Source organism: Bos taurus, chromosome 8 (genome assembly GCF_002263795.3).
Source record: "Bos taurus isolate L1 Dominette 01449 registration number 42190680 breed Hereford chromosome 8, ARS-UCD2.0, whole genome shotgun sequence".
Taxonomy (NCBI): Eukaryota; Metazoa; Chordata; class Mammalia; order Artiodactyla; family Bovidae; genus Bos; species Bos taurus.
The window spans coordinates 55,514,805-55,767,664 of NC_037335.1; the positions used below are offsets into that span (position 1 = coordinate 55,514,805).

At 40.9% G+C, this 252,860-nt stretch overlaps 1 protein-coding gene across 14 annotated transcripts; it reads left to right on the forward strand.

Annotated features, from left to right (window-relative positions):
- Positions 1-61,493: 61,493 nt before the first annotated feature.
- TLE4 (TLE family member 4, transcriptional corepressor) lies at positions 61,494-216,359 on the forward strand. 14 transcript variants are annotated; one of them, XM_024995558.2, is made up of 20 exons: positions 61,494-62,398; positions 63,232-63,329; positions 64,412-64,475; positions 65,686-65,730; positions 100,996-101,058; positions 115,644-115,718; positions 141,623-141,824; positions 143,070-143,086; positions 195,683-195,802; positions 196,772-196,825; positions 197,319-197,471; positions 198,908-199,040; positions 199,412-199,605; positions 200,117-200,193; positions 208,242-208,491; positions 209,676-209,923; positions 211,271-211,418; positions 212,129-212,279; positions 212,632-212,708; positions 214,666-216,359. In XM_024995558.2, the coding sequence occupies exons 1-20, from the start codon at positions 62,354-62,356 to the stop codon at positions 214,771-214,773; spliced, it is 2,322 nt and encodes a 773-aa protein (XP_024851326.1). In that variant the 5' UTR covers positions 61,494-62,353; the 3' UTR covers positions 214,774-216,359.
- The last annotated feature ends 36,501 nt before the right edge of the window (positions 216,360-252,860 follow it).

Genomic DNA, 252,860 nt, shown 5'->3' on the forward strand with positions numbered 1-252,860 from the left:
CTCTCCTCTTTCACTTTCATCAAGAGGCTCTTTAGTTCTTCTTCACTTTCTGGCATAAGGGTGGTGTCATCTGCATATCTGAGGTTATTGATACCTCTCCCAGCAATCTTGATTCCAGCTAGTGCTTCATCCAGCCCAGAGTTTCTCATGATGTACTCTGCATATGAGTTAAATAAGCATGGTGACAATACACAGCCTTGACGTACTCCTTTTCCTATTTGGAACCAGTCTGTTGTTCCATGTCCAGTTCTAATTGTTGCTTCCTGACCTGCATACAGGTTTCTCAAGAGGCAACTCAGGTGGCCTGGTATTCCCATCTCCTTCAGAATTCTCCACAGTTTATTGTGATCCACACAGTCAAAGGCTTTGGCATAGTCAATAAAGCAGAAATAGATGTTTTTCTGGAACTCTCTTGCTTTTTTGAGATCCAGTGGATGTTGGCAATTTGATCTTGGTTCCTCTGCCTTTTCTAAAACCAGCTTGAACATCTGGAAGTTCACGGTTCACGTATTGCTGAAGCCTGGCTTGGAGAATTTTGAGCATTACTTTACTAGGGTGAGATGAGTTCAATTGTGCGTTAGTTTGAGCATTCTCTGGCATTGCCTTTCTTTGGGATTGGAATGAAAACTGACCTTTTCCAGTCCTTTTTCACTGCTGAGTTTTCCAAATTTGCTAACATATTGAGTGCAGCACTTTCACAGCATCATCTTTCAGGATTTGAAATAGCTCAACTGGAATTCTATCACCTCCACTAGCTTTGTTCATAGTGATGCTTCCTAAGGCCCACTTGACTTTGTATTCCAGGATGTCTGGCTCTAGGTGAGTGTGAGTGATCACACCATTGTGATTATCTGGGTTGTGAAGATCTTTTTTGTACAGTTCTTCTGTGTATTCTTGCCACCTCTTCTTAATATCTTCTGCTTCTGTTAGGTCCATACCATTTCTGTCTTTTATCGAGCCCATCTTTGCATGAAATGTTCCCTTCGTATCTCTAATTTTCTTGAAGAGATCTCTAGTCTTTCCCATTCTGTTGTTTTCCTCTATTTCTTTGCATCGATCGCTGAAGAAGGCTTTCTTACTTCATGTGATCTTAATAAACTATCTATATAAGACCTTTCTTTCTTCTTCCTTAAGGTTATCTTTGCTAATTTTGGCCATTGGCACTTCCGTATAAATTTTAGAATCAGGTTGTCAATTTTCACCAAAATGTTTATGAGATATTTTAGTTTTAGGGAGTTTCACATTTTAGTAATAATAAACCTTTTCTTTCTCAAGGGTAGTATGCCCCTTCATTTATTTAGATATTATAAATTTTGTCTGAGTGATCTTTTAAAATTATCTATGCAGAAATCTTGTACATCCTTTGTTAAATATATCCCTAAATATTGGTTTTTTATACTATTGTATATGTATCTTTTTCAATTTTAATATATAATAATTTATTGCTAATATATAGATATACAATAATTTCTTTTGATTGTTTTTAGATTTTACAGTTATACAGTCATGTCATCTGCAAATAAAATAATTTACTCCTCTCATTTCAGTCCTTCCACCTTCTATTTTTCTTGCTGACTAAGACCCCTAATAGAATTTTGAATAAAAGTGATGATAACTGATATCTTCATGCCTTTCCAAGCTGAGGGCTAAAACTTTCAGTAGTTCAACCTTGGGTTGATTATTTTTTGCATCTTTGTTGCATATTTTTGACAACTATTATCTGATTGGAGAAATTTATTCTGAATATACTGTGAGTTTTTATTATGAGTAAATATTGAACTTTATCAAATGATATTAATGCATCTATTGAGATAGTCTTATACTTTTTCCTCTTTATTCTAAAAGAGTAGTGAATTTCATTGATCGATTTTTCAAATGTTAAACCAAATTTTTATTACTGAAAAATTATAACTTGCTTTCTACTATTATTTTTATATATTTCTGGATTTAATTTGTAAACATTTTGTTTAGAATTTTTGCCTCTATATTAATAAGAAACATACACTGGCAAAATAGTATGTACTTCTTTTTTTGTGCTATACAGTAGGCCCTTGTATATCCATCGGTTATCCATTTTGAATATAGCAGTGAGTACATGACCTTCCCAAACTCTGTAACTATCCCTTCCCTCTGGTAACCATGAGTTCTTTTTCTAAGTCTGTGAGTCTTCTGTTTTGTAAGTAAGTTCATTTGTATCATTTCTTTTTAGATTCTACACATAAGGGATATCATTCTCCTTCTCTGTCTGTCTTACTTCACTCAGTATGATACTCCTTACGTCCATCCATGTTCCTGCAAATGACATTATTTCATCCTTTTTAATGTCTGAGTAATACTCCATTGTGTATATGTACCACATCTTCTTTGGGCTTCCCTGGTGGCTCAGATTGTAAAGAATCTGCCCATAATGCAGGAGACCTGGGTTCGATCCCTGGGTTGGGAAGATTCCCTGGAGGTGGGCATGGCAACCCATTCCAGTATTCTTGCCTGGAGAATCCCCATGGACAGAGAAGCCTGGCAGGGCTACAGTCCATGGGGTCGCAAAAAGTCGGACATGACTGAGCGACTAAGCACACACAGCACACACCACATCTTTATCTATTCTTCTGTCAATGGACATTTATTTTGCTTCCATGTCTTGGCTATTATAAACAGTGCTGCAGTGAACACTGGGGTGCACATATTCTTTTGGGTCATGTTTTCCTCCATATATATGCCCAAGAATGGGATTGCTGGGTCATATGGTAGCTCAAAATAGTACCTACTTCTGAATTAGCAGCATCACACGACTTCCTACCAATGTTTTGGTAAGCAGAATAATTCCTTTCAATTAGAAAACTGACATCAGGGCTATGTCTCATAAAATCAAAGGCTTAGATAAACATGAATGAATATAGCTGAGAGTTTGATGAGCTCCCTTGGGCTACGGATATGCATAATAGGATATGGAATGGAGGGAGGCACTGGCTCTCTACTTTGTGGCCATGTCTGTGAACCTGCAACTTTCTCTTGATGGGTGTAATAAATCCATGTAATGTTCTGCCTTTAAGATAAAGTCCAGACTCCTTAACCAAGAACCAAGGTCTGTGGGGCCCTGGGGTCTACATATCTCTCACCTCACATCTCACTCTTCTCCTTAGCTGTCCCCTGCAATCCTCTTGCAACCTAGGTGACTCATTGATATTGACTTCCTTGCAGTTCATTTAGTATGCCAGGTTTTCACTCATCTTGTTGACTGCAACTTGCTTCTCTCCTCATAGCAACTTCATTTTCTATTCACAATTCAGCTTACATTTCCTCTCTTGGTATGCCTTGTTATACAGAGCTATGACTGGGATTAGATACTTACCTGAGTTTTTGTCCTATAAACTTGAGCAGCACATAAGAGCCACTTTAGAAACATTGTTTATTTGACTATATGAATAAAAATATATGTACTACCATTATCTCAAATACTCAACATCTGATCACATGATCTCATGTCTCCTCATCATCTCAGTAAAAGAACTAAAGACCAAAATAAAAGTGCGAGAAAGAAAACTAACCACTAATTTATTCATTGCTTAAGTCAGCAAATAATTATTGAATACTGACTTTCTGCTAGGCACACGCTACACATGAGGGAGATAGCAGAAGACGAGAGAGGAAAATTTAAGAGGTGTATTCCCTTGTGAAGGAGACAACCAAGTCAACATAAAGAGGAGAAAAAAGAGGTAAATTTTTAAATTACTGTTGAAATCAACTCCATAAAAAAACAAAAACAAAAAGCTTACAAAACTCCAGAACTCTCAGTGGGGAATATTTAGCTCAGTGAGAATTGTCAGGGAAAGCCTCTTTCAGGTGGTGACAATGAAACTAGCTTTGGAAGAATTGAGAAACAAGTCAAGATTCTTACCCTAACACAGTTCTGAACCAGGATACTTAAACCAATCGTTATTCTATTCAAGTCTGTTTATCTCATCAGTTCTCAAAGTGTTATCCAGGGACCAATAGACTCCTTCCTTTCAGAGGAGCCAATGAAGTCAAAAATATAATACTAAAAGATCATGATTGTAAAGTTATCTTGCTCTTTCACTCACATTATGTCGTGATAGTGTGGAGATTTCCAAATGCTACATGACATGTGATGTCGCAATAGAGTAAATGAAGAAGCTATCTTTTAGTAAAACAGATATTAATAAGATTTGCAAAAAATGTATAACAATGCCATTTTGACACTGAATATTTTTATTTTAGCCAATATGAATGTGTTGATAAAATATGTGTTCTTTATATTATCCTATAATGAGTTTATTATTGCTATCTCATAATAGTTTAATAAATACTTTAAAAATTTGCCAATTTAATTTCTATTATGGTAAATATCAACCCACATAAAGTAGTTCTCAAACTAGTGTAAAGCGGTGCTGAGACCAAAACATTTGGGAACTACTGGTTTAGTTGGTAGAGTAAATGTCAGTTAAAAAAAAAAATACAATCAGTAGATGACATGAAGATACCTTAGATGACATATATGAAATGATTCCTTACAGCTCTCCAAATCTGAACACAAAACAACAGCATCTGCCTGGGAATGCAAGCATTCAAACATCTCCAGTGTTCCCTAAAAGTCCAATGTTTAGCAGGCTACAGACAAAAGACTCTGGATATTTGAGTGAATGTGGTCAGGGCTCCACAGGGAGGAGGATTCTCATCTAGTTATTTGGTGCCTTGTAAATCCAGCCTGAGCATTTTCTATTTTAATTGGGAAATGTTGTAGCCTCTTGCACAAGGGATAGGAAACCAGGCATTCTTAAGGGAAATAAAAATAGAACCAACTCCTCAGTTTAAATTTCTGGAGTCTTTTCCTTGAAATGTTGCCTACAAGTTTCTCCCAGCCAATTACTCTGCACCAGGACTGCTCAGTCAGTGTCCAAGATGATCAAGCCTGACTCCATGAAATAGGCAATCACTCCACGCCTCTGCCTGCTCCCTGGGCTTCATGGAACAGTCTCTTCATTGTGTTTGAGTCTGATTTTCACTTTCATTAGTGAATCTAACAGCCACGAAATAGCCAGCTATGAAACTGAGCTGTAAGATCAGTAATGGATGAAACGTTTCTTCAACATTCATTAAAAAATTTTTTTTTCAGTCTTCTGTCATTCCAAAGAAAGATTATCTATTTCTCTCTGTAAAAGTCATATTTACATTGTACCTGAAACCAAATGAGAAACAGTGAACAACAAAATAAAGTAGGCCACCAAAAAAAAAAAAAAGAAATAGCAATGTGTTTAATTGGCAGACTTGGGGAGAGGCTATTCTTATAGCCTTGTTTAACGTACTATACCCTAAGAAACGTATTTGCACCAGATCTGCAAGCAGAAATTATCATATTACTTTGAGAACCCTTCTGTGTGAATTTAACCTTTTGCTAGGTTCTGACTTTTCCTGTAGTAAATAATCCCATGCAGATTTATAAAAAGTAATACATACGAAAAGTGCTTTCTATTAAAAAGACATATACTCATATTTTGTATTATTATTGTAACTAAGGAAATCAAAATAAACTATGAAAGTAAGGCTATTGACAGTATTTCTAATACTTTCCATCCATACCTAAGTGAAGTTGCTCAGTCGTGTCCGACCCTCAGCAACCCCATGGCCTGCAGCCTTCCAGGCTCCTCCGTCCATGGGATTTTCCAGGCAAGAGTACTGGAGTGGGGTGCCATTGCCTTCTCTGATCTGTCCTGCTGTGGCTGCTGCTGCTGCTGCTGCTAAGTCACTTCAGTCGTGTCCGACTCTGTGCGACCCCAGAGACGGCAGCCCACCAGGCTCCCCCGTCCCTGGGATTTTCCAGGCAAGAACACTGGAGTGGGTTGCCATTTCCTTCTCTAATGCATGAAAGTGGAAAGTGAAAGTGAAGCCATTCAGTCATGTCCGACTAAAGGGTGCCTTATTGAATCCAGAGTCTACTTCTTCTTGACTAACAGAACATTGCTAGACTGAAACTTTGGAGTATAAATGCCATCAAGTAAGCAATTGTAATCAGGAACTCTCTTTGTTTAAAGGCTCTCTAAATCTTCCCTGGATACTAATTAATCTATTTCTGAAATATTATCTATTAGCAAAGTTCTACAATATGCATTCCCCTATGTACCTAAATACTAAAAAAAATAACAGTTTGTAGATGTTAAGACAGACAATGAACAAACTTTATCACTATGTAATTTATATATACTTTATATAAATTTAATTATATATTGTATATATATAATTATTACATTATAATCACTTGAATTCTATATTTATTATTTATATCAAGAGATATAGTTAAAATTGTAAACTATAAAAAGATAGTTTATAATTATTTATATAAATTTCTTTGAGTGCCTTGATATATTCTCCAGAGCTAGATTTTCTAATTCAGATAACCAATGGGTTTTCAGAATTTTAGGGGAAAAACATGAAAAGGCAGGCATTAGAATAACAAACTCAAAATAATTGTCATTGCTATTCTGAGGATTCAATTTATTTGAACAAATTTGACTAGTAAAAATAATATTCAATGAATATGAAGATGTGGGTTCCTCATTGTGTTTCCCTGAAATAGATTGTTAATAATAGTTTAGAAGACATAAAAACACTCCAAGATGAAACTACATCAAGTGAAATCACTCTGTTTTTAAAGACTATGAACAGTTGAATACAAATCTATCAACAGAATTTTGTAAAATTTGTCAAAACTGGTACAGATGGTAGGTATGCAGATAGATAGATACATAGATAGATAGATACAGCAAACTTCACCTATCAGTTAAGTTTGCTCAGTCATGTCCGACTCTTTGCAACCCCATGGACTGCAGCATGCCAGACTTTCTTGTCCATCACCAACTCCTGGAGCTTACTCAAACTCATGTCCATTGAGTCAGTGAAGTCATCCAACCATCTCATCCTCTCTCATCCCCTTCTCTTCCCACCTTCAATCTTTCCCAGCATCAAGGTCTTTTCTAGTGAGTCAGTTCTTCATATCTGGTGGCCAACATATTGGAGTTTCAGCTTCAGCATCAGTCCTTCCAATGAATATTCAGGACTGATTTCCTTTAGGATAGACTGACTGCATCTACTTACAGTCCAAAGGACTCTCAAGAGTCTTCTCCAACACCACACTTCAAAACCATCAATTCTAAAGCACTCAGCTTTCTTTATAGTCCAACTCTCACATCCATACATGACTACTGGAAAAACCATAGCTTTAACTAGAATGGACCTTTGCAGGCAAGGTAACGTCTCTGCTTTTTAATATGCTGTCTCTGTTGGTCATAGTTTTTCTTCCAAGGAGCAAGCGTCTTTTAATTTCATGGCTGCAATCACCATCTGTAGTGACTTCGGAGCCCAAAAAAATAGTCTCCCACTGTTTCCATTGTTTCCCCACCTATTTGCCATGCAGTGATTGAACAGGATGTCATGATCGTAGTTTTCCAAATGATGAGTTTTAAGCCAAATTTTTCACTCTCCTCTTTCACTTTCATCAAGAGACTCTTTAGTTCTTCACTTTCTGCCATAAGGGTGGTGTCATCTGCATATCTGAGGTGATTTATATTTCTCCTGGCAGTCTTGATTCCAGCTTGTGCTTCTTCCAGACCAGCATTTCACATGATTCACTCTGCATATGTTAAATAAGCAGGGTGACAATATGCAGCCTTGATGTACTCCTTTCCTGATTTAGAACCAGTCTGTTGTTCCAAGAAATGCAAAAAGGCAAAATGGTTGTCTGAGGAAGCCTTACAAATAGCTGAGAAAAGAACAGAAGTGAAAGGCAAAGGAGAAAAGGAAAGACATACTCATTTGAATGAAGAGTTCCAGAGAATAGCAAGGAGAGATAAGAAAGCCTTCCTCAGTGATCAATGCAAAGAAATGGAGAAAAACAATAGAATGGGAAAGACTAGAGATCTCTTCAAGAAAATTAGAGATACCAAGAGAACACTTCATGCAAAGATGGGCTCAGTAAATGACAGAAATGGTAGGGACCTAACAGAAGCAGAAGATATTAAGAAGAGGTGACAAGAATGCATCGAACTACACCAAAAAGATCTTCATGACCCAGATAACCATGATGGTGTGATCACTCACCTAGAGCCAGACATTCTGGAATGTGAAGTCAAGTGGGCCTTAGAAAATATCACTACAAACAAAGCTAGTGGAGGTGATGGAATTCCAGTTGAGCTATTGATGATGCTGTGAAAGTGCTGCAGTCAATATGTCAGCAAATTTGGAAAACTCAGCAGTGGAAAAGGACTGGAAAAGGTCAGTTTTCATTCCAATCCCAAAGAAAGGCAATGCCAAAGAACGTTCAAACTACTGCACAATTGCACTCATCTCACACACTAGCAAAGTAATGCTCAAAATTCTCCACGCCAGGCTTCAACAGTACATGAACCATGAACTTCCAGATGTTCAAGCTGGATTTAGAAAAGGCAGAGGAGCCAGAGATCAAATTGCCAGCATCTGTTGGATTGAAAAAGCAAGAGAGTTCCAGCAAAAAATCTACTTCTGCTTTATTGACTATGCCAAAGCCTTTGACTGTGTGGATCACAACAAACTGGAAAATTCTGAAAGAGATGGGATACCAAACCACCTGACCTGCCTCCTGAGAAATCTGTATGCAGGTCAGGAAGCAACAGTTAGAACTGGACTTGGAACAACAGCTTCCCCTATAGTGAACCGAAAACCATTTTACAGTAGAAAGCTATATACATAAAAGAGATGATTGAATTTATGAAATCACCATTTGTCAGCTATTATAGAAATAATTGATTCAGGCAAGAGTCATCAAAAATACCAATACAGGCAGGTCAATGTTTGATTATAAACAGTATATTTACATAGTTTTAAATGTTTTTCCACAAATTGCTCAGTTACTCATCAATTAACAGGAACAAAACACATAATAACTAAATTTACAATGAATAAACCTGGAAAACATCATCTAAAGTAAGTTATAAAAGTTAATGGCACCAAGAATATGGATATCTTGTACCTTCAGAAATGATGCTCAGAGAAGAACATACTTTACTTCTATAATACTTCTGTCAAAAATGCACCAGAAAACATTGGATAAATCATAACTGTGGGACATTATACAAGATAATTGGTTTTTACTCTTCCAACGTATCAAGGTCAACAAAGACTAGGCAAGACTCACAAATTGTTCCAGATTGAGGAAGAACTAAGAAATATGAAAACTAAATGCAATGTGTGGCCTCGGATTAGATCTTATACTTTGTAAAGGAGATTAGTAGGACAATTGGCAAAATTTGAATAGATCTGGCTTCCCTGGTGGCTCAGATGGTAAAAAGTCCACCTGCAATCCAGAACAGAAGGCAATGGCAACCCACTCCAGTACTCTTGCCTGGGAAACCCCATGGACGGAGATGCCCAGTAGGCTACAGTCCAAGGGGTCATGAAGAGTCAGACATGACTGAGCGACGTCACTTTCACTTTTCACTTTCATGCATTGGAGAAGGAAAGAGCAACCTACTCCAGTATTCTTACCTGGAGAATTCCAGGGACAGAGGAGCCTGGTGGGCTGCCGTCTAGGGGTTGCACAGAGTCGGACACGACTGACGCGACTTAGCAGCAGCAGCAATCCAGGAGACCTGGTTTGATCCCTAGCTCGGGAAGATCCCCTGTAGAAGGGAATGGCACTCCAGTATTCTTACTGGAAAATCCCATGAAGAAAGGAGCCTGGCAGGCTACAGTCCACAGTGTTGCAAAGAGTCAGACACAACCAAATGACTAACATGTAATATATAGATTGCTTAATAATATTTTTATCAGTGTAAATTCCTCAAATTTAAAGATTTGACTATGATTATGTGGGAGAGTGTTTTAGGAAATATATATTGAAATCTTAAAGGGCAATAGGGTATCACGTCTGAAACTTTACCTTAAAAGGCTCAGAAAAATATAATATGCACACCCTCTTCGTGCATGTGTTGTGTGTATGTACGAGAGTGAGAGTGGTAAAATAAATGTACTAAACTGTCAATATTTGTGAACCTGATTGAAGGATACACCAGAGATTTTTGTACTGTTTTTGCACCTTTTCTGTAAGTTTAATATTATTTCAAAATGAAAAGTTAAGGTAAAAACTCAATTCTTCCCCACCTTTTAATAAAATGACATGAAATCATGCTTTTATGATCATAAGCACACACAAATAGAAGAAGATATGGTCCAGAGATTCTAGAAAAATGATTCAGGATAGTATTAAACTATCAAAACATAACAAGGAAAAAAGTCTATTTCACCCAGTTCTGTCTCTCAGGAGATGGATATCAAAATTTGGGTTCCAAATTTATATCCACTTTTCTCAATTCAGTTTATTGATTTCTAGTCTCTCAAAGATTCATTTTGGCAAATTGTATCCCTTTCTAGTATTTCTCAGTGAGGCCACCTACCAAGTAGCCTTCTACAGTTTTATAAATGTCCTCTACATGACCACATATCATTTTCCTCTTCTGTAGAAAAATAGAGAGATTTCTAAATTCTTAGACAATTTCTAAACAATGCCTAGTACTTTAATTTGAGGTATTGTGCCTAAAAATGATTTCTTTTCTCCCCTAGATTTTGGAGTTAAAGTAGAGAAACTTCAATGTTATGCAGAAAAGATATTGAGTAGATACTGAATATCTACACCCTCTGTTTCTTTACAAGATAGTAATGCAATGCAGCCAATATCATGTTTTCTCTCTGATTTTCTCTTATTCTAGATATTGAGTTTCATTATTAAAGTTCCTCTAGGTATGATGTTTTTAAGGGAATCTTGGTAAATCTTAAGTCTGTTGGTGTTTTAAACTACAGCAAGCAGTATTTTCTCTGTGCTACTTTCTACTAAATTTCAAAATTCCTAATCAATTAAATCAGAAATAGTGTTTTAGGAAGTTAAAACCATCTCACTCACTCAAGAGAAAGTACATAGTGTTTTTGCTGTGTTGGGAAGATAAATTCATTGAGTATTGGTATAAATCTGTTGTTACAGAGGTCCCAGTTAGATTCAAGTTGATGATGATAATGCTGGTGATAGTGAGGGTGTTGATGTTGATGAAAGAGGAAGGAGGAGAAGGAAGATAAAATAATGATGCTAAATACTACAAGTGCTAACATTTGAGAACTTACTTAGGCCCTCCTTTGAATGTATTACATGCCCTTGACATATTTGGTCTTCAAAATAATCCTATGAAGTAAGTATTATCATTATGCCCACCTTACAAGTGAATAAACAGGTAAGTTGCCAGAGGTCACAGAACCTAAAATGTGCAGCCAGATTGCAAATCAGGTCAGTAGGTCTCTTTCACCTTGACATGCTGAATTAGGAGTTCTTGCCTCCCCTATCAACACTCAGCTGCTAGATTTCCTGACTTTTCATAGAACCCAGGAGTTGAATGGTAAGAATTTTAAGCCTATCCACTGTTGTAGTTCAGATATATGTAGATAGGTCTGACACACTTCTGAGGAAAGGGGACTATGGAAGCAAGATTGTAGGATGTGTGTGTGTATGTGTATCTGTGTGTGTCTGTGTTTGTGTCTGTGTGTGTAAGAGACAGAGAGACAGAGGGAGGTTGAGATTCATAGATGAGGGCAAACTCAGTAACTGCTTAAAGGGAAAAGCAGCAGTGCTTCTACATATAAGGACACTGTCCTGGAATCCACCCTAACGTAAGAGGAAAACGCCTCTGCCTTGGGAAGATGAAAACTAAATTGCAAAAGTGAAAGAAGAAAGAAATTTAAGTGAAATTTCAAGCAGTTCTGCTGGGTGGTCCTCTCCCATGACCATTGCAACAGAAGAGGGGGACACGAGAGGGGACAGGCACTTGTCCCTGTGGGGGGACATGGAGAGAGGACAGAAGGTAGAGCAGTGAACCCAATTGTATTTGAGGTAGAGGATGGGTCAGCACCACTGTCTAGGTAGCATAAGATAACAGCAGCAGCCAGGTGGCATCGGAGCAGCCCAGCACTCAGCCACCAAGTGAGGCAGGCTGAGCAAAACCACATGAAAAACAGATGAGGAGCAGGTGTGTTGCCTGGCACTTTTCACATGAGGAAACCTTTCTTGGAGCCTGAACAGATGCCCAAGAAAGCAGAAGGCCTGAGTTCCTCTCTTTAAGCGGCAGAAATCTTGAGTTCTCAGCCTTGGGAGTAAACTCTTTAAAATGACTCATTCTCAGACGCACAGCTCTTGGCACCCGAGGACATTTGAGTTAGCACTAACATTAAGCAGACTATTTTATTAGATTGCTTCCTATTATTTAGTTCTTAAGATCCCTGCTTCTACTTCATAATTTTCTGTTATAAAGATGAGCCAAGAACAAACAGGCAGGCAAATTATGAGCCTGTGCATTTTCCTGACAAACCAGCCAACCATCTAAATGTAACTGATGATTTGCTATCTTTCATGTTTTTTTCCCAACTATAGGTAAAAATTTGTTTAGACATTTAAATAGATCTGGACCACTACCATGACTTCATTCTTTCACGCATTCAGCAAACATTTGTTGAGTGCTTACTCTATGTCAAGTAGCTGAAACACACTGTGAACAAAGTTTGTGGTGTGGGAAGAGAGATCATTAACTCAGTGCATAATTAATAAGTTAATTATTAGGGATGTTAGAAGGCACAATTGCTATGGAGAATAGAAAAAGTAGAGCAGAGTAAAAGAATCAGGAACCATAGGCAAGGGGAGATTGCAGTACTAAATAGTATGAATAGTTTTAATTTTTATTAATGGGACGCCTTCCCTCGTGGCTCAGATGGTAAAGAATCCTTCCACAATGCGGAAGAACGGGGTTTGATCCTTGGGTTGCGAAGATCCCCTGGAGAAGGGAATGGCTACCTACTCCAGTTTTCTTGACTGGAGAATTCCATGGACAGAGGAGCTTCATGGGCTACAATCCATCAGGTCGTAAAGAGTTGGACACAACTGAGTGATTAATGCTCACTTTTTCACTTAGTAATGGGAACGAGTTAGAATTGTTTAATCTGACTCACTCCCAGCCTGTCTCCAAATGTGCTGCCAACAACCCATTGTAAAGTTGTCCAGATGGGAATTTCCAGTTGGGATAATTTAGCTGGAATCATTTAACTTATTCAGTGTAATCATTTAACTTTGTATATTATGATAAAATTGATGATATGTTATAGAATTGCATAGTTCTAGAAATTAAACAGTTTAATTAGAAAACTGTTGACTGCTCTTCTCACAGGTAGGAAAAACAAATTCTGAGAGTCTGAGTGATTTGCCCCAAACCATTCAGTCATTAAATGGCATAAAAAGAAATACATCCTCATCAAAAAAAGTCTTTTTTGTAGACACAATGTTCAAATTTTCTATAATAAGATTACCCTTCTATTTCCTGTTTAATTTTGATTCCTCATTCCCACACCATCTCCGATTCACCCCATTTCTCCCAGCCTTGGCCCTTAGTTAAGTAGAGGTGGTGGCGGAGGGGTGTGTGTGTGTGCGTGGGTATGTGTGCATGTGTATTCTTTAGGTGTTTCTATACATAAGTACTGGAAAGTATGAATACATTATTCAATCCCTTTTAAACACAAAAGCAACATATGCACATCATTCTGTACTTTCATTTACTTAGTGGTCATTCTAAAAGAGATCCCTTAGGTATTCCCCTAACTTCTCCTGTTCCTGTCTTGCAGTGAAGGACATAGTGCTAGCAGTGATATTTTCTTGGCAGAGATTGAGACTATGGAAGAGTTCTTTAATCACAGTTTCAGTTAGAAAGGCTGAAGTTTGAGTCCAGATAACAGAAACCTGACTCACAGAGACTCGAACAAACAGGCATTTTATTTTTCTCTTATAACAAGAACTCCCGAGGCAGGTGGTTGCTGGCATCTAGTCAATAGCTCGAAAACGAATCAGGGACCTGGATCTTGTTTTTTCATGCTACCACACCTGAAAAATAGCATTTATCCTCTGGCTGTTGCTTTGCAATTGTAAAAGGCTATTGCACCTTTGGGCATTATCTACATTCTCTCAAGCAGCTTTCAGGAAGGAAACTCTCTCTGCCAGGCCTCCCATTATACCCTAGAACTGATTGGCTATATCTGAGTCATGTGCCCACTTCTAGACCAATCACAAGCCAAGAGTAATAATGTCACCTTGGCCCATATAAACCCATCAACCCTAGTTGCTGATGGTGGGATCCTAACCGCCCAGAGATCCAGGGTGTTTTTTGTTTTGTTTTGTTTTACCTCTTCCTGAACAAAGTGCTTCCCAGGTGGCACAGTGGTAAAGAATCCACTTGCCAGTGCAGGAGATGCAAAAGACATGAGTTTTATCCCTAGATTTGGAAGATTCTCTGGAAGAGGAAATGGCAACCCACTCCAGTGTTCTTGTCTGGGAAATCCTATGTCCAGAGGACCCTGGAGGGCTACAGTCCACAGGGTTGCAAAAAGTCAGACACAACTAAGCATGCATATGTGAACAAAGCAGGGTTCTTTTAGCAAAAAATAAGAGGGATCAAGAATGATTATTAGGTGGACAATAGCCAATATCTAATCTCTAGTAGTCACTGCTTATATATTTTAGATCTTAAGAAGTGTGAAGTTTCTATTAGCTGCTGCTGTTGCAGCTGCTAAGTCGCTTCGGTCGTGTCTGATTGTGCGACTCCATAGACGGCAGCCCACCAGGCTCCCCCGTCCCTGGGATTCTCTAGGCAAGAACACTGGAGTGGGTTGCCATTTCCTCCTCCAATGCATGAAAGTGAAAAGTGAAAGTGAAGTCGCTCAGTTTGTTAGCTATTGAAGGTCTATTACATCTTCTCACAACCCACTCATTGTTTCATTAGGTGTCCTTGCTTTAATATATTCTTTCAAGAACATAGATTTAAAAAAATTAGAAGTAAAATTGTATGAGAACAAGAAAATGAAAACAAATGGGGGGAATTTAATTTCTTTTACTGTCTGTGATGAGGAAAGGAAAACAGGACTTCTGTACCTGGCTAGATTCAGAGTATGTCAGAATAAAAATCCATGCTCTATTAAGGCTATCCCAAACTACACAATAAATATAGATTAAATAAATATATACATATCCTAGCTCTGTCCTTAATATGTACTAATTGCAAAGGGAAAATGATTAACTTTATAGTAGAGAAATCTGACAGACATCACTGTAATCAAGAGACCAAATTTAACACCATTAATAATGAGATCAGTTGAAACCCCATGTCACCTGAAAGGATGCAATGAGCAGAATAACTTGCCAAATATGTATCAGTTCAGTTCAGTCGCTCAGTCACGTTCGACTCTTTGCGACCCCATGAACCGCAGCACGCCAGGCCTCCCTGTCCATCACCAACTCCTGGAGTTCACTCAAACTCACGTCCATCGAGTCAGTGATATCATCTAGCCATCTCATCCTCTATAGTCCCCTTCTCCTCCTGCCCCCAATCCCTCCCAACATCAGAGTCTTTTCCAATGAGTCAACTCTTCGCATGAGGTGGCCAAAGTACTGGAGTTTCAGCTTTAGCATCATTCCTTCCAAAGAAATCCCAGGGCTGATCTCCTTCAGAATGGACTGGTTGGATCTCCTTGCAGTCCAAGGGACTCTCAAGAGTCTTCTCCAACATCACAGTTCAAAAATATCAATTCTTCCGCGCTCAGCTTTCTTCACAGTCCAACTCTCACATCCATACATGACCACTGGAAAAACCATAGCCTTGACTAGATGGACCTTTGTTGGCAAAGTAATGTCTCTGCTTTTGAATATGCTATCTAGGTTGGTCATAACTTTCCTTCCAAGGAGTAAGCGTCTTTTAATTTCATGGCTGCAGTCACCATCTGCAGTGATTTTGGAGCCCCCAAAAATAAAGTCTGACACTGTTTCCACTGTTTCCCCATCTATTTCCCATTAAATGATGGGACCAGATGCCATGATCTTCGTTTTCTGAATGTTGAGCTTTAAGCCAACATTTTCACTCTCCTCTTTCACTTTCATCAAGAGGCTTTTTAGTTCCTCTTCACTTTCTGCCATCAGGGTGGTGTCATCTGCATATCTGAGGTTATCGATATTTCTCCCGGCAATCTTGATTCCAGCTTGTGCTTCTTCCAGCCCAGCGTTTCTCTTGATGTACTCTGCATAACCTATATCTAATCATGAGGAAATAGCTGACAAGCCCAAATAAGAGATATTCTACACATTGACTGGCTTGCAACTATCAAAAATATCAAGGTCGTGAAAGTTAAGGATAGACAAAGAGGAACTGTTACAGAGTGAGCAGAGACTAAAACTCAGTGACAGCTAAATGCAATGTGTGATTCTGGACTGGACCCTTTTACTGTATAGAACTTTATTAATATAATTAACAAAACTGGAAAGGAGGCTGGGGAGTAGGTGGCTGGAACAAACTGATGCCAATTTCCTGACTTTGATGTTTGATTAATGGTATAGCAAGAGAGTGCTCTTTTGTGGGGGGAGGAGGAGGAAATATACAGTAAAAGTAATTAAAAGTGATGGAACATTATGTCTGCAACTTATTCTTGAAAAGTTTGGAAAGAACAAGGTTTTCATATCATCTTTGCAGGTGTTCTGCAAGTTTGAGATGGTTTCAAAATAAAAGCACTCCTCTTTTGTTTTCACTTAATGATATATAGAGATGCCAGTTGTTTATAATGACTGCATAGTATTACATTATAGGGTTTCCCAGGTGGTTCGAATTCTAAAGAATCCACCTGCCAGTGCAGGAGCCACAGGATATGCTTGTTCAACCTGTGGGTCAGGAAGATCCCTTGGGGGAAGAAATGGCAAGCCACCCTAGTATTCTTGCTGGGATAATCCCACGGACAGAGGAGCTTTCTGGGCTACAGTCCATGGGGTCACAGAGAGTTGTATATGACTGAAGCAACTAAGCATACACACACACACACACACACAGTATTCTATTACAGGGACATGACTAGTTTTCTAAAGGCAGACATTTAAGTTGCTTCAATCTGAGGCTATTACATCCTATGCTGCAATGAGTATTTCTGTATCAATACTGTTTTGCTTTGCACGTGTGCCACTTTATAAAATAAATATCTAGAAGTAGCAATTAACTTATTTTAAATGGAAGCCATGTTATAAGATATATATAGTTGTTTTTGTTTAGTTCCTAAGTCATGTCTGACTCTTCTGCAACCCCAAGGACTATGGCTTGCCAGGCTCCTCTGTCCAAGGGATTTCCCAGGGAAGAATACTGAAGTGGGTTGCCACTTCCTTATCCAGGGGATCTTCTGAATCTAGGGATTGAACTCTGTTTCCTGCATTGGCAGGCAGATTCTTTACCACTGTCTGAGCCACCAAGGTAGCCCCAATATATGTAGTGAAGTGAAAGTCACTCAGTCGTGTCTGACTCTTTGCGACCCCATGGACTATACAGTCCATGGAATTCTCCAGTTAAGAATACTAGAGTGGGTAGCCATTCACTTCTCCAGGGGATCCTCCCAGCCAGAGATTGAACCCAGGTCTCCCGCATTGCAGGCGGATTCTTTACCACCTGAGCCAGCAGGGAAGCCCAATATACATAGTGCACAACGCAAAATGATGAAGTAGTAGCTAAATGTATTTTTAGGCTGGTTGATTTGGTTTAATAATACTTTCATTTACTGCTTCAACAAATATTTTTTGGTTCACTGCTGTAGAGTAAGTTCTGTATCAATTCTAGAAACAACCCAAATCTTTTGCCTTGCAAAGGCATGAAAGTTCGAGAGATCTAGCAGGACAAATTTCATTAATTTAAAAAAGTTTCCAATTTAAGATGTATCTTTATGTTGATAATTTTTAAGTGGAGGAAAAAAAGAATTAATAATCTTTTTTGCCCTTGAGGTATATAGCAAAGTTTTGCCAATGTAGAAAGGAAACCTTTTAAAAAATTTAGAGACTTAACTAAAATTACTTATCAGCCATCATTTTACTATTAATATCATATTCATTAATATTGACATTGTTAAGTCATTTCAAATAAGTCCAGTTAGACATTTGACACACTTATTTCTCTGTTTTTTTCCTACACTTTAAGGTTACACTGTGCTTCCTTAGATGTAAGTTTTGTCAACCCACTCCTAAAAGATTGAGAACAAGAGCCCAGCTCTTCAAGAACAAAATATTATTTTCAAGGTTGTTTTTTCCACATCTTTTCAGAAAAGAATTCAGAAGTAAATACATTCATAAAAATGTTTCAAACATAAGTGGAGGCCACTAAAGACACCACTCTAGGAAATTGACACTCACAGAGCTGACAAATTGAATAAATGGCCTTTTATGGATATTGATACCAGCTGTGCAGACAGAGGAGGCCCTCTGTCAAGAATTTATCAAGGAGATCCACAAAATAAATAGTTGTGCAAATCTCAGATTACTCTTAGCCAGCATGGTTAAGGAACAAATAATAACAAACAATTAAGCTTCCAATAACAAGGAAATAATTCTCTTAAGGTCAAAACAGTAATTCCTCTAAATTGAGGACCTCAGTGAAAAGGTTTTGAGTTGGATCCAGAGTTGTACTCCAAATTTGAAGTCAAGCTCTGATTTTTAAAAGACAGTCAAAGCCCTGGTTGCGGAAGAATGTAGCAGTTAGGAGCATGGCATTGGCTTGGAAAGGTATCTATTTACAATTTTATAGTGTGAACATCCCATGGGTCAATGACATATCTTCTAGGAGTTTTAGTTTCTTCAGCTATTTAAGGGAGAAAATAACACGGCTCCTCTGTCCAAGGAATTCTCCAGGCAAGAACATTGGAATGGGTTGCCATTCCCTCCTCCAGGGCATCTTCCCGACCTGTATTACAGGCACATTCTTTACCGGCTGAGCAGCCAGGGAAGCCCATTACTAAGACCCAAACAAAAACAACCTAATGTATCTAGTCTTAAATTTGCATATGGATGTGCAGCTTGATTTTTGTTGGACATTGAGCAAGTCATTAAAGAACTGCCCTGAGCCCACTTTTCCAGCTTTACCTATCTCCACACTTCCCCTAGTAACTTAAACTTCAGAAATGATCCCCATTAGTTCATGTTGTAGTTTCCTGCGCTGTCTCACATCTGTTCCTCTTCTATGTACTTCATGATCAGCTAAGGGTGATATTCTCCAGGAAGTGCTGTCTGGCCACTGGCTTTTCCAGCTGGCCAAGTTCAGCATGTGCCTGTGTGTGTTGTAAGCTGGCTTGTGTTTGGTTTATTTAAAGTCTATGTTTTTTCCCCTTCACCTTCTCCTTTTCCTCCACATCCATCCTGAAACCTTATGCAGGACAGAGGGAGCTCCCAGCTGTTTTCTTTTCATCAGTGTCCCAATTAGGGGTGAGGAGAAGTGAGGGGGGGTTAGGGAGAGGTGGGGTATACAGAAAGAGAGAGATGCATGAGGGTGAAGAGGCCCTTTGGGGTCAGACTGTGAACTGCCTTACATATCTTGCCAAATCTTGCCTTGCCAAATCTTAAGGGCAAAATCTTATGGCTCCTACAAAGGTTTTAGTAGAACAGTGGTAAGGATCTGATATTTTATTTAGGAAGATGGCCCAGTGCAGTGAAGAGGGTAGATTGGAGAGACGGGAGGATGTCACAAGTGCAGATTGGACCCTGAGAACAAATTCTTGCTGCAAGAATTCTTCCTTGTCCTCTTCTTCAGGTTTGACAGGAGTTGGTTGGATAGTGTTTGGGCACAGGGCAGTGGCCTGTGTCAGGAGCCCTGGAGACTTCTAGAGCATCAGGGGGTGGGTGTCAGGATCGTGAGGCATGAGTCAGACTCAGCAGAGCAGCCTCTCCCCAAGCACCCCTCTCAGTCCTCTTTTCCTTTTAACAGATAAGGTGCAGGTAACACATAAATTCTAATGAAAAAATAGAGTTGGAGAAACAAGGAAAGACAACAGATAAAGAACAAACATGCTTTTAAAGCTAGTTACCACTTTGCACATGGACTCCGTGTAAATAGGGACTTCTGTCTCAGTGGTTCTCAATTTTTAGTTGTGCCATAATCACCTGAAGGACTCATTACACCGAAGAATCCATAGGTCAGATTCTGAAGGTCTAGGGTGGGGCTAGTAATTTATAACAGTGGCTCAGATGGTAAAGAATCCACCTGCAATGCAGGAGACCTGGGTTTGATCTCTGGGTTGGGAAGATCCCCTAGAGGAGGGCATGGCGACCCACTCCTGGACAAGTCTTCCTCCAGGACAGAGAAGCCTGGAGGGCTACCATCCACCGGGTCGCAAAGAGTCAGACATGACTGAGTGACTAAGCACACAGTAATTTACAAGTCTAACGAGATCTTATTTGAGGCCGGTCTGAGAGCCACACTTTGAGAACCTCTGTTCTGTTTTACTCTTTTTGATCCCCTCCATTACCTGCATTGTTTGAACAGGAGAAGAAATAGTTATTGGAAGACTAAATAACCTATCCCCTGCCCTAGGTAATAAGTAGAAAACAAAACTTTGGAGCTAGGTTGTGTTTGGCTGAAAAGCCCACATTTCTTTCCCCCTTAAGTTCCCCTTTCCTCCACAGCCATCGTAAGACCTTATGCAGGACAGAGGGAGCTCCCAGCTATGTTCTTTCCATTGATGTCCCATTTGCCCACAGCTATTAGGAAAGAAAGAAAACTATTCCTTCTTTCTGTGTTTTGTACAATGCATATGTTCCTTCCTTGTAATTATAAAGAAGGCTCATTACCCTGAAATATTTTTTCTGCATTATATTTTTTTTCCTGAATGGGGAGGTGGTAAGCACCAACAATAAATTTTGCCCCAAACAGGAGTTGATAACCCTCCTGAATTTCCAAAATTATCTCTTCAGTATAGTTCTCTTTTAAAATGGAAGTATAGTTGATTTATAATATTGCATTCGTCTCGGGTGTACAGAAAAGTGATTCAATTATATATCTCAGTGTAGTTCTTATTGATATAGTTTAATATTCCTTGAATCTAGCTAGAATTTTTGTCTCTGTGTTTTGTAATAAATCATCAAAATTTAATTTCATAAATCTAAATTTTAAAAACCTAATGTATTCTTCCTCTTCCCCTCACTGTCTTCTTTTCTTTTCCCTCTTTCTTCCTTTCATTTCTCCCTTTTCATGCCTCCCCCCTCCTCTCTCTCTCTTTTTTTTTTTCATTAGGTAGGGCTGAGTAAGGCAGAGAGAGTGGGGGAGAGAGTAATTCAGCTTGGGATGTTAAAACTCCAGTGAAGTGAGGAAGGTTCCACACTGGGTCCTGATGGGTGGCCCTGTATGTGAGGTTGCCAAATTTAGCAAATAAAAAAAAAGGAAGTCTAGTTAAACTTAAATTTCAATCAATGAATTATTAATATTTTTAATGTAAGCTTGTTTGCCACAATATTTGGAACACACACTAAAAAAAATTGATCATTTACCTGAAATTTGGATTTAACTAGATGCCCTTTATTTTATCTGCCAAGCCTACCAGTGTGAGATGTCAGAACCCAAATGTCAGGGATGAGAAGGGCATGAACATGGGGGAAGGGCCAGTAGGGAAAACAGCTTAGAGCAGAGTGTCAGACAGGTGAGTTGACAAGGATGCTCCTAAAATAGAAGGAAGATGACCCAAGAGATTGCTTATAAAGATTGATGCTTACTGTGAATGATGTTGTAGATGGGAGCTACAAATTTGAAAAGGAGAAAACTAGACTGAGTCCTATATTGTAGGATTGGTATTGGAGATGCAAGTGTGAATTCATGGTTGAGCATTTGAAAATGTCACATCTATTGGCTTTATATGCGTAGAATGTCACTGGAACACGCACACAAGAGTGCGGCAGTATTTACCCTAGGGAGTAGACGTGAGTGGCTGGGGCAATAGATGGAAAGCTACTTTTCCTTATATTTCCTATGCTACTTTTTAAATTTTATGCCATGTGCTCATATTACCTGCACTGGACAGTATTTTTAAACTATTTAAACATTTAAAAATAAAATTGGATCTATTTCAAATCTGAATATTAGAGGTGACCAAGATCTTAGAGGTTTGTCTAGCCAAATTCATGAATTTAAGATGGTATAAACGCTGGGCTGGAACAAGCACAAGCGGGAATCAAGACTTCCAGGAGAAATATCAGTAACCTCAGATATGCAGATGACACCACCCTTATGGCAGAAAGTGAAGAGGAATTAAAAAGCCTCTTGATGAAAGTGAAAGTGGAGAGTGAAAAAGTTGGCTTAAAGCTCAACATTCAGAAAACGAAGATATGGCATCCGGTCCCATCACTTCATGGGAAATAGATGGGGAAACAGTGTCAGACTTTATTTTGGGGGGCTCCAAAATCACTGCAGATGGTGACTGCAGCCATGAAATTAAAAGACACTTACTCCTTGGAAGGAAAGTTATGACCAACCTAGATAGCACATTAAAAAGCAGAGACATTAGTTTGCCAACAAAGGTCCATCTAGTCAAGGCTATGGTTTTTCCAGTAGTCATGTATGGATGTGAGAGTTGTACTGTGAAGAAAGCTGAGTGCCAAAGAATTGATGCTTGTGAACTGTGGTGTTGAAGAAGGCTCATGAGAGTCCCTTGGACTGCAAGGAGATCCAACCAGTCCATTCTAAAGGAGATCAGTCCTGGATGTTCATTGGAAGGACTGATGCTGAGGCTGAAACTCCAGTACTTTGGCCACCTCATGTGAAGAGTTGACTCATTGGGAAAGACTCTGATGCTTGGAGGGATTGGGGGCAGGAGGAGAAGGGGACGACAGAGGATGAGATAGCTGGATGGCATCACCGACTCGATGGACATGAGTTTGGGTAAACTCCGGGAGTTGGTGATGGACAGGGAGGCCTGGCGTGCTGCGATTCATGGGGTTGCAAAGAGTCAAATACGACTGAGTGACTGAAGTTAAGATAGCATAACTGAAGACAAAAACAATTAAGTGACCTATACATTTTTTTTCATATTCTTTCCCAATATCTCATGATATTGAATATATTTCCTTGTACTTTACAGTAGGATCTTGTTGCTTACCCATTCTGTATATAATATTTGCATCTGTTGGCAACCACAAATCTGTTCTCTATGTCTGTGAATCTGTTTGTTTTTCATAGATAATTTCTTGTCATATTTTAGATTCTACATATAAGTGATATCATATGGTACTTGTCTTTCTCTGTCTGACTTACTTCACTCAGCTTGATAATCTCTGTATGTATCCAAGCTGCTGTAAATGGCATTATTTCATTCTTTTTATAGCTGAGTAGTATTCCATCATATATATGTACCACATCTTTATCTATTCTTCCATCGATGGACATTTAGATCGTTTCCTTGTCTTGGCTATTGTAAATAGTATTGTTAAGAACATAGGGGTGTACTTATCTTTTTAAATTATAGTTTTGTCTGGATATATGCCAAGGAGTGGGATGGCTGGATCATACAGCAACTCTATTTTTAGTTTTTTGAGGAACATCCATACTATTTTCATAGTGGCTGTACCAACTTACAGCCATCAACAGTGTAGGAGGGTTCCCTTTTCTCCATACCCTCTTCAGCATTTGTTATTTGTAGATATTTTAATGATGGCCATTCTGACCAGTATGAGGTGGTACCTCATTGTACAAACTGCAAACTCTTCATTTGTTATGACTTTATTAGCTTTAATATCAAATCCAGGAACTCTTTATGTTCCATGAAGAAATTTTTAAAGTGCTATAGCTAATGGAAAGACGGCAACCACTGTGATGTGCATGCTGTTTCAGACATGTTAAAAACATGAAAAAATATACATCTTACAATTAATGTAATATGATAGAATTTACCAAAAGGAAAAGAACATGATATAAAAGGTCGTCCAATGGTAACTGAGAAATAAATGGGCATAAGTAAAGAAAATCAAGCTGACATTTAAAAACCTTACAAGAATGGGAGGGTGGGGAAACATGAAGATATAATGGGAAGTAAATACCTCAGTCTTTGTACAATTTGGATCAAGAAAGCATAGACAGTTTGTACACACTTGGAAGTAAACAAAAAATAAAATAGAATTGGAGTACTTCCAAGGAAGACATGCACTGGTGTCAAATAATTTGGCCAGGAACTGAAACCCACTCACTGTTTTATAATGACATGTTAATGGGAGGTGGCAGATGTGCAATTCTGCGTTGGACACAAAGAAATAGGCAACACTGGGGACCACCCAGGCAGGGTGAGGGTAGAGACCCCCTCTGGGTCAGCACAGGGGTGAAGTTAAAGAAGCAACAAAGAAGAGGATTTTATGAGGTCTGTAAATAGGTTAATCTAGGCATGAATGCCCTAGAGAACTGTAGGCCTGTCTACTTCTTCCATTGACCCTGGTGAGACACAGAAATTGAAAAACAACGTGGTTATGTATTCAGGTAACCTTCCCCATACCATCAACTAATCAGCACCATGTAACCAAAGTTGAATTCCGAAAGGAGGGAACCGTGTTTCCAGAGGGATGCAGAGGCTTTCCCTAGTGTCCCAGTCTGGGATGAGAGGGGTCCAAGCAGTCTGTGGATCAGATCCCCAGGAGAATGAGGTTGGAGAGTAGGGTGGTGAGAGGGAGTAAACACTTCATTGAGATGTTGAGAGAATTAAATGAATGACATCACCATATCTGGCATGTGGTAAGTGTTCAATGAATATTATCTATTGTTAATTTTTTTAAAAAGCTTTGTCAACCATAAAATGCTATACAAATACTTATATTGTATAGTCTGTTTTAAACATCATCAGGATTAGATTCTAATTCCTGACACTCACAATCTAGACCTCTTTGCAGCATGCCACATTATGCTTATTTCATGCACTATTACTTTAAATTGAACCCTTTTTCAATAAACTGCATTATATACACTTGTTCATAAACAATAGTTTTGTGCATGGTGTGCTGTGTATCTTTCAGATATTTCCATAATACATATGCACAATGTAATATAAGAACATAGATTTTTCTTTCAAAGAGCAAGACTTAACAGTTTCTCCTGAATTTTATTCTCTCATTTGACTACATTATAGTTCTGATGTTCAATTTGTACTGAGTACATTATGGACTTCTCTAGGGAACAAAAAGAAATTTTTTAAGTAAACATAAAACGCTCTGATAAGTCAAAACATGTGAATGAGATTTCTGTTAAAAAATATTCCACTCAGTTTTGAGACTTGAAATAGACCTCTGTCTTTAGCATAATAAAAACCATCCACCCAAATGCAACAAAAAATTATAACTTATTTGTTATAGAAATAATGCATAAGCTTATTCTAAAAGGTTAGTTCCTATATAAATACAAAGGGAGTCTTGCTATAAACTATTTGTGATGAAACTTAAAACACTGTAAATTTTGTGTAGTCTGCTTTAAGCTGAAAATAAGAAGTGAAAAATTTTTAAATCCATACATGAAGACTTGCATCATAAATGAACCATAGTGTCTCTCATGCTGAAGACTCAACTGTATTCTAAATATCACAGAATATCACCTCCATATTAGGTCTATGAAAATATGACCTTGCCTGGCCCACTCACAGCTGCATTCCCAGTAACTAGAGTAGTGTCTGTCATTATAGGGCTCAATAAATATTTCTTAAATGAATAAATGAATGAACAATTCACATACACACTCAGTGATTTAAGAAATACCAATCATCAGGAGATTGGGATTAGCAGATGTAAAGTGTTATATATAGGATGGGTAAACAACAAGATCCTTCTGTATAATACAGGAAACTATATTCAGTATCCTCTGATGAACTATAATGGAAAAGAATATGAAAAAGAGTATAAATGTATAACTGAGTCACTTTGCTATACAGCAGAAATTAACATAACATTGTAAATCAATTATATCCCTCAATAAAATTATATATATATATACATATATCCTGATTACTGATTATCAAAATACCAAATATAAAAAACAGATCACTAGGGAATGATAATTTAATATACAAAAAAGTCCCATGAGCCTACAAGTTTGGCACAGGTCAAAGTGCAGCAGTGGCACAGAGGTCTGGAAATGTCAACTCAGCCAACTAACCAACTATGTTTAGGAAGTCACACAGCCTAAGCCATTTACCTTCTCTGATTTCAGTTTCTTCACCCCTAAACTGAAGGGTGGATGGACTAAAAATATGGTTCTGAAGACTCTTCCAATTCTAAAATTCTATGATGCTGTAAAGTATAAAAGACCCATCTCTAAAGTATTTATGAGTAGGTTTACTAATTTTTTCCTTGAGATGAAAACAGAGAAACTTGTAGCTAAATCACTATCAAAACTGGCAATGTGGTAGAGACTTCTGGGTGTCCTCCAAACCTCTTCTCCCATTCCGGGGCACAAAGTGTGACTTCCTTTCCCATTCTCCTTCTGCAGTGTAGTGTGGCCATGTGCCCAAGTGCCCACATCTGAGGGACAGAATAGTAAGAAGTGGTGTGCACCACTTTGACTCATGGCTCAGAAAACCATCCTCATATGCTCTTCCACACCCTTCCCCTTCCTGATGTCTGGAATCGTGACACCCATTCCTCCCACTGTGCCTCAGAAGCATGTGTAAAGAGTCACCATCAGTCTGATTTCTGAATAACTCTGTGGAGTAGAATACCTACTCACTTTCATACCCTGAAATGTTGGGAGAAAATTCTCCATGGGCCTTTCATGTTTCTCCATGTCCTGTGAGCAGAAGCATTGGCCACTGTTTTTTCAGGCTATCTTTTCAAAGATGTAAAGATAGTGAACAGCCTCAGAAGATGGAGATAGTGTCCCCCACAGAAGCAAAGCACAGGTTGCTTTATTGTCCAGTGTAGTTAATATAATATCTCCCTCTGGGGCAAAAAGTATCTTTGCTTGCAACTCACTATGAAAGATGCATGCTCCCTAAGCTGAAGGATTCTTTCCTTAACTCAGACCCACCCTGTGTGCAGTGTTCACGTGGGACACTTCACATTGCCCTGTGGGACTTGGAGAACACGGGAAAATGACACAAACATGAAGCTCATTCTGCTTTCTGTGGCATGAGTAATCAGGTCATTTGTCTCTGACCTGGACATTTTGTGTCTTCTGCCAGCTTCCAGAAATCTGTGGTAGGCTAACTCGTGAGCTTGTGAATAGAGTAGGATCTCAGACTTTCACAGTTTTTGATACTTACCACCTTAGGAAAAAACCTGACCTCTATGTGAGCAAGCCATTACATTTTGGGTCTGTTTATTTTTTTAGTCTTAACTAATACAGCAGCAGTCACTTTCCTACTGAAAAATCAATAAGAAATTAGAGTAAATTCCCAGGTGCCGCGAGTGATAAAGAACCTGCCTGCCAATGCAGGTAGACATAAGAGACGTGGGTTCTATCCCTGGGTTGAGAATATACCCTGGAGAAGGGCACAACAAACCATTCCAGTATTCTTGCCTGGAGAATCCCATGGACAAAGGAGCCTGGTGGGCTACAGTCCATAGGGTTGCAAAGAGTCTGACACAACTGAAGTGACTTAACATGCACCTTGTTTTACTCAAATAAGATGATGAAAATAAACTATATGAGTCTGTTAGGTGAGGAATTTAACTAGGTAAATATTTTCAAAACATATTCAAGTGGACACTAGTCCTATCAGATAACTTGTTGAAAATAATGCACTGTATCCAAATACGTTTGCAATACACTCACAGTTTGTAATACACTCCAGCTAGCGCTAGAGCATCAAGCAGCTGAGAAGAGATACCCCATATCCAAGGTCAGGAGTGGCGGCTGCACTTCACTGCACCGCCGTGTGGAGATACTCCACGTCCAAGGTCAGAGAAACCCCAATAAGACGGTAGGCGCTGGAGCAGCTGTGAGGAGACACCCCATGTCCAAGGGCAAAGGAGAAGCCCCAGCGAGATGGTAGGAGGGGCGAATTCGCATTTAGAATCAAACCCCATTCCTGCCAGAGGCACTCAGAGGGCTCAGTCAAACCTTGTGAGCACCAGGACCCAGGGACTCCACAGAGACTGAGACAGAACTGTGTTTGAGCATCTCCTGTGGAGGTACGGCTCAGCGGTTGTCTGCCACAGGGACAGAGGCTCTGGGTGCAGCAGACTTCAGTATGGCATAAGCCCTCTTGGAGGAGGTCACCATTAACCCCACCATAGAGCTGCCAGAACTTACACGGGACTGGGAAATCGACTCAGGAAATAGACTCTCGGAGGGCACAACAGAACCTTGTGCACCAGGACCCAGAAGAAAGGAGCAGTGATCCCACGGGGGACTGCCCCCAGACTTGCCTGTGGATGTCCAGGAGTCTCGGGGGCGGAGGCATGGGTTGGTGGGGGTCTGCTGCAGGGTTGGGGGCACAGAGTGTAGCAGTACATGCAAGGGATCTTTTGAGGGAGGTCAACATTGTCTTCATTACTTCCACCATAGTTTAGGTAAGGTGAAGTCGCTTAGTCATGTCCAACTCTTTGCGACCCCACGGACTGTAGCCTACCAGGCTCTTCCATCCATGAGATTTTCCAGACAAGAGTACTGGAGTGGGTTTGCCATTTCCTTCTCCAGAGGATCTTCCCGACCCAGGGATTGAACCCAGGTCTCCTGCATTGTAGGCAGAGGCTTTACTGCCTGAGCCACCAGGGAAGTCTTAGTTTGGGCCACCAAACTAAGGGCCACCATAGTTTGGACCCAGGTAAATAGCAGGGAGGGAACATAGCTGCACCCATCAACAGAAAATTGGATTAATGATTTACTGAGCATGGCCCCCCCCCAATGAGAACAAGACCCAGTTTCTACCTGAATCAGTCTCTTCCACTAGGAAGCTTCCATAAGCCTCTTATCATTCTCCATCAGAGGGCAGAGACTGAAAATCACAATCACAGAAAACTAACCAATCTAATCACATGGACCACAGCCTTGTCTAACTCAGTGAAACTATAAGCCATGCCATGTAGGGCCACCCAAGACAGATGGGTCATGGTGGAGAGTTCTGACAATTTGTGATCTACTGGGGAAGGGAATGGAAAGCCATTTCAGTATTCTTGCCTTGAGAATCCCATGAACACTATGAAAAGGCAAAAAGATAGGACACTGAAAGATGAACTCCTCAGGTCGGTAGGTGCCCAGTATGCTACTGGAGATCAGTGGAGAAATAACTCCAGAAAGAATAAAGAGACGGAGCCAAAGCAAAAACAACACCCAGTGGTGGATGTGGTGATGGAAGCAAGGTCTGATGCTGTAAAGAGCAATATTGCATAGGAACCTGGAATGTTAGGTCCATGAATCAAGGCAAATTGGAAGTGGTCAAACAGGACATGGCAAGAGTGAACATCGACATTTTAGGAATCAGCGAAGTAAAATGGACTGGAATGGGTGAATTTAACTCAGATGACCATTATATCTACTACTGTGAACAAGAATCCCTTAGAAGAAATGGAGGAGCCATCATAGTCAACAAAAGAGTCCGAAATGCAGTACTTGGATGCAATCTCAAAAATGACAGAATGATCTCTGTTTGTTTCCAGGCAAACCATCCAATATCATGGTAATCCAAGTCTATGCCCCGAACAGTAATGCTGAAGAAGCGGAAGTTGAACAGTTCTATGAAGACCTACAAGACCTTCTAGAACTAACACCCAAAAAAGATGTCCTTTTCCTTATAGGGGACTGGAATGCAAAAGTAGGAAGTCAAGAAACACCTGGGGTAACAGGCAAATTTGGACTTGGAATACGGAATGAAGCAGGACAAAGTCTAATAGAGTTTTGCCAAGAGAACACACTGGTCATAGCAAACATCCTCTTCCAACAACACAAGAGAAGACTCTACACATGGACATCACCAGATGGTCAATATTGAAATCAGGTTAATTATATTCTTTGAAGCCAAAGATGGAGAAGCTCTATACAGTCAGCAAAAACAAGACCAGGAACTGACTGTGGCTCAGATCATGAACTCATTATTGCCAAATTCAGACTTAAACTGAAGAAAGTAGGGAAAACCACTAGACCATTCAGGTATGACATAAATCAAATCCTTAACAATTATATAGCAGAAGTGAGAAATAGATTTAAGGGACTAGATCTGATAGGCAGAGTGCCTGATGAACTATGGATGGAGGTTCATGACATCGTACAGGAGACAGGGATCAAGACCATCCCCAAGAAAAAGAAATGCAAAAAATCAAAATGGCTGTCTGGGGAGGCCTTACAAATAGCTGTGAAAAGAAGAGAAGCAAAAAGCAAAGGAGAAAAGGAAAGATATAAGCATCTGAATGTAGAGTTCCAAAGAATAGCAAGGAGAGATAAGAAAGCCTTCCTCAGTGATCAGTGCAAAGAAATAGAGGAAAACAATAGAATGGGAAAGACTAGAGATCTCTTCAAGAAAACTAGAGATACAATGGGAACATTTCATGCAAAGATGGGCTCGATAAAGGACAGAAATGGTATGGACCTAACAGAAGCAGAAGATATTAAGAAGAGGTGGCAAGAATACACAGAAGAACTGTACAAAAAAGATCTCCACAACCCAAATAATCACAATTGTGTAATCACTCACCTAGAACCAGACATCCTGGAATGTGAAGTCAAGTGGGCCTTATGAAGCATCACTACAAACAAAGCTAGTGTAGGTGATGGAATTCCAGTTGAGCTATTTCAAATCCTAAATTATGATGCTGTGAAAATGCTGCACTCAATATGTCAGCAAATTTGGAAACCTCAGCAGTGGCCACAGGACTGGAAAAGGTCAGTTTTCTTTGCAATCCCAAAGAAAGTCAGTGCCAAAGAATGCTCACACTACCGCACAATTGCACTCATCTCAGTCACTAGCAAAATAATGCTCAAAATTCTCCAAGCCAGGCATCAGCAATACGTGAACCATGAACTTCCAGATGTTCAAGCTGGTTTTAGAAAAGGCAGAGGAACCAGAGATCAAATTGCAAACATCCGCTGGATCATCAAAAAAGCAAGAGACTTTCAGAAAAACATATATTTCTGCTTTATTGACTATGCCAAAGCCATTGATTGTGTGGATTGGATCACAATAAACTGTGGAAAATTCTGAAACAGATTGGAATACCATACCACCTGACTTGCCTCTTGAGAAATCTGTATGTAGGTCAGGAAGCAACAGTTAGAACTGGACATGGAACAACAGACTGGTTCCAAATAGGAAAAAGAGTCCATCAAGGCTGTATATTGTCACCCTGCTTATTTAACTTATATGCAGAGTACATCATGAGAAACACTGGGCTGGAGTAAGGACAAGCTGGAATCAAGATTGCTGGGAGAAATATTAATAACCTCAGATATGCAGAGGACACCATCCTTATGACAGAAAATTAAGAAATAAAGAGCCTCTTGATGAAAGTGAAAGAGGAGAGTGAAAAAGTTGGCTTAAAACTCAACATTCAGAAAACTAAAATCATGGCATCCGGTCCCATCACTTCATGGCAAATAGATGGGGAAACAGTGGAAACAGTGGCTGACTTTATTTTTTGGAGCTCCAAAATCATTGCAGATGGTGATTGCAGCCATGAAATTAAAAGACAATTACTCCTTGGAAGAAAAGTTACGACCAACATAAACAGCATATTCAAAAGCAGAGACATTACTTTGCCAACAAAGGTCTGTCTAGTCAAAGCTATGGTTTTTCCAGTAGTCATGTATGGATGTGAGTGTTGGTCTATAAAGAAAGCTGAGCGCCGAAGAACTGATGCTTTTGAACTGTGTTGTTGGAGAAGCCTCTTGAGAGTCCCTTGGACTGCAAGGAGCTCCAACCAGTCCATCCTAAATGAAATCAGTCCTGAATATCCATTGGAAGGACTGATGCTAAAGCTGAAACTCCAATACTTTGGCCACCTGATGCAGAGTTGACTAATTTGAAAAGACCCTGAAGCTGGGAAAGATTGAAGGAGGAGGAGAAGGGGACAACAGAGGATGAGATGGTTGGATGGCATCACCAACTCAGTGGACATGAATTTGAGTAAACTCTGGCAGTTGATGATGGACATGGAGGCCTGGTGTCCTGCAGTCCACGGGGTAGCAAAGAGTTGGACACAATTGAGCAACTGAACTCAACACAGTTTAAATTTTTTCCCCATCCCTCCCTGGAGAATCACAATGCCTATAAGTTTATTAAAGACTCCGAGAAATCCTGTAGTAAAGAAAATTATTTGCATTATTTAACCAGCAATATTTCCTACATTTTTTTCAGCATAACTTCTATTGACATTCTAGGAGATGAGTGTTCCATGGAATACACGGGGGGAATGCAGGGCTAGATCATTTCTAAAATCCTTTTGCACATCTGTGATTTAAATGTCTGAAAATAAGTAAGAAACACATTTTTTCTTGTATTAGACAAATGTGAAGTACAATCAGTGCTTCTTAAACTCTAATATATCCCAGGGAATCTTGTTAAAATGCAGATTCTGATTCAGAAGATCTGTGTAGGGCCTGATATTCTGGATTTCTATTGCTCAGATGATCTCAGTGTCACTGGTCCACAAACCATTCTTTGAGTAGCAAGGAACTAGCAATACAAAATAATAGTCATACTCATGATGATTAAGGTATTAGCAAATTGGCAGATAAGGCAATGTTACTGCAAATTTTTACTATATATTTAAAGTAAATGGCCCACACTTGTGGACAATATTAGACAAACTAGGGTTGCTTACATAATTTCTCAAAATTACCTGATGAATTTAGGGACATGTTTACTTAATAGAACAGTGTGTCAGTGTGGGGCTCTGCATCATTGTATAGCTTATTTCCAATATAGAAGTTTGAACACAGGCTCAGGCTCTTCAATAAAGACGCTAACAGTTTGTGATTCAATCCAGGAGGAGGAATTAATTCGGCCAGATTTTAATCTATATACTCTGGATTAAAGATGACAAAAATTTTTTTCCCAGAAAAATTTCTTTCTTTGTTTTGTTTTCTCCTAGCTCAGATTTGAATGTTGTTGACCTATGTTTCAAGAATCACTTTTCCCACTCTGCTCTAACAGTTCGAAAGCAGATTTTTTAAAAACAAAATATAAAGGCAAGGCATGTGAGATCAGGTGGAAAGGTTATAAGGAGATGCGCTTATAGGAGCAAAAAAAACTTAAACCATCAGTGAAGTTACTTCCAACAACAAAAACGAGAGAAAGTTTGACATGTGCTAATTAAGGAATTTGATATGTGTGAATTTGTTTCCAATTATGAGATCTGAGTCCAATAATGAATTCTTTGAACCTGTTTCCAAAGTAACATATTTGGTCCTGTAATAAAATTTCATCCCAGTGTCTAAGTAAAAATAATTTGCCACCTTCATGATAGTGAGAGGGAAAATGTCAAAGAAGTTACACTTAATGCTTTCAATGGAAAAAGTAATTTAAAAATTTTTTAAATGATAAGAATCTATGTAAAATGCATGATATTACATGAAATAAGAATAAAAGAAAGTGCATTGGTCCTATGAGTAGACAATAAGAAAATGAAAGCAGTTTAGTGTATGGGGTGATTAAAGCTTGAGTGAATTTTTCTTTCTCTTAATACTGGATTTTCACTATTGATAGACATTATGTTATTTCAAATGGGCTTCCCTGGTGATCAGAGAGTAAAGAATTTATCTGCAAGGCAGGAGACCAAAGTTTGATCCCTGGATCAGGAAGATTCCCTGAAGTAGTAAATTACAACCCACTCCAGTATTCTTGCCTGGAGAATTCCATGGACAGAGGAGCCCGGCAGGCCATAGTCCATGGAGGGCACAAAGAGTCAGACAGGACTGAGGGACTAACACTTCCACTTTTTTTCACTTGTTAAGACAGCTCTTGCTGATAGATCTGTAGAAACAGTACCAGTTATGTTAATGGAACTTGGAAAAACACTGTATTTGTTTTGTTAATTTTTTTAACAGTCAATGGGAGAAATATTGAACTTTCTGTCAAGGTACTGTGTAAGACTAAACTATACATAAGGAATAGATAAGAAACAGCAGGAAATGGATGGCTCATCTAAAGTGAACCTCTGGGTTTACTTTACAAAGGTTCTTGTTTACAAAGGTGCAGTTGGTCAGGGCTTGGGGGAAGCAGCAGGGTTTAAGGCAGTTCCTTGGGTTGGGGTTTAGCAGACAGGGAACTACTGTCAGCATTGGGCTTGTCTCTAGGCCCCTGTGGGTGGCTGAATGGAAAGGACCACTGAAGGAAGGAGGCGGGTTAAGCGCAATCCTGATTCTGGCAAGGGGAGCGGGGGCGGGGGACCAAAGAATAGATGACCTAACATTCTGTTCCTCCTGCCCTCTCATGTGCTCGTGCGGCCTAATCGTAGATCCCAACCAAAACCAAAAGACAAGGGAGCTGGTTGGTGTGGGTCAGCTTCCTGGGCCCAGAGTAAGAAGGGTAGATTGTGGACCTGGAGGGATAAGTGAAAGAGAAGTAGAACAAAGTGCTATAAAGCAGGGCAGGAATGGGGTCTGTTCATTTACACATGTGTTCACATGAGGGCTCATGCTAAGTGCTTCAGGCTAATGCTTATGAAGAAAAACATGGCTAAAGGCATTTCTGAAAACCTGGAGCATTGCATAAGCATGTTTATTTCTCCTTATGTGCCAGAGTGCCCATGCTGTGTTTGCTTGGCTGAAATAAAATGTTCTAAGACATCCTGCACTCTCCTTTGCATTAATAGCAAGAGCTAATGGATGTTAAAATAAGAAGGCTCTCACTCTGACCTTTGCTTAAAAATCACTCCTGATCACACCCTTAAAGCAGATTGGTGGTGGTTTAGTCACTAAGTCATGTCCAACTCTTGCGACCCCATGGACTGCAGCCTGCCAGACTTCTGTCCATAGGATTCTCCAGGCAAGAATACTGGAGTGGGTTGCCATTTCCTTCTCCAGGGGATCTTCCCAACCCAGGAATTGAACCTAGGTCTCCTGCGTTGCAGGCAAATTCTTTACCGACTGAGCTATGAGGGAAGCTATAGCAGATTATATATGTTTATATATATGTATAAACATGAAAATGAATAAATCACTTTTCTTCTCTCAGGAGACTCTCCTGACTTCAAAATTAGTGCTCCCCTCAAAAAGATACTTAAAAAACATTTTTTTGCTAGAAGTATAAATTAATGATAATGGTGATGATGATGATAGCTATCCCTTATTGAATGTTGACTATGTGTCAAACTACCTACAGGTTAATTATTATTATTGTCTCTATTTTAGCATCATATGGATGAAGAATTGAGGCTAAAGGAAGTTCCTTAACTTTTGTAAGTCACATGACCAGAAATAAATGACTAGCGTTATGGGGGCCATCAGACTACAGAGCCCAAGAATTTGTATTTATTTATTTTGGGTCTTAGTTGCAGCACGCAGGATCTTCAATCTTCATTGCAGCATGCAGTATCTTTAGTTTCGGCATGTAAACTCTTAGTTGCGGCATGTGGGATCTAGTTTCCTGACTAGGGGTTGAATCTGGGGCCCCAGCATTGGGAACACAGAATCTTAGCCACTGGGCCACTAGGGAAATCCTCAGAACCCAAGATTCTAAACACTCTATTGCTTCTTTCTCTGAAAATAGTGCATTATACACTTTTTTTTTAATATTGAAAAAGATGACTAATGTTCTTTAAAACTTTTGCTTGAAAGCTAATCACATAAAATGCAAAAGAAAAGACATCAGAGGCAGGGTGAACCCAGGTGAAGAGTCAGCCAAGGAAGAAGGTTCTAAATTGATCTTTGTCTACTTGCAATCCCCTGCCATTCACGGATGTTCTCTGTTCTGCACCATTCCATCTAAATTGGAATATTTGTCCTCCCCTTTCCTACAATGATTACTCTGAACACTGGTAGCTAAGTTTGATAATTCCACTGAATCTATATTAAAGTCCTGAAAGGTGCTAATAGAATGGTTTTGCTGTAGGCCTTAAACTTATTCCATGTCAGCTTTGTTCAATGAAATTCTGAGAAATGTGATAGAATTGTGTAATGTGCATATGGCCACATTGCATCTGTCAGTGTAAACCAGCTTTACTAACATGTTAAGCTGCTTTTATAAAACATACTGATCCACCAAACCAAATACGGAGAGCCAAGCATTATCCATGTTATTGCATAGACTTCAGTGCTCCAAATATTACAATATTATAAAGATATAAATAATAATTCTCACTCTACTTTGGAATATCCAGGATAAATAGACAATTATACATTATTGAGCCTGGATACTTCTCCAACTCCGGATGACTTGGCCAGTTTCTGTATCAGATGATAGCCCAGAAGAAGATATAAAAATGGAACCCCCTCAGTAAGCCAATTTAATGACTTGCTAACAACTTTGACAAAAAGGTTAACGATGAAATTAAAATATTTATGTAAAATGACATATTGAGGTTAACAGTGGAATTCAATTATCCATGCTATCCATTAGCATGGAAGGCTGAGATGTTGCTGTAAATTTCCTGAAGCTTTGACTGCCCCATAGCTTAAGCCATATTTAGCAGAAGAGATGAGAAAGAATTCACTGGCTCCAAACTGATCAGATTTGCCTTGTGGCTGTGTGCCAGCCTGTGCTAGTGCAGATGTGTGAATTGTAGGCTGCTGAAGACAATTCTGTTATATTCCTTGTTATTGCCACAGGCTAGAGGAGGCTTTATCTGGGCCAGATCTGCATTTCTGAAACAGCTTCATGTAGTGGTGATGTGTGTAGTAAAGTTTTTGCCACACTGGTATCTGCTCTCTTTTCCCCCAGGTTTCCTTTGGGAAGCCACTCCATGTCTAATCTCAGATCATGTGGTTTGAGATGGATCACATGACCCACATTTCGACTACCAAAGCCATGAATTTCCTTAGTTGTGTTGATTCATTCAGAGGTGGACTCATATACTGGGCCTGCTCTAACATCAAAATTCCATCCCTCTTGGGCACATTGATTGGCTTAAAGATATGAGCATAAACCCATGTTAATCCAAACATGGTTAATTTAGAGTCTTGCAAATGTACACCCCTCAAAAAGTCTTTTCTGCCAGAATGACTAGCACTAGCAGTGGTATAATCTTACAGTTATGGGGCACCTGTATGGAGTTTAAGAATGAAGCCCATGAACGTAATGCAGAAAAACTGGAGAGTCTAATACCCAATAATGTTGTTTGAGCCCCTGGATCACAATAGGCCTGAAGAAATGAGTATTGCACTTTCAGTGATATTAGTTAATTTATCCTTCTTTTTGAGATTGAATTGAGGTTTCTGTCACATGCAACAAGAGAGTTCTAAATAATATACCTCCTAACTATATTTAGTCTCATCTTCTAGCTCTTCTAGAAAAATCCTATTACTTGATCTAGCACTCCCTTGTTAAAGAACATTTAATAATGTCTCTTCAGAGCTTAGTCCGACAGGCATGATCCAGTCTAGGTCTTGCCTTGGCTGGCTCAGGCATGTGGCTTAGCAGCATGAGGCCAGTTTGGAGGAAGAACAAATAGGACTCAATGCAAGTGATCAGGGGACCATAGCCTGCTTGGGAGAGGAGAGTTGTGGCGTCTGGGAACAGTGCCCTGTGGTCATTTCTAAAATCAGGAGTGAAATAAATATGGACAATGGAGACATGAAACAAATATTTCAGAGAAGCAATTCTGGGAAATCTCAGTCACCAAAAGGAGCCATGGCAGTTCCAGAGCTCGGTGAGCTTCCCTTGGTCCACTGGTCCTGCCTGGCTGACCAGCGCTCACTTTGGACAGCAACCACGCTAAGCATCACTTGACTCACCTGGCAGGAGAACACAGGCCACGACCACGTGCTCTCACCCTGTTGATAGTCACTCAAGAAGTCAGATGGTTCAGACTCTGCTCTACAAGCCCTTTAGTGGCTTCTGCTAGAAGAAGCAGAGGCCGGAAAAAAAGGTAGCTGCCAACAGGTGCAGCAGGCCTTCCAGCCCCGGGGTGGAGTTGTATGCCTTGGCTAAGAAAACAAGCCAGACCTGGGCTGAAGTCCCAGATCCACCAGGAGCTAGTAGTACAGTCTTAAACAAGTGTTTAAATTGTCTGTGCTTCAGCCTTCTCATCCACAAAATAGTTCTTCCCTCAGAAGTTAATTGTGAAGATTCGTTGAGAAAAATATATAAAATGCCTCACACAATAATGCTCTAAATCCTATCTCTCATTACACCCCTACACTGCAGAGAAGCTGGTGCTCTCTGTTTTTCCACATTCCATTTTTTTCCCCTTATGTTTCCCTCCTGAAATTCTACCCTTCCATTAAAATTTAATTCAAAAGCCATCACTTTCATGAAGGCTTCCTTCCAACTAAATGGAATCTTTCCTTTGGCTCTTGCTTTTCTGTAAGAGATAGAAACTTCCTTCATATAGGGCAGTTCTTAATCCTGGCTGCATATTAGAACCACTTGTAAATCTATTAAAAAATATTGATGCCTGGGCCCCTATCCCAGAAATTCTGATTTAGTTGGTCTGAGGTGAGGCTCAAGCATCAATATATTTAAAAAGCTCCCTAGGTGATTCTAATGTGCAGTCAAGATTCAGAACTGATGGTTGAATGAGTATGTTCTTAAATAATGTTTGTCAATGAATCAAGCTAAGATATTAATGGCTTAAAGTTTTAATAGACTAAACTTTAAAAACTTGCATTTTTTATTAAAAGCAATGCAATACTAAGTCTGAAGAATACAAAGGTAAATAATACATGTTTTAGTGTTTAACTTAAAGGAAGGAATCATAATTTCACTAAGGGGGTACATAAGAGCTGCGAGCATAGAATATGGTATATGAGTAGTAGCCTAGAAATATATCTAAAGTATTTTTGGAGCATGAAGCAGGGAAACCCCCTAATTTAAAAGTAGCAGAAAAAGAGGAGTAAAAGAAGCCTAAGTGTGTAGGTGACATTGGGCTGAATGTTGAAACATGAAAACAGGTTTGCAAAGTCAGGGGTGGAAAGGCTTTCCAGGCCATATAAGGAGGTGTCAAAAACCATGGCTCATTCCGATTCATACACCTCCTAAACCAAAAATTGAATTGCTAGTAGAGAAAATGGCAACTCTCTGCCTAGTTCTTAGTTGTGAGAGGATGAGAGGATATTTTGGGGCCAGAGGTCTATGTCTCAAATTACTCCTGTAGCAGACCACCTCAGTTGCAATGGACCAGCTCCAACTTTAGTTATTTTTTCCAAAAACAGAGAATGTTTGCCTTTCAAAACAAACTCATAGGAAGGATGAGTGTGACATGGTTCTGGAATAACTGTACCAGGAACTGGGGTTCCCTAAACTCTATCGTCTTTCTTTCCTCTTGCTTCTCTCTGAATGTCAGTTTCATAGTTGCAGGCTTGCTTTGTCTATGCTGCCATGGCTGATGTCAACTCCTGGATTCACAAGTTCCTAGCTCTCACACCTATAAAAGCATTTTGAGTAACCTTAATTAGGTCCTGTCCTTTGTCTAGTTGTGGACAGGGAGGTTAACCTCTGATTAACCTAGCTGGGTCAGGTGCTTGTCTCTGTCTGATCACTATGGCCCAGGAAGCAGAATCAATAGGAAGATGTCAGTTCAGTTCAGTTCAGTCACTCAGTCGTGTCCAACTCTTTGCAACCCCATGGACTGCAGCACTCTAGGCCTCTCTGTCCTTCACCAACTCCAGGAGTTTACTCAAACTCATGTCCATTGAGTCAGTGATGCCATCCAACCATCTCATCCTCTGTCATCCCCTTCTCCTCCCGCCTTTTATCTTTCCCAGCATCAGGGTCTTTTCCAATGAGTCAGTTCTCCACATCAGGTGGCCAAAGTTTGGGAGTTTCAGCTTCAGCATCAGTCCTTCCAATGGATATTCAGGACTGATTTCCTTTAGGATGGACTGGTTGGATCTCCTTGCAGTCCAAGGGACTCTCAAGAGTCTTCTCCAACACCACAGTTCAAAAGCATCTGTTCTTCAGCACTCAGAAGGAAATGGCAACCCACTCCAGTGTTCTTGCCTGGAGAATCCCAGGGATGGGGGAGCCTGGTGGGCTGCTGTCTGTGAGGTCGCACAGAGTCGGACACAACTGAAGTGACTTAGCAGCAGCAGTGGTTAAAATAAACATTTCTTAGAGGACGGGGTGAGTGTTGCTTGTAAAAGAACAGAAGAGTATGGGCACATCTTAGAGATAAATCTCTACCACTATCCATCTCTTGGTCAACCAGCTCTCTCATATACCATCTTCCTATGTAAATAATTCCCCCACAGCCTCTGTAGATGACTGGCTGCAAAATAACTCTAAATCCCCTCTTTGCCCTCTACCCATGCCTTTTGCAACTATTTCCATTAACAGGTAGAGTCTATTTCCCCATCCTTTGAGTCCAGGCTGGCCTGTGACTTACTAAAGCCAATTGAACATGATAGAAGGGACAGTGGGCTAGTTCTGAGCCTAGGCGCGAGAAAGCCCCTGTGTACTTCTGCTCTTCTATTAGATCTCTGCCACCAACATTAGTATGAACCCAGGCTAGTCTGATGGAGGATGAAAGAGCCTGGAGGCACAGCCAGATCATTCTAGGTGAGGCCATTTTACCTGGCAAGCCCCCTACAATCCCACCAGCTGAGGGTGGGACTCATGAGTAAGCTCAGACAATGTCAGTCAAACTCAGCCAAGACTGAAGAGATGCCCAAGCAACCCGCAAACTCAGGAGCTAAATAAATGGTTATTGTCTTAAGCCACTGGATTTTGTGGTTGTGTGTTAATAGAATTTTTGTGGAAATAGATAACCAATATCACCACCAGTTTAATTTAATAATCCCACATGTAAACATAGATGGTATTCAGCTCACCTTGAAGCAAGTAGCTGAATGTCTAGTATCACAGAGTGATGTTTGTTCTTGTCTGTTCACTGTAGATGTGACTTTTAAGATATTAATGTGTAGTGGTATCAGAAAATTAGGAGAATGACAATCAAAACTTACCACTTAGAAATGGGAGATGGAGAAGCCACATATAGAGGCAAATGTTAACCCTAGCACTGGAGAAGGCAATGGCACCCCACTCCAGTACTTTTGCCTGGAAAATCCCATGGACGGAGGAGCCTGCTGGGCTGCAGTCCATGGGATCGCTAAGAATTGGACACAACTGAGTGACTTCACTGTCACTTTTCACTTTTGTGCATTGGAGAAGGAAATGGCAACCCACTCCAGTGTTCTTGCCTGGAGAATCCCAGGGATGGGGGAGCCTGGTGGGCTGCCGTCTATGGGGTCGCACAGAGTCGGACATGACTGAAGCAACTTAGCAGCAGCAGCAGCACTGAGTCTTCCTGTTGATCTTTGTCCAGGAATGCTCGATTTCCTTTCAAAGTGGCCCTCAGGGATTCTACACATGTGGCCTTGGGAGAAGAGTGATTCCAGTATCGCCCCCCCCCAACCCCACCTACCGCCACATCAGGGATAATAAGATAAATGATGACTTTAGTAGGTCTCATTGGCATCTATGTATTGAATCATTTCCCTGGCAGTATATTGAGTTCTTTAATTGGCCAATCTGGTGGCTCTGGTTCTGCCAGCTGGGAGATTTTCCTCTTCCATTTCCATCAGCAGCAACCATGAGAGAAAGGAGACAGGCTTCGGGAAGTTTGAACACCTCAACCATCCAGCTCACCTACAATGGGTGTAGATCTAAAGGTCTAAGGATTTCCTCAGGGTTTAAACTCCTGTATTCAGATTTGAGATTTCTCTGGCAACATCATAACTTCTTAGGTGCCAGAAATGTGGTCCAGAAAACAGAACATCACTTTCACTTTTTTATCCAAGCCTCTGTCTAGGCCTTAGTTTAAGGAATTAGATCTCTGACTCTGTCTTGTGCTCGGAAGGATAGATGGAGAAGGGAGGCAAAACTAATCTCTCTTCTAACCCCGGCTAATGCTTGGGAGGAGCCTGGGACATCAGACTTCCTAATTCCCCTGGCATTTTGCCAGTATGTCACTTTAGCTTGGGCTGAGAAATAGATTTTTGCAATTTACCAGTGCCTGGATATCAGCCCTTCAGCCATATAGGACCACTAGAGAAGGACAGAAAAGAATTGGTTTAACAAAGCCATTTCTCTCTCCTGCTGGTCAGCTTTCAACAGAGGCCAAGCACATCTTTCTCTTGCAGCCCCATACTGAGTACCCAAGAGGCAGTCCCCACACTCTACCATCATGACATTTTCTATAACATCTTCCGAAACTTCAGTCTTGATGGAGATGGTATTTGAATTCCAAGAGACTGAAGCTACAGTTTAACCCATAGCTTCAGATCTGCTTAACAAGCCAGGATTTAGGTCACATTCTTGAAGATTTTTCAGAGGAAGAAGGGTGCTTTTCCTAGAACTTCCAACATTCTGGGCAAACAAAAGAAATCCTTGACTACCAAAACTCCATACTGAACATTGCTCCTCTAGGATTGCCCACGAGGATCGATTGGTAGGACTGCTTTCAGTGCTGCATCCAGAAGGATTCTGAGGAACAAATGCCATGATTAATTAGTTATGTCTGGGAAAGTCAAGAAATAGGCAAGTAACAGGACATATGTCATGTTTCGCTCTTCTTGTTTTACATCAATTAAGTGTAAGATCAGGTCAGCTATGTGGCTTTGTCTTTATGGGATAAGAATTTAAAAGTTTGATAAGCCTTTGAGATAAAATTTGAGAAGAGGCTCATATGAAAAAACCTTCACTTCCAGGTAGAATACCTTCACTTTTTGGAAAACTAGTTCATTTGCATATATAAATCAACACTGTCTACAGAAGATTATATTTGCACTCCAGATATGCTAATGCCATCCCCAGTTGAAACTGTCACATACTTAAAGGTTACATATTTCTTTCTTTTTAAATAAAAACTCAGATAATCACTGAACACCTCATGTTCTATTAAAATAATTTCATCTCTTTGAGGCTCAGATAAAACACCTGTTCTGCATGCATCTCAGTATTGTGATGATCAGATGTACTTTGAATACTTTAAAATACTGTATGAAAGTTATTTTTACTGTTTTCTACCTTGAAAATTGTGATACTCTCTGTAAATTATTTTCACCATCATGAACTTAAAAATTTTGGCTACCTAGCTTTGGCACTTCCTTCTAGACTGTTTCAATTTTCTTTTGGAGTAGCCCTCATATGCTGTGAAGATAGCCTTGGCAGGAGGGTGATTCTTGTTCTCTCCATCCACACAAAACTGGACAAGAGTGGAGACACCACTCATTCCTGAGACTGTCAACATGGAGGCAGATGAGGACGTTCAGCAGAATCTGGTGCTTACTTCTGAGATACTGGCTCTAGAATGTGGGTGGAAGTCAGCAGCAGCAGTAGATGCGGTCCAGCCTTCAGGGAGGCTGTGATGGAGGCCATGGCCTCATTCTGAGTTGACCGTTCTTGGGAGTAACAGTGGCTGTGGTTCCTGATGCCCAGCCTGCCTCCTTGTCTTCTGTCCATTTTCCAAGTCACATTTCCCACTCTCCCATTAAACTCTCAATATCTAATAGCTTCTATGACTCCCTGTCCTCTTTTATTTTACATTTTCATGTATGTATTGCAGTCATTTCTACTGCAAAAAGGAGCCAAGGGCGATGCAGTGCCTGAGAGGAGCAATAAATGTGGACCTCAAACACAGGTCAGTGTCTCGTTTATTGAGCTTGAAAGGTAGCAGGTGCTCAATAAATATGTGTTAAATAAGTGAAAGTATGGGATACAACTGGAGAAGGCAATGGCACCCCACTCCAGTACTCTTGCCTGGAAAATGCCATGGATGGAGGAGACTGCCTGGTAGGCTGCAGTCCATCGGCTCGCTGAGGATCAGACACGACTGAGTGACTTCACTTTCACTTTTCACTTTCATGCACTGGAGAAGGACATGGCAACCCACTCCAGTGTTCTTGCCTGGAGAATCCCAGGGACGGGGGAGCCTGGTGGGCTGCTGTCTATGGGGTCACACAGAGTCTGACACGATGGAAGCGACTTAGCAGCAGCAGCAGAAGTATGGGGTACAACGACCTCTGACTTCTATACTCTAATCAGCCAAGTGCTGATCCCAGTGCAGCTCCAGACAATGTGTCTGAGATCAAGCTGGGGACAGCCAAGCTGGCTGCATCTGTCCTCTTTGATGAGGGAGGGAAATCTTTCCCACAAACCATCCTCCTGGCATCTCCTGCTTCCACTTCTTTCAGCACCCCCAGCTTCCAGGGTAGGTGGAAAGTCATGTATCCCCCCTAGGGCTGGGTCCTGTGTTGTCACAAACAGATATGGGGTTTTGTCAGTAAGGAAGACATGAGTGACTAGATATTGGGTAAGCAACAAATGATGTCTTCCAGGAAAAAAAAAATCTAACACAAATGAGATAATAATCCTGGTCCTCTGAGAGCTAGAAACCATGCAAATCTGGACTAAGGAAACGGGAAACCTTCCTAACGAACATGATCCCTCGTCCCCATGGTCCAGGCCAAGCAAAATGTCCCTGCATAGGATGTGCTAAGTCTAAAGATGGGGCCCTACGTTCAGACACAGACATGTAAGCTCTGGCTGGGGAGGAGGACTTATTTCTTCAGAGGAACCAGAATTACTATAGCTGACCAAGGTCTTCTAAGTCTCAAGGTTTCTACTTGTCAGCAGTGAAGACCCCGAACTGCTCGGCATCGAAGGCTCCAGTCTGTGGTGTGTTTTCCATGATGCAGCTCTTCTGGCCAAGTGGTCTTTGTGCTGCCAATAGTCCTGCCGAATCCTTTCTGATGGCCTTAAAGGGCTGTTGCAGATTCCTGTCCCTTCAGGATGGATGGTCCCAGGGGAACCCCACTAACCCAGCAATGACCCTTGCCACTCTGACCGCTCCCAGAGTTCCCTGCCTCTGACCGCAAGAACTAAACAGTCCCATACTATGCCCTGCAGAGGCCCCAGACACTGGGCCCAGGGAGCAGCTAATTGGTTTTTTACAAGCCTAAGATAATTCAGACATTTAAATATTGATGTTCATTTCTGGGCAGCTATAAACACAAAAAGGACGGGGGGAGAACATGCTTAACTGTTTCCTCTCATTCTGTCTCACTGTGATAACGGTTCTCAGTCAATAAGACCAGCTTTCTAACGAAGGGGACTTGTTTGCATCAAAAGAGATGTTCAGTGTGCTCCATCTCATGAAAGAACGGTCCATCACTTGGTGTCTACTCTGTCCTCCCATATATTGAGGTGGCAGGAGGGCTATAGGAATCCTGAGTCTGGGGCTGAAGGCAGAATAAAGCAGGTTATATTCCTCACTCAAGGAAGCATTTCCCAATAGGCAATGAGACTCAACCGAGGATGGGGTTATTAGACAGCAGATCAAGAGTAGGAGCCACTGTCTTCCTCTCTTTGCAGCACAGCTATAAGGAAGGACACAGGTGGGAGTTAAGATGCGAGGGGTAGATCACAGAGCTGACACATCCAGAAAGGAACCATAGTACCATTTCTATTTCTCCTCTCCGATTGTCTTTTTTCTCAGGCCCTCAAAACCACTTGCCCATATGTCCCTAGCATCTGCTCACCTTTTTTTCTTCTACTATTTTGCACTGTTTCTTGAAAGTTCCCCTCAACAAGCATAAAATAATTTATTCTGATGCTGAGATTTCTGTTTTCACATGTGTTTATTATATTAAAAGTTCATAACCCACCCATAGGATCTGCTTCTTTCTTGACCAGGATCAAGAAATACTAAGATGCAGAAACAGTGTTAATAATGACAACATCCTTTGGTTCAATGAAAGCACCATTAATATGACAATATAGGTCACAGAATCACAATTTGCCAATTTACGCATAATTGAAAGATGATCTCTCTCTCTCTCACAGACTTGTGTTAATGGCTACCTTATACTTGCTTCCCTGGTGGCTCCGTCAGTAAAGAATCCGCCTGCAATGCAGGAGACCCAGGCTCGATCCCAGGGTCAGGAAGATCCCCTGGAGAAGGAAATGGCTACCCACTTCAGTTTTCTTGTCTGGGAAATCTCACGGACAGAGGAGGCTGTTGGGCACCAGTCCGTGGGGTCCCAAGAGTCAGACACAACTTAACAACTAACCAACTGCCACATTATATTTTGTAAGGTTCTCATATAATCACTCTCTAAATTCTAGACTTCATCATTCTAAAGTTCTAGAGTCACGTATTCACTTACAGTACAAATCAGATGTTAATAGAAAGCACAGTTTCTTTCATTTTTCTATTAACTGATCCCTTTTATAAATGCTTAACTGGGTAGCAAGGGAAAAATAAAAAGCTCAATTTCTTTTAACAACCCGGAAGATTTCATCTTCTTGATTAATTTTTACACTTTTTCTACCTAAATGCTCTATTTTGGAAGAAATACACCATCTTTCAGATTCCTGGTTTCCTCTCCCTGTTTTCCCTGGTCCTTCAGCAGGTAGGACATGGGGAGCGGTGGGGCTCTGTGGCTTTGTGGTGGTTATAGGGTAACTGGGTCTTCAGGTCAGCAGAGTCTACCTTGGATCCTCATGAGGTTGGCTGTGGAGAAACTGGCCTGGGCTGCCCGGGAACCAAAGACTGCTGAGGGTTGGTGGCTCTCCTTTTGGGAGGTTCTACTGGGAGCTGATCTTGGAGCCCAGGGCCAGCATGACTGATGGTCAGCATTCTCCTCCATGTGAATCTGGAGCTAGTCACTTCCCTGGTGACTTAGCCCCGCATTGCCCTTGCTAATGCTGAGCTCCCCGTGGAAGCTGACTTGGGCATCTGCTCCGAAGTCCTCACTGCTGCCCCTACACAGCAGCCGCCTTCCTTCTAGAAACTTCCTGTCAGACTCTCCTGTAACTTTCCAGACTCCCCTTGGCTCTTCTGGGTCTCATTCATGCCATGGAGAAGCAGACAGCAGTTCAGGAGGTCCACCTTATGCCTCATTTGGGGGAATCTCTGAGTTTACTTGGCTATGGTTGCTCTTGGTTGCTGAGGGTGGGTGCAAGGTTCAAGCCTCACAGAGCCCCAGGTAGAAAGGAGAGCAGAATCCCCTCTCTTCACCTTTTCACTCAATTTAGCACATCTTATTGAATCAAAGATGCCATTGCTTTTAAGATCTACCACTGCTCTTTATGCTGCTTAAAAAAGAAAGTAAGTGTCTAGGAAGATCCATGTACACGTCCTGATGCATTCTGATTTCAGAGATGTGAAAACGTGAACACCTGTGTACATGAAATGAGTGGATAGTTTGTGTGTAACACGTGTTCCTGTCCAAAGAGCATTGCCTCCAAGAAGACGGAGGCATCTTCTAACCCCTACTAACCTTCCTCCCTCACCTCCTTTTCTCCACAGCCCCTCCACAGTGAGAGTCTGCTGCGGGCTTTTTGTTTCTTGTCACTGCATCTTTCTGTTACTCCAGGGCAGAAAGCTTCATCACCTAGGTTCCCCTTTCCATGGATGAAACTCATCTACTCAGTTCTGCCTAGCTCTCCATGAGACTAAAACAGTGAATTTGAAAAGTCTTCTGTTTTGACAAGGCTTGGCTCTCGAGACTACATTGACTTTTGACAAAAAAAAAAAAATCCTTTTTTATATCAGAAATGAAATATTAGATTTTTTCCCCTTTCTGAACCATTTCTATAGGAATCCTTAAACTTCTAGGAGGCATGCTTTTTGGATGCCTCTGGCAGAATGAGGAGGGGCTCAGTTTAAGAAAATGTGAACCAATCAAACAAAATCAAATGCATCAAACTATTATTAAAAAATTAACCTGTTTCATTTTTATCTCACCACAGGCTTAGCATGAGTCAACAGGCAAAACTGAATATGTAGTAAATTCTAGCAGAAAAACAAAGAATGAAGATATTTTACTTGTTCCCATAGCCCATTCTTGTGAATACTTCTGAAGGCAAAATTTGTATCATTGATTTTCTTGGCAATTTCCCATCAAAAAAACTAAATGAGATCTTCATTTTTCAAGGGACCCACTGTGGATGTTGACTTAGTAGTTGACCTCTTTGCCATTTCCAAATTGATGTCTCCCCCACCAAAAATAACCCCTGAGCCTGGCACATTTTGTATTTCTTCATGTAACAATCTTTGGATGAAGAGTGAATATTTGCTTCTTTTTGCTATTCTAGTATTAGTATTTCATAGACGGAAAAGAGGTTACACGTGAAAACTGTTAATATTATCTTGTATAAATGTGATATTTTTTTAGTGTTATTTCAGAGCAGGCCAAAAGAGAAATTCCAGGAGCAGGACCTGCCATAGTGTAGGGGTTTTGTGCTGCCTCTGAAGCTTTTTTTTCCTGGCTTTCTTTAAAAAGAAACTTTATTGAGATGGCTGGTGAGATAATAGGAGTGGTTTCTCTGGCCAGGTCTTAGCTGGCTATACAAGGAACAACTATCTCTAAGGGCCTTTCTCCTGGCTAGTTTGTCCCAAGACACTGCCAGAAGATCTAAATATAAACTTAAAGTAATTGTCAGGTCAAGAGCTGATAGTACTAGGAGAACACAAAAGAGGTCATAATATGATGGCATTTGCTTGTAAATAGGCAGCTAAAAGAAGTGAAAAACCACAGAATCACAGGGATGTTTTCCATCATAATTTTTGTGCACCAAAACCTCATTAATTATTTCTCTTTTTTTCAGTTACAGTGTTTTAATCACATGACTGTCATTTAAAACATGATTTTAAGGGAAACCATCATATTCCTTTAAATATGCATTTTGAAGTGTAATTTTTACCATATTTAGGGCAAATGTGTGTATGAGTGTAAGACACTAAATCTCCAGTAGCCTTGACTTTAATATGGAAGTCATCAAAAGTGAAAGCAAGTGAATGTTGCTGAAATGTACATTACAGAAGTTTGTTTTGGATAGTGACAGTGAGCTAAGCTATGATCAGTTTTGCAAACTGATCTTTCAGATCCAAAAATGAATGGAAGGTTTTAGTTAAAAGACATTTGCGTTGTATTGGAGGGATTACTGGAGATGGAACATTTTTTATAGTATTAACTGTTAATGACTTTTTCTAGCTGCAAGTATGAACCAGTATTTTCTCATCAGTTTTAAATTCTGCTTGAAATAACTCCGATGCCTTACTCTGAGTAGCATTTCCCACCAGAAGGTTAATAGGCTGCAACAAACAAAAAGGGCCAGTGAATCTGTTTGTTACAGTCTACTTACTAGAGCTGTGGCTACAATACTCCAGTGCTGAAGTCAGTGAAAAGGCATCATCCAAATACAATCCAAGGAAAATGCAAGCTGATACAGCACAAAGATGCTTTGTTTAAGAATGGCAGAAATTTCCAGCAACTATCTGTTAAAAAAAAAAAAAAAAAGCAGGATGGGAGGGAATGTAATCAAATAACAAAACAAACCCAAACTAAAAGAGAATCTTTATAAACCAGCACAAGGACACTTTGTTTTTAAGTGCACACAATGAATTTTAAAGATCTTTGTTCAGAAGGGAAATAAAGTATTATGAAGGACTGACACATTTGATGGATGGATGGTTTCTGAAAAACCACATTATCAATTACTTTTTCCTTGTTTGGCTCCAGTCCAGTAATTTTTATTTGAACAAGCCACATGCTAGCATGGTTTTGATTGCAGGAAGTGACTGGTTGTTGTTAAAGACTACTATTTCACTGATGAGCTTATCTGTTCCTCCCCCTCCCCGTTCTGATGGAACTCTGATATGAAAGGCACAGCTTCAGTTGTTATAAACAGAGTCAGGGATTGTTTGGCAGACCCACCCGTGTTTTGCTTTCAGCCTTCCGTGGTACTAACCGGACAATATATTCAGCAGTGCTTCAGAAAACAAACACTTGAATTTGGCTTATTTCTGTTTTTGACTTTGATATGAAAATCTGAATTTTTCTGACATTCAAAGCCCTTGTAAATCTAAGTTGTTAGCAGAAACAGCTCTGAAAAAAAATTTTTTTTTCATTAGACTTTTATCTCAAGTGAAACTTTCTGAGAAAAAAAGAATCTTTATGAAACAGTCAACCTAAAATGTGTCAAGGATCTTCTCAAACAAAGGGTGTCTTGTTCTTGCTTCACATATTTTTTATCTAATCAAAATAAGTACATTACAACATTGCTCATTGGTCTAAACATAAGAAACATAGCTAATTAAACTATACTATTATGTATTATCAATCTTGCTCTGTAATTAAAGAAAGATTTGGGAGTAGCCATCAGCAGGCAGGAAATTATCTATGAAATCAACTGTTGATACTCATGGGATGTGTGTGTGTGTGTGTGTGTGTGTATCCGCTATTCATGATAACTTCCTTTATGATTAGATTTTTTGCATGTTGCCATGCCTGAAACTTAAACTATTTCTAAATTCCCAGGATAGTATTTTGACAATAGGCTGTGGATAGTTGCTTGAGTATGGTTCCTAGTTCTATATTTTAAATGTGAATTTTAGTGACTACTTCCTCTAATGAGAATTAAAAAATAAAAGATAAAAAATGAAAAGATGGGCTTAGCGACTGGGTCATTTGATTAATCGGAACATGAAAATAATTTGAATGAATTAGGATTTAATCTTGTTCAGTGGAGGAAATATAAATTTAGCAACCATTTGCTGACTCACTGGTTCGTATCAAAATTCTCTTAAAGAAAAACCCCTAGCATAGCAAGATTTACAAAATGTATTATTAACCACAGCTTATTCCCTAAAAACAAAATATACTTTATATCAAAATGATGTATCTAAGTGTCATTCTTCTTTCTGACTTAGAAAAGGATTGTTTGAAAATGGCAAAAATAAAACAAGAAACTCTTCTACAGAAATAATCTTGGGTTTGCAATTTTTTTTAGAATGCAGATTTTTAGAAATAATTTATTTGCTTTTGGCTGTGCTGGGTCTTTGTTGCTGTGCAGACTTTTCTGTAGCTGGGCAAGCAGGGCCTACTCACTAGTTGTGGTGTGTAAACTTCTCATTGTGGTGGCTTCTCTTATGGAGCATAGGCTCTAGGTATACGGGCTTCTGAACTTGCAGCACGTGGGCTCAGTAATTGAGGCTCATGGGTTTTAGTTCCTCCATGGCATGTGGGCATGTGGGATCTTCTTGGACCAGGGACTGAGCCTGTGTTCCCAATATGGGAAGGCAGATTCCTATCAACTGTACTGCCAGGGAAATCCCCTGGGATGGACTATTACTCTGCAGTGAGCAGGTTGGGTGGATTTATGCAAGTTAGGGAACCTGTTCAATAGTCCATGGGCTCACCTTTAAGATGAAGATGAAATACAGGTAGATCATTTATATGACAATATCTGGCACACTTAGTAAATGTTAGCTACCACTGGGGTTGATTACATGTAACCTAACTGTGAAATAAATACAGGTCCTTCATAAGACGTAATTGAAGACCATGAGGTAAGGTTCATAATAGAAATTACAGGCTTTCCAGTTCCCTAGGTCTTGACAATCAAAACGTAAAAAACAATCACACATCCCTTTTATCACTATTTAAATTTCCAGTTGAATTGACTAGTTAGTACTTTATTTGGCAATTCCTTCTCCCAAAGGAATATTTCATGCAAAGATGGGCTCAATAAAGGACAGAAATAGTATGGACCTAACAGAAGCAGTAGATATTAAGAAGACGTGGCAAGATTACACAGAAGAACTGTACAAAAAACATCTTCATGACCCAGATAATCACAATGGTGTGATCACTCACCTAGAGCCAGACATCCTGGAATGTGAAGTCAAATGGGCCTTAGGAAGCATCACTACGAACAAAGCTAGTGTAGGTGATGGAATTCCAGTTGAGCTATTTCAAATCCTAAAAGATGATGCTGTGAAAGTGCTGCACTCAATATGCCAGCAAATTTGGAAAACTCAGCAGTGGCCACAGGACTGGAAAAGGTCACTTTTCATTCCAATCCCAAAGAAAGGCAATGCCAAAGAATGCTCAAACTACCGCACAATTGTACTCATCTCACACGCTAGAAAAGGAATGCTCAAAATTCTCCAAGCCAGGCTTCAGCAATACGTGAACCGTGAACTTCCAGATGTTCAAGCTCCTTTTAGAAAAGGCAGAGGAACCAGAGATCAAATTGCAAACATCTTCTGGGTCATTGAAAAAGCAAGAGAGTTCCAGACAAACATCTGCTTCTGCTTTATTGACTATGCCAAAGCCTTTGACTCTGTGGATCACAATAAACTGTGGAGAATTCTGAAGGAGATGGGAATACCAGCCCATCTGAACGGCCTCATGAGAAACCTGTATGCAGGTCAGGAAAGAGCAGTTAGAACTGGACACAGAACAACAGACTGGTTCCAGATAGGAAAAGGAGTATGTCAAGGCTATATATTGTCACCTTGCTTATTTAACTTATATGCAGAGTATGTCATGAGAAACTCTGGGCTGGAGAAAGCACAAGCTGGAATCAAGATTGCTGGGAGAAATATCAATAACCTCAGATATGCAGATGACACCACCCTTATGGCAGAACGTGAAGAAGAACTAAAGAGCCTTTTGATGAAAGTGAAAGAGGAAAGTGAAAAGATTGGCTTAATGCTCAACATTCAGAAATCTAAGATCATGGCATCCAGTCCCATGACTTCATGGCAAATAGATGGAGAAACATGGAAACAGTGGCAGACTTTATTTTGGGGGGCTCCAAAATCACTGAAGATGGTGACTGCAGCCATGAAATGAAAAAGACACTCCTTGGAAGAAAAGTTATGATAACCTAGACAGCATATTAAAAAGCAGAGACATTACTTTGTCAACAAAGGTCCATCTAGTCAAGGCTGTGGTTTTTCCAGTAGTCATGTATGGATGTGAGAGTTGGACTATAAAGAAAGCTGAGTGCCATAGAACTGATGCTTTTGAAGTATGGTGTTGGAGAAGACTCTTGAGAGTCCCTTGGATTGCAAGGAGATCAAACCAGTCTATCCTAAAGGAAATAATCCCTGAATATTCATTGGAATGACTGAAGCTGAAGCTGAAACTCCAGTACTTTGGCCACCTGATGTGAAGAGCTGACTCATTGGAAAAGACTCTGATGCTGGGAAAGATTGAAGGCAGGAGGAGAAGGGGATGACAGAGGATGAGATGGTTGGATGGCATCACCGACTCGATAGACATGAGTTTGAGTAAACTCTGGGAGTTGGTGAAGGACAGAGAGTCCTGGCGCGTTGCAGTCCATGGGTCGCAAAGAGTCAGACACGACTGAGCGACTGAACTGAACTGAAGGTATGACTTTGTATATATTTGTGGGTTTTTAAAATTAATTTATTTTTTATTGAAGGATAATTGCTCTACAGAATTTTGCTATTTTCTGTCAAACCTCAACATGAACCAGCCATGCTGCTGCTGCTGCTGCTAAGTCATTTCAGTCATGTCCGACTCTGTGCGACCCCAGAGACGGCAGCCCACCAGGCTCCCCCGTCCCTGGGATTCTCCAGGCAAGAACACTGGAGTGAGTTGCCATTTCCTTCTCCAATGCATGAAAGTGAAAAGTGAAAGTGAAGTCGCTCAGTCATGTCTGACTCCTAGTGACCCCATGGACTGCAGCCTACCAGGCTCCTCCATCCATGGGGTTTTCCAGGCAAGAGTACTGGAGTGGGTGCCATCACCTTCTCCAGAACCAGCCATAGGCACACATAAATTTTATATGTGTATTTTAATAATTATTAAACTTCTAGTTGTGTATGAAGTAGCTTTACAGATAATAAAAATTTAATTAAACTTAGTTTGATGCAACTTTGATTATAAATTTCCCTAAGAATTGCATAAATAATCCAAAAACGTATGTGACTAACATACTTCATTCAACAAAAAGTGAACTGTCAAAATGAAGTGTCAGATGTGGTTGTGTGAGACTGTTGTCAACACTCTGCTGTTGAACAGATAAAATATGTACAGTTAGGATATTTTTTCCCAGTGCAGTTTTTACTCGCCAGTGTAAAAACTTATTACACTTTATTTATTTTTTTTTGATCTTCGAGGAGATTTCTGAATCTGACTAATTTTTACAACATGATTCACATGTTTACTGTTTTTGGAGCAAGTTGTTAGTGAATACTGATTGCTGCATAGCAATCTAAATGTTATATAAATGTTTCTAAATACAACTTGCAATAAATATTTGACAATTCTTTATTTTCCATTTTCAATGTCTTATTAAAATATATATGACAATTACCATAATAATAAATCATTTCCTACATGATTAATTACACATCTTACAGTTTTTAAAGAATATGGAATCCTCCCAGGACTGAAAAACAAACTGTTTCCTTTCGAGAAAGCATAAGCACCAAATTCCTTAAGTGTGTAAAGAGAGACGGTTGTCTATGCTACTGTTTAAATCCTTGATGAACGTCATTCCTGGAAATTATAAGATTATTTTCAGCATGGCTTCCCTTTTAAAAGCCTTAATTTCTGCTGAAATTCTCTCTGGATAAATTATACAAAAATGCCTTGATTTGGATTATAAACTGAGAATGGAGAATGAGTGAACAAAAATTAGATTCAGAAATCAACCCTAAGCTACAAAAACACTGCACTCTAGTAACTGTGCTGGGAAAAGGTATGCCAATTATGCTCTTGTTAACTGTGCTGTGAAATGAGGGGAGACGAAGAAGTGTGGTTAGACTGATCAATGGATGGGTGGTGTCTATGACTGAGCCGTTCAGAGAGCAGCTCTAGTGGACTGGAAAGAAGTGGAATCTGAAAGCTCAGGTTGGATTCCCAACTTGCTTGTTTACTAGCTGTATAATCTTCAGGAGGCCATTGATTTTTCTGCACATCCGTTTCCTCATTTGTAAAATGGGATTTTAATACCCATCCATCCTATCTTCTTGCTCCCTTGCTAAGTCACTTCAGTCGTGTCCGACTCTGTGCGACCCCAGAGACGGCAGCCCACCAGGCTCCCCTGTCCCTGGGATTCTCCAGGCAAGAACACTGGAGTGGGTTGCCATTTCCTTCTCCAATGAATGAAAGTGAAAAGTGAAAAGTGAAAGTGAAGTCGCTCAGTTGCGTCCGACTCTTAGAGACCCCATGGACTGTAGCCTACCAGGCTCCTCCATCCATGGGATTTTCCAGGCAAGAGTGCTGGAGTGGGGTGCCATTGCCTTCTCCTCTTGCTCCCTTACATACTGCTAATACCAGAGGTAATAATATGTGGCAGTTGTAGGTAAACCCTCATGGCCCATACAGAGATAAGGTATCAAATGATCACTTATGGACCTATTTAATAAAAATCATACAAATCTTTTTTTTCATAGAGCCAAACAGCAAATTGGGGGTGTCTCTATGAATGAAAACTTCCCAGAATATCAGTCTTTTCTAAACATAGTAGTGCACTGGACCAGAGTTTACACTGTGGATGATGGTTCATTCACACTATTTTACATGGATTTCTATTAAAGGAAGTCATGTGATTTGCCAGAATTGTTCCAAGCTACATAATAGTTGAAGACACGTCCTGAATTGAATTATGACAGTGGGAGCCCACATAGACTCTTACGGTTTTGCTCACTTTATAAGACAACTGATCAATTTTCAACAAAGTGCACTGCTTCTACTTCTTCCAAACAACACTCATCCCAGATTGCTTTGGAAGAGGGAAAGAAAAGGTGATCAAGCTTGGCAGATGATCTTGAATGTAGACCTGTTCTATATGACCAATGCAAGTTCCAAATTATAAAACAAAACATTTTTCGAGCTGCAAATGTTTGCATTTAGCATGGAGGGATCATGCCTCCTTTATGGATGAGATACAATATGACTGAAATCAGAAAGGTTAAAAGAGTAGGCAGAGTTAACCAGATCAGGTTAATTGTGAATTTTCACAATTCCAGTGAAAATAATACTGGACTTTCAAGAATTATTTTCTCGAACAAAGCAGTATGGAATTGAGTTATACTTTCCTACCCCTACCCCATTCCCACGCTGCCCATTTTCAGAAAGTAAATGCACAGTTTTCCCCCTGTAATATCTACCTGCAGGCTGTTGTGATAGTTAGCACCGGTGGGAGCCAGTGTGAAGGCATGGCAAGAGCAGCTGAATGGGTGTGAACCCTGCTGTTGTGAAAAGTAAAAGGACCCGAGCTTAAGCACAGTTCCTCTCTCTTGAACTGTATTTCTCAAGCCTTCAGAGACTCTGAGGTGAGAGGCTGATGGGAGGAAGGGAGCCAGATTTGCTTCCTGTAGCCTTGGGAGTCCTTGGGTTCAGCTTTTGCCCAGTGGCAGCTGTAACACAGTCATCTACCTAATTCACCCTCCACTTTTATTTTAGCCAGAAAATATCTGCTGAGAAAGGAGTAAACCAAGCAGGTGGGGTGAGGTGCACTTAAATTGCATAAATTCAATATCCACTTGTGGAACTCAAGTTTTGTACAGATAAGAAATAAGGAGGTAGAAGACAGAAGTTGTGATCTCTGCTTCACTACTTGCAAGCTCTACAACTTTTAGCAAGTAACTTCTTCCTGAGCCTCAGTTGATTAATCTTTAAAGTGGGGATAATAATACCTTATTTGCTTAAAGGCAGAGGCTGAATGGAGCAGAAAAATCTCTTGAAGTTTTCCTCTAGACTCAAGTAAAGATAACATGAGTATTTCTCAAGTAAGAGGGTTGTTTTTAATAGTGTGTTTCTTAAATATGAATTGCTTTATCAGCTTGGAGTATAAAGAAACTCACTGCTCCTTCTAAATATTCGGACTACTAATTGTTCAGACTAGCTAGAAATTCAGGATCTCTCCAAACAGTCAGAACTATTGCTAACATAAGATATGGCTGTTAAAGACAGGATGCTACTCATCATTCCCACACACTTAGCCATTTATCCTGAAGCGCCCCGTTAGTACCAGGGTGAGTAAGGTGAAAGAAGCTTCCTATCGTCAACCAGGGGTTCTTTTGGGACGAGAAAGACCCATACTCTCTGCCTCTGGCACCTGGGTCATCTCCTCCAAGAAGCCTTCCATAACCTCCCATCTAAACGAGTTATACCACACCAGCCACACCTACCCCCACCCTGCTTTATTTCTCTGCATACCATTTACCTCCACTTTTACATTTTGCTGCTTGCTACTTGTTCAACTGTTTCTCTGACTCCCTTGATCAGGATGTAAGCCCCAACAGGGAAGAGATTTTGCTTATGCTGTTTATGTATCAGTCTGAGTCCAATTTAGAGGAAAAACATGTAGTAATTTGAACAAGGAAAGTTTAGGATAAAGAATTATTAACTATGACAGGAAGTGGGCGTAAAGTGGGATTGGTGAGTAAGAGGTAAAGAATATAAAAATAGCAGATATACAGAGCAGCCATTATCTCTAGGGCTGAAATAGATGACTCAAGAAACAGCTTCCCCAAGACCCACACATAATCTACAGCTGAAATCAAGACCTTGCTCAAGAGGGCACAGCTGGAGTGGGCGGACCCTGCTGGAAATCTTGCCTTTCTCCCAAAATCCAGAAACCCACATTCCAGACCTTACTGGAAACACATCCTCTGAGGTGGAGGGAAAGCTGTTTAGGAAGATGTCTCATCAGGGGCACTCAACTCCAGAACTACTTAAGGAGGATCGTGGAGGAAGCTGCTGGCTGCTCTGTGCTGATTGTCACCTGTGCTGTAGGAACCTGCTAGGCTTGCATACCAGAACCAGAAACATCACTTCCTATGTCTTTCCAGTGCCCTCTACTGTAAAAGCTTTGGTACCAGGGGCAAAAGAAACTATTTTAAGGGCCCAGATCCATATTCACAGAGCAGGCAAAGATGATGGATACATTTGGAGCTGAGAGCTGATAAATCAAAACTAGCCACAGTTACTGCTAAATTCCCTTATCCTGGCACATACTAGGTGTTCAATAAATATTTGATTGAGGAATAAATTATTTAGAGCATATAAGTGGAAACAATATGCTTGCTTTGCATATCACTTTAAGATTGAAAGCTCCTGGCTTAGCTTCTAAACTGAAAGCTGCTTCTGAGCCTCAACCCCATCCCCACTCCCCAACTGTGGAGTAGGGATAACACAAGCCCTCAAGTGATGTCACAGCTTGGCTAAACAGTTTGGGAGAACTGCAACGACAGAAGCACAGGCAGAGAGCAGAGGAGATACTCTTGTGTTGGGACCTAGGCTGGGCTATGGGTTGCTTCACGTGGCATCTTTCTGAGATATCCCTGTGAATTATGTAGATCTGCAACATGGTCAAAATGTGAAACATATCCAAGTGATGCATTTTAAAATTACACTCAATAAAAAATAAACATCCTTATTTCTCCAGCCAGTGTTTTGTTGACACAAACTGTCAAAAGAGATTAGGACAAAGGTCCCTAATACAAGTATTTGATACTTCCAAAACAGCATAGTTTCCCCTTTGTCCACTGACCCCTTCAGTGGCTTTTCAGGTTCTCTTATTAGGATTCTCATTCCCTTTCCTGAGACATAACTGCACAGAATTTCCATAAATATGGCCTAAATGATGCCAAATCTTTCTGTATTGACACAGCATGGCTTTTGGTCACTAATGCCATTAAAAAATATTTACTGACCACCAACTATATGTCAGACATCATTCTGGGCGTTTGGAGTGAGGCTGTGAACATAACCAGGCCTCTGTTCTCATGGAACTTGCTAAGATTCTGGCCAGAACTTCCTACAGAGGCACTATGGATAATTTAACAAACTATTGAAAAACTCCAGTGGGGTGGGAATAAATAGCCAGCCCCAGAATAATTGCTGTGGCTCAGATGGTAAAGTATCTGTCTATGATGCGGGAGACCCGGGTTCGATCCCTCAGCTGGGAAGATCCCTTGGAGAAGGAAATGGCAATCCACTCCAGTACTATTGCCTGGAAAATCCCATGGACAGAGGAGCCTGGTAGGCTACAGTCCATGGGGTCGCAAAGAGTCGGACACGACTGAGTGACTTCACGTTCACGTTTTTAGAAGATTCAGTGTCCTAGTGTAGAAACCGTATCACCCAAGTCTTTAAATTTTTGGTTCTTGTTTTGTTTTTCAGTCGCTAAGTACTGCCTGATTCTTTGCGACCCCATAGACTGCAGCACGCCAGGCTTCACTGTCCTTCACTATCTCTCAGAGTCTGCTCAAACTCATGTTCATTGAGTCGAAGATGCCATCCAACCGTCTCATCCTGTCACCCCTTTGCCTCCTGCCCTCAATCTTTCACAGCATTGGGGTCTTTTCCAGTCAGTTGGCTCTGCACATCAGGTGGCCAAAATATTGGAGCTTCAGCTTTAGCATGAGTCCTCCCAATGAATATTCAGTGTTGATTTCCTTTAGGATTGACTGGTTTGGTTCTTGGGAATGTTTTAAAATCGTGCAGTCCAATGGAAATATGTGAGCAACATAAAGAAGGAAATGGCAACCCATTCCAGTTCTTGCCTGGAGAATTCCATGGACAGAGGAGCCCAGCAGGCTAGTCTATGGGACCGCAAGAGTCGGACACAACTGAGAGACTAAGTACACACATATTGAGTTATTTCACTTTTTTTTCTTTTTTTGTGCTCAGTCTTCAAAGCTTCTTAAAGTGTAGATGCAGCACATCTCATTTTGGACTGGCCACATTTTAAGCACTCAAAAGCCACCTGTGTTTGGGTACAGGACAGAGGAAATTCAGAAAAGGCCCGTGGAATCCTCCACTCTCTTATTTTGGGAAGGGGGAAGATATTTGCTGAATTGAAACATTCTGTGAAGTCTAGTTGCAGGATTTTAGTAAAAACAAAAAATAGAGGAAGGTGAAGACCACCAAAAACTTCCTTAGAACCAGTCCTTTAAAGTACCCAGCGCAGAGAGAGGATCATAGAATGTGCTAGGTTGGACAGTAACTAGTACATTCGTTGGATTCGTCCACTGAATCAAGGGATATTATTAAGAAGAATTCTTCATGAATGCTGAGCCATCTCGGTCAATGTCTCAAGTTAGAGTAGGGAAAGGACACTCAAAAATACACATCCAAAACTCAGATCTTTTAAGTTAGCCACGCACACCCCGCCCCGCTTGATTTTATCTGAATTCCTCCCGCCCCTCTCAAAGTTGGAGGCTAGCTAGGAAAGATTGAAAGCCGCACAGCTTCCCCTTAACCCAGGGAGCTGCCCCTGGCTGGACGAGAACTAGTGGTGGAAAAGCTGCCGGTCCCTTATTGCCACAAAGTCCACTCATATTCCTTAGCCTCTATCATAGGGATGCCCTCCCCTCGAGGTTCCAACCCCCGGACACGCCCCCACCTTTCCAGCCCTGGTCCCCAACCGTGGCCGACCCGCCACCTCTCGCGTGGCTTCCTGCCCGTTTCAACCGCGACAAGCTCGACTTGCTCTTCCAAAAAACGGGAAAATGAGGGCAGTCTTCTTACTGCTGATCTGGGAGAGGGAGCATCTTGGGGCGTGAAGGTTCGTTTTCTTCCCTGTGGCGGGGACCAGCATCTAGATGACCTTATTTTTCCCGCTGACCAACTGATAGTCTGCGGAGTGCAGGTGGCTCTCTCGACAAAGTTTCTCCGGGAATCGGGCGACCCCTGCCCACCTCGGGCTTCCAGTCCCACCCCGAAACTCCACGCTGACGCCCCCGCGACCCTCAGTCTGAGCGTCCTGGGGAGCTTCTTTGCAGAATTGCTTGGGGAAGGTGGCCCCACTTTGGGGTTAAACGGCAATCACAGCCCGCTCGGGACTCGGAGGGCCACCCCTCCTCCCGCGTTCCCGCCCCCCGCCCGGGTCAGCGTCTTGCAGCTCAGTCTCAGGCTCTGAACAAGAACAGGAGCCTGAATCCGCGTTCACACGGAAAATTATGCCGGCTCCAGCGGTGCGTAAAATTGATGTGAACCGAACGAAGTGGGATCGGCGTGATCCTCCCTCTCTTGTCTCAACAGGGGTTTCGGAGCGTTACACAAGGCCGAGCTTGTCTCTTTAAGGAGACATTGGACCCTAATTAGTCCGCATTCCTGGCGCGGCCCGGAGCAAGGGGCCGTGGATGTTTGGGTTGGTGGGGGGAGGGAAGGAAGATGAGACTCGGAAGGAGATCTTCTGACTAACTTCCAGTCTTACCGCCCCCTGTACCCTCTTTATTTTGCCGCCACCACCGCCACCAACATCCAGTTCTGAAGATGCAGCCAGGGCAGCAGCAGCAGCCGCCACCGCTGCTCCGAGGCCCACGTTACTTTGATTGACAGCCGAACAAATGTTTCCCCGGTTCGAACGCTCGCGCTAAGGAACGTCAGCCAAGGCGAAGCTCCGCCTTAGGTGTGCCATCTCCGCCCCGCCTCCGCTCACCCCATTTCGTTGCATTCATTGGTCCGAGCCACGGACGACGCCCGGGCCCCACGTGGGTTCCAGCCCGGCCGGCTCCTCCCCTCTAGTTCGCCATTTGTCAGCAGTGAAATGATGGGCAGTAACACAGAACGGCGATTAATGTTCAGCCATCTCTGATTGGTTGTTGGAGACGCCTACCGCGCCGGGGGTGGGAGGGACGCTTGGAGAGCCCCCCAAAGTGGTCGCGTGGCCGGCCGGTGATTGTAGTCAATTTGGCTGAATCTTCAGCTACCGTCGCTAGAGGCGGACTACATCTCCCGGGATGCTCCGCGGTCCCTCCGAGGACGGTTGTGAATATGTATCAGAATGTTAATGATTAGCGGCTGCTAAATTTGGTCAAAGAAGTCACCTACACAGAGCGTGTTGTTAGAGCTGTTCTGAGCGGGTGTTTCAGCTGTTGGCTGCTTTCTTCCCCCTCTCACACACTTGTATATTATTTTGAGGTGCTGTTCGCAGAGTTTGAAAGGAGAGAGAATTAAAAAAAAAAAAGCCGCAAGCGTTTCACTCTTTTATTTTTATAATCCCCTTCAATTTGGGGTTAAAAAAAAGACAAGAAAACAGGAAGGAAGAAAAATAAGGAAATGAGATGTGGTAAAAGAAGCTAAAAGGTGCCTTTTAAAAGATCGTTGCTGTGAGGTGAAAAAAATCTCCAGAGAAACCAAAAGCACCGCCGAGACCTCTTCCGAACCAAAGGAGTTTGTGTTTGCTTTTAGGAAAGAAGAGAGAGATCATTCATTCGGAGGAATAACAACCAATTAAAAGACAAATAAAAAAAAGTTTGGAGTGGGACGCCGAGCGAGCCAGCGAGCGAACGGGCGGCGCTGCCGGCGGGCGCTGGGGCGCGGAGCTCGCACTTTCCCGTCTGGGGTGAGCGGCGCGGCCGCGGCACCGGGCTCGGCGGGCGCGCCTCAGCGGAGCGAACGTCGGAGCGTTGCCGCGGGAGACGCGCGCCGGACAATGCCCGCGGCGGGCCAGTGACGCCCGCGGGGAATGCGGAGCGGTTCGGCCGCCCGCAGCCAGGCGCCGCCGCCGCGCGTTCTTGCCGCCCGCGTCACGCGAGACCCAGCGGGGGCCAGGACCGTCCGGGCCGCCTCTCGGACCCGGCCGGCCGCCTCCGCCGCCGCTGCCTCCTCCTCGGGGCCATTAAAGCCAATGAGCCGCGCGCCTCTGCCCAGCGCAGCCAACTAAATCGGTTTGGATGATTCGCGACCTGAGCAAGATGTACCCGCAGACCAGACACCCGGTGAGTGCGGGCGGTGGGGGCGCGGGCTTGCCGGGCGCCGGGGGATTCCCCGCGTCGCCCCCTGCGCGCTGAGTTGTGTCTTTGGCCTGAGGGGCGTGGAGGGCGGCCCAAACCCCGCACGCAGCTCGAGAGTCGCCCTCCACCCCCCGCCTCTCTTCTCCCCGGGCGCGGGGGCACTTTCGGAGAGGGGTTGCGGAGAAGCAATTGAGTTGTAGCCATTTTCTTATTGTTGTCTTTGAAGCTCCTGGAAGCCGCGCGGAGCTGTTCGCCGTCCCCGCGCCGCGACTCCTGGAGGAGGGGTGGCGAGTGATGGAGGAGGCGCGACTCCGCGCCGGGGCGGGGAGGGCGCCCTCCGCGGCGGCGCGGCGTGTCCGGCGGCGGCTCGGGAGTGCGGGGCGCCGGCCCTTCGCGCCGCGGGCCCCGGGGATCAGCTAGCCCGCCGACGGACCGACGGGAGAGTGGCTGCCGCGTGCCCCCTTCCCCGACCTGACCGCGGCCCGACGCCATGGCGCGCGTCCCCCCGACGGGCCAGTTTCGATTCCGGGTGGGGAGGCTGTGGGCGCGGCGCGCCGGCCCCGGGGCCCCCGCCGTTGACGTGGGAAGGGAGCGGGGTCTCGAGCCCGCAGGCTCCCGGGCGGGCGTCAGAACGCGGGGGCCCGGGGCCAGCCTCGGCCCGGCTGTGCGGCCAGGGGAGGGGGCGGGAGGAGAGTTTTCCTCGTTCTTTGCCTGCGATGACACCCCCCACCCTCCCGCCAGTGCCGCGTGGTGTTTTCTCCATCTCTCTGCCTCGCTTCTGCTGTGGGCTAATTAAATATTTTATTGTTGTTCTTTAGGCACCGCATCAGCCTGCTCAACCCTTTAAATTTACAATTTCCGAGTCCTGTGATCGGATTAAGGAAGAGTTTCAGTTTTTACAGGCTCAGTACCACAGGTAAAGATATTGACTTTAGCTGATCCTTCTGTTTGCTTAGCTCTTGTCTTCCCTCAACATACACCGGCCCCCACCCCCCACCCCCCGTTTTGTTTTCCGCCACCACAAAGGTATTACCATGTTTCCTTGTGGGCAGAAAGGGCAAGTCAAGGCCTCTTTTTCTTAGGCAGGTGTAAAGAAATTAAGCGTTTCGTCCTTTTCCCGTAAATTAAAAAAAAAGGCCGAACAATCGAAACTGGGGACACTTGGAAAACGCTGAGGCCAAACTTTCAATATTGATTTATTGGGGCCAGGCGAATGGATGGTTGGGAACGTTCTGGGGCGTTTTGACTTTCTTGGTCCTATTATTCCGGGCTTGATTCCTTATTTCTTTCTGCCATTCCACTGAAACCGAGAGCTCAGAGCCTTAGGAAGTCGCCAAGGAGGCGATTTCATTACTTTTATGCTGAAAAAATGTTTTCGTCTGAAGAGACAATCATTAGATCTTAGAGTGCCTTTGAAATATTTTTCTTTCGCTGGATTTTTAATGGCTTGTACTGCTTATTTCATACATTACAGAACCAAAACAAGCCACTGAACCTGATCCACGCCTTGCCCCTGGGTGGTGGTATTCAACTTGTCTCTGTGTTTTGGAGGGAAAAAATAAGACATCATTCATAAGACATGCTTGATTCGTGTTTTCATTAATCTTTTCGTGGAACATTAAGGAAAAAACTCCCTTGTGACATTTTTAGGGGACTTACTATTGCTTGGAGATGTAGGCATTATTGATGTTTATTTCCTCGTTCATGTTGTGTTTAGTGAATTTAGTGAATATTCGTTTCTGAATGAGATTCTGGAGTTAATTGGCTAGAGGGTTTTTTTCTTAAGCAAAACCCCCCACATTTGATCCTTGTTGAAAGGACAAGCCGGGACTGGTTCCACTCACCCTTTTCTCTCCTGCCTGTTTTTCCGTAATGAGGGTGGTACTTAAGATAGTTGATACGGTGTTTTATAGGTGATGATTTAGAGGAGGGAATGTGTATTTGAAGGATGTAAGTCAAGATCTGGGTTGTACTTAGATTTCCTTATTTCTTGAACAGCCTGAAACTGGAATGTGAGAAACTCGCCAGTGAGAAGACAGAGATGCAGCGGCATTATGTGATGGTAAGAAAACTGTGTCGCAGATTCAGAGTACCTATTAGTTTGGGGTACCAAAAGCTAGAAATATGTTCAGATTGCTGGAGGCTGCAGGATTAGAGGATAGTCGCTGTGCCAGTGCAGTTGAAGTTGTGGGAATGCGACCATTAGCAACCTGTAATTCGAGGATGTTATAACTTGCCTCTGACAACCAGCTTTGATTTGAATTTTCAAAAAGTTTAGTTGCACAGGGTATAATTTTCTGTGCTTTGCTTTTACAGATTGAAAAAAAAACAAAAACCTCATTTACATTTCGTTGGGATTCATAGGCAAAATGTTTTTGTGTTAGTGGTTTTCTTTGTTGTTTTATTGCTCTTGCTTCAAACAGCTTTTAACCAGAGAATTTTTCAGTAAACTGTTAAAGTTTTAAATGTGTTTTATTTCTTTTAAACAATGGTGAATAAGAAAAGACACTAGACATCTTTTCAGATTTTTCTTCCCTGTTCTTCCTTTACATTGTATATTCCTAATGTATGTGTATTTGCGTGTTTTGTGTGTTTTCAGTTTCCATACTGTTGCACTGTGGATTGTTGTAGTCTCCTGTATAACCGATTCGTTCTCCCAGAATTTCTTTAATGCCAGTTATACTACATGTTTAAAACAATCAGATCAGCTTTTTCAGAAGTATTACCAAGTATATTTTTACTCTTGTTCATAAAGGCTCTAGAGTAACTCATTCATTTCCTATCAAGCCTTTTTCCTTTGTATGAATGTATGAACATGAGTAGTGTCCTTAAAATGAGAAACTCTGAAATAGCATCACCGTTTCAAATAGTTCATGTCAAAGCCTCAGCATTTGTATGAGGCGTGTTGTTTTTGTTATGAACTTGCCTGCTGTGCCTAGGAATTAGAGTCCATAGAGTACCACATTTTCATCAGACCTTTGTGAGTCATCCGCTTGTGATGTACAAAGATCCTTGGAGGTGTTAAGAATGCTATGTTTGAGCTTGATTTTCTTACTTTTGTGAGTTATTCTCTTAGATTCTGTGTCTTAAGGTGGCTTTTAGTTTATTAAGCTGAAGATACTCATAGAGTGTTCTTCCTGATGTACCATCATTGGAAGGATGGATATTTTGGTTTAGGTGAGGCTTTTATGTTTGCTTGGGGACATTTTGAACAAACTAGGAAGCTTGTTTGATGAAAGGCTCAAAATTAATTGCTTTTCCTTCTTTGACAGTATTATGAGATGTCCTATGGGTTGAATATAGAAATGCACAAGCAGGTAAGCTATTATTTCTTTATAAGTGTTTTAAATGACAGTAACTGTGCACTTTGGAAAGGAAGTTGTATGTTTTGCAGTTTGATTCTGCACGTTTTTGTGGCCACCTGTATTTTAAAAGTCCATGTACTGGAGAGAATGCTCTTTATTCAGGTGTGGTTCCTCATCTGTTTAGCATATTACCTTCATTTTAATCCTTTAACAATGTAATTTAAAGTGTTTGAATGCATATTAAACTTTGTACACTTTCCAAAGCAGGTGCTAAAATTTTAAAATGTTTTTCTTTTGAAAGAATTAATTTATTTTGAACACTGCAGACTTGCCTAATGAAAGCTTTTCTTGGAAAATATTAAAATGTAAAATTGTAAATTGTCTGGAGCTTTCCTTGGGTTGGTATGAAAGAATGGATAGAGGGTGAGCTGAGAGGATCAAAATGAAATCTGTGGCACTACAAAAGAAACTGATGTAAATTCCTTGTACTGGCCCCCAGAGGCAACTTAGTTGGTCTTACCAGGAACTGTAACTGTTCCTTCCAAAATTTGCACAGACTACATGAGCCTGATAGGAGGATGTAATAAGGTTCAACACTGGGTCTTGAAATCTAACAGTTCAGCCAAAAAAACAGAAAGAGGAAAGAAAAAAAATGATTAGTCCGAAAGTGTTGAGAGGTATGACTGAACCACACTTTTTTTGCAAGAGACTGAATAAAATGGCTTGGTTTAAGTTTCCTAGAAAGAAAAATAGCATATATGTATAAATACTGTTTGGCAATAATAATAATAAGAGACATTTGTTTTAAGTGATAAAGTGCTTCAGATCTGTCTCATCAGCCATTTGGGAATAGGTGTGTATGTGTTTACCTGCTGGAAAAAGATGAGGGAAAACTTAATGCTTTTCCTCTCTTATATTCATGGATTTCATTACCTTCTAAAGTTAAAAAATGTAAAATGATCACATACTGTTAAACTCTTCTATGTATGGATTCTTTTTTCAATATGGTTAATTACTACATACTCAAAACATACTCACATCTTTAAAAGATGACTGTTAGACAATAAAATTTGTCTAACAATTTGTCTAACAATTTGAAAACAAAGTTGGGGAAAAAAAAACGTCGTCACATTGGTTATTTCAGATACTTTTTTTTTAACTTCATGTGCTATTGGTTATGTCAGTATTAGCATTATAGTATAGTTTGTCTCATGTTAAAATTTTTTATTATTTTGGCATCCTTGCCATGTCTGTTCAGATAAGTCATGTAAATATCTCCTGCTTAAACAAAATCCATCAAACTTATGCTTGGGTTAGCTTGAAGCCCCTTAGCTCTACCTTACATAAATAATTCACATGAAAGATACTGTTTGTTAATTGTGCTCAATACATGATGTCACTTTAGATCTGGATCTTGTACATGTCCGTCCCCCACCTTGCCCCCCCTTTTTTTTTTTGGTCCTCATCCACCACCCAGTACTAATTACTGTCTTTTTAAAGACTGGACCAGGTGATTAATATCCTTTTATTTCTCCTCCTGTATCTTATTACCACTTAGTTTCCAGATCTCTTTATACTGTTTACAATTCTGAGAGGCACAGAGCTTGTATTTGGGTGTATGTATTTCTTTTAGGGGGCAGGAGGTGCTCTATAAGATCCCTTAATTTTACACATTTTATACTTCTGTAATTCTGTCATCTTCTTGTCCAGCTGGCCTCAAATGCCACCCATTTAAAACTGAGAATGGAGTACATTTTCCCTTTTTTTCTCTTGCTTTTAAATTCAATCATATCAAGAATCCTGAGGGCAGTTTATCACATTATGAAATACAGACAGCCCTGCAAACCACCTACTTATTATATTTTCTTTCTTTCCCCCCTTAAGCACAGAGGCATATCTGTCTTTATTTGTTTTCCTAGGCAGACAGCCTTGGTTCCTCTTGGCCTCTCTTCCAGATGCACTCACTGGATACCCTCGTAATGGAAAGCAGCAATAAGGCAGGGAAGTTGCCCTGCGGCATAATTGGGCCTAGTTCTCAAGATCGGGTTAGGCTTATTCACTTATTAGATTTGTGTCTCTGAAGGGTTCAAGAGTAGGAGTCCCTGGAGTCCTTGGAAGTACCCTAGTAATTGGTGGCCCTGATATTTGAAACCTTTGTGTGTTTTTTGGTTAATGCTCCTGTTCTTGCCTGCTGCCAGCCACAGAGTATTTATTTTTAGAGAAATTTTTCACTGGAACAGAAAATGATGTCTGTGATGGAGTCATGACTCTGTGACTTAGCAAATTGATAAAAGGATAAAAGCGCAGAGCAGTGACAGGCAGGGTGGGGGGTCCAGTATTTATGGTCCCTCCCCTTTCTGTATGATGTTCGACGTCAGTCACCCTGTGCTGATTCTGATAGAGGACTGTAAAGTGAAACCTATGGGGAATTTGTCATTCTGAAATGAAAGCTAATGTAATTAGTACCAATTAAAGTACATTTAGTAAATTGGATTTAATCTTAATTAAGCCTGCATAATGTTGCCAATTTTTAACAATTATGTTTGAGAACATAATTAATTTAAATTTTGGTAACTGAGTAAATAGCATTAGTCTGGTAGAATTAGTTGATTTTTTTTTGTTTTTAAAGGAGAACTCAGTGACATGACATGGAATTAGAGCATAAAATATGAATCTAATTTCTGGTAATCTTTAGTAGGATCAATAGAGCTGAAGTTGGGAGAAAACCCAAAAAAGTTAGCGTGGAGTGTTCTAGGCTGTAAAGTGAATTAATGTTATGCCACTGTCTTTAAGTTCTAGCATGAAAATGAAGATGATAAGTGGGACATGGTTGGAAATGGCACATGTTTTATTGTGATTTCTTCATAATGGGATTTTTAAGAATGAAAGAACATTGGCCTTCATTCCCTAAGGATTTCCCTCAGTTGGGTCTTTTTGTTTTTTGTTTTGAATGGGACAGGTACTGGCCAGTGGTTTAGTTGTTACTTTTTTTGTCCCCCCCCCACCCCCCATGCTGATTGTTCCTTATACATACAGAGTGGCTTCTAAATGGGTCAGTGACTGTGGGCAGAACGGGGTGGTGTGTTCAGTTGATAACATTGCTAAATGCTGCATGTTGCCATCCTTCACCTGTAATGCTGTGATTAAAGAAGAGGCCCTGATTTAATCTGACAGCAGGCAGTTACCACTTTAAAAAGTGAATATTGGATGTAGATTAGGAACAATGGATATGTAAATTCGACCTGTAGGAACTGTAAATGGAGATGAACATACTACATTTCGAGAACATCTATGATTTTCTCATAGTTAATAGTCTGCAACCTGCCAATCTACTTGCATTTAAAAAATTAGCTTAGTATTTGAATTTTAGAAATTGGAAAATATTAGAAGTCTGCAACACTTAGAACTTACATTCTAATGTACTGCATATGTATGTACATGTCTCTGTCTTTATATATGAACATATACATGTTTTGGAGAAGGAAATGGTGACTCACTCCAGTATTCTTGCGTGGAAAATTCCATGGACAGAGAAGCCTGGTGGCCTATGTCCATGAGGGTCACAGAGTCAGCCACAACTGAGCAACTGAGCACCCATACGTGTTTAGTTTGCACATATATGTGTATATATAGTTATTATTTTTTTCCAATCAGAGCAAGCAAACTCCTGTTTCACTATAAGCCATGTAAATTTTATTACAAGACTTGGGCACAACCATTTGAGTGCTGCTAAAATATTAATTGAATAGAAATGAAAGGGCCTTGCCAACTGATAGGATATCATAATCATAGCCTCTCTGGTCGATGGTAAATGATGATAAATGACATTAGGAACCTTTTAGCAAATTGTAATAACTACAAGGAGGGAAGCAGTATAGATTTGCATTATATCTGATACCCTCTAGTACCAAGTGGATTGCCAATACTGCTTGTTTAGCATTTTCTAAGGGCAATAGGATATTGATTTCTGACTTACAAGGAACAGCTCTATTTTCACCATTGAAAAGTATTGCAGGTTGTTAAGAAGAAATTGACTTGAAGAGGCCGACTGCTGCCCATCATGGAGCAAATAAAGCAAAACTGCCGAAGCATGGTGGAGCAGGGAGACGGGCCCTCAGCAATTTGTTGCTATTAATTTACCATGCTCGACAGCAAATCAATCGGCATCTACTTCATCTGCTGGAGAAAATGCTGTCCAGGGCAGATAAAAGGCTCGGCATGGTACAGAGAATAGACTGGATTGGCCAAAAGGAGGCTGCAGTTAATGTGTAAATAAGTGAAATCAAGGCCACAGTTGCAGAGGAAGCTGTTGTTAATTAGGTTGGTGCTTTTTCGTGAACTATTTTAGAAAGCACCCGAGGATTTGGAGAGTAAAAAGAGATTTATTGAGGTTGAAGTAATACACGACTGGCCTGGCATTCCAGCCTTGAGTGTACTTGATTCTAGGGCGCAGTAAATTTATCTGGGGACAGTGCTTGCAGTGGAAGCAAACACTTTGTTTAAAGTTCTGTTTAGACCAGGTTTCCCATAAGGAAACTTTATTTGTGAAGCTTTACTAATTACTTGTACTTGTCTTGTCTTAGACTGTATATGCTTGGATTGGAGGAGTAGATGCAGGAGTAGGTGTTTGAGCATGTGGGAAAAAATATGGCTGTTGTCTTCTTATGTAGTGACAGGTTTTCAGGAATGAATGTGATTGAACTCTTGTGTAATAATGAAAGGGAATTATCGAAGGTGGGATGTTTTAGCGCAAAGTAACTTAATAAACCAGTGAAAATTTTGCTGCCAGAACTTTCTTTTGCTGTATAAACCTTAGGAAATAATAATCTAGAGGGGCTAAACAGTGCCGGACACTGCCGGACCAGAAATTCTCAAAGAGAGATTACAAGTGAAATTTCAGTAATTGTGCGAAAAGCTCAAGATATAATTAGGAGAGCATGGAGGGGAGGGGACTTGTGTTTTTGTTTTTCATTAAAGGTTTAAAGCCATCTCTTCTATTTTATGATTACTTAATCCTTCAGTAGTATTCTATAATTAACATGAACTAAAGGGAAGTCATTGGTGATAATTTTTCCCCTGCCTCTCTGATTGGACATTTTGGGATGAGGGCTGCTGCTAAGTTGCTTCAGTCGTGTCCAACTCTGTGCGACCCCATAGACAGCAGCCCACCAGGCTCCTCCGTCCCCGGGATTCTCCAGGCAAGAACTCTGGAGTGGGTTGCCATGGGATGAGGGCTAGCTTCAGTTTTATTTTGTAAGTGTAGATATATGTAGATTTTAAGTAAATTTTTCCCCCAAATTTAGAGGATCTAGTATTTGGACAGTTGAAACCGAGTGTCAGTGCCTTGGGCAGGGCACAGGAGCTGTTATTTTACATGTCACTGGACCTTCAAGAGAAGGAGGTCTGGAGGAGGAAATTTAACCAGTCAAGGTATGTGCATAATTAGCATTTTCTGGATTGTGTGGATTTCCCCCTTTTCTCTTCTTGCATGTTGGGTTCTTAAGTTTCTTTCTGAGGTTTTATAGAATATCTGAAGATTTTTCACCTGAAGCAGTGATTGTTGAATGGAATTGGAATTTCCTTTCAGTAGACCTGAATGTTCATTACGTATCTGGCTTGTGCTTATAGCTGATCTGGGCACATGGCCAGAATTCTTTAATTCTCACAAAGATCCTAAGAAAGGGATTATGACCCATCAAGGAATGATTAAACAGAATCAGATCTGCACAAGGTGATACAGTTATTAGGTAGTGGATTCTGGATTTGAGATGAATTTACCTGGAAGGGTGTTTGTTGGGCGATGGGTCTGCCTTTGTTTGGAGATCAGGCCCCAGCACATTTCTGGAATGGAGAACTCCTGGAAGGCTGGGCTAGTCCTTGGGTTTGCCCTTGAGCCACTGCACTTTGGGCTTATACCAGACTCCTGGAGTGTGGGGGCATTCTCTGCATCTCTGCTTGGAGTCGGGGCCAGAGGCTTGGCCTGAGCTCTTTCTCCATCTAGACTGCTTTCAGTGGGTGAGAGGGCTAGGGTCGCTTTCGCCTGGAGTCTCCCACGCATGGGGGCGAAGAGAGCTGCTTATTTATCAAGATGAATTTGCTTCCTCCCTGGGTAACCTATTTCTCATTTGTTTACCAACTTGCTTTTCCATTTAACTTTTATCTTTTCCTTGTGGCCTCTAAAACTATGCCTGAAGACAACGGGCTGTTTGTTAATCACCATCTTGTGGGTTTTTGAAGGGGGAAGCTGGGAGGGGAAAATGTGATGTTTTGTGGCCTCTTTGTAGTTCAAAAAGAGGTTCTTAGATGCAGGAAATCGCTCACAACTCAAAATTTTAAATGAAGGCAAATGTTTTGCTTATACTGTTAAAAGACTTTCTTTGCAGCATTCAAATGAAGGGATATTTCCTTTCTCAATGTCCCTTAGTCCCTACTGGATAGTGCTTGTTTTTGTTGCATTTGTTTTATTTGCTGGACAAAATTCCTTGTATTCTAAATGATACTAGTTTGAGCCGGGTTGGATTAGTGGACTGAGGGATAAGATGCATCTTTTTAGGTGCTGTTCCAGCGTCAGTGAGGCCGGGATAGTGCAGGTGCTGGCCCTTGGTTCTTGCTTTCTTCATTTTGTCTTTCCTAGAATTGTTTTTTTTTTTTTTTTTAACTTTTTGTTTTGCACCATAGAGTAGGTAAAGGCAATTGTGAATTAAATGTTTCAAATATGTGGTTAGAAGCAATTTGTGTTTGTTTTTAGTGAGAATGTTTTTATTTGACTTGACTGGATAGACTGGTTTATGGCTTCAGGACAATAGTAATCACTTGATGGCTCCAGAGCCAGTGAAAGGGATGTGAAATTTAGATGTTTTCCCTTTTTCCCTCCCCACACCTCCTCTTAAAAACCTCTAGTACTTTAGCCGTGGTGGCAGATCCAGTGGTCTCGTGGCTCATTTACCATCAGTTCTGTGGGCTGGGCTGTTGGAGAGAAGTGGGAGGCAGCGCGTGTAGGTGCGAACGATGATGAATATTTACACTGATGATGACAGTTCGCGAGACTGAGGACTTGACTTGTTCAGAGTAAGTTCACTGAGAAGAGAGTTCATGACTGTTTACTCCTAAGAGGGAAGGGCCTGAGGAGTTTTAGTCAGAAGCAAAAATTAGAGTCATTTTGATGTGGCCTTAGTAACAGCTGTCAGTGGTGGTTGCTTTCTGTCTGTAAAGAGGGATTTGGCTGGCAATCATCAATGCAAATCTATATGCCCTCTCTGTTTTCACTGGACTTGACCTAGTGTTTATGCCAGGCTTTGACAGTTTCTCTACCACCGAGCCCAGCTTTCCTCAGAGTTGCTGTGTGTAACCGTACTCCATCCAGGGGGACAAAGGGAAGTGTGGGTTTTCTTAGCTGGATTGTCAAAAAAGCAAAAGAAAAACATTCCCAGATGCCGCTCAGGTCCTCTGCCATCTGGTGTGTGGGTCACTTTGTCATTTTTGAAGATTTTGCCCACAAATACTTCACAAGTTGTGTTGTGGAGGGAGCTTCTGTGATAGATGGAGAGAAATGCTGGCAGCCCTCCTGGGCTCCACCTACAACCTCTCCGGCCTGCTGTATCTCGGCCCCCATACTCACCCCGCAGCTTAGGCAGGAGAGGTGGAGCCAAGGAAGGTGGATATTGACTTTCTGATTTCCTAGCAAGCTTCACTTAATTGTTATTCTAATTGGGATTGTGTTTTTATTTTTGAAATACATATTCTGCTTCTGAAAGTCTGGGTTATTTTGGATAAAGAATCTGAAAATGCAAGGAAATATAACTGAAAGAAGAATAATTGTAGAAATTACGAGCACTAGTTCCCTGTAACACCTTTCTTTACAGAGAGCTTAAGGCGTTTTATATGTTCTCCTTAATCTTCCTGGTGTTCCTGTAAAGCAAGTAGCAAGCTTGGATCCCTGTATTTAGTTTTCAGTGGAGTCCCCGACAGTTTGCCAAGCAGTGTCATTCCACTGGCCTCCTTGAACAGATGACACCGGGGCTTAAGGGCTTAAGGGACTAGCCTGGTGTCACAGTACAGGAGGATCAGCACGCGGGCTGGTAGTCCAGGGTTCATGCGGGTCAGCGGGCGTCCAAGGTGCTGCTGGCCGAAAGGGAAACAGTAGGTTTCTTGACTTTCCTCTCAGGGCTCCCTGCACTGACCGCACTGTTCCCAAACACCAAACAGTGCACTTGTTTCTGGGGTGTTCTTGGCTGTATGCAGCATGAGAAGATGGGGATGCTCCTGGCCCTCCACAAAGTGTTAGAGTGTTGCCAGAGACCTGATCCCTGTGTGTGTGTGAGCACACACACAACCTCCCTCTCCTCTCTGCTGTTTCCAGAGTCCCGGCCCTGCCAAAATGGAGGCTTGGGATCGGAAGTTAAAATACGAAGCCTAGAGCTCCACTGTGAGCACAGCGCTTAGTGAAACTGCCTGTGTTCGCATTCCTTAAGTATACTGTGCAAACACTAGGTATAAACTTGTTTCTCGCCAGCCTCCTTGCTCCCACTTGAAATTAAGGCTCTGTGAGAACAGGGGTGTTGATGGCCTCTGCTATGTCCCTGGTGCTGAGAACTGTGCCTGCCACACAGTAGGTGTGCGTGAAATATTTGGTAAATGAGGGAGTCCCTGCATTCAGATCGAGGGGGCCAAGAATGTGTACGGTATTTTTAAGGGTGTATGGAGGTTGTAGGATAACAAACGTTGAGCTTCCAAGCCTAGTAAGGCCTGTGGTGCCTACAGACTAAATTTGTGGAAAAATGACAGGAAAGATGAAGTAAAAAGCACCTGAGTTTGGTTTGCTTTTTAGGAGCAAGTTAGGCTAGTTAAAGTAGAATACATGTATTTTAGCATGTGGGATTTGCCTTCTTAAAGATGGAAACATGAATCTTCCCTAACTGAATTTAAAATTCAGTTTGAACATCCCTCTCTCACTTGTCAGAGTGTATCTGAAGAATTCTTTTACTATTAATAGGTCTGTGTACTTGTGGTTTGAGTGAGTTTGGGGAGATATTGATCTTAGCCATAGTATGGTATGCTTTGCTAACTTCAAATCAGTAAAAATGCAAGCTTCTGCTTCTTTTCAGGGGACAAGGAAATGAAGATATCTTAGTTTTTTATTGGTGGAAAGGGTACCGTGTCATTGAAAGTATAAGAATCCTAATCATAACAATAAGTGATTTTAGAGAGCTTGTTTAGAGGTAATATTTTACTTATTCTCACAATAATCTTATGAGGTTACTGCTCTATATTATCATTGTTATTTCCATGTTGTTAAGGAGGAGGCTCAGGCGCATAGAAGTTAAATAACTTCTTGAAATCAGCCTACCAGTAAGACAGATCCTCGATTTGACTCAATTTCAGATCACTGGTGTGGTAGGTATTTCTGTCGAATCTCCAAACATTTCAGATGCTGTTTGGAATACTCTCCTATGTCCACCAAAGTACTTTCCTGAATCAGGGCTTTCAGATTCCAGTTCTGACCTTGCCAGTACCCAGCTGTGTGATGTTGCTGAGTACCTTAACTTCTCAGCACTTTGCTTTTCTTAGCTTCAAATAAGAGTGTAAGTAAACACTGAGATCTCTTAGTCCTTTTGTCTAAAATGACTCTTCTGGTTATTTTCTATGACCCAATGGACAGAAATGGAGACTTCTTTTCAGTCTCAGAAAGTCCCTTTTAACACCTATTTTCAGAGGTTTTTGTTTTTTTAAACTCCAAAATTAACCTATTGTATTTTATATTTTATAGGATACTTTCTCATTCATGATTTTATTTAGATTCCAATACTGTTGCTAAAGCATTTCCCCATCTTTTGGATGAATAAAATAAGACACCAGTTTTAAATGACAAACTCCCTCAGTTAATTCGCGGATGGTTCATAATTCACTGGCTCCCTGAAGGCCATCATTCATGCCAGAGTAATGTTGATGCACAACTAGAATAGTTATTGTAAAACATGTAATATTAATGTCATATGGTTTCTTGTGGTTTTTTTTTTTTTTTTTTTGGCCATGATACACATATTAATAGTTCCCTGACTGGGGATCAAACCTGGGCCCTGGCAGTGAAAGGCCAAGTCCTCACCGCTGGACCACTTGGGAATTCCCTAAAATTAAATATATTTTGTATGTATATAATTCTAGTGCTGCTTTAAAGTGATTTGTTTTTATACTTTTCTTTTGGCGTATATAGTGTTGGAAAAGCATTGGAAAATTTAATCATACAGCTTCTGAAATCATGTGAATTGAAATGTGGTCCAATAATTTTCTCCTAAAGTGCTAGAGGAGAATATGTAGTAGTTTATTACCTGTTGTGTAATTAGCTCTGGTGGCTCAGCAGTAAAGAATCCACCTGCCATTGCAGGAGATGTGCGTTTGATCCCTGGGTTGGGAAGATTCCCTGGAGAAGGAAATGGCAATTCATTCCAGTATTCTTCTCTGGGACATTCCATGGACAGAGGAGCCTGGCCAGCTACAAATCCTTGGGGTCACAAGAGTCAGACACAATTTAGTGACTAAACAACAACAGCAATTAGCTCCTGGGATTAGTTACGCTTCCAGAATCCAGTGTAGATGTCAGTTTCTTTAGCTAAGGTTTACCTTGATGATACTCAGGGTAAAGCAGGCCTGTAAACTGGCTTACAGTGAATTTGAGAGCTTAAGTCACTGGGCTTCTTGCATTGTCTTTTACTTAGAGTTAAGTTTGGACTTTTCAACTTGGCTTATAAGTTAACTGTAGGTAAAAAAAAAAAAAAAAAAGGGGGTGCGAGGGGGAAATGTATAATCTTGGCCTTTGGTGAATGAAGGACATAGTAGAGATCAGGTTCCATCACTAAGGTGTGCGCTCCAAAAGAGAAGGTGGTTTGTTCCTGCTGTGTCTGACACCTGAAAACAGTTTTTGGAACTTAATAGAGGAAAGGCTGAAACAATTGAAGGGATGGTTTAATTCTTCATTTGTACTGCATTTCCTATAGTGGAATGTCAACCACTAGTACATGAGCTTTATTTCTGAGCTCTTAGGCAGGACTCTGCCACAGGCCCTTGAGCTGGTGAGGAGAATTTTTTAAATTGAGGATTGGATTCATATGGTTTTAAAATGACCAGCGTTAGCAAAAGGTCTATTCATAATTTCATTGCTTGACATGTAGTGGCATGCTGTTCAGTTAAGGTTTTGAATCAATTCTATGTGTGATGAAAAATTTTTTTTAAGAATTTTTGTTTGAACAGTTTTAGGCTATTGTAGACAGAAAAAAAAAAACAGAAACCAAAAAAATCCTACTATTGCCAATATTTTATCACCTAGAACCATGTGCTTTGTTGCTAATTCCATAGGTATGGCCACATATTATGTGTCTTTCTCTAGGTTAAGAGAGTATCAGTGACTCTGTGTAGGTACAGATTGTCCGTATGTATTGTTGTTCCTTAGTTGCTGAGTCATGTCCGATTCTTTTGCAACCCCATGGACTATAGCCTGCCAGGCTCTGCTGTCTATGAGATTTCCCAGGCAAAAATACTGAAGTGGGTTGCCATTTCCTTTTCCAGGGGATCTTCCCGACCCAGGGATCCCAGGATCGAACCTGAGTCTCCTGCACTGGCAGGTGGATTCTTTACCAATGAGCCACCAGGGAAGTTTGTCTATATGTGTACCTTTGACAAATATTAATGATAATACCAGGTAACAGTTGAGCACCTACTGCAAACCAACAGGTGCGCTAGATGTTTCAGATGTATTGATTTAAGTGAAGTGAAAGTCACTCAGTTGTGTCTGACTCTTTGCGACCCCATGGACTGTACAGTCCATGGAATTCTCCAGGCCAGAATACTGGAGTGGGTACCCTTTCCCTTCTCCAGGGGATCGTCCCAACCCAGGGATTGAACCCAGGTCTCCTGCATTGCAGGTGGATTCTTTACCACCTGAGAGCCACAAGGGAAGCTCGTTGATTTGTTTAAATTATAACCCTTAATTAAGGAAGGGATCTGGTTGCCACCATTGTGTATGAGGAAAGTAAGGTAAAGAGAAGCTAAGAAATTTGCCCAGGACTTTACAGGGTATAAGATGCAAGAGTCAGCCCAGCCTCAGACCCCCCCTCCTAAAGGACTGTTTTTAATATGGTAAGTTTGTTTTGGTTTTGGCTTTTAAATGTATCTAGCTAGCCTGCAGTGTTCTGCACACAGTGAACTTAAAAGTGTTACAAATAATAGTGGGTCTACTTTGGGATATATATATTTGTATCAGAAAAAGCTTTTTGTGTTCCCAGATTAGCAAGTTCTTTGCCCCCTAATCCTTGTAGAGAAGTGGTGTGGAGGGGAGCAGTCTTCCCCTTAACTCAAGCGGCTTTTTCTGCCTCACTGCCCAACCCCTGCTCTGGCTCTGCTTCACTAACCATACAAGTGGATGGAACACTTCTTTTTTTTTAACCAAGTGGAAATAGCTTTGGTCTTCAGATTCAGTTTTTAATTTGCAAAACAATTCCTTTATTTGCTTCAGGACTTTATGCTATTGTAACAGTTGAGTGGAAACATGGGTTGAGGGTAGTTTTTCAGCCAGGGCTGCAGGGCCATGCACACTGCCGTGAATTGGTTAGTTATTCCAGGTTGGGGAAAAGTAGTATGCTTTTTTTGTGAAAATGTGCACTGGGTCACTGAACCGATGGTTCATCTTTATTGTAGATTGCACTGCTGGCTTATGGCCTGATGACCACAGGCCTATATTTTTGTGCTTCTGACCATGACATTTCTAAAACAGGCACAGTACCTTTTATAACCACGTGGGAATGTCCAGAGGACTGAAAAATTATTGAGTGCCTGCCTGGGATGAGAATTGGAATTGGGGGGGTCCTTGACTGGGTTTTAAAGTATCCACAGAGTCCTTGAACTTATATGCAAAACTGTGTGCCTTTTTCTGTGGGAGAAGAGTTCATAGCACTCACTGATCCAGGGAGGAAACCAGGACCCAAAAGGAGTTTGAAATTATTTCTCTAGAGCAGTGCTATCAAACAGAGCAGATCGTTTCTCCCAAGGACATTTGGCAGTATCTGTAGATACTTCTGGTTGTCAGAGCTTAGAGGTGCTACTAGCATCAAATGGGTAGAAGCCAAGAATCAGCTTTGTCTGACTTCTCTAGCTAATTGTATCATTATGAGAGAACCTGTCAAACCATACTTGTATTTTCAGGTGGTGTTCTCCCTTTCTTATGATGATAAGCAGAGTTGAGTTGGTGGTAATGGGTTCTTATTTCAAGTTCAGAATGAGAATGTTACATGGTTTTCTGTAATCATCATTTTCATTGGAAATTTCTTGTTTTAAGTGAGGCCAGTTTGTCTTGCTACCCATTGAGGGTCCCAGAATTAGTCACTTTTTAGTTCCTTTCTGTTGTTGTTCAGTCACTAAATTGTGTCCAACTCTTTGTGACCCCATGGACTGCAGCACATCAGGCTTCCCTGTCCTTCACTATCTCCCTGAGTTTGCTCAAACTCATGTCCATTGAATTGGTGATGCCATCCAACTATCTCATCCTCTGTTGCCCCCTTCTCCTCTTGCCCTCAATCTTTCCCAGCATCAGGGTCTTTTCAAATGAGTCAGCTCTTTGCATCAGGTGGCCAAAGTATTGGAGCTTCAGCATCCGTCCTGCCAGTGAATGTTCAGGGCTCATTTCCTTTAGGATTAATTGGTTTGATCTCCTTGCAGTCCAAGGGACTCTCAAGAGTCTTCTCCAACACCACAGTTCAAAAGCATCAATTCTTCGGCGCTCAGCTTTCTTTATAGTCCAACTCTCACATTCATACATGACTACTGGAAAAACCATAGCTTTGACTATATGGACTTTTGTCTACAAAGTGATGTCTCTGCTTTTTTTAATCCGTTGTCTAGCTTTTCTTCCAAGGAGAAAGTGTCTTTTAATTTTGTGGCTGCAGTCACCATCCGCATTGATTTTGGAGCCCAAGAAAGTGAAATCTGACACTGTTTGCACTTTTCCCCTGTCTGCCTGCCATGAGGTGATAGGACTGGATGCCATGATCTTCGTTTTTCGAATGTAGTTCCTTTTAGGTAACAGTTTTTTAAAAGTATTGTCTTTCGATAGCCTTCCTCTGTTCATGTTGAACAGTGTCTGTGTTTCAGCCATTTTCTGGAGATACCTGTTTGGTTATTACCAACATAGGATAGACTGGGCCACCTGAGAATTCAGTGTAACACCTTGGCTTGATCTACTCCAGCTGAGAAATTAGGGCAGCTTTTACTGTAAGATAGTCCTTCTGCTCTTTCCCTTAGCTTCTTGGTTAGATCAAAGTGTGTTGTACTTTGTCTAGTCCTGATTACATTGTGGTAAACAGAATGGAACCTGGAGTTTTCTAAGTAGCCTATGCATCTAGAATATGAGTTTATTATATCTTTAAATGTTTTGGCCACTGTTCATTGAACTTGTTTTATTTGGGTTTATTTTTTTCCCTTGCATATTCTGTTGTGCCTTGCTATGAATGTAGATGACTATTTTAAAGGCTTTTGATTTGGGGGAGAACATAGAACTGTTTGGAAGTATGGCTTTATTACTTCTAAGTATGTCTGTTTTGGTTAACCTCAAAAAATATTATAGTTCACCTAAAGTGGCCAATAAAAAACATAGTGGCAATTTCACAGCTACGTGCTTGAATGTTTTTTGGCCAAGTTGGGGAATCCAGAGTGCTTGTTTGGGCTTTTAAATTTTTTTTGTTTGGACATTTTAGTAGAGAAAGTGCGTCCTGCAAAATTCCAGAGTGTCCTTAAAATTTTTCCTGTATGTAGGTTCCAGGAGTGTGGAGATGACAGCTCTTCCTTGTAAGCCTTTAAAAAAAAAAAAAAACTTTTTTTTTTTGTTTTTTTTACATTTTTGAGGTTTCAGATTTAGGAGAACCTGGGTCAGACATAGTACATTTTTGCACAGAAGCCTTCTTAAATAGCAGCTCATTTACAAATGCTTGATATGGCTGACCCAGGAAGGAGACCCATGGTTAGGACCTACTTTAACCAGATCTAAACAGAGCTGATAGGATTGCCTTACTGTCTAAGCAAGAACTCATAGCATATTTGGCATCAGTTCAGGATGTATATAGAAAAAAAGTTTGGTGAGGTCTTTGTTGAATTTGTTCTGAGATGGTGTTCATGCCAACTTTCCAGATTTATAATTTCCAGTTTTTCTTTTTTAGTTTTACAGTTTTCTTTTTTACATTTGTCATTTTTGTTTGTTTGAAGCTCATACAAAGATTAATTTTCTGAATAGAAATTTTTAGCTTCTCAAACTGAAATATTTAGAACTAGACCTTACAAGGGCTTCCCTGATAGCACAGTTGGTAAAGAATCTGCCTGCAATGCAGGAGACCCCGGTTTGATTCCTGGGTCCAGAAGATCTGCTGGAGAAGGGATAGGCTACCCATTCCAATATTCTTGGGCTTCCCTGGTGGCTCAGCTGGTAAAGAATCCACCCGCAGTGCTGGAGACCTGGGTTCGATCCCTGGGTTGGGAAGATCCCCCGGAGAAGGGAAAGGCTACCCACTCCAGTATTCTGGCTTGGAGAATTCCATGGACTGTATAGTCCACAGGGTCGCAAAGAGTCAGACACAACTGAGTGACTTTCACTTCACTTCACTTCAGACCTTACGAAGCTTAAGAAGATTATAACCTAAAGACTTAAACCTGAAAAAAAAGAACTAAATTGTCGTGACATCGTTTATTCTTCCCTCAATGATAGAGTTTGATAGAGTTGCAGAGTTAAGTCAGTAGTGCTGGACACCCCCAAATGGAAGGCAGAGGTGATAGTGGCTTGTAACTGTTCATTCAACACATGCTAACTGGTCTCATACTTTGTGGAGCCCACTTTGAGGGTTAGGGAGATAGGGGAGGTTGAAAGCTTGCCTGCATGAGATTCTAATATTCTAATGGCATTTGTACCAGTGTGGACAGTACATGGCAGTGTGTGGTGGTGACACATTTGTGACATAGGCAGAAGAGGAGGAAGTCTTCCTGGCTTGGAAGTGATTAAGAATGCTGTTACAGAGGGTGTGGGGACGTTTTAGTGGGACCTCAGAGGAAGAGGTCTTTTGGGCAGGAAGAAGGGAAGGATTTCAAGTGGATTTCACTTTGGATTTCAAAGGAGGATTCCAAGTGGAAGGCACAGAGGCAGGAAAAGTGATGTCCATGTTCAAGTGGTGGCTACAACCATTCTCAGCCTGGTTGGTTGATACAGGAAATGGTTGAGGACGTGGGTCTGGGAAGCATTATAGAAAGTCTGAAGTGCTACTTCTATTACATGGGCTGTTGAAGGAAAGTGTAAGGAAGAACAGTAGGGCAGGGACCATGTCTGTTGGCTAATTTGCTTTATTCTCAGCAACTTGCATGGGGCCTGACAGGAAATGTTCAATAAATGTTGGTTGACATGATGTGAGTGGAGAGGGACATGAAGGAGAGAGGCTGGGCTGAAGACATGACATGTCCTGGAAAGGAGGACTCCAAGTGACCCTGAATGCAGAGTGTGGAAATGAGCACAGAAAGACCTGAGACATTGACCTCTGTGAACTCTCAGAATCAAGGTACCCTTAAGAGAAGAGACCTTGGAGGGGAAACTCGGTCTTGGTTATACCAGTGGACGAGGTGCCTAGGGAGAAGCACGGGATAGAAACAGAGGAGGAGGACAGGGAGTTTGTGGGTTCACTTCTGCCTCTGTATTAGCACCTTCCCTTCATCTCCTGCCAAAAACCTCAAGAGTTCGTTTTCAGCTACATTTGGGTTTGTGCCTTCATTCTGTACCCAGACCACAGTGGACTTTGCCAGGCAGCCCTTTGTGGGCTGTGGTTTTTGGAACTTATCATTTTAAGGAAGGTGTTAGACCTTTGTGTCAATGTATGAGAGAGAGTCTCTTCATCATTTTGCTTGATTACTGCCATTACCTTTATATAGATACAATAGTGGGAGTTTGCAAATTATCTGATTTTGGCTTTTATCCTTTTTAAGTTTGGTTTTTTTTTTTAACATTAAAAATAGGTACAGAATCCTTTAAATTATTCATCAGCTATGGAAACTCTTTGCTTCAGTCATTCTTTTCTTCTGTTGCTTTTACATTTTTTTATCATTCAGCCAACATCTATGGATAGGTCAGTGATTCTTTATCTTTTTTGTGTTGAGAAATTTTATGTAAACAGGCCAAGTCTCTGTAATTGCCTTGAGAAACGACTGTATTTCCAAAGAAATAATTATTCCATTGTTCATTACGTATGAGCTAAATGCCCAGATTACAATGAGTGCTTTAGTTGATGTGAATTACATGTGTGTGATTAATTTTCCTTTTTTCCTAATTTGAAGCGTATTCTGTATTTTAAAGCCTTCTCCCCCTTTTAGGACACTTGTCTTAAGCTGGTCTAGTTGAGTGAGAACAGCAGTGATAGTAAGGAAAGTTAAGTAAACATGAAATTAAAAGGCCATAGAGTACATTTTGGTAAACCAAAATATTGCTTGGTGGCATAAAGCCACAGATCCATTCCAAAAAAAAAAAAAAAAACATGCGGAAATGTGGTTTTGCTGTCTGTCATGCAGTCTGTTTCAACTGTCAGAAACATACGTTGCTTTATGGGGTATTTTTTTTTAAGTCTGACCGCAGCTTTTAATTTCCTTCACTCCACCCACACCTCTCACCACACCCCCATGTATCTAGTGCTAATTTATAGGCGTTTTAAATGTAATGACATAACCATCAACCTCAGCAAAAGTTTCTTGTCTTAGGTATGCCAAGTATCACTTCTGTACTTTTGGGAACTTTTGTCAGAACACAGCGATTGTCCTTGGTTTTGAACTTTTCTATCAGAGTTAAATTGGATCTTTAATAGGTGGTTTGGGGCTGCTTTTTTCTTTTTGGTTTTTGTTTTTGTTAAAAAAAATAATACAGAGATTTTAGAAAGAAAAAGAATCATTCATGGTCCTATCACTCTGACCTAGGCAATAAGCCTAAGACTCAGTATTCACTGTGTCTCCACTGATTGCACTGTGACTGACGGAGAATTATGTCCCCCCTACCACCCACCCCTGCTGTCGAAAAATACTAGACGAGGTTCAAGGGGTTATACATAAAATAAACATAAGCATGCTTTTATTTCATTTAAAAGTACAGAAGTATTGAAAAGCATATACCAAAATGAAACCTTCAGTTCAGTCGCTCAGTCATGTCTGACTCTTTGTGACCTCGTGGACTGCAGCACGCCAGGCCTCCCTGTCCATCACCAACTGCTGGAGCCTACTCAAATTCATGTCCATTGCATCAGTGATGCCATGCAACCATCTCATCCTCTGTCATCCCCTTCTCCTGCCTTCAATCTTTCCCAGCATCAGAGTCTTTTCTAATGAGTCAGTTCTTTACATCAGGTGGCCAGAGTATTGGAGTTTCAGCTTCAGTCCTTCCAGTGAATATTCAGGGCTTATTTCCTTTAGGATGGACTGGTTTGATCTCCTTGCAGTCCAAGGGATTCTCAAGAGTCTTCTCAGCATCACAGTTCAAAAGCATCAATTCTTCGGCGCTCAGCTTTCTTTATAGTCCAACTCTCACATCCATACATGACTACTAGAAAAACCATAGCTTTGATTAGATGGATCTTTGTTGGTAAAGTAACGTCTGTGCTTTTTAATATGCTGTATAGATTGGTCATAGCTTTTCTTCCAAGGAGCAAGCGTCTTTTAATTTCATGGCTACAGTCACCATCTGCAGTGATTTTGGAGCCCCCCCAAAATAAAGTCTGCCTCTGTTTCCACTGTTTCCCCATCTATTTCCCATGAAGTGATGGGACAGGATGCCATGATCTTCGTTTTCTGAATGTTGAGTTTTAAGCCAACTTTTTCACTCTCCTCTTTCACTTTCATCAAGAGGCTTTTTAGTGTACGTGCTGCACTCAATACGCCAGCAAAATTGGAAAACTCAGCAGTGGCCATAGGACTGGAAAAGGTCAGTTTTCATTCCAATCCCAAAGAGAGGCAATGCCAAACAATGTTCAAACTTCCGCACAATTGCACTCATCTCACACGCTAGCTAGCAAAGTAATGCTCAAAATTCCCCAAGCAGGCTTCAACAGTACATGAATGGTGAAATTCCAGTTGTTCAAGCTGGATTTAGAGAAGGCAGAGGAACCAGAGATCAAATTGCCACATCTGTTGGATCATTGAAAAAGCAAGAGACTTACAGAAAAACATCTATTTCTGCTTTATTGACTATGCCAAAGCCTTTGACTGTGTGGATCACAACAAACTGTGGAAAATTCTTAAGGAGATGGGAATACCAGACCACCTGACCTGTCTCCTGAGATGTCTGTATGCAGGTCAAAAGCAACAGTTAGAACTGGACATGTAACAATAGACTGGTTCCAAATTGGGAAAGGAGTACCTCAAGGCTGTAGATTGTTTATTTATTTAACTTGCTTATTTAACCTATATGCAAGAGTACATCATGCAAAATGCTGAGCCGGATGAAGCACAAGCTGGAATCAAGATTGCTGTGAGAAATATCAATAACCTCAGATATGCAGATAATTTCTTATGGTAGAAAGCGAAGAGAAATGAAACCTTAGATATTTAAAATTCGCTTGATTTATTGGTAACTGTGAGGTTTCTTTGACTTTTTTAAAAATGGGCAGCACAGTCCTAAAGATTTTTTTAGGATCTACTGTTAATTCAGCCAGTAACTTCCTGTGATCTTGACAAATCATCTAACTTTTCTGAGTCTCAGTTTCTCATCCATTTCCGTAAAACAAGGGAATAGGACTGGATCAGTATGTTTTATAAGGTACTGATTCTCAGGCTCCCTAACCTGCGACCTGGGCATCAGTATTTTTCTAAACGCTCCAGGGATGTTTCTGATTTGCGGCAGGTTTGAGAGCCAGTGAACTAGAGTGCTTCCACACTGTAATATGCCTACTAATCACTGGGGATCATGGTAAAATGAGATTGTTTCTGTGGGTCTAAAGTGGTGCCTTATATTCTCCTTTTCTAATGCTCCCGTGATGTACATTCTGTTGGTCCAACAACCACTTTTTGAGTGGCAAGGAACCAAAGCCTCCAGAATTTTTTTTCAAGTCTGTTAATTTTTATTTCCATGGTATAGTTTTGGTAGTGCTTGGGAGTCCATGTGCTGCTTGAATGAGAGTCTCCACTTAGGATGTCAAGATTGATAGGCAGTGTGGTGTCTCTGTGTAACTTCTCATTTAAGTTTAGACAAGCATCTCTGGAGCAGTTCAACAGATGGAAGCAATTTTAATGGTACATTGCTTAGGTAACCTGACTGAGCTTCAGCTGATGTCTGGGGTTGTTTCATGGCTACGGAGATGAGGGGCACTTTTCATCTCTCCCCTCTCTGCTCACTGAGACCCCACTCTGATGAGTACTTAATGCTTTCAAATTGTTTTCTTTCTTCTCATCCTTCAATGGCTGCCCTGCTCATATTGGTCTCTAGTTCCTGAGTGATATGTTCAGTGAATGGGCAACAAGAATCGTGAAATAGTATATTTTGTTGTAATTTAGTTTCACATGTTGGCATGTTCTTTGCAGAAAATGAAAATTAAAGCAAAACTCTTAATTTTGGAGTGTATTTTGTTGTGAAAGATGGGCAGGCATCCTTAAGCTGTGACATGTGCCATGCTCTCCTTTAACCCTGTCATTTAGAATTAAGAATTCAGTATATAATTGTGGTATTTTATTTTTGTTTGTTGTAGCACCGCAGCAGACTAGCAGGCAGCATGATCTCATGGGAAGACCCTGTGGCTAGGGTGTCTGCAGAACTGACTTCTAGGCTGTCACCCACCCTGAAGTAAATATAACTGTGGACACTTGTGTCTCTACACAACCAGGCAGGGCATCAGGGAATGCTCCTTATTGGAGCTGTGTTGGAGAATTTTGTGGCCATGAAGGGTTAGGTTGTCTATCACCTATTTTAAAGTCCTAGGCAATAAGAAGTTACAGTTTGCATTGTAGGAATGTTGATCTAGAGCTGTACTACTCGCTGTGGTCCATGGACTCGTGCAAGTCCTTCAACTATTTGCTGATGGTGGGCTTTAAAGAGCTTGCACATGTGTGCTTAATTGCTAAGTTGTGTCTGACTCTGTGAGACCCTATGTACTATAACCTGCCAGGTTCCTCTGTCTGTGGGATTTCTCAGGCAAGAATACTAGAGTGGGTTACCGTTTCCTCCTCTGGGGGATCTTCCTGACCTATGGATCGAACCCACATCTCCTGCATTGGCAGACAGATTCTTTACCACCGAGCCCCTGGGAAGCCCCAACCAGACTATAATCCGTGTACGCGCCATCGCCCCCCCACCCACCCCCCCGCCCCATCAGGAATATCTTTATTGTTGAAAAAACAAAACCGAGAAACAGCAACAACAAAAAACCCCCATCTAGCTGAAACGAGCCCGTTAGTTTCTTGCTGAGAGTAGCAGTTTGGGGACTGACTACTTTCAGTAGCAGTGCTTTGGAATATTAAATCAGAAGGTTTATCAGAGTTGTTTTATGAATTAGGAATAGATAAATTGAGGTTCATAAAATGAAGGAAAGTTTAACCCCCAGAATAAAGTAAATTTAAAAGCCACTTAGGTGAAAGGTAAGATCAAGTTCAACATGTGTAAAATATTAAGTTAAGGCATCTGACAGTCACAAGTAGGAAGCTGAGACACCCTGCAGCTTGTGTTTTGGTTAATGCAAAACTTGTTTAAATTCTTCTGAGTACTTCTGAATTCTTAAATTTAATGACTTGCTTTAGAAAGAAATTTTGTTTTTCATTTTCATCATCTTCCTAACACAATATATTTCTGTAAGGCTCAACTGTTGTCTGTAGTCTTAAATTGCAAGAAGCTTTGAAATTGAGCCTGACTTCCCCTCCATCTCTTCTCCTCTCCCCCAGCCTATTCTTTACTCTTTACTACAATATATAAAATTTACTGCATCCAGGGCAAGTATCTGTTTACCAAGAAAAGAGGAAGAGAGATCCTTTGCCAGTAGCAAAACATAAATACCGAGAATGTCTTTTCTGGGTCACAGTACAGGAAAGTGGAGAAACAGCAGATTTTCTGGGCCTGGGCCTTTGACCTCATTCCTCTTTGCCATCAATTGGAGGGACTGTCCTTTATTATTACTGTGCCTGGGAGTCTGTCCTCCCACCCCCTTCAAGATCTGGAGCCCTTCCCCCATGTAGTATAAATTAGTGAGTGATGTCTTCTTAATTGAGAGACAGGAAGAGCCCTAAGCTTCAATCGATACCTAACAATACAGCTACTCAATTTGTAGCACTATCTAATCTCAGTCTGTCTTAAAACAAATAGTAGTACATATCTTAAGGGATTATATTAATAAGTCTACTCATAAATACTTCTGCCAATGAGATGTGGGGCAGCAGCATTCTTCCCATTTCATGGTTGTAGAAACAGAGTCCCAGATCACTTAGGGTTTGCTTAAAGTCAGTGGTAATTAGAGTCTCCTTGAGATTTGGGGCTCCACAGTTTGTCATTCACAGTATCTGGTATGCTTTGCAGAATGTTCTGCCACTTGAGTCTGGATTCTTCCTGTACCTTTCCATAACTGTCCCCCCAGGTAAACCTTGAAATCAGCCTTGTGACTTCCCTATCTTAATGAATGGTGGCACCATATGCAGGCTTTGCACATTGAAATCATGGATTCCTTACTTCCTCCTATTGTCCAAATCTAGTGACGTCACAGCATGCTGCTGATTCTCCCTGTGTGGCCTGCCTCCTTTCCTTGCCCTCCCCATTATTCCTTGTCAGACCCTTGTTGTCATGCCAGGACAGCTATGCTAGCCTCGAAGCTCATCACCTTGTCTACAGCCTTGGCCTTCTCTGCTCCTTTATCTGGGCTTACAGGAGCTCTGGGTATACTTCTGTATCTATCTGTATTGTGTCATTCTTTAAGGGCCCTTCTCTACTCCATGCAGTCCAGCCAGTATTTCCAACATGGCTCTAGCCTCTTAAACTTTTACAACTTTTACCTAGATGATCTTGTCCATTCTCAGTAGGTGGACATTTTTTTCCCTACAGCCTGGATCTTTGCTCTGAGACCATTGCATGTAACCTAGTCCTCCTTTCCCTTGAATATGTCACAAGTACTTAGACTCAACATGTCCCCAGATGACATCCTCCCCCACAAGTCTGCTTGTGGTCCTGTGATCTTTATCTCAGGAAATGCCAGCACCATCCACCCCATTTCTCAAGCCAGAAACCCAGAGGCAGGTAATGATTGCCTTTCCCTTTCAGTAGCCACACCTTGTCAGTCCTGTGGTCTTTTGCTGTTCTCCCATACTCCCACATTTGTCTCCTTCTCGCCAGCTATCTGATCATGGTGCATGGATTAACCAGTTTACTCTTCTGTGGCTTTATCTGTAAAATGGGGGCGGGGGTCATCCTCTTAAAATTGTTCTCCACTGAAGTGAAATACCTGGCCGAGAGGAAGGCATCTGTGCTTGTTAGGATGCGGAGGATGATACTGATCATGATCATGAGTAGTCGTACCTTTACCACCATATTTAAGATGACTCACTGTGGGTAATCTGGTTGTCTCCTAACAGGTCTAACCGTTTTGGAGATAATCCCAGTACCTTGGGTTCTTCTGGACCTGCCTATTCGGCCTTATCTTGTTTTCCCCTTCCCTGTTTGTAGAATCAGGCTGATCCTTTAGTGGAATGTTCTTGACCCTTTCCCTGCCCTCTCTCCTTTGTCTAGCAGACTCACTTCAACTTTACTCAGGAAAATAGTATCTCCTGTGAAAGCATTTAAAAATACCCAGTGTTTTGTTTTTTCTTGTGTTTGTCTCATTTGTTAGATTATGGGCTTTATAAATCTTGACTTGTTCTTCTCCTCTTTTCTCAGAGGGTAACATAGTGCCTGGCAGTATTCAGACAAGTATTGAAAAACTAGGGAATTAATGTGGCTCACATGGTGTTGCTTTCTCCCCGGAAAGTCACTGTAATGACTTCAGCAGGAAGGAGTTTCTTCCACCCTTCCCCATATGTTGTTGGGCTTTTTGTGTACCTCCTAGGTACCACATGCTGTTACCGTGTTTATTTCCATTTAGTCTTCATCTGTACTAGTTTATAAAAATTTCAAGTGAAAGTGAAGTCGCTCAGTCATGTCTGACTTTTTGCGACCCCATGGACTGTAGCCTGCCAGGCTCCTTCCTCCGTCCATGGAATTTTCCAGGCAAGGATACTGGAGTGGATTACCATTTCCTTCTCCAGGGGATGTTCTCGACCCAAGGATTGAACCCAGGTCTCCCGCACTGCAGGTAGACTCTACCATCTGAGCCACCAGGGAAGCAAAAACTTCAGAAGGGTCCAGATCAGTTTGGCATTCACCTCTGATTCTGCTGTCACTCCCAGGTTGGAGTAGGAGTGAATGAAAGAGCCGGTGTCTGAAAATGCCTTGTTGAATTTCCTACGTTTGTGGTGCAGTGGGAATTCATATTGTTCCTATTCTGAAATTGTCTTTCATCCTCTATCTTTCCTCTTGTGGTATGTTTTGTGGTTATAAATCTCTCCTGTCCTTCCACAGCCACTCCAACACAATCAGTGACAAGAAGCAGGGTGGAGAGCAGAAATGCCCTGGAGTGTCTTGACCTCCTGTCTGGTATTTATCATAGCTGTCTTAGGAATCGTCCTTGATAGGTCCTTGCTGCCTCCCAAATAAAGTTCAAGCTCTTTAGTGTGGCATTCAAGACCTTCCACAGCCTGACCCCAGTGAACCCTTTCTGTCCTTATTTTCCACTCTGTTTTTTTATTGCATGCATCCCATGCTCCAGCTTAATGGTTTTCAATCCTGTCTGTGCATTAGAATCACCTGGGGAGCTTTAAAATAAAATGCTGACATGTGTGTTCGCCCCTCTGAGAGTGTGAGTTCATCGGTCTGGGGTGACGCCTGGGCGTTGGTGTTTGGGAAAGATCCACTACTAATATTAGTGTAAATCTAGGGCTGGAAACCATTGACCAGCTTAGTGCTTCCCATGAAATATAATCTCTTCTAAGAGCTCTGAGAAGAAAGGATTCCACAGTCAAAGAAGCTTGATTAGTCCTGCATTTTTATATACACCTTTTCAAAGATTTATCACGTTGTCCATTGAGAGGCTTTGGGATATCAGCAGGAAAGAAACCTGTTTAACTTTATTTAAGCTCTGTGTGGCCATTTGACCAAGAAGTTCTTTATGTATATAATACCTGTTAAGAACATCTGCATTGCTTGGCACAGAACCTACTTTGGGTAGTGCTGCTTCCAGCCACATTTCACTTTTAAGTTGCTTCTTTGTCTTTCATTGACCTCTCAAGTAAACCAGATACACCCCTTTCCCCAGGCTTTTCTCTTCAAGTTCCCCCCACCCCAACACACACCCTTTTATCTTTTTCCTAGCACGGTTCAGCATCTGAAATTCCTCTCCATCTACTTGTGTTTGCTTCTGTCTCCTGCTCCCGCCACCCCCAGAGTGTGAACTCTATGACAGCAGGGACTCACTTGTCTTGTTCACTCCTGTATCTCCCTCCCTGTGTCAGCACTTCAAGTAAGCCTGACAGATTGTAGGTGCCTGATAAATATTTGTTGATTGGACAGAAAGGCAGTGTTATATTCGTGGTTTTGGCTGTTCCTAAGGTTCACATGTTTAAAATTTTTTAACTCCCTCACAATAAAAAGCAGCTAGATATACATTTTAAAAGTAACTAGGAATATAGGAACACAAGTAGATGATAAGTCGTGTTCTATGTGTTTAATTTTCTCAGCTGCCTGGTAAAATATTAAAGAAGAAAACACGCAGAGGTGAATGTGAGCCTGATGATAGGGAAAATACTGTTCTTTTTCTGGTTATAGAGAGCTCTGAGTCTGTGGTATGGGACTTCTTTTTAAATTAATTTCTTAAACAGCCTGTCACTGGCAGCTTCTCCCAGTTCATAGGAATCGCACCTGTGTGAGTCACTGACAGTTTGGGTGAGGAATCAGTGAGTTCTAGTGGACTTGTGTGTGTCGTACACTGCTCCAGTGACGGGAAAACTCTGCAGGAACAGGCAAGGGATTAGTAAATCTGAAGTTAAAACTTCCGAAGTGTTAGAACCCTCTTCCAGTGAGCATATTTACACAGGTTTGTCTGGGGGTGGGGATTGGGTTTGTGTATCTAAATCCATACACGAGATCCCCTAAGTGTGGTGCTGCAGCAATTCTTGGACTTGTTTGGAAGGGATTCTGATGACATCATCTCTAAGGGGGTCTTCCTTCTGTGGCTGTGTCCACTGTCCCCAAGCCTGGCACTGAGTGTCTGACTTCTGAGCAGGGTAGATGGGGCTGAGGTAGTCTACACTTGAGCTCGTGTGTATGACCTCTGTGACCCACTACACCTGGAACTGTCAGGAATTGCTCTTCCTGTGAGACCCGTGAGGGGTGCTGGTGCCCTGGTAGGGCCTTCTCTTGAGCTGTTAGAATCATTACTAATTCACTCTGGAGATACCACTGGGGAGATTTATCATGACTCACCATACAAGGTGCCCTCCTAGCATGCCATCTAACAAATACCCCCATCTCCAGTGGGTCAGGTGATCACAATCTGGTGTGAATAATCTCAGAAAGGAGGTTGAGTGCCATCTCCTTTGTACTTCTCAGATGATCTTTTAAAACACACGTTCTGCCAGGGTTTCAGAATGAAAGCTTTAATCATTTACTTATCAGGCAGAAATTGTCCAGAGTAGATTTGCATTTCCTTTTGTGGCCTGCTGTGATTACTTATTATTCTTCCTGAGCAGTGTGCCATCCTAAATGCCAGAAAAGTTGTGTGTTGGATAGGTAAGCATACCAAATCAGTATAAGCAGTTCTTCTCTAGGTGGGTATCCCTTTATGGTTGAAGTGTTCTAACTATTCCCAGACAATGTTAGTATGCTTGCAAAAGATTCCAGGAGATTCCAACCACCGGACCTGGATTACAGTTTCTTGTCATTCAACAAGTATTTTGAGTGTTTTCTACAAATCAGGGTTGGGGTATAGACAGATCTATCTCTGCCCTCATTGATCCTCCATTCTCTGGAACCTTGCTACTCAGAGTGTGGTCTGCAGACCTCTAGGGCCAGTGGCACTTTGCAGTTTGTTAGAAGTGTAGACTCTTAGGCCCCACTCTAGCTTGCGTTTTAAGCAGATACCCAGGTGATTATTACGCACACTAAAGTTTGCGAAGCACTACTGTAGTACATGTGAACAAAAACATAGCTGAGATAATTTCAGGTGATTATAAATGTTGTGAAGAAGACTGTAAATGAGCTGGAGAATGACAGGGAGAAGAAGTCTCCGAGGATGGTGAGTGAAGATATTTGAGGAGGTGTTGTGTGGACTGAGACTGAAATGATGAGTCGGGAATGAGTCATGAGATCTGAGAAAGGTGGCTCCAGGCAGAGGGCCTCTCCCTTACCCTTGCCAGGCTTGATTTATCCCCGTTTTTGATGCCAGAGTCAGAACTGCAGCAGCCCTGTGGATGGAGGCCCTTGCAGGATGGTAGTGCACATGTTTGACAGGGCAGCAGGAGTGCAGGCTGTGCAAGAGCACAACTCCGGTTTTGAAAAGAACCGTTTTATTAAATAGAGGAAACAGTTGAAGGGGATGGAAGGGTTATCTTGGCAGTGATGGCTTTGAAGAATTGGAGTTTTATATAATTGGGAGGAGGAAGAGGAAACCGATGGGGGTCATTGTAGAATTGAAAAGCACAGGAGAAAGGGAAATGCTGAGGAATATGGATGTAGAGAAACAGTTAGCTGGAGCTGGTCAGAGACCTGATGACTGAGTATAGAGGAAGCCTGTAGCCCAGTTTAAGAGGGCAGACTGAAAAGTAGAGCTTGGCTCTCTGTGTTATGAAAGGTGCCTTGAGGCTTTCCTGGGAATAGGTGTACTTGATGAGAACTTGGGAAGACCCATTATTGTTCTTGATTTTCTTGCTAGTTTTATTCCAATATTCAAATTCCTGTCTTCAGATGTTTCTCACATGAATGTGAATCATATAGATAATGCTGGGGAAAATAAAGGTGAATGATCTTGCCTTTGATTGTGTGGATCACAGCAAACTGTGGAAAATTCTTAAGGAGTGAGATTACCAGACCACCTGACTTGCCTCCTGAGAAATCTGTATGCAGGTCAAGAAGCAACAGTTAGAACCGGACATGGAACAATGGAATGGTTCCAAATTGGAAAAGGAGTTGGTCAAGTCTGTGTATTGTCACCCTGCTTATTTAACTTGTATGCAGAGTACATCATGCAGAATGCTGGGCTGGATGAGCACAAGCTGGAATCAAGATTGCCAGGAGAAATATCAATAACTTCAGATATGCAGATGACACCACCCTTATGGCAGAAAGCAAAGAAGAACTAAAGAACCTCTTGAAGAAAGTGAAAGAGGAGAGTGAAAAAGCTGACTTAAAACTCAACATTCAAAAAACTAAGATGGCATCCGGTCCCATCACTTCGTGGCAAATAGATGGGGAAACAATGGAAACAGTGAGAGACTTTATTTTCTTGGGCTCCAAAATCACTGTGAATAGTGACTGCAGCCATGAAATTAAAAGACACTTGCTCCTTGGAAGAAAAGCTACGACCAACCTAGACAGCATATTAAAAAGTGGGGACATTACTTTGCCAACAGAGGTCCATCTAATCAAAGCTATGGTTTTTCCAGCAGTCATGTATGGATGTGAGAGTTGGACTGTAAAGAAAGCTGAGAACTGAAGAAGTGATGCTTTTGAAGTATGGTGTTGGAGAAGACTCTTGAGAGTCCCTTGGACTGCAAGGAGATCAAACCAAGTAATCCTAAAGGAAATGAGTCTTGAACATTCATTGGCAGGACTGATGCTGAAGCTGAAGCTCCAATACTTTGGCCATCTATTGTGAAGAACTGACTCATTGGAAAAGACACCCTGATGCTGGGAACGATTGAAGGCGGGAGGGGAAGGGAATGACAGAGGATGAGATGGTTGGATGGCTTCACCGACTTAATGAACATGAATTTGAGCAAGCTCTGGGAGATGGTGAAGGACAGGGATGCCTGGCATACTTTAGAACTTGAGGTGTCAACGAGTTGGACATGACTGAGCAACTGAATTGAACTGACTGATCCTCTCCTACTATGGGTACACGGAATGTTTGTCTCTTTCATTATTACTAGGAATGAAAATGCTTAATCGTAAGTGCACATTCAAGGCACCTGTACATTTATGTCATTGGGAAAGAGTGGGGCAGAAAAAAGAAGACAGTAAGTGAGACACAGGAGATAACAGAAAATAGCTGGCAGGTCTTGCTGTGTGATATGCTGGCCCACGAGTGCAGAGGAAATGAGCACGTGCAGAACTTGAGTGTCTCTGGACTCAGTCATCAGGTCTCTGACCAGTTCCACCTGATTCTGTGAAGGCTGGTCCTTGCCCCACCCCTCTGGTAGAGCTGAGTATAACCTTATCATTGGTTCCAGTATTTTTCAGACTTGAGAACTTAAATGATTTGACCTTGTGGGAGTAACTGGATGTCTGTCTGGCAAAATGATTGTCATTCTCAACCATGATAAACTATCACTCATCCCATTAGGAACAGTATTTAAATACAGTAACCAGAGCCCAGAATATGTTGGTAGGGCAAGCAAATTGGTAATTCCCTTAAAGACCTTCTAGAAAGCTCAAGGGGCACTTTTTTTAAACTATTGGAGAAATGCATCAGTGAAATACAGCTTCACCTTTGGGGACAGATGGGAAGAGTTTCATGAAATGTAGGCATTCTGTGATACTCTCTGGGAAAGACATCATGCCGTGTGTTCCTGCACTAGCACTGCACTCATTTATCTTGTTAGAACAAAGGAATGGGGAACCTCAGTGTATGCAGATAACTGCTCGCTGGGTACTTTAAAAGCACTCTTAGCACGCGGTAAGTGGTGTAAACATGGGTTCAAAACACAAAGCAAATTGACCTTGCTTGAATTATTACAATTAATAGACTCATTGCTACTCCCTAGGGGAGGGGAGTGAATAAAAAATATTTGATTATTGGCACTTTCATATCATTGAAGGTAATATAATTATTTCTATATAGTACCTCTTTCTCGTTAGAGGAAGTAGAATGATGAGAGCTTTTAGAATTGTCTTAATACTTTCCAGGGGAAAAAAAAGTCTTCTTAGTTTGAATCAGTCCTTTAGGGAACTCATAGATGTCCTGTTAAATTGATTCTTACAATGTTACTACTTCATTATATTGCTTTATTGAGCAGTATAAAATATTTTGTGCAAAATAATCACCTTTATGCATCTGGTTTATCAGCTTGCTAGCAATGCTGACAGTACCTTCGATCTAAATCTCTAAGCCTTACTCCAGTCTGGCTTAAAAAAAATACAGTTAATTTTATTTATTAACATGTCCTTACCTCTTTTGTAAAGTTGAATTTTGATGACAAGATAAACACTTGTTGTCAGTTTATACTACAACTCACATGTTTTTTTCCTATGTTTATTAAGTTGGGAAGAATTTCTCTTTAGTCTTCTGACTTTTTAATCTGTGGACAGGCAGGATTAGTTCCAGAAATTGTACTGTTTCTCACATAATTTAGAACAAATCAAGGTAATTTATTTTCTGGTTAAAATTTAAAAAAATAGTCTCAGTTCTCTAGTAGTGAAAGGGGCTTAAAGGAGAGACTTGAATTTATTTGTACTTATTCTGAAAAGCATTTCAGACAGAATAAGTGGGGATTTTTTTTCAGTTTTTTTGTGTTTATGTATATGGTGTATGTTCTTGATAAAGAATACAATAAATAGATTCATCTTAAATTTTTTTGGCAGAGAAACTGCTGTATAAAAACAAATTAACTGTGAAATGTTACTCTTTGAGAATGTTTTCCTGAAACTATAATTGTTTTTTTGCACCTCCCTCTCACCCCACTGGATACTGAAATAGTATTGTTTTGTTATTCTGTTTTACTTCAACAATACTATATAGTGTTGTTCCTATTTTGATGAGAGAACAAAAACAAACATTTTTTAAACCGTTACTTTTGATGCATGTCTTTGATAAACTAATCTATACTTTCAAGTTTATTATGTCATTAAAGTAAAATTTATTTTTTAAGGAAATCATATAGGCAGAAATAATCAAAATAAGAATTAAATATTTTATTATATTAGGACGATTTGAGGGGATGTAATTCAGTTCAAGTGTAGGCTTAACTATTTTTGTCTTAAATAACTAGTGTAATTTGTTACAAGTAATAAAGAATTTATGTGATATAATGTGTCATAGTATTCGATACATTTTTTTAAAAATATAAATTTATTTATTTTAATTGGAGGATGGGGAACACATGTATTTGATACATTTTAAGGGATTGAATTGTGACATTCTTTTCAGTGCATGACATTGCTTTCCCATGATGCAAGGTAGTTAATAAATTTTGCAGTGATTCTTGAGTTGGAGTGTGAAGAAAAAGGGTATACATGGTTTTTCTCAGTGTTTTTTGTTTCATTACTAACTGGTCATGCTGCCAGTCTACTGGCCATCACCAGTTTCGGGGGTTAGTTAGCCTGTCAGCATTCGTGTGCCAGGTGTCAAGTGCGTAACCAAGAGACTTTCATAGAATGCCCTTTTTGTTAAGTTGCCTTTTCCTAAAATATTTTGTGCAAACAGGTTTTTTTTTTTTGTAGCGGGATGGTCATTGTTTTTGTTGGTTCTTATTGGAGGGTGGCATAAGGGTCGGAAATTATAGGAAGAGGAGATAGAATGGTCGTGAATTGAGGGTAGGAAAATACGTGTGGAATTAAAAAAAAATGAATATCTTGATGGATTGAGGAAGTCATAATAAAAATGTCAAGATTGTTAATGTATTTGACAAACTATGGCTGCAAAAACAATAATTTTGTTGTATTTTGGCATGAGCAATTGTTCTTTTATGGGGGCCATTAATGCTGTTTTGGAATATCACTGGCATCTGAAGCAATAGTTAGCAGTTCCATAAAGCACTGAATACCATGATAACATCCAGAAAGCCCCACAGCAGTATTTCAGAGTCTCTGCCCGTTTAAATGGGCTATCTGTGAATGGACTTGCTCAGGGATGCCGGAGCCGCTTCACCTATAAAGTTGATTGGAAGCTACAGTGCTGGCATAGGCTGATGGATAGCAGATTAGAGCCCTGATTAACCATGAGATTCGAAGACTGGGAATATATTGTCTAAGCAAGATTCGTCAGATGCAATCAGAATTTCAAGTGGTCAGATGAAATTCAAATGTGTATTGTGGCTTTTCCTCCCCTGGTGCTTTTCCTCCTAGGTTGCCTCCCCGCCCCCACACTCCCTTTCTTTCTGCAAAGCTGAAAAATACTTCTTTGATGAATCTGCTCCTTACCCTAAAGCTGTCTGTCTGTTATTCATCAGAAAGCAGGTCGCAGTTCAGTGAGCAGAAGAAAAGATTTTAATAGAAGCTGTGCCAAGGGCTGTAATGCATCATTTTAGGGCCCTAATTACATTACAATGACAAATATCAATGGTGACAACAGCAATAACCTACATCCTTTAATGGCTGTGCTGGAAAAGGAGTTTGGGCCCCACGCCATTAGATTAGACTCAGTTTCAAAACATAGGCCATTAGAAGTGTGTGTCCACAGTATTATTGGCTGATCGGTGAAGCCAGTGGAAAGGCCTGTAAATAAATGATGCTTCCCTAAAGCTGGGTCCTATGGGACAAAAGAGGCAAAATGAGATGACCATGGAAGCAGCAGTGTTTCCGAGGCAACTTTAGCTTTCAAAGTGAGGAATGACCTGCTTAATTTCATGAAATCACACACGCATCCAACCCCCCTGATGCCAATTAGCCAGACCAGGAAGATCCATTGGCGTGACAACTTAGAGAAATTAAGAAGTCTTTTAGACAAAAGGAGACCTTTAAAGACAAAAGTTTGGAAGGTTTCTGCCCCTGCCACCCCCGGTCCTGTTGTGTGTGTGTGTTAACATACATGAATCAATAAAAGGACTTTCTGACTTTCCTATATTTATTTTTGAGGAAGTGTAGGTTTGTGTTTTCATAGTTGCTCAGACTTAACATAGCCTCAGCCCCAAATTAAAGGAGCAAAATAAATACTACTTGGTTTTTATTTTGCCAGATGAGTGAGTTTCCTTAGAGTAGTTTTTATTGCCTAGATTATGTAGGCAAACTAAAGAACTCAGTTTTCTTATGTGCCCACACATTTTTCAACCCTCCTAGCAAGGGACTATTTTATTTATGTAAACAACATAATGAGGAAAATATGCTTGGCAGATGGTTCTGAGCATTAGAATCATCAGTTTGGTCTGCCCCAAAGTGTCTCATTATCTTTTATTCTCTCCCCCTCCACCTCTCCCTACAAAAAGCTTAACAACCAAATGCCTCTGAGACTAGTGCTTTCAGTCTGGTGAATGCTACTCTATTTTCTCAGCTCGCGCTGGAATTTCACCCTATAACCACTGTGGTATGTTCATCCAGGTGGAGAGTGGTTTGGTGATTCCCATTGCAGCTTTTCATGGTGGTTTAAGCATTCTTAAAGGATAGCTAAATGCTCCACGGGGCCAGGGCAGTAAATTAAATCAGGTCAGCACAGTTGGGTCCTTATTCACTGCTGCTTATTGGTGCTGGGTTTTTGTCCATCCTATTAGGAATGCAGGCTGGAATGGAAAGCTGACGTCTGAAACTTCATGGTGAATTTGTGTTTTCTCTTGGCTGGCAAAGTTTTTAAGGTGCAAGTATTTAAAAGATCGCATAGCCACAAAGTCAAAAGGGTTGCTGAGAAAAGAAGGAAACCTAGATTGCACAAGTAGAGTGTCGCTGTCATTCTGGTTATGACTTAGCAAGAAAAGGAGAATTTTTGTCCTCTTATAAAATGAGGAACTGACTGTGGATGGAATTTATGTTAAGAATGTCTCAGGTATAGTGATTGCTTTTTGTTTTCTGTCTCCCATCAGTTCTTGCCTCTCCTTTTCCCTACTCTGTCATTTAAAAATAAGCTATTTTGATAGATGTTAACTGAACTTAACTGCAGTCATCTTTTCACAGTTTATGTAAGTCAAATCATTATGCTGTACACCTTAACCTTATAGAGTGTTGTATGTCAATTATATCTCAATAAAACTGGAAAAAATTTTTGTATGTATGTGTATAAAAACCCTGTGTCTACATGACTCTGCTACCCCGTGGACTGTAGCCTACCAGGCTTCTCCGTCCATGGGAGTCTCCAGGCAAGAATACTGGAGTGGGTTACCATTTCCTTCTCCAGGGGATCTTCCTGACCCAGGGATCAAACCCGGGTCTCCTGCATTGGAGGCAGACGCTTTAACCTCTGAGCCACCAGGGAAGCCCAAACTATATAAGGAGCCATCTGCTAATATAAATTAAGGTGAAAATCAGTGAAGCTCTGGGTAGCTTTTTATAGAAAATGTATTGGTATTTCTTTTTTATTTTTAACTTACTGTAGCATGCTATTTGTCTAAAATTTGAACACTTAAAAAATTAATAGAGAATAAACTATTATCTGACATTATTGGGACTTTTACAGCTCTATAGTACGGTGGTAATTAATGTTCCTGAGGTTAGTCTCCATATATAAACAATTGCTTTTTTGCACACTGAAAACCCTGATGGGGCACATTTGGAAGTTTTAATGATTGAGGAAAACATGGCATTTCCCAGCAGTATATAACTAAGGATCTGAATTAATTAGGTCATGTAGGTGGGTTGGGTGCTGTTCATTTGGAAGGTTGGAGACTTGATTATGAAATCCCAGTGCTGATGTTTATTTAAAGCAAAGGCCACAAATGTAGAAGTCCAGTGAGTTCACTGAGAAAAGTTGGGGTGTAGGGAAGGATGTATCTTTACCATCTAAACTCAAAGACAAGGTTTTATAAAGAACCACATAGAGTGAATAAGGGTCCTGTTAAACGCTTTTGAAAACAGATTTCCAGTCATGAAAATTAAATTCCTTTTTATGTTGTCCTGCTGCTTGAAGATTGACTTTTTAAGATGAATGCTGGTTAATAAGTTGTGGTATTAACGTGGCACTGTTGTCACTGCCTCCTTCTAATGGGCTTGCTGATGATAGTTTGCCTCTTCCTTAGGAAATACTCCTGCCAGAATATAAAGTGTGTTTTAATATCAGCCTGCTAATATTTCGGGAATTTGTAACCAGCTGACTGTTCTCTTTATTGCTTTCCTTTCCTTTTTTTTTTTCTTTCTTTCTTTTTTTTTTGCAGGCAGAGATTGTCAAGAGGCTGAACGCTATCTGTGCACAAGTCATTCCTTTCCTGTCCCAAGAGGTAAGGCAGGTGGTTTCAAGCATTGGGCTGGAAGGTACCATTTTAGTGATTTTGCAGATAAAACTTGACTCTTTGGCCTTGTCTGTCTCTTGGTATTTGCATTGCGTATTTCTAAGATACAATGTTCGCACTCCAACTTCCACACCTTACTAACATCCATTGGAATATGGTTGTTTTTATATAATGGAGTATTTTCTAATGTGCTAAGCAAAATTCAGTTATTAAAATACTTTGCTGTCATTGGACTATGTAGTGTTGCTCAGAATTTTGATTTCGTCATAACGGCATCTAATAGGGCAGATTGAAAAATTGCCCAGAGGACAGCAGCTGGTTCTACACTTTTGTCACTGAGCATTAAGAGTTGGCAGAAGCTATATCAAACATAAAGGCTTTTCATAGTAAACAGGCTAATGTAACTTTTGGCCAGCAGCTTTTCAAAAGTTACTTCTTATTACCTGGTGAAATCTTTATATAATGGGTGCATTTGGGAAAAGACACAAAGGATGGACTCTGGACTCAATTCTCAGTACCACGGTCTTCACGCCTGGCCACGCCCCAGCGTGCAGCTCACCTTGCTTGCTTCTGCTCCTCCTGGTGGACATGTGCATGCTGCCCACAGGTGTGCACAGGGTGGGATGAGAAGGTTCATTTTGATTGCATTGTGCTTCCTGGTGGGCCCCCCCCCCCCCCCCCCCCCCCCCCCCCCCCCACCGCTTGCTTGCTTGCTTTTAGTAGTTACAAAGTTTGGGTGCACGGCTGGAGAGGGAATTTTTGCTTCTGGACTACTGAATTCTTCATTTGCTCAGATCAGATCAGCTGTGAGAAGGAAGAAGCTAATAAATGGAGTAGCTGTATGCCTTGCAGCCACAGTGCTTGCCGTGGGCTGGAAGGCACCAAGGCACTTTTATACTCCTACCCTTTGGTTGTGTCACGTTGCTTTTCCGGAGGGCAGTTCACTTGCCTGCCTGCCAGTGGGCATGTGCTGAGGTTAGCATGCAGCCAGTGTTTGAACATGCATGTGTGTTAGAGGTATGTGGATCCCTGTCTGACTTCTTGTTTGGTCATTATTGGGTTAGATCTCAATAGCCATGACGACCTTTCAGTGGGAATATATCCTTTAGGGGCTCTCGTATTCACAAACTGTGGACTTAAATTAACATCCTGAATTCAAATGCTCTTGTGGATCACAAACAACAAAGGATGTATTGTCTTTCTCATCCTTTAGCTGTAACCACAAAACCACCACCCACTGTATACCCATTTACCTATTTCTACTCAGGATTTGCTTGTTGACCAGATTACATGGAGTGGTGAAAGCACTAAAGGGGTCCATTTGCATTTCTTTAGGAAGCCTGGCTGCCCCTTGCCTGATCAGACCAGCGTGTGTCTCTTTAAGCAGCTCTGCTTTATGGAGATGGCCAGTGGGAAGAAATGTGTATCCGATTGTGCTACGGACAGGCTGAGGTGGTGTTCCCCAAGGCAGAAGGAGAAAGTCTGAATTTTTCTTGGGGTGGTGTTAGATTTTAGACTTCCTCAGGCATAGACTCCTACGCATAATTACCAGTACAGCTTATTCCCGTGGCATTTTTTGCGGGATCTGTGGGGTTATGTTCAGATGTGGGAGGAGATCTTAGGGTGTTGGTGGAGCTAGCTCATTTGCCAGTAGGTCGTTTTCCCACGTGAGTTATGTTGTTTGTGTGAGCAGGCCCGGTAGGAACAGAATGTGTAATGGTAGTGGTGCTGAGCAAGACTGGACTGGAATTAATTGGCTCAGGAAGTCGTCCCCTGTAGAGGAAAGCCGTAGGGAGATACGGCAACTCCTTTTCTGCTTTAAGCTGGGAGGATGGGCGTCATAATCTCACTGCTACTTATTTCCCTAATACTTTTGACATTTCTTGGTTGAAATCCTTGACATGTGTCATGAATGACCTGTGTTACGGTTTTCTAAGTCCTGATTCTGTGTATGTCTTCTCTTCTGCTTGCTTTGGATCTAATTGACTTTTCCTTTCTTAGTGTCCTAAGGTGTGTGTATAGCCTTTAATGTGTGGGCCTCTGACATGTTTGTTCCTGTCCATTCTAGGCCTCTGTGATGTTTTGTGTCTGAACACTGCCCACCTTGTTTCCTCTTCTGGGCATTCTGTGAGCGTCACACTCCTCGCTTCTATCCTGAGGCCAGATGGACTGTAATCTGGAGGGTGGGGAGGAGACAGGTTATTAGAGGAAGATGAATTCTATTTCCTGTCTCTTCAGAGGCATGGAAAATCACTCTTGCATGGCTGCAAGCGTCACTTGGTGCTGGGACTGAAGGCTTTTAATCTGATCTCTTAACACCAGCTCTCTGTGTGACAGTCTTGCTGCCAGGGTGGCAGCTGTGGCGTTAGAATTCATTGTGAAATATTTTTATTTAAAAAGCAAATGAAACTAAAAGTAAATAAAAAGTGGTTTTATTTCTAAAAGTATTTAGAAAAAAAAAGACTAGTCCTGAAGACTATAGTGTGTAAGCTACAGGACAGTGATTGGAGGCATTTTTTGGAGTTTCCCAGGAGCAGGAGGTAAATTTACAGATGTCTAAATAAGTCTATTTTTAATTTAGTTCCCATATGCTGATTAATGTACCTACTTAATATCGCTTGTGTCTGGTGTATTGCATTTTCTAAAATTAAAAAAATGTATATATAGTACTGGATGACAACTATTGGATAAATTTAGTTTTACCTACAAGACTTTTGAGGGGGAAATAAGTTGTATAATTATAGCTCAAAGATTTGGAGTATGTCTATGTATGTAACATCAGAGAAAAGTATTATTAGGTTTCACTAAAACACTTTAAAAAATTATAGCCCATCTCTATTTCAGTGATGTGCTTACCGCACTCTCAGCTACTTCCAGAGTCCCAGAGATATTGCCAACTGTTTACATGAAGTGAGTAATCATCTCTTACAACTCTTAAAAATTTCACAGGATCCTTAAATCAGGATTTCAAGAAACCTATGAGTGAGTCCTCATCTACCTGAAGCTGCTCTTTTCTCCCACTTTGTTTTGGTGTTAGGGGATGGGTAAGACTTCTTTATATCCTGTGGCCCTCAGATTTCAAAGGCAAATCTCAAAGTAGTAAATGGGAAGTCCTCTGTCTCACTTCAAGTCTCGTTTGCTGAGGAGGAACTATAATCAGCTTCCTGTTGGCAGTTCCATAAGCAGGAGATGGGCTCACGTCTGAGCCCAGTGCTGGGCTCCCTGTTACAAATTGCGTGGCTTACTATAACCTAGTTAAGTGGGATGACCTTTAGCAAGTGATTTGCCTCTTTAAGCCTCAGTTTCCTCATCAATAGGATGATGTTAATAATAGCATGTAGCACATATGATTGCTGTGAGGATTACCTGGGATTGTCTGTGTGCAATTTGGCACATAATAATAAGCAGCTATTGAGGCTGACTGGCAATAGTAGCTGAGCAACAGCCGAGGAAGCTCTGAGTTCCCTTCTAAGAGGACCTGGAGCCAGGCCTCCTCCCCTTTTACTCACTGCTCTTTGGAAGAACGAGTATTGCTTGTCTTCCTCTGATGTCCTTACAGAAGAAAAAAGTATAAATTAAAACAATAGCCTGTGAACTGTGAACTAGCTGAAAATTCAGTGAGGCATATTGGGTAGGGCTCAGGGGTGATTTTCTTGTAGCTCCTCAAAATAGTTTTCCCGTTTAGTAAACACCTGTCTCTCCCCAACCAGCAAAGATCCAAAAGGGTGACAGCTCTTCAAGGTGTTCAACCTGTAGAGCTCACCTCAGGAGATGCAGTGGTTTTGGATGGGGTCTGTGTTCTACCCACAGAACTATTAAAAAAAAAAAATTTCTCAACCCTGTTGGGAGACTGGCTGTTTTAAATACCTGGCGGCTTAGCTGGAGTTAATTTTGTTTTTCCAAGTAGTTTCTGTGGATGAACTCTCTTTTTTCATCAGCAATTTCAGGATATAGCTTGAAGACCCTTAGACCTTAGGAGCCCTCAGCAAAATTGAAGAATGTCTAAAAGTCCATACTTATGGCCTTGTCTCCAGTGTCCCCTTGCCCCCTTTCCAGGGACATACATTTAGGGAGATTCTAATGCAGATTGAAAACTATGTGCCACTTGTTACGCCCTGGCAGCAGGGCACAGTGTTTCTGCTAATTTGGCATTTGCACCAACTCTGGCTCTTACTGGCTTTATACTGGGAGAGTTCATCTCTGTGAGTTGTAATATTCCCATACATGATGAGAGGAACCCCTTTTGCAGTGTGTATTGTATGTATTAAAATGTAAAGCACTGGGGATAGTAAATGCCAGTAGTTGTCGTTGTTTCAACATTTCTTGGCAAATGAATTTTATTCCAGCTTATTTTGGGTCCCAAGGCATTTGGAGAGGAGGGACTTGGTAAAAACTGGGAGGAGTTGAAGGTAATGCTTCCAAAAGGACTGGCTGGCGGTCTTCCTGTGAGGTGAGCTAGGCCTGCAGCTCCAGGGGCTGTTTGCAGCCTGTGGGTGGTTAGCTCCACACAGACCATCTTCCAGGACTGAGGGAATACCATCTTTCAGAATGGAGGGAATATTTTTGGGAAACCAGTAAGTATTCTCTTATCCTATTAGATTAAGCATTAAGTAAATATTGGGCACTAGCTAAGGATCTTACTTAGACGACATTTGTGCTTTTTGGACTTTCCCCCCCTTGAATTATAAAATGGAATAGTTTATTTTTGAGAGTATGTTTCATGGTGACCGACAGGTGTTCTTAAGACATTTGAGAACTTCAAACCCCTAATAGACTATAGGTCAGTAGATGGTAATGTATTATGTGATAGTTGAAAGTCTTCTTTCCCCGGAGTAATGTTTGTATTTTTCAGAAACTTGTTGCTTCCCTAATAAGGAGCAGAGTTCGTTGAAAGAATTAGGTTATTCGTGAAGCAGTGTACTAAGAGCCCAAGGTCAGGCAGACTTGGGACCAGATCCTGGCTTAGCCACTTGCTTCTTTTATCATGTTGAACACAATACTTTTATTTATTTATTTTTTTTGGATTGAAGTTTTCTTATCTGAAAAATGGGACACCTGTACTGCAGGGTTGCTATATGAGGACTTCAGTCGCTCAGTCGTGTCCGACTTTTTGCGACCCCGTGAACCGCAGCACGCCAGGCCTCCCTGTCCATCACCAACTCCCGGAGTCCACCCAAACCCATGTCCATTAGTCGGTGATGCCATCCAACCATCTCATCCTCTGTAATCCCCTTCTCCTCCTCCTCTCAATCTTTCCCAGCATCAGGGTCTTTTCAAATGAGTCAGCTCTTCGCATCAGGTGGCCAAAGTATTGGAGTTTCAGCTTCAACATCAGTCCTTCCAATGAACACTCAGGACTGATCTCCTTTAGGATGGACTGGTTGGATCTCTTTGCAGTCCAAGGGACTCTCGAGTCTTCTCCAACACCACAGTTCAAAAGCATCAATTCTTCAGCGCTCAGCTTTCTTCACAGTCCAACTCTTACATCCATACATGACCACTGTAAAAACCATAGCCTTGACTAGATGGAGCTTTGTGGACTAGTGATCATGTAAAAGACCTAGCTGGGTATCAGGCTGCTGTTAAAGAGACTAAAGGAATAGTGATTTGGGCAAGTTTGTTTTCCTCTCAAATAACAGTTTGCATAGAAGCACCTGTAGCTAATTTGGTGACTCCACAATATTGTGAAGTCAACTTCCTTCTCTGTTGATATTCATCATGCTTGCACTACCATGTCCTCCCCCAGCCAGCAGGAAGGATGAGACAGGACATGTGCTTTCTCTTTCTTAAGGACATGATGTGAATGCTGCTCCCATTTGTGCTCACTTTGCAGTGGCCAGTGCCTAGTTATGTGCCCATAGCTAGTTGCAAGGGAGACTTGGAAGTGCAGTCCTAGCTGAGTATGCCCACCTAAAACTTAAACTTAACAGAAGAGAAAGGATTTCAGGAGACAGCTAGCAATTGTTTCTAGATACAGTGCTATGCATAAAATAGTGAGCATTATTATTATTGCCAGTGTTGATTTGAAGGGAAGTCATATTGAACCAATGGTATGTGTTTGTTACAAACTTTAGCTCTGACTATATAATCAGCACAACCCATATTTTAGCAATCACAGAAAACATAAAATAATGCATAGTTCTTGTTATAGAAATCTCCTCCAGGGTCTAAACTGTAGGGAAAAGAGTCACCCATCAAGTATTGTTTATCATTCATACATCCACAGAGGGTGGAAAGGAACCTGACTTAAACAGTGGTGGGCCCTGTGGGCTGTCTAGATCTAGATGCACAGCCTGTGTTTATGCCCATACTTTGTAAAAAGCACAGAGACTTTTGAAGACACCTCTTAATTGAAGACTGGGTTATAGGAATCACTCATAGGCCTGCCATATTTTATAGTAGCCTTGCTAGAAGGAAAATGCTGCTTGTTGTTAAGGAAATAGCTTCTGATAAGTGGAACATTTGTGAACCCTTACATTATATCTATCTCAGACATACCCCTCGTCTATCTCAGACATACTCTTGTGCATACATCTTGTCCTTGAGCTGGAAAAAATGGAATCACAATTTTTTGACAGTTTCCTTCCCCTCCAAATCATGGAAAATAAATTGGATAAGTCATTCTTGGTTTTGTGGCATTTTAAGACATCTCAGGAAAAAGTAGCTCAGGTTGATTGTTTTGTAGCACCAATTTGATCCATTTTAGTGTCTTGGACTTCAAGCCATTTGTATCCACAGCCTGAAGTAACCTGAAAGGTATGTTTGTACCTAACTGGACACAGTGAAAGAACAGGAAGTGGTTCCTTAGGACCAGTGGCTTCCTAATTCCCATTTATTAAACCATGGTCATCGTTAGATTTGGAGAAATTACATTATTCATCTTTAACCTTGTTTTCAACAGGTTGTTACAACTTGTTTCTAGGGCCTTTGGTGCCAAGGAGATAAATATTACCCTCTTCCTTTAGACTTCTGCAATTCCTTTGCTGAGGAGCCCAGATTGGAGTGAGCAGCTCTTTTTGCCTTGCATCCGTGATTATTAACTTGGAAGAAAAAAAAGAATTCAAATCATTGTTTTGAACACATTTTAACAAAAAAGCTCTCTGATCATTAGAATTTTTAGAAGTAAAAATTTTAAGCCATTTTACTTTTATTCTTATATTTTATCTAAAGAAAAGGGAACATTCCAACTTGAATGCTTTGAGGGCAAATTTAATTTTAACTTAAAACTTTTTATTTCCTTGTTAGCTTTTCTAATGAGTAGTAGTACCAAGTAGTTGTGTTTTCTCTAGAATTCTATAGGTTTATTTAGGTGGTCTACCTTGCATTTAAATAGTAGAAAAATAATACACAATTATATAGTAATTACAATTGTATAGTACTGATACCATAAGTTCCAGTAGGCTAAGATAGCCAATCAAATCAAATGACACATGAATTTCTGTTTCGTATTTCTACTTTCCATAAATTTGGTCTTTTTAATTTGATGAAAAACAAAACCTTTCACTATGTTATGAGGTACAGTTGTATGTGTAGTGCTGTTTTTTTTTTTTTTTTTAAATTTTTTTTGGCACCTAGCTTAACATGATACTGAATTACTCTGAACTGCATTTTGCATGTATAGAATAATTGGAAAATAGAAGTTGAAAACTGTGATCAGTCACTTTCATATTGTGCCTTAGGGAGGAAATGAACAAAATGCAGTGGTTACATGGACTGGTGGCAGTGTTCTCGCCTCATAATGGCACCAGGTTAACTTGTCTTATTCCTTGTTAACTTTGTAAGGAATCAATGGCTTGTGGATAACATGGTTTGATGTAGGAGAGCTTGGCTGAAATCACCAGGGATCCCCTGATAAGTATGCAGTGACACCTGTAAGACCATCTTCCGAGATCATTCATTAAGTGCCAGCAGCCTTCACCGGACATGTCTGCTTCGCATTCATGCCATTTTATCAGTGTTGGTAATGTGTTGTGACGTGCTGTCATGTCTAAGGAATGTCCTAAAATGACTAACGCACCTGGATCGGGGCTTTAGAGGATTTGGACCAGTTTTCTACTTTTTACATTGGGCAGCCTTTCATTTAAAACATTATTTCTTACAACACTGAATGAGGCATCAGAGCATAATCCTGTCCCATGTTCCATGGTTGACTAATTGGCTTGTTCTGCATGGTCGTATATTTTGATTGACAGTTGGATACTTGGTGAGATCCTTATGGTAGCATCATAACCTGCTTCCCCTTAGGAAATGAAAGATGGTTCTCAAGAGGGAGAACTTTTTTTCTGTAGGCTTTTTTGCCTTGCATTGTGAATATAAACAAGAAAAAGAAAAATAATTCAAATCATTATTTTGAACACACTTAATCAAATGTGGGCCTCCTTCCAAAGGCAGCAATGCCAATTCTTATCAGTATGTGTCCAAGAAAATTGGTACATATTTGAGAACCTGACTCATTTCTTTGACTTTCTGTTAGATAGCAGTTGGATTATTACTGGACCTAAGCTTTAAGGTACCTTAGGTTAGAGCTGCATTGTAGCCGTAGCCATAAGTGGCTATCTAGATTTAAATTAAGGTTAAATATGAGTGGCTTTGTGGCTCAAATAGTAAGGAGTCTGTCTACAATGTGAGAGACCCAGGTTTGATCCCTGGGTCGGGAAGTTCCCCTGGAGAAGAGAATGGCAGTCCGCTCCAGTATTCTTGCCTGGAGAATCCCTTGGACAGAGAAGCTTGGAGGGCTATAGTCCATGGGGTCGCCGAGAGTGCACATGACTTGAGTGACTAATGCTTTCACTTTGACTTTTCAAAGTTAAATATTGTTAAAAACTCAGTTTCTCAGTCACAGTAGTCACGTTTCGGGTGCTTACTATCCACCCATATTTGGCTAGGCACTACAGCACAGATTAGAACATTTCCAACATCGCGGAGTTTTGTGTTGGAAGGCTCTGGACCTGTAGAGCTTATTGGATATATCAATAAAGAACGCCTTGCCTGCATGTGAGTTCTTGAGAATGATGAAGACAAGGCCACGTGGTCAGTACGAGAAAGACACAGGCGACAGTTTCCAAAGTGTGTCCTGAGAGCCAAAGTTCCACAGCCAAGATTATTTGGAAAGGCCTGCGTACGTATTTGCCCTCTTTTGAGATTTGAAACTGAGCAAATGAGCAGTTTGCCTGGTGTTAGTTGAATTAAATCTTGTGAGTTTTAAAATTTTGTGTAAGTAATACCTAATTTCTTAGGGGACTAACATTTCTTGGAATAATATTTAGGAAAGACTGACTAGAAGGATTTTGGTTAAATTTAAAGCTTATTTGTGCTAGTAAACTGCTGAAGAAGGCTCAGTGGGTTTTAGTCTGACTTAATAGACATGGAGTGACACTTCTACTGGGGTTTGATCTGCTCAGGATCCACTTGAATCTGGATGGGCATGTTGGGTACAACCAGAGGAGTATCTAGAAGGATGGGTCTCTGAGAGACAGTGACCTCGAGATGTTTAACCTGGAATGAAGAAAATTGAAAACATGCATCATGCCATTTTCAAATCTTTGAGGTGCACTACTGTGGAAGAGAAATTAGAGGCAAATTGGGTGGGAAGAAGTTACAGGGAGATCGATTTCTACTCAATAATAGAGCCCATTGCCCCAAAGTGGATAAAGCTTGTGCATGAGGTTGTGAGTTCAGGCCCCAGTATCTTTCCCTTTAGAATATTGCATTAGCTCTCTTCCTCTAATCTGGTTCACCCCCCTGCCATCCACCTTCTTCACTATTACCGGATCCATCTGACTAAAATGCAGAACTGATAGCACTCCGCAGCTTAAAATTTTTAAATAAGTATCGTCCCAGGGTAAAGTCCAGCTTCTTTGCCTGTCATGCAAAGCTTTTCACTGTTTGGCTCCTCCTGCCTCGCAGAGTTCACTCCCCTCTAGAATGTGGTTCTGTGGAGTATGCCTGCACCATACTCAGATGACATGTGAATGCCTACCTCTGTTGACCTGTGAATACCTCTTCCACTTGAAAGAGTTTTCCATGTGTGTCTTTGCTATGCCCAGGAAGGGCCTCAGCATCCTACCTTGCCATATCTTTCCAACTTTGTCCCCTCCTCCACCGTCCTTCTGCAGCCACACATTCTTTCTGTTTCTTGATAGACATGTTTCTTTATACTTCGGAACCTTATCCAAGCTGTTCCCTCTGCCTCCGCTTCGTTTCTCCTTCCTTTTTACTCACAGAACTCCTGACCGTTCTCCTAGTCTCAGTTCTTAGGACCACTTCCTTAAAGAATCTTTCTACAGCTCTAAGGTTTGATTAGCTGTTTTTCTGATAAGCAATTGTGTAGCATCCTGTCATCTTTGTGGAAACTATCCTGCAATTGTAATTACAAAACCTCTTGAGTATTCACTGTCTTATTCATTAATCTTGGTTCCTACCACAGTGCTTGACACACAGTAGGTGCTTAATAAATAATTGAATGAATGAATAAGAAAACAAAGCCTTTCCTTGTTGCCTCAGGAACTGTGCTAACCATTCCTGCTAATAATCTTCCCTTGTCGTTTAAATCCTTGTATTATAAGATGCTCTGTGTGAATTGTGTGTGTGTGGGAGGGACACGACGTGTGTGTGTGTGTGTGTGTGTGTGCGCGCGCGCGCTCAGTCATGTCCAACTCTTTGCGACCCCGTGGACTCTAGCCCTCCAGGCTTCTCTGTCCATGGGATTTTCCAGGTCAGAATACTGGAGTGGGTTGCCATTTCCTACTCCAGGGGATCTTCCTGACCCAGGGCTTGGACCTGCGTCTCCTGTATCTCTTGCATTGGCAGGCAGATTTTTACCACTGTGCCACCTATGGAAGATATATGTGTGTGTGGGGGGAGTGGCATTATCTCTTTCTCACTTTTGCATCTCCACATATCTGGAGAAGAAACCTAGTTCCCTGTACATATCTGTCCTTACTACCCCTATCAAAAAGAGTGATATTAAAAAAAAAATTCTTAAGTTGTGATGTAGTTTTCTTAAAGTTTTTTAGATTTAAAAAAGTTTTATTGCCATGTCCCAAAGTATTGCCATGGCAGGTATTGTGAAAAGTATGTTCAACATATAAGGAATCTATATTCTAGTGGTTTGTAAATGCCTAATTTTCAGTAGGCTTTATTGGACTTATCATAAGCTTATATTGTTTTAGTCTCTTTCTTGTAGGAAAAAATGTTTTCAGTACTTTAACTGATTAAGTGCAAAAGGTAATTTTATGATGATAAAAGTTAAGTAGGCAAGTGATTTAATGTATAGAGTTTCATTTTACTAGTCCTTTTTTACAACCATGCATGTATTCCCTAAATCACAGTATTTTATTGACATGTAATTTACACATCATAAAATCATTTTAGGTGTGCAATTCAGTAATTTTTAGTAAATCTTCAGAGTTGTGCAGCCATAATCAGAATCGAGGTATTTTTGTTTGTTTGTGTTCTTTTGGATTTTTTTAGAAAATGATAAATCACAGTATTTTAAAGAATAAATATCTGAGTCCCCCCCCTCCCCAACTTTTTTTTCCTCTTCCAAATCCCAGTTTTGGAGGCTTCCTGTCTCAGAGACCTGTGGCTATTAATACATTCCTAGTGGCTCCTTACTTGGTGATACTGATAGAAAGTTCAGACTGAGTATCTGAGTGAGCAGCTTGAGCAGTGAGACTGGTCACAGGACTCTTGCTCCTCCAGATTTACTGGGGCTAGAGTGGCTGTCACCACTTGCGGTGAGGCCACAGAGGAGATCGGCAGGAAGTGGGAGAGGAAATGAGATGTGGGTGGAGTGGGAGGAGAGGAGCAGATGGGGAAGGGGAAGAGAAGAGGAAGAGAGGGCAGACATAATGGGAGAGCGATCACAGTTGTAAGAAGATGTGAAAACTTGCTGTATCTTCTGAGCCAGAGAGCTTAATATGTTAAAATTTGAAAATGGAAAAACAGTGCCTCTTTGGGTGCACTTGTGAGAGTATTTTGGGTTTTATTCCTTCAGTGTTCATTCTTTTATGATCATTTGCCCTTCCTGCTGCTTCTTCAGGGTGTGATACAGTGTTAATGTGTGGCTGAGGTGAGCAGTGTCGGAGTGTTTCTGGTGCTTTCAGAACTCACAAGGGAGGGTGCATTCTTTGTCTTAGGGAGCCCCTGTTGAAAAAGTCCTTAAGTGCCATATGATTCACAGTTGTAAGCAGAAATAGGGAAGTAAAATCCTGAACTACAGGTAAAGTTCAGTTGTGGTATTAGCCCATGGCCATTGCCATGATAGAAAAGGAAGGAGCTGAATCATGACTTCCATTGTCATTTTAGCTCTTTAGCAAGAGTTTCTATAAAAGCATCTGATGTCAGTGTTACGGTTCACTGGTGTGTTTCTGGTTTTCTCAGTAAATGTACCTGATTTTAATGCCAAGTCAGAAAGATATCCCCACTGCCTAAGGCATCTCTGCTCATCTTGGCAGTTGGAATCCAGTTTATGAAGCAAGAGTTGAGCAATCTTCATGGTAGAAAGGCCCTAACAAGATGTATTTTCTGCATCTCTCTCTCATGGAACTGTTCTTTGAATACTTAATGTGAAGGAGATGATATTTCAGTATATGGAAGTGTTTAAGTAATGTACAGAAATGGCACAGGGTAAGAGCTTTTAAAAACTTGAGTTTAACGAATGGGTGCATGAATGGAATGAGATATGTGTTTTGGATAAGTGTACATGTATTCCTTTGGCTTTCAGTTTCTTGGAAGTTTTGAGCAGCCATTGTTGAGTGTTGGAAAGTAAAAGGTAAAAAATGCCATAAAAATTTTTGTCCATAAGTTCACTTTGAGTATTAGCTAATTCCCAGGATCTTCTGCAGGGTTTTTGTTTGTTTGGTTTTTCTACTTTCCAAGTGCTGCTAGTTTTCACTATGCTGACAACCAGATTTGTCCTAAATCTAAATATGAGCTCTGTGCTTGGCACATGGAAGCCATTCAGTAAACATATATGATATGGTCAGGTAGTCTTCAGAGGAGAATGACTATGATTGGCCGTTTTTATCACTTATGCCTCTCTGTTCCCTCTAGTGTTTTCATGAATCTTTAGGATTTTTACTTTCAGAGAAAGAGGAAAGTGAATTATTTCACTTTGGCAAATATTTTAAAGATAGATGGAAATATCTATCAAGATTTGGGGAATTGCTTCTGAAGCTCTTATTTGGAAATAAACTCTTGTAATTAAAAGAATCAAGGTATAATGCACTGATCTATTATTTGACAACTTGCTTTGCTTTATTCATGGGCATAAAATAAAGATTAGGAAATCAAGAGTGAAGACACCACATGTCGATAAACTAAAGCAGTTTCCTTTCGCACGTCACCTCCCCCACTACCACCCTACTCAGCTGGGAGATGGAAATAGTGGTCACCAAGTTTATCCCAGTAACTGTGTGTTTGGGTACTTTGGAATGTAGTATTAGGTAGGTTACATAGAACTGATGGCCTTGCTCTTTCTGTGCATTAAGTAGTATGATAGCTGAGCTTCATATGCACTTCAGATCAGTAGAGAAATTAGTACATTTCTCAACTGGAATCAACCAAAAGAAGACTCTCCCTAGCCACACAGAGGAGTACCTGTTTCATAGCACAGTCTTTGGCTCTTCGTTTACTAAACCGAGTTGAAAAATATTCACGAAAGACCTATTTTAGACTGAATTGAGTATGTACTAGAGTGTTCAAGTGTATTTAGTTGGGAATAATATTTACATTTTGGGGTACTTGTGTAAGTACTTGTGTATGTCCAGGTATGAGTGCCTCCAGGCAGAGACTTCTACGCCATTTAACTATTCTTATATTAGAAAAATTACTAAAATCAGATATTGCTTTTTCTCTTTAGAGTTGAATCGTGGTCAGAGGGATTTTCCTATACTCTCCATCCTAAGTTTTCAAAAGAAAAATAACTTTAGGATTTTAGTTTTCCTATTGCATTTAAAAGAAATACCTGAAGTCCTTAAACTTTACTGTTGGCAAGAGTTGTACATTTTTAATATCTTTTAAATATGCAGCCCTTCCTGGCAGAAGTAAAAATATGAGCACTTTTTCACGTTTACAGAAGAAGCAAACATTGAAGTCTGTGTGTCCTTCTAGTGTCTTCTCTAGCAAATACCAGGTGGAAACTTAAAAATAAGTGCTTATAGGAAATATTTTCAAAACATATTTTTTGTTGGTGGCAGAGAGTAAGGGGATACAGAGAAAGCAGGTGGGATGGGTTGTTTGGTTTTGTTACTATATCGGAAGGTGTTGGGTCACAGTGTACTACTGACTCGAAAGTACAACTTAACTGCTTCTATCAGTTGTAAGCGAGCATCCTTCATGGGGGCGCAGGGATGATCCCTGCGATTGGACGTCCAGTTACTCCTTAGCTTTGTAGAAACAGAGGTACCCTAGACAGTTAGTCTTCCACCACTCGGGGCTTTTATTTGAATATGGAGACCCCCTGAATCCTGTTTTGCATGTAATTAAAGTTAGAGGACATGTTAGGAAAAGCTGTTCTTGACTGACCAGAAAACAAATAATTGTATTCTGTTTCTGATCTTCATTTATAGCACCAGCAACAAGTGGTGCAGGCTGTGGAACGGGCCAAGCAGGTGACCATGGCAGAACTGAACGCCATCATTGGGGTACGTGGCCTTTCCATTTTAGCTCTGATCATCTTAGTGTTTGTCACTGGCTCTCTCTCGCTCTCTCTCTAAATTTTGTTCAATTGAAGAGGCAAAAGGCAGTAGAGGATCACACAGTGAAATGGAGCACTTTGCCTTCAATCTCACAAAGTTTGATGGCTACCTCAGAAACTCTGGACACATTCTCACCAATTCCAATTGACATGTTCCTGAAAATTCTTCCCCTAGGGAGACTGAGTAGTTCTTTTTCATAGTATTTCTTTCCTTCGCAATCAGCCTCTGTCACTAGCCTATTGCCAGTCAAAAGACACAGATTGCCCTAATGTTAAAATGACCTGATTTCTTTTATCTTTCCTCAAATATAGATTGTCTTAATATCATGTTTAGTGAAATAAAATATACATTTTCACATCTCTCTGCTATTCTTCCTCCCCTTTGATGAGTGGTTCTTAGACTAGTGTCCATTTGTAGTAAAAATGATAGATGACTATATAGCTTTTTGCAAAATCAGCGGCCCGTTTGGAAAATCCCTCATAGTACCAGTAACATTGCTTAGAAATCCTGCTGGAATTCATGGGTTAGAGCAGTTACTCCAATTCCACTTACATTTTTGTTCTCCTCAGTTAAGGTAACCAGTAATAAAAAAAGGTGCTAAAACTTAGAAAGGCAAGAAATCCTAGCTGAAAAAAGCACAATATTCACATCTCTGTTTATGCAGCTGTTAGAAGTGGTTCTGTAGGTTGTTTTAATGAAGACATGTCAACTGTACTTTCCTCTTTCTGCCCCCTGCCCCCGCCCCAATACTTTCTCGTGTATAGATTATACACAAAAGTCTTTTCTCTTTTTTTGCCCTCAGTGTATCAAACACACTTTGAAATGCTAATTATTCCATTTACTTTCATTAAAATTCAAATTGCTGAGTGAAGATGCGGATAAGGGTCGCCTGATAATCAATCTGAAGTGAAGATATTGCTTCAATTATGCCTCTGTCTTTTAACAAGGAAATCAGAACTCTGGGATGGCTGCCGATGGTGGTGGAACTATAGTCTGATTGCAACTTGTTTTTTAATGGGCTATTTTGAGCTCTATTTTGTGTCCCTCTGACCACAAGAAAATACTGGTAATAGATTAGAAGGCATAGTAAATGGAGAAGAGTAACCTTTATTTCCTTGGAAGTGCCCCTTGGAAAGAAGAGGATGAATCACAACAAGCCATGTAGAGACTCCTTTCTTGTACATTTTCTGTGTCCCCGGGGGTAGGGGAGAGATGAGAGATGAATACATTTCACAATTAGTTTTTATTTCCAGAAATTCCAGAGAACGGCAGTGTAACAATTTTCTTTTTAAACACTGAGAGAGCTTGAATTTTCACATTAGCGTATATGTTCATACCAGCTGTGTTTGCTTGAAGCACTTGTTGTGTTCCTGTTGGGATATAGTTCGGTTACCAAATCTCTCAAGGTCACTCGGCATAGAACCTACTTTTCCCACCTGCTATCCTGTCTCCTGTTGAAGGAGAGAATGTGTGGGTGAGGACCCATAAGAGAGCCTCCTGGGTCATTTCTGGTGTGGTGTTTATTTTTATATGAACTTCTGAAATACAGGTAGCTGGCCTATCTCATGTCTGGTGGACAGCCTTTTCTGGAATGTTTTTTTGTTTCTTTTGAGTCTTATTAGTTACTGTCTGTACAGTGGCGAGATTAATCTAAATCAAAAGTGCATTGTTTTGTGTTGGATGTTGCTTAAAGATATGAGGGAAGATATAAAAGCAGAACAAGTTCCCTTTCTTTTGTCACATCAGATATATTTTTAACACTTTTATTATATCTATTTCATTTTTACATACTTTGTTTTGAATGGGATGGCAGATTGCCTTTTCTCAGGCAGAAGATGATATATTAGACTGTAGCTGAGTAACTGACAGACATATTGTGCATATATGGGTTTAATTATTAAAGCTAATTTAATTTGGTGACCTAAAAACTTATTTGAAGAACTAATTCAGTAGAGCTGCATGCTGTCAAAGCAGTGTGTGCTGTAGTCTGGATTTGGTGGCAATTCCAAATTATTCGTATCTGAGCTGAAAATGGAATCAAAATCACGTAATCTGACTATTCTGAAAAACAGATTGCAGAAATAGAAAAACAAAACCAGCAGTTTTGGGAAATCACAAACCAAGTGCAAAGGGAAGAGCCCCATCACAACCAGCTCACCTGATGCATTTCTGTGGCTGCTGTTCTTTTTCTTTGTTTCAGCACTTCTTAATTGCCTTGTGTCCAGTACCTTTCAGAGTTACAACATTGTGTACCTTTAAATGCACCTGCTGTTCTGTGCCCCATTAGGCATAGCTGTGTTGTGAGGTGGTGATATTTTGACCTGCTGCCAAAAGTGATGAGGGGTCAGTTTTAGATTTTTGTGACTTAATTTTTTAGGTAGTCAACAGTGATTTTCTGCACCAAGGGAAATTTCCCTCCTGAGAGGCAAAGACCCATCTAAGCCCCTGCAGACCTTCATTTATTTGCCACTGCATGCGTATCTGTTTTATATGTAGGCACACCATCCAGACAAGTGCAAATGTTCCCCAATTTAATGAAATCTGATGAAGCACCTTTTTAACTCTGCAATATTATTCTACCTTCGTTGGTAAATGAGCCAAACCAGTGATCCATGCAGTTTAAATGCAAAAAGCTGAAGTGAGCCTGAAACCTGGAGAGGCGGCTTGTTCTCTTGACAATAAGCTAGTTGTGTTTAATGGAATGAAACACAGTTATAATGATTTCTTTCACAGGTCATGTTCAGTTTAAAACTGTTGATAGATTGAAATAAGTTAAATATCATTTGTCTTTTATTTATAAGGAAAAAAACCCAGGGAAAGGCCTGTGTTGCTTTCTATAGTTAATATTTCCTGTTTTGCTTTGAATTGTTCGTTTTTTCACATTTCCTCGAAGCTTTCCCAGAGCTCCTCCAAACGGGCTGTGGGAATGTTCTGTATCGAGTTAAATCATGTCATGTGTCCTGCTAGCCACTGTGTTTTTAAATTAGAATCTCTATAAGATCACACTGTTGGAACAACACACAAACTGTAGTTTTAAATCAGTAATATGATCTAATTAGAAATGATGTTTTCATTTCCTGTATTATTAAATTGAGTCATCTGACTATCTTAAAATATTTTTTAAATCCATTACACTATATAATCAGCACATGCTGTGTGAATAATAAAGGAGGCTAAGTTGGAGCCTCATAAGAATTTCACCAAAGAAACTACCATTAAGAAAAAAAGTTTTGTCAGTATGGACATTGGAAAAGAAAATGTTTGGCCTGTAAAAATAGGAAATGGGGTTCCTCTGGATTCCTTCCTCTACTTTCTTAACCTCTTTGAGCAAAGAAATGATGTAAATATGCATTTTTTTAAAAAAGCACACCCCCTTAAAAAATCCTTAAGAACAGGTATGCCTTGGGTGTTGTAGGAAAATGCAGTTTAGCACAAGAAATGCTGAACCTCAATTTTTAGCAGTGACATTTTAATGATAGGAAGTCTGCAAAATTATTTGCCATCAATTGTGAAGGCAATAACAAGCCTTGGTGGTTTTTCACACTCTCTGTGTTAAGTGCTTTCAGAATGACAGCGTAAACTGTGTTAGAGAACTCCAAGGAAGTAAAACTGATTAAAATGTTCATGCTTGAATGGTGCTGATGGAATAGTTCATTTGGACTTTCTCTACCTCCTGCAGCTCAAGCTGAAATATTAAAATTCAGTGGATTTAAATCTCTCTCCTCTCAGCTTAGGAAAAAAACATTACATTTTAATAGGTTTTAAACCCATAATTCATTGGTTTGGAGCAGCACTATTAAATCTATTTAAATATTACTTGTATTACTAAGGAAATGATTTAAATGACTCTGCCTTTACCATCCTATGTATTTGAGTTAGTTAAAAAAAAAATAAAGACAATACCCTTGGGGTTTTTTTCCCCCTTCATCTTAGCATTTTGTTTTATTGTCCTTGTCATATGATTGGCTCTTAAATTACACACACACACCCACCCCTATATGCATTTCAGATTGGCATTATGGCACGACATCTTGCAGTATGACAGTTTTAAAATGGTATGTCCTTCTTTTTCCATTATACATTTAAAAACAGCCATTTTAAGTTTCAGAGACATTTAGATCCACCATTATGATAGTTTCCCTTGTTGTTTTTATAAACTAATTAGCCATTAGGCAAAAACCGCCCTGATAGATAGGAATATGTGTATATATTAAAAATGTGTATATGTGTTTTCCCCTCCTTTACATCACAGTCTCCAATAGCACAAAATTTGAGAAGTTTGAAGTATCTGAGAGCTGTACTTTTTCTCTTCTGTGTTTGCTAATAAAGGGCTTTCCAGGGGTATTGTTAAACTTGCAGCGGTTATGCTGTTAACCCTTTGGGCGCAGGTATCTCTGCAGTGCGGAAGCGTTGTTATCCTTCCTGGGCCCACCTTACCCTCATACTCTCCTTATCTACCTTTCTCTCGTCATTCCCATTACAGGTTTTTTTCTGTGGCTTGGCAACACCTCTCCTCAGCTGCCTGGGAGGCTCTTGTGTTTCCCGAGTCCTTACTGTGGGGAATCCACTTTTCACTTCTGCCTGTGAGTGTGAAGGAGTTTCTTCCCACTATGGGATCGTCCCAGACTCAGTGGAGTGCTTCCCTCCTCTCCATTAGTTGGGTGATTTTGAAGTGCATTTTGCATATATTCCTTCACTGAGGGTTCCAGCTGGATGGAGCTCAGTTGCCTGAAGTAGTGATTGACTACCTTGTTTTAAGGTTCCCTCTTTCCCTGATCACTTTCCCCAGAGCCACTCCTGTTCTGAAATCACTTCTCCAGATGCAGCCATGCATTCCTGGGGGATCTAAGAAGCTCAGTATTTGACCTCATAGGTCTCAACCTCTTTAAGGGGGCTTTCTGGTATAGGCAGGCAATTGAACTCAAGTGCCACAGTCGTAGTTTGTTTTCTGATGTGAGTTCTATGCATGAAACTTTTTTTTTTAACATCTCAGCTTTTACCTTATTTTTTAAATGACTACTTTTCAATGAACTGACAATAACTGAAAGCTACTTTTCAATGAGCTTCGCTTTCTTGTTATTCTCCTTTCTGGTTACTGTTGGGTATTTTCCAAATGTACATAATATGGAATAAACTTAAAAACAAGCTATAAAATAGATTTGTGTTTTATCAGAGATTGTTATTCTAGCTTTGTCATTACTCGACAGTGTACCTGGAGCTTAAAGTCTTTACAAAAGTGCTGGCCATTGGCTACCTGATGTACACAGATTGATGGGATTAAGGTTGGGGGTAGGGGGTTGGTCTTCTGCAGTTGTAGGGCTTTGCTTACCTGCTTTCACAAAGCATGATAAACATGATTGTATCTGAGTCAAAAAAAGCAGTTTTAACGTTATTCTACACATTTCTCCCTCTTATATTGGTATGTCTGCTTTCACTTTTTTTTTTTTAAACTTGTTCATTTATTGTGGATCCAGGGGATTGTGTTACTGAGTGATGTAGCTATAATCTAATCTTTGTGCTATAATTTGATGAGGCTCTAAGAGGCAGTAATTTCCTTTCATAACAAAGACTCATATATTTAAGTAATTTTAAAACTCTGTCTCTACTTCAGAACTCTCTAAAAAACCTAGATAAGGAACAAAATTTCTGATTTGTGTTTATGATATGCACTCTGTTGATTTCTGTTACAAAGCTTCTCTGGAAGAAATTTCTAGAAGTTTGTCAGTTTTGTTTTTATTTGTTGCTAACCTGACATGCTACTATTCTGCTCTTGTTGCAAGAGAAGCCCTTCACTCCCTCCTTTCCCCTAATAAATGCATTTCCGTAGCTCCAGGTAGAGTTAGGCAAACAGTGTTAGAGGAGCTGCAGAGTGTGTCTGGGTGGGTACATGTGACTTAGCTTAAAGCACGTGGGCTTTGGCTTTCACTAGAAGAAGGTGGAGTGACCTGTCTGCCTTTCATTTACACCAGTGCACAGCAGGTTGAGCCTGTGTTGGGGTCCAGAGGACTAGGTGGAACTGTTACACAGAAAAGATTTCACTCAAGGCAACTTGCAAGCTTGCACATTGTTATTCCTTTTTGTATTGGTTGAGAAGTGAAAGTGTTAGTTGCTTGGTCATGTCCAGCTCTTTGCTATCCCAGGGACTATGGCCTGGTGGGCTTCTCTGTCCATGGAATTCTCCAGGCAAGAATACTGGAGTGGGTGGCCATTCCCTTCTCCAGGGTATCTTCCCAACCCAGGGATTGAACCAGGGTCTCCTTCACTGCAGAAGACTCTTTACCGTCTGAACCGAGAGTGAAGCCTCTCTCCACCCTGGGTCTCCTCCTCCCCTTACCAAGTTTTGCTTCTGCTTTTCTAGTTCTCTTACTGACTTCTTCCCAGTAATGTTTCTACAAACAGCATCACCAGCTAACTCCCATGTAGCCAGACCTTTTCCCTCATAGACCCAGCCTGCCTTGTGTCTTCAGAGCTGGGAGAGAGAAGACAGGCTCCCCACCAAACAGGCAATTAGAGGATAGATGCCTTAGACTAAGTTTTAAGGATGGTTGGTGTGTGTCCTCCTCAAAGCTCTCTAGGATATCAATCTACTTAAAAATACATTTGTGATCTTACTTCTAAGGACTTTTATGAAAAGATGGAAACCTTTTATAGACTAGTAAGAATAATTTCGGAGAAGGCAATGGCACCCCACTCCAGTACTCTTGCCTGGAAAATCCCATGGATGGAGGAGCCTGGTAGGCTGCAGTCCGTGGGATCGCTAAGAGTCAGACACGACTGAGTGACTTACTTTCACTTTCCACTTTCATGCATTGGAGAAGGAAATAGCAACCCACTCTAGTGTTCTTGCCTGGAGAATCCCAGGGACAGGGGAGTCTGGTGGACTGCCTTCTCTGGGGTCGCACAGAGTCGGACACGACTGAAGCGACTTAGCAGCAGCAGCAGCAAGAATAATTTAATCATTACATCAAGTTGTTCATTCGTTGCAGCCTATCAAAGAGGCACATTTCATTTTTACTTTGAGTATTTTAAATGTTTTATGAAACATGTTCCGAAAAGATCCTCAGATTACATTTAAATCATCTTACTAACATTTTGGTATTTGTAAACTTTTTGGTTTCACATTTTACCACATGTAAATCAATTTTTATTAGCACATTTTAATTTCGATAAAATGTTAATGTCCAAGGACAGCAAAATAGAGAAACAAGTAATAGAAAACATGGTAAAAACTAGGCTGCATTTATTTATAAATTTGTATTTTTTTTAAATATTTGAAATACAGAGCATTACTCACTCATTATTATGTATACTTTAAAATATTTATCAAGGTACAATTTACATAAAGTAGAATTTACCCTTTAAAGGTTATAGTTTTATGCATTTTGACAATCCAGTACAGTCATGTGACGACCACCACTATCAAGATACAGAATATTTCTCTCCTGCCTTGCTCTGCCATCCCAAATCCCAATCAAGATACAGAATATTTCTCTCCTGCCTTGCTCTGCCATCCCAAATCCCCTTGTTTTTTGTGGTCAGTCCTTTTCCCTACCCTACTTCTGGCAACTGCCCATGATGGCTTTTTCCCTCCCAAAATGATCCTTTTTGATACTGTCATATAAATGAAATTATGCACTATGTAGCCTTTTGAGTTTTCATTTTCACTTAGCAAAATACATTGGAGATTTGTCTGTGTGGTTTCCTATATTGGCAGTTAGTTCGTTTGTATAGCTGAATAATATTCCATTGTATGAATATACCACTTTGTTTTAGCCACTCATCCCTTGAAAGGGACAGTTGGCTTATCTCCAGGGTTTGGTGATTGTGGATGGAGTGCTAATAAATTAACATACAGAGTTTTGTAAATTTTGTTGTTTTCCCCAGAAGTTGTCGTGGTTAATATATGTTTAAAGTAACTGACATGGTCTTGTTCTTGTAACTTGACACAGTTTCCCCAAATGACCATTCTGTTTTTCTCTCACTAATATGTACGAAAGAACCTTTGCTCCACATTCTTTAGCACTTGGTATAGCTTTGGGGCATTTTTAGACATTTCCGATAGGTATATAGTAGTACTTGTGTTTTTGTGCATTTCCCTAATAGCTAAAGATGTTGAGTGTCTTGTGCTTATTTGCCATCTCTGTATCTTCTTTGATAAGTATCTGTTCACATCTTTGTCTGTTTTTCTTCAGTCTGTTTTTTTAATCATTAATGAGATTTTTTAAAATTATTCAACATAAGTACTTTATGTATTTTTCAAACATTTTCTCCCAATCTGTAGTCATCCTTTAATTTTTTTTATGTCTGTTGAAGAGCAGGAGTTTTTAACATTGTCTAATTTATGACTTTTTTTTAATGAGTCTTAACTTTTGATGTTGTTTCTCAGTACCTTTTGCCTCACCCAAGGCCACAAACATTTTTCTCTTATATTTTCTTGTAAAAGTTTTACTTTTAGAACCATGATCCAGTTTTAGTTAAATTTTGTTTATGGTGTAAGATATGGGGATTTGGGTTGAGTTTCTTTTCTTTTTCTTTTCCCTAGATGAATATTTAATTCAATTGTTCCCACACCATTTTTCGAAAATCTATTGACTGTATCGTGTGGGTGCATTTTCTGGACTCGTATTTTGTTCTATTAGACTGGGTGTCTTTTTTGGGGTTTCTTTTGCCAGTCATGACACACTGTCTTGATTTCTGTAGATTTGATGATTGATAATTCCCTAGTCCATTTTGTGTTTTTTTGTGTTCTTTTTTTCTTGATTGCCTTCTTTCCCAGTACCCCTCAGAACTCTAGTCCTTAACTGTCAGTATCCAAGAGACTGGCTGATGGATGAATGCGAAGAATCTAAGCTCAATAGCACAACTTTACCTCATTTTAAAGATGGTGTCTGTTTTGCCTCTAGACTTTTCTCTCTAAGATGCCTACTTCGGCCATCTCCCCCTGTCCCCAGGGGGAGGACAGGTCTGTGCTGTACTTGCGCTGGTCTCCTACAACTTCCTCTTGATCGGGTTTCTTGTTTGTGCATCTGTCTTTGTCTTCTTCCTCCTGCACACAGCAGCCAGAGTGATCTTTTTCTAAAATATTAATTGGATCTTATTGCTCCCTGGTTATAGTTTGTCTCTGATGGTTGTTTATTTTGGTTAGAGTGAAGTCTGAATTTCTTACCATGGCCTGCAAGTCTCTGTGTGAGCTGGCTTTTCACCCACCTCTTCTATTTCACATACTCTTCACTCTCTTCATGTGACTTCTTTCAGCCCCTTTGGTCTCTTTCTTCCATCCCTGGCCACCCCAGGCATCTTCCTGACTGAGTGATCGTGCATCAGCTCTTCTACCTTCTAGAAACCCCTTCTTCCATGTCTTGACATGGTCTTCCTCATGCTCCTCTTTAAAATCTCAGCTTAAATGTTACCTCCTGAGAAAGGACTTGCCTAGCTGGCAAACTTTAGTAGCTCTTTCACACCCAATTCATTCTCTGTAAAGTAGCCTGTTTTTATTTTCCTCAAAACTTTTACCATTTATTTGTTCATGTGTATTTGTGAATTTCCCTTCACTGGCAGGTGGGATCTTGTTCCCTTTTATAGTCATGGTGCCTAGAACAATATGGAGCTCATTGTTTTCAATAAATATTTGTATGATACTCATAATTGTTCAGGAAACATGCAATAATTTGTTTATTTAATAACTGTTTAGTAAATATTTGTTAAATAAGCAAATATTCTATTTTGACCTAGCATTTTGGGTTTTTGCCCCATAATATTGAGCCAAGATTGAGAAGAAGGGAGTATGGACTCATTAGAAATACATAATCCTGTGTGTCACTTGTAGGGAATCTTAGGCATTTAAGAGTATTTTCATCCTATAGATGAAAACTATAGAATTCAGGGCTGGAGATAGTAGCCACAAAAGTACTGTCCAGTTTTCTAACATTGTATGGTTTGTAAGCCTGTTGGTTTTGATGACTGTGACATTTTTATTTTAGAACTTGCGGGACTTCTGTGTCAGCTATTTCTCTAGATTTACATGCCTATCCTTATGTTCTTCTTCCTCAAAGGGTAATTACAAATAAGCATTTATGGAGTATTTGCTTTGTGTCAGTACTGTGCTTAGCATTTGCAGACATGATTTTGTTTAAGCTTCATAGCCACTCCAAGTGGAAGGGAGTATTATTGTCCTAGCTTTACAAATAATGAAACTGAAGCTCTGAAGGGGTGAGTAGTTTTCTGAAGGCCACACAGGGAGGAAGTGGCAGAACTGGGGATCAAACTTAGACTGATTTCAGAACGCACCCATTTAACCATTTTGTTACACTTGTCCCTTATTCGTTCTCTCAACGCTGTTCTTTGACTCTGGGATCAATAGGCTCTTTATCTTGAGATCCAGTATAGTATTGTCCAGTGTTTAGTGTCCAGACCTCAATGAGGAAAGTGAAATCTGGTGTGCCTGATATCCATACTGATTGGTTAGGCTAAGTTGAAGTGTGTGTAGTTCCACATATTGGTTGAATACTCCTGACTCATACTATGTTTCTTCATGTCTGTTGTAACTTCAGTTTCAGTTCAGTCGCTCAGTCGTGTCCCGACTCTTTGCGACCCCATGAACTTCAGCACGCCAGGCCTCCCTGTCCATCACCAACTCCTGGAGTTTACACAAACTCATGTCCATTGAGTTGGTGATGCCATCCAACCATCTCATCCTCTGTCATCCTCTTGTCCTCCCGCCCTCAATCTTTCCCAGCATTGGGGTCTTTTCAAATGAGTCAGCTCTTCACATCAGGTGGTCAGCTTATCTACGACATCTACAACATCGGGTGTTGTAACTTAGTGTCATATATAAGAATAAAAGTTTTCATAAACACCACTACCAAGACAAGTATTTTTAACCTGGGTCTTTGCATCTTGGATTTCATGCTTGGCTATCAAGCTTTCCATTAGCTCCCTGAAGCACTGGCAAAATTGTGTGTTGGGGGTTGTGAAAGACGTACATTGTCCAGAGAAGAAATTTTTGTCTTAGGTTCACAAAAAGTCTTTAAGGACACAAAAAATGTTTGAGCCTATGCCTTAGCAAGAATCAAAAACTGCACAAGAGCCTGATACAGTACTGTACTTTTTTGGCAAGAGTGTAGACAGAAGGCAGTTGTCTAGAGCATCATAAGGAGACATTGCTGCATAATTGTTCAGAAACTTGTAAATCAGAAGTTACACTGAATTTGTTTCTAAATAGTGCCCAGGGGATGAGTGAGTTTCTTAAACTATTGGTGGGTAAAAAAAAAACAAAAACCCTGCATTGTGTTGATATTGTCATAGGTATTGTGGAAAATAAGTTAACCACATTAAACACTTAATCTTGAATAACTAATGATAATGACTGCTTGGGATTTTTTTTTTTTATTAGGAGGGATTATCTGGAGCCAGCAGCTACCTTCACATAACTATATCAAAAGAAAATGCAGGCATGTAAATCTTTGAGACTACTTTATTAGTCTCCTGTTCATACAGGCATCTTTTAAAGTTCTGAGGCTCAATGATGATTAAGAACTGGTCCCTGCCTCTTGATCCCTGTGCTTGTGATTTCATGGGATGGCTAGATCCATAGACTGGTAAATCATGTTTATGCAAAGTTATAAATCAAGCACATGGGGATACCAATTAGGATAGCAGTTAACCAGTGAAAGCAAAAGCCTTACAAGTAGCTCATTAGAGGAAGTAGTGGGTGAGGGAGGGGGATAACTTCTGGAGGACCATAGCAGAGGGCTGGGCCAGTAGTGTGTGTGTGTTGGTCCCTTAGTCTGACTCTTTGTGACCCCATGGACTGTAGCCCACCAGACTCCTCTGTCTCTGGATTCTCCAGGCAAGAATACCAGAGTGGGTTTCCATGCCCTTCTCCAGTGGATCTTCCTGACCCAGGTATTGAACCCAGGTCTCCCACTTTGCAGGCAGATTTCTTTACCATTTGAGATACCTGGGAAGCCAGTAAGGGGGATATAAGTAACTTAGAATGTTTAGAGTTTGCTGGGAGAGTTGGGGGACTCCTATTTTTGAAATTTTCTCATTCCTTTATGAGAAACTGTGTACTTTTTCTCTCATTTCTCCGTCTTGAGAAAAATTTTATCCATCCTACTTGGGAAAAACTGCTTCACTAGATCTAGTAATATTGCAAACTTAAATGATGCTGTTGATCTAATAAGCAAGGCCTAGAGCTAATCCTATCCCCTAAAGCTTTTAAGTAAAACTTAATGGCACTTTTTTTCATCCTTTTTAAGGCAGCTCCGTGGCTATTCTGTTTTGTGAGTCTCCTGGATTTTTTTCCCTTGACAGATTCAAGTAAAGGGGGGAGAGTTTATCTCAGTGCCCAGGTTGTCTTCTGTGACTGACAGGGCCAGGGCCATTGTGATCCCATAGCAAAGTGGCAGTCATGTGTATATATTTTTTTTATTTCCCCAGATGTTGCTCTAGGTTGACCCAAAGCAATTTATGGACACAGTTAATACCTGAGAAAAGAAACTATTGAGGGCAGGAGTACAATTCAGGCTGCTGTCTACCTGGATTGAAAACTCAAACGTTGTTTTGAGGTTTCTTTCAAGCTTGTATCCTCAAATGGTCTACAAGCAAAGATAATGTCAAGGCAACTTTTTTGGTTGTTTCTTCAGGCTGAACCTGCCTCCTACTCTTGGAAGCTAAAACATCCAGGTGCTCCATCCAGCCTTCCTCACAGATGAGCTGTGGGGCATTAACCCTGTCCAAGGCAATGAGATGTAAAGAGATGCCTTTTTTTTTCCCCCCCTCGTCAACAGAAAGACCCATAAAGAGAAAATTGCCCTTTTTCTCTGCTTTACCTTGGTTGTGAAAGGGCCAGTTAATGTTCAGTGCTGCAGCAGCCATTTTGGGGGAAATGGCATGTGAGAGGGATCAGGAAAACCAGAGATGTTGACCCAGAGCCTTGATATTGCTATCATTCAGCCAACCCTAAACTTGTTATGTGAGAAATAAAAACCCCTATTATTAGGTCACTTTTATCTGGGTGGTCTATAATTTGCAGAGGAACTGTCTTAACTGATATACTGTTGAACCATGGTGACTCTCCATACATATCAGACAGAATTGGCAGCCTAACCTTTAACCAGTTGGGGGACCACTTAAATGAACTCTAATACCTATACAATGGCATGTACTATACAGCCATTACAAGTGATGTAGTCAAAGCATTATTTAGAGGCTTGGGAAAATGTTCTCTGATACACTGAGTAGGAAAATAATCATTTTAAATTATAGGTAGCATGATATTTTTGTTTAAAATGCTTATATATGCATTGAAAAAATGCTAGATGGACTCGTTAACATTATAGTTTCCTTTGGGTGGTATGATTATATGCTACTTTAAGTTTCTTTCCATTCTGCTTTTTCACATTATACATAAAACTTTTCTAATCTTAAAAAAGCTATAACTGTGAACCTAAAACTACTCTATAAAGATATTAATTAAAAATTACAAAGATTGTACTTACAGGCTCATTTCTCCTCTCTTCTGACCCATGTGAATAAATAGTACAACCATCTACCCAGTTGCTTGGGGCCTGTCTTTGCTTTGGAAGCCCAGGTGGCACAGTGGTAAAGAATCTGCCTGCCAGTGCCGGAGACAACAAAAGACGCTGGTTCGATACCTGGGTCAGGAAGATTCCCTGGAGTAGGAAATGGCAGCCCACTCTAATATTTTTGCCTGAAAAATTCCTGGAGAGCGGAGCCTGGTGGGTCCATGGGGTTGCAAAGAGCCGTACACAACTGAGCATTCTCTGCATATCTTTGCAAGGTATCTTGAATTTCTCTTCCCCTTCTCTTTCCGTGTGTTTGTGCATGCTTGATCAGTCATGTCTGACTCTTTGCAACCCCATGGACTGTAGTCTGCCAGGCTACTCTGTCCAAGGAATTTTCTAGGCAAAAATAACTGGAGTGGGTTGCCTGACCCAGGGATCGAACCTGCGTCTCTTGGCATGTCCTGCATGGCCAGGTCGGTTCTTTACCAGTTGAGCCACCAGGGAGGCCTTCTCCTTCCATAACCGTGTCTTTTAGTGCCATCTCCAGAATAGATCTTAAGTCCTTCTTCTCTTTGCCACTTGTACTGCTACAACCCTAATCCAAATCATCATCATTTTTTGGTTTGAATCCCTTTATTACCTTCTTGCTGATCTCTCCTTATATCCTGGCCACTGTCAGACCTAGTCTCCACATACCATTATGAATGTTTAGGTTATATAATACTCTAGCTCAGAATGCCTATTCAGTTCAGTTTAGTCACTCAGTTGTGTCTGACTCTTTGCAACCCCATGGACTGCAGCACCCCAGGCTTCCCTGTCCATTACCAACTCCCGGAGTCCACCCAGACTCATGTCCATTAAATCCGTGATGCCATCCAACCCTCTCATCCTCTTTCGTCCCCTTGTCCTCCCACCTTCAATCTTTCCCAGCATCAGGGTCTTTTCAGGTGAGGCAGTTCTTCGCATTAGGTGGCCAAAGTATTGGAGTTTCAGCTTCAGCATCACTAGTGAACACTCAGGATTGATCTCCTTTAGGAAGGACTTGTTGGATCTCCTTGCAGTTCAAGGGACTCTCAAAAGGCTTCTCCAACACCATGTTCAAAAGCATCAATTCTTCGGCACTCAGCTTTCTTTATAATCCAACTCTCACATCCATACATGACTACTTGAAAAACCATAGCCTTGACTAGATGGACCTTTGTTGGCAAAGTAATGTCTCTGCTTTTTAATATGCTGTCTAGGTTGGTCATAACTTTCCTTCCAAGGAGTAAGTGTCTTTTAATTTCATGGCTACAGTCACCATCTTCAGTGATTTTGGAGCCCAAGAAAATAAAGTCTGTCACTATTTCCATTGTTTCCCCATCTATTTCCCATGAAGTCATGGGACTGGATGCCATGATCTTAATTTTCTGAATGTTGAGTTTTAAGCCAACTTTTTCACTCTCCTCTTTCACTTTCATCACAAGACTCTTCAGTTCTTCTTCACTTTCTGCCATAAGGGTGGTGTCACCTGCATATTTGAGGTTATTGATATTTCTCCCGGCAATCTTGATTCCAGCTTGTGCTTCTTCCAGCCCAGCGTTTCTCATGATGTACTCTGCATATAAGTTAAATAATACTGGGTGACAATATACAGCCTTGACATACTCCTTTTTCTGTTTGGAACCAGTCTGTTGTTCCATGTCCAGTTCTAACTGTTGCTTCCTGACCTGCATACAGATTTCTCAAGAGGCAGGTCAGGTTGTTTGGTATTCCCATCTCTTTCAGAATTTTCCACAGTTTATTGTGATCCATGCAGTCAAAGGCTTTGGCACAGTCAAAACGCAGAAATAGAAGTTTTTCTATGTCTTAATATAGACCAATGAAGCAGAGTAAAGTACTCAGAAATTGTTCCAATTATATATGCCAGACAGGCAGGCAGATCAATAGGGAAAAAGATGGACACTAGGGGGTTAATTGGTTATTTTTGTGGGGGAAAAAATGAAATTGGATCCACCTGTTTCATTATATGCAGAAGTCTACCTGAAAAATATAAAAAGACAGAACTTTAAAACACCCAAGAAGACTTTTTATCTTGGGATAGAGAAGGATTTCTTAATAGGTCACAGAAAGCTCAAACCATAAGGAAAAGATATTACTCAGTTAAAGTATCTATTCATCAGAAGATGTCTTAAAGAAAATGAAAATATAAGCCAGAAAGTGAGATGAGGCTAACCATACAGTTATCTAGGTTTAAGAGGTTAACACATACAGTTATCCACCTTATACCAGTTATGGACAAGCTAAAAGTTCAAACTTTACAAAACAGACTCATTACTGCTTAAAGCTCTCATTATTCTTAAGTGAAAGTGTGAAGCCCTTTGTGTCTATTATCTGATTCCCATAATGTTGCATCCAGCCCCACTTCCTCCTTGCTCACTGGGTTCCCACCAGACTTCCTTTTCTTCCTTTGTCACCACAGGCTTCTTTCCAGTTCTGGACCTTGGCAGCTGTTTCCTCTCATCTCAGATTCTCTTCTCTCCGCTCTCTGCAAGATGCTCTCGTTCTCATCCTTCAAGTCTTAGTTCTAAGGTCACTTCCTCAAAGGGGCTGTTTCTAATTCTTACGAATGAACCGTTACTTAGCAATTATGTTAAGAACTCCCTAGCGAGGGAAGGCCCTGTTGGGGCAGCAGGTACTTCACTGGGCTGGATGGTGAGGACTTGTGTTCTGTACTCTACAATTAGGCCCACATGTGCAGGTATTGGCCTGTAGAATTCTGCACCCAGTTTCAGTGTGGTTTAGTTTGTCAGATGGCCAAGCAGTTCACCAGCTGGGTGTGTCGTACAGTTCATCTGGAGATAGCATCACACCCCACAGGCTAAGGGCCAGCCGCACAAGAATGCCCCTACTCCCTACACCTTAGACACCAGCCCTAAATCTAGATTATTCTGTGTTTTTAACAATCTCCTCATTTAGTTTAATTAATTAGCCACAGCAGCTCACAGAACTCGGAGAAACGTTTAACTTACCAAATTGTGTGTGTACTCAGTTGCTCAGTTAAGTCTGACTCTTTTCGACCCCCTGGAGTGTAGCCCTCCAGGGTTCTCTATCCATGGAGTTTTCTAGGTAAGAATACTGGAATCAGTTGTCATTTCCTTCTCCTGGGGATCTTCCCAACCCGGGGATTAAACCTGTATCTTTTGGATCTCCTGCAGGCAGATTCTTTACCACTGTGCCCCCTGGGAAGCCCTAACATACCAAATCACCCATTTTTTAATAAAAGGATGTAACTGAGGAACAGTCACATGGAAGAGATGCACAGAGCAAGACATGGGGGAGGGGCGCAGAGCCTCCACGCACTTTCCAAGTGCTCTGCTCTTCCCCACATCTCCCAGTGTTTCACCAGACTGGTAGCTTTCCAAACCTTGTCCTTTGGTTGTTCTGGAGGTTTCATTACATATGCATAGTTGGCCCAAATCAGTGGCAGTGCACTGGTGACTAACTTCAGTTCCAGCTACTCTCCCCTCTCTCCTTGAAGGTCTGGTGGCTGAGACTGAAAGGTCCAACCTTCAGTTAAGTGGCTGGTTCCCTTAGCAACCAGCTCCCACCCCTAAGAGCCCTCCAGAAGTCACCTCATTAACCTAACAAAAAGCACCTTTTATTGCTCTCTTTGCTTTGTAAATCCCAAGGATTTTTGGAGCTCTGTGTCTGGAAGTGTAACTAAGACCAAATATATGTTTCTTATGGTAAATCTCAGCATCACAGCCTGGTTCAGTGTTGTTCAAATTACAGTTCCTAGATTGACTAAGTAGTGAAATCAGTAGTGAACATTTTTTATTTAGAAAAAGAAGCGAATAGAAAATACAGAAGTGTGCCACACATAGTATTTGGCATTTGTTAAACTGTTGTTTCATTTTCTTGTGTATTCTGTGCAGATGTACAGCATGCACACACACTAGTTGTGGTCAGAAATGTTGGAAAGCAACTAATCTGTCATCTGAAGTTCTAAGGGCAACTTCAGGGTTACTGAAAAATCTAAAGTAGATAGGCTTTTCAGATACAACTTTACTTTTAAAAAATACTGTAAAGTAACAAAGAAAACTTGTCTAAGCAGGATCCCTTGGCTTGATTCCAACACAAAATGGAAGCATTGGTTTAAGTAAGATAATGTATTAAAATCTTTTCAAAAAATTCTTTTTTAAAAAATTTATTTTAATTGGAGGCTAATTACAGTATTGTAGTGGTTTTTGCCATACATTGACATGAATCAGCCATGGGTGTATATGTGTCCCCCATCCTGCACCCCGCTCCCACCTCCCTCCCCATCCCATCCCTCAGGGTCATCTCAGTGCACTGGTCCTGAGCGCCCTGTCTCATGCATCGAATCTGGACTGGTGGTCTGTTTCACATATGGTAATATACATATGTTTCAGTGCTATTCTCTCAAATCATCCCACTCACCTTCTCCCAGAGTCCAAAAGTCTGTTCTTTATATCTGTGTCTCTTTTGCTGTCTCGCATATAGGGTCATCATTACCATCTTTCTAAATTCCATATATATGCGTTAATATACTGTATTGGTGTTTTTCTTTCTGACTTTTCTGTGTATAATAGGCTCCAGTTTCATCCACCTCATTGGCACTGATTCGTTAAATGCATTCTTCTTAATAGCTGAGTAATATTCCATTGTGCATATATAAAATCTCTTCAAAAACTTCTTTAAGTAGTTTATAAACAAAAACCTCCAGGAAATTTTATTTCAATTATTGATTTGCTTAGAAATACTTTTCCTAGTAAACTGTGGATCAATTCAGAAAAAAAAAAATTCTAATAGGATTTCTAATGGGGAAGTTAATATAACAATTCAAGTTTTTTTTCCTTTCCTTTTCTCACTGTTATTACTTTGTTGAGTTAAAACTGCAAGTTAAGACAGTAGAATCCTTGGAACAGGACTCATGGAATTTTCTTCTTTACTTGTTACCTGTTTTCCCCTTAAAGGTCATTCAGAGATTTTGAGGACAAGAGAGATCTGTGGTTTTGGTGTGAGAAACTTAGCCTTGCAGTGATAATCTTTCTTAGGTTACTGTAAATGCCCATCTTTCCCCTGCAGTAAATCTCATGTTTTAAATCATCAAGAAGGAATAAGCTTAGATTGTAAATTTCCTTCCTTTGTTCTTTTTTATATTCTAGCTTTTGCTAGAGAGATTTGTTCAGAGCAGGAACTCCCAGTTTTCTGGCTAGAAGGGTGCATCCTGTTTTCCCCACCTCTACAACTACAGGGGAGTGGAAAGAACCGTAAAACAAAGTGTACTCATCACCTGGGCTTCCCAGGTGACTCAGTGATAAAGAATTCGCCTGTAGTGCAGGAGATGTGGGTTTGATCCCTAGATCAGGAAGATTCCCTGGAGAAGAAAGTGGCAACCCACTCTAGTATTCTTGCCTGGGAAATCCCATGGACAGAGAAGCTACAGTTGATAGGGTTGCAAAAGAGTCAGATATAACTTAGCAACTAAACAACAGCAACAACTCATCACCTAGACCTGCTGCTGCTGCTAAGTCGCTTCAGTTGTGTCCGACTCTGCGACCCCACAGACGGCAGCCCACCGGGCTCCCCCGTCCCTGGGATTCTCCAGGCAAGACCTAGATTCACCAATTAACATTTTGTCACTTTTGCTTTGTACGTGTATGCATGCAGACAGAAGACTTATATTTTGTGTGTGCTGAATTGTTTGAAAGAGGAAGACTTGATAATATTCACCCCGTAATACATCAGTGTGCATCTCCTGTAGTTTTCCAGCATGAGCGTGATAGAGTTAAGACATCCATCTATGGAGTGTATAGTTCATATTCACATTTGTCCAGAAAATGTCCTTGATACCACATCTTTCTTCTCAGCAATTGTCCCTCAATCTGTTCTGCACGTACAGGAGTGCTTTTGTTGTGCTGTCTCTTCAGTCTTCTCTCACGCTGCTGAGAAACAGTTCCCAAACATTTCACTTTATGACTTTGACCTGGAATCTTCAAAATGACGGTCTTATGGAATGCCCTACAATCTGGACTTGTGCGGTTGTTTTCTCATGTTTGAAAGTGAAAGTGTTAGTTGCTCTGTTGTGTCCAACTCTTTGCCATCCCATGGACTGCTGCCTGCCAGACTCCTGTCCATGGGACTATCTAGGCAAGAATACTGGAGTGGGTTGCCACTTTCTTCTCCATGGGATCTTCCCGACCCAGGAGTCGAACCAGAATCTCCTGCACTGCAGGCAGATTCTTTACCATCTGAGCCACCTAGATTCAGGTTAAGTATTTTTAGTGAAAACACTCCCTGACTGATGTTGTGTATTTCCCAGTTGTATCACATTATTGTTGAAGCTAATCATCTGTGCGGATATCCTTTGACACTGAATAACCTGTTCCCCAGCAACATTTCACCCAGTGGTTTTAGTATTTCTTGATGCTGTGAATAGATTTGGAGTAATGAGGTGGTAAATTCTAAATTCTTTTCCTTTTAAAATAATATTCTTTCCTGCCTTCCCCCTTGCTCCTTCCCAGTGTGAGTGAGTGAGTAGGTGTGTAAATATAGACTTTTGGATACTTTTTTCCAATGATAGAAGCAATCATTTATTGGGCATCATGCTAAGGGTTTTATATGCTCAATCTTATAAAATTTTCCCAGCAGCCTTGGAGAGGTAGGTTTTATACCTTTTCCCACATTTTACATAAAGAAACTTGAGGTCATGAAGTGACCTGCTCTTGCTCACAGAGATGATAAAGATTCTAGCTGAGTGGCTCTGATGTCCCTTCATTATGGTGCCTCCTTACATATCATCCAGGATTTCCTTTCTCAGACTCATCTCAGCCCCCACAGATAGGGTTCCTACTAAAGGGCATCTTCACAACCCAGGGAGTATAGATACCAGCCCAGTCTCAGGCGTTTTCTGTGCTTGCCGCTTTATTTCAGAGTTTGTTGCCTTCTCTTGCCCAGTTCCTGTGTCTGGTCCCTTTCTTATTTTCCTCATAGAATCAGGTCTTCTGGTTGGGTCGGGGCACACATGTTCAGTGCACCCAACTTGGCCAACTGGTTGGAAGCATGGTTGTGGTCCTGAGAACTCTTCTCTGATTCTTGGCCTCATGACCCACTGGTACGCCTGTTTTCTTGGGGGTACCATGGAGTCTAATCCTGGCAACTGTTTTTAAAATTATGTTGTAATCTATTACAGTTTTTATTCTTCATGATGCTTGAATTGTCTCGAGTTTTGCCAGTGAGCACCCCTTCGAGTTGACCCGTTGTCCTGTTTGTCATACCTGTTAATCTTACTTTCTGGCAAGGATGGAGCAGGCTCACCTTTTTTTGTTTGTTTGTTTATTTAAAGAAGCCAAGATATGGCACCAAGTGTGGTCATTGCTACTAGGGTGTCATTACTTCTAAGAAAGTTGTTGTTTTTTATTTTTTAATCTCTGCAGGATTTTCCTGTTGATAGAATTATAGAGTGAGAGGTGCTGGACAAGAAAACCTCTGCTTGGTTTCCAGTTGGAGTTGTCTAGAGTTGCCAGGGATTTGTGTAGACTGAACCTCTACACTCACACTGCTCTTGCTCAGGGATTGGTCAAGGAATTGGGGACATTTGATTAAAAAGAATTTCTTTTTTTGCTGGCAGAAAGACATTTCCTCTGAACTTGATCCGTTAGTAGTTCTTTTTTGCCCTCATTCCAGACTTGAATATGTGAGGAGATAATTCTTTGTTTCAGAAACTTCAGTAAAAACTGTTAACAGAATTGAGGCTGTATCTACTACCTCATTGCTATATATTTTCAGAAATAATTACTGGCTCTTTTTCACAATTAAATTAATTATCCTGATGGAGTACTTATTTGCTTAAGCTTAACGTTCACTCCATTTTAGTGTTTATTCTCTTGAATGGCCTATCAAGGGAAAAGAAAAAAAAAAGATTTTTATTTTGTGTTGTGGTTTGAGATAAGAGAGTGTTTTCTTTTTTAAATAAGGCACCCAAGATAGTGACGGCCAAGGAGGCACAGCCAGAAGAATTTTTCCAATATGTATATCTTTGTCAGTGTTTTTCAGTTATGGTTACATAGAGTATATATTATTTTAATGTTCAAGTGGCACTATAGTGTATTCCCTGCTCTTTTTTTGTTTGTTTTTTATTTTTTCCTTATAAACATTTTTTTTTTACCCTGTTGCTTTGTGATTAGAGTGGTGTTTTTATTTAAAGATGGTCACTAATACATTGGTTTTATTGACTAACTGGGAATCATTATCAATTATACCTGTCACTCTACTGCTAGGCTAGTTTCTAGGGAGAGACTTACAAAGAAGCTTAAAAATGACCACTGAATATAGAAAGTGATTTCTTTTATTGATGTAAACATTTAAAAACCTACTAAAGTATTTCAGTATATCTGTCTTACATTTTTATCATCCATCTTTTGGTAATTTAACCTCATTTTTATTTTATAGTTTTATATTTTAAACACTTGCTAAAAATAGCTCCTTTCTATAGGATGCCCTGAGTGTTCTTGTTTGTTTAAAATTTTGTATGTATAATGGATGACTTACAAAATGGGTTTATGGGTAGCCCCCTCTCATTTTTTTCTCTCCTAAATTCAAGGCATAATCTATTCAACATTACGATTATAATCTGGATGTTGTCATTCATGAAATCTTTGAAAAGACTTTATAATTTTGTTGTAAAAACAAGTGAAAAATTAAAACCTCAGGGCAGTGTGGCGTTCTGGAACAGAAAAATGACATTAATGGAAAGCTAGAGAAATCAGAATGAATTCTGTGTTAGATTAATAGTAATGTACAATGTTAATTTTTTAGTTTTGATAAGTTCTCTGGGTATGTAATTTTTTTTTATTTTTGGTTTTGATAAAGTGTACAGGTATGTAAGACGTTTTTGCATTAGTAGAAGTTGCGTAGAGAATATATAGGAACTCTATATTTAGTTGAAAATTAATTTACCCAAAACTTTAAATATGCAGCCATATGACTAAATAGTGGTGAGCCAGGTGCCAGGGTACAGAGTCCTGAGGCTTCTGTCTTCTCCCTGGAAGGTCACAATCTTGTTGACAAGTCAAGGTCGTCTTCTCCATAAGCAGATGAGTAACAGTACCTTTATGAGGCAGCCTGTGCCAGTGAATGATGATAGAGGGAGTCCTATGAGATAGTAGACGCAAGGTGTGTTTGGAGAGGCCTTTGCAGAACCGGTGAAACATGAGCTGAGCAGGATAGCTGAGTACAACTTTGATAAGTAATGAAGAGGTGGTTCTAAGAGACAGGAGCGGCCATGGATTAAGAAAAAAGTATTGGCAGTGATGATGCATTGTGGGTTCACTGCAGTCGAAATGAGCTAGTGCAGATTTGTACTAATCAAAGTATGGGGTGCTGAGGGTCTAACTGATATGGTGGGACTGAGAATTGACAGGATTCCAGGATGATGGATATAGAAACACAAAAGGAAAACAAATGAGTGGTGACTGGTAACTTGAGGCAGCGAAAGTTACTTAGGGGGTAGGTTTTGTTAAAGTTTTTCAGGTAATGCTGGACTGCCAAGTAGAATTGTATGGGGAGGAGTTACACCGGGGTACTGGAGCGTAGGAATGCAGCAAAAGGCTTGGGACTCTATAGTGAACAGAAGGAGAAGTCTAGAAGGAAATTTCACAGCATTCAGAGAGGTAACAAAGAGAGACTGAGTGATCACTTTGGGTTTCCAAAGCAGGTAGGGGAGAGTCTCATGAGGAGGATATACTGGCTCTGGCTGTAGATATGTCAGAGAGAAAAGCCACTGTGAAACCTTGAAAAATTGCTATCTGAATGGTCATCAGTTTTTCAGATTGATGGGCCTGAAATCCAGATTATGGGGAATTAAGCAGTAAGGGGTGTGTGTGTGTATACAGGAGGGGGTTGTTGACACTAGTTTTTAAAGATGTTTGGCTCTGCACAGACAAGGATATATACTTACAGACCTAGCTGAAGAGAGTAAAGGAAGGTTATTTAAATTTAATAAACATTTATTTACTGCCAGTTTTATGGAAGATATTTTGTTTGGGGCAGTGGAGAACACAAAAAGTGATTAAAATATAGTGTTTTTTCCCCTCCTGAAAAAGTGCTACTTCAAGATCTTTTAGTGTTAGATAGGTGTTAAAATGCTAGAGATGATGCTTGCAAGCAGCAGAACAAGATCATTGACAGAACCAGCAGCAGAGAGTTGGAGAATCGATGGAGCAGCAAAGGGAGAGGGAAGAAAAGAGATGGCAGGTGAAGGCGAGGAGTCTGAGCCTTGGAAGGCAAAAGGGATCCCCTCTCTCCTAAGACAGGCACAGTGGAGAAGAGCAGACCACCAGTGTTAGAGCTATTATGAGATAGAATAGAGCACAGGTGAGCCTTCACTGTGAATCGCATGTGCTGCAGACTAGGGGTATATATTTTTCACTTTTGGAAAGTTCTGGTTGAATGGGAAAATGAAGCGCTTATTTTTGGTCCTTTGAGACAAAAAGAAAAGTGAAACACTTGGGCAACTGAGACATTGCTTTTAGCTTAGGATTTGTTTGTTTTTAATGTTTTATAATGAAATAAACATTTTTAATTGCTCAGATACTATGTGAACCTCTAGTTAGCTAGGGTGTGTGTCAGATGCGGATTCTCACAAAGCTTAGAGCCTAGGAAAGGTGGTAAGAGGACATAAAGTGAAAGTGTTAGTCACTCAGTCGTGTCCGAGTCTTTGTGAGCCCATGGACTGTAGCCCACCAGGCTCCTTAGTCCATGGGATTCTCTAGGCAATATGCAGGCTCTTAATAAATGCTTGCTGACTGGACTCTTCATCTGAGACAGAAAGTGGCTACGTGCCCATCCTGTGCACACAAGGAAGTATTAGAAGATTTAGAGAAGAAAGTGAATTGGAGCAATTTTCTGGCTATTTCAGTAGAACAAGGTTTTGAAATAAATTTGCCATATGTTTACCTAAAGGCCTTGTTTCTTCATAGACCTTTTTTCCATATGTTTAGAAAATATTTTGTGCTCATATTTTTTGGTCACAACTGCTGAAGTACTTTTAAGATCATCCTTACCAGTGAAGGGAAGCAGAAGGTGCCACCCCACACATTTTTGAGAAAGCTATTTTGTGCAGTCCTGCTTGGAAAGAAAATTATAGAGAAGACTGTTTAGGTATTATAGGATAGGCCTGAAAAGTGATTCTCAAGGTATTAATTAAAATGTAATCACTACAGAAGTTAGTCTAAGAGTTTCTCAACACATGTTCTGACAGAACGTTGTTAAGCAGAGTCTTGGTTGACGGGACTCCTGTTGAGGGACATGCTTAACTTAACCGAGCCCCGCTCCTCCCCCTTGGAAGAGGCAGGGAGGGCTACCCACTGAGGTTCCCGAATCCTTGCTTTGCTTCGGCGGAGGTCAAGCACTCCCTTTCCAGCCTCTTGAGGGCTTTCTCCATGTGTTGCCAGTGTGTGCTGGTAAAAATGACTTTAAACTCTTGTCAGCACAGTTACTGGTGCATGCATCACAGTCCCACTCAGATAAACCTGTCACAACACACAGGCGGCCGCTGGAGAAGAGTACAAGGGCAGGCCTCTAGCTTTTCATTCGAGCATCACTAAACGTGCGCAGAGTGCCCAATTATTTCAGCATTATTGAGCAAGCCTACAGGAGGACCCAAGCCTTGCTACATTAGATTTTCTTTAGTAATTTGCTCAAGTACCGCTGAGGACACTTAAAAGGGCTTAAAACGGTGGCTGCAACCAGTTTCCTTTTCTGGGTTGTTAATTCAGGTTTTCTCTTTCAAATTAACTCTGGCCGCATGCTGTGTAGCGGTTCTGGGAGAACTGTTTAACACTAATTTTCTCAATTTTCAGCTTTTTTTCCTTCAGCATAACTGCTTTAACAGTTAGTCACGTATATGTTTTGATTAGAGATGTATTATAGTGAGGCTCTATGTTTTTGGAGACCAAAATACAGACGCTTTGTTGAAGAAGTCTAATTTCAGCTATTAAAAGTAACCTAGATAATTTCATTATTTAAAAATTAGGTTATTTACAGTGCATTGCAAAACCAACAAATCCAAGTAAAAAATATAGCGTTTCTCTATTATTCATCTCCCTCCCTTAAAAAAAAATATATGTGTGTATATATATATATATATATGGGATGTCTGACCCTTTATATGTATTTATAAAGGATAAATCTTTTCTTTCATGGGTGCTGGGCTTTCCAGGGTCTTCTTGCACCACTTTCCTCTCCTTTTGTTGTTGAGGGGTGACTCAGATACAAGGAACAAGTTCAATATCTTTGTCTCGTTTCTCACAGCAGCAGCAACTCCAGGCCCAGCATCTATCACATGGACATGGTCTGCCAGTGCCTCTGACCCCACACCCTTCGGGGCTTCAGCCTCCTGCCATTCCGCCCATTGGTAGCAGTGCCGGCCTTCTGGCCCTCTCCAGTGCCCTGGGAGGCCAGTCCCACCTTCCAATTAAAGATGAGAAGAAGCATCATGACAGTGATCACCAAAGAGGTGAGTGATTTTCTCAGAATGTCTGTCTGGTATCACCTGTCTGCTGCTGAGGGTCAGTCTGGATGTCCTTGTTTGCCTGTTTCTGGATTTCATTTTACCTGTGGCTAAACAAAGGATTTCCCCTGGAAGGTAAATTAATGATCGGAAGCAGTCTTTGCACAGTGGTCCCCTATTGACTGGCAAGAGTTAATACGCTCCCCAAAGGTATAGGGGGACACATTTCCTGGTTATTGCCTCTGATCCTTAGCTGCATCCCCAAGTCTAAATCAGTAATGAAGTGCCACAGTGCTCTGTGTTTGAAATTGTGAGTGGCATTATTAGCTAATTTTGACCGAATCCATTTTGGGGAAGGTTTTACTGATAAAGGCTCACTTCATAATTTGACAGACCTAATTATTATTTTTAAATCAGGTCAGTCTGTATAATGCAGTGAAAATCTTGCAGGTAAGAAAATAATTTAGGTAGTCTTAGTAATTGAGAAGTTGGTTTAACTACCTCTCTCACCCAGTCTCTTTAGAAGCATGAAATTAACTCATTTCTGTGTATAAGAACAACACGGTTGTTTATGTAAATGATTTTAAGTTGTGTTCTTTCTAGTTTGGTTTCTTCCCTCCACTGAAATAGATGATAATGCAGACACATTGTGATCTAACTATATGTTTGTATGGTGCTTATTAATAGCTTTTATTATTTAATGACACAAAAGCAAATGAAAGTCTCTCCCAGCATTCCTTTGTGGGAATTTACTTAGTCCTACAATGGGTGGTTCTTGGTCGGAAGGGTGTGGTTATAATTAAAACCCCATATCTCTTCTTGTTTCAGTGCCATTACCATGAATTATAATCTTGGGTAAATGATTTTTATCACATAAACATAAATGTCCCTTCTCTGATGTTAGAAACTCTGTACTGTTTGTCATATAGTTATCTTAGTGCTATGGTCCAGAACTGAGGTGTGTCTGTAAACACTTAAATGGAAAAGTCAATAAGGAGTATAAATAACAAGAATATCCAGCTTTGGTTTCTGAAATTATGTCAAAGGTAGCTTGGTGCTCTGTGGATCTGGTCAAGTAGTAATTAATTTTAATTAATTAACTTTACAGAAAAGTTGACATCTGTGTTATTTATTATTTAGTAGAGATCAAATTTGACAAGTGTGTGATTTTATGTAAACTAACTGGTACTTTTCTTTTTTGCCTTCTTCTCCCCTCTTGACCTGCCCTTGTTGCTGCTGTTTTGCCTATAGACAGAGACTCCATCAAGGTAGGACTCAAAGTTACAGATGAAGGAATGACTTGCCATCAGGCTATAAACAATTTGAATAAACCTAGTAGTGGATTCTTTGAGGTTTACCAAGATGATTTGATGGGCTTCACCAAATAGTGGTGAACTGCATTTTTAGATTCTTTCAGTTGTGCATTTGAGATTTTTGAAAAAATTGGTCCTATTTCTCTATCAGAATCAAGATTTATAGACCAAGATTGAATTATAAGATCTGGCTTGTGTTGCTCTTTTTATTATGTCTTTGCCATGTGAAAAAGAATAACTGCTTTTCTTGAGTTAAGCTTTGGCTGTAAGATAGGTAATGATGGGGAAAAAATCTATTTATAAGGAAATACACATTTTGGGAAACAGTTCCAGCCTACAAAACTCTTTATTAAAACGTTTAAGAGCATTTTTCTTCACCAGAATGAATTGTTTTTTGTTTGTTTTGTTTCTTAGTTTAATGACATCTTGGTTTCCAGTATAGCAAGTTATTCTCCTTGGGTTTTACATCTGTCTTACCTGCCTCCTCTGTGTCTTTATAGAGAAGTTATAGGGAAAGAGGAAAAGTATTCTAGGGCCTAATGATTTGGATGTGCTTGTGTAATACCATAATGAGGTGTGCTAAGGATACCTGAATTTGTATAGTAAGGAAACAAGAAAAACAGGCAACTGTGGCAGGAAATGAGTAAAGTATGAAATTGCTTGATAACTTTTGGATCATGCACAATGTAAATATGCTGCTGTATTGTGGATAATTGTGTTATACATGCCATTTATATTTTGTATAGATTAGAAAGCAAAGGAAGTTCTCAAGTACAGATGCTGTCAATTCGTTGTATTTTACAGTAGTTGAATGTTTTAGAGCATATGCAGTTACATCTCTTGGAGCTTTTAATGAAGTTATGCATACAGAAACTAAAATCTTCCCTTGAAACCACCTGTGCTATCACTTTGAATGCTTCTTTATTCCTTATTTTTTTTTAATAATAAAGAGGAAGTAGAGTTTTTCCCCGAAGCCATTAAATGATAGAAAATAAAATATATCTATTTTACCCTTCAAAAATCTTTGTAATTTGGAAGGGTATCTGCATACCCATAGAAATGTCAACATTGACAAATAGGAACTGCACACTTTGAATTACTTAATTTTGCATTTACAGTTGTGTACTTTGTTGTTAGTATGAGCATCAATACCTAAACTCAAAAGCTTTCTTAATCAGAGTGTAGTAAGTTCTCCGCACATATGTACTTAGGAAGTAGTACGTAAATGGCATTGACCAGGATTTGCTGGTAGCAGCCCTTGGGAAGCCAGCCTAGTTATTCTGAGGCCAGTGACATAACCATTCCCTGCCTTCGTATGATAAATACATACCTTCACAGGCAGGCCAGTGAGCTAAACAGAAGCCTCCTCTCATACCCCACTCCCAGAAGACTGAAAATATTTATACTCCAGTGCACACTTTTGCGTCAGTTTCATTTTATAGTTCCTCACGCCAGAGTAGGGTATATTTTGAAATCGTATATAATCATTCAAGATGAGTCTGGGAGTAAGTATCTGTGTAGCTTGGAAACCAGGGGAGAAGCAAAAGGAAATAGAGGCGGATGATTTTGCCTTGATTTATTGTGGAATGGTAGCTATAAATAGATATTTTTGTTGGGTACCGTTTTTGAATTGAAGTTGCACTGTGTCAGGTTTGGAGCTGTCCTGTGGCTTTGCTAGGTGAAATAGTTCACTAATTTTTATAAATGTGTTCTGTGACACTCAGAAAAGCTGTTAGTTGCTTGTTCCATCGATCGTCCTCATCCTCCCATAAGTGGTTCCTGGTTAAGAGGGGCTTTTTATGATTGTCTGCTGTGTGACTGGAGATGGTTTTTATCAGCCGGAGCATGCCAGTTGCCTGCAGCTGGAGTCAGGCTTGTATGAAATAATTTATTCATGCAGGATAATGCTCCTTAACATTTAACAGGTAATGAACGTGACATAAATTTCCTTCTTGCTTTTAATTTTTCCCTTTCCTCTTCTAATGTGCAAACAGGCTGCTCTGGTACTCTAAATAATAAGTAATTTTTGGCCATCTGTCAAAAGGAAATTTCAATACAAATTTAAATTAATGGTGCCTGAAATTTTTTATAGCTCTCTAAAAGCCTCTAATGTGCAGAAAATTCTGAATCTGCTGGTAGTAATTAGTGTTGCATGTAATGAGGATGTGGGCAATGTTATATAGTCCCAGTGTAACATTTTGATATGGTAGCAAAATTTTGATTTATATGAGGTTGTGGATGGGTTTAATTGTGAGAGACACTTTAAAATGTTTTCTTGATGTTACAGATTATTAAACAGGACAGATTTCAGAATAGCTTATAAAATATAAATTTAAACTTACTCTAAAGATTAAGGTAATTAAGGTGCTTTACCTTTAGGTGGCAAGTAAAAACGAAAGAAATTCCCTTGTTAAAGTGTTGGTCTTTTTTTCTTCCTTTTCTCTTCTTGAAGGTTCTGTGGCTACTAAACCAAGTACTGTTGGCTTTATTGATCTTGTTTTCTATAGCTCCAGTAGCCAAGTTCATTCATAAGCCTGTTATTTGCAGACTTGTACCTGACGTTTTTCAACAAGGATGGAGAATGTAAATATGAACCTAAAAGAGAAAGCACTGTAGGAACCCAAGGATCATTTTATTTGGTGAGGAGAAACAGAATGGTGTGTATTCTGGGGCTTTAATAGGAAGGATCCAAGGCACCTGCTTGTCACTTGGCCATCCAGTACCCACGTTCATGTGCCCATTGTAAGCCCTGGATTTAGAGGCTGAACATGGCAGGAAATACAGACCATGGTCCACTCACGCTCTTAGTTGGAAGGGTAGAAAGCACAAAAGAAGTTCCTACTTCTCCTTCCTGAGTGGGAGCTTTTTCAGCATCTTCTGGAGTTTATCTTGAAAAGATCCATGTGAAACCAATGAAATATTTTCTGAGGTGATAAAATCTTCCTCCGCCCCTCCCTCCTGTGTGCTGAGGGGCAGAAGTTGGTGTCCCCACAGTGGTGACAGAGCAGACATTCCCATCTGCTTCCAGGAGCTCCCTAGCTGCTGGAGGTCTCAGTTCATGAGAGGATATCATTAGGTTCCTCACATCACTGTTTCCACCTCATTGACTGATGTGAGGGTAAGGATTAAGAATTGTGAAGCCCAGATTCCCTAAAATTTAGTAGGAATCTGAAATTGAGAAATTAATTTTATTATACCCCAAAGGCCTATACCTCCTAGCAAAAAATAGCCACCAAAATCAAGACCAACTTGAATATAAATGGCAAAATTCACTATCACCAACTATTGATTAGCTCCATGGCCTCTCCCAAGTTGGTATTATTGTGCTGGCCTTATTACTTCCTAAGTCCTTCTTAAGTATATTATGTATTCTTGTTTTTTTCTCCAGCATGCAGTAACCTCAAGTCAGGCCCATGAGGAATTTGCAGTTTTTTGATTGTAAAATATAGCATAATTACATTGTTTTCCTCGAAGTGGTGGTGTTTTTACTTTCATTATTTCATTGGATTGTCTTTCCCAAAGTGCCATATGCATCATCAGAGTATGATCGTTTTTAGTGATTTTTGTACATTGCCAAATGAACCTCCAGAAGTGCTGCAACATTTAAAAATGCCAGATGCAATATTTGAGTATATTTTCACACAATCCGCCAATCCTGAACTTAATAGCTTTTGTAATTTTTGCTGGTATAGTAAGTATGAATAGTGCACTTAAAAAAAATTTTTACATAAAGATATTTTTCAAGTGAAATGTTTTTCTGTGGGTCTGTTTGCTATGTTACCTGCTCCTGAATGGATTCCTTGTTTTTGTTTAAGGGTCTTCATAATGATCTGCATATTAGTTGTATCTATGGCAATGCCTCTTTTTCCTGTCTTCGCTAGATTTTGGTATTTATTCTGTGTAGATGACTCCAGCGTCATACTTTGGTTTTTTTTTTTTTTTTCTTCTTGTCTCTGGTTATTCTCTATTGTCAGTAAAGGTTTATCAATGGACAATTAGACTAAGGCTCTTTTGTTCAAATTGAAGTGTATGATTCAGGCCAAGAAAGCCCTTTAGCCTCATTAGTTGAGTGTTACAGGTGAAAGTGGGTTTTTAGCTTGAATTAACAGAATGGTTACTTCTGTTGGCTGGTTCACTTTATGCATTAAAATTTAATGGTGAAAGGTTCTGTTCCAGGGTCTTGTGTGACCTGTGTAACTTGGTTTTTATTCCCTTCTGTCTCTTTTTACTGTTGCAAAGAAATATCCATCAGAAAAGAGTGCCTTTAATATGTTTAACCACTTGGCATGTCCTTTGTGGGAGAAAACAGAGAAGAAGCCACTTGAGGAGGAAGGGTGGGCCAGTAGGAGAGGCCTGAAGTTTAATGTCTCTTAATTTTCTTAATTAGAATGCATTTCATCTCTTGCAAAAATATTACATCATAAAGTTTTTGTTCAACATAATCTTCTTTAAATTTTAAGGGGGCTCAATATTTATTTGTTTAAACTGGAATTTGAATTTTAGAAGCATTTGTTTCTCAAAATGTAGATAACCCAGGCAGTTGGGGTTTTAACACTCACTTCCCTTCCCCCATGCACCTGTGTAATCTTATCCTTCCTGAGAAAGCTTGGTGGAATTGCCTATAGACTTTAGAAGACAAAGGCCTAAAGTTGAAATCCATAAAATACTATAAAGAGAGGATATAATTAAAAAACAAACACCACCAACAAACTAAACTGTAGCGGGGCTTGCGTTATCTCCTGCTGTCCCCTTAGACATCAGTAATCTAAGAAAGGGTGTGTCATTAAGGGCTGTAACTTGGTCTCTGTCCACTCTAACCTATTGAAAAATTATGTGAAACCCTACTTATGCAGTCAACCCCACTGATCTCTGAGCATGCATAGCTCATAGTTCAGATTTCATCGTGAAGGTAGTTGGTGAGGAAAGCTTTGTTTGTTATTTTGTATATGATTAAAGGTTTGGAGGTATTGAGGCCTTGCCCAAGTTTACATAGCCATAGCTATCCTCAAAGGAGGCGATTCCAGCATGCATTTTACCCTTGTGTACTCCAGTACTTAAAATGAACACTTTCTCTAAAGAATGGACATTTTTTTGGTCACCATAATGCCCTCGATCACTTGATAATTCCTTGATAGCTTCTAGCTTCTAATATCTAGCCTACAAACAGATTTCTATGATTATTTCAAATAATTGGTTTGCAAGAGTTTCCCTCCTTTTAAAATTTTTTGTGCCACTAACTTGTTGAAGAACCTGGGCCAGCCTTCCTATGGGGGGCCCATATTCTGAATGTCTCTGTGTACTTCCCAATGGTGTCACGAAGACTTTGTGCTGCAGTGCACCAAGAAGAGTCTTTCTTATGATGAGGGAATAGGTAGAAGAATGACATCTAGGTTTGCATGTATGTTCAATGAAGTTTATTAATGATCAAGGCAGTAACATTTTTAGAAATGTATACTGATGATCAATAAAATAGATAAGATCCTATTTGTATGCTTTTACTTTCAGACACAGACTATCATGTATTTGCAATCCAACTCCATTTTCCAAACATACATGTAATTGCTTAAGATACACTTTTAAAAATATATTTTCAAGTGGGTAGTGTCCTAGATGCCCTGTGCTCCAACAGAGCGTGGGTTTCTCCCACTAAATTTTCAGCTCTTTAAGGGCAAGAATCTTACCTTCTTTGTGAAACTGAGTGGGAGGACAAATCAAGGATGAGTAGGAAGGAAATTGTATTATTGGGTTGGCCAAAAAGTTCATTTGGGCTTTTCTGTAACATGGAAAAACCCAAACAAACTTTTTGGCCAACTGGTAGAATTAGGATCTCTCTAGGTCAGCTGTGTGTCAATGGGCAAGTCACTTAACTTCTCTGGATTTCAAAGTAGTTACTTACTACTCTAGGCATTTTTCCAAGAGTTTGAAATGTAACTGTTTTCTTCGGTTATTCAGTCCTGTTCCAGAAGTGAATTTTGCAATACAAATCTTATACCATAGGAGGTATTTCAACAATAAAGTTGGCCATGCTGCTGCTAAGGCGCTTCAGTCGTGTCCGACTCTGTGCAATCCCATAGACGGCAGCCCATCAGGCTCCCCCTTCCCTGGGATTCTCCAGGCAAGAAAGAACACTGGAGTGGGTTGCCATTTCCTTCTCCAGTGCATGAAAGTGAAAAGTGAAAGTAAAGTCACCCAGTCGTGCCCGACTCTTAGCGACCCCATGGACTGCAGCCCACCAGGCTCCTCCGTCCATGGGATTTTCCAGGCGAGAGTACTGGAGTGGCTGCCATTGCCTTCTCCAGTAACTCAACTGGACTTCTACCAGTTGGCCATACCATTAAGCCAAATAAGCACGGTGGTAATTATATTTCATTTTGAGTATTGAGTGGCAGGGAAATAGTTTAATGTTCTAAAGTTTACCCTTCAAGGATTTAATTTTCCAAAATAAGATGGTAATTTAAAAGTAAGTGTTTTAGCATTATGCTTGCTTTTTTAGTTCTTTGTGGAGACATTTGTTTCTACCATACTCCTGTTTGGGATTACCTTATCATAGAATAATCAGGAATTTAGTACTATCTACGGGATTATGTTGCAGTAATTTGTTCAATATTGAATTGATACCTGCTTCTAGGCATTTTACATGTGTGAAATGTAACAGGTGCCCTAACTCCAGAAAATATGTTGTAATTGTTTGTTTGTTGAACAGATGAATAAATATCTTTAGGGCATAGCTGGTCCTCAGGTGGTGAGCATGAAGGGATCAGTGTGAGACTGGGGAAGCCGTGTTGGCTGCACCCTCCTCTACCAATCACTGAGGCAGAACAAATATTAATTAACAGGGGCAGACTGGTTGTGGGATCTGCCTTCCCCAGATGATTTTTGGCAAGGGCATTTCAATTCTTTTCCTCCATAAATCAACCCTCTTAGTTTCCAGACAAACATTTTCATCCTAAAGTTTAATGTCTCTTAATTTTCTTAATTAGACTGCATTTCATCTCTTGCAAAAATAATACATCATAAAGTTTTTATTCAACATATCTTTTTAAAATTTAAAGGGGGCTCAATATTTATTTGTTTAAACTGGCATTTGAATTTTAGAAGCATTTGTTTCTCAAAATGTAGATAATTCTTCCAAAAGAATTATTTAAAAGAATGCCTCACCATCTTTTTTACATTCATATATAGTAACACTTACCGTAGCCCACTCTGGAAAAATCATAAAATTACCTACAGGGATGCTCAGTATCCTCAGTTCTCTATTTCTTAAGTTATTTCTGCTGCAACACTTACTTCTATCCAACTTATATATTTTGTTTTATGGTGCTTTGAAGTACTCCACATATCTTCTGGGTTAAAGATTCTCTGCACCTGGGGGCCAGCCGCTAACAAGGGTTTTAATTTTGAACGTGAAGAGGAGTCATATCTAATAATTACCGTGGCAGGTGCCTTGGGACATGGTTGAACAAGATTTGAGCTTCATGAAAGAGGAAAGGAAGTTTGCTGAGGGCTGACTAATACCTGCTGCAAGAGTTTTGGATTCTTTTAATAAACTTGCTGTTAGATGAAACTAATGAAATCGTATTTCAAAACTAAATGCTGCTTAGGTCTAGCAAATCAAAACTAAATCTTAGAGTTGAATACTTGGTTGTTTTACTTTGAATCTAAAAACTGAACAAAGTAAATCATATGAGTTTGTCAGATTCCTTATTCGGAACTAGTCCAAATATCTCTGTGTGTAATAAATTTTACAACTTTAAAAAGGCATTTTAAGTGTCAGCTGATAGAACTTTCGGGAAGTCCCTGGTGGTCCAGTGGTTAGGACTCTGTGCTTCCACTTTAGGGGACACAGATTCGATCCTTGGTCAGGGAACGAAGATCCTGGGTCCCACATGGTATGGCCAAACACACACACACACACAAAACAAAACTAGTGTAGTCATGTTAATTCCTGTTTATGTGTGATAGTTGTAATTCCAGTTTATTGTTTAGATGTAATTGGTGGCTAAGCCCCGTCCTCCCCCCATCCCTAGGTTCAGTGATGCCTCTGGTTTTGCTCACTAGAAATGGGGAAAGCAGCAGCATACACTTGCATGAAGTCTCCTCACAAGCAGTCTACCTTTCTTCCCTCACACTGTTTAATATTCCATCCCTTCATCAGCCACTGATGTTCACGACAAGCTTACCCTTTCCTGTCCCTCACCATGACTGTAGGGTGAGCTTGAGGAATTCTTTTTCATGAAAATGGACTCCCTATTTAATTGTATCATACATACCCTAAGGATTCTTGAATTTTTTTCTTTTCCCTCCCAAATCGATACTTTTCAAGTTGCTGAGTGTTCATATTTAAGAGAAGGGGAGGGCAAAGGGAGGTTAACAGGTTAGTGATGCCACCCAGTGAGAGAAGCCAGTAGGCAATATAGCAACACCTCATTTTTATTTATTCTTCCTTATGGCCATTTTAATTATTTTAGAAATTTTCGAGAATTCATTTATCTTTCTTTAAACTTCTGTTTTCTTGAGTGACATTTGGCCTTTTGAACAACAAAATAAAATTGGAAATGCTAATGTTTTGAGCCATCTAAAGGGGGAAAAAAATAAAAATGTCACCATGGTAACAAAGCTGCTTTCTAGATGGTTTCCTAAGATATGCCTGAACTAGAAGCAGATGTCTGATTTGAGAGTCTTGCCTCCTTCAATGTAAACAAATAACTTCTGGGCAGGTGTTGGAAATAATATGGAAATCCTATTAAGGGGCCCTGGGTTCCTGTCAGTCACGAAGCCCGTGCCACAAAAGGGCTGGTTGTCACATAAAGGCGCAGAGTAAATTCTCATTAGGCCTGAGCTTTTCCCAGGAAATGATTGTCTCGGTGTGTTCTTTCTCCTGTGAATCTGAATGTAAGCTGTTGCTTCTATTGATCTATTCACTGGCTTTATTTTTCTCCTCTTCATTCCAGATCCTCCCTTGCCCCCGCCAGCCTGTATTCTGCCCCCTCACCCACCCCTTCCCTTTAGATTAACACTTGATCTGTGCTACTGCTCTGAGACTTGTGACATTTGTGATTTTAACCTCCCACCCTGGGTGGGGGAGGAGGGAAGTCACTCTTCCATCCCTGGGGCCTGTGGGACAAAGAACCAGGCTGATGAGGCTGAGTACCGAAGGCTGTTTGGAGCCACACAGCAAGAGGCAGCCACAGTCCTGAATACTGTTCTGTGTACATTTACTTGTAGTTTGTGTGTTATGAATTAAGCAGAAACTAAAAGCATGAAGAGACAGTGTATTTATGAACTTTTCCAAACCTACGTAGTTGTCTGGTAAGCCAATAAAACTGCACTGTACAATATGGTAGCCACTAGCCACAGCAAGCTATTAAATTTAAATCAGTTAAAATGAAATAAAATGTAAAAATCTAGTTCCTCAGTTGCACTGTGACACTTCAAGTCCTTGGCAGCCATGTATGGCTCTTGTAACTGCCATGCCAGCGCCACCATGGGAGAGTACCATCATTATAGAAAGTTCTGTAGGTCAGGGAGAGACTTCAGTACAGGCTCACTGGTTCAGCTGTTTTATCTGGTTAAAACCGACCCCTGATATTCAAAAGCAAAGCTTTCTCCTGATGCATAGAAAATAAGGGGCATGTGTGTATTTTGGTTTTGTAGCTTTACTGTTCAGAAATGGTTGATATGGTCGACTGCATTAATATAGTGATCTTTTAAATGGGTGTAGGCCTTTTTTTTTTCTTTCTGGTGGAATTGATTGAGCAGTATAACATGAATCTTCCCAGAATGGACCCCCATGAGATACTTTTTAATGTTTCTAAACAGAAAGTTGAGGTGGTGGTAGGCGGGGCTGAAGGCTGTGCATAACGATGCTCTTTATAATACTCAGAAGGTTAAATGTGGATAAACACTGAAAACAAGGCTTCAGAAAAGCCTCAGTATTATTATGCAGCATTTCTCGGACTGTAGTCCCTGAGACGCACTTCATAAAGCCAATAAAGCGCGCACTGGTGGTCTCCTGTTGCCCTAGCAACGGACCATGGGGCACAGTGTATGTGAAATGCATGAACATCTGTGAATTAATCTTTTTTAGTTTGTTCTTTTCTTGGCACTGATTGGCCCATGTGGGCTTGTGCCTGTGACACTGTGTGGAGGGGTAATCTGGAGTATTCCCCAGGGTCTGGCCCAGAAGTGGTTGGTGGAGCGGCAAGTGAAGGGAGATGTAGCCTAGTGTTGCATGAAGCAGTGCGGGTGTTTGGCCCCACAGCAGTCTCAGGGCTATATACCTTCAGGTATATAGGGAAATGAATAAAAAATGTCCTAGTAAATCTGGGCATTATTGGGTTTATTGGACTGCCCTGAAAAAATAACCTGTAGAGAAAATTGAAATAATCACTTCTGTTTATACCACAGCTATCTGGACCTGAAAGGTCTCTGACTTATTCCACATCCTTGTACCAGCCCCAGTCCCTGCTGCAGGGATTAGAACCAAACCATATTAGACTAGTCAGAATGAGACTCCTGAATCGGACGTTTAGGCTGGAATCTGTTTTGATAATAAAATCTGATAGTAACCTAGTCAGACCTTATTTAGAGAAATTTTAAATTGAGCTGGTGACAGTTCTGTCCTTGGGAGAAGAGAGCCAACTGTGACTAAACAGAGGCACATTGAGGAGCAGTACTTTGGTACTGCTGGAGTTGCAGTTACTCCCCCGCTCCTGACGGGAGTGTCTTCAGTTCTTGCCCGCACTGCGCACCCTCCACAGACTGTGTGTTCCCTTCCTCCTGTCAGTGGCAGATGCTCCCTTGGAAACTGTTTTGCTCACCCTCATCATTTTCAGTTCCTTCTCTACCTATTTTTCTCCTACCCTTTTTTCCTCAGTCTCCATTCTCCCTTAGGGAGCCCTCTTTCCTGGGGATGAAGGAAGACTATTACTATAAAATGTCTCATGCTGGCTGTGGTCTGTTATGTATAACATGTGAAGTGAGAAATTTTGTTCATAAATGTCTTAGACAAAACTCTGCTTCGTGCTAGTCCATTTGATTTGCTTGATGGTCATTAATATTGAGGGGCATATAAGTAGGAAGAACTCCTTGTCAGTTTGTATGTTTTCCTTTGGCTATTAAAAAGGAACAACTGTACCTCTGTAGCTGAGAGATTTTCCTGATTTCCTGTTAGACAGCTAAACAAAGATTATTATTTTAATGGTTTCTGATTTCACAACCTTTTGGTCTTGACAGATGAACTTGAAAATTGAGCAGTACCTTCTAAATTATTTAAAGTAAGCTAGTAGGTGTCAGTTTGGCAGCTAGAGGGCAAATAGGCCTGCATTGGGTCATTGGGATGCATAGTAAAATTAGGTATAGTCCCGCCCCTCAAGATGTTTTCCTGCTGAAGTATGCAACTTGGGATATGCTGCCTTCTGAGTAGAAAAAGATGCATTAATGAATCATTCCTCTTCATTTCTTTGAGCTTCCAGTTAGTCCCAGATTCCCTTAAAATGTACATATAGAACTAGTCTGTGCTGTTTGGAGGACTAGCTTCTAAAGGCGATCTTCTGAGGAAGCTGCCGGGGCTAGTGTGCAAATACATGCAAAAAGGGAACCTTTAGCAAACACCAAGGGTAGTGCCAGTGGCAAAGTTCTGTAGGCTTCCCATCTTGATGGTGCCTTTTACTTTTATTCAGATACCATTTTGTAGGAATCAGTGAAACAATTGGGCCGTAGAGCTAAAATATTATCAGACTTCTGGATGTTTGAATTCCACTCATTTGCTTTTCAAGTAGTTTCTCTGATTGGGGAAAAAAAAAAGTTTTCTGTTGCTGCCTCCAGTAAATAGCCTCTTTTACTTTCAGATGGAATTTTCTTCTTTCAAGAGTTTTTTTAAAAGTTTATCAACTTTGTAATTGTTAGTTGAAGGCAGCCTCTGAAATACAACAGTTACAGGAAATATGAAAGACCTTTAGGAGGGAGTAGAATTCATGTCCTGGACAAATATTTGTTTTTTTGAAAGCACAATTCTTTATGTCCCAAACTAAGAATTGTTGGATATTCCTGGTTAGAAATGAACATTCTACAGCAGTAAATGGCAGTGAGTAAGCTGGCTATAGTGAGGAGAGGAAATGAGTTTGAATGAGTTTGAATCTCTACTGTTTCCTTCATCTGTGTTTGACAGATGTTAAGTGTGTTAAAAGCAGTAATTTTGTAATCTGGATGTGGAAGGCTGGAAAAGGAAAGAGAACACAAATAATATAGAAGGGAACAGATTTCCAGCATCCTGATATTTTATTCTTACCATATATACTGGTGCAGCAATCAAGAATAATCTTTGAATTCTATTTTTAACTTTTTAATTCTTAATATGTTTTTAAAGTATTAATAGAAATAAAATCATACTTTCATTACTGTTGTGGATATATGAATCTATAAAAACAAATGGTACTTAAGGGAAAAATTTCTCACATCATTTTCTTATACACACACAGTATTGCAGTGGAATGTTTGGTGATGGGACAATCTCAAAAGATGAGGTTCCCAAAATTGTACACGATACTTTCCTGTTAGGCCAACCCTTAGCCTTTGTGGGATCTGGTAAAGATTACAAATAGAGTCCCTCAAATCGTATGTTTAAGTATTTTAAAGTTATAAATTGAGTTAATAAATATATCTTCATAATCATCTGAAAGGCCAGGTTTGAATTCACAATTCTCAGGCTCCCATAGGAGTTCATTGCCAGACAACGTGGGCCTTCACATATTTTTTTATTGATGCCCCAACTCTCATGTCAAAGCTTCCTTACACCCCAGTAGCACCCCTTTGGTCTGGGTGTGCTCACACTAATAGTCTTTTTCTTGGAGACTCCAAGAAAAAAGACTTTGTATGTGGGCCTTTGGGCAGGAAATTTCAGGGTCCTTATACCCAACCCAGCTCTTGGTTTAGAGCGAGGTAGGCAGAGGGTGTGGGTGGACATGTCCTCTTGGTCCTAAGAGAAAACTGAATGAGTGCCCAGACCCTAGGTTAGTCCCCTCTTATCGAGCTCTTTGGTTTGTATGTGGTTTCACAAGCCATATGTTTAAGAGAAAAGAAAGAGAAGTGAGGATTTGAAACTGTTACATCTCAGAATAGTTCTTTATTAAATAAACATTGACATTTTATTCAAAATTAGGCCAGAGAATTGACATTGTCAGATATCATCTTCACAAAAGGTACTTTTAAACTTCGCTTTGTAGGTGGAAACGGCAACCCACTCCAGTATTCTCACCTGGAAAATTCCATGGACAGAGAATTTGTGGTGGTGGGCTACAGTCCATGGGATCGCAAAGAGCCAGACACAACTGAGCCCACACACATGCAGAACATGCCTGCTGCTAACTCACTTCAGTCGTGACCAACGCTGTGCGACCCCGTAGACGGCAGCCCACCAGGCTCCCCTGTCCCTGGGATTCTCCAGGCCTAGCGCGGCTTTTAAAATACTTCATTAAAAATCATCAGTGTATATTGTACCTGTTCACAGTGCTTGTGAAAGGCACCAGGGTCATGGGTTGCCCTGAATGGCTTTTCACTGGGCCCCACCCTCAGTCTGGGCCACAGGGAAGTATGGATCTGTAGTGACAGTGCCCAGCAAGGTTAGACCTAAAAGGATTAGTTGTAAAGACTCTGCTTTCTTAGATTAAAGATTATCACTTGGAGCCAACTCAGGTCATGATTTCTGTTTTCATCTGCTCCTGTTCCTTTCATGTGCTTCCATGGTTGGACAGCTGGAAGTGCCACAGAAATATTTAAAGAGCCCTGTTCAGTAGTTTACTGGGCAAGTCGTTGAATAATTCACATAACAAATGATTAGACAAGCACTTGTCCATCTGACTGCATTATTCTACATGTTTGCTGAAGCAGAGAAGGAGGAGTGCAGCGTTTCCTCCTCCAGAGGGTATACAGTGGCCGTATTGACCCATCTAGTTATTGGGTTTCAGCCTTTTGTTGACATTGTTGTAAATGAAAGCAGCCCGGAGGAGCTCGGAGCAGCTGGGCTGGATAATTGTGAAGAATTCCTGCTTGTTGCTGTTACCCCCAGTGTTTGCAGTGGGTTGTTTGCTTTGACTTTTGTTGAACTGTTGACAAAAGCATTAGATACAAATGGGAACAAATAAAGTGGTGAGATGCCAGGAGGGCTTGGCAGGAGTAGTGGTTTTCATTCTGATTTAAATAGGGGATGTCGGAACTTATCTAGATGGGAAATGGAAGGTCATGTCTGTGCGTGTGTGTGTTTGTGTGTGTGTGTCTAGAACTGTTTTCTTTTCAGGTACCTGGGAACTAGTTTGCTGTTTATGTACCTTGGCTTACAGAGGTGAGAGAATTAAGAAGGCCGCCGTGTCTTATAACCTTAAAAAAGCTGCACTGTACTTAATGCCCTTCAGGTGTGTTGCTGGCCAGGAATGCTATAACAAATCATTTCTGGATTGCCCCTCCCCAGCTTTAAAAATATATTTTTTTAATAATGGAAGTATTTTGGGTTTGGGAGATGACAGGCATGACATGGAGGTAGGGAGGATTAAGAAAAACAGTATATGCTAAAATAGTATAGCTAGCAGAATGGAAGTCATTTACTGGAACGCTTTTAATTTGGTTTAAACAAAATACTCTTTTGTATATTCAAATGGGGAGTAGTTCAGCTGTTGTGAAGCCAGAAAATTAATAGTATTTTTAGTGAAATAGCAAAAGCATGTCAACAACATAGCTGCAGATGATAATGCTGGCATTTTATTCATGAGGAATTATCAGTGCAGGTTACTGGACAACATAGTGTGACTGAAAATGATTGAGTGTCGGAGAAGCCACTGTCCTTCTGCTCGATGATTTTATTTTGCATTTGGTCTTCCTCAGGCTTCATTTGTGCATGTATTTTCCCGTAGTTTCCCTATCATAAACCAGAATGTAAGGTCGTCTTGGCTGAGGCTTGTATGCATATTCTCCCCCCTTGAAATGCCTCACAATGAAGGCTTCTCTCTCTGCGTATTGACTGAAAGTCTACAGAGTGTGTTTTCATTGCACAGATGGTCAGTGGAGGTGGGTGGCCTTTGGAGAAAGGTCCCTCTAAATAGGTCTCTGGGAGTTGTCTAAAAGCACCAACTGGCAAGACTTCCCACAATGCATGAGGTGGATAACTGTCAAAGAATTTGCCTTCCTGGCAAGTAAAGGATTTGGAATATGTAGTAAGGCCAGAAAAATGTTTATAAAACCTGGGCAAAGATAGACAGAAGCTGCATTTATTAGGAAGTTAAAGCACCCTCTGGAACAGTGCATTTCCATGTTATGATAATGGAAATTGTACCGAAATGTATTTGAATGGTTCTGCTAAGCCATGTCTTTGTGTTTGGTCCCCATTTTGGCCCAGAGCACCCTGGGTACCATCAATAAGACATCCTTTTATTGGTACTCGTTCACCGAGCGTCAGAGCAGGGAGGCAGCCAGTGCTTCCTCTTCACCGTGTTCTGTTCTCTGGCATTATCTGTTGGATTCTCCTCCTCTGCCAGTGACAAAAAGAATATATGTACGTTTGTGTAATTGTTCTTTGGTTTCAGTTGGCCAAATCTTAAGGAATTCTAGTGGAGAAGAATTTACTGAGTTTATGTTAATAGAAGGAATGTTAGATTATTTTAATCTTTGCAACATTTCTAGTCCTAAAGACTAGTAATCCCTTGGGAGGTGGGTGGCAACTTCATGGGCAAATTTGTCAAAAAGAACTGCAACTCAGAGTGATATTTTATCACTAGACGATCAAGTAAGTGTAGAGACCTAGATCTGAAGTTCATAAGGAAGAAATCCCTGAAAAGACTGAGTTGGGGATAAACACATCTGTGTGACCAAGTAGGTGATGTGTCTTACAGAAGACCCGAGGGAGGTGGTAGTGAAATCATGCAAGTTAGAAAATATGCAAAGACAGTAAGGCAATAAGTTTTCATTGTTAACAAGCCAGAAAGAGTGAGAGAGATTAAGGCTCCACAGACTTGACTCAGCATGATGCCAAAATTATAAAAGACCCTGGGCAAAAATACAGTAAAAAGCTTACCCTTGAAAGGAATGAGTTCCAGAGAACCTCACTTAGGCCAAGACAAAGAGGTGGACCCACTTCACCCCTCAGGCTGTGGCCAGGGCCACAAGGGTGAGCATGTTTTGGAGAGACTGGTTTTACAGACAGATCTCTTCCCTCCTCCTCTTTTCCCACTCACTCCTGGAGCAGTATTCATGTTTGCTGTGCTCTTAAAGCTAAAATAACACCCTTGTAAAGGGTGACTCAAGTCGTCTCTTTGTACACTTGGTTTGAACCACATTTCTCAATGCTGGGAAGCCAGTGGGTGTTGGGACCTGTCCACATCGGTGCACATGACACCCTATGAACCCCAGCCAGCCTGCAGGTGAAAGGCCATGCAGGGATGCTGGTTAGAAAAGCAGGCTGTAGACTCAGGTGGCCTGGGTTCAAACCCTGCGTTCTGCCATTTACCAGCTTTGGGCAGGCTAAATCCCTAATGTTCTATTTTCTGCTCTGAAGGGTGGTAACGTACATTTTCAAAGGTGTCTGTCACTTAGTAGATGCTCAGTGAATCTTGCCCCCCCCCCTTTTTTTTTTTTTTTAGTGTACAGTATGGATAATTTGAAAGTAACTTGGTTCCATGTATTTTTGAGGGGTTTCATATTTAAATTAACTTGCATTTGACAGCAAGTACAAGACTGACAGCAGAAAGCAGAAAACTAGAAATGTGCCAGGCTATGGAGGAAAGTATTCTGAGATTAAAGTTTTGCTGCAGAAAATCTACACAATGGACCTTTGTATGTGCAGATGGTTGAGAATTAACTTTACCCTATCTAAACACATATTTAAATATAAAGGGAATTTCGTTATTGCAGATAGTTCAGCCTCGACTGAGAATGTGACATGTGACCTTTTTATTTTTTAGAGAACGTGACTTTTATATGTTTTAGAGCCAAAACCACTTTCTACTCCTGATAGTTGAAATTGGAGACCAAACGAGGAGAACTTTACAGGGTCCTGTCAGCCCGTATCATGGTTTTAAAAGCCATTCACCTGCTGTGCCAGCACTGTGTGCTTCTGCTGGTTGGAGAAGCTGCTAACTAGCCTGACAGTGACCTCCTTACTAGCCAGAGGAGTGACCTGAGGATCACGGTCTATGGTCTACCTTGAGTTTTGCTGGGAGCCTCTTTTATCTTTGTGTCAGATGATCTGTAAAATGGACGTCTCCCTCCAGGGCCATAGACTGTCACGATCCTGTGTTCCTCTCATTGTGTGGGGAGAGGGATAGACCCAACAGGTGCTTCTTGAGCAGCCAGGACTCTGGCTACTACTACTCCTACTCAGTTTACTACTCACAGACCTAATCCCTGTCATAAGGCTGGCTGGCTGGGGAAGGAACCCACATCCCTGAGCCGTAATACTGATTTATTTGCAGCTCCTTCTCTTCAGGCTGAGTGCACAGCAGTGTCATGAGGTGAGAGTCGGTCGGTCTTGGGCTTGGCAGGGTGCGTCTGAGGGAACAAGGACACTTGCATCATCTGGATGCAGGGGGTACACAGGCCTGGGTCCTGCAGAGGAAGCGACGGACTGCACCCCACCCCTCTTTGAGTATGTGCTCCTGAAGGTGAATGTTGACAAAAAAAGGATTCTCGCAGGGTGCTACCCATCTGCTGTGTTTCCAATAGCAAGATTAACCTCAGTTTCTCTATAAAAATGTCAGTCTGGAAGATGTCGTATGGCCTGTGCTGCACACATCTGTCTTCCAGGGGTTACAGAAATAAGGAACCCCTCCTTTTGGGGAGAGGGTGCCCAGAATGTGCAGTTAGATTACTCAAAGGGTCAATGCCAACAGAGTCCAAGGAAATGTTACATTTTTTAGTAGGAGTGACAGAGGCCAGAGTTCTAGAAGCAGGCTTACACTGGGCATAGGGTGGTGCTTCCCTCCAGGGAGAGTGCTGGCACAACTAGGCCTCCTTCCCACGGGGATGGGCAGTGAGGGACCCTGGCAGGTAGGAGTTTAGCTGCCCATGGGGGCCAGGGCCTGTCTGGCAAAGCCTTTGAGATGTCTTTTCAGAATGACTCTGTTTTCTAAGAATTAACCTCGTCTGGATTTTTAGAACCATCTTCCTGGGTGATCAGTGATCACCCTTTCTGTGAAAGAGAGTACCTGAAAACCACCAGGCTGTATTTGGGGCAGCCCATTTTTACCAGTCGCCAGATGTTGTTTTTAGAAAAGTGACGTCTCCTCTGACGGCCCAGGAAGCTTTTGTGGGGTCAGCTATGCTTGAGAATTCTGAAGTCTTTGTTTCTTCTTCCCTTTTCCTACCTGAGATGCCATTTTGAGAGTGTATTAGCTCAGATTTGGAATCTCACATTTCTCTGGTTATCAGAACTAAACACCATGTTTCTTTGTAGAGATTTATTTCTATTTAAAAGATAAGGAAAAGGAATATACATCTCTCTAGCTCAAAAAAGGCTAAGAAGGAGTAGACTAAGTGGAAAGTTTCTCCAGCCGCAATTCGAGTTCTGTTACAGCAACAAGTACAAGGGGGGCAGGTGGGCTGCAGAACACTCAGCTCAGGGACTCAACTAAAAATGCTTTAAAAATGTAATTCCAGTCAGTTTGGGTAGTCTTAGAACATTACAAGATGTGTGAAAACAAACCTTAAATGCCACAACCAGTGAAAAGGGCATAGTTTCAGAAACCCTGCTATAAATTATGTGCCTTTGGCTCTCAAAAATGTAGAGGATGCATCACTGATATTCAGAATAAATATGACAGAGAATTGTACAGTCTTTGCATCTTACAAGAAGTGAAATTTTTAAAGACCTAGTTTTGTTTGGCCTAGATTCCCAAATTTTTTTCTGGTTGTCATAACATTTGTTTTGGGAGATGTACAAATCAAATCTGACTGTAACAAACACCATTACAACAAAAATATCCCTATAACCACACAATTTCTAGACCCCAACCAAAAATCCACTTACTTAAAACAATATTGAAGGAAACCCAATTCCATTAAGGCTAAATAAGTGGGTTAGTCTTGGAGGTTTTTCCTTCATGATTTACTTAACCTCCTGGAATCCATATACATGAATTGGCAGTAAGTGATTTTAGAAATGTTTGTTTACCTTTGGAATATATTACATGATTTTTAACATGTTGTTTCCTTTTCAGATTATTTTCTGTAGAAGTCCATAAGAAGTATTTGCTTTTGTGGGAGGAGTCCATCCCAGATGAAATGCTTCTGTCTGATTCCCTACATTGCACATTTTGGTTTCTCTTACTTTTGTATCTAGAAAGTATCTCATATATAACTTTCCCCTAAGAAAAATTAAAATTCTAGTATAACTTAAATTTGGCTTATTGTCAGACACTGAAACCACAGGCTCAGAATACAGTTACAGTGATTGGCCATTGTCACCTGTGAGTAGTGTTGGCTGGCCTCTGGCCCTGGTTGACAGTTGGTTACAATCCTGGCTGTGTTGCCTTCCCTCAGAGGGATGCAGCTTATAGACTGGGCAGTTCTGGTTGGTGGCTCCTGCTTCTGGTGTCCCTGGGCCTAGCACCCTGTCTTCCTCTTTGTTGCCCTCAGCTTCTGCAATCCTTTTGCATGACGTATGCAGGGTCTACTGCTTTCCTGGAAGTTAACGAAAATATCTAAAAGGCAGCTTAGTATAGAGTGAAAACATGCACTTGTAGCCACCGTCATGGGTTCTAGGCAGGTCTACTGCCTGCTCTCTTTGTGATCTTGGACAATAATAATAAAAAGTAATTAGCATGGTAGATGCATTTATTCTGCGCCGACTAAGTCCTTCCAACCATCTTTCTGTTTATTCAAAACAGCCTCCTAAGGTGGAGTTTACTAGTATCTCCAAGTTAGATTGAGGAAAGTGGAACACGGTTGGTTAAGTGATTTGCCACAGTCACCTGGACTAATCAGATGGTAATCAGATGAGTTGATTAGAACTAAGTTAGGTCCCATCACTTCATGGGAAATAGATGGGGAAACAGTGTCAGACTTTATTTTTCTGGGCTCTAAAATCACTGCAGATGGTGACTGCAGCCATGAAATTAAAAAATGCTTACTCCTTGAAAGAAAAGTTATGACCAACCTAGATAGCATATTGAAAAGCAGAGACATTACTTTGCCAACAAAGGTCCATCTAGTCAAGGCTATGGTTTTTGCAGTGGTCATGTATGGATGTGAGAGTTGGACTGTGAAGAAAGCTGAGCGCGGAAGAATTGATATTTTTGAACTGTGGTGTTGGAGAAGACTCTTGAGAGTCCCTTGGACTGCAAGGAGATCCAACCAGTCCATTCTGAAGGAGATCAGTCTTGGGTGTTCTTTGGAAGGAATAATGCTAAAGCTGAAACTCCAATACTTTGGCCACCTCATGCGAAGAGTTGACTCACTGGAAAAGACTCTGATGCTGGGAGGGATTGGGGGCAGGAGGAGAAGGGGCCGACAGAGGATGAGATGGCTGGATGGTATCACCGACTCGATGGACGTGAGTTTGAGTGAACTCCGGCAGATCATGATGGACAGGGAGGCCTGGTGTGCTGCGATTCATGGGGTCGCAAAGAGTTGGACACGACTGAGCGACTGAATTGAAGTGAACTGAGTCCCCAGAGTTGTCCTTTTCATCTCTACACTAGGATCAATGGAAACATCATCCTATGTATTAATGTCTTACTTGGAATAGGGTTTTTAGAGAGAGGATTAGAGACATGTATGAGGAGACCCAGTGAAGTGTCTCCCACTTAGGAAGACAATTAATAAAGTATGTATGAGCTTATCTTTCTTGTCTGTCAGATCCAAAAAAATTCAGACTCAATGAATGCTGATTTTGTGTACTTATAATACTTACTGTTAAGTCACACCAAAAGGATATATCATTTTTGTAATTCTAAGGACATTACATTCATGTCCTTAGAATGTAAGCTCTTTGCATGGGTGGTGTGTGTTTTTCATACTTCATATTTTGTGGACTTCCAAAATGATAATTTGAGGCCATTTTTATTTCACAGCCTTTTGGAATGTCATTACACAATCCTGTGTGTGTTTTTGTGTCAAATTTCTCATATCCAGCAGATGTATCCTCCTCCTCTTACAGCTCGGAATCTGTTGTCTGGTTAAAAACTACGTAGATGAAAAATCTGACAAAGATTTTAACTTGCAGCTTCATCCACTTGCTGAGATTAATAGGAATACTCTTACAGTAACAAAATTCCCTAATTTGGGTTTTATAGTTTGATATCATTGTCATTTCATGGAGAAGCAAGGGTAAGTTTTTTGTTTTTTATAATCACTGCATTTAGTGATACTTTCTACCTTTGGTGTCTATAAGCATGTATGATGTTTGTGTCTGTGCTTACTGGTCTTCATTAATTGGTGAAAAAACAAATGCTTGTGCTTCCCGTGTTTTGGCTGTTACTCTTATCAGCTGACTTTTGGAGCTTTAGGACAAGGGTTGAGGAGGGACCTCTCGTGTTTCATAGCTTAGAAGGCCCCTGTGTACAGTTCTGAGTTTTCCTTCCCAGTCTCTCTATTTTGTCCCTCTTCTGCTACCCTTCCCCCTCCAAAAAGGACAACTTGGTACCTTTAGAATAGAACAGACAGGATAGTTGGGTGACAATCACAGAGGAATGAATGCTTGATTCCAGTGCTGAATCAATTTGTTGAGGATAACTTGAAACTTAAGTTGAAGCCTGCGTATGATGGAGATTTTTCTTTTAAAATACCAAATTGAGGGCCAGTGGCTTGACAAAAGTATTTCTTGCTGATTTGTGAGTCTACTTGCAAAGAATTAATACAACATCTATTTCTGCTTTATTGACTATGCCAAAACCTTTAATTGTGTGGATCACAATAAACTGCAACATTCTGAAAGAGATGGGAATACCAGACCACCTGATGTGCCTCTTGAGAAACCTCTGTGCAGGTCAGGAAGCAACAGAACTGGACATGGAACAACAGACTGTTCCAAATAGGAAAAGAAGTACGTGAAGGCTGTATGTTGTCACCCTGCTTATTTAACTTATATGTAGAGTACATCATGAGAAACGCTGGGCTGGAAGAAGCACAAGCTGGAATCAAGATTGCCGGGAGAAATATCAATAACCTCAGATATGCAGATGACACCACCCTTACGGCAGAAAGTGAAGAAGAACTAAAGAGCCTCTTGATGAAAGTGAAAGAGGAGAGTGAAAAAGCTGGCTTAAAGCTCAACATTCAGAAAACTAAGATCATAGCACCTGGTCCCATGACTTCATGGCAAATAGATGAGAAAACAGTGGAAACAGTGTCAGACTTTATTTTTCTGGGCTCCAAAATCACTGCAGATGGTGATTGCAGCCATGAAATTAAAAGACGCTTACTCCTTGGGAGAGTTATGACCAACCTAGACAGCATATTAAAAAGCAGAGACATTACTTTGTCCACAAAGATCCGTCTAGTCAAGGCTATGGTTTTTCCAGTATGGATGTGAGAGTTGGAAAGAGAGAGAAAGAGAAAAAGAAAAGAGAGAAAGCGAGAAAGAAAGGTGAGCGCCGAAGAATTGATGCTTTTAAACTGTGGTGTTGGAGAAGACTCTTGAGAGTCCCTTGGACTGCAAGGACATCCAACCAGTCCATCCTAAAGGAGATCAGTCCTGGGTGTTCACTGGAAGGACTGAAGCTGAAGCTGAAACTCCAGTATTTGGCTACCTCATGCAAAGAGTTGACTCATTGGAAAAGACTCTGATGCTGGGAGGGATTGGGGGCAGGAGGAGAAGGGGATGACAGAGGATGAGATGGCTGGATGGCATCACCGACTCAATGGACATGAGTTTGAATGAACTCCGGGAGTTGGTGAAGGACAGGGAGGCCTGGTGTGCTGCGGTTCATGGCGTCGCAAAGAGTTGGACACGACTGAGTGACTGGACTAAACTGAATACACAGAAATTAAATTTTGTTTATCTGACCTTGAACAAACCACTTTAATTTAAAACAAAAATAAAGCATGATATCAGGCTATCCTGTAAATTCAGAGTGTATAGTCATTAACAGCTCTTTGTGACTGGGGGCTTCACCATCCCTCTCTCTTTCATTTCCTAAGCAGTGTCAGTACCACCCTGGTTAGTCATTTACTTCTGTCTTAAGCACAATTCTCAGCTTTACATTACGGAGGTCAAGTGAGGTGATAGAAATGGTACCTTAGACTCTTGTCCCAGTCACTGTGAACTCATTGGATCACAGGCCTCATGAAGCAGGATGCTTAAAGCTAGATTGCCCTGGTGGACTGGCAGGAAGGAGGCAATATTTTATGCTCATTTTATTCTACTGTCGTATTTGATAGTCTGTTAATTGCCACTGATGTTTATTTTAGATACTCTAATTAATAAGATGTTTCACTGTTCTAGCTCCCCAGGGCCTTTCCAGAAAAGACACAACCGAGAAGTAAATAAATTATTGCTTTTGTTACCACTGAAATTATTTTGGGTCAATAGTCTAACTTATTGAGTGCATTTTATTACTTTTTAAAATAAAATATATAGAAAGAGGAGGGGAAAAAGCCAACTAGGGATATGGTAGAAAGAGCACCACATTCAGGGGATCTGCCACATTATCTGACCTTGGACATGCCCTCTATTCTCTGTAAGCCTCAGGTTTCCCACTGGGTTGCATGACCACTCAGGTTTTTCTGAACCTAGAGTTTATGGTGTACTGTATGATACACCCTATGAAGTATTTTGTTTACGTACTATTTAACGGCAGTGCATTAGTGTGTAAAAGCCCCAGTGTGTTAATTGGAGCTTGGTGTCATTCTTTTATACACTCAGGTGTTCTGAATGAAATGTCGGAGCTCCTTCAGACTTGTTGAGCAATACTTGTTCAGTATTTTAATTTACTTCCTATGTTTGAAGATGCATTTTCCATCATAAATCCATGTTACAGTGATGGTTTTAGCCATGACTCAAACAGTAGTATAATTGAAAGATAATGGATTTGAAATTGGATAGATCTAGGTTCAAATCAGAATTTTTCTTAGACTTGCAAGTTACTCAATTTCTCCCAGTTAGATTCTTTATAGTAATAATGTTATCCATTTCATTGGGTTATTACAAGATTGAATGAGACAGTGTGTTTAAAGTACCTTGTGAAGTGCTTGGCCTCTAGTCAGTTCTCAGTAAATGCCAATATCATGTATTCAAAATAGTATTCTAGCTAATTCAGAATTACTATTTGCGTGCTATTGTTGTACTGCCTAGAATTAACTAAGTTTGTGGCATCTTTTGAAAGATATCCACAGTGGAAATAATAGCAATAGGAGAAGGAAATGGCAACCCACTCCAGTATTCTTGCCTAGAGAATCCCAGGGATGGGGGAGCCTGGTGGGCTGCCATATATGGGGTCGCACAGGGTCGGACACGACTGAAGCGACTTAGCAGCAGCAGCAGACCACTAGAGCATCCAGACCACGTGTTGCAGACCAGCATTAGGTCCATGTTATCTGCATGTCTTACCTCATTTTCAGGGTGTCCTTTCCTTTTCCTTCAAGATGTTCATTGTAATTACCTGTAACTACTGAACTTTGATAACAGCAAGGGACAAGATGACATGGTAGGGACTTTTCAACTTGATAATCACAGGTCCTGATCACTTGTTGTTATATCTTCATTGGGCTTTTTGTAAGACACTACTGTATTTTGAATTTATATATAATTATTGATAGATTTACCTTTTATTTCCTTTTCTGGAAACAAACTTACATAGAGCCTGTACTATCCCAGTAGTTTACAGATGAGGCATCCTTCCAATTATCCTACTTCTGAATTTTGTAGGCTTGTCATTAAATTTATACCTGTGTAGTTGTACAATTGTGGGTGCTTTTTTGCCTGTAGAATCAGATGTGGGCAGTGTATGAAGTTCTTTACATTTATGAAATTCAGAAATTTCAGAGGGAGGATTACTGAAAGATTAACCTAACCAGATGGTCTAAATGAAATTTCTCTTTTGAATTCCTATTTGTATATAAAGGTGAGTATCAGATCCATCTCAGAGGAGCCTGGCAGGCTACAGTCCATGGGGTCCCAAAGAATTAGACACAACTTAGCAACTAAACAGTAACAACAACAGCAACACCATCAGATCAGTAAGTTGTTAGCACAGCAAGTAGTGAGTAATACAGTTGTGATATAAGTGAGAGAGCTATATTGTACTCTATTCAGTTCCTGTGTCTCTTATAGAAATTAGTAGGAATTATGTGAACTATATTCAGAAATACATGAAATACGATGCAAAGTAGAAATTATGTGTATTTACCAAAGATCCCGGGATGATGAGTTTCATCAAGTTAGAGGTGTAAACCAGCCTCTTTGACAATTAGAACCTTTGTAAACTTATGACTGTGAGGCTAATGAGATAAGGCCAAAAATATTGTGTAGCCTTTAATCTGTATACATTGTCTTGGATAAACATACTTATTTATCAGCAGAATTCAATTACAAACTTGAATTGGAAACCATCTGCAGACCTTGTTCTAATCCTAGCTTTTCCTGTTGCTAGCTGTAGTACCTCGGACAAGTCCCACACCTACTTTTTTACGTTGTATTAAGGTTAGAGCTTCCCTGATAGCTCAGCTGGTAAAGAATCCGCCTGTAATGCGGGAGACCTGGGTTCGATCCCTGGGTTGGGAAGATCCCCTGGAGAAGGGAAAGGCTACCCACTCCAGTATTTTGGCCTGGAGAATTCCATGGACTGTATAGTCTACGGGGTCGCAAAGAGTTGGACCCCACTGAGTGAATTTCATTCAACATTCACTCAATGTCAGAGTAGTTGGACCAGGAGCTCTCCAAGCTTGTGTCTACATCTAAAAATTCAGATTAAATCTGGGGAAAATTGTGTATTGATGAGTTAAAAATAAGTCTCTGAGTATACTTTATCCAGAGAAGGCAGTGGCACCCCACTCCAGTACTCTTGCCTGGAAAATCCCATGGGTGGAGGAGCCTGGTAGGCTGCAGTCCATGGGCTTTGCGAAGGGTCAGACACGACTTGAGCGACTTGACTTTCACTTTTCACTTTCATGCATTGGAGAAGGAAATGGCAACCCCCTCCAGTGTTCTTTCCTGGAGAATCCCAGGGACAGGGGAGCGTGGTGGGCTGCCGTCTGTGGGGTCACACAGAGTCGGACATGACTGAAGGGACTTAGCAGCAGCAGCAGCAGCATACTTTATCCAGTATGATGAAAGGAACTGTTCATCTGCCAGTTCAATAAACACTATATTATTCTTCATGTTGAGGTGTGCAAATGAAAATAGCTTATATATTTGTTGGATTTTTAGGTATTTGTCAGATAAAGTGCTTGCTTCATGCAGGATGCTGTAGCAGAGGCAAAGGTCTCTTGGGCACAGACTTTCTTCTTCGAGTAACAGGACATATGCACTGAGAAGGTCCGAAGATCTCTAGCTTTCAGATTACCGGGTGGTGGAGTTCTCTGGGGAATTGGAGATTCAATGTCTCTGTTAAGGTGACCCTTCTAAAAGCTTATTGCCTTTTCTAGCCACACAGCCACAGGTATTTAGTGATTCATTGGGTAATTTATTAGGAAAGTCATACTGCATACTTTCCAAGGATTCATTAACTGCCTACTAGACATTATTTTATGTATTTTTTAAATTTGATTTTTTTTTAATGACTTTTGAGTAGCATGCTACTGCTAAGTCACTTCAGTCGTGTCCAACTCTGTGTGACCCCATAGACGGCAGCCCACCAGGCTCCCCCGTCCCTGGGATCCTCCAGGCAAGAACACTGGAGTGGGTTGCCATTTCCTTCTCCAATGCATGAAAGTGAAAAGTGAAAGTGAAGTCGCTCAGTCGTGTCCAACCCTCAGTGACCCCATGGACTGCAGCCTACCAACCTCCTCCATCCATGGGATTTTCCAGGCAGGAGTACTAGAGTGGGGTGCCACTGCCTTCTCCGTTTGAGTAGCATAAGAAAATGTTATTAGTGAAATCTTGGTTAGCTTGAACTCACCCTGCCTGGATCTGAGGTAACCTGTTGTTGTAAAGACGTAGTGCATGAGGAAGGCCACCCTAGTGCAGAAGTTGGCAGTTGCTTAGTTTGGATCAGGAATTATCATATTCTGTGGTTTTTCTTAAAACTTTATTTTAAAAGAGAGGGCGAGATAAAATGAATACTCAGAGTCTTATAAGATTAGGCAGGCCCCCATTTCCCTATCCACTACTCTGAAATCCAAAAATCTGTGGAAACAAATTGGGTTTTTGTTTGGCGTGTGTGTTTTTTTGACTATGGAAACACTAATGTTTGATTATGGGGTGCTGTCCCACATCCTGCTACAGTAAATGTATCTTACTGCCTTTCTCAAATTCCAGAAATACTAAATGCCAAAGCTCATCTGGCCCCCAAGAATTTCCTGACGTGCAGTGTCTAAGTACAGCCTTGGGACTCCTGTACTTATCTTATCTCTAACTTTTTCATGGACAGAAGGCTTTGAGGGCAAAGACCTTGTCCTTTTCAGCTTTGAACACTCCTGTATTACTGTCAGGGTGCCTCTGTTACAGTAGTCATTTGTTATACTCTTGAATAAATCAGGGAAGGGAAAGAGGAATGTTTGGACAACATTAGCCCCTTCTCCTCCAAACCAATCAGTCGGCAATTTCTTATCCAGTGTCATAAGCACAGTTTAAGTCATGAAACTGAAGTTATCAGATGACAATTTATGACCTTTCTCTTGCATTTAAAAATCACTATAGTCAAAATGCTCCAGCATCTCTCGGGGTGGAGTGCAGATCACGGAACCTTGCAGACCCTCCATTCTCCTCTTGGCTCTTGTTGAGGGCACCCTGGGGGAAAATACGGGAATACACCACATTTCCTTGCAGTTATATAGACCAGACTGAGGGGGTGGGCAAGCTTTGGCCCACCCAAATCCTGGCCAAATCCATTTCCTGGTTCTGTATGTGGGGTTGGCAGGGAGTGACCTATGAGCTATAAGACTGGTTGTTTTTATTGTTTAGTTGCTCATGTCCAACTCTTTCATGAGACCCCATGGTGGTATATACATTTTAAAGGGTTGTAAACAAAAATTATGCAATAGATATATTATGTGACCTCTAAAACCTAATAAATCTGATTTCTGTCAAGCCATTTCCAGAAAAAGTTGGCTAACCTTTGATTTAGACCATTAATTTAACTCCCAGTTTACTTCTCCCTGTCTTTAGAAAGAATTCTTTCTTTCTCATCCCTTTTCTCCCTTTAGGAGTCTACTGACTCAGTGTCGTTCTTCTGGGTCTTAGGTGGTACTTGTTTTCATGAAATGATAACCCTTAAAGATAGTTTTTATCCACCTTTTTAAAATCTCAGGAGGAAATTTAGATGAAGACAAGATGTAGAATTAATCTGAGCATAAATAAACATGAAGTTGAGAGTTGTTTTAATGCTCTCATATGGAGAGAACCAATTACAGAGCTTCCTCTGTACCTGTCCTGACTAATTACATGAAGATATAATTTCTTTGATCCCTTTATCTTCGAAATTCCTTTGATTCACAAAATTGTGTACATAATTTGAATACTGATAATTATTTCAAAAATATTGGCCTGGGAAAATATTGCTTTTTAAAGATAGGGCATTTTAAAAATAACCATATATAAATTGTGTAATCCTGGAGTATCACTGTAACTTAGAATTCATACTGTGAGCCATTCTGTTTTTTTTTTCTAAATTATTTCAGCTGCATCTATATACAGTTTTTTATATCTTTTTACTCCATGAATTGATAAAGTGAGAATAATCTCATTGACCTTGTCATATTCTCCTTATTTTTTGTCAGGGTGTTCATGACAGTCACTTGAGGTCTTGAGTCAGAATCCCTGTATTCTAATGCCAGCTTTATTTCTCTCTATCTGTGTGACCTTATGCAGTCACTTACCTCACTAGAGTTCTGTTTGCTCATCACTAACATGGTGGTGTTAATACTATCCTAACAAAGTTTAGGGAAGGGCAGATACAATGATATAAGTAGAAATTACTTGAAAATTACAGTGTTTTTCATATGTTAGTTGGGGCTGGTGCTGCAATAATGGATTTATGAGAGTTTACCATTTATACATGTCAGTTCATTTCTTAATTAGACATTATCAGGCTGAGAACCATAAAGGAATGAGTTTACTTTTTATTTTACATTATTTTCATTTATTCCAATATAGATAGCTTGAAAAGGAGAAGGAGCATTTTTTTCCTGTAGTGCATATTCTCAATTAAATGATTATGTCAGTTAGCACTGCTGTGTAATAAACCTTCCAAGACTTAATGGTATAAAGTGAAAACTATTTGCTATATCTCATTAGTTTTTGTGTTAGCTGTGGAGTTGGGAAGAGTTCTTTGGGCTGTGCTGGGCTGATCTTGGCTAAATTTGCTGGGTAATTTAGAATGTCTTCAGTTCTTCCTCATGTATCTCTTGTACCCACCCCTCCAACAGGCTAAGGCTTATTCTTTTGGCAGCAGCAGAGTCTAGGAGAACCTCTCCTGCATTGTTTGCTACTGTACTATTGGCCAAAGCAAGTCACATGACCAAACGTGGACCCAGGGACATGTGAAAATTGTGGCCACTATTGTAGTCAGTCTACTCAGTGGTCTTAGAGGTAAAGAAAAATCGGCCTAAGTGGGAACCAGATGGTAGCCTGGCATTTTTGTTATGGAGGTTTCTGTTCTTGAGAACACCTTGCATAATTTCAGTGCTTACATACTCCCATTCCTCATCACTGTACCAGAACTGCAACAGCCTCTTGATCTGACTCTTTGGCAGAGAATAGCCCACACCCAAATGTGCACCTCTTGTGTTTTAAATAATACAAAGAATATTGTTTCCAAGACAACTTTGATGAAATGTCAGCTTTCTCTAGGTTCTAAACCCACATAAGAAGCATTGTTATCCTCGTTCCTGCTGGGTAATTTGTATACTGCAGTAGTTTGTTTGAAAACATGCCTGTTGTTCTTTGAAATATGCTTAATGCTAGATTAGAGAGCAGTGTTTTTTTTTTTTCCTGTTTATGTAAGCTCATTTCTAAAGCATTTAAAATAAAGAGCTTGGGCATGTATGGTATTTAAAAACCCTTCACATGATGTTTTTAAAACAGATCAATTTCAGCATTAAAATGTTAGGAATTCAGCCAAGGAAAATTCAACTTGGATTGTATAGCTGTAATGATAATGTATTATAACCATCTTCTTTGAAAGTGATTATACCAGCAGAGTTAAACCTGGTGAATTACATAATTTAAGAGTGTTTGCCAGAACACCGTTGTAGGGGGATTATTCAAACTTTGCCTAAACAATGGCAAAACGAAAGATGGATTGTAGTTTGAGGTATTTAAATCACAAGAAGAGTCACAAAATATCCAAAGATAACTCGTTTGAATTGAACAGAAGGTCATATGTCTGAATGTCAGTTATCATGCTTAACTACTTGGCAGAATATTAGGATGTAAGATTGTGATTTCTGTTTTTTAGCTACTTTGGCTTGAATTAAAAATGTCTTCTGTTTGCTTATTACTTATCCAAAAAGTGTTTTCAAGTCAGAAGTAACTTCATGATGGAGACTATTGATTTCAGGTGTATACTTCCTAACAATTAAGAAAATGTATGTATCACATCATTTAAGCGTATCATTAATCTTTTCAAAGCTTTGTTTTTTTTTAAGGAGAAAACACATGTATTCTTGCTTTATCCCTAACCCAGAAGCCCTGTGTCTCAAGGGGCCACCCAGCACACAAGGTGTGTGTGTGTGGGTCTCACATCCTATTTCCTATTGCCCTGCCTCACTCAGAGTCTTGAGTCAGAGAGAATGTTTTGGGGGGTCATGTTCATTATTTCACAGTATAAATATTTTTCCTTTGGCTAATGGGTACAGATTGAATTCCTTAGTACTTCCAAAGGTGGAGATGAGGCAGGACTCTAAAAGAAATGAGAAGGGAGTAGGAGAGCTTTTGTGTGGAAATCTAGCTTTAAAAAAGCCAGTACCTCTTCCTTAACACTGAGGCCACATGGATGTGGTGGGAAAGTCCTCTAGAAGAAGAAGTACCTGAGACACATCAGCGACATAACTGTCGCCATTATTTGGGTAGGGGCAGGGAAATACATGAACTGAGAGAAAGGCCACATCAAGATAGAAGCAGAGATTGGAGCCATGCTGCCACAAACCAAGCAGTACCAAGGATTACCAGCCACTCCCAGAAGCTGGAGAGACAAGGAAGGATTCTTCCCAGAGCCTTCAAAGGGAGCATGGCCCTGCCGACACCTTGATCTCACACTTCAGCCTCCAGACGTGAGAGAGAATAAGCTTCTGTTTTCAGCCACCTGGTTTGTGGGAGTTTGCTTGGCAGCCCTAGTAAACTAATATAGCTCCCAAGAGTTAAGTTTATCTGTCAGTTTTGTTTCATCATCAGGATAGTTAGTAATTGCCATGTGATACTAAATATAGTGACAGTCTACATATAATAAGCCACAAAACTTACCTGTTAAATGTTTTGTAAAGATATGTTATTCAATGGCTAGTCAGGTACAGTCCCTGTGCTCAGGCTCCAGGAATATAGTGGTGAAAAGGACAGAAATGTTTACTGTCCTGGGGTCAACGTTTTATTTTTATTGGGGAAGAGACACATTCATTGCAGGATTAACAATGATGAAATTGCTTCAGTGGCTTTTACGTAGCCTGTGTTCTTGTTCCCCTTTTTGCATCCTCTGAAATCTTAATTGACCTTTGGATCCAGTCTTCTGTGATGCAACAAGCCCTGCCAGTTCTTCTCACTTCCTCGTGGACTTGGGTCAGTCTGGCCGCGCATGGTGTGCAGAAGTGCACTTTGCACTCCTTAGAGTTGTGTGGTCACTTGAGGTGGCCCCAGGATGCCACATTTTCTGTCTTGTCTCCATCGCCCTTCAAAAAACGAGCTGGAGACCTCGGAACTTTCCCTTCTCTGGGTTTGGGGTTTTGTTTTGTTTTTACACGTTCTAATGCCCTTTCCATCTTTCCTATTTACAGAATTGGTGAGTTTTCACTTTACACGTGTTTGAGGGAATTCTTGGCCTAAGTCAGATAGGTGTGAAGGCAGCCCGATCGGTCAAATGTAATGAAGCAAGCCCCTTTGTCATCCCCTTACCCCGTTTGTGTCCTCTTTGATTAATGATGCCTTGCTGCTCTCTATACAGATTTGGTTTCTTTTCACAGTATGCAGGCATCATTCCCTGTGCCTTTTATTAAAACCAGAAGATCATCTTCTAGTATGTGCCCTGTGTTAGCTTGCCTGAGTTACTTTAGCCCTTGGGATTCAGGTTTCTTCCTGTAGAAAGTGACGAGGTTGAAGTGGTCAGGTGCTTCTCAAAAGTGGTAATGAGTGTGGATTCAGCAATGTCAGTAGGTAGGGGGTGGGCCTGCGATGCTGCATTTCTTACAAGCTCTCAGAAGATCTCATGGCTGCTGGACAGTGAACCATACCTTGAGTAACGGGGACAAGATGACATCTCTCGTCCCTTGCACCTAAAGTTGATAGATTTCCTGCTTTGTTCAGGGAGTCTGTTCATATATGTGAGCTCACATACAGAAGGCCTCCCGCTGATCTTGCCACCCAGTCTTCTCCCATCCCCTCCACTCTGTGATCCAACAGAAAGGACCAGGGATGCTCCATGCTGTCTGGTAGTTCTGGAAAGAGCCAGATGTCTGCAGTTCTTGTTTATAGCTTAACCTGTTTTCTTTTCTCTCTGACTGAAGCTAAACCCACGATCTAATACACAATTAGCACTGGCCTTCAGGTTATACATAGTCCTTTTTGTGGCTGTTTGCCTTGGGTTTCCCCCATTCTTTACTCTCATGGTAATGGTAGATTTATAACCGTCCTCATAACTGTGATTAAATGTCTCAATTCTTTTGCTTTATGTGGCATTCTTGGCCACTTAATTACACTACATTTAATGGTATGTTGTTGCTGTCAGTGCAGTTGGATTGCAGTGTGGATAGCATCTTTGGGTATTTTGAAAAATGTTCCTATCATACAATTTGAGCCTGTAAATAGAAATGCTGAGCATGCATAAATGCGCTTTAAGAAATGATTTCTTTATTACTGTTTAGTTGAACTGATGGCGACACTAAACATCAAGACTTTGATGTTTTATATAGCATTCTTCCCCACTAATTAACTTCATTAGTGCAGTTAATTATGGGGGAAGAATACTGTGTAAAACATCAAAGTCTTGATGTTTAATCACAGCTTAAAAAAGAAGTTTTATACTCCTCGATTGCCAAACACATTCCAATTAACTGAAGGAAGGTCAGAAATTCTGTTTTCCCTCCTCTGGTCTTCAAAGCTTTTCCCGACTCTTTCCTGGTTGACCGTTGGTTACTGGTTACTTGAACCCAAGTGTTAATCTAGACAAGCTGACAGAGGCATGTGGAGGGTGAAATCTTTTCCCACAAGCTATAAACCAGCAGAACCGAGACTCAGTTTCTGCGAGAGGCAGTGAAGAAGGCAACTAACACAGAAATGAGTACTTGGTTTTCTCTTGTGCCCTGTCATTTTATTATTAGCTTAGAGCCCCTCCATTTTCCTGTATGTTACCATATGTTGCCCTTCTGAGCCACTTCGCAAATGTCAGATAGGCATTTTTCCTTAATAAGCTCTGACTGCAAAGCTGAGGACACATACCTGTTTTAAAGGGATAGGCTGCTAAGTTGATTATGTGAATTCTCAAATGACTAAGCGACATAGCAGTAGTCAAGCAACAGGAACAGCAAGAATTCCTTCTCAGGTCATTTCCCTATGGTGTGTGCTGTATCAGTTTTTATTGTTTTTGTTTTTGTTTTAATCAAGCAGGAGTTTATGATAGCAATAATGTAATTCAGATAAGCAATTATTATAATTGACCTTGGTGATGAGTATCCTTGGCTTTTACCACAGTTTGCTTAATACCTGAGGATGGCCAATTATATCATAATGCCCACTTTATTGAGATTATTGTTTTAATTATGGCACTCAGAATACATCACTTTGTCAGCATTTGTAGACCTGTGTGTGGTAACACTACGTTCAGGCGTTCAGAGATGTGGAGAGCTCCGGGGCTCATCAAGTGACACGGTCGTGGCTTTTCTCTCCCTCAGCTCAGGACTAGGATTTTGAAAGACATGATTTTTTTTTACCAGTTAAACGTGGTTCTTCCTTGGGTGAGCAGCCGCAGGGAGATAAAGTCTAGGCTGCTGTCACTGTTGCTGAGTTAATTGTGCTCTGGGAGGTGACTTAGCTAATACGTAGGCGGGTCTGGTCCATTAGGAGTTCTAATCACAGGAAGCCACAGCTGCTGCTGATTTTCTAAAAGTCTCAACTTCACAATCACCTGGGGGCTTTTAAGTTGCCTAGTTGCACCCCTCCAGTGAAAGTGCTGGGTGCAGCCCAGGTGGGGTGTTCTTTAAGCTCCACAGGTGATTCTGACACTGGTGATTGCTGCCAGAGTGGAGAACCAGGCCAGATCCTGAATTGGTTGCTCCCTGCCCCTTGTCTCAGCCAATGACGTCATCCCGGAGAGGATAACACCTTCTGGAGTCTTTGTGGCACCATGCTTGTTCTCCTCCACGTCCTTCCAGACTTGGCCTAGCCTCCTCACATGCCCAAAATGGCCTTAGCACAGGTTTGGACCCTAATAGTGTTTTCTCCTCCTTCCCAAACAGTGCCCAGTCTCTCTCTCCTGTGGGAAGTCTCAGTGGATTAATCCTAGTCCTTCTGGAACGGTCACTGTGCTCTTGCATAATCCATTCTGCTGACCACAGAAATGGGTTTTACCTTCCTTCCTTTAAAGTTTCTTTGAGTTAAGAATCAGTATTTACTCTTCAGCATCTGTCTTGAATACCCGACACTCCACCTTATAGGAATTTAGTTCTGATAGATGGGATCAGTTGTTTCCAACCCTCCCCTCTCTGGGACTCTCTGATAAGCCTGGAAGATGCTTTTCACATGCTGCATGTGGTCCCTCCAGGCCCTTAAGTTTAGGAGCATTCTCGTGGTATACCTAAGACTCATGCCTTTCTTTTTCCAGTACTAACCTTGATCAGATTACAGATAGATAAGGATGACATCACTGTGTTAACAAACTTGATTCCATTCTAATTATACACATACATCTATCTATACCTGTGTACACTCAGGAAAACACACACATACTTAGGTGCACACACACATATGTGTTACTATGAAGTAAAACACTGAGTTGGGTTACACCCCAGCATCTCTCTGAAATCATCCTCTTTTTCCCTTCTTCAACGCTCCCTCCAGTCCAAGCCACCAGCATCTCCCTTGGACCACTGTTTTGTTCCAAAGCCCTGTTAGCTGGCAGACCCACTTAAGCCCATACACCAGCACTCAAAAATCAGGGGTGCCAAAAATGATGAAAGCTCAGCCTTGATGGGGCTTCCCAGGTGACTCTTGTAAAGAACCTACCTGCCAATGCAAGAGACTTAAGAGACCCAATCCCTGGGTTGGGAAGATCCCCTGGAGGAGGGCATGGCAACCCACTCCAGTGTTCTTGGCGGGAGAATCACATGGACAGAGGAGGCTGCAGGCTGCAGTCCACAGGGTCACAAAGAGTCGGACACAACTTAAGCGGCTTAGCAGGCACACACAGCTTTGATGATCTGATTCAGAATTATGCTACTTTAACATTCATGTAAGGTTTCTGTTGTACACTTAGTTGTCTTCATTTTTAATTACCAAGAGTGGAAGTAGGCAACATAATCTTTCTCCTCTTAAGTGCTTTTAAAAGTCTTAACTCTGACTCTGGCCCCCCTCTAACATAGAACTTTTCAAAGATATACTGAGTGATTTTTAAGAACGTGCTCCCCTTCAGGGGCACTTAGAATAAAACACAGGCTTCACCATGGCCTGCTGTGCCCTGCACAGCCTCGCCCCTCCCTCCTCCCAACATGGCCTTCCCATGCTCCCTCCGCTGCAGGCGCCCAGCCCTTCTGTCCCTCTCTGGGGCCTGTGCTTGAGCCCATCTGTCCGTCTATAGCAGTGTTCTCCTAGCTGTCACGTGACTGGCTCTAGTTCCCCTGTCAGCCTGCGTGTCCTCTCTTTTAAGAGGCTGTCCCTGACCACCCTGTCATTAGTCTCAATCTTAACATCCGGTTTATCTGCTTTGTAAAACACTGCCTTTTGCACTTATTACATTACTGATTTATTAATTTCTTAATAATAATGTCTCTTTACTGGGAGTGCTGAGGATAGGGTCCTCAGCCTCCCTCTCTGTTGTGTTCAAGTCACTGCTGTGGGGCCCAGCAGAGTGCCTGCCACCTGGTCAGTACTCGAGTCAGTAGTAGCTGGTGGTATTCTTTTATTAATGGGAGGGTGGGTGGTGTCCGTGCTGTTTCTTACCACCCCATTAGTCCTGACAGCTCACTCACTGTGGAGTCATTTGTGAAGTTCCACTTAAGTTGGGATTGCAAGTCTGGTCTTCACCCTGTTAACCCTAACTCCAGGTCAGGTTGGAAGGTGTGTTTGGCGTGAATTCTGCAAATCAGGGGAAAGAGAAGAAATTCTCAAAAGAGCAGCAAGCCAAGAGAGCAAGTAGATGCCCAAACTGGAGAATAGGCTGTCGGAAATGTTCAAATTTGGACAGATAGGGTGGCTTTTCCCCAGAATCTGAGGCTTGAGAAACTGCCCATAACTCTCTTTGAACTCTTTCAAAGGCAGGCAAGAGGAGACTTGCCCAGATTGGGCTGCTGACAAAGGCTTGGCCTTTGCCTTCTGGGGCAGATTCCAGAAGCAAGCATGAAAGAAAGGACAGTCTGCAGCTGCCACTTCTTCTAGTTAGCTCATCTAATCTCCAGTACAATCCTGTGGGAAAGATATCCTTATCTCCATTTTACAGGCTTGAAAATTGAGGTGAGGGGAGGGGTGGTGGTGAAAGTACTAGAATCAAACTGCTAGTGTGTGGTGGAGCTGAGACTTGACACCAGAGCGCTCTCACTCTGCAGCCTGTGATGATTTCATCTTCCACTCTTCCCTCCAGACTCCGAAGCGCTCCAAGACTGTGCCTTATTCCCTCAGTGTCTAAAACAGCCAACACAGAAGCAGCCATTCATCTCAAGTTGTAGGATTGCGGCAGAGTCACAACTCTATAGGCTCTGCTTGTGAAGTCTTTTGTTATCCTTCCGATAGAGTAAAACCTTGTTTTCCGTCCACCATGGAAGTACTTCTGCCTCCAGTGGTCTGGCTGGCTCTGTACACTCTCCTCCATTCCCCCAGAAGGAAGTCCATGGCTGTGTGTGTGAGCAGACTTTCTCAGTGGCTCCACAGTGTGTTCCGTGACCTTTGAGTGATCCCCTGCTCCTGGAGGTGCTCTGTACACACTCAGTGGTGGGATCATCTGCATCTGGGTTTCTGTGCCCTGGACGCCTGCAGCCCAAAGAGTAGCAAGACGATAGACTGCTGGCTGCTAGCAGAGGGCTATCCTGAGATGGCCTTTGTGGGCTTGTGTGTGTGGGCACATGTGAAGAGAGGCGGATGGGGGAGACATTCATACCACATAAGTCATACTACACTTCGAGTTAATTTTATCTTCATTCATTCAGCAAAAACTTTTCTGGGCCATTCTTACATTACAAAGTCGTATTTAGTATTAAGTAGCAAAAGCATGGCAACCCACTCCAGTACTCTTGCCTGGAAAATCCCATGGACAGAGGAGCCTGGTAGGCTGCAGTCCATGGGGTCGCGAAGAGTCAGACATGACTGAGCGACTTCACTTTCAATTTTCACTTTCATGCATTGGAGAAGGAAATGGCAACCCACTCCAGTGTTCTTGCCTGGAGAATCCCAGAAATGGGGGAGCCTGGTGTGCTGCCATCTATGGGGTCGCACAGAGTTGGACACGACTGAAGCGACTTAGCAGCAGCAGCAAAAGCATACTACTGAGATTCGATTCTTCCTTTTAATACAATAGTGATAGGTAGAATTGCATTCTCCTCATTTCTCAGGGTGATGAGGAAAAGTATGTTCTTCCGGTCTTCAGCATGCTGCTATTACTGCACCATTTAGCTCAATGCCAAATTGCACTTGGTTCCATTCAGTTCTGTTTACCCAAGTAACGCTGTAGTGATTAAATGTCACCGGGTACACTGAGTATACAAAAGTAATTAACCTAAAAGGACATGTTAGAATAAGGGTCAACAACCTCTTTAGCCTGTAGTGCTACAGGGAAGACAGTATTGACAGAGATACCCCGGTCAGGGCAGGGCTAGGGGGTGGCTGGGAGAAGAAGGAACTGGAGGGAGAAAAGGTCAGCCAGAGCCACAGCCGAGCCCTCTCAGCTGTCAGGGATGACAAGAGACAGGGCTCTGAGACCTTTGCTGTAGTTCCCTTATAATTTAGCTCTCTGACCTCTGATCATTTGAGATGGGGTACAGGATGGGATTACACTGGGGCCTGACTCCCCTTTCAGCACCTCATCGCGTTAGTGGAATGCTGGTTCCTGGTTAGCCTATAGAATTCTTAGCTTTGTTCACGCTGCTGCTTCTAGTGTTTTGCATATTTGGTCAACCCTTGCATCTTCAGACCTGGTTGTCAAATAAAAGCTGCTGTTTGAAATCATGTCTTTGCACTGATTTAAAATTGTGTCTCTGAGTATCTGTGTCTCATTAGTTTTTATTCCTCAGTATACTGAAGTCAGTGTCTTAAACTGATTGATATTAATGTTTTATGTTGCTTTACACACTAAAAATTTACATAAAACTCTAGGTAGTTATCTTTGACTTAAAAATCAACGGATATAAAACAAGTATGATATCTGCCCTATATTTGGCCTTTTCTTTCATCACCTGTGTGGGTATTCTTAAGAAAACAACAAAAATGGCAGTACTGAGGAGTTTTTTTTCTTGACCACAACCTCCTTAGGAAATAAACATTTCAAGGGGATCCCCAGGGATCACTGTTCTCTAAATGAGTGGCCACAGAAAGAACTGCTGATGCCTGCATTCTTCACCTGGTGGGTCTGTCAGGCAGGGTTCATTTAGATCCTGCCTTTTCAGCGGTCAGACTTGAGTAAGATTTGTTTCTCCCTGGCTGCAGACACCTGATGAGTTCATGATGAGAGACAGGAAGAGGGGAACCAGTTGAAAAATGTCTCCCTTATGGTGAAGATTTATCTCTTATAGAATAAGAAAAACTGGTAGCCTTGTTACATTTATGCAACAACAAATACTTCTTGCTTGCTCACCCAGAGGTCAAACCTCATGCTAACCTTGAAGGAGGGGGCCTCTGCCCTTGACTGGTCAGGGAGCAACAGGGAAAAGGCACCACTTTTGACCATATGAGCAGGTCAAGTTTTTATTTTCTCTTCCTGTCTTTTTAGCATTGTCCTGAGAATAGTCCTGTCACTGTGTTGCAGAAAGAGGGGACCCGTTCCAGGTCCTGAGAGTGGGCTTTTTTGTAACACTTGGAAATGAATTATCTGAGGGGACACACATGCTGACAAAGTAAGAGACTATATGGGAAACCGGTGCCTGGGCGGAGAGCAAGAGGGTAAAGTAACCCAGAAGAACTGCTCTGCCTCTTAGTGCGAAGCCTTACGTGATGGGGTTAGTTTCTGGGTTGTCTCTAATCAACCACTCTGACTCAGGGTCCTTCCTGGTGGCACAGGCATTGCTCAGCCAAAGTGGATTTCTGTGAGACAGATTCTTGAAGATTGGTAGGATGACCAAGCTAGATAGCATATTGAAAAGCAGAGACATTACTTTGCCAACAAAGGTCCGTCTAGTCAAGGCTATTGTTTTTCCAGTGCTTCTGTATAGATATGAGAGTTGGACTGTGAAGAAAGCTGAGTGCCGAAGAATTGATAGTTTTGAACTGTGGTGTTGGAGAAGACTCTTGAGAGTCCCTTGGACTGCAAGGAGATCCAACCAGTCCATTCTAAAGGAGATCAGCCCTGGGTGTTCTTTGGAAGGAATGATGGTAAAGCTGAAACTCCAGTACTTTGGCCACCTCATGCGAAGAGTTGACTCATTGGCAAAGACTCTGATGCTGGGAGGGATTGTGGGAAGGAGGAGAAGGGGATGACAGAGGATGAGATGGCTGGATGACATCATGGACTTGATGGACGTGAGTTTGAGTGAACTCCGGGAGTTGGTGATGGACAGGGAGGCCTTGCGTGCTGCAGTTCATGGCGTCGCAAAGAGTCGGACACGACTGAGTGACTGAAGTGAACTGAGTGGACTGGCATTTCCTCTTTGAACCTTTCCCAAATTCTTCGGGTTGGTGGTAACTGGTTAGTTCTGTGTTCCTTACCAGGACCTCCTGTTGTACAATAACTCATGCAAGTGGTTGCTGTCATGCCTGACAAGGCCAGGAAGTTTCAGTCATTGGTTCCCCTAACACCTACATCATTTTCCGAATTACCACATCCGAAGGCTACTTGCCTCCTTTGGATGTGCCTACTGTGTGCACTTGAACCAACCACCCCTACCCCCAGCTGTTATTCTGACCATGACAGTCATTATATTGAGTGCTGAGAATAAATAGAGACCACGAACATAAACCCTTTAAGAATGTATAATTTCTACTCTCAAGATAATAAAAATAATATGAAAACAAGATGCATGCATGAGTTATTGATTCATGAAGAGATCAAGTTTTGCATTCATCTGTTTGTTCATCAGCCTTTAATTGAGGCAACAAACCAAGTGCAAGATGCCTGTCTCCATGGGATTTGTAGTCAAGCAAATAATCAAAATAATGGCTGTGAGGCTAAGAGAACGCACTGGTCATAGCAAACATCCTCTTCCAACAACATAACAGAAGACTCTACACAGGACATCACCAGATCGTCAACACTGAAATCAGATTGTTTATATTCTTTGCAGCCAAAGATGGAGAAGCTCTATACAGTCAGCAAAAACAAGACCAGAAGCTGACTGTTGGTCAGATCATGAACTCCTTATTGCCAAATTGAGACTAAAATTGAAGAAAGTAGGGAAAACCACTAGACCATTCAGGTATGACCTAAAACAAATCCCAGACTTTTAAACAGTGGAAGTGACAAATAGATTCAAGGGATTAGATCTGATAGACACAATGCCTGATGAAGTATGGATGGAAGTTCATAACATTGTACAGAAGGCAGTGACCAAGACCATCCCAAAGAAAAAGAAATGCAAAAAGGCAAAATGGTTGTCTGAGGAGGCCTTACAAATAGCTGAGAAAAGAGAAGCAAAAGGCAAAGGAGAAAAGGAAAGACATACCCATTTGAATGCAGAGTTCCAAAGAATAGCAAGGAGAGATAAGAAGCCTTTTCTCAGTGATCATTGCAAAGAAATACAGGAAAAAAATAGAATGGGAAAGACTAGAGATCTCTTTAAGAAAGATAGACATACCAAGGGAACATTTCATGCAAAGATGGGCACAGTAAAGGACAGAAATGGTATGGACCTAATAGAAGCAAAAGATATTAAGAAGAGGTGATGAAAATACACAGAAGAACTATACAAAAAAGATCTTCACAACCCGGATAATCATGATGGTGTGATCACTCACCTAGAGCCTGACATCCTTGAATGCAAAGTCAAGCGGGCCTTAGGAAGCATCACTACGAACAAAGCTAGTGGAGGTATCAGTTACACTATGCCAAATCCTGAAAGATGATGCTGTGAAAGTGCTGCAGTCAATATGCCAGCAAATTTGGAAAACTCAGCAATGGTCACAGGACTGGAAAAGGTCAGTTTTCATTCCAGTCCCAAAGAAAGGCAATGCCAAAGAATGTTCAAACTACCACACAATTGCACTCATCTCACATGCTAGCAAAGTCATGTTTGAAATGCTCCAGGCTTCAGCAGTATGTGAACCGGGAGCTTCCAGATGTTCAAGTTGGACTTAGAAAAGGCAGAGGAACCAGAGATCAAATTGCCAACATCCGTTGGATCATCAATAAAGCAAGAGAGTTCCAGGAGAACTGCTGCTTTATTGACTCCGCAAAGCCTTTGACTGTGTAGAGCACAGCAAACTGTGGAAAATTCTTAAGGAGATGGGAATACCAGACCACATGACCTGCCTCCTGAGAAATCTATGTGCAGGTCAAGAAGCAACAGTTAGAACTGGACATGGAACAACAGACTGTTCCAAATCAGGAAAGGAGTACGTCAAGCCTGTATATTGTCACCCTGCTTATTTAACTTCTATGCAGAGTATATCATGTGAAATGCCGGGTTGGATGAAGCAGAAGCTGGAATCAAGATTGCTGGGAGAAATATCAATAACCTCAGATAAGCAGATGACACCACCCTTATGGCAGAAAGTGAAGAGCAACTAAAAAGCCTCTTGATGAAAGTGAAAGAGGGTAGTGAAAAAGTTGGTTTAAAGCTCAACATTCAGAAAACGAAGATCATGGCATCTGGTCCCATCACTTCATGGGAAATAGATGGGGAAACAGTGGAAACAGTGTCAGACTTTATTTTTTTGGGCTCCAAAATCACTGCAGATAGTGATTGCAGCCATGAAATTAAAAGATGCTTACTCCTTGGAAGGAGAGTTATGACCAACCTAGATAGCATATTCAAAAGCAGAGACATTACTTTGCCAACAAAGATCCGTCTAGTCAAGGCTATGGTTTTTCCAGTAGTCATGTATGGATGTGAGAGTTGGACTATGAAGAAAGTTGAGCACTAAAGAATTGATGCTTTTGAACTGTGGTCTTGGAGAAGACTCTTGAGAGTCCCTTGAACTGCAAGGAGGTCCAATCAGTCCATTCTAAAGAGATCAGTCCTGGGTGTTCTTTGGAAGGAATGATGCTAAAGCTGAATCTCCAGTACTTTGGCCACCTCATGTGAAGAGTTGACTCATTGGAAAAGACTCTAATGCTGGGAGGGATTGTGGGCAGGAGGAGAAGGGGACGACAGAGGATGAGATGGCTGGATGACATCATGGACTTGATGGATGTGAGTTTGAGGGAACTCCGGGAGTTTGTGATGGACAGGGAGGCCTGGCGTGCTGCATTTCACGGGGTCACAAAGAGTGGGACATGACTGAGCGACTGAACTGAACTGAAAATTGCTGCAGGTGGTGAATGCAGCCATGGAATTAAGTGTACTTGCTCCTTGGAAGAAAAGGTATGACCAACCTAGCCAGTGTATTAAAAACAGAGACATTATTTTGCCAATTAAGGTCCTTCTAGTCAAAGCTGTGGTTTTTCCAGTAGTGATGTATGGATGTATGGAAAACTGAGTGCCAAGGACTTGATGCTTTTGAACTGTGGTGTTGGAGAAGACTCTTGAGAGTCCCTTGGACAACAGCAAGGAGAGTAAACCAACTCATCCTAAAGGAAATCAATCCTGAATATTCATTGGAAGAACTAATGCTGAAGCTGATCTGACTGAGCGACTAATCTGAACTGAGTGTGAGAGTTGGACTGTGAAGAAAGCTGATGCTTTTAAACTGTGGTATTGGAGAAGACTCTTGAGAGTCCCTTGGACTGCAGGGAGATCAAACCAGTCAATCCCAAAGATAATCAGTCCTCAATATTCATGGAAGGACTGATGCTGAAGCTGAAGCTCCAATACTTTGGCCACCTGTTGCGAAGGACTGACTCATTGGAACAGACCCTGATGCTGGGCAAGATCGAAGGCAGGAGTAGAAGTGGACAACAGAGGATGAGATGGTTGGATGGCATCACCGACTTGATGGAGGCGAGTTTGAACAAGCTCTGGGAGTTGGTGATGGAAAGCTAAGCCTGGTGTGATACAGTCCATGGGGCCACAAAGAGTTGGACATTACTGAGTAACTGAACTGTATGGCTGTGATACAGATGCTAGGAAAGAAGTAAACAAGGGACTATGATAGAGATTCCTGGGAGGGATCTTGTTGGATAGTGTCCCCAGCAAGACCATTTCTTGAGAAGGTGATATTTAAGCCAAGGAATAAAAAGTTTAAAAATACTGGCTGCTGAGAGGTTAGGGAAGGGCATTCTTGGCAGAAGCCTCCACTGAGGGATAAAATATTTTGGAATGTCTACTACTCTGAGAAGGTGACTTTCAACTGGATTGGAGAACTTAGACAGTGGCCAGATCAGAAATTTGTATTAATTGGGATTAATTCCTAATGTGACTTGAAGACATTTTAGACGTGTGTCATCTAATAATGGCCAAACACCATGTGTTTTATTGAACACCAGGACTGTAGCCAGTCCAAATTGAGATATGCTGTAAGTATAAAATGCACATTAGATGTTAAAGACTTAAAAAAATTAAATGTTTCATTAATAAGTTTGATATTGATTATAAGTTGACATATTTTTTGATATACTGGGTTTAATTAATCTGGTTAAAATTAGTGTTACTGATTTCTTTTAAATTTTGTAAAACCCTGGCTACTGGAAATAAATACGTATATGTACATGCGTGTTAAGTCATATCTGACTCTTTGTGACTCCCATGGACTATAGCTGGCCAGGCCTTTCTGTTCTTAGGCTTTCCCAGGCACGCATACTGAAATAGGTTGCCATTTCCTTCTCCAGGAGATCTTCCTGGCCCAGGGATGACATCTTAGTCACCTGTGTTGGCAGGTGAGTTCTTTACTGCTGAGCCACCTGGGAAATTGGAAATAACATTTATCTGTTCAGTTCAGTTGCTCAGTCTTATCTGAGTCTTTGCGACCCCATGAATCGCAGCACGCCAGGCCTCCCTGTCCATCACCAACTCCCGGAGTTCACTCAGACTCGCATCCATCGAGTCGGTGATGCCATCCAGCCATCTCATCCTCTGTCATCCCCTTTTCCTCCTGCCCCCAGTCGCTCCCAGCATCAGAGTCTTTTCCGATGAGTCAACTCTTCGCATGACGTAGCCAAAGTACTGGAGTTTCAGCTTTAGCATCGTTCCTTCCAAAGAACACCCAGGGCTGATCTCCTTTAGAATGGACTGTTTGGATCTCCTTGCAGTCCATGGAACTCTCAAGAGTCTTCTCCAACACCACAGTTCAAAAGCATCAATTCTTTGGCTCTCAGCTTTCTTTATAGTCCAGCTCTCACATCCATACATGACTACTGGAAAAACCATAGCTTTGACTGTACACACCTTTGTTGGCAAAGTAATGTCTGCTTTTTAATATGCTGTCTAGGTTGGTCATAGCTTTTCTTCCAAGGAGCATATGGCTAACATTATGTTTGTGTTAGTTCTGTTCTAGAATACAGTTCATTTTGATATTTTAATGAAGGACATTAACCAGATTGGCTAAGTGATCACTGAAACTGTTTTGCCCTTTTGAAGTAGTATGAAGAAGACCTAGATTTTGCATTTCTGATTAGCAGCCTTGAAAAACTCTTAGAAGCCTACCTTTAAATTGATACACTGTTGTTTCCTTCTCTGTTCTCTGTGAATTGCCCTCTGATATTGTATGGAGTATATTTGCATACATAATATATGAGAATATATAAGGCTCTGTGGAGTTAACACTCTTTGGAGGAAAAAAATGTTTAGCCTTTCTAATAAACTAAAACACTTTACTGGGAAAAAATAGCAACATGAAAAGATTTTCTTTTCCAATAAATTTTAATAGTTGCTTAAATGAGGCTTCTGGTCCATTGAGATATAGCTTGCCAAGTCTTAAATCTGAGTCACTTTTTTCCTCTGAGCACCTACCCTATTTGAGCTTCTTTCCAAGCAGTTGTTAGAAGTGTGTTGATATTTTGATTCAAGAACAGGGCACACAGTACAGGAATGGGTCTGAAGCTAATTCACCTTCCCAGAAAATTCAGGAAGGAAAATTTTGCCAGCCACTTCCCCCACATTTGTTTTTAGGGCAGTCAGACGACTCATGTACCACATCATATTTGTCAGTAAGACCTAGTAACATTGATTATAAGGCATTTGGATAATGAATGATTTAGGATATATTTTATAGGTACAATACTGGAAAAAAAAAACTCAGAAGAAGGTGGCAGTTGCATGTGACTAATTTATATACTGTTTGCATATAAGATGTATAGAATCTACATAAATGAGGGGAAGCAAATTCTGGGTGGAGGACAGATACACATAGGAATATTAGGGCTTGCAAGCCTTGAGGCTGTTCATTAAATTTGAAGGGCATGAAGTGATTTGGGGTGATTGGACAGTTTAAAAGACATTTGTGAGTTCTGTGCAATATTTGTGTGTACTTGGTAATTTTTATTATGGTTTCTGGGAGATTGTTCATCCTGTGCCATCTCTGGTAATATATTCATCTTGTGCTTTGGACTGTCCCCATCAATGGTCATGGAATGTAGTTGGCCCCTCTCATCTCCACAGTTGCTTCCACATGTGACCTACAGTTTGGACCACATGCAGACAGTAGCTGTCAGAAAGCTTAGGTGCCTGTATAAAACCTGTACCTTTGGTGTCAAAGCATCACGCCCCAGCAGCTTAGCCGGCCAGCTAAAGTAGCTGTCTTTAATGAAATTTTTGGGGTGGAGCCAACAGCTTTATTCCAGGAAGAGGAAATAACAGTCCAAAAACCCCAAGAGGGCATCAAGATAATGTTCTAATTTAAAATCAGTTTTATTGATACCTTATAAATTACTATGGTATTTTTTCCCTGACCAAGTAATACATATGCTGAAACCTTGGAAGCAAAACATGAATGACTAAGTATTGAATTGCTATAGATTCTGCTGCATGAAGGGGAATATATGTAGGACTTCTGTGTATCCTAAGTATTTTTAACTCATGGAACCCTACTGGAGGGCAGGGAAGGTATTTTATTCATCTTTGTATTTTGTACTTAGTGGGTCTTCAGTAAATAACTTGTCAAATGAGTCCATACGTGAACTAAATAAAGATTGTGTGGTGTTTTCCGCATTACCAAAGATGTAATAGGTCTTCATGGAGCTGCAGATGGTTCACAACATGCACTTTCCCCTAGTCCTCACGGCCACCTTTCAAGGAGGAGCTCCTGTTATCCTCGTTTTGCCCACTGGAAGTGGAAGACTGGAGAGGCTCAGTAGCTTGTCCAAGGTCACAGCAAGTAGCCTCCAACCCATAGCTGTTTGACTCGGGTACCCATAGCATGACCATTGTGGTTACTGCCTCTCTTCTTATTTATTTCTCTGATTTGATGGACTTTTGATTATCTGCAAAAGAATCTTGAATCGAGTTTTTCTTACCAGGAGAGAGGCAGAAAGACAAAGACGGCAGTAGACCATTTTAAAAGAATGTGTTGGTCACAAAATATTACAGAAGGTGAAACATTTATTATGAACTGACTCATTACTTTACATGGAGATTATATTAAATCTTGTTTAACGAGGGCAGTCTTCCGAAAGTCCTAGTCATTTTTGAAGGTGAATTTTGATTTATGTTAATTTGAAAAAAGCAACTTCCATAAGGGTTATATACAGATTGTTTTTAATGACTTCCTTAATCCGGCAAGTTATTAAAAAAAAGTCTTACTGTAATGAGCAGTAAACTGACAACCAGTGACTGGCTTAGAGCCCTACCATATTCAGGCTTTTACTACCAGGATGCTATAAATTTTAAGCTAGTTTATATAAATTTGCATGTGTTATGAGTCAGTATGTAAGACGTGTGTTTTGATCAAATTAATTTTAAAGTTTTATACTTAATTTTTCCTGTTTGAGGATTATTTTCTCTGTCTCCTGGTTATTTCTTTATAAATGAGATAAGAAATGTTAAAATTTTAGTTAAAAAGAGCTCTGTGAACAGGAAAAGAAACATTTTGCATAATGCTGTACAATAAAACCTCAATCAGAAATGTGCTGGGAGATGTATGGTTAGTTTGGTATAGAAGTTTATTCAGGATATTCCCTTTGCTTCAGAACTTGTTGAAAGTGTTTCACAACCATGAAATGCTCTGAGGACTGGGAGCCACGCTTAAGTCTGTGTGACTGGGATGGTAGGGCTCCTCCTGAAGGCCCCTCTGCTTGGGAGGAGGGGTGGGCGGAGCCCCTGCTGATCTCCATCTGTACTCTGGCCTTTGTGTAGTCAAGAAAGTCACCAGTGATCTGTTTCTGAGACATGAGTCTTCTTCAGAGGAAGTGATGATTGAGGGCATTGGTCATGGCATCAGTAAAGAGTCAGCAAGGCTCTTGGGCCTGACTTCTCTCTCCTCCCCATCCCTACTGCCATAAACAAACTTCCCCTGAATTGCCCTGACCTAAACTCTGGAAGTTGGTGATGAACAGGGAGGCCTGGCATGTTGCGATTCATGGGGTCGCAAAGAGTGGGACACGACTGAGCGACTGAACTAAACTGAACTGAAGCTAATTCCTGTGCTGAAAGGACTACAGTTAAGAGTAGCAGTATATACATCCTCTAAGTGGGCTGGTTTTGAGAGTAAAGAGAACTGGACAGCAGGTGTAAAGGGGGACAGTCCAGGACTTGTGGTCACCCTGGCCAGATTTTCATGGTTCCCTCTGCCCTGTAATTATCCTCCTTATGTGTTTGAAAGCGGATTTACCCTTTGGTACCAAGTAGATGGGGTATCTGAAAGTTGCAGCTGATGAGCAAACAAACCATAACATGAGTTTTAGAGTTCTTGATCATATTTGTGTGCTCGACCTTTGGCGTATTCTTGCCAGTTGGGATTTTGTAAGTTGGCAGGGACATCTGAGCACTGCACCTGTGCCACTGGAAAGTGAAGTTAGCTTGAAATGCATTTGAAGTCAAATTAGAAAGTCCAGTGTGGAGGTGGTATTTACAATCTTGCCTGAAGTATTACACCAAAACCTTATTGTGATTGTTGAAAGGAGATGTGTTTTAGTTAATAGCAGCCTATTGGAACCCTATCATTATGGGCCATCTGCATATCTATGCTAAGAGACAGTGCTACCCAAATGCTTTTTGTTGTGTGTCTGGGTACTTTGTCTGACTCTTTGTGACCCCACGGACTGTATCCCACCAGGCTCCTCTGCTCATTTGATTTTCCAGGCAAGAATGCTGCAGCAGGTTCCCATTTCCATACTCCAGGGGATCTTCCCGACCCAGGGATGAAACCCACATCTCTTTTCATCTCCTACAGTTGGCAAGTGGATATTTCACCACTGCACTCCCTTGGAAGCTGTACCCAAATGCTTAGAATAGTCATTATGTGAGGCTTCAAATAGAAGATCCACACTAACTCTGCAGTAAATAATGTGGAGGCTCAGTTATTTGCCAGGGACTGTGCCTTATTCTTTATGTGGCTTCTTTCACTTATTCTTCAGAGCACCCTGGTTGAGAAAGTGGGTGGGGTGTTGTTGACTATAGACTGAGGCTGAACAACATCCCCGAGGCTACAGGGCTATTAAGTAGAAGATTTTTAACCCAGGCAGTCTGACTCCAGAGAGACACTCTTGTTTGCTGGTAAAATCTGTGCTACCTGTTATTATAATTAGTTGATTATAACACCACCACCTCTTTGGGGGTGGAGGAATACTTTATAGAACTCTTTCTCATACTTGGTCATCTTTGATCTTGAGGTGACAGAAGAGTCATGATGAAGAGATGGGGCCACCCTTTTCAATTGCTAGAGGGCTTTGGTTATGACATCAGTAAAGGGTCTTACCTGGCTTTAAACCTGTCTTCTCTATCCTCCCTACCCCCACCATCATAGACAGATTCCCCCTGAGTGTCCCTGACCCAAACTAATTCCTGCACTGAAAGAACTACAGTTAGAGTAGTGGTTTTGCAACTGACTTGATCAATAGCCTTAGTAAAGTCCAGGCTGGATTTCAGACTAGGATCTAGAATTTTTTCTCATTTGAGGTACTGTGATTTATAATGTTAGGAATAACTGACTTTAAAGCTTCTCTTTTATTACCAAAGCAGTTAGGATTTCCATATAATAGGATTCATATATTTTATTATTTTTTTTATTTTCAGTTTGTTTCTGTCCTCTTTAGCTTTTATTAGACATTACCTTCTTTTTTTCAATATACCAATATGTGTTTACTTTTTAAAATTAAATTTCTGTTTTTTAATTCTAGGTTATTAGTTTTACTTTTTAGAAGTTTTTACTAACCATTCACATTTAAGATAGTTTGTCCTCTCCAAATTGGCCGCTGCTTTCACAGTGTGACTCTTTGTTCTTAACAAATTTGCTAGTATATTTACATGATCCAACTGTAAGGAAAAAAGATCTGTGTTTAATGTTTCTAAGTTTGTAGTTTTATAAAGCATAATAATGCAACTCTGGTAAGTTTCTTATGTAATAAGTTAGGGAAATACCTAAACTGGCTACGCTTTTAAAATAACAGTAGAGAAATAAAAATAAGCTTTTGTTGTAAAATCGTGATTTTTGTCTTTATCAGTGTTCAGTTTCTCCTGTTCACATGTCTAGCAAAAGTCCAAATAGCCTTCCAGTGGCAGAATGGTAGAATTGTTAGATTCATGATGAGAGTCCGTGCCAAGTCCAATTTGATTCTAGAGCAATTATGTTATTAGAACATTGCTGATTGCCCCAGTGCCTATTGTTCAGCTTAACCTTTAAATGCTAGTGGTAATTAACTACTTTATCATTCTACCAGGAAACTCCAACATGTAGAACTCTGTTCTACAGTAAAATTCACAAATAAAGTGCTACCCACAGTTCCTGAAACAGCCAGTTTGAAAAGAAAAAGCTATTTGTACATGTGTGCCAATAAATAAACATTACCATTTAGTATTAATTAAAAAAAATATTTTGTCATTGTTTAAAAATCAAATTTTCCTTTTTGACAGAGTAGCAGTAATGTTCAGTGGAGAATATCAGAATCAAAAGACTCAGTGAATCATACACAGATGTACTCACTTTTCTTCTTGTTGTAAAGCACCACATTAGTAGGATGAAGGGGTGCAGAAGTATATGATGGAGTAAGGCGAAGAAGCGGCAGAGCCGCCACGTTGCCATACCTAAGGCATATCATGCCTCAGATCCTACTCTACTGGATGACCTCTTATGGATTTGTTTAGCCAAGGGACCCTCTGGAAAGGAATGTACCACATGAATTTTGGATTACAGTTGAGGTGTGCAGAGGGGTCGTGCAGTCATTTCTGTTCATAAAAAAATAATTCTTGGCAGCTCAGTGCCACTCTTTGTGCTGGGTGCCCCCACCGCCGGGGATCTGCAGCCTGGAGTGGGTAGGACCTTGTAAACAAATAGGTATCAACTGACTGTGAATGCTCCACTGTCTGGGTGAATAAAACATTAGGACACAAAGAGTGATGGATTCTGCCTGACAGTGTCTGAGGGAGTATCGAACAGTGAAGTTAGAGCTGGTTCTTAAGAATGGTGAAAGAGGGTTTCAAAGGGAAGATACTGAGAGAAAGGACATTCTTGAAAGCTGGGTGGGGGTGGGGAAGGCTTCCAGTGCAGTGACAAGAGGCACGGGATAAGGTGGAGCAGCAACATGCTGAGAGCTCTGAGACCAGGCCTGGGCTGAATTGGGGCAGAGAGTGAAGGGCTTTGAAAGACAGCTATACTCAGAAGTTGGGGTTTTTTCCCCCCTGTGGATAGTGGGACACCGTTTGCCATTTTTTAAGGAAGGGTGAGAATCTCTGGAAGGAGATTTGTTTGAGAATCCCAGAAATGTGGAAGATAGACTGGAAAGGGGAAAAACTAGATATAGGGGTTGGCATTAAATTGGTAAGTAGTAACTCACAGATGGTGTTTGTGTGCATGATTTCAATGGCAAAATGGTTGTAAAAGCCTAATTGCATTGGGCCATGGTAGGAAAACAAAGCAGAAGCATTGAAGCAAGTCTTAGCCTGGGAATGAGGATTGGAACTCAGTGGGCATAGATGATAGTCAAGAGGCTATCAGTATGAAATTGTTTGACTTGTAGTGTTTTGCTTCTGTCTTCAGCCTTTAATGGATAATGCCTACTGTCTTTTCTGCCACCAAACATAAGAGTGAACGTTTGAGTAGCAGTAGTTACCATGCTTGGTTCCTACATTTAGAGTAATCATATAAAACCCTGAGATGGATTGATACAGAAAGGAAGGGTTTAGAGTTACTCATCCCCTATCAATGGAAACCCACTTACTAGTCCTCAGTCTTCCTCCTCTAAACTCCCACCCTGCACCGCTGTCTCTGGAGCTAGTGGAGGATGTTGCCATCATCACATCTGACCACTAGGGAGTGATCTTTTTATAGCTATACTGACCCAGGGTGGGCTTCCCACATGGCACTGGTGGTAAAAAACCCATCTGTCAATGCAGGAGATGTAAGAGATGCAGGTTCAATCCTTGTGTAGGGAAGATCCCTTGGAGGAGGAAGTGGCAACCTACTCCAGTATTCTTGCCTGGAAAATCCCATGGACTGAGGAACCCAGCAGGCTACATCCATGAGGATGCGTAGAGTCTGACACGACTGAAGTGACTTAGTACGCACGCATGCAGGCATCAATGCGGAGTGGGTCGGGGGAGGCCTGTCTGCTCTTAACAGCTTGGTGAGCGTATACTAAGAGCAAAAAGGAGATAAAGTCTCATGTGATTTTAAAAAATGACAGGGTTAAATGACTGGTCATCTCTCAATTCTGCTTTCCTTTCTAATTCCAGAGCTCTTCGGTATCCCCATCAGCCAGTTTCCGAGGTGCTGAGAAGCACAGAAACTCCACAGACTATTCCTCTGATAGCAAAAAGCAGAAAACTGAAGAAAAGGAGATTGCAGCTCGTTATGTAGGTTCACTCGCCTTTGCTTTGGGGGAAGCAGTTTATCTTGCTTTTTAATCAACAGCCTTTTTACCCTCTTAATATTACCAACCAAAACTAGACCACAAGATAACATTCTAGGAGAGAAAACTAGTTAATACAGTTGTAGTTGAGTGTCAGTTGGCTGACTGAAAGCCTGTGTTTGCAGGTGAGTGAGCCAGGAAACAGTGTTTGATCTGGCAACCGATAGAGGACTTGTGTTCTGTATTATTTCTGTTAGGTGTATTTGCTTCCCTCCATACATTTCAAGGTGGTTGAATTTTCTGTGGCCAGCTAGAAATGTTAAGGGAAAATGTAAAATCACAGACAACCTGTTAAAATGTCTGGATGACCTCCTGTGCTGAGGAATGTAGCACGTTTTGGTGGAATGTTACTTCCAGAGACATCCAGATGTGTTCCTAGCATGTACCAAAGCTCATTTCCCTTCCGTGACTGCTGCTTCAGATCAGTGAAGGGAGGAAGCGGGATAGGACTCCCTGGTGTGGAGGCACGCTGACCACGTTCCACTTCTGTGCTGGTGCCCTGCAAGACTGCAGGCTCAAAAGAAGCCAAGAACTTGAGTTTTCATGTGAAACCTCCCAAATTCAAAACTGTGGCTCCTTACCCAGTCTTTGAAAGACACTGACAGGACAATCCCGCCCATGTGTAGGCTGTATTATGTAGCATGGGCAGGCCAGGTGGCACCTGATGCTCTAGACTAACAAGCCATAAGCTTTGACTTTCTTCAACTAAAATGAAATCATCCTATTACCTATGTCATAGCATCATCACGAGAAGTAAGGAACACAGTACATTGTAGAGTGTTTGCCACTGTTTGGTGCTGTTCGTTTTTATAAAATGTGAGGAATTACTCTGGGCTTTACTCAGGGTAAATCTGGCTGCTTTTTTTTTTTTTTTGCTGGGGGAGGAGATAATGCTTCTCAATTGTCAATGCAGGACAGCGATGCTGAGAAGAGTGATGACAACTTGGTGGTTGACGTTTCCAATGAGGTATGTTTGTGGCTCATTTGACTTCCTGCTCTTACCCAGTTATAACAATGACTAGTGTCCCAACAGTTAGTGTCCACAATGTTTTCTTAATTTCTAAAGGGACCCACAATTTGTTTATCTGAAAAATTTGTGTATTACACATCCTTTTTTATTGTTACTCTTATCTATGAAGTGCACATACGTTCTGTTACCAACAGGAATGCACACCAGACATCTGTGGTCAGTCTACAGGTCTCCTTGACAAGTTACTTGCAAATTTGTAGAGTTTTTTTTTTGTTGCTGTTTTAAAATAAATATGATAAATTTTGTAGTATTTTTATTGACCTCGATACTGAATATTTTCTACAGCAATTTGAAGAGTCTTAACAGTCTGTTCCAGAACATTTTTTGCTCCTAAGCTATTGAAGACTTCTGGCTTGAAACGTCCACACCAAGTACTCTCGCATTGTGAATGTGCTGTGCTCTATTTGATACCCTTGATGTTTCTTTGTAGGATCCATCATCACCTCGAGGGAGCCCAGCACATTCCCCGAGAGAGAACGGCCTGGACAAGACACGCCTGCTCAAGAAAGATGCCCCAATCAGTCCAGCTTCGATTGCATCCTCCAGCAGTACTCCTTCCTCCAAATCCAAAGAACTTAGCCTTGTAAGCAGTTGTTCATTTTTGGGGGGGGTTTCCCAGGAGGCAGCTAGTGGTAAAGAACCTACCTGCCAATGCAGGAGACATAAGAGACATGGGTTTGATCCCTCGGTCTGGAAGAGTCCCAGGAGCACATGGCAACCCACTGCAGTATTCTTGCCTGGAGAATCCCATGGACAGAGGAGCCTGGTGGGCTACAGCCTGTGGGGTTGCAAAGACTTAGATACGTCCAAGTGACTGACACTTTCCTCACTTTCACGGTCTTTCTTTGCGTTGCCTGTTTCCAGATGATTAGTTTTAATTCTAAAATTTTATTTTTCTTCATTTTTCCATAGGACTTTGATCACTAAGTATATGTATATTTTCAGTATTCAAGTTTAATTGACAAAGGTACTTTGGAACAGAGTGGGCTCACTGACTTGGTGATGGATGTTTGTTTTGTGAGTCTTTTTGTAAGGATGGGGGAAGGACATGGGGAAATGTAGTGAAACGTATCTCAGTGAAGATGAAGATACACACATTGGGGTTACAGAGATGGTTTTGTCATCTGTGGTTTATGGTAAATTTAGTTTTTGGCTTGGATGTGATTTTGTTGGTAGCTTTGTTTGAATTACCAAGCTATATATGACTGCAATAATTTTCCCTTCCTAACTAAAAAGTTATCTGTCATTTATAAAAGTCTGTCTTGAGTCACACCACAAATCACAAATGCAAAAAATGAAACTGCCTGCAAGTCAGGATAATCTTCCTGTAGCCCCGTCTTTTGTGGCTGTGTAGTTAATTGCATTTTTATGTGATGTGTCTTCCTTTTTCCTCACCAGTTATTTCCTTATAACATAGTGTTAAAAAAAAATTCAGTTTTCAAATAGCCTTTTGAATTCACAGCTGAAAGAAAGAAAATTCCTCAGTTTGTCTGCAGATTTGGAGGCTGTGTCTGGTACAGGGCTGCGTTTAGTTTATTTCTATTGTTTTCTCTCGGCCTTCTGGCCTGTTAATGACAGCTCATCTGTGCTGATCTCTGTGATGATTCAGACTGGTTCTTTTTTAAGGGGACCTGTTAACCAGGGGCGCCTCTTGTGGCATGAACAATCCATCAGGAACCCAACAAAACCACTCAGTCTTAAAGCAACCAGCAAGTGGCCAGTCACATCAGGACATCACGAACTGTCAGCCTTTGTCTGACTCAGACCAGTTGCCTGGAAATGGTTTCCTCTGCCCCAAATTCAGCTTTGATTTATGTCCTCCTGAACATTGGTTTTGTGGTCTCAGGGAACACTTTTTGTTTCTTTGTTAGCCCTTCTAACTAATAAAAAGAAAGGCCCACACTGAAGAATCTTGTCCATTTCTTTTTCCTCTCCTTCTTCTTTACCATTTCAAATGTTTAACATAGTTGTTAAAATTGTGTTCTAATTACCGGTGTATTCCATTACATCTCTTGTTAGAACGAAAAATCTACTACTCCTGTGTCGAAGTCCAATACCCCTACTCCACGAACTGATGCACCCACCCCAGGCAGTAATTCCACTCCCGGATTGAGGCCGGTTCCCGGAAAACCGCCAGGAGTCGACCCGTTGGGTTAGTCAGAAAAAAGTTTCTGTACATATTTATGCTTCCTGTTTTTAAAGAAATTATAGCAATTTAAAGAGTGTAATATATTAAGAGTACAATGATCAGCATGGACTGGCTGTGAGTTTTTTTAGTCCGAATCAAGCACCTAGCACTTACCCTGTCTGACACATAGTAGGTGTTCAGTAAATTAAGGCAAATGTTTGAACCTTGATGAAAGCTTAAATGACTTTTGCAAACATTAAAATAAGCTTATTTGAATTACAGATCCTATTTCTTAACATATGTAAGAACGTGTTACTCATTGTATTCATTAGACCTCATTATTATTTCCTGTGTGTGTCCTTGGTTTTTCTCCTCCCTTCTGTTTGGGTCTGTAGCTTCAAGCCTAAGGACTCCCATGGCAGTACCTTGTCCATACCCAACCCCGTTTGGGATTGTGCCACACGCGGGGATGAATGGGGAGCTGACCAGCCCCGGAGCTGCCTACGCAGGGCTACATAACATCTCCCCACAGATGAGCGCGGCTGCTGCTGCTGCCGCCGCGGCTGCTGCCTACGGGAGATCACCAGTGGTATGTTGTGAACTTTTACAGAATAAAAGTATTTCAGAGCTCAGAAAATGGCCATGCGTATTTTTGCCTAGGGTAGTTTTTATAGCTTGAGGTATCTGTGGAGCAACCTGTGCTTATTTATAAATTAAACTGCATGTTATTATATTGTACGATTCATTTTCTTTCATAAGATAAGGGCAGTTTTTGTGTGTAATAGTCCTTAAAAAAAAAAAAAGTCAAACCTACAGAAGTAGAGCAGATAATATAATAAATGTAGTAACCCCTTCAATTGCATCATGAGCGTCAATGATAATAGTGGTTTTTTTTTTTATGTTTGTTCCACCCCCAAGTATGTGACCATGAAATCATGTATATCCTTCTATCATTTCATCAATGAATACTTGTATATTTATCTCTAAAATCACATTTTAAAAGCATCTATTCTCCTAGAATTTGGAAAGGTACTGAGTAGGATGAAATGAGTTAATGTAACTGTGTTTATTTCTGCTGCCTTGCTTGGGAACAATTGTAGGTTGGATTTGATCCACACCATCACATGCGTGTGCCAGCGATACCTCCAAACCTGACAGGCATTCCAGGAGGAAAGCCGTGAGTACCAAGCTCTGTGCCTCGTGTTCACTGTGTGTCTGGGCCCTCACTGGCCCTTTAGACTCTGAGAACTACTGGGCAGTGTTGGCAAGTTCCTTCAGCTTGCAAGGGTTTTTTTGTTGTGGGGATTTTTTTTTTTTTTTTGGCAGAATTTTTTTTTTTTTTTTTCTTAGCACAAGGCAAGAGGTAATGAGGTGGGGTTTTAGATTTTCAATTTAAAATCTCAAGCTTCTGATGTGGAAATGCAAATTGTTGGGGCATCTCTAGTAGTCAGATCTTCTCTACATCTGTTACTGGTTTCAAGGCAATTCTTTTATTGTCTTGGGGGGAAAAAAGTCATCTTACGTGCAAACCTAGATGCTCAAAATTAGAGCATGTTAGGGAACGACATGCCAAACTTCAAAGGCTAAAAAGAAAGAAGCTCATTTGTGTTTCTGGCAAAGGTGGCTTGCTCAGTTGGCTTCCTGTCCTGTGAACCGGGTATTTGGAGCCTCTACAGTCTCATGCCCCCTCCAGCCATGAAGGTGAAACACACACAGCAGTTGTTCCAGCCTCTTCTTGTATGTTCCGATCTCTCCCATGTGTCATTCCTTATCCTTCATTTTAATCCACTGCACCTAATTTTCATTACTGTCTATGCACAGCTCTCTGCTCTTTGTAGTGCTCACAGTTTATGCTTGTTCAACAAATGATTGAAGATGGGTGCCAGTCTCCTTTCACTGACCTCCTGTTGCTTGTTTATTCACTGCTGTACACGCAGGCATTTAGTTGTCATCCTGTTGTTTCCTGCCTGTCTTCTTTTTCCCCCCCCAGTTGCTGGCCCCACAGCATTAAACATGCCTGACCTTGACCCTTCCTTCACTTTCCACCTGATGTTTCATGTTCTTGGCTCTTCCTCTGTAACTTCTCTGCAGACTCTACCCTAAACTTCCCTGTTGCGTCATACACAGTACTGGTTCCATAGCCAGGTTGCTCAGTAAATATTTGACTGATTAATAAGCAAGTCAAGGCAAACTAGACTTTGAGTTCCTTGAGAGTTGAAGGTTTAAATATCAATTACCATAAAATTCTCTGTGTTTGTGCCTGTTCGGCAAATAGTTGTTGACTGATTGACAAGTCTTGTTGACCAAGAACCCTGGTGTATTTGAAGGTGAAAGTTTGGTCTGTTTCAAACAGTGACTAAACAACAAAGTCAAGGGATTAATTGAATAAACTGAATGCCAACAAGTTTCATATAAACCAGTGGAGATGGAGAGGTTTCTTGAGGGAAGTGGTGTGGTCCGTTTTCAGTACTGTGTGGAGTTACCACTTAGTCAGCAGGCAGGTGTACCCAGAGCTGTAGTGTAACCACTGCCAGGTGAGGTGGTGCATCACCCTTTCAGTAGGGGTGGTGGGTAGCAGGATGGCTAAGAGTCTTTGTTCCTGGAGTTACCAGGTCATACCTAATGCAGTTGGCAAATGACATCAGGAAACCCCAAAGATAGCATGGTGTGTTCAGCGGGGGTTGGGTTCTAGAGTGTAATAGATCCAGGGTTGAATTCTGACTCTGCCGATTGACACTAGGAAGGAACTGACTTTTTGCAGAGTTTCTCAACTTCGTGAGCCTCAGTTGGCTCATCTTTAAAAACAGGGCTGGCACCTCCCTGATAAGAAGGGCCCGAGGATGAGATGATATGATAGAGGTTTAGTCCAGTGTTTGGTTTACAGTGGCTGTTCAGTCACCTGCTGCATCATTTCCTCTTGAGCTTTGCCCAGGTTATTATCAGTTTTTCAATTGCTTATGCAATAGAACATAGTGGGAGGCAGAGATACTGTAAGAAGATTAGACTGAGTATATTAGATCTCTCTTCCTTTGTGTGTGTGTCTTCAACAAGGTACCACGACATACAAATTAGCTCTCATTATGCATATAGAGAGAAATACTTGAAGAGATGATGGAATATGGCTTCTAGATCACAGGATGGAGAGTTGTGACACTTGTGCATGTTTTTCAACAGGAAAACTATCTTTTGTGCTACAACATAAAACATAATAAATCACCTAAAGGCTTTCTTCACCATATACACAAAGGAACTGCTTTTCTTTAGAAGGACTTGAAACATTTGTGCATCTCTCTCCTTGTTGTTTTTTTTTTTTTTTTTTAACAGAATAATTGCTAGATATTATCACAAATTATAATTAAATGCATATTCCAAACTAATGAATAAAATAGCATTTACTTGCTAATTCACCTTGGGTCCTCTTGCTTATTCTGTTGAATTAACAGAAGTTCTTCTCAATAAGTAACTGAAATAACAACAGAGTTTAATTTTAACATCAGCTAGAAGTGGACTTTTTTCCTCACATGCTACTTATATGAGGCTTTTATAAATAATACAAAAGTATTCAATTGAAACCGTTGCACTAATTATATTGTGGGAGATGGCATGTGACTTCAGCCATAACAAAAGGTCTCAGGTTTATGGGTTTTAAGCTGCTCACAATTCAGAAATTCTTCTCTGCTGTTGTTTTTATTTGTTTTTATAAAGCACGATTTTTCAAAATAGGAACAGTTCCTGGCACACAGTAAACTCTGAAGTTTTATTTGTTGGCTGGTTCACCTTCTAGTGGGTTCATATGCTCCCAGAACCCAATCTTCTCTCCTACTGAATGCTGCATGGAGTGCAACAGCCAGACCTTTCTTTGTGAATTTAGGGTCTAGTTCAGTCGTATGAGACATCAGATACTTGGAGAAGGTGTCATGAAGTTTAGAAGTGATGAGTGTGATGTTATGGAACTAGGCCTCTCAGAGAGGGAGGAGGAAGTACAGGTGGGAACGCCAAGAACCTTCTAAGCTGTGCTGGGTTTTCATCCAAATATGATGCTCCAAATAAAATAGGATCCTTAATACACATGTTTTAAACAGGTCTATTTACAGATGTCTGAATTGTTTGAAGTATAGTTCTGTCAGGAAGTCCAAACTTCCTTTCTCTTGACCGTCTCCTTTGGAGACCACTCATAGTAGCTCTTTGTAGTTTCATCTGCCGAGAGGCAGAAAGAGAGAGAGACGGGGTAGAGAGGGTGGGAGAGACAGACAGGGGTAGAGAGGGTGGGGGGAAGAGAGAGAGAGTGTGTGTATGTGTATGTATGTATTTCTCTGGCTTCCTGCACCTGTTACTTCTAGCCCTGTATTTTCGTGATTTGTTGGACATCTCAGCTAGGCATCTTGAGCGTGTATTACTTGCAGTACAAATTTATTACATTCACAAAGTGCTTCCCCAGGTTTACCCGGTTTTCAGAGTACTCTGTTCCTTGTTCCCGTGTGCTCAGAACCTGTCATTATTGGCTTCTTCCTCACTTCTCTTCAGTTAAGTCCTATAGAATTTTATATCCACTGTTACTTCTAGTGTGTCATCCTTTTCCTGACCTGGTTCAAGTGCCCCGTTGCCTCTCATTTAGATTATTGGATTAATTATCATCCAATAATTATTGGATGAATTTTGCATTAATAAATATTGGAAAAATTATTGGCTTAATTATTATCTAGATTAATAATTGTCTTATTCCTCCTATCTGTTGTACTTTGTGCTACCAAATTTATTCTGAGTGGCTTTGCTCCTCCTCCTACAAGCATTCTTCAGTAAAATCTATTTGTGAAATTCTCAGGCTAACCTGTACATAGTATGTGTGTGTATGTATGTGTGTGTGAGAGAGAGAGTTACTTTATCAAGCTAGCTCCTTTGCCACTTAACTGTGTTGGGGGTCATTGCTGAATTAGTGAATTCCTGAATTAAAACCAATCCAGGACTTCTCAAAAATCATTTCACCTCATCCTTTTACAGCTGTTCCCTCCAACCTGGAAGGGTTTTTCCATCTTCCTCCCTCTTTGGTGAAGTCCTTCCATTCTCTAAAATCCATCTCCAGTACCATGTCTTTCATGAAACATAAGGTTTATTTTTGCTTTTTGAACCACGACAGAACTTCATTCTTCCATCTTGCACCTGGTATTGTAACCCCTTTTATACTTTTCTCATCATACTTCCTAGATTATAAGCCACTTACGGACAAGGCCAACATCTTACCTGATTTGTGTCTCGGCATGACATCTGTATCAGAATATGTGAATAAGGAGTATTGATGCATTTAATTAGATAGAGAAAAGAATAGATTTTCAAGCCTGCACCTCTCTCATTTCTAGGAAGGTTGGCTTTCATTACACATTCCAGTACTCTTTGCTAGCTACACATCAGAGTTTGTTGAAATCTGATAAGTATGTACTAGAGCTTTCTTTTTTCCAGTCTTAAGTATCATTTATATATGTGTATTTATTTATACGTTATATATATATTTTAATAGTAAACAGAGGGCTACATTATACCCTTAATGCAAGTAGACTCTTGAAATTCTTAATTCAGGGAGTTCCAGGAACATAGTAGGAGCTCACAGAGAGGTTGGGGAATGTCAAGAATGTCATGTTGAAAAACCTCGAAAGAAGTTATGTGCCTGGTTTCTTAACTATTTAAATTCTCAAGGCTCTTTAAAAATCATTAGTTATTCTAGAGGGGAGTGAAGGGATATCTTTTCAAGGAAATGATCATTAAGAATGTATAACATCATCTCTAAACTTGGAATAATCTTTTCTTTAAGATTTACTTAATGACCTCTTAATTGCTAAATCCATTAGCCTTTGTCTCCCCTCAGAATTTCACAGCCTTCCCCTCCTTGCCTGAAGTGACACCTGGCTCTCTGCTGAGGAGACTCTCCACCTGCAGCTCTCCATGGGCTGCCCTTTCATTTACTTCACGTCAGTCATCCTCAGAGCCAATGGCAGGCTTATAAAGGCTGTGCCGCCCTCCCCACCTCCTGTTCCATTCCAGTGTCTTCCAGAACTAAACTCATTCTGCCTTCATGTGAAAACCCATCCCATCTCAAATGTGTGCCTGAGTCTCCACCCCCTCTTCTGCCTTGTTGGGAGAGTTCTCAGGTAATTTAAGACTTTATACTTGGCTTGGGGGCTTCCTCCACGCAGAGGCTGCCGTCATCCTGGATGTCCGTGGTATGCAAGATCAGCCCTTTCATAACCTCATTTCAGGGCTTGGACCACGTCGTCTCTAATGAACTTCTGTCCTCTTCGATATCATTTATCTACTTAATAGACCCCAGGGAAGACCTTGTCATCACTCTCCACTGTGTCACCTTCATGAGCCCCACATGCCATCGAGAATAGCATTCTCAGCCTCTACGCAGCCACAGAAATCTTTGGAATTACAAATCTGTTCCCAGCTTTCTTACTGTCTCTCAAGCCTAGGCTACCAGCTTCTCCCCTAGATTGCCACATTAGTCCCCTGACTAGTTTTCCTTCTTCCATTCTATAGTCCATTCTCATCCAACAACTAGAACGATCATTTGAAAACATGAACTGAATTGCATCACTCCCTGCCCTACACAGAAGTCTCCAGTGACTTCCCGTTCTGCTCAGAATAACAGCCCACACTCCACAACACAGCCTCTAGGCCTTTTTAACATGGGTCCTGCCTATTCCTCCATCTTCTCACTCTCCAGTGAGTGCTCGCTTGCCTCCTCACATGGCTCCTCTGCTAGAACTTCAGATTTGCTGTTCCCATCCTGGCACACTCTCCTCGAGGCCCTCTATATGTGAGACTGGGTCCTGCCTTCAGGCCTCAGCTTGTATACCGTCTCAGACCTCACTGTGCACTTTTAGTCTCTCTTATCTGAAACCTTGTGTGTGTGTGTGTGAGAGAGAGAGAAAGAGAACTGCTGTCTGAGATTATTTATTTATCTGCTTATATATTATCTCTCTTCCCTTCTAGGATGTAGGCTCTGGAGATAGGGACTTTGCCTATGTTGTTCACCTCTGATTCCCCACCATCTGATGGTACTTGGCACATATTGGGCATTTATTTAGTAACTATTTTCTGACTGAGTAATGTAAACATTCTGCCTCACTCTGGCCTTCAGTTCACCATCCTTTCCCTCCTCATACCATCTTCCTTTCTTGGCCAAGGTAATTTAATACCTGCTCTTTATATTGCAGCCCAGTTGCCCCAAATGGGGCAATTTTCCCTGTTCTGTCAAATTCTCCATTGTTCATAGCACTGACCATATGACAGCTTTATTTATGTAAGTATCTCACTGATGCACCAGTGTATCAGCCCTTCAGCCCATCTGCCAACTACCCCAGAACCCAAAATGTCATTTTAGGAGAACAGGGGATATGTGAGGTTTTTTTCTCTTTGTTGCATTAAGTGCATCACGCACTGGGATACCCGAGAAATACATTATTGACCATCTGTGCCCCCTTTGTACGTTATCATGTCTCCTGATTTTCTTTCTCTCTGACTGCTCTTGCTGGGGTCCCCTAAATGTTGTAAGCATTTTCTTAAGTTCTGTATCTAGTCTGCTCATTGCATAATCTGCCCCAGATTTATCTTTTTCTGCTCCTTTAGCTTCAGCTCTCGCCACTTTGTGGATGAGCACACAGTGATCTTTCTGACCTAACCTCTCTTCTGAATCACAGTGCTCAACTTCCGGTTGAGATGTTTGATTCCTCACCTGCCCTCAAGTTGAAGAAAACCATACTGTTTACCTCCCCACATATCTCCCCTTTGGTTATGCCTCCCTGTCACCCTCACTAATGTGTATTGTAGCCTCACTAGTCACTTGGTTCCAAGCCTGAGCACCCTTCTCAGCATCTCTCTCTCCAGGCCACACATCCAACACATCTCTGAGTCCTGCTGCTTTGACCAAAGAAATGTCTTTCTTGGTTTCCCAGCTTCCCACCACTTCCGCCCTCAGCAGTCTGACATCCTGCTTCTCTTCCATATCCTAGTTCTCAGTGTAGTCTACAGAGCAAGAGAAAGCCCTCTGCCCTCTGTCCCCAAATCTTCCACAGCTTTGTCCTTTCTGGGGACTTTCAAGATGTTGTTGATGGTATCCTCTCAGTAATGGGTCAGATTTAGATGCGTGTGGCTATTCTGTAGACTTGTGCACCAAAAGTCTAGAACTAGAAAACTGTTTTGATTTTAAAACTTCCTGAAAGATCTAGGCTCCTATCCTTTGTCTACCCATAAATGCTTTTCCTTGGTATGTCTTTCATAAACTCCTTCCCGTAAACAGAGCACATTCTAAAGCTCCATGCCAAGGAACATGACATCATTTCCAAAGTGGGCTGCTGCCCATGACGTTCCCCGAGACAGGCCCTGCTCCCTCCTGCTCACTGCCAACATCTCGCGCCTCCTGGAACCCAACTGGCATCATAACAGTCTCACTTGTCATCTGTTCCCTGAATTCAGTGCCTTAAGAATAGAGGTGTCTATTGAGGGAGGTGCTTGAACTTAAGTGAACCAAATGCTTTTACAACTAGAGAGTTTTCCCTGGAAATGACTTGGAAATGGAGCTGCTGATAGGCACTAACAGGTGGGCCTCTGGGGCAGTCACATGGGAGGCTTTTTTAGGTTCTGATTCCATTGGGAATTATTGGGATTTGTTATTGTCAGGTCTGATGGAACTTTATCCAAAAGTTTTTATTCTTTTTGGTGGCTCATATGCCATTTCACCATGTAGGCTTAAAGCATTGTCATGCCTTAAAACTTCATAATTTTAGCTTCTGATTTTCATTAGTAAGTCACTTGATTGGAGTGAGGTGATCTATAGGTTAAAATCGTATCACAGGCTTCTGAATCACCTGAATTACAAGGCAATCTCAGTTTGCAAAGTGACTGGAGGTGTAGATAGTATACTGGGTATTGGTAATCTTATTTAATTCTCTGAGAAGTATAGGTAGCATTCACTCCATTTTAAAGATAGAGACTGTGTCATTACTGATATCATACGGCAGGTAGCGAAGAGCTGACCTGATATTTGATCAGAGACTTAGCTCTATGGCTCTGAAAGTTAAGTTCTTTCCACTATATTCAGTAAATTTGACCTATTTGCAAATCTTAAGTAGCACTGAAAATGTTTTATTTTTCATCTCATTACAGTGATCAGTTAAGTAACATTTTTCACATTCTCCTTTTTCCTGTCTTGTCTCCTTCCCACTGTCTTAGGGCATACTCCTTCCACGTTACCGCAGATGGTCAGATGCAGCCTGTCCCCTTCCCCCCGGACGCCCTTATCGGCCCCGGCATTCCTCGACACGCTCGCCAGATCAACACCCTAAACCATGGGGAGGTGGTGTGTGCGGTGACCATCAGCAACCCCACGCGACACGTGTACACGGGTGGGAAGGGCTGCGTCAAGGTCTGGGACATCAGCCACCCTGGCAACAAGAGCCCCGTCTCTCAGCTCGACTGTCTGGTGAGTGGACATGAATAAACATGTTTTAAGCCTTCATTCACAAAATAGGCTGGATGTACCGACAGCACGCAGATTGATCCCAAGTGGATGGCTATCTTCAGTGGTTTTTAACTTGGCCGCTGTCTTCTTTCAGTTACTCCGGGTAGATTCATCTGGTTCTTCACATGTGGCATGCACTCCAGTACAGTTTTCATTCACCCTGCCCAGTTCCCGGGAGCAGGCAGTTTACTCGTCTTCCTGTCTGATTAAAACAGTTAAAGAAAACTAAGACAGGACTTCCTTGGAAGTCCAGTGGTTAGGACTCTGCCCTAGAGGGATGGGTTCAGACCCTGGTTGGAGAACTAAAATTCCATAATGCCACTTGGCGGTAGCCAAAAAAAAAAAAAAATACTAAGAGCCCATGGTGGTTTCTGTGAGAGTGCACCCAAGTATCAAAATCTGTCACTTCTGAAGACAAGTAACTTAATGCTTTGTGTGATAAACATTAGCTACCCCCTTATCTGTCTCATGGGTATTTGTCCTTCAGTTAAGAAATTTCAGTTTGATTTTCTTCCTTGGATAAACAGGAGAATTTTTGCAGCAGCACAGAGCTAGATCAGTTTACCATAGTTACACAAGACTCCCGTAACCTCATGAGCTGAGGACTTGTCTTTTTCCTGTCACTTAACACACCTTGATCAAGCCTTTCCTCTGTTTGGGTCTGCTTAATCAAGCCCACAATGTCCCTTGGCCAGGTAATGCAGGGCCTGGCGATCGGAAGGGACTGCAAGGTGTCTAAGTCCTTGGCACTTTCTTGGAGGCAGAGAAGCAGGGCCTTTCAGCAGCCAGATCACTGTACCCAGTTCCCAGGCCTGGCTGCTCCAGGGTGGTGAGGGCTGCTGAATCTGTGGGTGCAAATGACTCTGGCAGCTGGTTGACTTGCTGATGGTGGGAGTGGGTCTAGATCTTTGTATTTTCATGCTAATTAAGATTAAATATCTCAGTACTAAATTTTGTAGATCAAGTTTAAGTACTTCCTTAATTTCATGTAATTTGCTAGCATTAATCCACTTTATCATTGTCATAAGTGAAAATGGCTCATTAAAGCCAGGAGGGAACACAATACTTTTATGGATTTCTGCTCTCATGTTAATGCTGTTTTCCTTTCCTCATGAGTAACCTCTTGATGGGTTTTGTCTCTACAGAACAGGGATAACTACATCCGTTCCTGCCGATTGCTCCCTGATGGTCGTACCCTAATTGTGGGAGGGGAAGCCAGTACGCTGTCCATCTGGGACCTGGCAGCTCCCACCCCGCGCATCAAGGCAGAGCTGACGTCCTCAGCCCCCGCCTGCTACGCCCTGGCCATCAGCCCGGACTCCAAGGTCTGCTTCTCGTGCTGCAGTGACGGCAACATTGCTGTGTGGGACCTGCACAACCAGACGCTGGTGAGGTGGGTCAGCAGGATCCCTCGCCAGGGCCGAGGACTTAACTGTGCTGTGTGTGTGTGTGTATTTTCAGAAAGATGAAATACAACTATCTTACTCAAAATTGTTAAGAGGAGAGAGCCATTTTAAGATACCGTAAAATCTTGTTTTCTGTACCATTTGAACTTTATTGGATAAGGGCTTCTTGTTTCTTTTTTTTGAATTATACTAAGCACATCCAATTCACATTTTAAAATACGAGGTTGATTTTACATAATTAATACATGTAAGGTGTCCATGAGCTCATTAGACACCTATAATTTGCCATCTGTGCTAACAAACCATCCTTGTTGATAGACACTCATTGAGAAGGTTCACCGTGTGTGGCTGTCTCCTTGGTGCCATGTGTATCTGACACAGTCTTTCTTTTTGACAAATAATCATTGAGCTTCTACCCTGGGCCCAGGCGTTGTGTCTGGTGTACCTCACCCTGAAACTGTGTAGATAATCTGTAGTCCCATTTTTCAGGACGAATAGAAGTAATTGTATTTGTGTAGAAATGAGGTGATAAAGGATTGGCATTGATAAGAAAAGCCCTAAAGCACATGTGATCTTCAGGTGTCAACACCTGAGAGAACAGGAGACAAGAGGCGTGAACTGCTAAAGGTTTCTGCGGAGATTGTAATGGAGCCCAGTGACAGGGTGAAGGAAAAGAGACCCCTGCTGTCCATCTGTAACTTATTTTGCAGGATGCAACTCTGAATGATTCTAAAAACAAAGTAGTTATCACTTTTTCCCCTTTAGGGTAAGGCTGTTATGAGGAACTGCTTCTAATCCCCACCCCAGCACCCGTTTCTTACACATTTTATATGCTCCTGGGGCAGCCTCCTATGTTGCATTGTTGCTCAAGGGCAGAATTTGTCCTGCCCCTTCCTATGCCCCTCCCCAAAGCTTTCAGAAGGGAAAGATCTCCTACATATTCCCACCTTCTCTCCTTCCTTCCTATCCCAAGGATAGAGTAGGTCTCAGATCATATCTTTGATTAATTCATATTTATGTAGCTGTGTTCTCTTGTTTCAGATGGATATCTTTTTCCTATCAGTTATTTCAGTCATGTTTTAGCATATGAGTAATTTGAAGAGTACTTCCTAAGTTTTCATAAATAAAAAGTGCAAGAGATTCAGCATCTCAATTAAACTTTAATCTCTCTACATATATGCTTTGTTATTATTTTGAATAATAGAACACCTAATAAACCGAAAGGAAATATACCAATCAGGCCTGCAATGAAACTGATGACTAAGGAATTTTAAACTGAGTTCACCTAAAAACTTAAAAAGTTCAAGGACTTTTCTCCATGTTGGCATCTTCAGGCAATTCCAGGGCCACACGGACGGGGCCAGCTGTATTGACATCTCTAATGATGGCACCAAGCTCTGGACGGGTGGCTTGGACAACACGGTCCGGTCCTGGGACCTTCGTGAGGGGCGGCAGCTGCAGCAGCACGACTTCACCTCCCAGGTGTGTACTCGAGCACGTGCCATCTTAGAGACTGGGTTGTGTGAGATATATGAGAGACTTGAGCAGCTATTCGTTTACCATGTGACACGAGTGGTAAAGAACCCACCTGCTGATGCAAGAGACATAAGAGATGCGGGTTCGATCCCTGGTTGGGAAGATCCCCTGGAGGGAGGACATGGCAAACCCACTCCAGTATTTTTGCCTGGAAAATCCAATGGACAGAGGAGCCTGGTGGACCACAGTCCACAGGGTTGCAAAGAATCGGACACGACTGAAGTGACTTAGCACACACATATGACTTTGTGAGATATATCAGAGACTTCAACAGCAATTCCTTTACCATGTGACAGTCACTTTTGACGCTGAATTAGTTAAGAAAAATTTTATTATTGTCAAAGTACAATGGTATATATTTTATTGACAGATTTTTTAAAAAATTTCATTTATTACAAGCTTTTTGCAAACTTTTATTTCAATAACCATTACTCTGTAGACCTTTGAATTTCTCACAATTGATTAGTAAGTTAGATTGTGGACATCTGACTCATTACTTGGGGTTACACACTTGCCTTGATTTCTTCCTGCACAGTTAACATTGTCTTGATGTCTTTCACCATTTAAGTAGTATCCCCAGAGGAAGCAGTGCCTCGCCTCCCTGTTAAAGGAAGTACATCCTCTGTAGCCACCATCGTCACCTGTTTCCATTCTAGATCTTTTCTCTGGGCTACTGCCCGACCGGAGAGTGGCTGGCTGTGGGGATGGAAAACAGCAACGTGGAGGTGTTGCATGTCACCAAGCCCGACAAGTACCAGCTCCACCTGCACGAGAGCTGCGTGCTGTCGCTCAAGTTTGCCCACTGTGGTAAGCAAGCCCCCGTGTCCACCATCTGCCCTTCTACCTTCCTGCTGCTTTGTTTCAAGTCTGGTCTTCAGTTCATGGATGTATCCCTTCTCAGAATTCTGTTCCTTTCTCACACATACCTACTTCCCTAATACTATGTCATTTTCTGGTATCTGTCTACTTCATCCCTGTCCTAAGTATAAATAACTCATTTATATAATGTGAGAGTGGGCTTTATCTTGCCAGTGAAAAGAAACTCTTACTTGTTTCAGATGAGGTAAGTTTTCTGTGTATCATTGAAGCTCTGTAACACAAATCTTGGGACTCTGACAAAGTAATAGACACTGCCTTTTTTGAAACCCTATTTCTTTAGGCAAATGGTTTGTCAGCACGGGAAAGGACAACCTTCTGAATGCCTGGAGAACACCTTATGGGGCCAGTATATTCCAGGTAACGCTTCGCATGTGTAGCCTTCACTCCCAGTGTGCTCACCGCATGGTGCTTGGTGCTGTGTGGTTCTCTCTTCTGTTTACATGTTAGAATAGAAGTTTCATGTCTTCTCTGAAATTTTATGTTTTGCACTGTGGCTTTTAAAAATTTTGTGTAAAATTTGAGCATTTTGCTTGAATACTAATTAGCATGTTATCAATATTTCTGTCCCCTCTACCCCAAAAAGAGTGCTAAAATTTATTAGGAAACTAATAAATTTGGACTAATTTTATAAACTTTTATTCTTATTAACTCAGTAGTACTTTGTGTAGTTTGTGGGATTATTTGTAGGAGAACTGGATTGTTGGCAGGATACACACGTACAAGCCTCATCTCTCTTGCTAGTATGTGAAAATTTCATAAGCAAGTCAAAGATTACCTTTTTAACCTTATGTATTTGGGATGCTCTTTCCTAGGTGGTTTTAGGAATAGCATAATAGATTTGCAGCCTTCTTAACCACGTGGTATTAAGTCATCACAGAGGAGATTAATTAATTTGAATCTAAAACTGCATATATTGAGTGAAAGTACTGTGTAAGATAATAAAAATAGCATATTTTTGCTGTCTTGAAGTTTATAATGTAACAGAGTGGTTTTTGTATCATAACTTTTGGATGGTCCCAACCGGCACTTTTTTAAAAAATGTATTTAGTTTTGGCTGTGCTGGATCTTTGTTGCTGTGTGCAGACTTTGTCTAGTTGCAGTGTGCAGGCTTCTCATATGGTAGCTTCTTTTGTTGAGGAGCATGGGATCTAGGCTCGTGGGCTCGATAGTTGCGACTTTGGGGCTCTAGAGTGGGCTCAGTAGTTGTTGTACACGGGTTTTGTTGCCCCGAAGCATGTAGACTCTTCCTGGACCAGAGATCGAACTCATGTCCCCGCGTGAGCAGGCAGATTCTTAACCACTGGACTACCAGGGAAGTCCCCAACCAGCACTTTTTTGAAATATGAAAATATTTTAAGAGTATATCTTTTTGTAATAAGTGTGTTATATCTTGTATCTGCTGGTTTGGGAAATAAAATGTATTTAATACAGGTTGCAAAGTGAAAGTTTGGGAAGTGCTGGTAGTAGGTTAGCATCTACAATCTACATGTCAAACATTTATTTTTTTTAACTATTCAAAGCCCCAGTAAAATCTTGTGGGATTTGTTTATTTAGCACAGTTAAAAGTTAACTGTGAATGCTTTGCAATTGGTGTAGTTGGTGTACTTGAATGTGGTACTGGAACTCTATGAGGGATACATTTTTTCTCCTAACTGTTGAACTCACTCCCACTTGCATATTTACGTTCTGTTTTTACATGAGGGTCAACTAGGATTTATATTAGAAATATTTTTACATTCCCTGTCTCAAAAAAAATAGTCTTTTCAGTGCAGTTCCCCCTTATTTAACCTCATCTGGACTCTGAGACTCCCCTCTGAGGTGACAGATGGGTAAAATAGGGCCAGACAGGTTAAGTGATGTGTCTAGTGTTCTGCAGCTCCATCTACACCCAAGCCATCTGAGTGAAACTGAGGGTTTTCATACTGAGAACACTGCCCTTAGCTGGAGACCAGGATTTGAAGTAAAGCCTTCCTTCATCAGCAGGGGGAATTGTACCATGGACTTGCCTGGCGCTCAGTGTCCCCGTCTCCGCACCACTCCCAACCCCTCCCACCACCTCCTACCCCCACCCACCCTCACCCACCCTCCCACCCCAGTACAAGAGCCTCCAGACCAACAGAGGGAAAGCACCTGGCTCAGCCGTTTTAAGAATATACCTTAAAGGGACTTCAGGGACTACGTTTTCTCCTTGGGCTCCTATTTTAGTCAAGGGAACATGCTCTGCTTCTTTTTGCTCTGAGTCCTCCAGTCCTGCCTCTCAATATTCATAGGTTTTTCTTTCAGTCTTTAACGTGTTTGTGTGTCTCTTTCCCAGTCCAAAGAATCCTCATCGGTGCTCAGCTGTGACATTTCTGTGGATGACAAATACATTGTCACTGGCTCTGGGGATAAGAAGGCCACAGTTTATGAAGTTATTTATTAAGGACAAATCTTCATGTGAAATGGACTCCTTCTCCTTGTAGCACTTTTTTCTCTCATCCTTCTGTTCCCCCGCATCCAAAACCAAGGATTTCCTATTACTCATTGCAGTTGTGGAATCAGCCCCTCCTCCCCCACTTCCTCCCTGCTATTGAATTGTGAATACTCATTAAGAACCTGTGATATCAAAATCTTCAGCTATCTACTTGGAAGATCATGGATAACCCTACTTAACAGTGAAAGGAATCTTTAATTATGTATTATATCTGTAATATATTTATTTTGTTTAAAGAAGGCTTTCTAACAATGACTGACTAAATAAAGCTGTCTGTTCCTGCATTGGTAATGAAGATGCGTTGTACTTGATACCCATCCCCCCCTTTTTTTGGCAAAGGAGGGGAAAGGAAGGTTTAAAATAACTGATTAAAAATGTCACTAAATGTAGACTAATGACTGTATAGAGATGTGAAATGTATAATTACATATGGAAGCAATATGTTGCTGTGTTGTTAGATTTTTTTGTTTTTGTTTTTACATATTTTAAAAGATGTTTGGAAATTTAAACCATTAGAATGTGACAGACCACATCATATTCATTTGAGTCTATTCAGACAACTTTAACAAATATATCTATAGCTTTAGATTATATTCGATAAAAGTACTTGGACTTTTTCTTTTTTTTTTCTCTTTTTTTGACTTGTTGACAAGTGTCTTTGTAATATGTTTTTAATTCCTTTTTTATTGTATTATAGACAGATGAACAAATTAAATTTGGCCTCAAAGGGAGAACTTAATCCCTTCTTGATATTTTTGCCACATTTCTTTGCAAAGGGAGATGTATGCCTTTGGGCAGTTTTGTCTACGATAAATTAGGGGCTATTTTTTGGCATGTTCTTTGGGAATGGCGCAGATCCAGGGGAGGAGTCCTCCCACTGTGCAGGTCACGTCTTTTACAAGACAAGGACAGCAGAGGAGGATTTGCAAGGGCCTCCCTCTGAAAGCCAGGAAGAATGGACTCTCACCTGGGATGAGGACTTGCTTTCTTTACCTCCAGTTCTTTCCATGTCTTAGTTGGATGTCCCTGAAATGGACACAGACTGTGCCATTGTGCCGGAAACATTGTTGTTATCTTTTATGTTGTTGTTGTTGTGTTAAACTATGATATGTGACTTCTTTTTTTAATTATTATTATTTTGTTCGAATGCTTTAAAAAAATCTTTTAAGTCTGTGGATCTGCTGATGTACAGTGCCTTTGCTGCTATGGATCAAAATCAAGAGAACTGTGTAGATAAACTTTATTGTATAAGTAGAAAATTACTTAATTTCATACTAGAAATGGATGGATGCTGCAAGTTGAAACGGACTGTCCATTGACGTTCCTAGTGTGGTAGCAGAAAACAAAATGGTGTCTTAAGTGCTTAGTGTTTGATGTCATTAACAGTTTCGTAAAACTCTACAGTGTAGAAAGATTTTGATACTAAACTGTGCATTGTACATAGTTCTAATGCATTGTATTGACCACCAGTACTTCTATAATGGTAGATTGTTTGTGCATTCAGACTTTTAAGCATTAAACATAAATAACTTCTAGTATGCTTATTTCTAATTCTTTGTTTTGCTGGCTTTAGTTTTTTTTTTGACTGTGCCACTCCTTATATATATTAAGACTTATAGTTTTATTCAAGGGAGATTGTTGTTAAAAAGTCACGTGGGCTTTTTATTGTTGCTCTTTTAATTCTGTTTTTGTTTTTACTTGAGAAGAGCTAGAAGGGAGAGTGGATAGAAGTTACTGATGACAGGTTGCTACCAAATATTTATTGACTGCCTCTTTAGTTTGTCAAAAAGTTGGCTTGTTACTCAAAAGTCTTGATGTCTTAGAGCTGTACTGTGCTGTGCTGTTCAGTATGGTTACCACTAGTTTGCCATTTGTGGCTATTTAACTTTAACTTGATTAATATTAAAAATTCAATTTGTCTGTCATACTAACTACATTTTAGACGTTCAGCTTGCCACATGTGCCTAATGCTATCATGTTGGACTCCATAAATTTGTAGGACATTTCCATCATCACAGGAAGTTCTGTGAGACCAACAGTGTTTTAGAGTTAGCACATGCATACTATTTCCAGCCTTTGCGAAACATTTCCAGCATGATACACTGAAGTCTTTGAAAGCTTAAGATCCCTTGGGCTGCTCCTGGTTGAGTGTGTGAAGCTTCAGCATAAGAAAGCACTTAAAGAATTCTAAACTTTGGGACTCAAAAACCTATCATTTTATAGATCCACTGGGTAGAAAGAAGGCTGAAGATTGGGAGCCTCATGGTGGTCTGGAGTGTCTCAGTGATTGAGCTGTATGAGGTATTGAGTGGTTAGGTGCTAAGAACTCAGCAGTGTTCATTGTGGAAGTAACACTTTAAATGTGAGTGCTGTGAGTGCTGCTATATCAGATATGATAATGTTTTAAAGTATTCTTAGCTTAATTAGTTATGTTTATCCTTAGTAACATTTCTTTAAAAGTAATAGCGATCTTTTGAGTAAAAGAAAAATCATTTTGGCACAAATAATATGACACTTGCCTACTGTGTTGACACTTGTAGAAGAAAGTGCTTGCCTCAAGCAGTTAGAATTGTTGTTTGGTGCCTGGTGGGTCAATCTGTGATGCCCTTCAATTTTTCTCTCTATAGAGAGCCAAAGCACTGGCCCTTATACTGGATTAAAAATTGAGATGAATGGATAATCAGTCCTAGTTTTTAAAAATAAATGGGCATCTTTTTTCTCATTGCTGAGGTTTTATCAGACTAGGTTTTAAGTCTCTGATACCAGTCTCAGGCCTAGATTGACTGCACAGCAGTCTTGATGTTATTGATGTTTTAATTACTTGGTCTTCCATAGTTTTTACTCCACATATGGTCTTGAAAGGTCTGAAGAACGACAAAGATAGAAGCACCCTGAACCAAGGAAAACTTAGTTTGAATGAAAGAAGAGAATGGTGTATAGGACTGGAAGGTTGACTTACATAGAACTACCTAGAAATAAAGAAAATCCCAGATTGAAGACCTTTCAAGACTGGCAGGTCAAACATAAAGTGATAGATGCTAGTATCTTCAGGTTTATGCAGATAAACACTTCCCTTGTGGGCTGCTACTTTTCTGGCTTTGTAACCAGTGAGCTGCGAAAGATATCTTTTATCTGGGGATGGTGTGCGCTGAAACTAACCACAGGCTTATAACACCTGCAAGTGGTTGGTATTCTGCAGCCATGGGATAGCTGGAAACCCAGTTTCAAGCTGTCTCATAACCACAAAATCCTGGGACCCCACAGCCGAGAGCAGGAGATGCTGACAGCACATTCACAAGGCGGCGTTGTGGACAGAGGCACAGGACACAGCAAGACTTGGAGTAGCTAGACCACCAGCAATGCCCTCCGCTGTCAAGACAGCCAGTTTTGTATCCTCAGTGGAACACTCTTGGACTGGCAGCATATAACTTCAGGGATTTGTCAACTGATATTTTCATCAGTTGTAAGGAAATTTGTACTGGAATTCCTTGCCTGGCATTAAGTAAGTTAAAGGCATTAAGTTAAAAAATTATAAAGATGTAGGTACCAAAAGAAATTCTTTTGACATTCTTGGGTGTACATTTCTATAGCTGCCAGCTCCTGGGTAACCTATAGAGTGATGTCAGCGGTGAGCCTAGGGTCCGACTACCCCTCAGTTTCCCACTGGGGCATCAGCAGCAAAAGTAGTCTTGCCACAGTCTGTTTTTTGTTTGTTTTGAACTAATTGCGTTTATCTGCCTTTCAGTTCAAGCTTCCATTCATAGCTGACAGTGGAAATACTTTTATTTTTAACAACCCAAGCACATCAGAAAGCCTCTCATGTGTCAGAACATTGTAACACCAGTGCTGTTCTGGTGGTAGGAACTAACTTGCCTTATAAGCTGCTGTGAACATTGTGTTTTAGTCTTGTTTGGGTTTCTGGCAGTGAGTGACAGAATTTTTTGGGTCCCAGATAGGAACTAGCAGCAGAGCTGAGCTCTCACTTACCTCTCCCCAGGGAAGGAAATTCTCAGCTGGGATCTTAGCTCTTTGGCCCACAGGGAAGGAGAGTTCCCACAGGGCTGCCTTCAGTCCAGAGAAAAAGCACAAGCAAGTGTTTTTACCGAAGTCGCTCTGGCTGATCTCACAGCAGGCCTAGACAGGCTGGATGCTGAATTTACACAAAAGGGCACAGAGCTTCAGAGGAGAAAAGTGATTTTCCCAAACTCTGTCTTCCGAAGAAGATAAGTCACTGTGAACCCCAAGGCTCTAGACTTGGACCTGGGGCCACCGCCTAGTGGGGCAGGTGGGAAGGAGGATGGAAAGGGTGTCTTCAAATGGGCAGGAACCTTGCTGCTCTTTGTCCCTTTTCACATGAGTTAACCAGCCTGGAGACTTGTGCATCACAGCCCATCTTTAAAACTCCTGGAGCCAATCATATATTGTCTGTTGAGTTCCTGCATGTGAATAGTCACTGTCACTGGGTACATGAGGCCAAGACCCACTGTGGGCTAGTAGATTTACCCATGCCTGACCCCGATATCTTACTGCCTCAGGCAGGAAGCCCCAGCCACCACCGCTGCCCCCACCCCAGTTAGACTTGACATTGTGGTTTGATGAAAATATTTGGAACTAAGAAGTTTTCTGTTCTTTTGGCAGAAAACTTAAACTCACATAAAAGGGATGATTTGTTTGAATTAGGTGCAGCAAATAAACACACATACTAAAGGTACATATGAGGTGTTTGGGTGTTGGGAATTTAGGCAGTAATTTTTTTGATTGTGTTTACATGGAGCCCAAGCTAATTCCCAGTGGTTTCTAGGGACCCATCATTTCTCCCCAGACCTAGGTAGTAGTTGGCCATTTCTCAGTCTTACTCAGTGCCCCCATAGCATCTTCTAAAAGAAGCTACCATAGGTGGTACCCTGGCCATGTTTTATGTGGTGGAAAAAATGAGTGGAGTTAGATATTTTTATTCTTCCAGGAGGCTGGGAAGTAGCAGGAGAATGAGTTGGTGGTGGGAATTATGTCAGAGAAAACTGTCAGGGCAAACATGTGCCCTTCCTCTTTGTGGACCAGCAGCACATGGACAGGGCAAGACCCCATCAGGAACCACCTCGAGGAGTGGAGTGAGATCCCCGACACCATGCATCGAGCACAGAGTCTTCCCTAAAACAACTTCCCATTATTTGAAGAACTTCAGTCAGACACCTCTGTGCCCCGAAAGAGTTCTGCTTCAGTACTACTCACCTTGTTGTTTATGGATCAAGTCTTAGCATCACGCATCCAACTCAGGGAAGCCTGGTGCTGCCAAGAACAAAATACCACCCCCAAAGCCTGTTCACCTTTCGCAGATGACTGAAAACAACATTTACAGGATTTGTTGAAGTCATCTATTAAGCTTTGCTCTTCAGTCTCCTGCAGACCCGCATAGCCCAGGTAGACACTCAGTGTTAATGAAATGTCATTTCAGATTTTATGGCTGGGCCAGGAAGTTGACAGGGTTTCCAGGCTGAGGGTCAGTCAACATTACTGCATGCACATGTTAAGGCCTCAAGTTCTTTTGTCAACAAGAACAGCCTCCTGGGTGCAAGGTGGCAGTTGTGAAAGTTGCTCTGAGAGGACAGAGGCCTTGATTCACAGGCACCTGTTCCTGAGCGAGTCTTAAAAGCAAACCATAAAGTGCCCCTAGGGAGAATTTTAGAGTGTTCAAGCTGCCTAAAATGGGAGGATTTACCTCCAGCCCCTGAAGGGCAGTGGGTGTGTGTTCACATCAAGGGGCTCAGGCCCAGGTGATCGCCCTGGACCGACACCAGCTTTGCAGACTTCCTCATGTGCAGGCAGCCTTGAGTCAGGAGCACCAAACGGACTTGAGTTCAACACCTACAGACTTGTGGCAGATGGCATCTCCACCCCATGACCTTTTGTGTTTGTTTGAATATGTCTTTTTCTAGCGGAAGATTTGTTTTCACATGAGTTACAATAGCATTATGGTGTCTTTTTCCTAATACATGCTATTAGATTTGTGGAATTCATGCAAGCCTTGAACCTAGATCCCAGACCTTCAAGAGTGAATAAGATAAGGCAAGTTGGTGTGGTTCAAGCTTATAAAGGTTTTATCTTTTTTCTGTTCCTTTATTGAGATATAATTGACACATAACAGTGTAAGTTGACAGTGTATAATGAAGTGATTTGATACACATATAATGTTGCAAAATGATTACCACAATAAGGTTCGTTAACACAGCCACCACTTCAATAACTGTGTGTAGTGAGAATACTTAAGATTTACTCTCTCATGGCAGCTTTCAAGTATACAATTCAGTACCATTCCATAGAGTCACCATGCTGAATATTAGAGCCCCAGAACATACTAAAACTGGAGGTTTGTTTCCTTTGGCCAGTGTCTTCTCTGCTTTCCCCCCAGTCCCTCTTGCCTTATCCCCAGATCCCTGGAGACTACTGCTCTATGCTATTTCTGTGAGTTTGCCCTTATTGACATTCTGCATATAAGTGGAATCGTAGGGTTTTTGTCTTTTTCTGTCTGACATTTCAGTCGGCATCATGCCCTGGGGGTCCATCCATGTTGTAAACATTAGAATGGCTTCCTTGCTCCTAGCTGAGTAAGGTGTGTGTGTGTCTGTGTATCACATTTTTGTAGCCCATGTGTTGATGGACACTTTGGGTGTTTCTATTTCTTGGCTGTTGTGACTGAGGCTTCAGTGAACATGGGGGCACAGATACCTCTTCAAGATAATGATTTCATTTTCCTTGAATATATGCCCAGAGGTAGGTTTACTGGATCTATTATATGGTAGTTCTATTTTTAATTGACTGAACAGTCTATCTCCATTACCGTTTTAATGGCTTTACCAATTTACGTTCCCACCAAAAGTACGTGAGGGTTTTGTTTTCTCTATACCTTCACCAATATGTATGTGTTCTTTGAAAAAAATATTTAGGTCCTATACTCATTTTTAAATCAAATTATTTTTTGCTATCATGTTGTATGAGTTTCTTGACTATTTTGGATTTTAACTTCTTACCTGATACATGAATTGCAAATATCTTCCATTTCATGGGTTGCCGCTTCATTTTATTGTTTTTGTGTTTTTTTCCCCCCTTTTGCTGTGCAGACAGCTTTTTCGTTTGAAGTAGCCCCACTTGTTTATTTTAAATGTTGTTGCTTGTGTTTTTGGTATGCATCGAAAATGCCAAGATCATTGTGAAGGAAATTTTACCCAATATTTTCTTCTAGGAGTTTATAATTTGAGGTCTTGCATTTAAGTCTTTAATCCATTTTGCGTTAATTTTTGTGGGCGGTGTAAGATAGGGGTCCAGCTTATTATTTTGTGTGTCATTATCCAATTTCAACACCAGTTATGGAGAAGACTACTAATGTCTTTTGCCCATTGTGTGTTCTTAGGTCCCTTGTCATGTACTCGTTGGCTGTATAGATATGGATTTATTTCTGGACTCTCAATTCTGTGCCATTGGCCTCTGTTTTTATGCTGGTACTATGCTGTTTCGATTACTCATCTTTGAGGTATAGTTTGAAATCAGAGAGCATGATACTTCTAGCTTTGTTATTTTTTTCTCAAGATTGTTTTTGTTATTCAGAGTCTTTTGTATTTCCATACAAATTTTAGCATTGTTTTTTTGATTTCTGTGAAAAATGCCACTGAAATTTTGATAGGGATTATGTTGATTCTGTAGATGACATTGAGTAGTATGGATTTTTCGACAGTGTTCTGATCTACAAACACAGGCTATCTTTCCATTTATTTTTGATCATAATTTTCATATTTTTTTGATCATAATTTTCAATGTAGAGATCTTTCACCTCCTTGGTTAAGTTTATTTCTAAGCATTTTATTGATTTTGATTATATTCCACCCAGAGGCACTCTACAATCAAGCACATTAATATTTCTGGGACAAAACAAATGTTCATACTAAGTGGAGTAAGTGACGACTATACTTCTACACCTCAGTTCAGGGTAATTTTGCCCCAGATGCATCATGAAAAAGTGTCTGGTATTCTTTGAATTTTCCATCTTGGAAATGGAAGTGAAGGATTTGTGGACCTGTACTCCTGTATCATTGTGGACACTGACTGCAGCCATGAAATGAAAAGACACTTGCTCCTTGGAAGGAAAGTTATGACAAACCTAGATAGTGTATTAAAAAGCAGAGACGTTACTTTGCTGACAAAGGTCTGTATAGTCAAAGCTGTGGTTTTTCCAGTAGTCATGTACAGATGTAAGCTGCTGCTGCTGCTAAGTCGCTTCAGTCGTGTCCGACTCTGTGCGACCCCATAGACGGCAGGCTCTACCATCCCTGGGATTCTCCAGGCAAGAACACTGGAGTAGGTTGCCACTGCCTTCTCCATTATGTGAAAGTGAAAAGTGAAAGTGAAGTCGCTCAGTTGCGTCCGACTCATAGCGACCCCATGGACTGCAGCCTACCAGGTTCCTCCTTCCATGGGATTTTCTAGGCAAGAGTACTGGGTAAGAGTTGGGTCATAAAAAATGCTGAGTGCTGAAGATTTGATTCTTTCAAATTGTGGTGCTGGATAAGACTTGAGAATCCCTTGGACAGCACGGAGATCAAACTGTCAATCCTAAAGGAAATCAACCCTGAATATTCATTGGAAGGACTGATACTGAAACCAGAGCTCCAATACTTTGGCCATCTGATGCAAAGAGCTGACTCATTGGAAAAGACCCTGAAGCTGAGAAAGATGGAGGGCATGAGGAGAAGGGGTCGGGGGGGAGGGGGGTGGCAAAGGATGAGATGGTTGGATGGCATCATCAACTCTTGAGTTTGGGCAGACTCCGGGAGATGGTGAGGGACAGGGAAGCCTGGTGTGCTGCAGTCCATGGGGTCACAGAGTCGGACATGACATAGCAACAGCAATTCCTGTTGTCCCCATTTTATAGATAGAAGTCGGATCCACAGAGGTCAGGTGGCTTGAATGACAGCAGGTTATTCTGTCTGACCTGAGCTAGTGTCAGCATGTCAGTGACTGGAACAGGGTTGCCCAGGTGTTCTTCTGGCTCCCTCTGTTAGACTGCTCTGTCTCGCCCCTGTATACCCTTCCAAATCTGCATTTCTTCTAATCAGTTACTGAAAATTACCCATTATGCCTAAGCAAAATACCATATTTTCCTTTAAAAAGAAAAAAATGGGGCCTGAACTCTGCTACCACATCCTCACCTCTGAGAAGCTTGCTTCTTGGTTTGGTCCTATTTTCTGTGTGACAGAATCTGACTTAGACAAAAGCCATTATTGAAAAAGCAATATACTTTAATGATAACAAAAACATCAAAACATCAGCAAAAAACATGAAGCATCAAAATACCTTTCAAAATATTTACTGATTGGAAATGTCCTAATCCATGTTTTGTTTTTCTCTTTTAAACCTCAAATGTCCATAACTTTTTTTTTTAATATTGATAAAATGGTGTATTTCGTTTTGGCCTTTTTTTTTTTTTTTCTTTGTTTGAAATGTACTTTGTAGTATGTACACAATAGTCTTGTTGGAAAGATGGGTCACACAGAAGATTTTCTTTGATTACTAGTGTGTGTTTTGATTCGTGAGCTCATAAACGCCCAAGCATGGCGGTTAAAACAGAATTGTTTACAGTTGTGTTATAACTGCACTGAGATAATAGGAGGCCCTGCTCACAGCATAGATTGAGCTGCGAGGCAAAGATCAGAGATTGCTTGAAATCCTGGGAGCCACTATTCTGGATTGACAAAGGTGTTTGATCCAGTGCTCTAATTTGGGGACAGTTTGATTATGTACCCTGCATGCTTGCTCTCAGACACCTGTATGAAACACATTGATTCTCTCCATCACCAAGAAAGGAACTCTTAGGGAATTCAGAGAGATGAGTTTGTAGTATTTTAATTTGGGTCTCATCACAGAATTTGGACCAATTAAGTTACTGTCTGAATTGCGTTCCTGTGAAAAAACAAGGGCTGCGCAGAGCCAGTGCAGGTATGCATAGCTATTTAGACAATGTGTAATTGATTCCCTGAGGAGAATTGCACAGCTATGAATGTTTTCAGTGTGTTCTCAAGGTCATCTTATATGGATGTTGCAGAGTTGTAATCTTGTTCATCTGTGTGGTCCTGACAAACCTCTCCTGAAATCTCCAGCCATCCAGGGAGGTATCACTGTGTCCAGTATTGAACACTGATGCCTTGCATCAGTCACCCTCTCTCTGGAGATAAGGATTGTACACAATGCCAGTGACGGGCGCAGCAGGCAGTAGTGAACATTCACTCTTCCCTTGAGTAACCCACCCCCCTCCTACTGTTAGACCAGGCGTTTCCAGTGGATATTTGCTCTCTTGACTATTATAAGACTAACTTACGTTTACAGAAGGTTTCAGGTAAGGTGTGACAATAATCAAGCAGGTTAGCAAGTGTGTTGAAAATTTTGTACAACTTTTTACAATGCAGGTGGAGACTTTTCTAAAAGAAAAATTTCTAATCCAATGTTTTCTAAGACCAAATCTTAATGTCTAAGTAAATACCCTATCAGACATGTGTGGGGCTCTCAATATTAAAGGGATGTTGATAGGAAAGTTGGTCTTTTTTGCCACATACCTTTCTGAGATTTTTTTTTTAGCATTATCCATGTGGCTCAAGTTAAATTCCTTAAAACCCAAAGTTTGCTAATGCTGAGTTGTAGAAGTCCTATTGCACGTGTGTGTGCCATCATGGTGACTTAGGAAAATAGTTAGGCTTTATAATTAGGCTGGTAGATGATTGAGAACAAATCTGAGAGGAGTTAAATGTCTATTCATTTATTCAATAAGTGCTTATTACATAGCTTTTCTGTGTTTTAAAGAACTGAGTTAGGTATTGGGGATACAGGCATGCACAGAAGAAAGAAGGTCCCTGACCTCATGGACTCTAGCATGGAATAGGCCTGCATGTAGGCAATTAAGTGATTATAGCACGGCTGGATGCCTAGGACACCCAGGGGAGTTCAGGACACTATAGGACTACATGGAGGGAAACATGCCCCAGACTGTTGTAGGGTCAGGGAGGCTTCTGGAAGAAGTGACATCTAAGCCCAAACCTGAACAATACATAAGCATTGATCAGATAGGTAGTTTGTGTATATTGGGGGGTGGCAGAGTGTGAAATAATGCAAGAGGAAACAAATGCAAATACCCAGAGGTGACAGACAGCATGGAGACTTCCAAAATCTTGGGAGCCCTTTGGTGTGGCTGGTGTTTAGGGTGCAGGGGTGGGGGTGGGAGCTCAGTAACCAAAGGCAGCTAGACCCTAAGACCCTCATCAGCCACTTAAGGCTCTTCAACTTTCATGAAGGGCAGCGAGGGCCTACAGAGGATACAAAGCAGAGGAGTAACATTGTCAGGTACTGATTTTGAGAGGATCACTCAGGTACACGTGAAGAATAGAGCAGAAGGAGAATGAGCTGAGCCCAGAAACTACTTAGGAAGCTATAGCAGCGACTCGGGTGAAACAGGAGGCCAGCCTTGAACAAGGATGGTGACGCTGGGAGTGTGAACAGGTTCCGGGAACATTGAAGGGGATAGACTTGACCAGGACTGGGTGATTTATTGAATGCTGAATTACGATGGTTATTCAATTATTTTTCTGTTCCATTAGCACTCAACAGAAAATGACCTTGACTAATGTAAGTGACAAAGGGATTTCCTGGAAGGCAATTGGGATAAGCCACAACAGCCTGGGGTCCAGAAAGCAGAGAACTTCATCTCTTCAAAGTCATCAGAAGTCCAAGGGGCCACTTTTTTCCTAGTTCAGTTCAGTTCAGTTCAGTTGCTCAGTTGTGTCCGACTCTTTGCGACCCCGTGAATTGTAGCACGCCAGAGAGTGCTGCCATAAAATGTGTTTGTTCTAATCATTTCTCGCCTCTCAGATGTATTCACTCAGAATTCAATCTCAGGGTGCGGCCGGGGTTGGTGTATTCTGTTACCAGCACAGTGGAAGAAAGAGGGACAGGGCCATAGGAGTGGACAACCCAGTGGTATGAAGGGAGTGATCGAGGGAGATGTCCAGTGTGGGCCTTGATCCCTGGTGTGGATGATGGGGCTGATGGTGGTACCTCCTCTGAGAGAGGAAAAGGAGCGGTTTGGGGAGTGGCATTTAGTACTGGGCATACACACAAAGAAAGTGAAGATACAAGTCTAGAATCGGAGAAAAATGTCTAGGCTGAGGAGGTAGTCATCAGTATCATGTTGTAATAGAGTCCATGGGAATGGAGGAGATGGTGTAAGGATGGTGTAGTATGCAGGGGAGAAAGGCTTGGCAGAATCTACAAAATGAAGGTGAGTGAGTCTACAAGGAAAGGCAGGTAAAATAAGTTGAACGTGGGTAGTGTTCTCCCAGCTCTGTGATGGCTGCTGATGATCCCCACCTCCTGGTTTTCACACTTGTGTGTGGCCTCCTCCCACACTGCCAGAATCCATCTGTGTAACCGATAGAATGTGCAGGTTATAGGAGGTTATGAAAGATACTGGCTCCTCTTTTGCTGCCATGTTGTGAGCACCTTGTAAAGAGGTCCGTTATCATGAGCATCTCAGGTCTTCAGCCAAACCCTTGTGTGAATGAACTTAGAGGTAGACCCTCTAGCCTAAGTCACACCTTGTTTGTAAAGTCATGAGAGACCCTGAACCCTCACCACCCAGGTCAGCTGCTCCCAGATTTCTGACCCACATAAATTGAGATTATAAATTGCTGCTTTAAACCATTAACTTTTGAGGCAGTATATTGGCACCTCGCTCCAGTACTCTTGCCTGGAAAATCCCATGGACGGGGGAGCCTGGTAGGCTGCAGTCCATGGGGTCGCTGAGGGTTGGACACGACTGAGCAACTTCATTTTCACTTTTTACTTTCATGCATTGGAGAAGGAAATGGCAACCCACTCCAGTATTCTTGCCTGGAGAATCCCAGGGACAGAGGAGCCTAGTGGGCTGCTGTCTATGGGGTCGCACAGAGTCAGACACGACTGAAGTGACTTAGCAGCAGCATACAGCAATAAATAACAGGCTCTTTGTAGCTTAGATCTTGTTGATTTTTTTCCTCCTCCATTGATTCAGTTCCACTCTCCAGTTCTCTTTCATCACGTTTCATTTCTGATCTCCCTCCAAATTACTAATAAAAATCAAAGAAAGCTAACATTTTTCACCTATCAAACTGGAAAATACTTTTTTAAAATCCAGTGTTAGAGACATTGTCATATACTGCAGATGAGAGTTGAAATTAATACAACTTTTCTGAAACACTTTTGGGAAATGTACTTAAGTCATTTTAATAATGTGTATTAGTTTTGATTCAAAAATACAATTTCTATGAGTTTGCATTAGGAAAATATCTGAGGACATAAGGTATTTTTTGTTGTTGTTGTCATTTTGAAATCTGGATACAAATGACAGAAACCCAACCTGAAAAGGCATAAGCAAAAACAGAGTTTATTGGTTAGGGGAATCTAAAGGTTGTAAGAACTGAGGTACAGAAAGGCAGATGCAGCTGGATCTCAGGAACAATTGGAATCAGAGCTTGAATGTTTCCATGTCTTGTCCCATCACCCTTATCTGCCGCTTTCTGGGTATTCTTTTATTTTTAGGACAGACTGGCTTTTCCTCACAGTGGGAAGCATTGATCCAATGGATGTTCTTAACAAAGGAGAGGGTATGACCAATCTCAAACTTTGTGAGTTCTAGTACAAAACAGTTCTATGGAAAGACTCTGAAGGCTCAGTCTGGATCAGAAGCTCACCCATGGAATAGTCGATCGCAGTGCTGGCAGTTGGTGTCTGTTGACTTATGTACCCAATTTAGATGGATTGGTTGTGTCTAAGATGGCAAGGATATGAGAAAACATGGTCATTTCTGTCATAGTTGTGTGGTCTTGGAGAAGGAAGAGGGATGTGGTGACTAGGCAGGCAACCCTGCCAATGGAAACTTTTCCATGTCATAAGTCAGACACTAGATGGACTATAATGTCCAAACTATGGAAATGGGAGGTGGGGATGAGCAAGTGGAGTGAAATCAAATAACCATTGGTGACTTCCGATTGATGGCAGAAGATAGGACGTTTATAGGTGTATCACTGAATCTCCTCTCCAAGTTACTTTCTTGAAGTGGACTCTCCTGCATGTGAATGAAAGAGAGGAATTTTTTAAAAGATATGTGTATGTTTATTTGACTGTGTTGGGTCTTAGTTGAGGCATGCATGATCTTTGTGGCTGGATGTGGAATCTTTAGTTGTGGGATCTAGTTCCCTGACCAGAGATCAATCCCAGGCCCTCTGCATTGGGAGCATGGAATCTTAGCCACTAGGCTACCAGAGAAGCCTCAGGAATTTTTATCACATGCCTGCAGTGTGCTTAACTCTGGGGAAGTTACCTATATACTCAATATCTGAATACATTGCATATATAAATATATAACATTCATATACACACATCATATAGGAAATCTCATTTCTGATTTCAACTCAGTAGGCCCATTTTAATAGAAGGACATGGAAGGCTGAGCAGATTTATATAATTTACCTGAAGCTGCATAACTATCAAGTACTCAAGCCAATTTTGAAACCCTGACTCATATATGCTATCTCCTTATATCATATAACCTTTCTCAAAATTTTTACCCCAAGACATTTTAAAGATATGGCTTGTCTTTCACTTAGTGCTTAATATAGCATTCTTTTTGCATTTTAGTGCAAAAGCTTGAGTTTATAAAGTTCGATTTTCTTCAAAATAAAATGTATACCATAATTTCTGCTTATTTATAAAAAAATGTCAAAATAATTTGTAATGAAATATCCCCAAAAATGTAAATTCCATACCTAAATTGTCTCAGATGTCCTTAGAGAGTTGACTTTTCTTAGGCAGGGGAAAGTCTTCTCCAATATTCTAGTTTCTGACCATCCATTCCTCTTAGAGTTGTGATTATTCCCCAAGCAGTAGCTTCCCTACCCACTATTCCTTTTCTGGACAAGTGTCATTGAACACAGGCTAGGACTATGTTTGGGACTGGTGAGCACAATGACGGGTCCATGAGTGACTTATTTCTATACCAAATATACACCAGATTTCTCCTACCCAGTCCCCTACCTGCCAACTGAACGCTGAAACACTTGAGAGCTGTGCTTTTCAGTAAACCTGTACAGCAAGTTTCTTCTGATTTGCAGTCATGTGTTGATGAGTACATGGAAGGCAGATTCAGGAGCTTTGTAAAATCCAAGCTTTGTTACATCTTTTTCATCCCTCTGATCTACCAGGCCTGTCACTCTGTTTTAGAAGGAAATTAGATGGTTCTGACAAGACTGTTCTTCACAAAGCAATGTTGATTATTACCTAAGATTCTGTGATCATATGGGTGTTTGCAAATTGATTTTTTGATGATTTGTTCTAGTATTTTCCAGGTATGAAAGCTAAATTGACTACTCTATGATTTTCAGGGCTGTCCGTTTCTCAGTTTCAAATATAGATCTTATCTCTGCTTTTTTACTGTGTAGTGGCCTCACTGATCCTTGTCAAATTTTTTAAATTGCTTTTGTAAAACATCATTAGGCTTCCTTGCTTAAAAGTTACATAAGGGGGAACACTTAAGGAAATGATGGCTTAAATATTTACAGTTTTTTTTTTTTTTTTTAAAGAAAACACAGTAGTAAAAAACTAATATCTGGAATTTCTTACAGATGGCAAACTCTTAAAAGATTTACTAGACCACTACCCACAGCTCTAAGGTTAGCCTTAAACAAAATTTGAAATTTAGAAGGATACCATTACAGGGGCAAAACGGAAAGTAATGCTTAGTGAAATAGTAAAGGATGTTTAAGGATACTGATTCAAATATTTCTTCTCCTTGGCAAGTTTGCTTTGTAAAAGACGTAACAGATTATAAGATAATATATACTTTTGAGATGTAAAGAGATTTGTTGATTAGCAGACATTTGATCCTGTCCAAAATGTCCATTGAAACATTTGGCCCATGACAAAAAGTCCTTGAAATTTGTCCCTATTGAAAACATCTATGAGTGTATTTGGCTCGTGACAAATGGTCCTTGATACTTGGTTCTATCAAAACATCCACACTGAGAACATGTTCCTGGGCTCAAATATCCCATAATGTTTATTTGTACTTTGGTTTATAAGATAATACATAAAAAATACTATCATGTTTTACTTGTCCAATAATTGTGCTGTGACTACATTGCCAATAATAATGTTTCTTGCCTCCACGGTGTAGCTGGTAATGGCACATAGGCTCGGTAGACGGGTCAGGGTCCAAATCTTGCAGAGGAGCAAGACTTGTGTTGACTGTGTAAACCGAGGAGGAGTCGTAAGTTAGAGAAACACACAGAGGGCAAGAAGTCAAGGATGGATCTTACAATGAAAGGTATGTTGATATGTTTGGTACGTTAATGGTCCGTTAAGGGCATTTGGTTGAATGTGCGTGGGTTGTTCAGTGAGGGCAGAATTTGAAAGGAGGAGCTTGGTCAAGCTGCTTTGTAAAAGGGGCAGAGAATGTGTTGATGTAAACACTTTGTGGAGCAGATACCATGTTCAGGAGGATTGAGAGCAGGTATGGCTTTTCTATCATACAGCTGTCGGGTATAAGAACCCAGCGGGAGGAGGATACTGGGCATCTAATTAACTCCCCTACAGCTATTCCATCCCCCAGGGTTAATGGGCAATGTTTCCCTTGAATCAGTGTCCTATATGGGTACAATCTTGGTAGACCACAAGGAGTATGACCTCTCTTTGTATAGTTTTAATGGGAGTGACTATCCATCAGCATGGACTACCACCACACCCTCAGCTGGTGCCTTCCTACTGGCTGATCCAATAGGATCAGCCACTTATTGAATCCATAAGACATCAGTAAGATTTCCCCTGCCAATAAACCAGTGACCACTGGTCAGACAGTCACAAAAGAAAGCACACATACACACTTTCTTGACAAAGTGACATCTTTGTTTGAAAATTCTCATTGTAACATGGCATAACATAGTATACCCACAAAAAGAAAAGCCAGCATTGCATTGTAGTGGTTTTTTCCATTTCTTTTCCTTTAACAGAGGAGAATCTGCAATGCCCAATGTATAACTAGTCAGGATTTGGATAGCATGGTCATCCAGCATGAGATGGAAGAACATAAGCACAATATTGCTGTTGAAAGGAAAGTAAGAAAAACCCAGAATAGGTTGAAAGGATGTGCAGAAAAGAATGAAATAAAACATCATCATGGGTATTTTGAAGAAGTCTCCATGACATTAACAATGAAGAGGTCTTATTAATGCTACCACAAATGAATTCATTGAAAAGGCAAGTAAACAGAATTCAAAGCAGATGTCAATCCCCAAACCCAACTTCATCGCATGAAATTGAAATGTCTGAGGTGCATAAAGTGACTACATGTGGAGAACTATTTCTTATGCACAATTCTGGTGCTCAAGATAACATAAGAACATATATGCACCTTGGACAATTGTTTTTGTTGTTCTTTGTTCAGTTACTAAGTCATGTCTGACTCTTTGGGACTCCATGGGCTACAGCATGCCAGGCTTTGCTGTCCTTCATCATCTCTTAAGAGTTTGCTCTAACTCATGTCCATTGAGTCGGTGATGCTATCCAATCATCCCATCCTCTGTTGCCCCCTTCTTCTCCTGCCCTCAGTCTTTGCCAGCATCAGGGTCTTTTCCAAGAGTCGGCTCTTTGCATCAGGTGGCCAAAGTATTGGAACTTCCGCTTCAGCATCAGTCCTTCCAATGAATATTCAGGGTTGGTATCCTTTAGGATTGACTGGTTTGATCTCCTTGCTGTCCAAGGGACTATCAAGAGTCTTTTCCAGCACCACAGTTCAAAAGCATCAATTCTTCGACACTCAGCCTTTTCCATATTTAAAGGCCAATTCCACATTATTCAGTGATGGCATCTTTAAGGCAGCACTACCACAGTTAAGTTATTTCCTGTGCACAGTGTAATATTGGGTTATTTTATGTCATTTATGCACTAACCATGAAAAGGTGAGAAGACACTTCTAGATATATCAACACATGTATGAAAAAGGACTTGTATTTACATGGGAAAGAAATCTTGACTGTAACCCTTTATTGTACATGATGGATTTTGAGATTGCAAATATGAATGCAATTTGATGACTCTTACCACATGCACAAGCAAACGGATGCTTGTTTTCACTTTTCATCATCACTGTGCCAGAAATGTATCTTCTTTGAGTCTAACACACAAATATAGGAGAATGGAAACTAACACCGAGAAGTGTGTGTTTAAGTTGTTTGGACTTCTATTTTTACCTTTGGAAGATGTAAAGGAAACTTTTGAGTGCATTGTGGAGAATGCAGAAGAAAATTTAGATGACCATAGATTACATTGAGAGAATGTGTGTTCACAGAAGGCATGGAGGAGGTAGAAGATCAAAAACTCCCAAGATTTTTGGAAGAAACCTGGAATGTTCATACATCAGTACTGAACCACGGGGCAAACAATGCATTGGAAGGCTGACAAACCTCATTTCAGAAGCTGGTGGTAGTATATCATCCTTCATTTGGAGATTTATTGAAGTGTTAAACTGTGAACGGCAAAGCAGTGAACAATTTATCACCCAGGTTCTTGGTGTTCACACTCAAATACGTCCACCAACTTCACGACGATACACACACAATCAAATTGATATAACTGAGAAACAGACAAATGCAAAGCCAGTAATCAGGTAGATATATACTTAAGAGCAGTTGCTCATCATTTAAGAGTAACCTTGCTGAACTTTATAATGAGGAAGAACAAGAATGGATGTGAAATCTGAACTTCATCAATTACAGTAAAGATAATATAAATAAAACTTTAACCAATTTAAATGCTGCACTAGTGGTAAAGAACCTGCGTGCCAATGCAGGAGACATAAGAAATGGAGGTTCAGTTCCTGAGTTGGGAAGATCCCCTGGAGGAGGGCATAGCAAGCCACTCCAGTATTCTTGCTGGAGAATCCCTCTTGCTGGACAGAAGAGCCTGGTGTGCTACAGTCCACAGGATTGTACAGGGTTGGACACGACTTAAACAACTTAGCATGCAGCACACATGCATTATGTAATGAGTCATTGGCCAAATGTCTCAGTGGACATTTTGGACAGAACCAAGTCCTGCAAGGGATTTGTTTAGCTCTCAAAAGAATAATCAATGCTGGAGATCAGTGTTTTCTTCTGGTATTCGGGTAAGTTCAATATCATATTGGAAGCACACTGAAATTGTCTAACTAAATTATTGTATTTATTAGTCAACAACCAGCTGTCTATTACTATGTGGAAATGATATAAAGATGACAGTTATTTGAGGTTGTGTGAAATTCATAGGAAAACCAGAGCCAGCTGTTAAAATCTCCCCTCACCACCAAACATTTGGGGGGAAAACTAGGTGAATATACCTGAGTGTGCTCTGGAAAAGGATTTCCTTCATTCTCTAGTTACTTCCTTGGCACCATCGTAGGCTCATTGGTACACTTAGCTTTGAAGTCTTGAAGCAATAGTTCAGTAAAGAGAGCTTTGTGACTCCAAGGCAGACAGAACCATTTTTCAATTGCAGAAGCACTTAATTCTTTCTCACTTTAAGTGTGAAAGCCATTTGGGCAATAGCCCAGGCAGGGTATTGCAGACCGGGAGTGAAAAACTCTTGGCCTCTAAGAAGAAGGAGTGGGGGAAAATTCAGTTACCATTTAAGAGACCAAGGAAGGGGAAAAAAAAAAAAAATACTGCTTTTAGAAAAAAAAATTTGCTTTTGGCAACTCTACTTGAGACTCTCAAATTTGGAAGTTAAACATGGGAAAATGTTATAAACGAGTTGCACCATATTTGTCTATCACTCTCTTTTTGAAGTGGCAATCTGGGTGACTGGAAAGTATGAACACATCTCTATTCTAGTGCAGCTTGCTGAGAACTGCAAGTTATAGACTGAAGCCTGCCTGTTGGGCTGCTGCTTATAAATAGAAGGAATCTGGTTCATGCCATAGAGTGGGAGCTTTGGTTTGGTGTTTTGCATGTGTGTGAAGGCAGCTAGTGTGTATTTGATGGGACAGCTCAGCTGTCGTGAGCTGGCAAGTAGTGACAGAAGGGAAAAAAGGGGCCCAGTAAAGAGCCATTCTCTGATGAGTTTGAACATCTGATTCTCTGATGTTCTCCTTGATGAGTCGGGTTTCCTATAGCAGGATTCCTCATGCTTGGCCTCGGATGCTGGGGCCAGCTAGAGTGTCACAGAGGAGGCCAGGGGAGTTCTGGAGGATCATAGAGTTTCACACGCACCTGTAGCTGTTTGGTAACAGCTCATCCTCCAAGATGACAGGCATGTACTTCCTTCTTGTTTTTGATGCTGGTAGTTATTTTATGAGATGGGAGGTCCATAGAAATTTTGAGAATTATGCGCTGTCCATATTCAGGTAGGAATACATATCCTTAGAAAAGAACAATATCTACTGAGTAGGTTACTGCCTTTGCAACATTTTATTTAATTCTTACAGTAACACAATTATGTAGGTGGCATAGCCCAACTTAAATGGGTGGAAATGGAAGTTCAGGGAAGAGGAGGGATTGGCTCAGAGTCTAAAACCAGTGAGTGGTGTGATCAGTCTACCCAGCTTGACCTTGACTGCTCATGATCCGTTGCTTCACCTTTTCCCCATGAGGAAAGCACACCTATGGGCACACCTGTGAGAGCCTGCTTATCCTAGGAGACCAGTGCAGCATTGTTTGCCTTGTAGCTGGGGTTCACTTATGTCTTCACAACTCTACAAGAGGAGAGATGGGAGTTCGGTAGCTCATGCACTCTGGCAGTTCTGTCCAGAGGCCACATAGTTCCACACCAGGCCTGCTTTATAGACGGGGATTATAAACCATCTGTCAACACTTTGTGAGCCTTTTGCAATTTTCAGGCTGAACAAAAAGTCCTTATTCACTCCTCTGGGACTGTTGTCGTCTGGCTGTCATATGGGCCCTTGGAGCACAAGAGTTTGTGCTGTTCACCTCCACATTTCTCACAGCGACATCTGTGTTCCTTTCTTTTTCCTTCCCTATCCCCTGGTTCAACAGAGATTAATATACTACTGTTTTCTTATGCTTAGTGTCTAAATAAGCCAAAAACATCTTAATTAGTTGATACAGTCTTAGGGATGGTTTGAAGCTAATACAATGACAGTATTCAATTATTTCTAGACTTCTGTCAGTTTAGTAATAAAATTCCTCACCAACCTATTAACAAACAAACTGAAAAAAAAATGTCTTGCAGAATCAGAACTCTGTAGTACTGTTCAGCAGAGACCTTACAAGAGCTCCATTGGCTCAACCTGGTTGAACACACCCAGGCACCGGATCCTAAAAGTTGGTCCAAGGACATGGTACTGTTTCCAGTGAGGCTTATACCAGATCTTGGCAACAAGTGAATGAACAAACAAATTAAAATGAACATAAGTTTTAAAAAAATGAATCAATTTAAAGAAATCATCTTTATGTCCTTCTTGACTGTGTGCATGTGTATTAGAAATGTCTTTTTCCTGAATTGATGGAAATTATAGATGGTCAATTCCCTGGTGGCTCAGACAGTAAAGCGTCTGCCCACGATGCAGGAGACCCAGGTTCGATCCCTTGGTCAGGAAGATCCCCTGGAGAAGGAAATGGCAACCCACTCCAGTACTCTTGCCTAGAAAATTCCATGGATGGAGGAGCCTGGTGGGCTATAGTTCATGGGGTCACAAAGAGTCAAACATGACTGAGTGACTTCACTCATAGATGGTCAATGTTTGTTTTCAATAACCCATTTTACCCTTCCCCTTCAGCGAATGGTCAATGCCATATGATTTCCTAAAATTACCCACTCCCCTCAAATTTCCTATTGAATTTTCAGGTTCCCTGAAATCCTAAATCTGGGAAACAGTCATGCCAAGTGTGATATCTGTGTCTCTACCATCCTAGACCTGCATCTCCAAACTCCATCAACAGAGAGAGTCTAAGGTTAAAGTAGAAGGAATTGGGAAGAAGAAGAAAATCTCATTTGCTAGAAATATATTTTTATATTATATAGCAAATATATTTTCCTCTTCAAGAAGAGAAAATATATTTACATAGTCATGCCTAACTCTTTGTGACCCCATGAACTATACAGTCCATGGAATTCTCCAGGCCAGAATACTGGAGCAGGTAGCTGTTCCCTTCTCCAGAGGATCTTCCCAACCTAGGGATGGAACCCAGGTCTCTCACATTGCAGGCAGATTCTTTATCAGCTTAGCCACCAGGGAAGCCCATATATTTAAATTACATGTAATGTAATTATCTATCGCATTAGTTGGGTGTGTGTATATGTGTACTCAGTCATGTCCAATTCTTTGCAATCCTATGAACTGTAACCTGCCAGGCTCCTCTGTCCATGGGATTGTAAACTGCCAGGCTCCTCTGTCCATGGGATTTTCCAGACAAGAATACTGAAGTGGGTTGCCATTTCCTTCTCCAGGGGATCTTCCCAACCCAGATATCATCTTGAGCTTAGGAGCATTTTTTGACTGAGACTATTAAGGGTAGAAGCTTTAATTTCTTGGGGGTTTGAGAAGTAGCTTTCAGTTCTGTCTCATCTATTTTCTTTTAGTCTCTTTCCCTCTTTTCATTTCCCCTTCTCATTCTGGGCTTGTACCTTCCCTGCCCTCACACTTTAGCGTAACTTATCACAGCCATTAATGAACTCATTGAGGAACACGTGAGGATCTCTATCAATGGAGACCCAGTGGTCCATGCTGGGATGGTGTCACCCTAAACATTCACCCTCAGAACGAACACTGTTTAGTCCTCAAGAAATCACTTCTCATTCCTTGTTCTTTGTTCTTAAACAAGGTGACTTCATCCAAATGCCATGAAGTCTTCCAGGCTGTACACTGCTGCTTACATTAGAGGCAAACACTGCTTTGGAGTAATGTGGGAAAAGATTTGAGCAGCAGAAGTGCTTAGGTAAGAAAAAAGACAAATTAATTAACTTGTCAAATAATTTTTCTCTGATAGCATAAATATGATGGAGTCTTGTGTGATCAAGTATCATTTCCCAGAGGTGCTGATCATCCACTGTCTTAGTTTTCTTTGTGGTTCCAAAGGTATTTACAAATTAGCTCAATGTTCAGAGCACTGGTACATGAAGGCTGAGGAACATTTTCTAAAATTAATCCAAATGACTACTAGTTTGTATGGATGTGGATCTAGGTACAATGTGAAATGTGTTTTTCTTTACACTATTACATGGCTCTAGATATTGCTTTAAAAGACGGTGAAAACCATGATATGCCAATTTATATACTGAAACTAAAATATTCTGTAATTTTTTTGTGGTAGCAATAATCTATCATACACATCTAAATACAATGTTTGCTTATCATATATAAAGGAATTTTATTAACAACTCTCATGACTACTGCCCTTACAGAGTGAATGTTCTCTACATAGAAATTAGCAATTAAAAATTTGCCATATAACTATAATATTTCAAGAAATGTGTCTATTTTATAATTACTGTCAATAGAACATAAAATATATGAAAATGTTGATTATAACATTAAAAAAGCAAATTTTACGGAATATCTTTGTGAGTTAATAATGACAGTGCTCTTACTTATCAAACATTGCTATCCCATCAAGATAACACTCAGACATGCACAAAGTAATTATATCCAGTCACCTATGAGAGTTTGTTGGCTTTTAGTTGTATGAAAACCATAGCTTTAAACAAAGATTTTCACTCTATTATTGTGGATATGTATTTGTCCAGGAAGGGGGTGGACTATGTATTATCAAACAGGTTAACTTGTTTTAAGTCTTATAATTATTTAGATCTATGCCTGTGGGTTTCCATTTGAATATCTGCCAATTTTTGTCTTGATTCCTTCACTCTTCCTTCTTTTTGTCTCTCCTCCTTTTGATATGTGTCTATTTCTCCTTCTTATTTCTGTCTTCTCTCCTCTGGCTTTACTTCAAAGTAAGTCTTATTGCATTATCTCAAATGCTTAATAAATACAATCTTTTTATTTGGGGGAAATCAAACCAAATCTGTCTCTGAGGCTCCCTATCTCCTGGATGACAAGAAAAGCCCATCTTAGCCAGGGTGGAGAAGGCCATGAAGGTGGAATTATCCTCCTCTTTCTTTAGGGTCCTGTTGCAAACTAGGAAGCTTACACAGATATCAAAAGGCCCTCGCACAATAGGACCTCAGGTTGATAACCGAAATTTTGTGTCCCAAGCCGAGAGACTCAGTGAAGGTAACCAGTTCTGCAGCTTCCTCACAAATCTGGGACCCAGTCATCACTGCTCCTGAGAGGCTGGTGGTTGGAGTCTAACCTCTTCAGGATCCCTCAGTCATTCCCTTATGGGGTCCTACCACCTGTCAAGGTGCAGGAGGACTGGTATGCATCATACTCTTTGAGGAGTCTGCCCCAACCACTTGCCAGTCTGGAGAAAGTATCTCTGCTTCCTCTAGCAGCCTTCAAATTCCCCCGGCCTCTCCTTCCAGGATGATTCCTTCAGGAATCCCATGCTTCTGGAAAACATGCCTGAGCATCAAATTATCAAAAGGCAGCTGCCACATTTATGAATTACAAACTCATCTAAAGCAAGGGACTGGACACAAAGACCAGGCTGTCTACTTGGAAGAGAGGGGAAAAAATACATAGGAAATGTTAGTTGCTTAGTCATGTCTGGATCTTTGCAACCTGGTGGACTGTAGCCTGACAGGCTCCTTTGGCCATGGGATTCTTCAGGCAAGAATACTGGAGTGGGTTTCCATTTCCTTCTCCAGGGGATCTTCCCAACCCAGGGATAGAACCCTGGTCTCCTGCATCACAGGTGGATTCTTTACCATCTGAGCCACCAGGGAAGAGCAAAACAAATTAATGTTTAAAAAAAATATCTTACACATGTGGACTTAGGGCATGAGATGAAGAGGGCAGTGTATACTTAGTTCTGAAGATCTAAGAAGGGCTGGACAATAAAAGCAAAGGCTCAGCTAGAATTAGAATTGATTTCAGTTATTAAGGGAAATTTCAGATTTCTTTTAGGTTATCCATTCAGCTCACTGGAAAAGCGATGGAGACAAGGGCTCAAGATTGTACTGCTGGCCAGGAATGAAGTCAGTGTACTTCGCTGCTGCATTCCTTGAGGTATGTCTTAGAATTTAGTGATTTTTCTCAAGCTCCTGGTTCTGCCTCTCTTTAACATCTGCCAGTTGTCCCATGTGTACTAAAATATAGACAAAATTAAACATGCTTAGAGGTGAGTTTTTTACTTCTTTTATTCACTAATTCATTCCAGGAGTATTTGTTGAGAGCTTTCTAATTGCCAGGCATTGTACTAGGTGCTGGGTGTGGGTGTGTATGTATGTGTGCTTATTCACACATTCGTGTCCAATTCTTTGGAGTCCCAGAGGTGCTGGGTGTATATTGGTGAATAAAATAGACATGCGTTGCCTTATGGAATTTGTAGTTTAATAGATGAGATAGTTCCATTCATCTCACACGCTAGCAAAGTAATGCTCAAAATTCTCCAAGCCAGGCTTCAACAATACAAGGACCGTGAACTTCCAGATATTCAAGCTGGATTGAGAAAAGGCAAAGGAACCAGAAATCAAATTGCCAACATCTGCTGGATCATCAAAAATGCAAGAGAGGTCCAGAAAAACATCTACTTCTGCTTTATTGACTATGCCAAAGCCTTTCACTATGTGGATCACAACAAACTGTGGAAAATTCTGAAAGAGATGGGAATACCAAACAACCTGACCTGCCTCTTAAGAAATCTGTGTACAGGTCAAGAAGCAACAGTTAGAACTGTACATGGAACAACAGACTGGTTCCAAATCAGGAAAGGAGTACGTCAAGGCTGTATATTGTCACCCTGCTTATTTAGCTTATAAGCAGAGTACATCATGAGAAATGCTGGGCTGGAAGAAGCACAAGCTGGAATCAAGATTGCTGTGAGAAATATCAGTAACCTCAGATATGCAGATGACACCACCCTTATGACAGAAAGTGAAGAAGAACTAAAGAGCCTCTTGATGAAAGTGAAAGAGGAGAGTAAAAAAGCTGGCTTAAAACTCAACATTCAGAAAACTAAGATCATGGCATCTGGTCCCATCACTTCATGGCAAATAGATGGGGAAGCAATGAAAACAGTGAGAGACTTTCTTTTGGGGGGCTGCAAAATCACTGCAGATGGTGACTGCAGCCATGAAATTAAAAGATGCTTGCTCCTTGGAAGAAAAGCTATGACCAACCTAGACAGCATATTAAAAAGCAGAAACATTACTTTGCCAACAAAGATCCATCTAGTCAAAGCTATGGTTTTTCCTGTAGTCATGTGAGGATGTGAGAGATGGACTATAAAGAAAGCTGAGTGCTGAAGAATTGATGCTTTTGAAGTGTGGTGTTGGAGAAGACTCTTGAGAGTTCCTTGGACTGCAAGGAGATCCAACCAGTCCATCCTAAAGGAAATCAGTCCTGAATATTCATTGGAAGGACTGATGTTGAAGCTGAAACTCCAATACTTTGGCCACCTGATGCAAAGAATTGAGTCATTGGAAAAGACCCTGATGCTGGGCAAGATTGAAGGCGGGAGAAGGGGATGACGGAGGATGAGATGGTTGGATGGCATCACTGACTCGATGGACATGAGCTTGAGTAAGCTCCAGGAGTTGGTGATGGATAGGAATCCTGGTGTGTTGCAGTCCATGGGGTCACAAAGAGTCGGACATGACAGAGTGACTGAACTGAATTGAACTGAGATGAAATAGTAAACAAGAAAAGAAATAAATATGAAAGAACCTAAAACAATAGAAGAGTTGAAGGAGTTAGGAAGGTTTGGCCTTCTCCATAGAAGGCTCAGAAGAACTTCTTAAATCTGAGAAGAGACATGTCCTATATCTTGATAGAGATTTGCCTTACATAATCATATGTGTTACCAATTGTCATACAATGATTTACTTAATATGTGTTCATTTCACTATCTAAATTATGTAGAAATATATAAGGCAGGAAGACAAAAAGTCAAAGAGAAAGGAAGAAATAAAAATGACTGCTGAACTTTAATTAATGATATATGCATGTTGGAGTTTTGGGGGTGAATTGTACTCAAATGTTAAGAATGTAGAATCTAGGTCATGAGTATATAGGGATTCACTCTACAATTCTTCAGCTTTTTTTTTTTTTGGTATTTCAATATATTCTTAATTAAATGTTCAGGAAAAAACAGTCACCATTCATTGACAACTTACTATAATCTGTTAGTTACTGTGCTATGCATATTTGATCTATTACCTGAAGTACTAAAGATAACAGTTTATAGTAGATATCGCATTTTCTTTTGTTGTAAATTACTAAATCTCTAAATTGTAAATTAGGAAACTGGGGCTAAGAAAAGTCACACAACTTGCCTAGGGCCATATAATTAAGTGGCAGGCCTGTCTTCAAAGTCTGCACCTGTGCTAGCCAGTATGGCACCCACTGGTCATACATGGCTCTTGAGCACCTGGAATGTAGCCAGTGTGACTGAAGAAATGAATTTATAGTTTTGTTTAATTTTTAACTGAAACAAATTCAGTTCTTAGAAAACTCACTTCAGTTACTGGAAAAGTTTCAAGGATGTTTTAAGGTACTTTTCAAATGTAGTATTTATGAATTCTAGTAGTAAACGAGAAATATTACTAAATATTCCCAATAAAAATTCAGCATTCAAACTGGAATGTACCATGAATGTAACAATAAACACACTTTTAAGACTTATTGTGGAAAAAAAAGAATGTAAACTATCTCATTTATAATTTTTATATTGATGAAATGCAGAAACGATGATATATTTTTAAAATATTTAAATATAATTTTTTTATATTTAAATATAAAAATATTTATTTTTGGCTGCCTCTGGTCTTCATTGCAGTATCAGTCAGTCAGTTCAGTTCAGTCGCTCAGTCGTGTCCGACTCTTTGCAACCCCATGAATCGCAGCACACCAGGCCTCCCTGTCCATCACCAACTCCCAGAGTTCACTCAAATTCACATCCATCGAGTTGGTGATGCCATCCAGCCATCTCATCCTCTGTCATCCCCTTCTCCTCCGGCCCCCAATCCCTCCCAGCATCAGAGTCTTTTCCAATGAGTCAACTCTTCACGTGAGGTGGCCTAAGTACCGGAGTTTCAGCTTTAGCATCATTCCTTCCAAAGAACATCCAGGGCTGATCTCCCTCAGAATGGACTGGTTGGATCTCCTTGCAGTCCAAGGGACTCTCAAGAGTCTTCTCCAACACCACAGTTCCAAAGCATCAATTCTTCGGTGCTCAGCTTTCTTCACAGTCCAACTCTCACATCCATACATGACCACAGGGAAAACCATAGCCTTGACTAGATGGCCCTTTGTTGGCAAGGTAATGTCTCTGCTTTTGAATATGCTATCTAGGTTGGTCATAACTTTCCTTCCAAGGAGTAAGCGTCTTTTAATTTCATGGCTGCAATCACCATCTGCAGTGATTTTGGACCCCCAAAAATAAAGTCTGACACTGTTTCCCCATCTATTTCCCATGAAGTGATGGGACCAGATGCCATGATCTTCGTTTTCTGAATGTTGAGCTTTAAGCCAACGTTTTCACTCTCCACTTTCACTTTCATCAAGAGGCTTTTTAGTTCCTCTTCACTTTCTGCCATAAGGGTGGTGTCATCTGCATATCTGAGGTTATTGATATTTCTCCTGGCAATCTTGATTCCAGCTTGTACTTCTTCCAGCCCAGCGTTTCTCATGATGTACTCTGCATAGAAGTTAAATAAGCAGGGTGACAATGTACAGCCTTGACGTACTCCTTTTCCATGATACAGTCTCTCAAGTTGTGGTGCAAGGGCCTAGACATGTGGGATCTTAGTTTCCAAAACAGGACTGAATCAGTGTCCCCTGCATTGGTGTATGGATTCTTAACCACTGGACCACCAGGGAATTCCCTGAAATGATAATATTCTGATGCAATGTGTTAAGTTTTAAGTATTAAAATTAGTTTCACTTAAAAAATGATTACATGTGAATCATATTAAATTTCTATTGGACAGATTTGGCCTATAGTCTTCCTAGTATATACCAGCATGTAAAATATTCGTATTTAGGCTAAGTGATACAAGTTACAAGGAGCAGAGGTGGGGTGTGATGAGTTGGCCATGTACCAGTTCACTAAGATCTTTTGTAACTATGTGATCCTCATCCTGAGAAATTTTATTTAGTGCTTACTATATACCAGGGACTATTTTCGACTGTTGATATTTATAAATTCAAGCATATTTAATCATTACCACAACTCCGTGAGGTAGGTCCTGTTATTATTCCCATTTTACAGATGGGGAAACTGAGGCCCAAGCGTACATACATGAATATTTAATTGCAGCTAAATCCAAGTAAAGAAACCATTGCCACTGAGATACACTCAGAATTTAAAAGTTAACTCTTTCAGAACTTGCTTTACATGGCTTCAATTTAGAGATTTGGTTTCAATCTCTCAGACTCTTGAGAACATTGTCCTCCAAGGACATTGGCCCCTTTGCCATGCACAAGCAGCTATTTGAATTGTGCATCCCTTCCCAGAATTCTAAGACATTTATTCAAACAATATGGATCAAACTAGATAATTGGCCAACAGAAGTATACTGTAGCTGAGCAAATGGGTTATTAGAGGGGTCCCATTTGAGAATTCATCATTTTCTTTCAGTAGAAAGGGCAGTTTAATCTCTCTAAAAGCCTGCCACATCCTGTGATAATTGACTTAGCAATGGAATTGCCTTGCAGAAAGCCTCTGCATCTCTGTGGCAATGATGCTGATGGAGGTCTTGAAGAGGCCCAGGAACTGCTGGGTTGCTCTTCCTAAATATTCACAGAGGCAGAGAAGGTGACTACTGCATCCAGAGGCAGTTAATTTCCTAAGTGCAAGGCTTTGTTCATTTTGAAGAGAACTTGGATTGGCTGGTGTTCTAGAAAGTGCAGCAGAGAAACTCAGGTGAGTTGTCAAAAAGTTACTTGAACAGCTTCGGCAGTAGTCACTGTTGATTTTCAGTACCAGAGATCAAGTCTTTCCCCTCTTTTATAAGTATGGCTTAACATCTGGGTCAATACCAATGTCAGTTATAATCCGTGTCTATTTCCAGAAGGCATTGCCTGCTGTGGTTATGAGACCCAGTGTGTGTAGGCTGTTAGCACATTGGCAAAGATTTCAAACAGTGAAAGAGGAAGCTCTAAAAATTCAGGAGAATGTCACCGTAGTGCCAGTCCTCAAGAGAGTAGAAGGTGATAACCTGGGAAAGTCTTAAAGAGCATAACACTCTGAGGATGCCCAGTGGTAACTCACATTCTCCTAAAAGCACAGAAGGTGCCAAATATAAATATCCAAAAGGTGTTACCTTCTGAGACCACAAAGTTAAAGTGTCCAGGCTTGTTAATCACCAGTGACAGATGGTGGGGAAACGTGTTGCATTTTGATGGGTCTAGACTATTGCTACTTTTTTTTTTCAATACTTTTATTTATCTATGGCTATGCTGGGCGGAGAAGGCAATGGCACCCCACTCCAGTACTCTTGCCTGGAAAATCCCATGGATGGCGGAGCCTGGTAGGCTGCATTCCATGGGGTCGCTAAGAGTCAGACACAACTGAGAGACTTCCCTTTCACTTTTCATTTTCATGCATTGGAGAAGGAAATGGCAACCCACTCCAGTGTTCTTGCCTGGAGAATCCCAGGGATGGGAGAGCCTGGTGGGCTTCCGTCTATGGGGTCGCACAGAGTCGGACATGACTGAAGCGACTTAGCAGCAGCAGCATGCTGGGTCTTCATTGCTGTGTGGGTTTTTTCCTCCAGTTGTGGTGAGTGGGGGCTTCTTTGTAGTGGTGGTCGGGCTTCTCATTAGAATGGCTTCTCATTGCAGAGTGTGGGTTCTATGTGGGCAAACTTCAGTAGTTGCAGCACCTGGGCTCAATAGTTGCATCCCCCATGCTCTAGAGCACAGGCTCAGTAGTTGTGCACACGGGTTTAGTTGCCCCTTAGCGTATAGGATCTTCCCAGTGAAGTGAAGTGAAGTGAAGTGAAGTGAAAGTACTAGAGTTGGTAGCCTTTCCCTTCTACAGGGGATCTTCCCAGCCCAGGATTGAACCCAGGTCTCCCGCATTGCAGGTGGATTCTTTACCAGCTGATCCACAAGGGAAGCCCAGGATATTCCCAGACCAGGACTTAAACCTATGTCTTCTGCATTGGCAAGTAGATTTCTTTACCACTGAACCACCAGAAAAGTCCAAGACCTCTGCTACTTAAAATGTGGTCCTGACCACCAGCATCAGCATCACCAGGAAGCTTGTTGGAAATGCAAACTTACAGATCTTACCTTACATCATGTGAGTCAGGATTTCTGGGACTGGTGGTCAAGAATCTGCATTTTAACAATACTGCTAGATCAGCGCTTCTCAAACCATCTATGATGAAAGACACATTTTGTTTTGTTACTAACCAATCCTTTTGTATTCCGTACGAAAAATGTTTGGCCTCAGGTAAATAAATAGCAGTGAAGGAACACAGTTCCACCCATCAACAGAAAATTGGACTAAAGATTCACTGAGCATGGCCCCGCGCATCAGAACAAGACCCAGTTTCCCCCTCAGTCAGTCTCTCCCATCAGGAAGCTTCCATTGGCCTCTTACCTTTGTCCATCAGAGGGCAGACAGACTGAAAACCACAATCACAGAAAACTAACCAATCTGATCACATGGACCAGAGCCTTGTCTAACTCAATGAAACTATGAGCCATTCCTTGTAGGGTCACCCAAGACAGACAGGTCATGGTGGAGAGTTCTGACAATTTGTGGTCCACTGAGGACGGGAATAGCAAACAACTTCAGTATTCTTGACTTGAGAACCCCATGAACAGTGTGAAAAGGCAAAAAGATAGGATACTGAAAGATGAACTCTCCAGGTCAGTAGGTGCCCAATATATTACTGGAGATCAGTGGAGAAATAACTCCAGAAAGAATGAAGGGATGGAGCCAAGGAAAAACAACACCCAGTTGTGGATGTGACTGGTAATGGAAGCAAGGTCTGATGCTATAAAGAGCAATATTGCGTAGGAACCTGGAATGTTAGGTTCATGAATCAAGACAAATTGGAAGTGGTCAAACAGGAGATAGCAAGAGTGAACATCGATATTTTAGGAATCAGCAAACTAAAATGGACTGGAATGGGTGAATTTAACTAGATGACCATTATATCTACTATCATGGACAAGAATCCCTTAGAAGAAATGGAGTAGCCATCATGTTCAACAAAAGAGTCCAAAATGTAGTACTTGGATGCAGTCTCAAAAACGACAGAATGATCTCTGTTCATTTCCAAGGCAAACCATTTAATATCACGGTAATCCAAGTCTGTGCCCCAACCAGTAATGCTGAAGAAGCTGAAGTTGAACAGTTCTATGAAGACCAACAAGACCTTCTAGAACTAACACCCCAAAAAGATGTCCTTTTCATTATACAGGACTGGAATGCAAAAGTAGGAAGTCAAGAAACACCTGGAGTAACAGGCAAATTTGGCCTTGGAGTACAGAATGAAGCAGGGCAAAGACTAATAGAGTTTTGCCAAGAGAACGCACTGGTCATAGCAAACACCCTCTTCCAACAACACAAGAGAAGACTCTACAGATGGACATCACCAGGTGGTCAACACCGAAATCAGATTGATTATATTCTTTGCAGCCAAAGATGGAGAAGCTCTATACAGTCAGCAAAAACAAGACTGGGAGCTGGCTGTGGCTCAGATCATGAACTCCTTATTGCCAAATTCAGACTTAAATTGAAGAAAGTAGGGAAAACCACTAGACCATTCAGGTATGACCCAAATCAAATCCCTTACGATTATACAATGGAAGTGAGAAGTAGATTTAAGGGACTTGATCTGATAGAGAGAGTGCCTGATGAACTACGGATGGAGGTTCATGACATTGTAAGGAGACACAGATCAAGACCATCTCCAAGAAAAAGAAATGCAAAAAAGAAAAATGGCTCTCTGAGGAGGTCTTACAAATAGCTGTGAAAAGAAGATAAGCAAAAAACAAAGGAGAAAAGGAAAGATATACCCATTTGAATGCAGAGTTCCAAAGACTAGCAAGGAGAGATAAGAAGGCCTTCCTCAGTGGTCAGTGCAAAGAAATAGAGGAAAACAATAGAATGGGAAAGACTAGAGATCTCTTCAAGAAAATTAGAGATACCAAGGGAACATGTCATGCAAAGATGGGCTCGATAAAGGACAAAAATGGTATGGGCCTAACAGAAGCAGAAGATATTAAGAAGAGGGGGCAAGAATACACAGAAGAACTATGCAAAAAAGATCTTCACGACCCATATAATCACGATGGTGTGATCACTCACCTAGAGCCAGACATCCTGGAATGTGAAGTCAAGTGGGCCTTAGGAAGCATCACTATGAACAAAGCTAGTGGAGGTGATAGAATTCCAGTTGAGCTATTTCAAATCCTAAAAGATGATGCTGTGAAAGTGCTGCACTCAATATGCCAGCAAATTTGGAAACCTCAGCAGTGGCCACAGGACTGGAAAAGGTCAGTTTTCATTCTAATTCCTAATAAAGGCAATGCCAAAGAATGCTCAAACTGCTGCACAATTGCACACATTTCACATGTTAGCCAGAGAAGGCAATGGCACTCCACTCCAGTACTCTTGCCTGGAAAATACCATGGATGGAGGAACCTGGAAGGCTGCAGTCCATGGGGTTGCTGAGGGTTGGACATGACTGAGCGACTTCACTTTCACTTTTCACTTTCATGCATTGCAGAAGGAAATGGCAACCCATTCCAGTGTTCTTGCCAGGAGAATCCCAGGGACGGGGCAGCCTGGTGGGCTGCCGTCTATGGGATCGCACAGAGTTGGACATGACTGAAGTGACTTAGCAGCAGCAGCAACACATGTTAGTAAAATAATACTCAAAATTCTCCAAGCCAGGCTTCAACAATACGTGAACCGTGAACTCCCAGATGTTCAAGCTGGATTTAGAAAAGGCAGAGAAACCAGAAATCAAATTGCCAATATCTGTTGGGTCATCAAAAAAGTAAGAGAGTTCCAGAAAAACATCTATTTCTGCTTTATTGAATACGCCAAAGCCTTTGACTGTGTGTATCACAATAAATTGTGGAAAATTCTGAAAGAGATGGGAATACCAGACCACCTGACCTGCCTCTTGAGAAATCTGTGTACAGGCCAGGGAGCAACAGTTAGAACTGGATATGGAACAGCAGACTGGTTCTAAATCGGGAAAGGAGTATGTCAAGGCTGTATATTGTCACCCTGCTTATTTAACTTATATGCAGAGTACATCATGAGAAACTCTGTGTTGGATGAAGCACATCTAGAATCAAGATTGCTGCGAGAAATATCAATAACCTCAAATCTGCAGATGACACAACCTTTATGGCAGAAAGTGAAGAAGAACTAAAGAGCCTCCTGATAAAAGTGAAAGAGGAGAGTGAAAACATTAACTTAAAACAACATTCAGAAAACTAAGATCATGGCATCTGGTCTCATCACTTCATGGGAAATAGATGGGGAAACAGTGGAAACAGTGACAGACTTTATTTTTTGGGGTCTCCGATATCTCTGCAGATGGTGACTGCAGCCATGAAATTAAAAGACGTTTACTCCTTGGAAGAAAATTTATGACCAACCTAGACAGCATATTAAAAAGCAGAGACATTACTTTGCCAACAAAGGTCCATCTAGTCAAGGCTATGTTCTTTCCAGTAGTCTTGTGAGGATGTGAGAGTTGGACTATAAAGAAAGCTGAGCACTGAAGAATTGATGCTTTTGAACTGTGGTGTTGGAGAAGGCTCTTGGAAGTGTCTTAAACAGCAAGGAGATCCAACCAGTCCATCCTAAAGGAACTCAGTCCTGAATATCCATTGGAAGGACTGATATTGAAGCTGAAACCCCAATACTTTGGCCACCTGACGTGAAGAGCTGACTCATTTGAAAAGACCCTGATGCTGGGAAAGATTGAAGGCAGGAGGAGAAGGGGATGGCAGAGGATGAGATGGCTGGATGGCATCACCGATTCAATGGATATGAATTCGAGTGAACTCCAGGAGTTGGTGATGGACAGGAAGGCCTGGTATGCTGCAGTCTATGGGGTCACAAAGAGTCGGACACGACTGAGAGACTGAACTGAACTGAATTCTTTTGTAACACATCATAGACATCAAGACAAATTCAGTAATCATTCCCTGGGCTGTTTCGCGATATCCTTTGCTATATAGGTTTTAAACACTTAGTTCTCAACTTGTTCTGTTGACCTTTTTTTTTTATTGGCGATTGTTAGCAGTTTGTTCATGGGATGGTACCAGTTTGTGGACCACACATTGAGTAACACTTATGTAAGCCACAGCTCTCTAGTCCACTCGTATTCCTCAGGCCAGAATTATCACTGCTGATGCCTGGAACTCTTGCATCTTCCCCACAGAACACCAGTGAGCCTTGTAGAGAATAAAGACATAGATATCAGAGTTAATCAGGAACCACCCCTTCTATTTAACTTGGTCTTACAGGTATCAATGCTAAGCACACTTTCAAATAACACATGTTAGCTGAACCATATCAGGTAAAGTTTGTTCATGGGTGGATCACCTTCTCAGGTTGCTACATTAGGATGGTGAGTTACAAAGACTTGCTTTTCATATAGTATTACTGTTGTGATTCATAAAACTCAAAGTTGACATGAGCATGTAGATGTTATGAAGTAAAGTACATTTATTTTTGTATCTCTCTTCCAATAGGGCTGAATTTCTAATTTTCTGCTGAATTTCTGTGTTACAGAATTTGGCTAGTCAGATCACATTTGGAGTTCATCGAATTGTAATGGATGAACAAACACAGGAAGAGTGATTCTTTCCTGGACTTGATTTTAGAGTTGTCATTGTCACACAAATTGAGGTGTTTAATAAAACGTTTGCTTTAATCTCTACTCCTGTTTGGTTATCCTCATCCCATAGCCATATCTCTTAAAATTTCATTAAAATACATTAGGGCTTATTACATCCCTTGTTTATATTAGAGATTCTATAACAGAAGGTGTCAATGATGTAAACATTACATAAAAGTAAAGGTTTCAGAAATGAAAGCAGTGCTTAATGGAGCTGCTTTGCTAGTGGGAAATGAATTCAGATATTATCCAGAACCAGTTCTTACTCTGAGATGCTCCCCACTTACAAAGAGTGTCAAAGAGCCTTTTAGCAACCTTCAAAAAAAAAATAAAATCTGTGATTGTTTACATGAAAGTGTTTCAAACTCTTCATCTCCTATAAATTGTGTACAGCCAAGTGGGTGCATTAGGATTTATACTGAATCTCTTTATCTGGTAAGATAAAAGAAATGTTTATAATTTCCTTGAAATGTATTTGCTTTCCTCCTGGCCTTAGATAATACCGTTAACCTTCTAAAAGGAGCCATTTGTGAAATAGTTGTTTAACCTACACCACCAACAGTAGCATAAGCCCTTTGGTATTTTCTAAGCCCCAAAATGAATAATTGTGCCTTTTTCAATTATTTGACCTCTCCTGTACAAAGGAGTCTGGTTTGTGAAGTTTATCCAGTTGTTAGAAATAACTGTGGCAAATCATTTTCAATGGTTTCTCACTTTGGTTTGTTGAATTCACATGTGATGAAAGTATACCCTAAAGAAATTGCAAACTAAAACCACAATAAGATACTATTTTACACCCACCAGAAGGGGCAAATGAAGAGAAAGGCTGACAGTACCAAGTGTCGGTAAGGATGTGAGGCAAAGAGAACTCTCCTACAAGCTGGTGGTAAGTGTGAACTGGTACAGCGGCTTTGGAAAACAGTTTGATCCTATGCAGTAAAGCATGTGAATATAACTCAGCGTTTCTGTTCCCAGGTGTACACCTTACAGAGATGCTTACATATGTATGCTAGGCTATACACAAGAATATTCTTATTAGTGTGGTTTGTTTATTTGGTTTTGGCTATGCTGGTCTTCATTGCTGCACATGGGCTTTCTTGAGTGGCAGCGAGTGACAGCTCCTGTCTAGTTGTGGTACATGGGTTTCTCACTGTGATGGCTTCTCTTGTTGCAGAGCAGGGCTCTCGGGCAGGCAGGTTTCAGTGTTGCGGCACACAGGATTAGTTGCCTGGGGGTATGTGGAATCTTCCTGGACCAGGGATCAAACCCATGTCCTCTGCCTTGGCAGGTGGAATCTTCACCACTGGACCACCAGGGAAGTCCTACTGTAGTTTCTAATGGCAAAAATTCCCAACATGAAACTCAAGTGGTCAGCTACTAGGAGAAGGGATAAATTCATGTTACAATTCATCCTGAAATTCATACAATTGCAGCAGAAAAAAAGAAAGAATAAAATATAACTGTGTCATCATGGATTGAATCTTAAAAGCATAAAATTAGGTAAAACAAGTTCTAGGAGAATACATACAATACTATTTCATTCGAATAAAGTGAAGTGATGTGCAAAACTAAGCAGTGTACATGTGAGATAAAATTATTATGAAATGCAAATGAATTTATTAACAGAAAATAAGATAATTATCATTTTGGGGGAAAGGGAGGAGCAATCAGTGGAGGTGAATCAGTGAGTCAATGAAATCTGGAAGTTCTAGTAATGCTCTATTTCTGAATTGGGGTTGTAGTTACATGGGTGTATTTAAAAAATCAGACAAATGTGGTCTGTATATAATTTATAAGCATGAACTTTTCATGATGAAATAAAAGTAAATGGAAAAAAATTTTTTTCCTAAAAAAAAAAAAAAAAAAAGGAAAAAAAAATTTTTCCTGAAAAGAAACTATGAGAACTCTATCTGCCTGATGAGTTCCATTAAGTTAATCTGGCTAACAAACTATCTCCAATTGGCTTAATAAAACAAAGTGTATTTTTCTCTCATGGCTACATGTCCAGTGAGAATCACCAGGGGTCTTTG

Excerpts from the sequence above, each read along its gene's own strand:
- TLE4 (XM_024995558.2), top strand. The coding sequence starts at position 62,354 with ATGATTCGCGACCTGAGCAAGATGTACCCGCAGACCAGACACCCG. Across the intron at positions 101,059-115,643 it reads TTCCTTTCCTGTCCCAAGAG|CACCAGCAACAAGTGGTGCA; the intron begins GTAAGGCAGGTG and ends CTTCATTTATAG. Across the intron at positions 199,041-199,411 it reads GCCAGGAGTCGACCCGTTGG|CTTCAAGCCTAAGGACTCCC; the intron begins GTTAGTCAGAAA and ends TTGGGTCTGTAG.